Source organism: Macrobrachium rosenbergii, chromosome 23, assembly GCF_040412425.1.
Source record: "Macrobrachium rosenbergii isolate ZJJX-2024 chromosome 23, ASM4041242v1, whole genome shotgun sequence".
Classification (NCBI taxonomy): Eukaryota; Metazoa; Arthropoda; class Malacostraca; order Decapoda; family Palaemonidae; genus Macrobrachium; species Macrobrachium rosenbergii.
Genome location: NC_089763.1, coordinates 45,184,469 through 45,411,968, shown reverse-complemented (window position 1 = coordinate 45,411,968; position 227,500 = coordinate 45,184,469). Strand labels below are relative to the sequence as shown.

General features: G+C 36.0%; 7 protein-coding genes and 1 long non-coding RNA gene across 17 annotated transcripts in view; 5 read left to right on the top strand and 3 right to left on the bottom strand.

Moving 5' to 3' along the window:
* Positions 1-4,493: 4,493 nt before the first annotated feature.
* Positions 4,494-10,189, bottom strand: LOC136851584 (uncharacterized). The gene is made up of 3 exons (XM_067125865.1): positions 9,624-10,189; positions 6,926-7,021; positions 4,494-6,432 (listed from the first exon to the last, which is right to left on the bottom strand). The coding sequence occupies exons 1-3, from the start codon at positions 9,693-9,695 to the stop codon at positions 4,633-4,635; spliced, it is 1,968 nt and encodes a 655-aa protein (XP_066981966.1). The 5' UTR covers positions 9,696-10,189; the 3' UTR covers positions 4,494-4,632.
* Positions 10,190-14,748: 4,559 nt separating this feature from the next.
* On the top strand, positions 14,749-127,023 carry Dhc93AB (Dynein heavy chain at 93AB). The gene is made up of 84 exons (XM_067125082.1): positions 14,749-14,907; positions 15,872-16,096; positions 18,023-18,219; positions 20,527-20,731; positions 20,917-21,001; positions 21,343-21,554; positions 23,395-23,489; positions 24,777-24,912; positions 25,796-25,896; positions 26,640-26,823; positions 27,166-27,276; positions 29,295-29,644; positions 30,208-30,400; positions 31,504-31,634; positions 32,348-32,466; positions 33,400-33,595; positions 34,474-34,632; positions 36,700-36,904; positions 38,204-38,419; positions 40,588-40,757; positions 41,220-41,442; positions 41,823-41,989; positions 42,740-42,830; positions 43,487-43,558; positions 44,569-44,692; positions 45,150-45,295; positions 45,952-45,971; positions 46,002-46,140; positions 46,873-46,986; positions 47,799-47,905; positions 48,268-48,385; positions 48,592-48,818; positions 49,161-49,302; positions 49,644-49,769; positions 50,138-50,245; positions 50,705-50,883; positions 51,613-51,748; positions 52,348-52,482; positions 53,532-53,651; positions 54,049-54,191; positions 54,659-54,860; positions 55,418-55,642; positions 56,008-56,218; positions 56,655-56,782; positions 57,444-57,592; positions 58,663-58,945; positions 59,261-59,434; positions 70,633-70,825; positions 71,283-71,395; positions 72,177-72,370; positions 72,723-72,819; positions 75,768-75,929; positions 82,404-82,603; positions 83,466-83,622; positions 84,606-84,794; positions 94,589-94,704; positions 95,052-95,175; positions 95,755-95,988; positions 97,031-97,135; positions 97,713-97,868; positions 99,912-100,040; positions 100,494-100,647; positions 101,461-101,603; positions 101,948-102,117; positions 102,630-102,768; positions 108,624-108,788; positions 109,309-109,502; positions 109,807-110,011; positions 110,580-110,744; positions 111,489-111,629; positions 112,108-112,278; positions 112,763-112,911; positions 113,599-113,766; positions 117,575-117,707; positions 119,003-119,146; positions 120,098-120,235; positions 120,703-120,928; positions 121,499-121,674; positions 122,598-122,840; positions 123,398-123,580; positions 123,729-123,902; positions 124,695-124,843; positions 125,689-125,821; positions 126,466-127,023. Exons 1-84 carry the CDS (start codon positions 14,749-14,751, stop codon positions 126,625-126,627), a joined length of 13,452 nt encoding a protein of 4,483 aa, XP_066981183.1. The 3' UTR covers positions 126,628-127,023.
* Positions 127,024-130,671: 3,648 nt separating this feature from the next.
* On the top strand, positions 130,672-154,612 carry LOC136851582 (uncharacterized protein C18orf19 homolog A-like). 6 transcript variants are annotated; one of them, XM_067125862.1, is made up of 8 exons: positions 130,672-130,716; positions 134,443-134,570; positions 135,666-135,789; positions 143,115-143,330; positions 143,912-144,116; positions 144,467-144,612; positions 145,522-145,611; positions 153,629-154,612. In XM_067125862.1, exons 2-8 carry the CDS (start codon positions 134,520-134,522, stop codon positions 153,721-153,723), a joined length of 927 nt encoding a protein of 308 aa, XP_066981963.1. In that variant the 5' UTR covers positions 130,672-130,716; positions 134,443-134,519; the 3' UTR covers positions 153,724-154,612. The 6 variants fall into 6 exon arrangements, with proteins under 6 accessions (XP_066981963.1, XP_066981961.1, XP_066981962.1 ...); XM_067125861.1 differs by lacking the exon at positions 130,672-130,716 and adding an exon at positions 131,225-131,380; XM_067125860.1 differs by lacking the exon at positions 153,629-154,612 and having other exon boundaries at positions 145,522-149,800.
* A 2,778-nt stretch (positions 154,613-157,390) lies between these two features.
* LOC136851581 (salivary glue protein Sgs-3-like) lies at positions 157,391-166,127 on the top strand. Of its 2 annotated transcripts, XM_067125858.1 has the most exons (5): positions 157,391-158,171; positions 162,406-162,521; positions 162,837-163,022; positions 163,737-163,871; positions 165,125-166,127. In XM_067125858.1, exons 3-5 carry the CDS (start codon positions 162,838-162,840, stop codon positions 165,864-165,866), a joined length of 1,062 nt encoding a protein of 353 aa, XP_066981959.1. In that variant the 5' UTR covers positions 157,391-158,171; positions 162,406-162,521; position 162,837; the 3' UTR covers positions 165,867-166,127. The 2 variants fall into 2 exon arrangements, with proteins under 2 accessions (XP_066981959.1, XP_066981958.1); XM_067125857.1 differs by lacking the exon at positions 162,406-162,521.
* A 301-nt stretch (positions 166,128-166,428) lies between these two features.
* Positions 166,429-191,608, top strand: LOC136851580 (uncharacterized). 3 transcript variants are annotated; one of them, XM_067125855.1, is made up of 4 exons: positions 166,429-166,626; positions 173,767-173,958; positions 183,187-183,381; positions 185,093-191,608. In XM_067125855.1, the coding sequence occupies exons 2-4, from the start codon at positions 173,773-173,775 to the stop codon at positions 185,318-185,320; spliced, it is 609 nt and encodes a 202-aa protein (XP_066981956.1). In that variant the 5' UTR covers positions 166,429-166,626; positions 173,767-173,772; the 3' UTR covers positions 185,321-191,608. The 3 variants fall into 3 exon arrangements, with proteins under 3 accessions (XP_066981956.1, XP_066981955.1, XP_066981957.1); XM_067125854.1 differs by lacking the exon at positions 166,429-166,626 and adding an exon at positions 168,968-169,186; XM_067125856.1 differs by lacking the exon at positions 166,429-166,626 and adding an exon at positions 170,991-171,203.
* On the bottom strand, positions 168,387-169,749 carry LOC136851579 (protein SpAN-like). Its single transcript, XM_067125853.1, has 3 exons — positions 169,568-169,749; positions 169,095-169,229; positions 168,387-168,979 (listed from the first exon to the last, which is right to left on the bottom strand). The coding sequence occupies exons 1-3, from the start codon at positions 169,747-169,749 to the stop codon at positions 168,604-168,606; spliced, it is 693 nt and encodes a 230-aa protein (XP_066981954.1). The 3' UTR covers positions 168,387-168,603.
* A 3,153-nt stretch (positions 191,609-194,761) lies between the features above and the next one.
* LOC136851578 (uncharacterized) lies at positions 194,762-206,812 on the top strand. Its single transcript, XR_010856919.1, has 4 exons — positions 194,762-194,851; positions 200,138-200,233; positions 202,083-202,195; positions 202,642-206,812. It is a non-coding gene; the product is annotated as an uncharacterized lncRNA (long non-coding RNA).
* A 12,597-nt stretch (positions 206,813-219,409) lies between these two features.
* LOC136851577 (facilitated trehalose transporter Tret1-like) overlaps positions 219,410-227,500 on the bottom strand; it is a 22,773-nt gene continuing 14,682 nt past the window's right edge. For both annotated transcript variants that reach the window (XM_067125851.1, XM_067125852.1), the window contains exons 2-7: positions 224,192-224,247; positions 223,817-223,967; positions 222,870-223,032; positions 221,204-221,974; positions 220,824-220,965; positions 219,410-219,892 (exon numbers count right to left, since the gene is read on the bottom strand). In XM_067125851.1, coding sequence (XP_066981952.1) covers positions 219,710-219,892; positions 220,824-220,965; positions 221,204-221,974; positions 222,870-223,032; positions 223,817-223,967; positions 224,192-224,247 — 1,466 coding nt within the window. In that variant the 3' untranslated portion in view covers positions 219,410-219,709. The remainder of the gene's footprint in view (positions 219,893-220,823; positions 220,966-221,203; positions 221,975-222,869; positions 223,033-223,816; positions 223,968-224,191; positions 224,248-227,500) is intronic.

Below are 227,500 nucleotides of genomic sequence, written 5' to 3'. Positions count from 1 at the left end.
ATTCAATCCCGTGAGAAGGACTAAGAGAGAACAGCACGGGAAAAAAGGCATTACACTTCTATTGTCCTAGTCAATCAATTACGTACCCGGCGGAATCGGATGATGTGGGTCGTTGCTGAAAGAGAGAGAGAGAGAGAGAGGAAATAAATAACAAACGTGACTAGAAAGTAATCATCAAATGGACACTATTTTATTTAATAACTTTGAAAATGGGAGGGGCCTCGATGAGTTCAATCTCACAGCACAGGAGAAACCTTTCATGGGATATTTATTAAACAATATGGCAAAGGAAACTGATAACTAAAGAATTAACTACAAAAATTAAACAACAACAAAAAAAACAAAGAAGATACATAAATCAGTAGAAGAAATAAGAAATAAACTATTAGGTGAGACTCTTCTCAGCCTGCTCTACAAAAAGCATTTGTCGCCACGCTTTTTGATTTCTCTAATAATTCTTATTTATTTCACTCTTATAATGATCTTCTTTATATACCTTATTCATTCTTGATATTTTTTTTATATCTTACTCATTTTTGCCTTTTTTCCAAGCTTCCATTTTCCAAGTATTCTTTTTACTGTTCCCTCTTATTTTCTTTGCATCATTAAGAGAATTTCCCCGTAACTTATTCATTCTTATTTTTTTGATTTGCTCTTTGCTTCCCTCCTCGTTTTCCCTCTTTTATTCCTTTTTCTTATATTTGTTTTTCTTTATTATCAATTTTTTCATGTTTCCTCCTCTTCTGTGCTCTTTTTTTTATGTTCTATTACTCATTTCCTTCTTTGCTCTTCTCTTCCCTTTTAGTTTTCTGTAAAAGAAAACTGTTGAAGTGGCTTTGTCTGTCTGTCCGAACTTTTTCTCTCTGCACTTTTCTGTCCACACTTTACCTGTCCGCACTTTTCTGTCCGCCCCCAGATCTTAAAATCTACTAAGGCTAGAGGGTTGGAAATTGGTATGTAGATCATCCACCCTCCAGTCATCAAACATACCAAATGGCAGCCCTCTAGCCTCATTAGTTTTTATTTTATTTAATGGTTAAAGTTAGCTATAATCGTACGTCTGGCACCGCTATAGGTACTAACAACACCAGGCCGTGGCTGAAAGTTTCATAGACCGCGGCTAAGAGTTTAATGGTACGTGGCTGGAAGTTTCATACAGCATTATACGCCGTACAGAAAACTCGATTGCGCCGAAGAAACTTCGGCGCTTTTTGTTACTTGTTTATTTTTTCATAAACTCTTCCTCGCTCTTCTTCATTTCCATCTTTCCTCCTCTCCTTCTTCTTCTTCTTATCATCGAAGTAAATTACATCGAGGGGTCTCTCTCTCTCTCTCTCTCTCTCTCCCACACCGTTTCCGTCCTGTGGTGGGTTGTTCCCACGCTCAAGCAACTCCCACGCGACCTACGGAATCTGTGGGAACCAAGATCCCGTCTGTGGGAAAATAATCCGTCGTTGGGAAAAACGACGTAGACGGGGGCAACCGCCCCACCCGCCTTTTCCCAAGAGCCCCTCCCCGACACCTTCCCGAAGAACGCCCAACCCCCCAAGGTTATCTCTCTCCCTAATGCCAAAAGTAGCATTTATAGGGTGGAAGATAGAAGTAAAGAGACGCAAGAAGAAGAGAAGAAGGGAGGAGAATACTTAAGAAGAAAAACAAGGTCCATGAAGAGAGAGAGAGAGAGAGAGAGAGAGAGAGAGAGAGAGAGAGAGAGAGAGAGAGAGAGAGACAGCAGTTAAGGGGAGAATAGGAAAAAGAAAGGAAAAGGAGAGGATAGGCGGCAGACGAGACAAATATTATATATAAGAGGAGACAATGAAAAGATGGAGAGAAGAAAGAAGTAAGGAAGACTAAGGCTAAATAGACTGAATAGATTGTTTGTAGGAAAGTGCAAATTACAGTGAAGAATAAAAAAAAAGAAGGATAAGAGAGAGAGAGAGAGAGAGAGAGAGAGAGAGAGAGAGAGAGAGAGAGAGAGAGAAGCTCTAAGTTGAATTGTGGTTTCCATGGAATGCAAATAGCAACAAGAAGAGAGAGAGAGAGAAAAAACGTGAAGAGGGAAAGAATGAGAGACGGAGAGGGGGGACCGAGCATAACTTGGGGTTTCTGGGAAAATTCAAATTACATATGACACGAAATAAAAATAAGAAAAAATTCAGAAGGAGAGGAGAGGGAGAGATAGACAGTCAGACAGGGAACGGAATGTAGTGTCCATGAAATGTGAATTGCTATCTGTCAGTAGTTTAAGATGTGCGGTATAAAGAGAGAGAGAGAGAGAGAGAGAGAGAGAGAGAGAGAGAGAGAGAGAGAGAGAGAGAGAGAGAGAGAGAGAGAGAGAGAGAAAATATAAACAGATGACTATTGAGAAAGATAACACATTTTGTTATTTAAGTAGTCAAACAGAATAGTCTGGAACAAAATTACTATTTCAACTCTAATCGATAACATTCTTAATGGTGTCTTTCTCCTTAGTAACCCTTATTACAAATATTGAAATGATAAGCTATTTTGCTCGTAATTATTCATATTTCTTATACTTTCATTTTTTCATGAACAGTAGTATACTCCGATTCTTTTCAAAGCTTTTAGTTCTGCCTTTGACTTTATGTTTACTATTATTATTATTATTATATTATTATTATCCGGAAGATGATTCTTGTTCATATAGAATAAGTCCACACGGGCCATTGACTTAAAATTCAAGCTTCTAAAGAATATGGTGTTTATATTTGAAAGAACTAACAGAAGGCAATAGGAAATACAGAAAGAATGAATCACTTATTAGAAAAGAAATCGATTAATAAATTAATAAGTAAATATATAAGAATGTAAATAAATGGTTAAAACCAAAGGAGAATATTTTAGGGTCGCAATGCATTGCATCTTCACATGAACTTTTAGAGCCTCAAAAGTTCTAATGACACACCCTCAGGGAGACTGTTCCATAGTCCAACGGTTCCAAACCCGGTTGAAGGAGACCTAACCTAACCTGACTTAGAAACCATCATTACCGAAATCTAATAGATGTCTGAAATCAGCGGCAATGGTCACAACGAGAGACAAGAGACAACGTATTAAGTTTCTAATAGGGTCCGAGAGATTATTGCGTAAAACAGGAGAGTAGAAGAATAGAATATAGACTTTAGACAAGCGCTGGGACCTATGAGATCATTCAGCGCTGAAATTGAAATTGACGATAAGAAGGTTTGAAAGGTTTAAAAGGAGGAAAACCTCCCGGTTGCATTATAAAACAATTGTTAGGAGAGGGTGGAAAGTAAGATGAAGGAAAGAGATTATGAACGGAGGTACAGTAAAAGGAATGAAGGGGTTGCAGCTAGCGGCCGAAGGGATGCTCCAAAGAACCTTAAGTAATGCCTACAGTGCACCGCATGAGGTGCACTGACGGCCCTAACCCCCTATGGAGGGCGTAAAATAGGAACTAAGAATAAAACTACGAATTTCTTATTTGTTTTAATTTCAAAACGTTAAATATTTTCAGATATTAACACTAAAATAGTCACAGCCAATTAAAATCTAACAAGGGATAATAGTAATAAAACTAACTGAACATTGCTAATGCTTAACATTGCACTTATCCATGGCCTTAAAATCTCAAGAATAAAAATAAACTTAGAACTTGGTTATTTTCAACCAACAACAACGTAAATGGTAATGGAACTTAATAAGGCTAATCACGAACCATTCATCTTTGTCTGTCACATGCACACACACCGATATACACACAAACTTACAATTTATAGTTTTTCAAAGATAATAACACTTGACACTTTTAGAAACTTTTTCCAACAAAGTTAATTTTTTAAAAACAAAATCTTCACCTTCATAACCTGGAAATTCAGCGATAACATGAATACTTAGACATCCGTGAGAACTATTGTGGTGCAAGAATGAAAGCTTCCGGGCGATATCTGAGCACTCGAAATATAAGTCGATGATTTGATGATCCAACGCTGGACACCTTTGTGCAAACAAAAAAGATCTTCTTCAACCTTTTCCTATTCCATGTTATTCGTGGAGGCCCTCAAGACGTTATTGCTGATCGAACTTCAATTTTACTCCGTTTATTTTTATAATTTAAGTCCTATTTGCTTCTTTGCTGAATAATTTTTATTTGCACTGAGACGATACAACTCAAACCACACAAATGTCGCTGGACTTGGCGGTCAGCAAACATTCTGGTTCATTGTTCCTATTATCTGTTCTTTTCCATTACGCAAAGAATGCAACACAAATCTTTATTTTCCTTATTGCTGCTTTTTTTCCCTCATTACTTATCAAACACTCAAAGGAAGAGTTGTATGAAAAAGATTAATCTCTTGTTTATCTAGTTTTGTCTTCATTAGTAATTTACTTACTTATCTATTCATTCATTAATCTTTTAATTTATTTTTCTTGTCTAATAACTGACCTCTTCTTTCTGTATTTCCTGTTACCTTCTGTCACTTCTTTCAGATGAACACTGTATTCTTTGGAAGCCTGAATTTCAATTCAATGGCGCCTTTGGGCGTATTCCATATGAATCCGGTTCATCCTCTGGACAATAATAGTAAATATTCCTTTTGGCGAGCAAGTAGATAGATGCAAATGAATTCAGTTTCTCGCCCTTTTATGTCACCAGGGCCTCCAAGGTTGGCCTTCTCTGTTACTTCCAGCTACCGGGACTTCATAGGGAGCAACCCTTTTCTTGAGCTGGAAGGAAGATGGCGCCTTAAGCGAAGGTGACGATGATGATAGTGACGACGTTGATGGCGATGGTGATGATGAACTTGTTGTGACTGTTGCCGATGATGACGAAGGTGGAGAGGACAACGATAATGATACAGATGCTGAATATGAGGGAGAGGACAACGATGACGGCGAAGGGGTAGAAGATGACGAAGATGATGATAATGATGATGATGATGATCCTGGTAATGATGATGAAAGTGATGAGGAAGGAGAGTAAGGGGGGACAGTTGTACTCTCTTCGCGTGATCGCTCATCACCGGTGACCACGAGATTGAGAGGCTCTTGAGCGACGGCAGCATGTCTGTCGAAGGCTGTTCTAGAAGACGCATTGGAAGGGAAGCCAAAACTGTATTTCAAGTTCTGTTCACATCTCACTGGACTGCCGTGGAGAAAAAACGCCCCAGTTGGTAACTGTGGCTTCGGTTTGATCAGTACAGTTTGACTGGTGGAATGCAAATCAGACCTTGAGCCAGGGGCATCAGTTTCTTGCTGCCTAGAAACGCTGATGGCAACATGGCTGCACTGTGATGGGTTTGTTCCATCCTTGTCATAAGATTTCATCCACAGGGGTCTTTCGTTCGATATAGGAGGCGCGTTTTCCGAGAGATCTGGATGGCAAGTACCTTGGGGCAAAGATGTGCTCACTGCAGGAAAAGTTCCATTCTCACCGTCTAAACTGGAACTTGTAGGTAATGACGTTTCAAAATGCCTCTTAGGATCAGCAGTTGTTTTGGGATCGCTGTATGTGTAGTTTGAATTACTTGTGGACAGATATCTACTAAAAGCAGCCTTATGATTAGTTTTAAAGTATTCTGATGGGCCCTGCACAGATAAACCTACAACAACATTCTGTGTATCGTGTATTCCATATGCAGAATGAGATGTTAAACCATCAGTTTGGTATTTCTGCGTATGAGCATCCTGTTGCATAATGCTACTTGCAACTGTTTGATTTTTATCAAAGTTTTCCGTTTGTGTGCCTCCATCGGCATTCATGCTAACTCTAGCCGAGTTTACCGACTCAGACAAAATACCTGTACTCTCCCTTTGAGACTTGAAAGGAATATTAGTCCCAGGTGGAAGTATCAAAGCCATCTGCCCATTGGCGAGCCTCGCTGGTACTAGTGTCACACCAGCACTGACTGTGACAGATGCAGTGGGTTCAGTACTTTCTGGCTTCTTTAATAAGGGCACAGAGTTGTCATCAAGTTGGTTTTCTGTCTGGGAGACACCACAGTTTGGGAGAGGGTCTGAAGAACCCATCGTGCTGGAATCAGCAGCTGTAGCGACGACATGTGAGGGCGCTGGTAACGAAGACGAAACGGCTGGAATAATATGTCCAGCACTAGTACCATTCATGAGGTGACCACTCGCCACCGGCTGAGGCAACGCCTGGAAAGGCGGGAAGGTGCTGGAGATAGAATTCAGATGTGCTACGATTTTTGAATGGAGGTCTCTAGGGACACCAGCCATGCCGCTCAGGTACCTGGTGACTTCAACGGCACACTGGTTAAATCCAGCTCTGTATTTTGCCCTCTCGTCAGCGCCCATTGACCGTCCATTGCGGCCTCCGATAAAACCTGTCATTCGACCGTTTGCAGATTCGTGACGATGGAGAGCCTGCACGTGACGTACCGTCATCTCTAAAATGTCAGCTTTTTCTAGCTTGCTGTACCGTGATGGCTGCAAAAACAACAAACAAATATAAACAAGTATTCAGAGGTTTGATGCATCCATTCATATTAATATACATAAACATATATATATATATATATATATATATATATATATATATATATATATATATTTATATATATATATATATATATATATATATATATATATATAAATATATTATACATATATTATATATACATATATATGATATTATATATAAATATATATATATATATATATATATATATATATATATATATATATATATATATATATATATACATACTATATATATATATAATATATATATGCACAGTATATACATAAAACGTGTGTGTTTTGTGTGTGTGTGTGTTCTTTCTCAGACAAATATACATTCATATACTTATATACATATAAGATGAAAAAGTATCTAGAAACCAGATGAAGGTAATTCACGAAGAAACGCATGAAGAAAAATGTTGTTTTCTAACAATAAGAAATAATGAGAGCCACTCACATCCTTCTTCAAGGCTTCCAACACAAGCGTCTTCAAATCATTCAGGCATCTGTTGATCCTCTGTCGTCGCTTCTTCTCCATGAGAGGTTTGTTACTCTGAGAAGTGAGGAAAGGTAAACAAATTAGTCAATGAAAAATAAATAAATACAAATAAACACATAAATAAGTGAATTAAAATAAATTAAAATAAATAGAAACGTCTGAAATACTGGGAGACCGCACGAGGAAAAGTGAACGGTAAGTTTAATAATCGAGGATCCTCCTGGGGAATCTAAATGAATTTATGTTGTTTGGAGAAATAATATTAAATATACTATTTAAATGTCTCAAAGAACTCATAAATGGATTCTAATTATCTAACGATATTCCAACTTTATTATGTAATGACAAATGCTTATATATACATGCACGTTAAATAGCTTAAATGCTTAAACACACACACACACACACACACACACATATATATATATATATATATATATATATATATATATATATATATATATATATATATATATATATATATATATATATATATATATATATATATATATATATATACATATATATATATATATATATATATATATATATATATATATATATATATATATATATATATATATATATAAATATAACCTTACGTGACAAATATTTCTGCAATCCCTTGCATAGATTTTATTTCTGCATCGTATAATGAGTTATGCATTGTAAATCATGTCCATAACAATAATTATATATATGTATATGTATATATATGCAAGGGATTGCAAAAATATTTGTCACGTAAGGTTATATATACAGTATATATATATATATATATATATATATATATATATATATATATATATATATATATATATATGTGTGTGTGTGTGTGTGTGTGTGTGTGTGTCTAAGCATTCAAGCGGTTTAACCTGCATGTATAAAGGCTGTAATCATGAATAAGTATGTGTTTACTGAAAATTTTGAAGAAATTGTCATCACCGAAATCATTATTTGGCCTTATTTACAAAGCAATCCATGAATATTTATTTACATACTTCTTGGAGTGAACTACGTAGGAATTAGTGACTTATGCGTCTTATCCGCTTTCTTTCATTGTAAGATGAATTCAAAACATAGCAAGAATATAATTGAGCCGGATTTTAAAATAGTGCCTCAGTTGTAAAAAAGAAAGTCAAGTTTATCATCTAATATCCTTGTACGAATGCGCTTCAGTCTGTTTATATTTGTGCACATACACATACACATTATATATATACACAAATGTATATTATAGTTCTATATATCTATATATATCTATATATAATTTTTATAGATATATATATATGTGTGTGTATACATAAATATATACATACATATATATCTATATCTAATATATATGTATGTACGAATGTGCTTCAGTCTGTTTATATTTGTGCACATACACGTACACATATGTATATATGCACAAATGTATATTATATTTCTATATACATATATACATATCAGTTAAAAAAATACATATTTATATATATATATATATATATGTGTGTTTGTATACATAAATATATATATATATATATACACACACATATATATATATATGTGTGTTTGTATACATAAAACATATATATACATACATATATATATATATATATATATGTATGTATGTATATATATATATGTGTGTGTGTGTGTATGTGTATGTGTGTGTGTATTCGTGTGTGCGTTTGCACGCGAATATGGGAAACTTGACGAAAGTATCAGTAAGCTTGTATTTACAGTTATAAAGAAATATATAAATCGATATATATAGATGAATAAAGTTGGGTAAATAAACATATACTACGTTCTCTTTAATCTTCAGATTGAATAATAGATTTCCACTAACAAATACTTATATATAGATTTCGCATCATTGTCTCACAGTATGCAATTGTATTTCATAGGTAGAATGTTTCTTGGATGTTAATATTAATTAACAAATAAACGCATAAATCTACGAAATGTATACGCAGATACAGTTGTAGGTAAGACTACATTATTGTAAAATTTTCATATTTATAAAGCTTTGTTAAAATATTAATTGTATGCAAAATTAAACACACACATATATATATGTATGTGAATATATATTTATGTATACATACTTATACATATTACATATATATAAACATATATATATATATATATATATATATATATATATATATATATATATATATATATATATATATATATGTATATCTGTGTGTTTCTGCTCAGTAAATTTTGAAATTTATGTGCACTTTGAAGAATGCAAAAATGCTTTTTTTTTCTTTATTGATACCGGACAAATTTGTGTTCTATGTCAGGCCGATTTATGCTTGTATAATTCCATACTTACATAGCTCACTATATATATATATAAACACACACATATATATATATAATATATATATATATATATATATATATATACATATATATATATATATATATATATATATATATATATATATATATATATATATATATATATATATATATATAGCGTGGAGTATGCATTCAGGATTTGTACAAGCATAAATCGTTCTGGCAAACATGCCCCGTTATAAATAAAAAAATAAAGCATTTATGCATAACTGGAATTATACATAATTTCCCAAATACGCAAAGCGTAGAAATGCTTGCATTTAGAATTTCCCCAATGATAAAATTTAGCTGTTCTTACCTTCCTCATATCACTCCTTGGGGACAAATCCCCCTCGCATGGTCCTACAGAACCAGCCTCCATCGTACACATTTCGCAGAGAGAGAGAAAAAAAAAACAACAACAACGGTTCCAAAGGCGAAACAATTCCACACGAGCATAAAAGACTTAAAATAAAAAAAAAGCCCTGGGAGTGCTTTTGCCACGCTCTCACGAAGCGCTCGCGAGACCTCTGGAGTCTAAACTGTCGCGCCACTGAAGAAGCGTTTGTTTGGGAGTACCTTTGATTTTTCTTCCTCTTCTTCTTCTTCTTCCCCGGATATGGGGTATCATCTGTTTGCCGCCTCGGCAACGTGGGAAAGACTTTTCAGCCGGATGGTGGGGCCAAGGCAATGCGGCGTTTGGGAGGGAAAACAATGCTGAGTCGCAGGAGTCGTTGTTGCATTCGCCACGTCTCTCCTCAGTCAGCCTGACTGTATGTACAGCGACGTATGACGACTGGATTATTCTTTTTCAAAGCAATAAGGAATAACGATGGAATTTCCGTGTTGCCGACGATGACAAGGGAAGGATTTCTTCAGTCTTACCTGTTCAAATACAGGTGCAATTAGGAATGCTTGCAAAGCAGTATAAGATGGTGATTATTCAGAACAGTCTTTATATGATCTACTTGAAGCTAATTGATTTTTCTTTGGAAGCTAAGAATGGGTTGATGAAAACTGGAATTCAGTTCAGAATGGAATCAGACCTGATTAAAAACTGCAAAAAAAGCTAAACTTAATCTCACGAAATGCCCTCCTCTACTATTAAATGCTTGATAAACGCGCCGACGCTCAACAAAAACTCGCATCTTTTATCTCCAAAATTATGTAAAAATACTTCTGAGACGCAAATAGTTCTTCCCTCCCTTTTTCACAAGCTTTTTTCACCGTGTGGTGACTCCTCCCACTTCCGCCTGGTGACCAATCAGGAGACACTTGGCGTTCTCATGAATGGAGCTGGTAGCCTTGAGTGCCTTCGGAATTAAATTGCTCTTAGGACGTTACCGGTGCGATGTTTGAGGAGAAAAGGTAAAAACTTATTTCCTTTATTACAAAAATCGCAAGTATAGCTTAAAGAATATAAAAGCAGCATGTATTATTCGTCATGTTCCTTTAGAGTCCTCAAGCAGCGCTGGGTCCGGTCAGTACTTGCCAGGGTGATCTAAAGAAAGAAAAACGAAAAGATGACTTTCACAGATTGGCCATAAGCTCACTTGGAGTAGGGCGTTGGGCTGACAGCCTCATCCCAAAATACCTGCTCAAACCCGGAAGAGTGAAACCTTCTTATATATATGTATATATATATATATATATATATATATATATATATATATATATATATAAGTAATCAACCTGGTTATGTGTGGAACAGATATAAATTTCTGACTCACATCAGGATCGAACCCAGGTCTTTTAATTGGTAGCGCCCTTCCTTTCTATTGAAAGACCTGGGTCCGATCCTGATGTGAGTCAGATATATATATATATATATATATATATATATATATATATATATATATATAGATATAGAGAGAGAGAGAGAGAGAGAGAGAGAGAGAGAGAGAGAGAGAGAGAGAGAGAGTTCATATAGACATAAACAGATAGATAGATAGGTAGATAAAGTTTACAGTAACTTACAAATAGTAACAAAGGCTCTAAATTTGTGCTTTTTGAGCAAACATCGCAGCTATAATAATAAGCAACTGGCGTGATTCCATGCATTATTATTCATTCAAGAGTAAATAAAATACCAAAGGCAAGCAAAGCATAACTGAAGCAATGTAGGTACTTGCATAACAGTAAAAAAGTCTCGAAATGAAGTTTCTAAATACGAATATCTTGATCTATGAATAAAATCTCCAGCTAGATGACCTTGACTTTACCCGCGAACGGATGGATAGAAGGTCGGCAGTGGAAGACCTTTCGTAATTGGTTCCCACAGTTCCAAGCATAAAAATGCAACAATTTTCTACAACCAACTATATAAATTGTATTTTTTTATTCGTTTATATTTACAAGGTATGTTCATCAAGCGTGTCTGAGGATTTTTCTGAGACCTTCGTAGAATTTCTGGAATGTGTTACTAGTGAGCCTCTTACACTGGCTGCTATTCCTGAGCGTACATATAAGTGTGTGTGTGTATATATATATATATATATATATATATATATATATATATATATATATATATATATATATATATATATATATATATATATATATATATATATATATATATATATATATATATATATATATATATATATATATATATATATGAAAATATAATAAATATATGTGTGTGTGTGCGTGCAGTGTGTAAAAAAAAAAAAAGATAATATCAATGTTCGTGCTCCCATGAATGCGACGATCAAGTGGCTTTTCCGGTTATGAATTACTTACGTGAATAATTAGATACAGGAAAACAATAAGTCCCGTAGTTCAGAGGCTTCGAGATAAAAGTAATTATCTATCTGTTAACCTTTTACATTCTAACTCCGTTTTGTCATTCCTAACGAAGACTTATGAGAAGAAATCCTTATCACAAAAACTTGGTGCTTTGCTTTCAACATTAAGCTGTTTCTCTCGAAGGGGGTTGGATCCATATATGAGACAACAGTCGCCTAATCTAGCTGGTTCAAACCCAGGTGTCCACACCAGGCTTCCTGTTCCCTTTAACACCTTACCCTACTTTAGGGAAGGGCCAGCGATAGAATAAAGCCAAAGCCAGCTTAATCTCAGACATTAATTAACCATTAAAGTAATGGCAACCGCTCAGTTGAAGATGAACCACTTTTCCAGGAAACTTACACAGCATTACTTTCCATTAACTCTTTCGTTCAGCTTTCTAGCAATTTCTGGGACTTTATATGATTGAAAAATAAGAGCAAACAATGGTGATGTAGTTCGTACAAAATGTATATAGTTATATTACTTATTTACGTATAGAATCAGAAGGATTTAGAGGGAATATCAATGGCCCACGCTTTGATATTATACAGTTCATTTGACCTTTTTCCCACGCAGAGGTTTGTCGCATCTTCATTTATTTTGGTCCTGGTGGTTATCGATAATTACGTCATGTCACGCTCTTCTGAAATCCGGTTACAGAGGAGAATTATAGATATTCAACGAATTAGAATTCTTTTTATTTTGGACGTTCCCATTTTCTTTGTCAGAGAAGAAACAAACGAAGAGAGTAACACATAAACGTATTAAGCAAGCATTGAATGTCTAATTATCTATTCAATTATAAGACTTTCCTTCTCAGATGTGTTGATTGCGTGCATAAACAAAAGCAAAGCGTCTTGGTCGCCATAGCAACGGTTAGCGTCCTTGTTACCGTGGCAACGGATTAAAACCTTAGCCTAAGAAGGCTTCTAGGACACACTGCAGTATTTCCCCGACTTTCTCGAAGGTCATTTCATAGATCGTACACATTTCCGGGGCTTCAGAGTCTTCAAAATCTTGTAATTTCGAAAGGGAGTGGGTTTTCATCTTCAAGTGACTATTGGCAAAGGAAAATACACATTACAATAATCCTATTGTGCTCGTCTCTAAAATATACGTCGAATAATCTTGAATTTCTTAAGATATACCATGGAAGACACAAGGAACCGTCAAATGCGCAGCAGAAAAAGACAAAGTTCCTTCAACCAGACATGATGGAGGCGGGGTTCGTAAAGATAAAAAAGAAATATGTGCAGATATGCCTACCGTGCAGATAGGTCGAGCCAGCGAAAATGGACAGTAACATACGTTGGACAATATACAAGATTTAGTACTATCGTAATTTCCGTGATACATAACGCTAATGAAGAGCATCACTAACTAAGACAAATTCTGAAGTTGCCAGTAAGTATGAAATCTTCCTACTATGATATTTTGAGTGTTAAAGCATGTGTAGTAGCTATTTGGAAAAGCAAAGTTGCAACAAATCGGAACATTTTGTACAAGATATCGATTGGTCTGAGGCTATAATATTTATACTTTCATTTGCACTTGGCGAGCTAGTAAATAGAGGCTAACTTAACGAACGTAACTCTGAATGCTTACCATACATAGGTCTAAACCCACCTGACCCCTCTTTTCAGACTACTGTAGTCCTATTTGAATCGTGCAATGTGTCTTAAGTGATCTCGCAAAATTACTTTAAAATACTAGTAATAATAATTGTAAAATAACTCTATTAGTATTATTACTAATATTTCTGCATTTACATAGGGCTAATCTGAGAGAATCGGCAACCTCCAGCAGACTTGCCTAACTAGTCTGAAAACCGGGGCCGGATATGAGTTTAGAATTCTATTTAAAGCTACGTTCGTAAAGTTGAAGCAGTTGGACAAGCTAAGTGAGAAGAAACCAAGGTTGGTGGACTTGCATATCTAAAGCATATTCACATGATGACAGTAGTTGATAAGTCCGATATTAGGCCTATATATATCTTTTTATTCTATCGGAACTAATCTCTTTAAATCAAAGCACCGGTTTAGTTCAATTACGCACACAGAACTTGTAACCGAATTTCAAGCGGAAAGATCAAATGCCTGAGTTTGAAATAAAAGCCGGTAGTACCTAACTGAAGATTGTAGCAAACTATGACTTTTAACATTTTTACCTGTCTATATATATATATATATATATATATATATATATATTTCTTATAAATATATATATTATATAAATATATATATATATATATATAAATTTATATATATGTAAATTATATATATATGTACATATATATAATATATATATGTATTATATATACATATATATATATATATATATATATGTATATATATATATATATATATATATATATATATATATATATATATATATATATATATATCTTAGAGAAGGTAAAGAATATGAGATTAAAAACCCATAGATAAATTAGCAAAAAACCCACTACTCAGTCTTTACAGTTAATTATCACTAATGAGAAATACAACAGTACACGCATTTTCGTTAAATTATTTGAAAGTAACAATTGTTAGTTACCATAATCATACAGTCTTAGTATTTACGTACATGGGAAAGCAAATAAACAACTTGAGCCTTCACTCTCCATTTTGCAGGTCTAAAAGTTGAAATCCAAGATGGCGGCTGTGGTGGAATCCGAGAAAGAAAACTGGGACGTTCTTGGTGAATACTCCAAAAAGACGTTACGGCTGAAGGCGGACCGTTGGACCAAGGCTGTTCAAAATGAGGACACGAGGGCGTCGCTTCTTAAATTTCTGGACTCAGATGGTGAACAGGTAAGATAAACATTATGAAAATTAACTACTCACGCAGATTCCAAAACAGGATTGAACATACATACACAAAGTATTTTACTCCTTAGTTAAGGTGCTATATGCTATTAGCCTATCGGTTCTAAGTATTTTAGAATGACGGCTCTTCCTCCTTGCCTTTCTTCATCCCGAATGTGACCCTCCTTAGTCGATTAACTACAGAGTACACAATTCAACAGCATTGTCACCAGCAAAGGCGCAACGGGTTTGAACTGGATGTGTCTAAATCGCCTGTCTCTCTGTCCTAAATTCACTTATGTCTGCGTGGGCAGCGATTTTTTAATCCTTGCGTTTGGTCACTCAAACCAGCTACTCTTACGAAGCAAGAATTAAGGCGGAAACAGAGCCTGGAAGGAAAGTAAGTTTTGCAGCAGAGTTAAGTTATCTATCAACAGTATTACGCTTTCTTGGGCACTGGACGCTGTCGACCTAAACACCATTAACAGTACCCAAACAGTATATGCAGTAAAAAAGGAAAATAGTTCAGAATCGAGTTACGCTCGCTATCTAAAGTTAATAGACACTTAACCGTCATGAATAGGTGCTACAGTAATACGGTGTAGCTAATACTCTGCAATTGGTTGTTAAGTGTTGGTCGGTGATCGTAGCCCAAGAGTTCTTCTGTTCCTCGTTGAGTTATCTTATTAGTCTCAACCAGCTCTTCGCCGTGATCTCGTATCGTCTGAGAGCGGACAAACTTTGCAAAAAATATAAATTCATATATCCTAATTGTATTGGACATATTTGATGATTGTGCTCCATACAGTCGTACATTTCATTTCATGATAGGAAATGGTATCCCTCGTGAGTGCACGTAACAAAAATACTTGAAATATGTGTATAGTCGTAACACAAGCACAATTTATAGCATTTTAAGGAGGGGGCACTTCGAATCTCTAAACGTAGTAGTTACGCACAAGGAACTTAGAGCTTCATTTTCAACTCTCAGGTGATCGTTGGACAGAACTTAACCAATCAGCTGGTCGCAACATCGGAAGTTCCTTCGGGACTCCGGACGAAGGCCGTGTACTTCCTGAAGACCAGCGATGTCCCTCTCGTCAGAGAGGAAGACACCAGCAATGTCCGGGACCATGTCATCTTTGGCGACATTTCGCCCCAGCCTCTCGACCAACTCTCCACGTTAATTGAGGAGGTAAGGAAACGTTGAAGGGATATTTAGCAGATGCAATGTGCTCATAGAAAGTTCATTTCCTGAAGAATGTATGCTATTTTACCTGTAAGAGAGAGAGAAGGCTGAATGAAAATTCATTTTCTGAGAATGATGTGCTGATGTATCATTCGTTATCTGGAAACAATATTATTCATTGATAGAGAGAGAGAGAGAGAGAGAGAGAGAATTCATTTTCTACGAATAATTTGCTGATGTATCATTTGTTGTCTGGAAACATACGCTAATATTGAGAGAGAGAGGGGGGAGGGGAAGTATGAGGGGAAGTATTTATGCTATTGAGAGAATGACACTATTAAGAGAGAGAGAGAGGGGGGAGGGAAATTATTTATACTATATTGAGAGAATGACATCATTAACAGAGAGAGAGAGAGAGAGAGAGAGAGAGAGAGAGAGAGAGAGAGAACGCTATCAGGAAGAAACTTTTTCTCTCATACGCTGCAATTGATTTTCCTTGTTAACAGATTCCATTTAATTTTCTCCTTATATCGATTACGATCAGCCACGATAAATGCGTGCTTATCTCATATTATTACATGTCCCATGTGATCATTATGATCAGTAGCGACAAACGTGTAATCAGTTTCCGGTTCATAGGTCGGTTAATGGAATGTGAACAGTTATGTACTAGTGCCAGTTAATAGTTAATATTTAAGTTGATTGACTATAGCCATTTTTCAAAACTTTCTGTTAACTTCCTTGTACTGATTAAACAACTGCAACTATTGTGAATAACAGCCTGTTAATTTTTCCAGTTTGTCCATTGTTTGATTCATTATAGAATAAAATAGAAGTTAGGCCAAAGGTCATTCGACGCTGAAACTGAAATAGAAATAAAATTATTTGAAAGGTGTTAACAGGAGAAAAACCTCGCAGTTACATAGGAATCAATTATTAGGAGAGGGTGGAAAGTAAGATGAAAGAAAGAGAATTAGAACGGAAGTACAGTAAAAGGAATGAAAGAGGTTGCAGCTAGGGGCCGAAGGCACGCTGCAAAGAACCTTAAGTAATGCCTACATTGCACAGCATGAGGTGCACTGATGGGAATACCTCCCTACGGAGTTTATTATGAACTAACAAGCTGGTATTTTTTTCAGTTAGTCCATTGGTTGATTTATTATGACTATTTATAGAAAATTGTTAGCTAATTTCTCCTATGTAAAGATTACATCGTCATTGGCAGGACTGGCAAACTACTAATAAATTTATAACTGATATGTTGATTCATTCAGACATCATGACCAACCTGTAGTCATTGTCCACATAGTCCCTTTAGTCAGTTTCTAATTACGTCGATTCAGATATATGACGACAAAACGTCAGGTATCTTCCAAACAATACTCTAGTCAATTTCGAACTGGTGTTGTATAACCTCTCAAAATTACCAAACAATCCTGTTTTCGGGTAGATGTAAAGGAGATTGCCGCACGGAGATGTCGTTAGTAACAATTTTTTCGACTGAAGAATATAATAAAGGGTTTATATAATGCAGTACAGGTGAGCTAATTTGAGAAATTTGCCTAGATAATGAGAAATTTTTCATCTTTTGTTAATATTTTGACTATTATCCCTGAGGGGCTGGTACTAAGCACGGCGCCCCGCGAAGATTCCGTCATGTATAGTACCAGCCCCTCGGGCACAAACGTAAAAACAAACAAAAGACGGCAAATTTAGTATCAATAATGTTAATACCTCAGATTGTCTCACATGCCATCATTGTACACACCCTTTAATATATTCTTCAGTCAAGAGATTATACCAATAAACGATATCTTCGTGCGGCTGTCTCCTTTACATTCACCATGTTTAGTTCATATCTGGTTTGTGTTGATCAGCTGCAGAGGACAATATTAACCAACCGATAGTTAATCGCCAAACCATCCTCATCAGGTGATCATCCCTATGCTGGAGAATCCCGAGAATCGACACGGGTGGCCGGACATGGTGTGTGAAGACGTATCTCGTCAGCTGTACTCGCTGAGGGGAACGGTCTATCGTATGTGGGGACAGCTCAGGGGACAGACTCTCCTCCCGCTTCCCTTCGGATTGGAGACGCTCGAGAAGGCGGAGAGGCATGCGTTGGACACGTAAGTCACGAGAGAGGGGTTGATCTTCGTCCAGTGATGAAACAGCGGTTTTCATCACAGATCCTCCCAGACACTTCTTCATAGAGATATCGGTCCTGATCACTTAATTCCAATCATTCGTTTTGCAGCGGTATAGGTCAACCTTCACAGAGACTAAGGAGTAATGCTTAAAGAAAGGTCTTCAGTAGCTCTCTCTCTCTCTCTCTCTCTCTCTCTCTCTCTCTCTCTCTCTCTTGTATGTGTTCGAGGGAGAGAACAGATTTGTTGGAAGACTCTCTAGTGTTACTCCTTATTCTTTTTCAAGGTTGATCAATACAATTGCAAATTAAATGAAGGGAAGAAGCGCCATGGATCGAAATATTTGTAGACAGGCAGTCAGGGAGATATGTGGTGATGTCAAAGAGAATTATAGGAGAAGCAGGGTGTGGGAGTTGTGCACACACCATGAGCGGTTATGCTCGATGGAGTCATATCGGTGGTGAGTAATTTTCACAAACTAGGTCGAATCATGTAAGGTAATCGAAGCCAGAGAGAGAGAGAAAAAATGGTATGACTTTTCAAGCGTGACTGTTCTAACGAGATAAAGGTAGCCCAATTATTGGCTTACTGGTACGCAATTTTCTAATATAGATATATATATATATATATATATATATATATATATGATTGTATATATATATATATATATATATATATATATATATATATATAAATATATATATATATATATATATATATATATATATATTATATATAATATATATATATACTGTAAATATATATATATATATTTATATATATATATATATATATATATATATATAATATATATATATATATACTTGTTAAGTAAAAGAGTGAAAGAGAAGTGAGAACCATTAGTTTTTGCTATGTACATAAATTCTTTATGAATGCCATAATTTTCTCGTTATGATTATGAAGGTTGATAACTTGATGATAATGATCAAATCATGCGTGCTGAACCCGAATTGGATCAAATCGACGTTCATTATAAACACATTTTTGGAAATTAATTTTATGAAAATGGTTACGAAATTCGACACGAGTGCCCCGTGTGTAGGATTTGACATTTAGGCTGTCAAGCCAAGCATTAGGCATTTTCGGCCGTTCATGGCTTAAGACAGTGAAAGAAGGGAGTTAGAGAGGTTGAACAGTAAGATTAAAGAAAGGAAGCGGGAATAGAGGTAAAACAAAGGCTAAAAGGTGGGTGCAGATATGGGCCGAGGGGACGCTGCAAACACCCTTTAGTGATAATACCTACAGTGTACTACTGACGGCACTAAACGCCCCCCTTCCCCCAACAGGTATGTTACCTAACATAACGTGACCCACAAGTCCTCAAATACCCGGAGCTTGGTCACAATACTTCCGATCAAGAAAGTTGTGAAACATTGTGCCAGCAATGCATATATTTTAATCCTTACGACACTGAAGCATATAAATCAAAATTGCCTGCTACTCACCCTGAAATGTCAGTCGCCCTCCTAAAATATTTACTTTTAGTTCTTGAACTGTGTATACTTGAGAGCAATCTACACAGAATTACCATAATTTTTACTTATTTTCAAAAATATTTTACACTTTTGCAAGACAGTTTTATGAACTGGAAAAGAGATTCATAAAAATTTGGAGATTTCGCCCATTTCAAAAACAAAAAACAATCAGAAAATCTGACACGCTAAAAGAAAAGTGTAGATTTCATGTTAATCTGTAGATCTGGCAACAATGCACCTGACCTTTCTCCAGTTGCGGAATGGCTGGGTATCTACTTATCTCCAAAAAAATCTATGAATAAGAATGGCAAAAGCGTTACGGGTGTATAAGAATAAATCAAGTTTGAGGATGTTCTCTTTTCAGAAGCCAATTGACCTGATATCTTTTAAGGGAACTGGATAGTTTATGGCAGTTAAGTCGCCATATACAAGCCTAAGCGTACAGGCCAAATCATTGTTATTATTACTGTTGAGAAGATAAACCCACATTCATATGGAACAAGCCTTCGTGGGACATTGACTTGGAATTCAAGCTTCCAAAGAATATGGTGTTCATTTGGAAGAAGTTACAGAAGATAATAGGATATACAGAGAGACCAGTTATTAGAAAATAAAAAAGACAAATTAATAGATCAATAAATAAATAGACAAAAATATAAATAAATTAGTAAAATGTAGGGTGAAATGGGGGCCTCAGTGAGATAGTGGTTGATTTGGGAAAGGGACGACAGTAACCATTCGTACCATAAATGGTAAACCCCGACGGATCCACTAATTCATTCCATTATTTCAGGGGCGAGATGACAGACTCCCAGCTGAAAAGTGCCATCGAGGGAGTCGTGATCAAATGGGTGCACCAAGTAGAGGAGGTTCTCCTGCAGGATACAGACGACCTGGTCACCCCCGACCATTTCCCAAAGCCCTTGGAAGAGATCACGTTCTGGAGTAAACGCAGAGAGAACTTTTCTCACATCGCGAACCAACTTCAGGATAAGAAGGTAGGAAGTAGGAAAAAAAAATGTGATAATAATGATTTTCATGTGGATAGCGTCTGATAATTCAGTATTACTTGAAGAGCCTCCAGCTTGATATCTATTTATTTGACTTGCTATTCGTTCCCATACGTATTCAGTTACTTCTTCATTTGCCTTTTTTTTTTCTTGCGTTACTCATTTTTTCCAAGGTGCGTATGATGTCCAACATTCTAGAGATTACGGAGTCGGCCTATTACCCAGCCTTCGTCAAAATGTGCGCCGACGTTACTATGGGTAAGTTCAACATTATGCCTTTAGTTCGACTTCCAAGTTTAGTTATATAGTACTAGAGGAGGCCTGAGTCTCTCTCTCTCTCTCTCTCTCTCTCTCTCTCTCTCTCTCTCTGGCATTTATTTTTTTATTCGGAGGAGGGTTGTCGTATGTGAATATTTAGTCATTTTGGAAAATAACAGTGATAATAATTCTACAGTCGTGTTGATGAAATATTATTGACATGTTATCTCAGATACTTTTATCTCTTGCAATTATGAAGTTTCAGCCAATAATAATATTAGAAAAGTCTTAAGTTCTTTGTATAATGACTCGGAATATCCTTGCGTGTATTACTTTTCCAGCCGTACAAGAATCCCAAGACATCATGATCCACCTGAGCCCAATGAAACCCCTGTTCGAAGGACTGGAAGCTGGAGAGTTCCAGGAGTCGGAGCCTCTCATCCCGCCCTTGATGCACTGCATATGCCTCCTGTGGGCGGCCTGCCCCGCCTACAGGAAGCCCGACAGAATAGTCACTCTCTTTAGGGAGATAACAAACCTGCTCATTAGTATGGTAAGGAGAATAAGCCATAGTTTTGTATTCTTGAAGGTAAGAATGTGATGGCTGCTTATTTGCCGGGTGATAAGACATTTTTACAGGCTTGTTAATTAAGAAATCCGTAGTTTATGTGTCGACTTTCTAGAACACGTGGAAAAAATGGAAAAAACGTTTCAGTTGTTACAATTTACTCTGTTGTTGAAGACATGACACAATCCACACGGTTGTTGCAGACGTGACATTGTTATAATCCACACGGTTGTTGAAGACGTGACATTGTTATAATCCACACGGTTGTTGAAGAGGTGACATTGTTATAATCCACACGGTTGTTGAAGACGTTGGACGTGACATTGTTATAATCCACACGGTTGTTGCAGACGTTATGACACTGTTATAATCCACACGGTTGTTGCAGACTGTTATGGCACACGGTTGTTGACGACGTGATTGTTATAACCTCACATGGTTGTTGAAGACGTGACATTGTTAAAATCCACACGGTTGTTGAAGACGTGACATTGTTATAATCCACACGGTTGTTGAAGACATGACATTGTTATAATCCACATGGTTGTTGCAGACGTGATTGTTATGATCCACACGGTTGTTGAAGACGTGACATTGTTATAATCCACACGGTTGTTGCAGACGTAACACTGTTATAATCCACACGGTTGTTGAAGACATGACACTGTTATAATCCACACGGTTGTTGCAGACGTGACATTGTTATAATCCACACGGTTGTTGAAGACGTGACATTGTTATAATCCACATGGTTGTTGCAGACGTGACACTGTTATAATCCACACGGTTGTTGAAGACGTGACACTGTTATAATCCACACGGTTGTTGAAGACGTGACATTGTTATAACCGGTTGTTGAAGATGTGACACGGTTGTTGTTGAAGACGTGACACTGTTATAATCCACACGGTTGTTGAAGACGTGACATTGTTATAATCCACACGGTTGTTGAAGACGTGACATTGTTATAATCCACACGGTTGTTGAAGACGTGACACTGTTATAATCCACACGGTTGTTGAAAGACTGTTGACGGTTGTTGAAGACGTGAAATTGTTATAATCCACACGGTTGTTGAAGACGTGACATTGTTATAATCCACACGGTTGTTAAAGACATGCCACACGGTTGTTGGAGACATGACATTTTTATAGTCCACACGGTTGTTGTTGAAGTTACTAACTAGATTACTTAATTTAATGATTTGGTTATGAATCTGTCCCCAACACTTGATGTTTATATTTTTATAAATAACAATATACTTTGAAAGTTATATCCCATATCTGACGCACAATATTTGATTAGAATATTATGCGCCTTATGTAGAAGGTATGATATTCTATGTAGTAAACAAGAAAAATTCACAGTTGATAGTATGATCAGTCGCATTGTCTCCCAACATAACAAATAAATTCATTTTTACAAATATAAATTCTCTTGCAGCGATGAGATGCAAGAGCATTTAAAAGAGGTGATAAAGTACTTTTGTAAAAAAAAAAAAAACAATCTGCAAAGTCCGGTTAGCTTATAATTGCAAGAATAATGGCCGCAATGAATCCATGCCTTAGAACACCAGCCACAATACAGTTTCATTCCTGATGCCTCCTATTTCTCTCTCTCTCTCTCTCTCTCTCTCTCTCTCTCTCTCTCTCTCTCTCTCTCTCTCTCTCTCTCTCTATGGATAAAACAATACTCTAATAGGTCTAGGTCCTACCCTCACTAAAGAGGGTACATTGATATATCGTTTAGTCTTGTAAGATATTGATTCATTACACTGATTTTGTTGCTGCTCTCTTCACAACCATTTTATTCTTTTCTCTATCAGGGGAGAGCCTTTATAGGGACCGTGGGCTTCCAGGCAGAAACTACAGAGCCTCTGCTGAAAATTAACACCTGCGTTAGTGTCTTCAAGGTTTTCAAGTAAGTAAGACTTTCACGTAGGTAAGAACTAAAAGTAAGACTTTCAGGTAAGTAAGACTTCCGATTAACCTTCAAGTAAGCAAGACTTTCAAGTAAGTAAGACTCCCAAGTAAGTAAGACTTTCAGGTAAGATTTTCAAGTAAGTGTGGATCTTTGGCCACAGGCCAACATTATACTGTCGCCTGGACTACTTTAGCTTATATGCTCATTTTATTGTCAATTTCGTAAATATTTGAATGTTATTTGGTATATGAACAATGTAAACGCTGCCATTCACTGTTCTTGATTATTGTGTTCATATCTTTCAGCAAATTTATTTGTTTCTTGACTTCCGGACAACACGAATGCTGTCATGTTAAATATCTTCGTTAAAGACTTATTTTGACTTATGCCATATGAGGGTTTTTGCATTTTAAATAACGAAATATTCTTTCATCCGATTTTTCTTGCTAAACGTTAAAAATTACAAAGATGCCATCAATAAGCCTGCCTTATAATTTCCATTTTGTTTCACGGTGCTATGTCGAATATCAAACATCCTCTCGTGAAACAATTTATTTCTTTGGAAATATTTAAAAAGTTATACATGGAAGGTCATACGTTACGTATCTTGGAAAATTATCTTCAAGCTACACCTGAGACATGTACCTATTAAAGCATAACAGTGCAGTTTTTTAATGTTGATATTTATCCATTATTATTATTATTATTATTTCACTTGTCAGCGTATTATCATCATTTAATAGTATTTACATTTTCAGTGTTGCATGCCTTCCGATTATTCATTCTCTTTTCCTCTGTTGTATTATTATCATTATTATTATCATTGGTAAGATTTTATGCGTGCGTTTCTTTGGAGCTATTTAACTTTAGTCACACATTATCTTATATCCTTTCGCAACCCATCCTAGGACACAGTGTCCTACCTAACCCATCTTGGGCCTGATCCCCGGACCACCCCAGTGTTAGTCGTCAGTAAATCATGAGGTGGTTGTTTTATCGTTTTACAAAATTAGTATCATTATTATTATATCTTCTTGCGTGATGTCTCCTACGAATATCTGTTCTATCGTTATTGTTATTCCAGTCCGTATGATCCCTCTTCTGAATGCCTGAATTCTTATATCATCGTTGTTCCAGCCCGTTTGATTGCTCTTTCGATTGTGTGGATTTTTCTGTTATCGTATGATTTCTCTTTCGAATGACTAAATTCTTCTATTATCGTCGTTATTCCGGTCCACGTGATTTCTCTTTCGATTGTCTGATTCTTCTCTCCTCTGCTTCCAGAGACAGCTTCGATGAGCACCGGGCCAAGGTCGACACATATTTTGGGGAGGGCGAGAAACCTAGACGCTGGGAATTCCATCCTGCGCACGCATTTGCAAGGATGGACCAGTTTCTGCAGCGTCTGGCTAATATCAAGGTAAAGGAGAGAGAGAGAGAGAGAGAGAGAGAGAATGTCTCGTTTGTTCATTTTGATGGTAAGAATTTTTGACGGAGTACGCATCATTCGCGAATGTTATTTTTCCTATCTTTTCCTCTCTCTTGATTCCAACTAAACCCACAATACTCAACTAACAACAAGATACGCTATTCACTGTGTAGGGTAACAGAGACATACAGGGTCTTTGATGAACGGGCCTATATGTTTACTTCTTGATCCTGGGATCGAATACCTGTCAATTCGGCTGAGAGCTGAGCTCACTACCGCATGTGCTGCGAGAGAGACTTCACTACTAAAAGATCGACGCTGGAATTTCCACTGAGTATTTTAAGTAGGAAGACCGAGGGAACAGATATTGAAAACCTAAAGCCTTTTTTTCTAGCCTAGGCCTAAAGAAAACAAGATAAAGTACAGAAGGGAAGAAGAATGGGCGATAGACAGACTACTTCTTAAATACAGACAGGTTATAAGATTTTGGAAAACTCTATCCAATTCTGTGTATTTGATAAACATTTATGCATTTAAAATGTTTAAAAATCGAAATTAGAGCATGTTGCATAATCAATGAATACTGCTGTAATTACATTGGAGTATTTCGCATGAAAAACAGAAAAATGTGATTACGAAACTTACTGATAATTTCACGAAGAAACTACTTATCATCTTTGCTTATTTTTGGGGAGTTTCCTGTCGGGACCCATTTAAACAACGAATTTAACTTTAATTATATAGATGATTTCTGCATTTGAGTTCTTTTGGTAAAAATCTGTATGAAACGTTAAATTTTTGGCAAAACATTTACTATAGCTACGATAATAACGCAAATCATGGCTTCCACTCAATACATTCATTACAATTTCAGGAAATTTTTGACATCGCCAAAGAGTTCTTAAAGATTGAAAAGGTGGAATTTGGAGGTCCAAAAGGGAAAATTTTGGGAGCAAACATTGCAGCCGTGTACAGGTAAGGATATTGATTTCTTATTCTGGGACAGACTTTATATTTAGTACTTGTCTAGTAACAATGGGTGAACAGATCGTATCATGATGTTGAAATTAAAAGTATTTGGAAGTTATGCAAAGGTGTTATGAGACAAACCATCACGATTTTCTTGAATCTTTGTGGGAATGTTTTGGAACTTAGAACGACGGATTAATAAACGTTATAAAACATGTGAGATGTTACATACAGTTAGAATGCAAATAATCGTTAAAGTTATTTCTACGCGAAATATGGAAAAAAACCTTAGTTAAAAATTATTTCTAGAGGGAAGTTAATAGGATAGAAACTTATTTCCTTGAAACTGTTCTTTAGAACGCTTTTACCACAGTAGGTGCCAGCAAAGTAGCATAGTTTCATAATATTAAACTCGGTTGTAATTAATTTCACTGTGGAAACAACATGAAAGTTATTAGTCTCTCAAAAATCAGTTTCCCCTAACACTGCTGATGCCTAGCTATAACATATGGTTAAATGTTTTCTAACCTTGCTTTTATTGTTTCACTATGTTATGTTATAGAACTAGAAAAATAAACTTTAATACTTGTTAATATTGAAGTTACCTTCCTGAAATATTCTTTACGTGGACTGATTTTAATTTTGTCTTTAATGATGAGAAACAGTAACGAGGCTTTTTTGATTCTTGCGAAAAATAAATTTAACTGTCCCAGAATTTCCGTGGCATCTGATCACTTTTTCTGTTCCAGCGAATTCAACGAGGCCTACACAGCCTTCTCCATCAACACCTACGACTGCCTGGACCCTGCAGAGACGGCCTTCACCGAAGGGCATCGCCAGTTCAAGATGAAAGTCACCGAACTGGAACAACGACTCAGTCTCATCGTTCGGCATGCTCTTCAGGAGAGTCAGAGCCCAGAGGCATACTTCAAGGTAACAGCTTAGTGTTCAAACTGTTTTAAAATTATGATAATTCATGAATATTTTCGATCTGTAGTTCTAAGGCTTTTCTTATATTCTTTTTTTCTTTTATGAATATGAGAAGAGCCTTGAGGTGTACTTAGGGTAGTTGCGTAGTTTTTGAAAATTTACGACTTTTTTTTTATTTCTTGATTTGAGGGTTATTTGTAATGTGTTTCTTGTTTACAACAAAAAACGTACTTTTGGTAACTAATGTAAAAATTCTTTCTTGGATTTATGTATAATTTGTTATAATTTTTACTTGTTTGTAACAATAAAATACATTTGGTAAATAATGTAAAAATTCCATTTTAGGTTGTAGAGTTGTTGGGAACAATGTTGGAGCGTCCAATTATCCTGAACGAGTACACCAATTGTCTTCCACACCTCATGGAACTTCTTAAACATGAGGTAGAAACGGCAAAGGTATGGATGTTTCCTTTCATTTCATTCTGATAAGACCTGGATATGTTTAGTTAAATACCCTTTATAAGGGACAAGGATATATGTCTTTTCTTAAAATTGAAGCTATTATGAAAAATTCTTTCTCACATGCAAACTAAAAGAAAAACCATAGCTCATCTGACCTACTTGAATGCTATGTAAGGCAGTGGTCATAAGTATCAGCGACTGAATGCTTTACTTCTTGTCCGCAATTGTGTACTAAAAGCACAGTTCACAACCTACTGCTGACCTTTTTATGCCACTGTTCATCGTGTGGGGGACATTTGGTAATTGACCTGAATGCCAATATGTCTGTCTGCCTATCCCAGTGATTCTCAACAGGAGGGAATTTCAGAGTTTCTGGGGTAGGGGGGGATTGTGACCAAGGATTTTTATTATGATTTACACATTATTTGGAATGCACCTTTTGAGGCAGGCAATTGTGGAAAAGGGTTAGATGACATCCTGACATACGGTGAAAGGGTGCGTGGGCCAAAAAAGGTTGAGAACTATATCCAAACCTCTATATGTTCGTCTTTCGAACTTTATATTTAAATCACCCATTTGTGATGGAGATTAAACACTTCATGTGATCAGTCCAAGTGTCAAAGTAAAGGTCACATGAAGAGGTCAGTCAAATAGGATTTAACCTAGGCCTTAACTTTTGAACAATGAGGTAAAGGTCTCAGACTTGGTATGCACACTCCAAAAAAGAAACCAATATTCAGAGTGACTTAAAAGTAAAGGTAAAGGTAAGGTAAAGGTCGAAGGTAAAGTCGAAGGCCAAGTAAGAATGTGCTACCACTTGGGCCATTTCGCTTTACAAACATGATAGTTTTATGTTAATATATTTTACGTTCGTGTTTGCCTACGAGACCCGTCCTATAGGAAATCGATTTGCGATAAGTTTTTAATTCTGTTTATTTTCAATATATGTTGAAGTACTTGACGCTCGTGTTTCTCTACGAGACCTATCTTATACGAAATCTAATCATAAACAGTTTGTAATCTATTTATTATCAGTATTTGTTAAAATACTTTATTTCCCTATATGAAATCTATTAATAAACAATTTTTAGTCCTATTTATTTTTAATATTTGCAGGCTGAAAATTTTTTTCACGTCAAAATTAGGATTTTCACAAAGAAAAGAGGTTTCAAGCTCTGCTGCCAGTCTTCTTTTATAAGTAGAACCAAGTTTCGAATTTATTCTGAATTTATTCGAATTTATTCTGAATTTATATGGCAGTGACAGAATACGAGATCTTTTTTACTTGGATAATGTTACAACATTCTGCTTGTTGTGTAATAAAAATCCACAATTATATAGTAAAAAAAATATATTACCATGTAAAATAAACAGACTTTCGAACACTTGAACGGTGTTCCTCATCAGGGGCTTAACGTTAAAATGTTTTTTACATTTTCACGTTGAGCACTGATGAGGAACACCGTTCAAGTGTTAAATACATTTTCACGTTAAGCACTGATGAGGAACACCGTTCAAGTGTTCGAAAGTCTGTTTATTTTACATAGTAAAGTATTTTTACTATATAATTGTGGATTTTATTACACAGATTGTTTTTCACGAAACTGTGAATCTCTTAGCATTCTTCTCATTGATATAGCTGTTCATTTTTCCTTTCTTCCTAATGTTGTGCAATTGGAACCTCACAAGTTCAAGTGAAGATGCAATACATTACTGCTCTACGTCAATTCACCTTGTATTTTATTCATTTATATTTATCTTTATCCATTTATTAATTTATTGGTTAATAATCTCTTTGTTTTGTAGTAACTTATCTATCCTTGCTGTGTTTCCTATTATCTTCTGTAACTCCTTTCAAATGAACACCAGATTCTCTGGAAGCTTGAATTTCAAGTCAGTGGTCCCTGTAGGCTTGTTCCACAAGAATAGGGGTTTATCTTCTGAATGACAGTAATAATATATTAAAAATAATAATTTCTGTAAGTCACGTACGGTATGCCTTTTCATGACAGGAGCTTTTCGAAAGCTGGGAGTACGGAAAGGCTTTGGGAGAGAAGGAGAACGGAGAAGAGGAAGAAGAGGAGGAAGGAGGCCTAGACGCAGAGGGTTCCAATTTACTCGGAGGACTAGGCGCAAGCCTTGATTTGGGACCGAAGGAAGGGCCAGGACTAGGAGTAGGAGGATTAGGAGGAGGAAGGACGAACGAAGAAGAGGTGCAAGAGGGGAAAGAGAGCGAGAGCGGAGAGGAGAATATCCCATATCATCGGTACTTCCCGCCAATTGTGTCCAAATTGAAGGGTCTTCAGGAAGTCCGCAATCGCGTTTCAGGAAACATCAAGACCTTTTCGGAACTCTCTCACCCGTAAGTTGCTCGAATGACGGGCTTTGGTTTGTAATATTTTGCGAGACAAATAGATGTGAAGCCGTGTGATATTCAGATTGTTTTAAATAAGAACGCTGCGATGTATGTCTACACTCATATATATATTATATGTGTCTGTGTGTATATATATATTATTTATATATACAGTATATCTCTCTCTATATATATACAGCATATATGTATATACATATATGCAGTATATATACATACATACATATATATATATATATATACTGCATAAATACACACGCATATATGTATATATAGAGTTATACATATATGTGTGTATTTATGCAGTATATATATGTATATATATGCATATATGTATATACATATATATATGTATATATATATATATATATATATATATATATATATATATATATATATATATATATATATATATATATATATATATATATTTGTGTGTTGTGCAGATATATGTTGCAGCGTTCTTATTTAAAACATATACAGTATATGCACATATGCTTGGATATACTTGAATGGTCATTCTTATCCATAATGCCGCTTATTCTCACAAGGATTGTGAGCAGCGAGGAGGGCATCTCCCTGCAGAAGCAGTGGCAGGAGATCCAGGACGCCCTCGAGGTCAGCATGAAGGCGGTGATGGTCGAATGGAGAAGTCTGGCATCTGCCGACTACACGCATGCGCTCCGCCAACCTCTGCTTGTTCGCAAAGAAGATTGTACTATCGCCGTCAACTTCAGTTTGGAGGTAAAGTATAGTCATAGTGAGGCGGTGAAATGAAAATATGTTGAGATTTTAAAATGATTTTCTTTATTAAGAATTAGATTATATTTAGGCCGCTAGTGCACAAACATTTGGAAACAAAATTTTTTTTTTTTTTATCTGGTGGAAACTTCCATTTTTATGCCGATTTCGTTATTTTCATTCAAGAGCACTTGACACTTTCAGATTATGGAGTCCATATCACCAAGCTCCCTTGATCAAAATGATTCTGTATAGTCATTCTTCCTTATTAACCTAGTTGGGTTCTGTACATTATTTCATTGCCAAAAATTTATTTAACTGCTTTGGGATTCTGTATCTGCCTTCGTTTTTCCTGATTCTCTTAACAGCCCTTCCTTCAAGAGGCCGAATGTCTATCGCCTCATTCCTGGTCAGACCCGACCCTCATTCATACCTCTTACTTTACCTTGTTTTCTTTGAGGCTGGTCTAGAATAGGGCGCTAGGCTGTACAGTCGCACCGTCCTTTGCTCTTAAAAGTTATCATTTTGCTTTGCGAACCCCGTTTTGATGTTTTAATTTTCAGCACATATCTACAATACTGCTTAAGTCTTAAACTTCCAATCTCATACCACTTTCATTAATTTATTTAACTATAACTAATATATAAAAGAAAAATTCAGACTTGTCCCAACTGCTTCTATGCCCTGTCGTGAGTTGCATAGTTTAGTTGTCTTTATGTCTAACAGACGTGCTTTTTCAGATGTAACAATATATATATATATATATATGTATATATATATATATATATATATATATATATGTATGTATATATAAATGTGCATTTATATATTTATATATGTATATTTTATATATTTATATATATATATATATATATATATATATATATATATATATATATATATATATATATATATATATATATATATATATATATATATATATATATATATAGAACAATGTGTGTGTGTGTGTGTGTGCTGACAGGCATATCCCAGAACAATAATTGCTGACAACCGGCTAAGTACTAACTTCTGGAGCCAGCCCGTTCGAAGGGAAAAGTAAGATTAACTGCTTAACTGACTGATTCATTTATTTTTTCTCCCAGGTGGTAAGAGCCCTGGAGGAGCTCCGCTACGTCTGGGTCGTTGGAGAAGGCATCACTGAAGGAGAGGAGCTGGCCTCCTACCGCAACACCTTCAGGAAGTACAATGCCAATCTGCAGCTCGTGACAGACTGGTAGGACTGATGACATTATCTCTCTCTCTCTCTCTCTCTCTCTTTTTTGTTGGAAGCGTAAACTAGCACTCTGTCAGGCCCGAGTTCGAGTCTCAATCTGTTACCATTAAATTCATTTCTCGTTACAAAATGTGGTTTTTGATAGCATAAACTTCGTTCTTAGCCACGTAAAATTCTAATCTCTCCAGCCCTCTGTTAATCAGCTCAGTGGTCTCAGGTTCTTTCTCTCTCTCTCTCTCTCTTTCTCCTCTTAATTTTTCTCGTCTCTCTCTCTCTCTCTCTCTCTCTCTTCTCTCTTTCCATATAACCATGCTCTCAATTTTTGATAGCATAAATTCTCTCCTCTCTCTCTCTCTCTCTCTCTCTCTCTCTCTCTCTCTCTCTCTCTCTCTCTCTCTCTTTGTCAATTATGCCATGCTCTCAGTTTTTTTTCAGTTTTTGTCTCTCATAAATACTCTAAAGTATCTCTTTGAATCAAATGAAATGTTCTTTATTTGTTTTTATCTTAAAGTTTAAGGTTATGTTAGAACAACAAAATTGCATTTCCCATTTTTTTCTATTGAAATACGAAAAATAACAATAAAAATATTTTCTTCATCTTTTTCGTCTGTTACAAGAAAATTTACTTCCATGAAAGTGTAAGGAAAAAAAAGCTTTACCGTTGATGTTTTAAAGGGCGAAAGATAATTTTTTTTATTTGTTTGGGGCTGAAGGTACAACCACATCAGAACACACACCAACGAGGTTGAGTTCAGTCTCATCAAGAAAGAGATGGACGAGATAGATGAGAACATCAAACAGGCCGAGACCGAGTTGACGTGGAATTCGGATGGTGAGAATTTTTTTAACGTTTTTTCACTCTTTCATTTTTTTCCTTCCCGCCTCCCTCTCCTAATCATTCTCTCAGTCTTATCCTATTTCTCTCTCTCTTCCTTCGTTCCTTGTTGGACAGGTCGGTATAGTTCTCTTAGCACTCTGTCAGGTCCGAGTTCGAGTCTCGGCCAATGAAGAATCTTCATTTTCCCTAGGTCCCGTTGCTAGGTAACCAACTGGTTCTTAGTCACGTAAAATTCTAATCCTTCAGGCCATCCCTAGGAGAGCTGTTAATCAGCTCAGTGGTCTCTTCTCTCTTCTTTATCTCTCTCTCTCTCTCTCTCTCTCTCATCACTTTTCCACTTCTCTCCTTCTTCCCTCTTCCCCTCCCCTCCTCCTCTTTTCACTCTTCCTCCCCACTCTTCCTCTCTCTCGGGTATTTTACCAATAATGGGGAATATTATCAATATTGAATGGCACTGATTGAATGATACCTCTCTACCATCTTTTCGGGACGATTGTTCAACTCGCTCTGTTCTGCCTGGTCCATTTCTCTGTTAAGGGAGTTCTCTCATTATCAGTACATTTTAGGGTGTATTTTGGGGAGCTCTAATATAGGGCCCCATTCATTCAAATCAAGCAGGTCCCAATGATATGTCTCTTGCTCTTTATAAATTTGTTGAACAACCTATTCTTCTATGTCGTAACAGTTTTTAATATCTTTAATTTCGTCTTGAAAGTGTCTTATTTATCACATTTTTGTTGTGCCATTTGCTGAATAATGTTGGTGCTTCTTGCTCAAATCTCCGTTTTCTAACATCTTTGTTCTCAGAATCTTTACTTACTTTGGTTCAAGTCTAAATCTTCCCTTCTACACAGCATAGTTTTCATCATCTAATTCGCCTCTTGTTTATATGAGCTGTGATTAGTAAACGTACATTATACCCCACAGGAGTGTGGGAGTACATTGAAGTCCTTCGAGACACGGTCAGCAACCTCGAAGGTCGTGTCCAGAAGGTGCAGGAGAATGTCAGACATCTGGACGACATTTTGGACACCTGGGTGCAGTCGCCCATGTACCAGAGACGAGACGGCAAGAAAGAGACGCTCCTCAACCTAGAAGACAGAAACGACAGGCAGAAGAAAGTGTAAGTTGCTTGCTGTCACTTACTGAACGTGCTGTTGAGTCTGCTGTCCCAGAGTGGAGGGGCATACGTTGTGCGCACTTCATGAGCTGTAAATTTTCTAAGAAGCCTTAATAGTTGTAGTGATTAATAGCATCAAGCTTGATATCCCTGTATAAATTCGTTGCTTGTTACATGCACATGTCCTTATATAACCCATCCCTTGTATGTATTTGTGATGTTCTTTATATTATCTTTATTCTCCTCTGAATTCTGATCTTGGGCAGTTTCGGAGATAGAGCATATTGATTAGAAGCACAATAGGCTCATGGTGAGGGAATAAATGTAAGTGCCACCTATAGTTGATCCCTCCCCATTTAAAGTAAACAAATAAACTGTATTTTCATTTTAGTAACTGAAGGATACTAAATGATTGGTTTCGAAGTCTTTGTCATTATACCTTTTAAGTTATAATCATAAAACTATGAATGCATCGTTGAAAATTAAAATGTCTTATTAATATTTAACATGGTAATAAATGTTTTGACACCCGAGAGCATTATCCATTTAGAGTAAATAGTCGTAAAACTGCTCGTTTTGTATTTTCAAAATAAAGGTTTTCCAGTTCGAAGATGGAGAAGGACTGGGTTAGCAGATTCCAGATCAAGGCATCCCAACTGATTAATTACTATTAATATCTGAAGGATAATAAATGATGCGATGACACCTAAGTTGATTATCCCTTAGAGTATATAATCATAAAACTATGAATGTTGTATTATGAAAAGTAAATGTCTTGAAACTTTAACATGCTATGTGGTTTTGCCACCCGAGAGTATAGATTTGTGAAAAGTGTTAAGCACTCGCTCGTCGGTATTTTCAACTTGTTTCGCTTTTCCCAGTAACTCGAAGATGGAGAAGGACGGAGAGCAGATCCAAGGAATGGTGGACGAAAACAAGAGGCTGCTGAAAGTGAACGAAGAATCGAAACACTGGGATCAGTACCTTCTCTTCATGGATCACATGATCACCCGGGGACTCGTCGACGCTGTCTGTTACAGGTGCCTATTGGGTTGAATGTCTATTATTGCATGTTGAGGAATTTTTTTAACAAACTTTATCAGAAAAAGAATGGTTTCTGAAATGCCGTTGGAAACAGCAAAGGCTGACCTACAACTGTGGTCGTATTTTTATTATGCTTTATTATTATTATTACTACTACTACTACTACTACTACTACTACTACACATTTACTACTACTACTACAAATGATAAATTATTATTATTTCGGAAGGAGACCCTTCTTCAAACAAACTTCGTTAAACAGAATGGCCATCTGGATGCCGTTGAGAAACAGCAAAGCAAACTCAACGGCACCTAAACGGTTATTATTATTATTTTTATTATTATTATTATTATTATTATTGTTATTATTATTATTATTATTAAAAGAGTGATACAGAGAGCGCAGGGTATTTGATTAATCTATAAATAGTTTTAGATAGATATTAAATTATATGTTACGGCAGGGGTGGGTCAATCTTTTATATCCCAAGCATCATTTTTTTTTTTTTAGTTCAGATGCGCCAAGCAAACTTGTATCCACTTTTAGTCCTTTAAAGTATGGTAGTGTGAACGCATTTGGCAGTTATACATGGATTTAATATGTGTATATGTATATATATATATATGTGTATATATATATATATATATATATATATATATATATATATATATATATATATATATATATATATATATATATATATATATATATATATGTATGTGTGTGTGATAATATAGATACATGTAGCAGTTTAGATAAAAGAATTTAATATAAAGACAAGATGAACTTTGGTAATTAGTTACTGAGCGCAACAAACATGGGATATTTAGCAGTTATACATAAAATATGACATATTTATATGACAACATGTACACAATAAGCAGTTTTAAATGAAAGCAATTCATGTGAAGACACGATAAACGATTTCAATGAAGTTTTGATTCCACCAAGCTTGAGATGTTTCAAGTGAAATTAGTAACTGAAAGCGACAAACGTGGACATATTAAGGAGGAACACACACAATTATCTGATACTTTTATGACAATGTAGACACATTTAGCAGTTTGAAATAAAATGGGGTTCACGTAGGCAAGATAAACACCACTAACTTCAATGAGACTTTTGACTTTGCTTTGCTTTCCCCAAACTTGTGATATTTGGAGTCAAATCAGTAACTGAACGCAGCACACAGTTCTTCAAATTTCAGTGAGGTAATCGTGACCTCAGTTTGTTCTTTTATCATTTTGTGGATGAAAATGCTCCCTCCCATCTGCATGTTGTTCCAAAACGACAAATGGAACTCGGGACAAATCATCTCAGTTCTGGAAAACGCTCACAGGGTAATGATCGCCAGAAACTCATTATCTCAGAAACACTTGGAATTTAGGGAAATTCATGAAAATTTAATTCCAGTACTGAATTTCTAAATTTGTTTTCAGTTCAATAAACTCCATTTATAAGTTATTAGGCATATTCAGAATTTTGTTTCAGTAAGTGAAAATGGATTTATAAATGCATGTATGCAGTCTTCCTCTTCAGCAAAATCACTAAAACGATTATCAAAGACCTCATGCAGTAATCCGATTTGTTCATCGTATTCTGTAAAGTTGCCACTCACTCCTTCATATTTTTTTTTTCTTAACAAATACGTTTGATTGTTAAAAGAAGATGACGTTTGCTAATGACTACGAAATCAGTGAAAGTAAGTAATGTGTTTTAGATGAAACTTGATTTCAGTAAAACTCATTTCTGGCCATGAGTTACTTAAATTCATATTATTTTTTATTCGCTTAATTATTATTATAGATATTTCATTTCATTTCTTTATTTTTTTATTTATTTCTTCATCATTATTTTTTGGCATGAACATGCATGGTTTTACGTTTATTATCCTTGTAATCATCCAATGCATCACTTTTGGCGCATGCGCCTCAGGTTGACCGGCCTTGTGGTACAGAATCAACAATTTTCTTCTTCTTCTTCTTCTTCTTCTTCTTATTCTTATTATTATTATTATTATTATTATTATTATTATTATTATTATTATTATTATTATTTCCAGTTTGTTCTACCTTCTGGACAACTGTGAACCTCGCCCAAATCAGTTTCCCCTCCTGGAGGCATTCCTTGACCTGAAGGAACCCAACCTTATCCTAAGCCCTTCACCCGAGGAACTGAGGAAGTTAGCGGAGTCCCTCGTCGCTGACATCCTGAACGTGTCGACCCTAATCCCAAGATTAGCCACGCAAGAACATCCTACTTATTTGGTTAGTGTTGAGAATAATACGTGGTTGAATTTGGGGATTAGGATAATCGCCGATTACACTTCTTCCATTGCTGGGCATCAGTTAAGGTGACCTTCTTGGCTGAAAGTGGCATATGCGGGCTTCGATTATGTAGTTTAAGATAATATTAATATCCCCTTAGGAGGGTAGTGCTGTCAGTGCACTTGGCATGGTGCACTGTGGGCATTACTAAAGGGTGTCTGCAGTATCCCTTCGGCCCTTAGCCGAATCCATTTTCTAGCCTTTTACCTTTTACTTCCATTTCCCATTCATGTCTTCAGTCTTGCTGTCCAACATCTCTAACTGTTACTTATTAGTACAACTGCGGGGTTTTCTCCAAATTCCACCTTTGGATCTTGTTAATTCATTTCCCTATTTTTTTCCGGATATTTTATCTAGCTCTCCAACCACTCCAACTCCCTCTTTTCACCATCTTAGGCACTGCTTGGTCGATAGTGCTCCAGTACTTAGCTTGACAGCCTACATTTCATAAATCCAATAATTTTAATCTAGTTTATTTATGGTATTGGGAAATGTAACAATAAAAATTTTGTTCGTGATGTGAAATTCTAGCTAAGATGGCGATGGTTGACGTAGATTAAACTGGCCTCATGCCAACATGAGCCCTTGCGTAAAGGCGTCCTGTAAGCGTGGTAAAGTGTACCTGGGTATAAGAGGCATGATGTGGACCTTTGGTCACAATACAGCAAACCTAGAAGACCAATGAAGGAAAAAAAATCCAGAGTAATACAAAAATAACATTGTATATTTATCCAACAAACATGTTTGTATTAATGCAAATTTTATCTTCCTTGAAAAATTATTTTTTTATGTATTCCCCCGTTTTAAATGTTGAATATATTTATTTTTGACTGAAATTGATACTCAGCTCTGTGGTTGATTGTTTTCGGAGTACTATTGCCTTTTTTCATGCAAAGGTCCGTGGAACAAGAAACCTTGTGCCTATTTCCAGAACAAGTCTGATGAGCGCAAAAAGCAAAAGCAGAGAGAGAGAGGTTGAGGGAGAGAGAGGGAGAGAAAGTGGGGAAAGAAAAGTAAAAGAGTCGACGTGACTCAGTAATTTTAGCTGACTAATTTTGTAATTTTTTTATGCAACGATAGAAGCGAACAAACAAAAAGGAGAGCGTTAAAATGAATGACTTATCCCTAGAAAAATTTTACGATAATTCTTAAATTATAAACACTAAAACTGGTTTATGCTTACATTGTTCTCAATTCTTCTTCTTCTTCTTTTTCTTTGTCGTCGGTGTCATCTCACAGCCCGAAGTGGAAAGAGACGTCGAGGTGATAGAACTCCGAGAGGCCCTGATGGACAGATTTGAGGACGCCGCCCTTCAGATGACAGAGCACCGAGACAGCTTCCTGGTGCACCAGGCCCTCTGGAGGGACAACCGAGAAGACGCGCTGGAAAGATTCCTGACGGCGGAGGAAAACGGAAAGGATAAAGAACCCTCGCTGGCTCAGTTTAAGCAACAGGTCTGAGAATATATTTTATCTTCACTTTAGTAATTTTTTTATTCAGTGGCTATTTTTATGTTTAGTCTTTTTTTTCAGTAGCTATTTTCATGTTTAGTCTGTTTTTATTTAGCAGCTATTTTCATGTTTAGCCTTTTTATTCAGTGGCTATTTTTATGTTTAGTCTGTTTTTATTCAGTGGCTATTTTTATGTTTAGTCTGTTTTTATTCAGTGGTTATTTTTATGTTTAGTTTGTTTTCATTCAGTGGTTATTTTTATGTCTAGTCTTTTTTTTATCCAGTGCCTATTTTTGTCTAGTCTTTTTTTATTCAGTGGCTATTTTTTATGTTTCTGTTTTTCTTTAGTAGTCTGTTTTTATTCAGTGGCTATTTTTATGTTTAGTCCGTTTTTATTCAGTGGCTATTTTTATGTTTAGTCTGTTTTTATTTAGTAGCTATTTCTATGTTTAGTCTTTTTTATTCAGTGGCTGTTTTTATGTTTAGTCTTTTTTATTCAGTGGCTGTTTTTATGTTTAATCTGTTTTTATTCAGTGGCTATTTTCATGTTTAGTCTGTTTTATTCAGTGGCTATTTTTATGTTTAGTCTGTTTTATTCAGTGGCTATTTTCATGTTTAGTCTGTTTTATTCAGTGGCTATTTTTATGTTTAGTCTGTTTTTAGTCATTGGCTATTTTATGTTTAGCCTGTTTTATTCAGTAGCTATTTTCATGTTTAGTCTGTTTTATTCATTGGCTATTTTTATGTTTAGCTGTTTTTATTCTGTCTTTTATGTCTAGTTTTTTTATTCAGTGGCTATTTTTATGTCTAGTATTTTTTTTTTATTCAGTGGGTATTTTTATGTCTAGTCTTTTTTTATTCAGTGGTTATTTTTATGTTTAGTCTCTTTTTATTCAGTGGTTATTTTTATGTTTAGCTGAGTGGCATTTTTATTCTAATCTTTTTTTATTCAGTGGCTATTTTTATGTCTAATCTTTTTTTATTCAGTGGCTATTTTTATGTTTAACTGTTTTATTCATTGGTGAAGTCAAGTCTTTTTTTATTCAGTGGCTATTCTTATGTCTAGTCTTTTTTTATTTAGTGGGTATTTTTTATTTAGTCTGTTTTTATTCAGTGGCTATTGTATGTTGAAAAAAAGTGGCTATTAATACCCGAGTCTTGGAGTAAAAATAGTCACTACCAAGGAGTTGGGTATTATCAGCTTAGGTAAAAATAGCATGATGAAGATTTGGGCCATTTTTACGCCAGTCATGACAATTTATTTACAAAACTGATTTAATTACGATTTTGTTATACCCTGTTTGGATAATGTTATCAGTATGTTAAGACCTAATTAAAAGATAATACAAGTAAATAATTGTTTCTGTCTATCAGTCTGTCTATTTGAAGTCTGTTAGCCATCCTCTTATCGTATACTTTATCTTACCACAACCAAGTTGCTTCTCTTATTTCTTGCAGCGAGCAGTTTCTGTTTTTTGTTCTATACCAGCATATAAACCCAGGCATGAATACACATATTCAAGATAATTTAAGTAATGCACGCTTTTGTATTTCCTTTTTTTATTAATCTCTTAGTGACCTTTATGTATGTGAACAAAATCAAATGTTCGTAGCCATGTATTTTTTTACCTTCAAAACATGTTGAACATTTTGATTGCCACATTGACTTTGTAACTTCTCGGCGTCCTTACACATGGACATGCTTCCTACTGAAAGCCTTGAATGCAAACGGAGGAAGTCAAGTTCCTCTTTCCTGTTGAAACTCTTCGTAATGGAGTTAGAGTTTCACCAGGTAAAAAAATACATTGCATTCAAGGCCTTCGAACATGTTGATTTTATTCATATGGCAATAAAGTTCAACTATGTTTTAATAAAAAGAAATATAAAAGCGTACGTTAATTAAATTGTCTTGAATATGTGTATTCATGCTTGGGTTTATATGCTGATATAGAATAGAAAAGAAACTACTTACTGCAAGAAATAAGAGAAACAAGGTGGTTGTTGTAAGATAAAGTAGGCGCGGCTAACAGTTTTCAAATGGAAAGAGAGAGGTTAGGCTACTGGTAACTCACCACACTACGAAGAAGGATAGTTTAGAGATAGGACATTATAATTAATTTTCAAATAAAAACATATTTCAAAAAAGTATTTTTCTCATCTGTTCTTTTCAGATCGACAAGTACGAGGCTCTGTACACGGAACTGGAAGGCATAGAGATCACGAAAGTGTTTGATCGCTGGTTCCGCCTTGACGTCAGGCCTTTCAAGCACAACCTTTTGGAAAACACCAAGAAATGGTCGAACCTCTTCAAGCAACACCTGATTGCTCGCGTCATAGACAGGTAAGCAGGGATGGCTCTCTCTCTCTCTCTCTCTGAAACTACTTTTTTTTTTTAAACCCTGTAATGGGGTAGAGCCGTCAGGGCACCTTATGTAATTCACGTGGCATTATTAAAGGTTGTTTGCAGCGTTCCATCGGCCCCTAGCTGCACCAATTTTTTTAACCTTTTACTCTGCCTTTGTTCCCACTTCTTTTCTTCCATCTTGCTGTCCAACCACTCCAACTCCTTTTCACCATAAGCAATGAATGGCTGAAGTGCCCCAGTGCTTGGCCTTATACCCAGATTTTTCATAAATCGAACCCCCTTTTATTTGTAAGAATATCCCTTCTTCTCTTGCCTCTCTTTGGGAATTCTTCTTTTTTTCTTTTCGGATTTGATATGTGACCGTAATAATTGCCCAGTCATTATACAAGAAGAGTATGATGTACCCGTTTTAGCCTCTTCCATTTATTCCCAAAATAGCTTAACTGACCTCGACCAGTTCATCAAAGAAACCGAAGTGGGCGTCGCAAAAGACTTGGGCAATGGCGACTACGACACCTTGGTTTCCGTCATGGGTCACCTGGTGGCCGTGCGGGATCGAACTTTCACCACGGACGCCATGTTCGAACCTTTGAAGAACACCATTGCCCTGGTGAAACAGTATGGCGACGATCTTCCCGAAACCATGCATCTGAAATTACAGGTGCAGTAAAACCGAAGGAGGTCGCTCAATTAGGTTCTTATGTCTACTGCCAGTTTCTTTACTGATATCACCACTATGGTTTCATCAAGAGTTATTGATCATGGTGTGCTGTCTGTCTTCATTAACGTGGCAGAATCAATGAGTGATTTTCCTATTTGAAGCTGACGGTAAATATCTGCAGCTGGTGCCATTGAAGCATTTTGCCTATCTTCTGACTTGTCGATGCGTTTGAATCTTAACTTTGGTGTTTGATAAACAGCATAAGCTTCCACCAATCACGATGAGCTTTGATGATATCGGCTGCGGATGTTTACCGTCAGCTGAAGAAAAATAGCTGACTACAGGTTCTCTTGGAACTAACATCCATTTCCAAATTCCAGGAACTGCCAGAGCAATGGGAATCCCTCAAGAAGCAGTGCGACTTGATTCGACAGCACGTGGCACCTCTGAAAGCCAATGAGGTTTCGGGAATCAAGAAGAAATGTACCAAGTTCGAGGTTCGCCAGAGCGCTTATCGAGAGAAGTTCAAGAAATATTCCTTCTTCCTGTACGTGATTATTCATCGCTATGGCAGTACTTTTGCTTGTCAGGGAAATTTTCTGTCTTCGTCGATATTTCTTCAAAACTGTGCTAAACATTCTTGTTCGTTTATGTTTTCTGTATAGTTATCAGAATTTATTTCTTTTCTCTAAGTTTTAGATTTAAAACACTGTGACCTCTTAACTTGCCCATTGCAACGACGTGTTATCCAGAACAAGAGTAAGATAAAACTTTTTTAATTATACTGTTATTCACTAGTGATAAAAACTTTTTACAAAATTAGTCCAACTAAACTATACTCTGCCAGTTTTCATTATCCAAGATTTAAAAAAAAAATTCAGAAGATTAAGTATTATTATTTTTCAGGAAGTTTAAAAGTTTTTAACCAGCATCTCCAATTTACCATCTACAACAATAATACAAAAAGCATAACACAAGTGCGGTTTTCATGTTCTCCTGAACACCCAATATTCTCGAAGTTCCCATTTTTTTTTATTTAAAAGTCTTTCTCTCATTTGTTCAAGGAGTTCATTTCACTGTCCACAACGGGCTTTTAAATTACCTGTCTGATTTATCAAATTACTATTTTATCTCGACAAGACATGAGCAATCAACAACGATCATCATGAAAAATCTAATTATTAAATCTGTCCATCTTTTACGCATATACACCTTATTGATCTTTCACACAACATCTCATTCATAAATCCATCACTCTTTTATGCATAAACTTCCATTTCTCTTCAACCGCGAACAGCTTCGAGTGTGAGCTTCCATACTGGCGAATCGAGCGCGTGGACGCCAGGATGCAGATTCTCGAGAAGGAAATGAATCGTCTCCAGGAATCGGCGATTCTCTTTCAACATCCCAAAAGCAAGTTGTGCAGAATATCATGTTGAAGGTATTATTTTTACTGTTTTCTCTTGTTTTTTCTTTTAAAGGAAGTTCTGGGAAAGTTTTGAATAAAAGAACATTAGTTTTATATATATGTATATATATATACCATCTACAATAATATATACAAATAGCATAACACATATTTGCAGTTTTATATTCTATATATATATATATATAATATTATATATAGTTATATATTTTTTTTATATATTATATAATATAATATATATATTTATCTCATTTGTTATATAGTTCATTTCACTGTCCACAACGGGCTTATAAATTAAAAATATACATATATATATTTATCATAATACATATATATATTTTATCTCGACAAAACATATAGCAATCAATATTATGATCATATGTATATTTATATAATTATTAAATATGTCCATCTTTTATATATATACATATATAGTGATCTTAGAAATAATCAACATCAATCATGTGGAACAGAAATAAATTCCATCACTCGTGAGTTTCATGCATAAACTTTATTTCCTTCAACCAGAAGGGCGATGAACTGTCTATTGGGTCAGTGCTGAGTCGGGAAGTTGGGAAAACTCGCTGGTATGAATCAGTTAGCTTGTGGTAATTCCAGGAGTTGCTCTCAGGTTCCAATTCTTTAAGAATGGAAGTGGAATCGCCTTCCACCTGGAATCGGCGATTCGACGTGAGTCAGAAATTTATTTCTGTTCAACGTGATGATTATTTCTATCTTATTCACCAGAAGGGTTAATGCAGAAGAAAGCTGTCTATTGGGTCATGCTGAGTTGAAGTTATTACTCGCTTTTATGCAAGCAGTTCTTGTTTCCTTGTGCAGTTGATTCTGGGTTCCAGTACTTTTAGACGTGTAATGGAAAGCGAACTTTAGTTTATATTTATGGGTTCGATATATATATATATATATATATATATATATATATATATATATATATATATATATATATATATATATATATATATATATTTATTAGCCTCTTTCCTTGTGAGCAATTTCCAAGGTAAAACGTGTTTTACATCTCAGTTGGTTCTTTGTGGCTTTATTTTTAAAAGTAAAGAAATGGTTCGAAACCTGGCCCGGGCAGGAGATCTTACCAATTTTAATTCCCTTTGGTTGTTAGTTATTCCTATGGTATGGTAAATTCGATATTAAACTATATGTGTGGCTTAATATTTGCGAATATAAGAAAGTCTCGCGTGATTAAGTGACAAAAATTCAATTTATACACATATATATACATATATATATATATATATATATATATATATATATATATATATATATATATATATATATATATATATGTATATATATATGTATATATATATATATATATATATATATATATATATATATACACAATATGTATATACAATACATATATATATATAATATATATTTATATATATATATATATATATATATATATATATATATATATATTTATACTATATACATATATATGTGTGTGTGTGTATGTATGTATGTCTGTACATGTCTGTGTCTTTGTACGCGCATGGGTGTCTAAAGGAGGGGGAAAGGTTTTGAAGGAACAGATGCAACCAAGTCAGTCGGTTATGACCCTTTATTACTCAAATTGTTGTATTCCTCTCAGAGGGAAAAAAATAATATAGTGTAACTTAGAGTTTCGATAATGGTGATGCATTTATTCTTTCCAGCAACTTTGGGATCATATTAGTCTTGTGCGATGTTGCATAGACAACTGGAAAACGACCCCATGGCGTGAAGTTGACGTTGAAAACATGGATATCGAGTGCAAGAAATTTGCAAAGGATATCAGAGGTAAAGTTCTTTTCACTTTGGTGTAAGAATACTGCTCAATTTGAAGCTATGACAAGATTAATTACAAGGACAAGACGAAAAAGATACTGATTTTTGTGTCATTTTTTTGTTTTTGTAATTTTTTTAGCAATTTATCTATGAAGGAACTATATTCTACTAATTGGCATTAAAGTTGTGTCGTGCAAACTGCAGGACCATATTTCATTTAGTTTACCCCTTTTGCTAATACCGATGTAGTATAGAGCTCTTAAGGCTTGGACTAAAAGTTATTTTGTCAGTTAGACTCAGTTGAAGAACATTTTTATCTCTGGGCAGTATGATGAAGAATAGCTTCTCACTGATCTTGTACGAAATCAGCCCAGACCCTGAATTACCAAACGTGGTGAGATGGATCTTTAAACTATCATTTTCTTGTTATTGTTGACTAATCCTGGCCTGGGTTTGTCGCGTCCCACAGGCTTGGACAAGGAGATGGGTTGGGAGTTACGTCAATCCAGAAACCAGATTGAAGAATATTTGACATCTCTAAGGGCAGTTGCGGAACTGCAGAATCCAGCTCTCAGGGAAAGGCACTGGGGCCAGCTCCTGATTGCTACGAAATCAGCCTCAGACCCTGAATCCACGCAGATTGACAAATATGAGATACAAAACTAGATTTATTGTTATTGTTAGAAAAGACTGGCCGGTTTTTCGAGAAGCCTCAAAGGAACAGAATAAGTTAAATTTGTACCAAAAGCAGATTGACGAATATTTGTACCAAAGCAGATTGACGAATATTTGTACCAACGCAGATTGACGAATATTTGTACCAAAGCAGATTGACGAATATTTATACCAAAGCAGATTGACGAATATTTGTACCAAAGCAGATTGACGAATATTTGTACCAACGGAGATTGACGAATATTTTGTTGACGAATATTTAAAGCAGATTGACGAATATTTGTACCAAAGCAGATTGACGAATATTTGTACCAACGGAGATTGACGAATATTTATACTAAAGCAGATTGACGAATATTTGTACCAAAGCAGATTGACGAATATTTATACCAAAGCAGACTGACAAATGCTGCAGGGAATTATGAAGGCTGTGAATTTTGAGAATATAAGATCAAAAGAGTTGTTTGGACTGCATTAACTGGAAATGCCTTTGCTGAACCATTAGTTAATATTATTATATAAAAACCACTGCCAAACAGTTTTACTCACTCAAATCTTTTTGACAGTACTAGATGTTGTTGCTTTTACTTGTGTAGGACTATAGGAAACCTGAACAATTATCCAGACTCTCTTCAGATAACCAAACTTTCCAGAGGAACTACGTCGAGAACCCAGAGACCACCCTAGCTGACCTCCTGGAACTCAACCTCCACACGTACGAGGACGAAGTCAAGAACATCGTGGATAGGGCAGTAAAGGAGATGTCAATGGAGAAGATTATTAAGGTAATTCCTTACACGAGAACGTTATAGATTGCTACTTATTGTTAATATTAAAACTATGCTCTCTCAGTTCGCTGCTTGGTTATACTGTATTTTCCTCTCTCTTGTTAGGTTGACTTATTTCATTTCTTTGATTTTATTCATTGTCTGTGTAAATTTGACTTTTTTTTTCTTATCGAATATGGGTATTACTCTTCTTTATCATTATTACTACTATTACTATATATTATTTCGCCTGTTTCATTTTTTATCGAACATGGATATTACTCTTCTTTACCATTATTACTACTATTAATATATACTATTTCGCCTGTCATTTTTTATCGAACATGGATATTACTCTGCTTTATCATTATTACTACTATTAGTACATATTATTTCGTCTGTCATTTTTATCGGACATGGATATTACTCTTTATCATTATTACTACTATATTACTAGGCCTACATATTATTTCGCCTGTTTCATGATTAGCGTCGTTGTTGGCAGTATTTTTAGATTGACTTATCTTTTTAACATTTACATTTTTATGGTGGTGTCAACTGGACATACATAAATCCATAATTACGAAATTAAAAAATCATCGCATGTTATTTTTGTTGTGGGCAATACTTACTTTTATCTTTAAATGTACATCCTATTTGTTACAAATGGCAGAGAAGATAGATATTGTAGAATCTACAACCAAATGGTTTTTAGAAAAAGAAGCTAACTCTCATTTCATGGAATTCCAGGAACTGGAAATAACTTGGGCCACCCTGGAGTTCTTGATAGACACGCATCCTCGCACTCAAGTGGCTCTCATCAGGACATCGGAGGAGATGATAGAAACTCTGGAGGAGAACCAGGTTTGAATTTCCACCTTTACCAGTAACATCAAAAACTGCCATTTTTCATTTGAGTCTATTTACCATTGACATTTAGATTTTACTTTTCATTTTGTTTTTGAGCTGGCAGAATCTATAGCCTCTATAGGTTTCTTGTTAATATCAATGCTGATAATCTTTTATCATTTAAGTTTTTTTTCATGCTTTTGTGGTCGTTGGGAGTTGCTCTAGTTTAATATCAGTGGTTCTCATATTTTGCATTTTTCCATTTAAATTACTCTGAGGCCTTGATCTATTCAAGTTAAAGACAGCTTTTATGGGTTCCTATGCTAAAAAAAGGGAACATGAATATCAGCAAAATGAATGATGAAAAAATGAAATGAGTTTAAAAACTGGAAACTATATCTACCGCAATCAGTCAATTTCTCTTCGATATGGTAGAAAAAATTATTTTTCTTGTGCACTCTAGAATTCGTAGATAAAGACCAAAATCTCATGTTGAACTGATTCTTACAATATTGAATGATGTTCTCACCAAATTTACTTTAAGCCTTTAAAAGGTACCAACATTCCATTTTAAATAGAGCGTTGCTTTATTCATATCATTTATTTCTTTATTAGGATTTACGGTAAATAGATCACTAAGGAAGAGTGTTTAGCTACATGTTTTTGACCAGTTCATGATCATTTTATCTATATGTTTTGAAAAGAGGCCCTGACGTCACCTTGATAATTTTTCTTTTTTATATTTCACTAAGAGTTCACATGAAAAACAAGTATAGACTTGCTGATTAATGCACGCTATATTTCATCATGTTTTCTTGAATGAACAGGTTCAGCTACAGAATCTGATGACCTCCAAGTACATCGAACACTTCCTGGGCGAAGTGTCGGCATGGCAGAACAAACTAGCAATTGCCGATCAGGTCATTACTTTATGGTACGTAAGTCTTAAATTCCTATGTAATATATTTGCTTGTACAATAGTTTTGTATCCCGTAAAACAACCTGTGATCTCAGAAATTCCATCTTTGCCTGTGAAATGGCGAATAAAAACCAATAAAGATCCCTAAACACTATCCTGTAGAACACCAAATAGGATAAGTAAGTCTAGGGCTCCAGATTCACTATAAACACTATTAACAACAGCACTCGTTACATAAAGAAGCAGCAAGGACTGACTGATTGATTTCGCAAATATATCTGACATTATAACCCTTAACCTCATCATTGCCAGGGCTAATGATAGAGATCGACAAAACCAAGTCACTGCTAACCAATTTATGGTTTATACACCTATAGGTTCGAAGTGCAGCGTACATGGAGTCACCTGGAATCTATCTTTATTGGATCAGATGACATCAGGAGACAGTTGCCAGAAGATTCTGCCAGATTTGATCAGATCGACATTGATTTCAAAGTGAGATATAACTCATTAATGCTGTTTAAACTTTTTATTCGATTATAAGTCGATAACTTCTTGATCACTTTTCTTCCACCTCCTTCATCATCCATCCTTCTCCTTTGGTGGTCTGACAAACCGGATTCACTATTGCAGTCCATGCATCGTTAATTTATTTACAATTTGTCCAAAGTAATTGACCTCCACCGTGCTATAACCTACAGAAATTAGTATCCGAGATGGTGGAGCATCCTCACGTCCTGGAAGCAACCAACAGAGAGGGGCTCTTCGACCGCCTGGAATCTCTGCAGGCTGAGCTGACGCTGTGCGAGAAGACGCTGGCCGAGTACCTGGAAACAAAACGCCTCGCTTTCCCTCGGTTCTACTTTGTGTCAACTGCTGATCTGCTCGATATCCTCTCCAATGGAAATCAGCCTGTCAAGGTTACCAGGTAAGTGGTGCTGGTTACGAGTTATAATCCATGTATGATTAAATAAGTGGATATTTCAAACTATTTTACTTGAGAAATCTTGATCTGAACTAAGTGAAAATTTGGCCTAAAGTAAACACCCTGCAAGTTTAAAAGTTTACCTAACTTTATGAGTAAAATTGTATGATTTTAATTTGTTAAATCTATCTCACAACAAATTCCTTTCATAATCATGTCTTGACACTCTAAGATTTAGCATACGTACATTTTTTTAAGAGTTATAGTTTTGTATTGTGAACCTGCTATTGACATCTGTCTTCCATTCGATGACTAGAAGGCCTTTTTCCATCTTGTTTTCTTCAGGCATCTCACCAAATTATTTGATAGCATGTGCAACCTAAGGTTCGAAGAAGGAACAGGTCCAAATGCAACCACTGCTGTTGGGATGACAGCCAAGGATGGAGAGTTCGTGGAATTTTCCAGTATTACCAAATGTGTTGGTCCAGTGAGTACAAGATTTTCAGTGTTCCTGACATTATGTTAGCTTAATAAGTATGATCACATGCACGATGAACCTCTAAAATCAGTGTCACAGGCAACTGAGAAAATGAAATATGGAAAAAACATTCAGTTTTGAATTTAAAATATCTTTCACCAAGTAGTGGATAATAATGTTTATTGAACTTTTCTTAGCAGTTTGTTGAGAGTCCATCTGGCAGAGAGTAAGTTAAGGAACAGTCAGTAAGTTACTTAAACATTTAACAGTTACTTAAAATTCACTTAGCAGTTGGGGGGGGATTTAAAGGAACGTTCTCTCAGATGAGCTGTTTTTGTCGCATCCTAAAGGTCGAGAAGTGGTTAATGAACATCCTGATCATTATGCGAACTACCGTCAGAGACAGAATGACCGATGCTGTTGTGGCTTACGAAGATCGCCCCAGAGATCAGTGGGTTGGTGACTACCCAGCACAGGTAAAGTCACTGCAGTTTTGATGAAATTTTGGGGTTTCTTGTGAAACCTTTATTGGATTCTTATGAATTAAGAGGAATAATTTTCCATGATACTGTCTAATGAATAGTAAACGAGTATTTTTGCAACAAATTCTTGTCCAGCTGATATGCCTTACTATGAGATAATCTGAACTAAAGGAATTTAGCATTTTACAACTTTTTCTTTTTTTGCGTAAGACTTGGTCCTGTCAGCCTATAGGATCAAAGTGTCTCTCTCTCTCTCTCTCTCTCTCTCTCTCTCTCTCTCTCTCTCTCTCTCTCTCTCTCTCTCTCTCTCTCAAAAACTATCCGAAGTGGAGAAATAATCAGTTTCCTTCTTGGAATACCAGGTTGCCCTTACTGGGACTCAGATTTATTGGACTGTTGAGGTCAATGCAGCCTTCGCTCGTCTGGAAGAGGGATATGAAAATGCTCTTCGTGATTATTATAGGAAACAGGTAAGCTGCGTCGTTATCTTCAATTTTTTTAATTTATCGAATCGTAAATATCCATATACACACACACACACACACATATACATATATATATATATATATATATATATAGTATATATGTATATGTGTGTGTGTGTATATATATAAAATAATATATATAGTATATATATATATATATTATATATAATATATATATATATGTATATATTATATATATATATATATATATATATATATTTATATATATTAATAATAATGTATGTATACTGTATATATATAAAATAATAATAGTCATCAGTATTATTAATAATAATAATATATATACATATATATGTATATATATATATATTATTAATAATAGTGATGACTTATTATTATTATTATTATTATTATTATTAGAGAGCAAATAATGGAGCTCAGATACTCACCACGGTTTTCCTCACTAAAATGCCTCCTCCACAGGTCCAGCAGCTGAATGCCCTGATCTCCCTCCTCCTTGGGGAACTGACGAAGCAGCAACGTCAGAAGATCATGACCATCTGCACCATCGACGTCCACGCCAGGGACGTCGTCGCCAAACTCATCAGCGGGAAGGTCGAATCTGCGGCAGAATTCGCTTGGCAGTCGCAGCTCAGACACAGGTATGTCTGGTGGTCTTTGGTGCAATTCGTATCTTCTTTTTCTTCTTCTTCTGTATTTGCTTTCTGGGAAATAGCAGTTCGGATACTAACATGTCTTGCGGTCTTTGCTGCAGTTCCAATCTTCTTCTTCTTCTTCTTCTTCTTCTTCTTCTTCTTCTTCTTCTTCTTCTTCTTCTTCTTCTTCTTCTTCTTCTTCTTCTTCTTCAGGATTTGCTTGATAATAGCTCTTCAGACACTGGTATGTCATGTTATTTTTGCTGTTTCTGTATACTTTTTAATATTTGTTTTATTGATTAACATAACGTTGGGAACTTCGAAGCATTTGCATTGAAGTTGTATCTGTTATTTTACTCTTCATGAGCCATCCATCCAGATATGCAGATTTCAGTATCTTTAATAAACTTGATCGAACTCACAAATACGTTACACATTTAATCGCTTGCATTCTTTTTACTTTTAAGAGTTTTTTATAAATTTCAATCCTGGTCCTATTTACCTAAACCCCCCAAAAATTGTTTTCATCTCTTATCAGTATATAAGATCCCATAGAGTTTTTTTTAAATATTAAATTTTTTTTAAACCACAAAAGCGTAACATATGATCCTTATTCAAGCATAGTTTGATTAATGAAATACAATAGACAAGACATGTTCATATAAAAAGAATATAACTGTATCAGAATCATAACTTTTGAGCAAAATCAGCCATTTCAAAAATCTCCATTTTCAGATGGGACGACGAAAAGGCTGATTGCTATGTTGATATCTGCGACGCCCGGATGAAGTATGACCACGAGTACCTTGGGAACACTCCTCGCCTCGTCATTACACCTCTCACGGACAGGTGTTATATCACACTTACGCAGGTAAAGATTTTGCTGTGAAGATCCAATCGATAAGATTCAAAACAATGTAGGGATTGCGAATACCCCCTCACCATTATATATATATATATATATATATATATATATATATATATATATATATATATATATATATATATATATATATATATATGTATATATATATGTATGTATGTATGTATGTATGTATGTATATATATATATATATATATATATATATATATATATATATATATATATATATTTATATATATACATACATACACACACACATATATATATGTATATATATATATACTGTTTATGTGTGTATGTATGTATATGTGTATGTATGTCTCACCTGTACGAATTTTCACTTCTGAGAGAGCGGGGGCAGAAGTCATTTGACCCTTATACGATTCTCGGGTATCATTTTAAGATAAGGTTACTAACACTGTGCCCTCCTCCGCCTCTGCGACCCCGTGTAATTGACTAATTACCAAGTACCCGAGCCTTGTTTAGGTAATTGGAGGTACCATAGATTTTAAAGAAATGTGTTCCTATTGAATCTAGATTCTCTATAAATAATTACCAACCATGAACACTTTTGTCCTTTCTTGCAGTCCCTTCACCTGGTGATGGGCGGCGCCCCCTCAGGTCCTGCAGGAACCGGGAAAACCGAAACCACGAAGGATCTGGGTCGGGCCCTTGGCATGATGGTCTACGTCTTCAACTGCTCTGAGCAGATGGATTACAAGGTACCCATTTCTCATACATCTGACATAGTGTTTTTGATGCCGAACCGGTTGAAGGGTCCGATAGTCTTTGCTGATGAAGAGTTAGAGGAATTTATTTCTGGTGATAGAAATTCATTTCTCTTTAATGTGGTTCTCCACAATAAGCTGTAGGTCTCTCTCAATTGGTTCTCTCTCTCTCCTTCTCTCTCTCTCTCTCTCTCTCTCTCTCTCTCTCTCTTTTGTTTTTATTTTTTTACTCTTGATTGCCGTCTGTAAGCCTTTAAAGCTTCCGTCCTGTTTGTATGTTGCCATATTTAATTCCTGAAATCTTTCGGTTTTTCGTTCTTCATTGTTATCGTTAGTTTACTAAAGCTTTCGTTGTTTTATCTTTTTGCTTCTTTCGTCTGTAAGTCTTTAAATGTTCCACTCCTCTTGTCTACTGTAATTACATTTTGGAAGTCTTAAAGATTTTATTCATTCTTCGGTATGCCTATTAATTTAAACATTATGCCTCTTTTATTCTCAAATAGTGAATGCCTGTTGCCCATAAGATGTTCTTACGGCAGTTACCGTAGCAGTTGGAAGAACAGCGCCGCCCTCCCCCCAAACGCATAATAAATAAATAAATAAATAAATAGATAAATAAATAATTAAATATAAATAAATAAATGACGTCAAGAGCAATCTTCGGTGGTCATTTGTATTTTACTCTGTGAATATCGTCCGGAATATCTAACGCTTACCATGTGCTGAAATGGTTGTTTATTTAGGATAAAATGTATTTGTACGATTCACTTCTTTTCGTTGTTATTAAGATGAAAAAATTAACAAGATTAGAGTGGATATCACTGAAGTTTCGTTACCCATTATTTATTCATTTACTTAATAATTCAGTGCTTCACAGTCCTGTACAAACATTTTCCTCACGTCAGTTTTTTTTATCTTCATTTCCTAGTTGATACTCATATACATCTTATAAGTCGCTTTTAATCCTGTGAACATTTATAAACTAGTCTTGTTTCTCGCTTTTCGTTTGTAGGACACTAAAGTCTATTTTGCTCCTTTTGCAGTCTTGTGGGAACATCTACAAGGGACTGGCACAGACAGGCGCTTGGGGATGCTTCGACGAATTCAACAGAATCTCAGTTGAAGTGTTGTCTGTGGTTGCTGTGCAAGTGAAGAGCGTACAGGTAAGTTGTGGACATTTCATTCTGCAATATAATGTTCTTTTAGAGTCGTTGCACATAAATAGTTGCTCATTTTGAAGAAGAAGAAGAAGAAGAAATATTATTCAGCTAATGCAGACGTGTGTAAAGTACTTTATGAGTACAACATACCCTCAGACATTCAAAATTTAATTTTATCAACAGACTGAGAATGTAAATTATTTTCTAAGCACAAACTGAATGCATTTTAGCTGCCTTACATATTAACCCTGAGACAATCATATATTATTTGTAGTCTTCTCCTAATGTGGAAAATAATCATCTGCAGTTCATTTCATGGCATTTAATTCTATTTTCCATGAACGAAAACAGGCACATGTCATTTGGAATTTAAATGACTTTTATCATTTTTCTTCTACAGGACGCGATTCGTAATCGGAAGACGAACTTCGACTTCATGGGCGAACCCATCCGTCTGACGCCCACTGTTGGGATTTTCATCACCATGAATCCAGGCTACGCTGGAAGAACTGAGCTTCCGGAAAATTTGAAAGTCTTATTCAGGTAACTAATTCTGCTCCTATATTGCAGGACTAGTAATACTATAGTTACAAATATGACTTACTCTGAATTTTTAGGAATTTATATTGCACTTTTTCGCTTGATTTACAGAGAAATCAGTTGATTTCCAAATCGAGTTTATTGCCGTTTGATCTTTTTATCATAATATAAATTCGATAAAAATTACTTTTTTGAAGAATGTTTCCTGCCTATTACAGCCTACCATTTATCCATATATAGCTGTTTTATACCAATGATCAATAACAGGCACTGAATTCATTTGGCATGTGGTTTATTACACTTGAACATTATTCAAATTTTATCAAATTCTTGATTCTACGGAGATCACATTTACTACACCAAATTCTTCTGTTCTTTTCTCTTTGATAACTGTCCACATGTATGCGGAAAAAAACAGAAAATCTTTCTATGTGAAAGTAAAACATAATCTCCCTTATTTCAAATTTCAGACCCTGTGCAATGGTGGTCCCTGATCTCGAGCTCATTTGTGAAATCATGTTGGTGGCCGAAGGCTTCATCGAAGCCAAGATCCTCGCCAGGAAATTCATTACTCTGTATCGGCTCTGCCGGGAGCTCCTCTCGAAGCAGAGCCATTACGACTGGGGCCTCAGAGCCATCAAGAGTCTCCTGGTTGTTGCTGGCTCCTTGAAGGTCAGTTATGATAAGTAAAACTATTGGCACTGCGGCACTGTTCGTTTTGTGAAGGAACTTGATTTCCCTTAGCGAACTTTGTCCCAAGAAAATAAATAATAGCTTTTTATAGGACATTTCTCATGATCATCATCCTTGTATAAAATATATAAGCCTTCCTAGATGGTCTTTATTTGGTCCATCAGGTGATTCACTTTTATTCTTAAGTTGTAACTTATAATCTTAAACAATTTGCTCCTTAGTATCATAAATGTTTCATAATCACAGGTTCTTTACTGATCATATGCAGTTTTAAGACCAAGGCCTAAATGGCTTAAAGACACGCATACACTCGCAAATGTGTTTGATTTCTTTAGCAAAACGTGTCACTGAAACATAAACAAACCTTTCAAGACATGTTCTTTATAAAAATTCGTAATTTTGTACACGAACAAACAAGCTGACCATAACCTAAATCTCTTAAGAACACGTCGCTGTGTTTGGAATTATTGTCTTTTAACTATGAACATGATTAAATTCATTTACTTTCCCATTAGTAATTTTGTTCATTCTTTCAGCGAGAAGACCCCGAACTGCCTGAGGACCAGGTGCTTATGAGGGCGCTGAGGGACTACAATGTTCCCAAAATCGTGACAGATGACGTCCCTGTGTTCATGGGGCTCATAGGGGATCTCTTCCCTGCTCTAGACGTCCCTCGAAAGAAGGATTTAGATTTTGAAAAGGCTGTCAAGGAAGCTGCGGTTGACCTCAAGTTACAACCAGAAGATAGCTTCATACTGAAGGTAAAGAAATTATGTACTTTTTAGTTTATATTTTTCGATGTAATAAAAACGACGTCTGAATTCTCAAAATTGGTCATATTCACTTCTGCTATGAAATGCATTAGGCTCAAGAATCTCTAAACTTCTCTAGTTACTCATAATTTTTGGCTACACTTTTCGAAGGGAAATGTATGAAGAAATTCTCTCGCCTAGATGGTATCTAAGCCCAGACTAGTTAGAGGACTGAGTTGTACTAAGCCCATTTCACCATGAAATGAAGTTAGATTCAAACTGATAACTTTATAAAAATTTTATGATTAGTGTAGGAATAAAAATAAACTATAGTATTATCATTTAAGTACCGTCGTTCTCTTTTAATAATGCAGGTTGTCCAACTGAAGGAGTTATTAGTGGTCCGACACAGCGTGTTCATAATAGGACAAGCCGGTACGGGAAAGACTCAGGTCCTGCGCACTTTATTCCGGACGATGGTCAACATGAAGACTAAACCCATCTGCTTTGACTTGAACCCGAAAGCAGTGACCACAGACGAGCTCTTTGGATACATAAACCCAGCCACTAGAGAGTGGAAAGATGGTAAGTTAAGTTGATATACAATGACATTTTTTATATAATTTATTTTACGTATGTCTGTTGCGTCTTCAACCACAGGGCATGCATTTGTTTATTGGAATATTTTGCATGATTTGTTTTTTTTGTGGGGTTTAGAGATCAGTAGGTAATATTTGGAAATGTCTAATGACCAAAATATAGTAATTCAGTATTCACCATTACTATGTGTTGCATGGAATCATAAAAATTATGCTTTTTTCACAAATTTCAGTAAATATTATAAATTTTCTTGGTCAGCTGAATATGATATTTCGCGTTGAGATTAACTTCCAGTTAGATTTTATAAAAAGTAACACATTGTTTGAAAGTTTGACGTTTGGTAGAAAATGTCTGAGGGATTACAAATTTTCTTTCATAGACAGCACTCCACATAACTCATTTTTCTTCGCCTCTGTCAAAGGTCTGTTTTCAAACCTGATGAGGGAACAGGCTAACATGTCGGGCGATGCCCCAAAGTGGATCATCCTGGACGGAGACATTGATCCAATGTGGATTGAATCACTCAACACTCTTATGGATGATAATAAGGTATTCCAGTATTTTTGATGCAGTGCGTTTGATTGGACGTGCACCAAGATATTTGCCAGTGGTTAAAAGAGTAGTTTCAATATGAAGGGCTTAACTTTACGTCCTAAGAATGTTTTCATAGTTTTTGTGAAAAATTTAAGATAGAAATTGTTAAGAAAATGCAGTTTTGATAAAAGTATGAGTGAGGTAGTGATTGTTGTGTTGTTTTTTTCATTGGAGCCACTTTCTGTCGGGGAAAACGGCTTAATGTACACATGCAAATATACATAGACGTATATGGTATATATTATATATACTGTATATAATATACACACCCACATATATATATATATATATATATATATATATATATATATATATATATATATATATATGTATGTATATAAATATATATATATATATATATATATATATATATATATATATATATATATATATATATATATATATATATATAGAATATATATATATATATATATATATATATATATATATATATATATATATATATATATATATATATATATATATATATATATATATATATATATATATATATATATATATATATAGAGAGAGAGAGAGAGAGAGAGAATGGTTTGTATATATGTGTGAATGGGTTAACCACCAAAATAACTAAAACTCAAACTATTCTGCACAGATCCTAACCCTGGCCAGCAACGAGCGCATCTCCCTCACCCCCTACATGAGGCTGCTCTTCGAGATCAGTCACTTGCGAACAGCGACTCCAGCCACTGTGTCCAGAGCAGGCATCATCTACCTCAATACTGGAGATTTGGGATGGAACCCGTAAGTCCATCATAAAGGAGGATCTAGTCATCGGCATCTTCATCATTATCATTTTCATCATCACTACCACCACCTCCATCACCACCATCATCACCACCCATCATCATCATCATCATCATCCTCCTCATCTTGGTTCATTTCAGAGGCCTTTCTACAGGGTGCCATTTATTTGTCAGTTGTGGTTTAAAATTTTCTTGAATAATTTTCTCTGCGTCATAAAATTTCTTTCAGTAGTACCTTCACAGTTTTATTTTTCATATCTACATTAGGAAATCTTGTTTCCACCTCGATCTAAGAGAAAAAGCAAAGTACAATAAAAAAAAATGTTCATTTTGGCTGAGTACTGTAGATGTGGGGAAACAGTTTACAGATGACGCCACGGGCTTCGTACTGCCCACTTCCATTTAGCTACAGTTTCTTTGTATATTCTGAATTCAGATTGAATACTCGAACACACTTCCTGTTACTAATATTAGTTTCTTGTTGTATACAATGTACTGCAATGACAAAGATCCTCTGCACTCATTTTTACCTGACTTAGCTATTTTTGCTCTCAACACTAGACAGACTACTGCTGCAAAGTGTGTCATTTTTTAGCATCAGCTTTAATGCTACTCTGTTTGCTAGGAATGTTAATTTGGCTACAACTAAAATGTGGAATGGTTTACCTAGCGCAGCTGTGGAAACTTCTGACCTCCAAATGTTTAAGCGAAGAGCTTTCTATGGACGCCTCCTGAATTCAGGTGTATCGGTCTTATTTTATATTCCATCATATTTATTTATATCACCTTTTCTGTAACGCGTCTTTCTCGCCAGGCCGATTTCCCTTTGAAGCCTTCTTGGGTTTATAGTCTGTTGGCTCTGTCCATAAGGGTTTTCAGTTGAATATTTAAAGAAAGAAAGTAAAAAAGAAAGAAATGAATTCTCGTTTTTGCTTAACAAGACCAAAATACTAGGAAAGTTTTGCTCGGAAAATGATATTGAGAGTAAATCGAGTGACTGCGCCAGATTTATTGGGCCTTCTGTACGTTTCAGATAAGACATTGCCTTTTCAAAACCTTACGTTACAGTTACGTCACAAGCTGGATCGACAAACGTGAGGTGCAGAGCGAGAAGGCTAATCTGATGGTTCTCTTCGACAAATATATACCGACTTGTTTGGATATTCTGCGCGTGCGCTTCAAGAAGATAACGCCCATCCCGGAGATCAATCACCTGATGATGCTGTGCCAGTTGCTGGAGTGTCTGTTGACACCAGAAAATGCTCCACCTGACAGCCCAAAAGAGGTGTACGAAACTTACTTCGTCTTCGCTGCTGTCTGGGCCTTTGGGTCGGCTCTCTACCAAGATGGCGTAAGTAGAGAGAGTTATTCCACGAATTCTTAATGGTCAAAATGACCTCTTCACTTCTGTGGTATTCACTGGGAGGCAGGTCGAAAAATTGGAGGAAATCGAGATCTTATAAGTATTGCCGTCCCCACTAAAAACATACTGTCTTCGTACGTTTGGTAGCCTTATAAGTAATTTGATTTTTTTCCCGAGGGGAGTAACTGCAGTGATTCAAATACAACATGTTGTTGCCCTGCGGTTGCATGAGAACATAAAACTTTTGTTATAAACTTTTTTTAAGTTCACTGACATCCTAACACTTTTCACGGATCTTCTCAGAACGTAGACCACCGCGTGGAATTCAGCAAATGGTTCCAACAGGAATTCAAGTCGGTGAAAATCCCAACCGCCGGGAACGTCTTTGATTATTTCATCGAGCGCGAAACTCTGAGGTTTGCTCCCTGGACCGAGAAGATTCCGAGATTCGAGCTCGACGCCGACACCCCGCTGCAGGTAAGATGAAATGGCTGTCCGCGGGGCTCAATTTCATCTCGGAACTTTATAGGTTTTCCTAGGGAGGTATAAAAGATGATTTATGCTTTGCAGGTTAATCAATATTCACTCTTCATGAACACGTTGCAAGACTGGTCTAGCAAGGCATAAAAGATGATTTATTGATACTTCATTACTTAATAGATTTTCATTTATGAATACATGATGCTTGATGAATATTTACGTTATTGATCCATTTCATTGATTTGCCTGTTGATATATATGAGATATATATATATATATATATATATATATATATATATATATATATATATATATATATATATATATATATATATATATATATATATATATATATATATATATATGAATAATCATTTACACTCTGCCGCTTAAAAAAATATTCAATTCTTATGATCATTGCTAGAAGTCTATAGTGGTAGTAAATTCAAGTGATGATATTAGTAGTAGGCATTATGAATATATATCTCATATAATTAAATCACTTCTATAGAGAGTAACTTTAAGTAATTTCCTTTTCGAAGGGAACATTTACTTATTTGTTTCTTTTATAGGATATATCTGTACATATCAGTGATCCTTGTACAAATAGATAGTTCATAAGGCTAGTTGATGAACTTCAACTATGAAACGTCCGACGTTCATAAATTCACCTTTGTATTTCTAGTAGATTTGATTTGATTTTTTTTAAAATAAACTGTATTAGATGCTAAAGAGATAACACTGTGGATTATGCTTTCTCGTGAAATACTTTTTATAGACGTCCTGTGGAACTTTCCTTAATTAAAACACAGAAACTGCTGTGTTTTGATATAAAAACCCACGAGTGTGTTTGATTAGGTTACTATCAATTGATTCTGTATTACGTGACTGAAAATCTTGATAAAAAATCAGCTATTTGAATTAACATAAAAAACATTTTTATATCGTTTCGTCTGTTTCTCAGTTGTTAAAATTATAATTTTTTTCTTTCCATTTACATATGCTGAACTGTTTGATAGATATATATATATTCTTACTAACTTAACGAATATTAATGTATTACATATCCGTCGACCAAAACATAGGCAGCTTTTTTTTTATAGATACCATGAGTTAATAAAATTTCTTGAATTCAGTTTACTGAATCATGAATAAAAATTAGACATAAACAATTCCTCAAGAAAATTCAACGTAGGTATTTTGAGAAAATTTGATTCGGTAAGTAGCTCACTATGTGTTGTTAGATTAATTGAATCGATTTTATATTGCTATTTTATAAAAATTTATTGTTTGCATTTTTGAACACGATGACTTCATCTCCAATTGCTTCGTGTTAAAAATTGATAAAATACTCATTGCTATACTATCTTTTATTATTAAAGGTTTTGCTGCCATATAAAACTGGCATTTATTTCTTTAAATGTGATTTTTATAATTGATTATAGTCCGTTGTAAAGGTTACTCTTATAGTAAAAAGATACATACCAAGAATCACCCGCTGCTTTCTCTGTTACAAAGTATGAGAGTCGTAACATATTTGCAAAATGCCAAAACATAAGAAATGAATATTTCAAAATTGTATAGATACGATCTAAGAAAATAAAATTGACCATTATTCGAGATCCAATTCATTTTAAAACGAAAATGCATTTTACATTAATTCACTAGAGGCACACAGCGATTCAGTAAAATCACAAAACAAGAAAAACACGAGAAGACAGACACCATGCCCAGATTTTGATTCCAAATGTGTGTGACCTTTTGCCCCCCTTGTTCATAGTTACTCCAGGATTTCTGCCCTCGAGTCCTGTCGGTGAGTTACAAGTGAATCCTTCGAGATCCTACCAATCAATCAAAAAAAAAAAAAAAATGTGCCAGCCCGCTAAAGTGGACCTAAACTTCCATCATCACAAACCACTTTTCTCTTCTTTTAAATTCTTCGATGCCATTTAAACGTTTTCCCCTGGTCGTGCCTCTAAAAAAATACTCTTCTTTCCCTCTCTCTCTCTCTCATTTGACACCTTCCGCTAAATCTCGCTCCCGCCGCCTTCGCCTTCTGCGGACATGGACCATCGCCTCCTCTTTTGGAACTCGTAACTCGGTATTGAATCCTTTTAGAGTCTGCTAGTAACGTCCTGTTCTGTGAACTCTGTGGTAAATTCTAGATCTAGCCCTTCGGTAACCCTTCAGACTGTCAACCCACCACTCAGCCCTTTGTTATGTTATGACCTTCAAAGTATCACCTTTGCATTTGGCATGATTTGGTTACCTTAGAAAGTAGATGAAATCTTTGTTGCTCTCTTCTTTATCAGAATTACTATTTAGTGTTAACGTCATGTGATGTGAATTCCGTACTTTTCACAACTGCATTTGTCTTGTAGAAAGTGTCTATAACCGGTTATTACCTCTGAGAGGAGTGTTACTAGTAGAGAAAGGAGGTCACGTACTCTGGTATGAGGTCAGAGGAAGGATGGCCCAGGATGAACTAAGCTATCGGATATGTCATGGAATAAATAACTACCTTTGTCCTTGCAACTCCTTGTGCATGAGACTCAACTGAACCACGTAATGCTATGAAAATGAAATTGATTAAAAGGAAAGATTTTGAGAAGAAAGCTTATTACTACATCTGATGGTCGACTGTTTCTAGGAATCGATAATAACGGAGAGATATAATTATAGTAATTTTTAAAACGTTATGCTGTAGTTACTCGTCAAAACTTCCAGATGGGAAAAGGCAAAATCTTAATTTTTATATTTCTTTATCGCTTTGCTGTTAAGTAATTTATGAGAATTCCCGGGAGGAAAAATATCGTTTCCGTTCCCAGGACAAAATTTTATTCATTAAAGTATCTATAACTTTCATCGGTTTCAAAGTTTTGATAGTTACGGCAAAATTCTTGCATCAATTTACACTTTTCTGATTGGTGTGTGTATTAATATGTGTATTACCTCCTTGCGTGTTCTTCCAGATTCTGTCTACAACACTATAAAAAATTAACTAAAATTACATTATTCCTTTGTTAATTTAAAGGAATCTGGAGCATAATGATTAATGCTTTGGTTTCATCCAAACATTTCCATTCGATCATCCAGATCGTTGATAATGCTTAAGATAGATTCTCTAGATTAAATTGACTCTGAGACTTACTCCCCTTTGTGAAATCATTCTAGATATGCTTCCAAAGGCTTTGTAATACATAATTTAGAAACTACTCTTCCTAGAAATAATTATGATAATTAAACACCTGTGTGTGACCTATTTTTAAAGAGTACAATGGTTTTAGAATATGACAAAATGGCCGTGTCAGATTTATTAGTAAACCTTAAAAAAGTGGTAGTAGTTACAGTTGTAGTTGTTGTAGCAGTAGTAGTAATTCCTTTGTGTTACTAAAACATTAAGAATGCAGTGATTCCTTTATGTTGTTAATAAATTAGTAGTACTAGTAGTGCAGTAATCGATAACGACCAATCACTTTACTTATACAAGCACATATTCCATTTTGTACATGTTCACGACGCACTATTATGGCGATATCATTATTAAATAAAGTTACTTTAAAGCTTAATAAATATAAATACTCACTGCTTAAATGATCAAAATATGTATCCAGTCGAATTATTTACCTGTTAAATTTTATGTTGCAAAGTCCTTTCTTTCCTAAATTGCATTTATTAGACGCTCTTGCATGGAGCGAATTTACAAATGTATACTACAGAGCTCCCCGAAAATTTGATAGGTTCCATGGAAACCACTGGAGATAGGAATGATGTCACTTTCACCATGGATTGATGGCGAGTCAGGGTTCATCATCCAGTGAGCAACTTCACAGTGCCATGGTTTCATTATGTTACAAATAATTTTAGGAATTTCTATTTCTTAATATGCTCTTGGATGGGAATGGAGTATTGGAATTGCAAATGTCCTGGTATTCCATTCTTGTCAAATTTATTTGAAGGTATTGATTTTTTTTTGTTATGCAATAAGTAAAACATAACTAGATGTATAAACTATAACGATATGTCAGTAACTAATAATCAATAACTATCATTCATATGAAGAATGAAATAGCCACCAACTTCCTCCCAAAATCTTTGATAGGGCCTAAAACAAAATAGTTTTCAACTAACATAAATCACGAAAATAAGGATTCTTCTTCTTTTATAAAGAAATGCATACTTATAAATAACACCGCTAAAGCATTCGCTAAATAATTTCTCGAATTATCTTGAGTAAATGTCAATAAAATCCCGAGAAAAGTCAAAATTATATATTGTAAAAATTCATAAAGTAATTACAATTTTAATTGTTGTTGATGCTGTTGCTGCTTCTGTCGACCAGTGATTGCAGTACTGAATTTGGTTGGTGATGTCATTGTAGTAGTCGATATTATATTAGCTTAACAATAGCGTTAGTACTGATAGTAGTTTTAGAAGTAGTAAGCAGTGACTGAAAAAATGTAGATAATGAACGCTACATCAGTTGAGAGATATTGTAAATTTGGCCTAAAAAAATTTGCTTTTTAAGAAATAGTTCAGTGTAAAAAAAGCAACAAAATCATTACTTAGGACACAGGCGAGTTTCATTACGTAGAATAAAGACGAAGTACGAATGAGGACAGTATATAATGTAGAATGTAGACTAAAACTTCATAAGAATTTACAGCGAAAAGAAATATGGGACCAAAATTTTAGTCAAAGAAAGTCTGGGTATGAAAAAGAAAACTAAATAAACACATTAAAAGCGATTAAAACAAGAGAACTATAGAAAATTCAGACTTGTACCGATTATTCGGCCATTATTCACCTATTATATCCTGCCTAGTTATATTCCCTTACAAAACTTATAATTTCACAAACCTTTAGGGTAATATACCTGTTATTAAGCCATTAGTTATCCATTCAGATATACTTGATAGATTCCGTTACTAAATTCCTAGCTCCTTAATTAAACCATGAGAGTAGTGTTCCCATTATTAACCAATGTTTACTCATTCAGATCGACTCAATGGACATCCCTGTGAGATTCCTAGATCCACAGACCATTAGTGTAGTAGTAACTGTCTTGCAGCTCTGTGCACTCATAACTTAAACCCAAAGCATGTATCTAATTATGCATGTCATAAAGCGGAGGAAAACATGAGGTATAACTGGTCTCTGTCGCTGCTAACACTTTCTTCCTAAGCCAAAATAATCTTATGGAATGACAGTTTTATAGGCGAGAAGAGATGAAGGGGCCACCCTTCTAAAAAGAGTCCTTTTTACTGTGTGCTTGAGTTCGTGTGCACTTGTAACTGCGCTTAAATGAGTTCAGATGCTTGCGTTTCAATGTCTGCGAGTGAGTTCAACTGTGTATGTGTGTATGTTTGTGTGTTTGTTGTATAATTCGTTTGATGCGGTAAAACAAACAGCAATCATAACTAATCTATGCTTTGCTCCCTGACAGGATTGGCATAACCAAGTCAATGTGAGTTATTCAGCACAAATAACAATGTACATTTCGTATTGTTTTTATTTTTTAGTCTTCCACACATAAATATTTAACAATGATCATTTTTATAACAGAAATTAATTTTGATTAGAATGGTTCAGCGCATGACACCACAAGTGGTGGGATTGTGAAATTCGAATTTTTTTTAAATTTTTTTTGTGACAAGTATGCATTTTGAATTTTTGATTAGATCAGTAACGCAAAAATATCTGCATTTGTACATTTCTAAAAACGGTTATGTATATCTATGTATATTTATGTAAATCACGCCGTGTACGATATGATAATGTATATATGATAATTTGTTATTTTAAAACAACGTAGGACATACGATTAAGTAATGCCAACAGTTTTTTTTTTTTACACAACACAGAGTAGTAGATCTTCTCAAATACGTTGCCTAAATTGGTTATAACAATATGACGTCAATATACATGACAGAGAGGGTGTTAAAAATGCCGTTTGTTGATTTTGTTTCCATCTACAGCAAACCTTCGACGTGCCCTGTTTTATCTGTTAAAATCTCCCTGTTTTCAAGGGACAAAGGGCTTCAGAAGGACTTTAGTTGCGCGTCCCCGGAGGTTCTCTCAGGGAAAAGGGTGGAAAAATTTCTCGGAATTGTTCTGTTGGACCGAATAAGCGACAGTTATTTTCGTCATAATTCGGGATTTTATTTTTTTAACTGTTGCTAGTGAAATATAGGCGCTTTTAAAACAGAATTAGTCCAAGAATAAGTCATTGTCCGTGATTCTGAAGAGTAAGTGATATGCCATCCATGTATCCTAAAAGATTCCTCCCCCTCGATCAAGACGGTGATCGACTTCGTGTCTAAAACTCCCTCCACGTGGTAGAATGTGAGTTTAAGTTTTACAGAAAAGGTTGTCTGCATATTTTATCTAAGAACGAGATTTTAGAACCGACAAATAATGACGACTGGGTCTCCAGTTATCCATAATAAATTGATAAGAATTGAGAGAGCTGTATGCACAAGGAAAGTTATGTAAATGGAGCTATCATCAAATTGAAGTTTGTTCAAGCTAAAAGCAGTTTGTAAAAATGGCATCTGCCAGTTCTGCCTGTGAGGAAAAAAGTTTCGGAAATGTGAAGATTATAAAAATCAATCAGAATGATACAAACACTGTCTATCAGTCTGTCTAAATATATATATATATATATATATATATATATATATATATATATATATATATATATATATATATATATATATATATATATATATATATATATATATATATATATATATATATATATATATATATATATATATATATAATATACAATATATATAATACATATATAATAGATGTAATTTATTCTGAATTTATATTTTAAAGAAATAAGATTTATGCATAAATAACATGAACATCACCCATCAAGGATTTTTCATAATAACACCCGTAGCTGTAGATTTTCACCTGGAGTTAGAATTTTATGTACAAGATTCTAAAACTGGTCTCCTAAAATTACGAAACTTAGGTTACTTAAAGGTATCACATTCTTGAGAACATCCTCTGCTTAAGAATAATAGACAGGCCTCTTAAAAAAAAGTTAGTGTTTAAAACAAACTGGCTTCATGGGACACCAGTTTCTAAGATCGTGGGACCTTTTTTGACCGTAAATCTCCAGCTGACTCAATAGCGGTGACGATGATTGATGACCTGGGTAGTTCATAAATAGACCATTGAGAGTTTAGAAAGATATCATCATACGCTATTGATTTAAGCATAGTCTTAACTCTTGCAGAATCATTTGTCCACTTGAAGTTTAGGTATTTTAGGAGCCATAGTGGGATTCTCTACGAAGTCTTTCATGTGCAAACAAACTTAGATAATATTTTATTGTTACGGGGTTTCTGATATAATTATTGCACCCATACTGACTGTGCGTCTGAGTTACTTTTCGTAAGCGTAGCCCATTCTTTTGATAAAAAGTTAAAAATTAGTGATTTCCAAATGAAAATAAAAAAAAAATATGAAAACAGTACTATTTATATATTTCTGAGATCTCTGAAAGCAGTTAGTTATAGGACATGTTTCTGTTGCAAAGTAGTAAAATAAATGAACAATGATTTTCTCATGCTTTAGAGAGCATTGAAAATTATACCCGTGACATACTCTGTGAGCATTAACATAGTTTTTGCAAAGTATTCTATTTATAATCTTCAGCGTGCAATATTTGTAATTTTGATAATTACCACAACTCATTTAATATAAAAAATTCTGACAGTACCTGCAATTTACTTTCATAAATCACAACGACATATATTTTTTGTACATTGTATCGTCGCTGTATTCTATTTAAAAAAAAAAAGGTTTGATCATTATATTTTTAAAGTTTCACGTAAGGTCACTTTTGTTTTTGAGCTTTAGCAGAGTTATATTGGAAGGGTTACGGAGGCTTTATGGAGACCTATCTTTCGTAGCGGGACCAACCAAGTCTCTTTGCGGGTCCTAATTCGTAGAGGTACTCGTTTGTTAAGGACCGTGGTTTATAGATACTCGTTTCTCAACAAAATACCTTAAAAAAAATTTTAAAGACTCTGGGATCTCTTGTAACACTGTCTTCATAAACACCTTCCTATTTGACAAGCACTTATATTTTAAAACAAACTTTGCATATTGAAAACACGAGTTTATAAATCAATGATTTCTCAAATGCGCCAGTTTCTTTGTGACAAGACTTTCTTGAAAATACTTGAATCTAAAACTCAAATTTTATCACTCTTCAGTTTTGAAAAGAATCTCGTTTCGTAAGCACATTGGTATGTTAAACGTACCTGTCTTAGGTACACTCTTTGGTTAAACACGCCAAATTCTTAAGCATACTGGTTTGTTAATTACACCAGTTCCTTAAGCATTCTGGTTTGTTAATGAAAACAGTTTCTTAATCGAACTGCTTTGTAAATCACATCAGTATCAAAGACACTGGTAATCATGGCGCACTGACGTCACCACATTTACGAAACCTCATGAACATCTTGGGTTTTGCACGAATCAGCATCTTTGTGTGTCATGGTACAGCTTGGAACATTCGAATTTTGGATAGATACGCCCACGTAGATTTGTGTGTCTGTACATTGTAAACTTCACAGTATGTTGATGTATTTTTCCCGTAGACGTTTGAATTAGACTGTCTGGGTGTGAAGTAGAAGTATTGCCCTGTAACTGTAAAGCTTTTGTAGAAGGTTTGGCGTATGTGTGTGCTTCTTGTGATGACCTGTAGGTTAAGTGTGTAATCTGCTTTTTAACTGAATAATGGCAGTTTTTATCACCGATTATGTTTACCCCATCGTGGGACAGGACAGATAAGTATGTGTTCATTTTCTTGTTTGCCACATTTGAACGCAGTGATACGCCTTAAGGGAAGAATTCACTAACAACGAATCTTCCATCTTACGTGAACAATGGTGTTGAGCTGTCGTTCCTTTACAGAATATATGTTGACCACAGTTTGATTATATATATATATATATATATATATATATATATATATATATATATATATATATATATATATATATATATATATATATATATATATATATATATATATATATAAGAAGCAGGAAGGCCATGATACTAAAACAAATAATTTATATACAAGAATATCATATTATTAGCAATCAGGTTGCTCACCATCAGCCTGGTTAATGCTGTATGAGAGGCAAAAAGTTTACTAATGTTAAGCAATTCATTGCCTCCCTACTATGAGATTCATATAGTATCCTGCTTTTCCATCGTTTATGTAATTACATTAACACTGAACACATACATACATACATACATACATACATACATACATACATACATACATACATACATACATACATACATACATATGTGTATTTGTGTGTACTTGTAAAATCTTTAGAGACATAAAGCATTGATCCATACTTGTATTTCACATGTATGTTTACATGAACAAATATTACATGCAGAAAAATGTCAACTGTGGTCGCATATTCTGTTGTGGTTTTGTATTAATTGGTTTGGATTTAATTCTGAGTTTAATTTCTACTTTGGAAAACAATAGTTAATGATAACTTCATAATTATTGCTTAATAATGTTCATTACAGTGGAAATTTTATGGGAAATGTTGCCAAGTTCTACAGTGTTGGTTGTGAATATAAATCAAGACATTCCTTAATTTCACTGGATTCAAGTTTTAAATAATTCATTTATATTTACAAGTAAATCATATTTATAAATAAACCCTTTATTCTTAATCTCAGAATTCCAACCACAAGTCACTATCACTTTTATAGCTTTGATTTTTATGCTTAGAACCCATTCATTGGAGTACTAATGTGGATGGGACTCTTTTTGTAATGTGACGATTGCCAATAAGAACTGTTCAAAAAGTTCATTTCCTTTTGTTTTTCACCTAAAGGGGATTTGGTACCTCCTGTACTTGCCTGGTACTACACACCGAGGTTTCCTGGTACCAGCTCGCCAGAGAGAACAAATTTTGAAACGCTAAATAGATCTGGTATTATTGGAGCCCAACTCAGCACTTCTCATACGATCCATTTTCATCTGGTATTGGCTGAATTAAAACAAAAAATGAAATTACAAAAGCAAAATAATAAAGTCCCGTTTATCGGGCGATTTCGCTCTCACTTTTTCGCCAGAAATTTTCCAAATTTTCTTTGCTTGCAAGCAACTTTAAAGGAATTTTTTTTTTCGAATATATTAATTCTCCATAGGAATTGTGTCGTATCCCTGAACATATTATGAAATTGTAGATATATTTATAATTACCGAACTACTTTCTTAAAAAAAAAAACTTTAAGAGGAAAAGTATGTTCGTAATACAAAACATCTCTGAAAAATCAGTTTGTTCAGTGTCTTACTTTTTTTGTAAGGGTTACTCGTGATAGAAATATCACGATTAATATCTCAGCAGTGAAAGTGGCTGAGCTCTCGTCAGCCATTTGAAAGTTTTATTTATAATTCCCACCATTTTAAATGTCTCTAATCTCCATAATTTTTATCCTCATACACCTCGTCTCTTCACTCGATGATTCTACTGTTGGCGGTACCCTCAACACAAAACGTTACTGACATTGGGTACTACCATCACCGACTGCTGGGTTTTAAACTCTTCTTCATTTGATTTGTGACCGAAATCTGGGCCTCTACCTTCGACCCTCTTTCCTTTCTGTCTTCTTCCACTGGTCCTTCTTTTACCGTTAATTCCTTCCTTAATGCCTTCTTCATTGTTCCTTTCTTCTTGTTCCACTCATCGTATTTCTGTTTCATAAATTTTTTTTTTTTTTGTTCGTTCATGTCTTGCTTTTTTTTTATTGTATTCATCAATATGATTCATTTCTCTCTTTAATTTCCTTTTGCTCTCTTTTAACGTTTCTCTTTACCCCTTATGTTGGTCCTTATTTTCTATCGGTTTTAATGTTTTACTCCTCCCCCTTTTGTTACTACATAAAATTCTTTTACGTTACTTTGCATTGTCTTCTTCCATTTTTCTATCCATACTACCATTTTTTCTGTAAATCTTGAAAATTATTTATTCCCATTCTAATTACTTTTTTATTCCTCTATCTTTTCTCTTCTATCTCTTTTTTATCTTCCCGTCCTTTCTCCCCCTCCTCCTCCTCCTTCTTCTCCTCCTCTTCCTTCTTCCTCCTCCTCCTCCTGACCTACACAATCCCGAAACCCCGACCAGTCGCTGATGGTCCACACTTGCGAGACCGTCCGCCTCAAGTTCTTCATCGACCTCCTGATGAACAAGTGCCATCCCGTGATGCTCGTGGGACCCTCCGGATGTGGGAAGTCTGCTCTTCTGAACGAGATCCTCAACTCCATGCCCGAGGAGTACTCGGTTTGCAACGTCCCTTTCAATTACTACACCACCTCAGGTGAGGCAGACCTTATAATCAAACGCACAGGTTTGTGAGTTGTTTATATTTGCGTCAATAGTCACGATGACATTAATGATTTGCAGGCGTTCTGTGTATGTTTCTGTTTTAGAGATTTAAAGACAATGATTAGAGATTTGAAGACAATGATATTTACTTCATAAACGAGGGTGTATTTATATTTCAGTTAGTGGTAACAAATATTCTGCTAGTGCTTTGTGTATACTTTTACAATTCTAAAGTAATTCACAGTTACCGTAACAAATACCTTACCGGTAAACCGCAAGGTTGCATTTTTATTTTTTACTTACATAACTTACAGTACTACCATTAACACACAAAAAGTTCAAACTAACACCAGCGCATTTTCGTATTGCATTCTTAAATTTAATTATTCCTGTAGTACAGTACTTATTTGCCTTGTCTCTTTTTCATTCGGAAAAATTTTGGCAAACAGAACTGCTTCAGAGAGTCCTTGAAAAACCGCTCGAGAAAAAGGCTGGAAGGAACTACGCGCCCCCGGGGACGAAGAAGCTCATCTACTTTATAGATGATATTAATATGCCTATGGTTAGTTCTTTTATCTATATCTGGCTCTTATCTACATACTTGATATACATACATCAAAATATATAAATACTTCTTTTATTTTTAAATGTGTCCAGCTTTGCATGCATTTTATAATAAAAAAAAGACAATTTTTCCAGCAAAATCCAAATCTGGATGGTAGTTCTGACTAGGGATTGTCTCTTTGCCCGATATTCCTTAAAGTTATACCATAATCTTTGAGAATACTGAAAATACCTATCTGTTCACTATTTTATCATTTGATGGAAACAACGTTATATGCTAACCCATAATACATTAAAAGACTTGTATGAAAGTATAGAATATTTCATTATTTCACTGAAGAGATTCTTTATCCTTTGAAGAACAGATTAATCTGTGCACGAATGCTATTTCCATATTTTCAAAGGGTGTCTTAATTTCCTTCAAAAGGATGAATGAAAACTCCTCTCGTAGCTGATTATCTGCCTGGGATGAATTTACTTTTGCCTTATCAATAAGCATCACATCAATTGTTGCCCATGAAAGCTGATGGTCTGTGAGCCACAGCTGCTTCTTCGACCACGTCATCAAGACTTACTGTCCCTGTAGCTGTTCTGTTATCTTGATGACAATTTGTAGCCTTAATTCTACGGGATAAATTAGCTGTACTATCGAGAATGTGAAACTGAAACTCACCCCACTTTTCCCAAAATGTAACTCAGGCACACTTTCCATTCCTTTGCATTTCCAGACATCAGTGGTCTCCGAGAAAAACTGAACTTCCTTTTCACTCCTCCCATAGGTCGACATGTATGGGACGGTGCAGCCCCATACACTCATCCGGCAGCACATGGATTACGGCCATTGGTACGACAGAACAAAGCATACGCTGAAGGACATACATAACGTGCAGTACGTAGGCGCCATGAATCCGACTGCTGGATCATTTAGCATCAACCCTCGACTTCAGAGACATTTCTCTGTCTTTGCTGTTAGGTATGTTAGATGCCGTTGGAACTTGCTAAGGCTAGGAATATATATATATATATATATATATATATATATATATATATATATATATATATATATATATATATATGTGTGTGTGTGTGTGTGTGTGTGTGTATATATATATATATATATATATATATATATATATATATATATATATATATATATATATATATATTTATATATGTATATTGTATTGATTATATATACTGTATATATATATATATGTATATATAAATTTATATACTAAATTCCTATAACAAAAAAACTGTATTTTGCTGGGAGAGCCCAGAGGGAGTATTCAGTCTAATAACGATAATTGTACCTTTCTTATCAGCTTTCCTTGTATGGAGAGTCTCTACCGAATCTACTCGTCCCTTTTAGATCAGCATCTCAAGAGTCCCGCCATGAAGTTCAACCCAGCGTTGACCAGGGTAATTTATCTCTCTCTCTCTCTCTCTCTCTCTCTCTCTCTCTCTCTCTCTCTCTCTCTCTCTCTTTGGAAGAGATGTTTTTCGTCTTCATTTTCTTCATTTCTTGCTTGCTTATTTGTTTATTTTTATTTTGCTCTTCTTCTGCATGTCACTAGAATTTTTCACGCCGTTTTGAATTTTTCTCTATGGATGATATAAATATTAATGTTGATACTCATGATGAATCATATAGATATTAATGATGATACTCAGGATAATACTAGGACTTCTGCAGATTGTCAGAGCCTACATTTCTCTTTTCTTTGGCCCTTTTTGTCCTTTATTATGGTTAATAATAATAATAATAATAATAATAATAATAATAATAATAATAATAATAATAATAATAATAATAATAGGACTTGTGTAACTTGTTAGGCCCTTCTTGTTATTATTTTTTAGTTTGTCTTACAACAGCACGGGTTCTTAGTCTTGGAGCAGATGACAAGCATGGAAACTCCTTGTGGATTTTGAGCTCCATTATTGTAAACAAATAGGTCTAATGCCTGTTTATCAGAATGTAGTTAAGGCACTTTCATTATAATGAAGTCCCTTTTTTATTTTCACGATCCGTTCCATTTATTTACAACCTTTCTTTCTATTATTGTATTTTTTCCTTGATAATATATTTTGAGATTATCGTCTGGTTTAAAAAGATTCGCCTAATCTGTAGGCTATACGTTTAACGTGAATATTGCATCATTTAATGAAGTAACCATAGGGCATAGTAACAAGTTCGTTTCCTTTCAAAAATTCTCATGAAATCTTTTTTATCAAGCTGGTATTCACTGTCGATAAATGTAATGTACTCAACGTGTACAATACAGACTTTGATATCACAACTAGAGCGCATAAACAAGTTTCCTCTTAGTCTTATCTCAACAAGTTGACATCAGCTTCCCTTAACCTTGTGATATATTTCATACGTCTTTTAAATAATTACAGATTATGACTTTAGCCTTTTATTTTACTGAAGATGTGATTTGATTGTATCAGATGTACTTCATTGTGTATGGATGTTTAGTATGTGAATTTACTACATCAAACCGTAAATAATTTATTCAAATTGAATTTTTACATGGTTTTAGAATCTGTATTTATCAAAGACACCATATGGTCTTGTTCGATCTGAGGACCTCTCTCCACAGGACAGCCGCTTAAGGTTGATTTCAACGTTGTATCATTTGATGAATTTATTATATACGCATCTGTTTTATGTAAGAAACTCAAAACCCACTGTAAGCTAAAACATGGATATGATGGCATTATTATTATTATTATTATTATTATTATTATTATTATTATTATTATTATTATTATTATTATTATTATTATTATTATTATTATTATTTTATTTTATTTTATTTATTTTTTTTTTGTCTATCACAAGTCATCCTACTCGACTGGGTGGTTTTTATAGTGTGGGGTTCCGGGTTGCATCCTGCCTCTTTAGGAGTCCATCACTTTTCTCACTATGTGCGCTGTTTCTAGTAGCAAGCTCTTCTGCATGAGTCCTAGAGCTACTTCGGCCTCTAGTTTTCCCAGGTTCCTTTTCAGGGATCTTGGGATCGTGTCTAGTGTTCCAATGATTATAGGTACAATTTCCACTGGTATATCCCATATCCTTCTTATTTCGATTTTCAGGTCTTGATACTTATCAATTTTTCTCTTTCTTTCTCGTCTACTCTGGTGTCCCACGGTATTGCGACATCATTGAGTGATACTTTCTTCTTGATTTTATTATTATTATTATTGTTATTATTATTATTATTATTATTATTATTATTATTATTATTATTATTATTAGTTGTTATTATTAATATTAGTATTCATAAAAGATTATTGTTATTATTAATATTATTATGAAGAAATTATTATTATTATTATTTATTATTATTATTAGAAATATTTATAGCAGTAGGCTGTAGTATCTGTAGATTCTAGTAGTTGAGTAGGAGTAGTATTCATAAAAAGATCATGATAGCATGATTTCAATATGTATATTTATACTTAAACCGCTGTGGATTTCTTCCATATTATTATTATTATTATTACATATTAGAAACATTATTATTGCAGATTATTATTATTATTATTATTATTATTATTCTCCTCAGCTTGGAGGAGAATTCAAAGAAGCAAGTTCTCGAAAGCTCTCGTTTTTATGTAAATTTCTCGCTATTTTAGATATTTATACTTAAACATCAGAAAGTCTGTGGACTTTCTTCATCACTAGTTCCATTATTATTATTATTTTATTAGATTATTATTAACATTTTCCGATTGGTATATTAAAAGAACCAAAAGCATTTCTGGTCTGCACTGTTACAATGCAGTCAGTCTTTGGTTTGCTATTTGACCATAAAATCTGTGTGCTATTTTAGATGACGGAGCCGTTGGTGAATATCGGCCCTATAGCTTCATAGAAAGTCACCGCGACTTTCCTGCCGATATATATTATGTTCCACTATATCTTCAATATGTGTATAGATCTACGAACATTTTCCAGGTATTTAATAGATATATACGGATTTATGGTATATTATATATATACAATCATTAAGATAGTTAATAGTTAATATTCTTTTAGGTAATAACTCTATTCCATTGAATTTTTACATTTATCTCCTAAGCATGAAAGAATTGAAAAATTATAAAGATATAAATTGTTATCAATTATTCTCTTAATTACTTCCTAAATGAAGCCTCCATGGTTACTAGGTGCCATTAGTGACTTTTTTTTTAATTTGCTAAAATTGAATTATTATATTCAGGTGTGAAAACGACATCTGTCAGAGAGGGAGATATCCATTCTTAGCAGCAAAAAGAAAGCAACTTAATTTCAAAGATCCTTTTAACAATAACTAAAACCTTCCTCCTTAACTCTCTATCTTCTGCACGCCCACCAGGGCCTTCTGTTCTGCACGGGCGAGACCGTGAAAGCGCCCCTGGAACTCCTGAGGGCATGGCTTCACGAGACCCAGAGGGTCTATGGGGACCGCCTGCTGGAGGAGAAGGATTTGGAGATGCTGAATAAACTCCAAGTGGACATCACGAAAAAGATCTTCGAGGTAAGTCCTATAGGATCCCACTGAAATGGGCAGGAAGAAGAAGGTGAGTCCTTCGGGGAGTTGTCGAGAGAAAAGGTTCCCTCACCTTTGGGATAAAATTGGTTAGAAATGAATATACAGCAGTAGACGAGTCGTTGGGATGATATCATAAGTTTTTCCTTGGAAGGAATTGTCACCAGATCCACACTCACGGTTATTTATGTTTGATTTACAGAAATATGATGTAGTATAAAGAACGCATATAGATAAACAGTACTGTACATTGCATACTAATTTTATAATATATATACATATATATGATAAATCTGTTTGTATATATTTATGTTTACTGTACATATGAACATATGTATATATATGTATGTACATATGTATATATGGTATAAATATATAACTCCTATAGACAGTAACACCTTTGCTCTCGTACATTTTGGTGTCAATAACTGATTAACTCAGGATCTGTGAAACTTGAAGTATTTTTGTACTATAATGATTATTAGTTATGAAAATACGGGAACAAATTAGAATGTTAAATTTATCAATGAATAACTGCAGCAAGCTAAAACTTTAGTTTTTGAAAGACTAACAGTTTGATATAGAACTTCCCACGAAACTTACGATCACTATTAGAAGTCAATTTAGATTTTAAAAAAAATGCTTGAACGACAAGGAATAGAGTAGGTATGAAAAAGTCAGGATTTGAAATTCTTCAAGCTTCCAAAAATACAAGGCGATCATCTGTATCTAAATTGATGTTTTCACAATATCAGCAGATTTTTCACATGAACATAAACATTCATTACATATGTATACATATTAATCTACATATCTGATTACACCTGTTCACATCGCTCGAGGTACAATAAAAGTTACGCCTTGCTGAAGGAGGTTACACTTCGAGGTTAACACTTCACCCTCGAGCATAGGAAGAGAACCAGGTGTGGGGCTTGTAGCTTCACCCTTGTGTAAATATAAGAAGTGCTCTCTCCCTTTGGGTTCACTGTCTCTCTTTAAGGAGAAATGGCTGTCAACTGAAAAAATATGAGATACACACTACTTATATATATTTTTATTTACGTATATATTTCTACACGTTTATAAAAATATATATGTATTACTGATGAATTAGCCTTTTCTTTGTGTCAGAAGAAGTATGCTAGCCTGAAGAGATATTAGTAAGTTAAGGAAGGATTTTGCAGTAATGTTATCGAATTCAATTATTCCTTAATGCAAAATTTGTCGGCAGCCATTATTAAAATAGTATTCATTTCAGGATTATAGATGAACGACTAAAGATTGGGAGGGAGAGAGAGAGAGAGAGAGGGAGAGACATAAAATTAGCCAACATATCATCCCACGGCGCTTGATAGACAAAAAGAGTATTAAACTTAGCCATAGTTCTAGACAAAGAGAATCATAGTATAATAAAAGGGAAAAAATCAATGTGTTGATTTCTTATAGTTACTTATGACATGTACATAATACCCTTGGCGCCACGTCTATACAGCTGTACATATGTTCTTCTCACATGTTTATATGTGCTTCGATGCCATTTTCAATGCATGACCAGCAAAAAGCCATATATTTTTTACATAGAGAAATTTGGGTAGTTTATCTTCATTACAGAAATTTTTGTAACAGTGTAGGAACATAGAAAGCATGAAATCGATGTTATTTTTCAAATAGTTAATTGTAGATATCGTAGATATATGTATGTATGTATGTATGTTCACCATGTAAGTACATATGTCAAATTTAAACTGAGAACCATTACCGAGTAGATTTGGAACGTAATGTTTGTATTCAGTAGTCTTGACAATTAGCTTAAAGATTACCCTGAGAACGATTGTAGAACTTGTAGAGTTGTATGTAATTCTAAATTTCAGCTTTTTTAGATTAAGTATTGGTATGTCAAACGACCACAGTTGTTGCAAAATGATACACTAGCTGTGGTAGAAAGTTATCAACATCAACGAAGTGGAAGCATTACAGGCAATCAGAAATACTGTGCTTTATGCAGTGAGCTTTTGTACAAAATTTTGTTCTCTGCATTTTATCTTATTATTCTGTTGTATTTACCACAGACTGCTGCAGATGTATACATACTTATACATATATGTACATATATTTCTTTTTACGTGTTCTTACCAGAGCCTTTTTTTGAGTAATACGTTCAAGATGTATAAAGTTGCTAGTGATTCTCATGAGTTAGTGACCTAATGTAATTACTACTTGCTCTTCTTCACCTTCCTTTTTCTAGAGCAGTGTCTCATTTGTTTACCTTTTCCCCATCCAAGAGCGATGATGAAGAGAAAGAGACGGTCATAGAGGTAATCTATACATTAGATGTTTCTATATTTTTTCTTAGTCATCAGCAAATGCTTCTGTAGGAGAGGATTCAGTGCAAGGAACCATATTTCGAAGGGAGATTATTCTTGTTTCTTTTGCTTATATCCCGGGAATGGCAGAAAGTCAAGAGGATATTTATGATAAAAAAAGGTAACTTCTCGAATTACGGGTCATGGTATACTTGCAACTTTTCTCCTCAAAGGGATCGAATGTTTGACATCGTCCTTCTTCCAGATCAGCGACATTACACCGATTCGTTAAAATAGAAAGTGTAAATCAAATTGAGTACCAAAGATTGTACAGTAATAATGGCATGAAACTTAATCTTGTTAGCTAAATCAAATGTACATGTTTAAAGTAAGTCACGAATGCCATGTACAAGCGTACATCGTTCCCACTGTAGTAAGTTACAGGCGTTTGCACAGAAACTTCCAATAACGTTAATTTATACGTCGATGAGTTTTTTTTTTTAATTTGTTCTCGTGTAGCCTACATTACTTTCATATGGACAAACACATTTTCCATATTTAAAACTCCTTATGCTGCCAAGTCCTCAAGGTTACAGTTATCCCAACTTATGTAACAATCATTTGAGTAACTGAAGCTTCCGAAAACTTGCAGCCGAAAATTTTATCAAATCTGGAAGTTTTCAAGAGATAAAATAGTTTAGATTTATGTTTAGTCCCCGAAGAAACCAAGGGCTGTAAAGGAACTGGAATATTTAAAAGTGAAAAGGGCTTATGCTTTTCAAGTCAAAATAACTATTATTTTGACTAAAAAGATATAATCGACGAAGGTTCGAAGTATGGTTCCTTAGATCACTGGCAGCAACTAAAAACTGTTTGCCGAAAAAAACACACCGAGGTCATCTCACCCTGCAGGACTGTTTAAACTGGTATCGCTTTCAATGTTTTAAAACTGATGGTGTTCACGTTGCCAAGGAATTGACTGAACAGCATTCCTTAGATGTCAGCATGATTTAATGTGATAGACATGTCTGTGCTTCTTTAGTTTTGTCTGACAACACGTATTATACCATAAGTGTATTTAACTGAGTTGATTGTGGTGTTAGTTTCTTTCCTAAATTCCTTTTTTTTTTTAAAGGCCGTTCCACTAACCTTACTTGGATTATTTTCCAGGGTCAGATCTGTGAATGTTTGTTGACAGTTCGTAGACGTAGTTGGACAATTACCCTGTACTTGAAATCCTACAAAGCATGTCAGGCCATCCCATAGTTAGTCTAAGCACTTTGGATAATGAATGTGTATAGAAAATAAATAAGTAAATAACTTCGTAATGATTCCAACACCGTAAAAATATTGAAAACGTTGAGATTTGAGCTACACAAAGATCTTGCGGATGTAATTTTTGCCTGATTCGATACCCATTTTTAGCTGGTATTTTGGCAACCACGTGCAAATTTCCTTGGAGTGAGAGAGAGCGAACCTTTGCCCAAACTGCGTGACCAAGACTTTCCAAGGCTGTTCTGACCTTCTCAATTTATAGGTGTTAAAACGAGGGCTAGAATTCACGGCAGGACGGAGAACTGATTGGACTTAGACTCTTAATAACTAATTTCACACAGATTAGTCTAGAGAGGCAAAGGCGCGTCCTAGAAAAATACTGGAAATCTTTCGGACTTTTATCTCACCGATGTTTCCACTGATAACTTACTTAGATACGAGACATGCGCACAGGTGCCTGTGTTTCATCTAAGTTGGACCAGTCATTCTGAATTTATCTTTAGAATTTTCTTTTACAACTAACGTTAAAATAAATTATTTCATATTTTAAAGATACGCATCAGACATGCCCGCTAGTGCGTAATCCTGCTTAACTGACACTGAATTTTACTAGATCACTGAATTAGTTTTAGGCACCTGGTTAAGAAATAATTGTTAATGGCTAAAAACCACGATAACCCTTCACTAACTACTGGCCAGCTAATAGCTAACTGCTAGTGGGAACTTCCCACATTCCCACTGATGGAGCATATATGAGAATTCTGATGTACCGTAAAACCCATTTTTTTTTTTTTTTAGCTTCTTGCTATTATCTGCTAAATTTCCATTCCCTCCGTAAAAAAGTTAAGTTCAGGTATATAACTCAGACCATCTTGGGGGAGGTTAAGTCATGGGATAGTGATCTCATGAAGAATAAAGAGAAAAAACCGATTGGAATCAAATGTTTAACTTCTTTTTTTTTTGTTTGTTTGCTATTGCGTCAGCTATAAACCTTAGAAATACCTGACATAAACGTAGGAGTGTGCATGAGTTAACTACCCGTAGTTAATGATTTCCCTGAGTAATCCATTAATTTTGTTGTGGGTCAGCGGACTGTGCCGTGACCTAGTACCTATGTATTAAATAAAAAAAAAAAAAAACAAGAATGTTAGCTATGATGACCTTTTATTTCCTTGAAGTGTTCAAGTTTATTTTTAGTAGATAGCATGTATCTGTTTATTGAAATTGATGTTTGTTTGATTTATATATATATATATATATATATATATATATATATATATATATATATATTATATATATATATATATATATATATACATATATATGCTTATATATACACATAAATTTATATATATTCATATATATATGTATACATATATATATACATATATATGCTTATATATGTATATATATATATATATATATATATATATATATATATATATATATATATATATATATATATATATATATATATATATATATATATATATATATATATATATATATATATATATATTATATATACATATATATATATATATATATATATATATATATATATATATATTTAATGTTTCATGCTATCTCATGCAAAGTCTGTGTGCGTGCGTGTGCGTGTGTGTGTGTTCAAATGACAAACGACCTAACGGTGCAGGTAACTACAGTAAGACTGGAAGTGTTGTTGGTTCCTTTGCGCGCCGCTTGTTGAGTGTTGTCACGTTGCCGTGTTGCTTTTTTTTTTTACAGAATGGCGCCAGTTGATGACGTCACACCGTAACGTTACACTTTTAACTTCCTGTTGACGTAAAGGAACTTCCTTTCCCTCTTGTGATGCTGTCTTGAATGCCTGGCCGGTCATTTTTATTACTACTACTACTACTACTACTACTACTACTACTACTGCTGCTGATGTTATTGTTATTCTTATTATGACTGAAGAAAAAATCCAAAATTTTGTTGTTTAGATATAATTAGAAGAACCAGAGCCGACCAGGCTCTCGGGAACAATCTGTGTAGATTTTAATGTATTTAAACATCAGAATATTGTGATTTTTAATCTTCATTATATCTTCCATATCTCAGACGTTAGAACTTCATTATAATTACGAAGGACAGTGACGACTCTTCGTTTTAACGTCATATCTTTATTCACAATACAATTTTTTCCTTGTAAATAAACCAATTTTAGTGAAGCATCAGAAGTATTCATAGTCTCTCCTGTGATCTTAAAAAAGTTTTCAGCTATCACCCCAGGCATTACTAAAAGCTGTGTAAAAAGGACTGTAAATAATTTATCATTCTTATAAATCATTTATGTGTGCCCTCTTCAGTGTAAATAGGCTTTCAAAAACGTTTGCGTAATGTATAAACAAATTGTCCTTGTAATTAATAAATCAAATAATCTAATTATTTTCTTTATAGCTCAGTGATGGACATTGTATAAGTAATGTGATATATGTTTTTTAATTAAAGCTTCTTTTATTTTTAGAATTTTGATATTGTTCGTGTTCTTTGAGGATTTAATTCCTGAAATTTATATACGTTCTTTCATTAATGGATTGGCTGAGAGGAAATTATGATAAAACTTTTAATCGGATAGCTGGAGAATATATAATCACATATCGCGCATTGTAGACTACTTATTTCATAACTGACATTCGAGAGTGAGCATTCTTTTGGACATACTGGTTGCTTATTATTAAGGCCTTATAAGACAAATAGGGATTTTAAATATTCCCGGTTTTTAACTCTTAAGACTTTCGAGACAAACATGGCAGTCAGTAAATCAAGAATATCAGCACTGATTGATTTAAGAGGTACGTGAAATCGTTTAAGATCGGAAACTTTTGTGCCGGTCGATTCTGACAGTTTCCTCCGTCAGGAACTGGACGAAGCAGAAGTCATGGCTCAGCCCAATGTGTTCTGTCACTTCGCTCGGGGCATCGGGGAGCCTCGCTACCTGCCCATCAAGTCTTGGGCTGACCTCAACACCATCCTCCTGGACGCTCTGACGACATATAACGAACTGAACGCTGCTATGAATTTGGTCCTCTTCGAAGATGCCATGGCGCACATCTGCAGGTTCGTAGTAGATTTCAGGCAATGTTACAAATGCGGAACACAAGTCCGTACTGTTGCTTAGCAACGGCGTGGTCTAGACTGATCAGATAACAGAGCAGAACGTGATTTATCGTGAAAAAAGTATAGATTGTCGTTTTTGTAATCCTGAAGGTTACATATTCCCGAAGTGATGGGGGAAAAATAACCTAAATAACCTATAAAAGATTCAGTTGAAGAACGTGGCAAAGGGTCAGACAGTCAGTGTTTTTTTTATAGTAACTTGATCGTTTCGAGCTCTTTATGCAGTATTTATAAAAATATGAGTAACGATAAAAATAACTTTGAGGAGATAGAAAATACTTGTAGAACAAACTGACTTCAGGAAATGCACGGTACAGATTTCTCATGACCGCTTAGTTGACATATTACAAGCATTTGCATTTGTAAACAAGTGTAAAGTGATACAACCACGGTATTTGATTTGGTAGGTGCCAGTTTAACATATGTAGCCGACGGTTCACCTTAAATTTTTGTTTTAAAATGAAATTAAAGTTATGGAAATGCCCTTTTTTTAACTGAAATTTATGAGCACATATGATTCTAATATTGTGTAGGGCTTTACAAAGAATGGAAGTTATAGAAAGAGCCCTTTCATTCTTGGTAATTTCCTGTACAGTGTATATATGCGTGTATGAATGTATGTGTGTATATATATATTATATAGATAGAAAAAAATATAATATATTATATATGTATATGTATATATATATATATATATATATATATATATATATATATATATATATATATATATATATATATATATTGTCTGCAGTTTACAGAGCCTTTGTAACCATGAATCTTTACTTGGTGTTATTTACAGAATCAACAGGATCTTAGAGTGCCCAAGAGGCAACGCTCTCCTGGTAGGGGTAGGGGGCTCTGGAAAGCAGTCGCTGGCGCGCCTTGCAGCCTTCATCTCTGGTCTCGAGGTGTTCCAAATTACTCTCACCAAGGATTATGGAATACAAGAGCTGAGGGTGAATATGGAGACCTTGGTTTTAAAGAAACTTATCTTAATTTCACTTTTGTTTAAACGAGAGAATTTATTTATTTATTTATTTTTTTAGATTAGAGGGGCCGAGAGTGAGTTTTGAGTCAGTATCTTGGAAAGAAAAAGTTTCTTTTCACCCTTGTCTGAAAACAAGAGAAATCTCTTTAAGATTTCTGACTGTTTTGAAGAGAGGCACTCTTGTACCATTTAGCTTTTTTTTTTTTAAGAAAAAGTTGATCTCATATTTGCTTAGGTTACTTGAGCTGAGGGGTAGTCAGGAGACTATTTTAAGAAGAAGGATTCTCTTATTGTCACTTGTTTTCGGACCCGTTACTTTATAATTTTGATTCGGCAGACTTGTTAGATCGTCCTGTGAATTTAAATCTTAGTTTCTTTACTCCGATTTGACAGCTACTCTTTTGTGCAAGAAGGTTTCATAATCTTAAAATTCTGGCATAAAGACTTTTCTTGGCTGTTAAATCTTAGAAAACGAGAGGCCTGAGAATAGTAAAAGACAGCCAAATAATATTATGTTGAATTGTCGAAGACCTCTGATAGTTTGAAATAAAATGAACAAAGATCATTAGTTCCATATGGAATCATATGAGCCTCGAAAACTGACGTTCTATGATGATGAATTCACTTTCATACTGTACCTCATCATCCTGCCTCGCTGTCCTCATACTACATAATGGTGGAAGATCATCATTACGAACAGTCTGTTGGCCTCAGTACAGTTTAAGAGATCATTTTCTTTCAACATACAAAGTGTTAACGAAGATCTCAAACTGCATTTTCTTAATTAGACATCACAAGATGTTTATGCCTAAACTATTTGTTGTATATACAAATATACAACCAGATACATATTTGGTATGCATATATTTATTCCGTTTCTTCTTCTTCTTCTTCTTCTTCTTCTTCTTCTTCTTCTTCTTCTTCTTCTTCTTCTTCTTCTTCTTCTTCTAGAGCGACCTAGCAAACTTATACCTGCGAGCTGGACTCAAGAACTTGGGAACAGTCTTCCTGATGACAGACGCCCACATTCCCGACGAAAAGTTTTTGGTGCTCATCAATGACCTGCTGGCTTCAGGAGAAATCCCTGACCTGTTCCCAGAAGACGAGGTCGAAAACATTGTCTCTTCAGTCAGGAATGAGGTGAGAGAACTCGGAAGTTTGTTGTCCTTCTTGAATTCTGTGTCCGGGGTGAGTTTTTATTTTCTTTGTGAAAGAGGAGAATATATAATCTTTGGTTTCTCTTTTTTGTTGGTGTAAAGGTTAAATTAGTTATAGCTGTGCTTCAAATGATGATAGATATGATGTGCACAAATCTTCTAAAAATGCCTTTTGTTTTCAGCATTGGCCGTTATTAATATTCCTATTATTAAGCATTATTTATAGCTGTTGCATATTAGAGAGGTTCATAGAAACGATCTGCGAGATTTGCTTCTTCTAGGAAAAAATGTTCCCTCATTCGACATAACGCAGAGTAGCCTGTCTACTCCTCTTCATTGCTAACATAACTTTATATTTTTCTTTATATGAAAACAAAGTTTTAGAAGAAGAAAAACGGTTACCCAAACATATCTCTTGCAAAGTTTGTGGCTTTAACTTCTGTCGGATCAATGTGCAACGCAAAGAGTGATTGTTTCAAATCGCTGAAGAATAAGAGATCTGTTTTGGCAACGCAGTTTTCTTTCTTTGATTGCGATGTGATCCAAATCCTGACAAAAGACATTCACAAAAACATAAAGCTTTAGTTTTTAGATCATTCACACCTATAAAAACACATAAGTTCGCTCTAGGCAAAACAAACAGAACCGTCTTTTATAGGAATTTCTTTGCGTTACTGCAAAAGATAGAAAATCTTTTAACTTTACTGGTACAGAACAGAGCCTTACCAAACATGAGACCTATCCTGTAAATATGAACCAACACGTAGTAGTATCCTTTACAGAGACTCCATGCATGCTTTAATAATCGCTCCTCTCTTTCTCCCTTGAACTCTCGTTCTGTTTCTCTGACTATCTGTCTGCCTGGCTATCTATTTCTTTCTCTCTCTCTCTCTCTCTCTCTCTCTCTCTCTCTCTCTCTCTCTCTGTCTTCCTGACCTCACAATCCTCATGGCTTCCTATGTTGAGCGTCCACTTGAAAGCTTTCTCTGCTGCACGTTGACTCTTAGAACATCATTTTTCCCCCGGCTGACTTGGTTTTGAGGAGGGCACACTGATTTTTGAGGTGGGCAACAATACCACCCCCTCCTTCTCGTCCAGCGTGGTTCTTTTGTATCACTCGTAATGTACTACTAACACTGTTCATTCTGTTTTCCCCCCAATGTCCCTCATTCCCATCCCCATCCCTCAAAATTGACCCCCACCCGCGAATCGACACTTCCCTATTTGCTGCTACTCCTGGGGATGGTGTTTTGTCCTTGCCTGCTGACCGAACTCTCATCCCATTGCACTGCATGAAGTGTGTCGATGTTGCATGGCTGCACTTCTGCCTCATGTCTATGAATGTCTCCATGGAAATCTGTGCCACTGACATTAAAAAGATTTTTCATTTTATTTTTGATTTGTAGATGCACAGAAATGCCACCCCAATAGTTGTCCTTTGGGTGGCTCCTTCATTGTATCCCCACAATATTAGTTTTGCAAGTTTTCCATAAAGCTGTAAAATATCACGGCATGGGCCACAGAACTTAACCGAGACAGCAGAGCTCATGTTATGGAACAAGCTTGTTTTCGTGTTGTCAAACATTGATGCACTCCTTGTCACTTCAGTCCATGGTAGGTCAAACTCATGTGTGATGCAGATGAATTTTGAACTAACGTATAACGGAATGACTATTAGTTAGTGATTCAAGGCTTCTTCACTGCTTAATCACATCAGCATTCATATGCTTTGCATCCTTGTGCTGCCCTTCCCATGAAAAACGAACTGCTTAGACTCAAGGTCTGGTGCGTTTGGTCCCAGAAGCTGAGTATGGTCTCCCCAGTAACATTCGCACCATTGTCACAGCCTTTGCACTAGCCCCTCATCCCTACACCTCCTCCTGCTCCTCCTCCTTCTAATCCTCCTCCTCCTCCTCCTGAACCACCTCCTCCTGTTACACTGACGATTAACAGCCAAAAGGTCGGACATGAGCACTTAACCACACACAAGTGATGCCACGTCCTCTCTGCTACAAAGGTCATGCACCACATCGTTTGGCTCAATGGTAAAAGGAAAAGAAGAAGAAGAAGATGATGATATTACAAATATTCAAATTAGTAAGTCAGCTGTATGTCTTGATGGCTATAATGTTTAGCGACCTATTATGATAAGGGAATGCCTTTAGAGACTGTCATTCGTGATTAAGACTGACGCGTTCTCTCTGCTCCTTATGATTCATGGTCCTCCCTCCAGAGGGAGTACAAGGACGTCTGGATGGTACGTATTTGTGCGGCCAAAAACTTGCTTGTGGTCTCATCGTCGGCTCCCTGTAGCCCTGTTCCTTCCACCTCCAAAACCCTCCCCCCACCGCCTTTTTTAACAGTAGCTCAGAAAATTTTTGAAACACTGACGAGTTTTGTGAGGTGGACGACCCAGCTGAAGGAGCAGCTTGCAGCAGCAGCAGCTGATGGTCTTCCTCGTCATACAGTCAGTAGTGTAGGCCTTGGCCATGCCAGTCTCAGTATTCCCTCTTTCTTGTTTGGGGTCGCATGGACGTAAGACACTCAGGCGTCCCTTTTCTCATCCCGTAATTACTATTGATAATATTGTATGATGTCGAGAATGACCCTAACAGGAAATTACTCAAGAGATCAAGGTCACGTGAGGTTGGTCCAAGGGGTCTTCACTGGGTCGCTTTCTCTTAACTACACAGTATCTCACTATGTATTGAAGGAGTATTTGTCACCAGTCACTTAATTACTGCAGTACTCACCGTAAAATGTTGAATCCTTGCTATTAGGAGCCTTTGTTTCCTGGTTTTGTATATGGTTTATTTCAGTAGATCTTATGGGATTGTACAGTATGGTTTGGGAATATTAATGTAATTGTACAGTAGTATTTCACAGTATATTCAATCATTTCTTTTTATTTATTGTGATTTTTTAAGTCACTTTGGTCTACAGCATGGCACTTCCAAGTATTTTGACATGTAAATACAATTCTGAATAGCCTTGTATGTAAATAGTCCATCTTATTGCTAGAATAGACATTGTAGATTGATCTAATCTAAGTTCTAATCTAAAATGAGCTGTGTAAAATTATTAGTACTACCAAAGGCAATTTTGTGCCTCATATCCTCATTACGCAGATCTCCATCTCTCTCTTTGTTTTACATAGTTGTAGTATAAAGGAGTAATGTGGGAGTTATTAAAAAAATATTGTTTCTGAATAACGGACATTTCATTCTTAGTAACTTCGTTCTAAACGAGTTATTTTTAAGTTGACTGTATTAGTATTTTAATACTGGAGATCAACCAATTCGATTTTTCCTGCTTCTTGTTTTAGATTCCATCTCTCTAAAACATTCCTGCGTGTTCATGTCTCCTTATCGCATTGAAGTCTTCCTACGCATTATTATTATTATTATTATTATTATTATTATTATTATTATTATTATTATTATTATTATTATTATTATTATTATTATTATTATTATTATTATGCATGTTCGTATGTACGACCGGTATGCATGATGAAAAGTTTACTGTCGTTTCCTTTAGTTTTCACAAGTTTCCAGTTTAGTATATCAGAATTAGAGACAATAAATTTTCATATCTTGTCAGTTCAATAACTCCATCTGTAGCCCAAAAAACTGTCTTATAAATCTCGTGAAATATTATTACTGTCATTATTATTGTTGTTTTTGTTTTCATCATTCATGTACAAAGACATTCATAGAATGTCTTTGTTATTCAACGTTTCAATTTTAAATGAAAATTATTTGCAATGTGCTTAAGAATTATTTCATTAGTTTCTGACTAGCTAATCGATTATGTGTCATTTTTTCTACTTTAAAGAGTTCTCATTAGCTCACTTTTACATCTTTATATTATTTTTAATTGTTCCTTCATTAATTCACTTTTACATATTGTCCTTCTATTCAATCTGTTTATTTGTCATTTTTCCGGTGTATGGTTCTATGTTACATGAAATACATACTAATAGTACAATATAACCTAGAGTTCGGGGAGTTGAATGTACTGTAGTTCAAAAACATTTTCGAGACATCATACCGGATCAAACGATATCTCTTTGATGGCTAGTGTACCTATGCCGTAAAAAATGACGGTAATATAAAAGATGGTCGAGACGACAAATCACGGCTCTAAGGAGCTTGAATCAAAATCACTGCATTATGCCTACTTGTAAAGGGGACCATTGGTGAGAGAGGCTGTCCCGGTACTGGATGACGGCACATCTAAACGGGAGTTTATTATCCATGGTTTATCGTTGCTGCAGACAAAAACAAATTTAAGCGTAAAGATGAGCATCGTGTTGTGCAGAGACTTGGTTTTGCTGTTTGCATTGCAGGTAAACGGGTCCTCTTTTCATATGTATTGTGTGACCTGCTCTGCATAACCAACATTGTATTCCGTAAAGTTTAATTTTGAGGTTTTGACAGGATTTATATAATGCTGGAAATCTTTGGTTTGCTATTCGTTCAATGTTACTGCATATATTATTATATTACGGCTTATGTATGACATTAATCACAGACCATTTTCTTAATCTTTGACTGCAATCTAAGCAATTTTTGTTAAGGCCAATCATTATTTTATGTATTGGTAATGCTTTTAAATAATCTAATGCTTACAATTTTGCTATAAAATTGACAAATAGGATGGTTTGTTGAGATTTTTTCTTAAACCATGAATGCGTTTTATGTCAGTATCACATCTCTTAAAGGTTCCCTTTGTTGTGAAAATACGTTTTCTTTTATCAGTCTGAGCTCATTGAGAAAGAATGTGAGTAGGTAGAACTAAAGTAAATAGTTTTGGTGTGATAATTGTTGCCAGTTTCAGCTTTCATTTTCATCTTTTAATTTAGTTTGTGACTCATTGTGAAAAAAAAAATACCAGAATTGAAATATAGCTATCATAAATAAACAATTAAATCCCATAAAATTATTTACTGATATTTATAAAATTCAATAATAAAATGTGAAAATCACGTAAAAACTATTTATTGTTTATCACTTAGGAAGTTGTAAAACAATAAAACCAAAAGACGCCTACTTACCATAGTCGACCTAGTTGTTAGGGGTTGAATATAAATAGGAGAGCTAGTAAGTTCTTTTGACAAGGAATATCCTGCCGTTCAATAAAACTACTTGTAATTACCATCACTTTCTGAACATATAAAAAAAAAACTGTTGAAATGGATTACTCCGATGTACTTATTCAGGGAGTTGAAAATGCGGTGTGGCTGTACGACGCGTTAAAATATATTGATGTAGGTGGAATTATAAGTTTGTTGAGATGGTTACATCGTTTGCGGAGACTTGAAAGGAACAGGTCAATTAAAAGAGTATATAATCTGAAATCTTAGTAAAAGAAGTGGAGAGAAACTCAGAAAATTCTGGAACAACGGTGAGACAGAAATACCGGAATGGAAACCTTTGACATCCAGGAAGCATAAAGAGTTGTGTGCAAGCTAGAAGTGGCTGGTAGCCTACACTGTGTGAAACGGCAGGCAATCTGCTTTTGATAAACCCTCCATGAAGTTGAACAGTTGTTGTGGAAGTGTTATGCAACCTTGTTTATCTGTGGAGTCACCCTCTATTAGAGAAAACAGGTTGTTGGTGCAAAAGGTATTATTACTGTTATTGTTATTATTGTTGTTGCTGGTGTTGCTGAGGTCTAACTCTCATTTTAAATTCACAAGTTTACATTTTCATAAATTTCCCATAATAGGTGTGTCATCTTCTAAGCTTTTCAAATGCCATGGCCCATATTTTTTCACGTTTACCATTTTGCCTTATTCACTTGATGACGTTCAAATTATGTAAATAAATTACTTTTAAAATTAAATTAACTTGATAGAAAATTCTAGCGTCTTATAATTCATTACAAAATTCAACCATTTCAATCATTTCAATCATTGTGTAATCTAAACTTTCTATCAAAGGGGGTCCTTGTCATCTGAAATTGCATAATTTACGGTATTATTTTTTTTTGCATGAGATTTATGCCCTCAGAAAACTAGTCAGCATGTTTAATTAAAATCGTCTTCTATGCTCTCAATGAACAACAGTCAAGTCACTGAAATAGAAAACTATGTTCTTGCAAAGTCTGCTGATACTGTATATTTATCACAATTTTTCTTGCACAATATAGTTTTAGTCTTTTTGAACATTATGGTGTGTTCTTTGCATTTCATTTTGTCTTATTTTCTTGCCATCTCTGTTCTCCAAAGTATGATACAATTAGTAAAAAAGTTTGATTTGACTCTTGAAGCAAAAATAAATTTATGTTTTTTTGGCATTTTTCTGTTAGTACAACTGTCATTATGCAAATATTCAGCCGTGCACATTTATATATATAGTAAACGTGTTTTGTGTATGCATATTTGTTTTAGAAATTTCATCATAGGTATCAGTTCAATACACAAACACTTGATTTCCGCGAATATTAACGGAGGATGTCGAGAAGAAGTTATCTGAAGATGCAGTTGAATTAGAGTCTTGCTATTTACAAATCAAAACAGTCTCGATCACAACAACTTAGTAAAACCAATATCTATTTTTATACGGAAAATCTGTTCTTAATTAACTATGCCATTACACCATATTACTTATTTTTAATACAAAACTAACTCACTGATATCCAAGTGCCTTTTAAAGTGCCCTTTAAAAACAAAAATCATGGCAAGATAAAGTCGATTGTATCTTAATACGAAATGGAATAGAATAACAAAGAAATAAAGGTAAATAGGAAAATGGAGCATACGGAAGGAAAATGTGCTACTATTATTAGTATTCAAAGAAACTACCCCTGATAATGGAAGTATTGTTAATGAATAAGGATTGTGTTAGATTCACAGGGCGCAATGTCTTTGTGAAAGTCAAATAAAGCTGCTGCAAAACCTGGCAAGCGATTTCTTAACTGTAAGTACTCTTTATGTAAAAAAGCATACATATAAACAATTAAAAACTGACTGTAGATCAAATCATAATATAAACTCATTAGAGACTCGTAAACAATTAAATAATAACAATCTTAAGGTCCCTCGCGCAGAGACCCAGTGGCTGTCCCCTGGCTGTACCTCTGTTACCTTGGTCGTGTGTCACGGTAGTTTGGACCCGCTCACTCTGTAGTCTGAGTCAACCAAGAGTAGATAAAAGGGTCAGCTCTCAGCAGAGTTGGCCCACCCACACCGTAGCCCTTGAGTCAGTTATCCCACAGTAGTGAAAGGCCGCCCACCATCTCTATGGGCGGTCAGTCGCGTGCAGCAGAAAAGCAACAGAAAGTCAATTTTTGAATAGCGTAGCCACCGCCGATGCTCGCCATGTCTATCCTTCTCTGCAGCGGAAGACTGACTCGGATGTTGTCAGGATCAGCTGCCTGCCTTCTGATTCCAGCTGCCAGCTGTTGCCCATTTCAAGGGGCGACATATGGTCGAAGATGTAATTAGTTGTTGTGCAGCTGAGTCAAGACAACATCCTGGGTTGTGAAGCTGCCCTTCATTTGTTATTCTTTTTTTTTATTGTTTTCCTGTGTTTGTAAGTGAAGATGCCGTGGGTAGGGACTGACCCGTCTATAAGGGCGGTCTCTAAGATGCCAGCCTTCTTTCCCTTCATCTTTTTCTCCTTTTTTTCTTCTTTTCTGGTACTGCCGTAGTGAATGATTGGCAGTTTGTGTTTGCTGTCGTGTGCATGTGTACAGTTTGTTGTTAGATGTTGCTAGTATCTTAGATGCGTGTACAAAAACTGCTTTTTATTAGTGGACATCGTTTTGTATGGTGTAGCTTTTTTTTGTATGTATGTGAATATATAAATATTGACAAATGTAAAATTTTTGGATAATGATTCATGTTCAGACTTCCCATCGTTGTCTTTCTGTTAGAAGTAATGAATTCTAGTTTTTGTAATTTAAATGCCATGGAAATGATCATCGTCATAAGCTGCCCGTATTTGATAAGAAAGGAGACATCTGAACGGTGTTGTAAAGAGAGCATCGTATATCAGCTGATAATTTCAAGGTCCAGACAGTGATATGACTCTGAAAATTACCTTCACCATAACACTGTTCGTAAGATCCAGTTGTATATTAAAGCAAGCATCAGAGTGTTTAAATGAATTATGATTCCATGTTACAATACTTTTCTTGAATTCTTATGAAAGCAATTTATTTACGCATAATGAAATGATGACAGATTATTTATATTTCATAATGAACTGCTTACAGATTATTTGTATTGCATTGTAATTGTACATTATACAGTATGTAAGGTTTTGTCTACTTCATCAATATCATACATGTGCATTAGCTTTTCATCATTGTATTGTGTAACATACTTAATATTGGCAAGAATGACAAAATGTTGAAAATCATTCTTTTTTTTTTGGGGATGGGGGGTGGGGGCGGAGGCATTTGAATATAAGCATCTGCATTCACCTATATACAGTACAGTCTGATCACAGCTCAAGTAGTTATCATCATTTTTCACGTTCATTTGGTTATTCATTAGCAACGGTTTTAACCTGCAAACTAAGCACTTGTTTCACTTTTTCAAGTTATGAAATTGTTTGAAGTGGACATCTTTTCATCTATCATAGTTCATATGACTAGTTGCAAAGTCAAATTCAGATTTAGTAAGTTATTGACACTGATCAGAAATTAAATCCCCAGTTTCCAGTTTGTTTATAACAGTTTGCTTTATGATCAAAAGCTTCTTTGGGTAGTAATGTAATAAAGTTAATGTCAAAGCATCAGCGGATTATCACCGAGGACCTTCTGCAACCTCTCGTAACGATTTTATGTAAGGCATTACTGAGATGTTCAAGTTTTGGCTTCCTTTAAGGAGAGTTGGCAACTATATAATCCATTTTTCAATGAAATGTGTGAACATGCAGCCGAGTATTTTTCCTGTTTGTGTAAAAGACTGTCATTACAATATGTAAGTCATGCGGGAGAACAGAGAGAACGAGGAAGCTATTAGCCAAACTTTTAATAAAATACACACACACACATATTGGGATCATGAAAAGACATCGTGTATTTTCCTCTTTGCCATTCATTTATTGGCCGAATTTTGACTGTTAAGATCAATGAGAATTCAAAGTAATATATTAAGTTCTCGATTCCATCTGAGAAGTTTGCAGCAAATACGGCAGACCTTAAATTGAGATATCACATTCCATGGTATTTACACAGATTTTTTGCCTAAAAATAAAATCGAATTTTGAAAGCAATGACATCGGTCAGGAAAGACCACATAATCATTTTTGACAGCACTTAAAAGAATTTTCATATGATAGTTTTGGTTTTACTAAGCACAATTTTTCACTCAGATTTCTGGAACTTTTTTTTTTTGTAAAGAATCTGACCTTTTTCTTAAGGAAGTCGAACTTTGTTTTCATCAACGACGCCTTCGAAGATCCTTTGTTATTGTTGTCTGATGTTTAACATTGTTTCTTCGAATGGACTTTCGTCCTTTCTCCTTCTCTCTTTCTCACTTTCTCCTGATTCCTTTTACTCCTCATCTGTTTCCTTAAATTTCACTACTGCTCGCCTCTCTCTCTCTCTCTCTCTCTCCTGATTCGCTTTTCTTCTTACCTGGTTTACTTCCATCCACCTTTCTCTATTTTTCTACATCCTCTACTATATTTACTTTCTCTCTCTCTCTCTCTCTCTCTCTCTCTCTCTCTCTCTCTCTCTCTCTCTCTCTCTCTTTTTCCGTCCTCTCCGTCCCCCCTCCCTCCCCATTCCCTCCCCCCGTATACCCATGGGGCACAGGTCAAAACGACGGGACAGCAAGACACGAGGGAAAACTGCTGGAGGTTCTTCATCGACCGCGTCAGGAAGAATCTCAAGATGGTCCTGTGCTTCTCTCCCGTGGGATCTACTCTGAGGTAAGGGTTCTTATTCCCATTCCTAGTTACGATGGTTGACATACACAAATGCAGTATTTCCATTTCCAAATGCGGGTGTCTACGTACATACTCGCATTCTAATTTTCTGTTGCTCATTTCTGCATCCATGGTTGCAGTGTCCTTGTGTAGTTTACATAAAACAGAAAGTTAACAATATAGATCTGAACACAGGTTATTTGTGTATTTATTATATATATATATATATATATATATATATATATATATATATATATATATATATATATGTATATATATGTATGTATGTATGTATATACATGCATACATACATACATACATACATACATACTGTATATTATTCTACACAGAGTACGAGCCCGCCAGTTTCCAGCCATCATCAGCTGTACGACCATCGATTGGTTCCACGAATGGCCACAAGAGGCGCTGGTGTCAGTTTCGAACACTTTCTTGGGCAACATTGAAGATCTTCCAGTAAGTGATAATGTGACCTTTCCTAGAGTAAAGAAATGTTTATATATATATATATATATATATATATATATATATATATATATATATATATATATATATATATATATATATATATATATATACAGTATATATATACAGTATATATATATATATATATATATATATATATATATATATATATATATATATATATATATATATATACATATACTTATGTCGTTTTAATTTTCCGTTAGGCTAATTGGTGAGAAGATATAAAACCTTATGAAATTAGATGTGCCAGTTATTTTTAAGAACTTTTAATGAAGAAATTTAATCTCTGAACTGTATGACATTTAGCTAAACTAAACCCCTCTGTTATTGGCTGTATGTTCACGTGATATTTCACATGCATTCATTCTGTTATTTCATTTTGGTAGAATTTTCAACTTCGTTTCAAGCATTTTAATGTCAAATGTCTTGCTCATCACACACATTTTTTTTATTTGGTTTTCGTATTAGAGTACTGAGAATCTTTTACATATTGGCAAAGGATATTTTAATATATAACGAATTATGTGTTTTTCCTGTGTAATTTAGGAAGACATACGAGAATCCGTATCCACGTTCATGGCTCATGTTCATGGATCTGTCAATGACATGAGTCGGTTGTACCTGAACAACGACAGAAGGTACAATTATACCACCCCAAAGACCTTCCTGGGCTTCATCTCCCTTTACTCGAATCTCTTGACACACAAGAGCGAGGAACTGCAAGCGAAGATCGCCCGCCTTCAGAATGGCTTGGAGAAGCTGCGCACCACTTCTGCGCAGGTCAGTGTCGTAGACTTCGTCAGGGGTGGTGGAAAACGAGAGTTTATTAACTAATTGTGCGGAGGAAAAAACACGAAAGTTCTATAGTTCTTTCACAGTGACGGAACAAGCTGCATGAGCAAAGAAATAAATGATTGAAACTTAACAGCTCCATCTATCTATTTCGACTGGAGATAAATCAACTAAAATGTTTTCTCTCGGTTGCCACATCACGGCAGAGGGAAAGAAATATTCACAAGGAAGAGAAGTCAATTCTAAATTATAATCAGAAGGAGGAAAGAACAAAGATGCATGATTAAAAAAGAAAACTGGTCTGATAAATTTGCTCCCTAAAGTAATCTGCCCTCTTTCTCCCTTATGTCAGATGTTTTTCTCCCTTTCATATATTCAACTTTGTTCCATTTTCTGCGACCTAGCATCCGAAAATACATTTTGGTTAATGTTCGGTAACTGGATCAAATTAGTAAATAAGTATGTGTATCAGTATGTCTTGTATAAATATTAAATTTTAATCAAATTATTCATATTTTTCCAGGTAAGTTTGCCTAATTAATTAAGTCACGTTGAGTTAGGTGTTACGTAAGGGTTTGTTATATTAACCAAGCATGTTAGTATTTATGGATGTATTTAGGTAATTACGCTTATTTAACCCCCATCAGATGCATCCCAGAAGCAACATGCAAATAGGACTTTCATATTCGGCCTTTTATGATCTATTTTTCTCATTAGCCTACCCCTCGTTTTCCCCATTCGTTGTTAGTCAACGACCATAAATGTTTATAACGCTTCGCCTATATCCAGATCAGTGGGATACAGCGTAGAAACCTCCCATGTCACGATCGTGATATCTATGAAATATCTTGGCAATAGTATTGACTACTCTCATGGAATCCGTTTGAGTCAATAAGCCTCCTCTATCCAAAACAATTATATATAAGTTTAAGCAGCAGTTAGTAATTCAGATTCAAGTATACCTTATCCTTATCGCCTATTAATTTAGTTTATATAAATAAACTAAGAAAACCCGCCTGTTCTCTTTCAGGTGGATGCTCTGAAAGCCAAATTGGCCATTCAAGAGGTGGAATTGCAGAAGAAGAATGACGAGGCTGATAAGCTGATTCGCATCGTGGAAGCTGAAACTGCTAAGGTTGGTTTTCGCTCCATACATTAAGGCAAATGTATATTTGGTTGCCTAGTTCATATGTGTTCCCATGCGTTCAAGCATGTATGTATAGTTTGTACATATAGTACTGGTTAATTCATTTATGCTGTATTTAATCTGAATACAAATATATAATATATATATATATATATATATATATATATATATATATATATATATATATATATATATATATATATATATATATATATATATATATATATATATATATATATATAAGTGTGTGTGTGTGTGTAATATTATATCGTTCCGCTGGTAGTCAAAAACTGGGTCTCATCCTGGGATAAGAAAAGGTAGGCGCCGGGGGGATGAATTCATTTCCAGGTGGAAAAAAAATCGGAAGGATAACGCCATTTGATGCCACCCTCTCGAAAGAGAAAATGGCGTATGGTGATAAAAATACATAAATATTACTTTTAGAGTATAACTTCAGTTACTTTATTCTAAAAGATCTAGCTTCCTTGACGCTCTTTTCCTTGACGCTCTTTCTGTCTGTAAGTATTAACTCGTTAATGTTTATTTTGTTTTCATTCTCCCTCAGGTCGTGAAAGAGAACGAGAGCGCCAACGAGGAAAAGCGGAAGGTGGCCATCATCGAGACGGAGGTTGCCAAAAGGCGCAAAGAGTGCGAGGAGGACCTCGTCAAGGCTGAGCCAGCCCTTGTTGCCGCCAGGGAGGCCCTTAACACTCTCAACAAGGTACTGTCATCCTTTCTTCTCTACAAGGTACCTTCATCCTTTCTTCTCAACAAGGTACCTCCATCCTTTCTTCTCAACAAGGTACCTTCATCCTTTCTTCTCAACAAGGCACCTTCATCCTATCTTCTCAATAAGGTATCTCCATCCTTTCTTCTCAACAAGGTACCTTCATCCTTTCTTCTCAACAAGGTACCTTCATCCTATCTTCTCAACAAGGTACTTTCATTCTTTCTTCTCAACAAGGTACCTTCATCCTTTCTTCTCAACAAGGTACCTTCATTCTTTCTTCTCAACAAGGTACCTTCATCCTTTCTTCTCAGCATGGCACCTCCATCCTTTCTTCTCAACAAGGTACCTTCATCCTTTTTTTTCTCAACAAGGTACCTTCATCCTTTCTTCTTAGCAAGATACCCTCATCCTTTCTTCTCAGCAAGATACCTTCATCCTTTCTTTTCAACAAGGTACCTTCATCCTTTCTTCTCAGCAAGATACCTTCATCCTTTCTTCTCAACAAGATACCTTCATCTTCTCAATCTTTCTTCTCAACAAGGTACCTTCATCCTTTCTTCTCAACAAGGTACCTTCATCCTTTCTTCTCAACAAGATACCTTCATCCTTTCTTCTCAACAAGGTACCTTCATCCTTTCTTCTCAGCAAGATACCTTCATCCTTTCATTTCAACAAGATACCTTCATCCTTTCTTCTCAACAAGATACCTTCATCCTTTCTTCTCAAGATACCTCTATCCTTTCTTATCAACAAGTTACCTCCATCTTTTTTTTCTCAACAAGGTACCTTCATCCTTTCTTCTCAGCAAGGTACCTTCATCCTTTCTTCTCAGCAAGATACCTTCATCCTTTCTTCTCAACAAGGTACCTTCATCCTTTCTTCTCAGCAAGATACCTTCATCCTTTCTTCTCAACAAGATACCTTCATCCTTTCTTCTCAACAAGGTACCTTCATCCTTTCTTCTCAACAAGGTACCTTCATCCTTTCTTCTCAACAAGATACCTTCATCCTTTCTTCTCAACAAGGTACCTTCATCCTTTCTTCTCAGCAAGATACCTTCATCCTTTCATTTCAACAAGATACCTTCATCCTTTCTTCTCAACAAGATACCTTCATCCTTTCTTCTCAAGATACCTCTATCCTTTCTTATCAACAAGGTACCTCCATCTTTTTTTTCTCAACAAGGTACCTTCATCCTTTCTTCTCAGCAAGGTACCTTCATCCTTCTCAAGAAGGTGCCTTCATCCTTTCTTCTCAACAAGGTGCTCCATCCTTTCTTCTCAACAAGGTACCTTCATCCTTTCTTCTCAACAGGGTACCTCCATCCTTTCTTCTCAACAAGGCACATTCATCCTTTCTTCTCAACAGGGTGCCTCCATCCTTTCTTCTCAACAAGGCACCTTCATCCTTTCTTTTCAACAAGGTGCTCCATCCTTTCTTCTCAACAAGGCACCTTCATCCTTTCTTCTTAACAAGGTACCTTCATCCTTTCTTCCCAACAATGGCACCTTCATCCTTTCTTCTCAACTAGGTTCCTTCATCCTTTAGTTTGAGGTCTTCCTATCTGTCCTCACTTAGTCGGCTCTGAGCAGTCTCGGTAAAGTATTCTTGGAGGTTCACCTATCGACCTTCACTTGGTCCATTAGGTTCATCTTTACTTGAAGAACTCGTAACAAAGTGCACCACGAATATACATATAAAAAAAAGTTAAATGATAACCAGGCACAAATTACCTAAAATCGTTTTTAATGAGAGTAATTTCTTCTAACTGTTCTGAGATATCACTATCAGTTTATCTTTTCAAAGATGTTTCAGTGATTGAGAGCGCTCGTGTGTGTGTGTGTGTGTGTGTGTGTGTGTGTGTATGTATGTGTGTATGTGTGTTATCAGGTATCACAGCGACGTAATATGCTGATCCTTCATCCCAACCCCGGTCCGGCCTCTCTCTCTCTCTCTCTCTCTCTCTCTCTCTCTCTCTCTCTCTCTCTCTTGTAACGGCTTTCGACCTTACTTTTTTTTTTTTTGTTATTTTAGGCCAACCTGACGGAGCTGAAGTCCTTCGGTTCGCCTCCTTCAGGAGTGTCAAGTGTCACAGCAGCTGTCATGGTCCTGTTGGCTCCTAATGGAAAGATCCCGAAGGAGAGGTCGTGGAAAGCCGCTAAGGTGAGATAAATTGACCAGGTTATGAATCTAAATATGAAGCCCCCAACAGGGAAATTTCAACAACAGATAGAAAATAACATTGATAGGGAAGAGGGAATCCCTAATCTTTTACTAGTTTTAAACATCAAGCTTTCTAAAGTTATAAGGGTGCTGATGTTGAAAACCGTTCTAAATAAAAAAAAAGGGAGTTTCTCTCTCTCCCTGACTGTATTGAGATGTCATTTCGTTTTGAAAACTGATATTATTCGAATTAATATGTTTTAATACCAATGGGCACAAAGGCGCTTTACCTTTTACCTGTTTATTATGTGGTGGTCGTTCAGGGTAATGTACTTGTCATTGTTTCGTATTCTCCAGGAAACTGATTATGTACATAAATATCAATAAGAAATATTTATCGATTCAATATAACGATATTTGCATGAATTAATGTCGTTTATACATTGATTCCAGATGACGATGGCCAAAGTCGATCAGTTCTTAGATCAACTCATCAACTACAACAAAGAAGACATCCATCCTGACATCATCAAGGCCATTCAGCCATACCTGGACAGCCCCGAATTCAACCCAGATTTCATCAGGGCAAAGTCGGTAGCTGCTGCAGGTAAGCAGCGCCGTTTATAACCATTTACTCTGCTGGCTTGCAGGCCACGTTGTGCCCCGGTGCCACTTGTATCTGACCACTAAAGTTTGTTGTAAGCTCTTTGATGTCCTCTTACACATACTCCTTGTTATTAACCGTTACCGCTTACATGGGGCCACTAGGGTTCGTTGTAGATGACAGTTGTCATATACTGCTAGTTACTGGGGCTCATATTCACCTATTGCAACTTACACCAAACCCAAAAGGCTTGTTGCAAGCGGTAGAATTTCCTTTAACATTCCCTGTTGGTTTTAAGACTTCAGTATAACCAATCCCGATTGTTTCAGAAAGCAGATATTGTGCTAGTTATTAGACCTCATATTCACTTATTGCAGCTTACACCAAACTCAAAAGGCAAGTTACAAGCTGTTGAATTTCCTTGAGCATTACCCGTTAGCTTTGAGACTTCATCATAACCAATGCCGGTTGCATCAGACCCTCAGGTTCATGCGAGTTTCAGCAACGTTTGGATTTTTTTTTATCAAGATAGCAGCATGACTGTATAAATTTTCTCGATGGGCTTTTAATCATAATCATAAAATGACGCTGAAGGTAGCATTTATGTTCAGTCTCCACTGTTATCAATTATATTGATAACAATGATAACAGCAATGTAATATTTTTCTCTAAAATTATTAGTGTTTACTGCTATTATTATTTTTTTATTTGCTTTACCGTACGCAGAATTATAAAGATAATATAAAACATCTCTTGTACTATTCAGATATTTTTTAAGTAAAAAAAATTACTCTTCATAAACATTTTTTTCCCCAGGTTTATGTTCATGGGTAATCAACATCATCCGCTTCTACGAGGTCTACTGCGACGTAGAGCCGAAGAGAAGGGCTTTGGAGGCTGCAAACGCCGAATTGGCAGCTGCTCAGAACAGGCTGGAAGCCATCACTTCTAAAATCAAGGTCTGAGTGGTCGATGGATTGGTTGATGCAACAAGCTCTTTAGGATTTGTGTGTGGGTGTGTTTGTGTGATTGTGAGCACTCATATAATAAGGAAATTCTAAGGGGTAAGATAACGAATTGCATTTTTCTCTTGGCTGTTTGAAAGTGAAGATGATACTTCCAGATTACCTGCTAGTTATCTGACAGTTATATTATAACCTTTTTTTTTTTTAATTTACAATCTTCTTATCAAGACAGGCCCAACAAACAAACAAACTTTTAGCTTTGCAAATTAAGGATACGCCAAAGGATGACCATTCTTGAGAGAAGTAAATTCTTCAACTAGGCCCAAATCTGTTTTCAGAGCTTAGAGGAGCAACTAGGACATCTTCAAGCTGAGTTTGACAAGGCCACGGCAGAGAAAATGAGGTGTGAGAAGGAGGCAAACAGCACCGCCCACACCATCGCCTTGGCCAACAGACTGGTCGGCGGGCTGTCGTCTGAGAAGGTCCGCTGGGCTGAGGCTGTTGCACAGTAAGTTACTTGGACCCATTTGTTCCAAAACTTATAAACCTCCAGAACTGGACTGGCTTACTCACATTTAGCCAGTGTGAGTAATTTAGGCATCAATCAATCTTTTCGTGGCACGGTTGTCCCAAGATGTATAGACTAATAGAGTTTGATCTGCTCAGAATTGACCAGTGCAAAGCAATCAAGACTGATTATGAGAATTCTAAAGACAATGAAAATATTTTGCATGAAGATTTTATTCAGATTCTGACTTTCTCTTTTGTAGCCCTTCGTCATTTAAGGAAATTAGATCTGCATTCACTAAATTTTCCGTAAAGCCTTACTAGTTCTGTACATAAACAAAATTCATTTAAAGCTCCTGAATTTTATAAGCTATGGTTACTGAGCAAACGGGGATAGAGTAAAAATACCATCATATTAATATCCTCGGCATTTGTCGCTAATAGAGAAATATTGTATCTCGTTTATTAATGGTAAAACTGACTCAAAATTCCAGTCAACTTTTTCCTTGACAGGATGCACACCTCAGCCAAGACTCTTCCTGGAGACATCCTTCTGGTAGCTGCCTTCATCTCCTATGCAGGATGCTTCACCAAACACTACAGACGGGACCTCATGGACAAATTGTGGTTACCTATGCTGCAGAAGCTCAATGTAAGTGAAGTCAGAACACTTCTTCGCTGAATTTGCATACTCTGTGATTTTAATTTTTTCAGAGTTTATGTTTACCCTTGGTTCTGAGGAACACTGCGCATTCCATTTTTGATATTGTTTTTTCTTACCTTTTCTTTGTAGTTTCTTACGAGAAAGGTCACTAAGGGTAACATCTTAAACCTTTCCAGAAAAGTCTTCTTTATTCCAGAATATAAGTCACATTTATTTATCCACATATTCATTCAGTTATTCATTTGGATTATTGTGTCATCCTGTTCACTACATCTCATTCATGTGTTGCACCTAAAGTCCTCAACAGCTCGCGTTTCACGAAGTTCCCGCTCATGCGATCGCCAATCCCAAAACAGCTGTTGAGAATTCTCTCAGACGTTAGTGAGTATGTAAGTATGCATGTATGTCCTTATGGATTCTTTTCTTTTAGCTATTATTACTGAAATCTTAAAAAAAAACTTTCCTTCGATGACGTAATCTCCGTAATCTCTCTTCCTCTTCATCCACGTCACGGGCGCCACGCAACCCTCTGAATGATTCGCACGACGGAGTCGCGGCTGCAGGCTGAGGAAGTGAAGAAGAGGAAGGTCCTTAACAGAACAGTTGTTGTTGAATGAGTCTGACGTATTGATAGTTACTGAAATGCCGTTTTTTCTCACTGTTTTCCTTCCTTCCCTTCTCTTACAGATGTCAAATGTCATCATCTCCAACTTTCCCCTTGCTATGATACAACAAATATGATTCCTATTCCTTTAAATAAAATAATTACTATATAAAATCCTTCATATGGCTGTAAATAACCAAAACCGCTACATTTCCAATTAATTCTTCACTACACACATTCTCGGTTGACTTTCATCTCTAGCGTTGCCATTCGTAGCTGAAATAAAAAACTTTAGACTGAATTTCAGTTAGTTTTTCATTTTGTACAATTTCTGGTTTTCACGGCATCAGACACTGCATCCAATCGCCTCGGCATCTTTATCATTAATTGCATTGCTACCCTTATCTGCTATGTTTCCATTACATTTCTCATTGCATTTTTAGCATTCAGTAGTAGCGTACATGACTTTTCATTCAGTTTCTTATAATTAAATCACTATTTGGCTGAATAAAGCAGCTCACTTTTACTTTGTCCCTGACATGATTGATCTATCACATATTTATCATTCCTAACCAATGAGAATTTTGTACATAGTAAACCAATGTTCACCTACATACAGGCATTACAATAGTTCGTTTTTTATGCTTATGCATTATTCCATCACCTTTAATTACACCCATTCTCTCCATGTCATGTCTTGTCTTTATTATATTATTTCTATCAGATCACCTGTGTCTGCAGATTCTTCACTTAATGATGTCAGTGCAGTCAACGCCTGTCTCTAAGCTTGTATTTGTCTTTCCTTGTCTTGTCAGGGTTGTTTCTATTTGAGTTCTTTTTCCATTTATATTGCATTTAGCTATACCTATGTACATATATCTTCATGTAAGTTTTCCTACTGCAACTGACTGGGAGGTCCATATATGATCTTAGCAGACATTTTTGTATGTGGCACTTTAGGTGAGTAGTGAAAAGATATGAAATGCTAAGTTGAACATTTCTGCTATGCCACAGTTATCCTATTTTACTATGTTATGATCATTCATATAAACGTTCACACACGTTCGCTGTGCCACAGTTTGTTCGAGCAATGAACGAAGTATGACACATTGAGTCTGGTCAGTACCAAGAAAGGCCAGGTGCCAAGAACGATGGAAGGGTCCCTCCTTCAAGTCTTTCACCACCATTTGCATCTGTCATTATGAGAGCCATTTGCTCCCTAACCTCCCTTTCTTCATTTACCTCCTTGTAGGAACACTTATTCTCCCTGAAGTCCTTGGATTGTCAGTTTTAGTTTTCAGTAAAAGAAAACTATTGCGCCGGCTTTGTCTGTCCATCCGCACTTTTTCTGTCCGCCCTCAGATCTTAAAAACTACTGAGGCTAGAGAGCTGCAAATTGGTATGTTGATCATTCACCCTCCAATCGTCAAACAAACCAAATTGCAGCCCTCTAGCCTCAGTAGTTTTTATTTTATTTAAGGTTAAAGTTAGCCATAATCGTGCGTCTGGGAACGATATAGGACACGCCAACACCGGCCCTGGTAGTTTCATGGGCCGCAGCTCATACAGTATTATACCGAGACCACCGAAAGATAAAAACTCGGTTGCGCCGAAGAAACTTCGGCCCATTTTATACTTGTTTTTCTTTGGGAACCATACAGCATATCTCCAACAATCAAGCCCCTTTCCAAACACATGTCCACAAGGCTCTCTCCGTTCCCATTTACTTCAAAAATTCTGTGTATGCCCACGGTTCCTTCTCTTTCTCTCTCATCTACATTTGTGTTTAAATCAATGAGCACGGTCACCTTACATGTTTTCCAAAACCAATAGGGCACAGATTCAAACACTCCAAGAACAGAATCTTTCACGCTTATTCTTTTCCAGTCCTGGTCCATACACACTCAGTCACAACTTTATCTCCCTCTCCTGTCACTATCAATCTTACCCATAAAATTCTCGAACTTGTGCATTTATACTTTCACTTATCCATTGAAACTGTCTGATACCACCAGCACTACATTCCCCAGTTCAACACCTTTCAGCTACTTCAGACACAATCACCCTTTGTCCTTTCCATTCCTGCATGCATTTACCTCTTCACCTTATTCTTGCCCGGTGCCACAACGTCCAGCTCTCTACTTGAACAAATCGAATATGTTTACATTACTGGTTTGTTTAAAGTTCCTTTGTTGGGCGATTTGGTAGAGTTGTCGACTAGCACTCGCTAGACCCGAGTTCGATTCTTCGGCCGGCTAATGAGGAATTAGAGGAATTTATTTCTGGTGATAGAAATTCATTTCTCGCTATAATGTGGTTCGGATTCCACAATAAGCTGTAGGTCCCGTTCTAGGTAACCAGTTGGTTCTTAGCCACGTAAAAATAAGTCTAATCCTTCGGGCCAGCCCTGGGAGGCTGTTAATCAGCTCAGTGGTCTGGTTAAACTAAGGTATGCTTAACTTGTCACAGTTAAATACAGGGTAAGGGCTGCAACCTCCATGCTCCCTGCAACCCCTTCCCCCCACCAATTTGTGACTCACTCCACGCAGGGTAGTGAGAGTACTGTTATTTCCTGGAATTCTGCAGGAGTGATATAGTGATCGCCATTAGCCTCATGTGCCATTTATGAGACATTTCATCCTTCAAGGGATTCACAACCCTTCACTACGTGATTCTCTGCCATGGAGTACATTACAGTTAAGTAGCAGCCTACAGCAAGTAGACTGACCTGACGTACAGCATATATTATATATAAAATGCTCATCTTTACTAATCTTGCCCTTCCAGTACGATACTTAGGAATTCTCACACTGATGGGAAAAGATAATTTTATTGATAAATTGACCCTGCTCTGAAGAAAGTGTAGACTCACTAATGATGTAACACTTCGACTTCCTGGTGCGTTCCTTGCTTTCTTTATTTTTCATTGTGAGAAGACCGAGACGGGTAAAATAATCCCAACAAGTCTGTTCCGTGTGAGAACACTCCATAGGCGCTCTCATTCGAAAAATTTCAGCGTGTGAAATCCTGACGAGATTAAGAGCAGATATGTTCTTCATAGCCTTTCATTGCCTTTTTAATTATTTCCGGGGGATATTAGCATTGTAGTTTTTTCATCTGTACAAATAATTCTTAGGCACAAAAAAACGTTTACTGGTAGAGAAAGTTTTTCACCATTTTTCTGTTGGCTTAGTAAATGTAAATTTCATCATTAGAATGTTTCTTTTTCAAAGTACGAAACAACATTCCACTGTTTTTCATACTCTTGTTAAAAGGTTTAATTAAACCTAGCTTTAGAAACAAGATTTTGGTAGATGTCGATATCCTGTCCAAAGGACAGAGAAAATTGTTTTGGTCAATTTTTTACTTCTCTGTCTGCAAAATGGCAATCATAATATTTTCTTTTAGTGCTGCTATTTTATTTTTCAAATATTTTGGCTGGCGCGAAATGTTTTATTCCTTTTTGTGTACTATAGCGACTTGAAAATGTCTTTTGACGCTATAGTCAAGCTCATTATCCATGTCTGTCTAAATAACATCCTAATCCTTTTCCTCCTCAGTGTTTTCAGCAGAGCATTTCTTGGCTTATAGGATCTTGTGCCCTGCTTCCAAAGAGCTTTCTGGTTTCCTGGTAGAATTTTTGATTGCCTGTGCTATTTTCCAGCAGCTGCCAAGCTGTTAACTGTAACATTAACCTTATTAACCAACCTTTTCTGATGTTTTATACCAGCGATTTTTCGTAGATGTCCTCTTGGGCTGATCCTATAGAAAAATAAAAAAATAATTCCTCTGTATAAAAATTTTATCCTAGGCAGACACCCAGTAAATAACACCCTTTTTATACATAATGTCTTCACTTGTCCTGTGCCCACAACTGATGTCAGATTTATGTCATACCCAAACATGACTTTCTATGATCCAGATGCCAAATTTCTTTGTCTTTAATGTGAAGAGTTCAATGCACTTTGTCCATTGTCACTGTGTGTCTGTCTGTCAGTATGTTACTCATCTTCAGCAATCAGTAATTTCTCTTACAGCCTTAGCCAGCCTAATCTCTGATCCTCTACAGTATTCTATTATGTCTTTGTCTTCCATGAAACTTCATCTTGTAGCTGTATTCCTACTGAGTAGTGTACTAGCACCTTGAGTATAATCAGTGAAATAGGGGCCAAAATCTGATCGAAATTGGTAAGCCAGTGTTACTGACATTGTCTTTGAGGAAAGTAAATCTTAGAACAATAAAAAAAATGTACATTGATTTTGTTCATACTTGCGCCAGATCGATTTCAAATTTATGTATTTATTTACTTATCATTAGTAATAATTAGTTCAGTGAGGATTTTGGCCCGTAAAATAGCATAAAGTGTGATCTGCACCCCACAGTAGAAGTAACTAAAATGTCAGAAATAAATGGTAGTTTCGAAGCCTTGTAGCGTAAAGCTTCACTTAACTTGCATTTTGTTTAACATTAGGATTTATCTTAAGAATTAAGTGAAATAAATCACACAACAAGAGATCGTTTGTTATCTAGGAGGACACTAGAACAGTTAAACAAATGCCTATCGAAAAGCCATTGTTATGGTCAACGTAATATTCAGACGTTTCTTAAAAAAAATCCACAAGTTACGCTATTTCATAAATTAAGAAAGACGCCATCCTTGTTATTTGGAAAGATGTATTGCCAGTAATGAACCATAAAACACACACACACACACACACACACACGTATACAAAGATATTCTTCTAAACATAGTCTTATAAGTTTGTTTTTTTTTTACTGTAGAGATGTAGGACATAAAAAAGTAATTAACTCAACATTAAAATACACATACTACACCTTGGCTTAGTGTCCAGTTTAGACAATTTTAAATTTATGAATATCAATGACTGTTCCTTGCTATGTTATGTGTTTGTGATACATTAACGCTTGATGATAACCATGATAATCCCACTTACATGTTGCTTTCTCATATCGTTAAAGGAAAACGAGCATTTCTAGTCAAAACAGACGCTGATTGATATAAATTCCAAGTAAAAGTGGAACTTGAACCTTAGACATAGAAGTTAAATCTCACCCTCTAAAAACCCCAAGTTTAAATCGTTCGTGTTTCTTGGTAACTGAGATTTCTAAACAAACTCTCGGTATTTTAATCAAAGAATCAAACAACTGCTTCGCCGAGGTTTCTCAGAAAGGACAGGTCGTAACGATGCTTTTCCTTTTCTTTCCTTGGACAAACAGCCTGTTATTCCCATCACCCACAATCTGGATGCCATTAAGCTCCTGACGGATGACGCAACCATCGCCGGTTGGAATAACGAAGGCCTCCCATCAGATCGGATGTCAACCGAAAACGCCATCATCCTCACCAATTCGGACAGGTGGCCCCTCATCATAGATCCCCAGGTAAATTACCTTCTCCTGCCCGATTTGCGAAAACTCTTCCTCCTCCTGCTCTTCCTTTTAATTATTCTTTCCATCAGAGGCTGAAGGTCTGTCGCCGCTGACCTTTGCACGAACAAAAAAAAATCTCCTTGGAAGAGTCTGGGGTACAGGACTGTTACTGTTGAGCCTATAACCCAGAGCTTTCAAGAAATGTAATCTTTATTATAGTAAAATGTATTATGTATCTATATTTTTATTCTTCTGTGGAAATATAGTATCATTACTGTTATTTTTGTGGAGATGCTGATGACGATAATTTCTAAATATTTTACTTCTGTTTCCTTATGAATTGGCAGAGGTGGCTTTCTGCGCCACCTTGAACATTTTGCTGCTATATCCTCGTATTTGCAAAAAAAAAAAAAAAAAAAATCCTTACCAACTCAAAAACTCCTTGAAGAAAAGCAAATTCTGAAAGAACAGCTCTTGAAACTTCCGGTAATACTTATGTGAAATACTCATTTTTCTCCTGACACGATGACAGCTTCAAGGCATAAAGTGGATCAAAGCGAGATACGGAGACGCCTTGGTTGTGGTACGGCTTGACCAGAAGACCTGCGTCGATGTTTTGGAGGCAGCCATCACTAAGGGCGACACGGTGCTGATCGAGAACCTTCCAGAAAGTCTCGATCCGGTTCTTGATCCTCTCATCGGCAAGAACCTCATCAAACGCGGAAGGTTAGGAAGAATGCCATAGCTATAAAAAAGGAAATTCAAGCTTTTTGTAAGATTTTCTTCTGAAAACCACTTCCCAAAAATGTCCCTTCTCTCCAGACGGTACCTTCCATATTGTCCCAAAATGTAACCAGTTATTGGCAATCACGAAGCCCACTGTTGGTAAAATTTTCGTTAAAAAAAAACACACATACGTTTTTTCCGTAATCTGCTAACAAAATAAAAAATACATATTAACAAACCGAACCAAAACTCTGAAGGCCTTTACTTAGTTAGTATTCACTATAAGAATAATTGCTAATTACAGAGCTCTGAAAATGGGCGATCGTGAAATTGAGTACAACCCGTCGTTCCAACTCATCCTGCACACGAAGTTGGCCAATCCGCATTACAAGCCGGAGTTGCAAGCGCAGTGCACCCTCATCAACTTCACCGTCACACGCGACGGTCTCGAGGACCAGCTCCTGGCAGAGGTCGTCAAGGCAGAGAGGCCTGATCTTGAGGAACTGAAGGTAATGTTTTGCCAATTCCCAGTGTCACTTACAGCTTCTTGGTTATGTTTAGGTCAGAAATAAGCAAAAACTGAAAGTAAGGCTACATCCACACTGCTGTGAAACATGTCATAATCTCATATTGGCAGCTTATCACTCACACTCACAAACACATCACAAACATGTTAAATACAAGTTAACGGCTTATTGGTGGCCCTAACTAGTGCTTCATATGACTGTCTACCATTTGCCAAAGACTCTGTCTCCATATGTGGTTGTTGACTTGTTCTTAACCCGTTTGTGATATGTAGCCGATAAGTTGCCAGCGCGTGTTTGTGACATGTTTTACTATACTGTGGACACTTTCTAAGGCTTCTGTGATGTGTGTTACATAACAGTGACATTAAGTTATAAAAAGGGATGAATTTTATGTATTTTTTTATGGTTTGATACCGTAAAGATAAGTTTATATATTATGACAAAGCTTTATGTGTTGGTAATGACTGTCTTTATCCTCGTTTGAAAGAGTATGATTGATGGCTAAAGTTATCCATGACCAGCATCTCACAATCATTATTTTCCCTTCCAGTATAACCTGACAAAGCAGCAGAACGATTTCAAAATCCAACTGAAACACCTGGAGGATGACCTACTGAGCCGCTTGTCCTCTGCGGGAGGAAACTTCCTGGGAGACACAGCGCTCGTGGAGAACCTTGAACACACCAAGGCTACGGCTCAGGAGATTCAGGAAAAGGTAGAAATGGATTTGGTTTTTACGAATAATTGTGATGTTGTAATTTCGTTTCGTGGTAGTATCTTTATTCTTTGTTGGTATGCAAAAGCAGTAAATGGTCATTTAACCTGAAATAACCTCACCGCTTGCATTTTATTATAGCCATACATTATAAGTTACTTGGATTACAAAAACAACGACTGGTTATTTAAACGAAATTATTTTAGCCTTAGATTTTCCAATCGCCAATTTAATCATTGAAATGGTTTTCAGAAGCAATAGATGGCCATTTAAACGAAATAATCTCCCAACTCGGACTTTCAAATGCCGTTACTCAGAAATTTACAGTTGTTATAGTTTTTTTATGTTTACGTGAATGATAAATATCGCGGGACAGTATGAGACTACTGTAAAGGCGTACAGAAAGCTTAAATCGAGCAGTTATTGATAACAGCATGGTTAAGATTAAATTCCGTTATCTTTCAGCGTAAACAGATATAACAGTATAATAATGTAATCATTATCAAAAAACCATTTTACTAAGAAATATGTGTCGTGATGAAGTTATTTCATGTTTGAAAGACTCAATTTTCCGCAAATTTGAAAACTGTTTATTGCAGAACTGATGACTAACTTTTTCCGTAATTAAGTAGGCGTTTTCAGCGCAGTTGATCTCATTGTACTTCAGGAGACTGTCCGTTTATGTGGCATTTGTCATAACTAGTATTTCTGGCTAAAAAAAACAAAAGTGTTGTTTGCTTGCAGGTGGCTGAAGCCCGAGTCACAAGTGTGCAGATCGACGAGGCCAGAGAGCTGTACCGACCGGCAGCTGCCAGGGCTTCGCTTCTGTACTTCATCCTGAACGACCTTCATAAGATCAATCCCATCTATCAGTTCTCTTTGAAAGTATGTTCGTGAATCACTGTGGGAATTTCCTAACATTCTTGAGCTTCTTATCTTAATGCCATACCCTGTGGCCTTGATTTCGCAAAGCATTTGATGAAATATTGCTTTCATTATCATAAACTTTTGTATTCGTTATCGAAAGCACATAATCTTTAATCTCTGTTTTCTATACCAAATGAAAACATGTCTTCAAAATCATAAATTTCATCTGCATATTTAAAAGTACAGGAAGATATAGTTGACAATCCCTTCAGACGTATGTGATTTCTGTTCCTTCCATAATTTAGAAGCGAGAGAGTTCATTGTAATCGATGTTTGTCATCACAGAACAAAAGAGATGTCATTTTTCTCATTTTTTGTTTTTTGAAATTGCACGTGGAAATATAGTTTGATCCCTTTTGACACCTCGTAATTGCCCAGAGTTTTCATTTTATTATCATATCCAGTGACATTTCTGTAAAATCTCTCGACACCTCAGGCCTTCAGGGTGGTCTTCCACAAGGCTATAGATCGGTCAGAAGCCAACGATGAGGTTCGACTGAGGGTGGAGGCTTTGATTGATACCATCACTCACAGCGTCTTCCTTTATACAACCAGGGGTCTCTTCGAGAGAGACAAATTGATCTTTGCGGCTCAGATGACTTTTCAGGTAATGCTGACAATTTCTTTCTTAATCCTTGAAAACCTCATGGGGTTGTCTTTAGTTATATGAACAAAAAGTTCTTCCGTCTTATTTTATAATTGACAGACAAAAAAGGTTAGTAAATGGATTTTTTTTTTTTTTTTTTTTTGCGTTGGGGAAGGTAGTGTCTTTATTCACTCGTTTTCTTCTGCAGTGTGCCGTTTTATCTTTGACACTTAATCATTATTTTTAAAGAGCAAACATGCATCTGGAACAATATAAAAAAAAAGATCATTAACCTTGAAATTAGGTTCCAATACAATAGAATGTCTGTATATGCGAAGAAAATAACCTATGGACAGCAAACCGAGCAAAAACTACGGAAACCAAATGGTTACAAAATATTGCCAATTGCTAGTACTGTAAGTCTGTCATCAAATTTACAAGGTTTATTCATATAATGGTCTAAGATAATGTCTATTCCATAGATTCTACTGTTTCTTTGTCTCAGGTATTGGCATCTCAAGGTGAAGTTGGAGGCTTAGAACTAGACTTGCTTCTTCGATTCCCTGTGCAGCCCAATGTAGTCTCTCCGATACCTTTCTTAACCAATAACAACTGGGGCGCCATTCGGTCTCTCTCTCAAGTGGACGAGTTCAGGTAGGGTCGCACCAGTGCCAATGGTTTCTTGTCTGTGACTAAGGAACAGTAACGTTCCAGTTATTTTGTTCCCATGGCTAAATTATTTCATTACTAATTGTAAAAAGTATATCGAATTATTTTCGAAAATTCCAGCTTTGCAACGTACATTTAACACTACTTCATTATATACACAAAAACTGCCATACAAATAAAAAACAGCTGAGGGACTTACTGTCTCTTAAACTTTCTCTATCCCGAACTTGAGTTGAAAATACTGTCCTTATGGTGTGGCGTGCACTGACCTTTTCTGTATAATGTATTCTGCATTAGGAAATTTCTTTCATATAGTAAATTATTCCATCAGAGATTTACAGAGATTGAAATTGCTAGTCTCATGATAGAGAAAGAAACCGGGTCTAATACTTTCCCCCACAAAAGTAATTAATAATCATAATGAAACTCACAGTAAACACATTATAGTAAAGAGCAAATAAATCCCTTACTCTTCCGAAAATAATAATCCAAAAACCTGAGTTACATAGTAAATGAATTTTACCAAAGAGTAACTGAGATCCTTACTCTTAAGCTCCCTCACCCCCTCCCACCCCTACCCTTCCTCAAAACAAAATCTGGATTACACACACACAAAAGACATTGTATCAGAGAGCCACTGAGCACCTTTCTTCTTTCGAAAAATCAAACCAGGAACCTGGACCGAGACATCGAAAACAGCATCAAGCGATGGCGGATCTTCTGCGAGTGCGAAGCTCCGGAAAAGGAGAAACTGCCTGGTGACTGGAAGAGCCGTTCGGACGTCCAGAGGCTGGTGATCTTGAGAGCGCTTCGGCCGGACCGCATGACGAACGCTATGCAGTGAGTCTCTCGTCTGATCTAGTTCTTTGGCCAAGGGTCGTACTCTGCAGTTTTTCCTTTTATTAATGTTATTTCTGTGTTAAGTAGTAATTTCTTGACTTTGTGTCAGTTGTTGTGATTGTAAATCCCAACAATTTACACCCACATTGTAATATATTTTAATCCTTTAGTTATATTGAAGAACAGCCCCCAAACAAAAATAATTTTTCTGGTCCCATCTGAGGCGGCAAATTCCTGTTGTTGCCATTGTATTTGGTTGACCCAGAGCAGTAAATTTCAGCCTGAAAGCAATCGATTCTTATGTCACTTTTAGTTTATGCTAATTACGCTCTTGTTGGACATTTTGAGAGTGGCTGATAGCTAGGACGTTATTACTTCCTCTTGTTGACGAAGTTGACAATTGAGCTTTGCCAGCTGAACAGTAAAGCTCATTACTTTGTTGTTCACGGTACCACGTATATTAGCTCTTGAACAGCAGCAGCGCTCTCAGTCAGTCGATTATTTTCAGCTTGCATCCTCGTTAGCTCATCTTCCAGGATATTTCGTGTTTTTTCCTGAGCCGCCATCTCCTGCATCAGCTGCTTTTCGTTCTCGAGGAAAAGGATCTTGTCCTCCAAGACTTGCTGTTCCATTTTCTGCTTGTTAAACCGTCCTGTGTAAGACAGCATCATCTCCTTTTCTTTTCCAAGATCCTTTCTCTGCATCTCCTTTTCTTTTCAAAGTTCCTTTCTCTGCATCTCCTTTTCTTTTTCAAGATCCTTTCTCTGCGTCTCCTCCTTTTCTTTTTCAAGATCCTTTCTCTGCATCTCCTCCTTTTCTTTTTCCTTTCTGTTTTCTTGAAGAGCATTCTCCAGGTCATGAACTCTTACGGGTAAGTTGACATTCAGCAGCATCAGATTTTTCCTCTCTTCTCTGTCGAGATGACTTCAACCTGCGCTGCTGCAATTTTTTCATTATAATCATCATCATCGATTTTCTGCTTCTTAATGTTGTCCAGCGCTGGCCAATCCAAAAACAGCAACCGGAAGCAAATTCTTGATTCCAAAGGCGGTTTCCTGACCTGAGTCCATTTTGACGGATTCTGCTGAAGTTCCACTGCACAAAAGCGCACCAAAAACTGCTGCTAGGCCTAGACAAGGAAGGATAAGATGTAGATCCATATCGGAGTCTGTACATACAGCACCCACTCTTCAGCTTATATTCACCTCCTCTCGCATTTTTCTTTTTGTGTTTTTCAGAATTTCACAAAGTTTCTCCTGGGAAATTCTAAATTGTTTCCAATTTCTGCATCACCAAATCCATAAAAATGTCACACAACCTTGAAGACTCGTCGTTATGGCTTTCAACTCATTACCATAAGGCTTAATCCCGACCATCTTTATTACTTGTATATCAGCAGAATGACTCTTACTGGCTGCTCCATGAGCAAGAAGTCGTGCTGGCACAAAGCCAAGTTATTTCCAAACAACAACGTGAAGACACGACATACCTGTTGCAGACCCACTATTGTACCAGACGTTTTAATCTCTCTCTCTCTCTCTCTCTCTCTCTCTCTCTCTCTCTCTCTCTCTCTCTCTCTCTCTCTCTCTCTCTCTCTATGTACAGACTCCTGAAATGGATCTACAACTTATTCTGCCTTGTCTAGGCTTAGCAGCAGTTTTTGGTGCGCTTTTGTGCAGTGGGACTTCAGCGGAATCCGTCAAAATGGACTCAGGTCTGGAAACCGCCTTAGGATTCAGGAATTTGCTTCTGGTTGCTGTTTTGGATTGGCTAGCCTGTATGTATATATATATATATATATATATATATATATATATATATATATATATATATATATATATATATATATATATATATATATATATATATATAGTATATATATATAGAAAAAAGAGAAAGTAAAAGCCTGATGCAATATAAATACATATAAATACACAAATACATATATATTTATACATATGTGAATGTATATATATATATATATATATGTATCACTTATGTATATATACATATCTATCCATATATATATATATATATACATACACATATATATATATATATATATATATATATATATATATATATATATATATATATATATATATATATATATATACACATATACTGTATATTTCACTGGAAGAAACCGAGGAAAATTGTTTGCGCCTGATTCAGAATCTGACTGGAAAGCGAGGATGATGATGCTGAAGAGACCCCTACAACAGAGTTGTGTCGACTTTGCTGTACCATACACATGAATTGAAGTTGAATTCAGTGATAGTAATCCCAAACGACTAGATAATACAGTGAATTATAAAGACTCTCATAAGGTAACTGGATGTGGAAACTTGACCCCTTATGAATGCTTTGCTAGATTTTTTCCTTGGGGAAATAGATGATCATGTAAGTAAAGGGATCAAATAGATATTTCTATTCTGTGATAGCTGAGAAACAACCTTTGCCTAAAAGATCAGGGTATCACCAGTGGGCGGATTTGATATCCGTCGATGTACAAGTTTTTGTTGAAGTTGAAATGAGGTCCGTTCACAAACCTACCGTTGAAAGCTATTTCAGTGAAAGTAGTTTCATATTAAATACGCCAGATTTCAAAGTAGTATTAGCAATGTACAGATATCAGATCGATGATCTAGAGAAAGGATAGTTAGTATCAATAATAAAGATATCTGTATTATCATGTACATCTTTTGAAATGTAGCATTTACACATGGAATGTACAAGGAGCGTTACAAATGTGGAAAATGAACATATCATAAATTGATAGTGTGCTAAAAGGATTATGCACTTCTGCCATTAACAAAGACCCCAGCATCCAACGAACTTCTAAAATTTTTTTTTTATGTTTCCAGTTTTTAATAATTTTTTGCTCATGATGTGTTATTTGTAAGCTAAAATAAAGTTCAATTCTGAAAATACAGTGCTTAAAGATGTAATAAGTTTTTGTTTTATTAAACTGGAAGCATTTTCAAATGCGCACTTAGCTGGGAATGAGTCAAAATAAATCCCGTAGCCAAAGGATTAAGGGTCTGCACGTGTCTTTTTTTTTTTTTGTACCTTTCATTACCCATAGATGTAATACCACTTACCATGGCCATGGTGGTATCCTGTCGTCATCCATCAGTGCGACATGTCGACATTACAAAACAATATTTTGTCGCATTTCTTGGTTTAGAATCATCACTTTTTTTTCCCCAAGTGTTTTCCTTTTGACTTCGTTACCTTTGCCTTAATGTGGTCATATGTTCATTCCCGTACTTATGATTGTATTCCTCTTAATAACACTTAAGATATGCAATAAGATCTATTCTCTGTAAGCTACACATTCTTCCTTCATTTCTAATAAGATTAATTCACCCTTTTCAGTTTTCTGTAAAAGAAAACTGTTGAGATGGCTTTGTTTGTCTGTCCACACTTTTTTCTGTCCACACTTTTTCTGTCCAACCTCAGATCTTAAAAGCTCTTGAGGCTTGATGGCTACAAATGGTATGTTGATCATTTACCTTCCAATCATCAAACATACTAAATTGCAGCCCTCTAGCCTCAGTAGTTTTTATTTTATTTAAGGCTAAAGTTAGCCATAATCCTGTGTGTGGTAGCGCTATAGGTACCAACAACACAGGCCACCACCGGGCCGTAGCTGAAGGTGGCTAAAAGTTTCATACAGCATTAAATGCTGTACAGAAAACTCGATTGAGCAGAAGAAACTTCGGCTCATTTTTTACTTGTTATTGATACATTCCACTATTATATTTTCTCTTTTTATATAGTTCTCATTCCTTTCGTCTTCCAGATTATTCATAGAAGACCGAATGGGAAGGAAATACGTCGAAGGAGAGAACATCGACTTCTCCCAGAGCTACGAGGAGTCTGGCCCCTCGACGCCGATCTTCTTCATCCTCTCGCCAGGAGTCGACCCTCTCAAGGTAACCTACTTTGCGATTCGAGATTCTCATTGACTTCCTTTCCTCTACTTCGACCCTTTGGGACTTTTTCCTCTCTTCCGTTTTCTCTGGGTCCGTTAACCTTCCTCCTTGAAGGATAGGCGATAATACTTCTTTAATTAACCGTTGCTCATTCATTTTTTCTTCAGACCTGGGCTACAAGAGGACATTTCCCGACAAGCGAGATAATCTAATCAAGGCCGGTATAAAGTTACGTAAGATGTCTTACTGTAATGTGTGTGTGAACTTTTGAATACGTCAGTTTGTTGACAGACATTCAGATAAGATTACGTCGTCAAGATTTTTGTTTTTTGCTTGGCTGCGTAATTGCCGCACAGATCTTGATGCCTGTTGACTGACTTATGTTTAACTTAAAGCTTGTAAATTCATTAATTCAGTAAATTGCATAGGCCTAGGTGCTAGAGTTTAAAACTGAATCTTGTGTGGCCTTTCTAGAGTTTCATAATAAAGAGATTCACTAAATTACTAATGAAATAATTACGATATCCACTGAGCTATTCGATTAAATAATTGTGTTTTAATAGACGCTGCAAAATGGAAATTTGACATTAAAGTACTATTTTCTTAAACATGGTTGTTTAATGATGACGAATAACAGAAATATACTCGGCAGGTTCGCTGACTTTCGAGATTAAAAGCTATGATATCTGCTGAAATACGAATGATTAGATAGAATAATCAAGGTATTCAGTGACTTTTCTTCTCTTGGAAAACTATGCTAATCATAAATGGGTTTACACTTTCCAGGTTTTCAGGCTTATTTCATAACATAACCAAATAAAAATATAATCAACAAAATCTTCAACATGCAAAACAATGTTTTATCAACAAAGCAAAATTTATTCATTTTACTCTGTCATGTCACTCCTAATGTAGTGAGGACCTGAAGCCTATTACGCATTACTTGTTTTCAGTTTCATAAATTGTTTTGCTGTTTAGTAAAATTCGTGCTACCGTGCTATAGGTTGAAAACGTATGAACATAATAGTAGAGAAAATGTCCTTTTATTCGATAAAGATGTACACCAACAATAAATGATATTTTATAATTTTTCTGTTCCAGTTTACTATAAAAGGAAAAAACCACGTGACTGATATGACGTTTGTTTTCTTATTATGTGTTTGTAACAGAATAGATTAGAGGATGCATCTTGAATTTAACAGATTAAAGATTATATCTTGATTTTCTCAATAGATTAAAGAGTACGTCTTGATTTTTTCTTGCAGCACAAGTAATTTTGATCTTTTCCCTTCCAGGAAGTCGAACGTTTAGGACACAGCCTAGGCTACACATGCGAGAACAAACGTTTGCACAACGTTTCACTGGGTCAGGGTCAGGAAAAGGTGGCTGAAGAAGCCTTGAAGATCGCGTCCAAGGAGGGACACTGGGTCATTTTGCAGGTGAGGACATTGCTGATTTCCAATATTTTATTCGGTAAATAGTTCGTCTTCGCCGAATTCATTTTACACATGTAATTTAAAACCCATGGCTTAAATTCCTATAATATAATTAGTATTTTAATCCTTTGTTGGTTATGAAAATATTAACTTCATCTTTAGTTGGTTACTTACAAAATTTAAAATGTTTATTGTAACTATTCAGGAATTTGCCCAGGGAACTAAAAGAATGTAAATTCTTGGTGATATTAAGAAGGAAATTAAAGGTACTTCTGTTTAAATACATTTATGACATAACAGAAATCTGGTTACTGTACGTGGGAGAATCCCTATACACTATAACTGACAAATAAGATCAGGCACTTCTGATGGACAGAATTACGACTGATGGGAGGACGTCCAAAAATAAACCAAGACAAATGTAGTGGTGGTGATAATGATGATGATGATGATGATGATGATGAGGAGGAGGAGGAGGAGGAGGAGGAGGAATGGTTAAAAGCGAAAATCTTATTACTTGAACGTTTTATCAAATTAAACCTGAAGGTGTTAATAGTTTGGCATTTCCTCAGTTTTTGTTATCATATTGCAGATCAGTTACACTGAAATGATATTTTCTGAATAAATAGTCAGCCATGTTTCTTGGAAATCTCCATACCAGAAAGCAACTTTTAATCGCTTGATAGTGTCTTAAGTTTTCTATCTGTCGCTACCACATAATCTGTTATTTGTCGTGTAATACTGTGGGTGTGTTTATGCTTCATGAAAAATGCTTTTGAATTATATTACGCAAGAGAATGGAACACTAGGGAGGAAGTTGATCTCTCTCTCTCTCTCTCTCTCTCTCTCTCTCTCTCTCTCTCTCTCTCTCTCTCTCTCTCTCACACACACACACACACACACACACACACACACCCAACACTAGCATAATGTTCTGCTTGAAATCCTTCACAGAATATCCATCTAGTAAGACAGTGGCTACCGAGGCTAGAGAAGAAGTTAGAGGCGTACTCAGACGTGGCCCACAATGACTATCGAGTCTTCATGAGTGCAGAACCAGCCAACAGACCTGAGAACCACATTCTCCCTCAGGTAAAAGAAAGAACCGGTTCACGTTTTGTCCCTTGGCTTTGCGGAGTTCAGTTGTGAGAAGTAATGGCTTGGAGAACCTAAGAGGAAGTGTTGCAAAAACCGTGCTTCTAACATTCAGATAAATACTCGGTAGTTACTGTTCCTCTAGCATTTTGGCACAAGACCGTCAGTTGATTTTCGAAGAAGGAAAGAAGATGAGGAAATCTTCCCCCCAAACCCTTTAATATTTAATAGTAGTTAGAAATAACACATCTACAAATCTCATTCACCATAACCGTGAGTTTTAATATCATAATGATTATTAAGATATATAGAAGATAAGAGGCCCTCTTGACTTTTTATTAAAAATGGATCAGCATTATCTTGTATGCCTTATATTTGATAAGCACTGAATCCATCGTGTTCTTAAGTGAGTTGGTTGCGCTGTAAAGGCTTCAACATTGAAACTAATTTTATTCCTCTCTCAGGGCATTCTGGAGTCAGCCATTAAAATCACCAATGAGCCTCCTAGGGGAATGCAGGCCAACCTTCACAAGGCGCTGAGTAACTTCTCTCAGGAGACTCTCGAAATGTGCTCCAAGGAGGCTGAATTCAAGTCGCTGCTCTTCTCCCTCTGTTACTTCCACGCATGCGTCGCCGAGAGGAGGAAATTCGGCGCCCAGGGGTGGAACAGACCTTATCCCTTTAATACAGGTATGCACCTTATTTCCTTTATTTTACCATATTAACTTATCCTTGTTAGAATTTAGTAATTAGGCTTTTGTTGATTTTTTTTTGTTTTAGATGTAGAGCGTATGTCAAAATGCATGCTTCGGATTGAATGCTTTACTGTAACTTATTTATATGAAGACTTCTAATTTGTGGAGGGAAAGCATAATAACATGAATTGTTGTGTATAATATAATTTATTTATATAAACGTGGATTTTTAATATACAGCAATTTAATTATTATTATTATTATTATTATTATTATTATTATTATTATTATTATTATTATTATTATTAGACAAGCTGCAACACTAGGGCTTGAAAAAGCAAGTAGCCATCTGATTAAAAGAAGGAGACTTATTTTTACGTGGCTAAGAACCAGTTGGTTTAGCAACAGGACCCAATTGGGCTCATAGCGGAAAAAAGTAGACTTAGTCGGAGAAAAGAAATAGCAGGCCGAGACACATAAGTAATATCAAATAATAAAGCTTAATAATTTTCTTTATTACCAGTTATTCAGTTCTTTACTCATTTTTGTGTTTATATATTTGCAGGTGACCTCACCATCAGTGTGAATGTCTTATACAACTATCTGGAAGCCAACAGCACCGTTCCCTGGGAGGACTTGCGTTACCTGTTCGGAGAAATCATGTACGGAGGTCACATCACCGACGACTGGGATCGAGTCCTTTGCAGGACTTATCTCGAGGAATTCCTTCACCCAGATCAGGTTCGAGCTCTCACATAAACGTTAAAAAAACATTCACATAAACAGAAAGTCAACTGTGAGAAAGATTAGCTTGTATCAGTTAGTTATTATTATTATTATTATTATTATTATTATTATTATTATTATTATTATTATTATTATTATTATTATTATTCAATAGATGCAACCTATTCATATGGAACAAGCCCACAGGGGCCATTGACTCGAAATTCAAGGTTCCAAAGAATATGGTGTTCATTAGGAAGAAGTAAGAGGAAGTAAAGTGAAATACAGAAAGAAGAGATCCCACTTATTAAAAAGGAAAAAATAAATTATTAAATAGATGAAAATGTATTATTAGTTCGAGGATCAGAAACTTACTCTCGCCGTGTAAACCTTTGTTTTGAATAAACTTTGCAAAAATGATTACTTCTAAATTTTTAAAGAAATGCTACTGCTTTAAAAACTGTTCATGACATAAATTGCATTAATTCTTTTTCTTGGTCTTTATCTCACAATAACACAAATATTATCAGAAATGTTATCTTTATCTATTAGGTTGTTATTACGATGGAAAAAGGTCTTCGACACAACAATATGTATGCAGTAACACCTCAACTTATAGGCTTTAAGGGTCTGGACCTTCTGAATATCTGTAAGATATTTTCTAGATATCTTACAGCTAACAATTCCTCATAATTCCTACCCTAAAATAACCTGCACACTACACAAAATTTAATTTAAGAAGTATATCCAAAGATATATCACATCTAATATGGTCTTACGGTAAAAAATAATCATAAGATTGTAGATGATAAATACAGAAGTCGGCTAAGCTGAGGTATTATCAAGTTGTCAAAGTTCCCAACACAATATACTATAGGATACATTTGGTGTATGTTAGGTACCAGTGAAATGTTCTAAATTCAAGATTACCATTTCAGCTTGACGGCGAGCTTAATCTGGCCCCTGGATTCCCAACGCCTCCGAACCTGGACTACTCGGGATACCACGCCTACATAGACTCGTGTTTGCCTACCGAGTCTCCTCATTTGTACGGCCTCCATCCGAATGCTGAGATCGGCTTCCTCACCATGACCTCAGAGCATCTGTTCAAGACTGTCTTTGAGCTTCAACCCAGGGATATGGGGAACACGGGTGGCGTTGTTATCACCAGGGAAGACAAGGTGAAGAAGAGTTTGTTAAGTTACCAACGCGTGTAGAATTATGTGTTGGGAGTCGGTTTATGCTCACTTTATCAAAAGGAACTTATAGGAAGTTTTAATTATGTATGAAATAGTATTATTAGATGTTGTAGCTATACAAATCGTTGTTTTTATTTTCGTTATAACTGAAAGTACCTAGATCAAAAAATAACTTTTTGTTAAGTGTTTTGCCATCGAAACTTGCATCCTAATACCATTTTCTAGCCAAGGCTCGCAGAAAAAAGAAAAAGTGAACATCACAAAGAAGGGTGGGGCTTAACTAAGGAGACGATAGACTTTCAACCTCTTATTGTAAGCATCGACAAAAAACAGAAACAAGAAGAGAATTCAAAAGCTTTGCTTGCGGTAGAGGGAGAGAAACGATATCTGAACCGTGTGGAGAGAGTTAGCCTAACGGAGAGTACTTAGGACACTTAATAGGGGGAGAAACTGTTCCCTCTGACCTGAATGGAACAGTGACCGAAATGATACCTACAGAAGAGACGTGCAGTCACATCCCTTCCTTTCCCATTTTGCAGGTCAAACAGACCCTAGACGAGATTTTGGAAAAACTGCCAGAGCCCTTCAACATGGTGGAGATCACTGGAAAAGTTGAGGAGAGAACACCTTACGTCCAAGTGGCCTTCCAGGAGTGCGAGAGGATGAACGTGTTGACACAGAGCATCCGAACCTCTCTCAAAGAGCTGGATTTAGGATTCAAGGTCTGTTCTTTAGCCGAACCTCTTTATAGTGATTGAGTCTTTACTGATTAACATTAACGACTGATATTTTCTATATACGTTTTATCAAAAAATTTTATATATATCTTTTGATATCTGGCCTCATTTCGACGTCATTCCTTACTCTCAGGGCGAACTGAAAATGACCTCAGCAATGGAGGAATTGGGAGAATCTCTATTCTTGGACCAAGTGCCAGAGAACTGGGCCAACAAAGCCTACTCCTCCACCTTCGGTCTGACTGCATGGTATGCTGACCTGCTCCTGAGGGTGAAAGAATTAGAGACGTGGGTTGGAGACTTCCAGGCAAGTACTTCGATTTACTTTTGGTAAAGGCATTGTAGAAATTTTCTCGTTACTTAATCATTGTATACTATCTAGGTATTACTCCGTGTACCAGTAAGCGCGCAGATGAAACAAGTTCTTGGTAAAGGATACGGAGATTTTGGATTTTCCTTATTATTTGATTATGGTTTGGTGAATTTAACATTAAAGTTGGTACTTTTTTTATATCTGTATGCGTTAAACCTCGTTAGCGTATCATCCTTTGTCCTAAAAGATCCATTCTCTCTCTCTCTCTCTCTCTCTCTCTCTCTCTCTCTCTCTCTCTCTCTCTCTTCTTGTAAGAAGGTGAACTTATTTTTTTAATGCATCAGTAATGCATTAAAAAAAGTTATGTCCTCTTGATCGAACAAAGTTAATTTATTGAGGTTTCCAGGATAAAGGTACAAAAGCTAATGCTATCTAAACAACGTAAAAATAGTACAAATTAAGCTGATTTGTTTGTTGCATTGTGATAAGTCTGTTGCCAAGTTTCAGATAACTGACGCAGTGACTATCCTTATCGTGATTGATCTAATTCTCATAATCAATTAAGTACAAATAACAGAAAAACATTAACATGTGTCGACTCTACAACGGCACGTCAGATTTCCAGTTATAAACTACTTCAGTTGAATCTTTGACTTCATTGGCTTAGTCTTAGATTAAGAATAAAATTGCATACGAAATCAATGGCTGCCTTGCTATTTAAGAATTAGCAATTTTGTCTTAATCTTTTTATTCTATTCTCTTATAATTTTCTCTTCTGTCTTTAAGGTCCCTCCATCCGTGTGGTTAGCTGGTTTCTTCAACCCTCAGAGTTTCCTGACAGCCATTATGCAAAGCACAGCTCGCAAGTGCGAACTGCCGCTGGATCAGATGTGTCTGCAGTGTGACGTCACGAAGAAAAACAAAGAAGACTTCACGTATGTCATTCAGCAACTCATTTCTTTAGTACTTTAACTGGCATAATTTAATGTATTAATTATAGTACATATAATACATAACATATACATGTGTATGTGTGTGTGTATGCTCCGGAATGATATAGTTTTTCAATGTCTTCTTTAACTCACGCAGTAGAAAGAATAGAAATGAATGGGTGAATATACAGTACATGCATGTAGATGTGCATACAGCCTGTATGTTCCATACAAACAACTTTACAGTGTGCCTTGCGCATCACATTGTAGGTGGTACCAAAAGTTCTTTGCAACATCCCTACGTAGCTGCCCAACTTCTTCAACTGTACCTTGCTCCAATTCTCGTTTCCATTTCAGTAAGAAGTCCTTCGGGCTAGTCCTAGGATAACCTCGAATTTTGACCACTGGTCCTGTTAGACTAATTGAAGATGAATGTACCTTGTATACGCCAGCCCGTAAACACTAGCAGGTGCACACTCCTTTTATTCTGGCAGGTATACACTTTGTACACACTAACAGGTATACACTGCATACTTTGTACCGTACACAGTAGCAGGTATACACTATACACTATCGTATGTAAACTCTTTGTGCAGTAGCAGGTATACATTTTTTTCACACTGGCAGGCTTACACGTTGCACACACATGGAGGTATCTCCAGCACCAACTGGTAGGCCTATACACTTTCAAAATAGCAAGCATACACTTTTTTCACACTTGCAGGTGTACGAGTATGCTGTTTCCACAAGCACGTTTACATTCTCTGTACACTAGCAGGTCTACACTCCATTCCAAATGGCAGGCTTTGATTCTATAAACTAAGAGACCCAATTCTTTCATTACTGAGGTCTCCGCCCCGCGAGGGTGCATACGTCCACGGCCTTTTCCTGGAAGGAGCTTCGTGGGACATCGAGAACTCCATCCTGATCGACTCCCGCATGAAGGAGTTACATCCTACGATGCCCGTCATGTTTATCAAAGTGGGTATTTCGTTCATATTTTGTCTGTGTGTTGGTAGTTACTCTAGTGCGATATTGCCTTCAGTAATTTTGTTATCATTCTCTTTTTTTCCTTTCTATATATGTTTCATTTATAAGCAATTATTCCATGGAAAGTTGATTTGGTTTGCTCCACAGACATATATGTGTATATTTTGATTAATAATAATAATAATAATAATAATAATAATAATAATAATAATAATAATAATAATAATAATAATAATAATAATAATAATAATAGTGAATGTTCCTGTAGCTTCCTCGTCAACTAGAAATATTTTATAAATCTATTTTTGCAATTGTTGTTTAGTGTAGCCTACTGAGTATGTGTGTATGACTTAAGTGTAAAATTGCTGGAAGGCGTTTTCATTGATAAGAAATACTCAACAGCCTACTATTTTCCATATATGATAGCCCATTTCTTTATTCTTTGAGTTTTACCAATGGTCTATTAAAAAAGAATCCCCTTCCACTTCTCATATCATCATCATCCTCTTTTCGTGATACGCTTTTTTTTACAAGTTTATTGCTGCATCTACAAATACAATCTTTATGCATATAGGTGTATACAAAAAAGTAGTTTTACCACCCCATTCCCAAACTGTCACAATACTTCATTCCAGGCTCTGACTCAAGACAAGGCCGAAAACAGAAACCTGTACGAGTGTCCTATGTACAAAACGAGGCAGAGAGGACCCACTTACGTCTGGACTTTCAATCTGAAAACGAAGGAAAAGCCGGCCAAGTGGATTCTCGCAGGCGTGGCGCTACTGCTCCAAGTGTAAACAGACAATTCATGACCGTCAACCAAATGAATAGTCAAGTCAGTTCCCAAAAATGTCGTCGTAAGCGGTCTTTTCCTTTCAGTAACCGAGGAACAAATTGTAAATTATATCTGTTGATCAGTTTTTAAAACTCGGATAAGGAGTTAGAGTAAAACATCGGCCTAACCAGTTATGAAGTGAGCCTGCCAGAGAGTGGTAGAAACACCTGGAAAAGGCTCATCAAAAACAGCGACCTCAACTAGGGATTAAGATAAGAAGAAGAAGAAGTGTCTAAAGAAATTGTTGTAAACATTTCTTCGTCAGTGTCCAGAAAACTAGTTGTAAGTATTATTTCCTAATCAGTGCCCATATGGAAATCCTTGTACAGGCATGCCACGAACAGTGTCCACAGAGAGAACTGTAAGTAAAGCACCAAAACATTCCTAGCCAGTGTCCGAGGCACTGTTTATAAACAGATTTTACAATCGGTGTCTAAAGAACTTATTACAAAAAAACCCATACCTATCGGAGTCCAAGGTACTAATAACAAACAACCGTGTCTTAGTGTCCAAGAAACTAATTATAAGCAAAAATTTATGGGTAAACATTTCCTGTTCAGTGACCAAGGTATATGTAAACGTTTCCTAGTTCTTGTCAAAGGAATTATTCGTAAGTAAACCCTATCATATTTAAGTAAATCATTGTGGAAAATGTTTCCCAGTCAGTAACTAAGGAAATCATTCCAAATAACATATATGTATGGAATGACTGCAGAAAGTCATTTAAATAAACTTTCAAATTAACGAATATATGCATTTCCTCGTATCCAAGGAAACAATAGTAGACATATATTCTATATGACTGTAATGTAAATAAATAAAGAAGTTTTTTCTGATTTCCTTAAGGAAATATTTTTGAATGATTCGTATATATATGGTGATGTTTAAAATAATGCATTTCCATATTATTAGTGGTCGAGTAAATGCATGTGTGGTGAAGGCCTTGGAAATGAGGTCAGAAGATTCATTTTATCTGTACAGGAAGAAATTTTATGAAAAAAAAGGAAAAAATAAGAGGCATCCTTCTCAATTTCCATGATACAAAACCAAAGTGTGAAAAACAAACTAAGTATAGCTGCTTGTCAACAGAATTTTTTCTGTAATTATTTACTTTAGTTGTTATGGGAATTTATTAAATATTTCTATTATACCTAAACATAGAAGGTGGAAACATAGCTAATGTCAGTCCATTGAAAAAAAAAACTAACTAAATCATACTCCGCTATCAGTGTGGTTTGCAGATGAATGTGAATCTAGTAATTTAGTGCAATTTTTCCTCTTTCTGGATTCACCTAGGCTTAGTGATCTCCTCTGAATCATCGCAGAGAGGTCCATCCTTGTATAAGCATAGATAAGCCCTGTGCTGTTCAATGTCACGTGTATAAGATTTACACGTCAGTTAGACAGGATGATTGAAAAAGAAATTAGGATAGCGATGATGGTGATAGTAGCCATGACACCCAAGTTGTAAATGTCAATTCCGTAACCATCGTAGCCAGATGTAAACATACAGTATAGCCTGTTTCACAAGACTTCTAGACATTTTATGGCCAATGGTCAATTTATCTTGTTGATTACCATAATTAATTAGCATTGATTTAGAGGAGTTAAGCATACAAGAATGTTACCAAGTTTTCGTATCCTTTTAGATATACTGACTGTAAAGAGATAATCACACATCTACCATGCAGCATCTCAGTAAAGCTCGTGATTTGATAAAAGATATACTGTAGGGAAAGTCTTGTCGGTGACGCAGATCTGTCATTTTTATTTACGTAATATGGTTTTCATAGGCTGTAAGGAGACCGTGCACTTCTCTTCCAGTGCTCAAGGGAATGATTTAGAAAATTTTTCTGAATTTTAGGATATACAGCTAGGTTACAAACTCTCTCTCCCATTAGATTCCATTTTAGGAATAGGGTCTACATATTTATCTGTAAATTAAGAGTAAATTCTATTTTATACATTGTATATATTGGACAAAAAGCGAAATTTATCATATCTATATAATGTTAATATTTGTACAAAGGTGTTCCTGTCATGAGTACTTTCTTAGTAAATGTGATAGCGACTGGCAAATTTTATGGTCACTGCAGCTCATATTTTTTCAGAAAGCACAAATTTTTAATTTAGACAAACGTAAGTCCAGTCATTTTACTGTAAAAGTCGATTTCAGATGAAGAAAAATTTAAGGAAAAAAATTTTATTCGCTAGAAGTCAGTAGCTTTTATTTTACAAGTCTTACACATACTGTTCAAGAGAAGTGTAAGTTATATATTTTTACAAAAGATATTACACATATTGTACTGAAATTTGATAACTGCTGATCATGGTGCGGTAATAACTGGATTAGAAACTTATTGACTGCGTGAGTTTAGGCTTAGATTTAAGAATAGACTGTTACGGCCTTCAGAATAATAAACTGGCACAGACCAAATGCTGTTTTGAATACTGTTTATGAAGTACTGTAGTAAGCTTTTTATTATTTTATTTGTATGAAGACACGTTGTTCCTTTTTCTCAATAAAATAAGTATATAAAAGACATACCATTTCTTCTCTTTTAAATACGAGAAGCAGGTAGCCATTAAAACCCAATTTTAGTATTGCATATGTATGTATATTTGTGTATGAAATGTGTACATATTCAGTAAATGGAGCAGTGAATCAAGAAGTTTTATACCCTTCTCGAGGAGACCGTTCCTATAAAAGGAAACCCAAAATACCACCAGTTTAGAAACAGCCTTGCCACCAGCACTGGCTAAAATAAAAATGGGCAATTTTTATGCTTATTTTAACTGGAGTGGTTAGCTATAGAATACCACCAAATTCAGAAACATCCTTGCCACCAGCAACTGATTAAATAAAAATTGGTGATTTGTTATGCTACTTTTGTTTTTACTAGTAGAATGGTAAGCTAGCAAAGTCTTAAAAAGAAAACACCTCAGTTAATGCCCTGCCTATACAGTGGTTCCTAAATCGTGACATGCAGGCGAGAAAAAAAAAGGACCAGGAAACATCATCTCGATTGACTGTGTTTCAGAATCACCGCATTTTGTGCACGTCTGTGAAGGTAGGTTGGCTGGCTGACATAAGGTCAGCTTAAATTGAAAGGAGGAGCGTAAATACAGTAGGTGCAAGGCTGAATGTAGGTTTCATACTTAATATCAGAGGAAGTAGACTTTATGTAACTGGTAAAAAAAAAATAAAAGTATAACAAGAAAGTGGAAAGTACAAAGACAACTGTAGCAGAGAAATTCTCAAAAGCGTCAATGCTAACCAGGTATTGGCAACTCAGCAATGACCTATAATTTTGTCTTCATTACTAGTATAATAATAATAAATTGTTCATCATATGAAATGATACTTCATTAAATGTAATGACTTCATTAGAACTGTTAATTTCATAGAAAGATAGAACATTTAAAGCATCTTTCAACTTATTACTGAATCAGGGATGTAACTCCCACATTCTCACTATTGTACAACTTATGTATGCAGAGGCTTAATTGATGAAATTGCTTTTGTTTTAATTCTTTGAGTGAAATACAAAAATAACTGAAATAAATAAATCCTAAGTTTCATTTGTATAACATTCTTTTGACAAGGAAAGTCAAGTTCCATGGGTAAGATACATCACTGACATTCTCGTAAATAAAAAAATAAAATTTGCTAAAGGAACAGTAATTTCAACTGTAATAGGATTAGCAATAATTAAACGTCTCTCTCTCTCTCTCTCTCTCTCTCTCTCTCTCTCTCTCTCTCTCTCTCTCTCTCTCTCTCTCTCTCTCTCTCTATCGTCTTAATAAAAATATTTTTTCTATGACAGCAGCTTCCATTTTTTTCCTTTTGAAGAAATACCTCAAAAATATGGTTTCACATCATGACATCCCTCTGCTATTCTTTTAATAAAAAATTTTTAATACACATTCTTTATTACCTTGTCACTCGCAGACTTCTCGGTTTCATTTTGGATAACGAAACGTTATCTGTGTTGTACAGAATTTGTGTTGATCCCAAGTTCACTGAACCACCGCACACGGCCTTCGAAAGGTATGCATTGGTCTTTGTAAGGCAGTGAAACAAATGTGCTGATTTTAAGTTGAGCAGCACAAAAATGAGAGCTATACTAATAAAAAAAGGCAAGCGAATAAATAGTATTTGGCAGTCTTATTTAGGTTTACGATCGATTTCATGAAAGAAAGATGATACCACAGATCCTAGAGGCAAATGGTTTACGCTCGATTTCATTAAAATGAAAGTTGATCCCACAGATTTGGAGAAAAATAGTTCAAAATTGTACACGATTACATCAGTATTTGCATAATTAGCGCTACGCCAATTTTTGGAAAACCAGATGAAAAATGTTCACATGACCTATTTACATAATCATACAAATTGCTCCGGCTAATCCAAAAGTAAACAAGTCCCGTGCGAATCAGATGTTGGTATCTGTCTCTATGTAATATAAAGAAATAATTTCTTATATTCTGCTTTAAAACAAATTTTGCTATTTATTAGTGGGCACGTGTTAACAAAATATTTGTGTCTAATAAACTATAGTAACGATTGATTTTAAATAAATAGTAAAATCCGTTAGACGTTACAGTGAATTATTCCTCCTATTTCGTCATAAACAACCGAGTAGTGTGGTCTAGTGCTTATTGCTGACGAGTTGAGGCATTTATTAGTAAACAACGATATCTCTTGACAGAAGGTAAGAACACCAGCGGTCTTACCGTACAATTACATTATTAGAATGGTTTATTCTGTCAACCAGTGTTTGGCCCAGTTGCCGGGTTCCCATAGCCAAAATTCCAAGACCCAAGGTTAGTCTGTTGCTTTACCGGGCTTCAGTCTGGCCTACGTACAGTACCATAGGCCTAGTATAATAATCGGAATTCTAAAGCAAGGGTATCTTCTACCTTATGATAGTCTCATTTTAAAGATAGGGTAGCCTATCTCTACCTGAGGATAGTCTTGGACCGAGGATAGCCTATCTTCTACCTGAGGACAGTCTGGGTCCGAGGGTAGTCTGTCTTCTACCTGAGGATAGTCTGGAGCCGAGGGTAGCCTATCTTCTACCTGAAGATAATCAGGGCCCGAGGGTAGCCTATCTTCTAACTGACTATATTCTGAGGCCGGGGGTAGCATATCTTCTACCTGAGGATAGCCTGAGGCCGAGGGTAGTCTGGGGGCCAAGGATAGTCTGGAGCCATGGGAGCATATCTTCTACCTGAGGATAGTCTGGGCCCGAGGGTAGTCTGTCTTCTACCTGAGGATAGTCTGGGGCTGGGGGTAGTCTGTCTTATCCTAAGGATAATCTTGGACCGAGGATAGCCCATCTTCTACCTGAGGATAGCCTGGGGCAAGGGTAGCCTATCTTCTAACTGAGGATATTCTGAGGCCGAGGGTAGCGCATCTTCTACCTGAGGATAGTCTGGGGCCAAGGGCAGTCTGTCTTCTACCTGAGGATAGTCTGCAGCTGAGGGTAGCCTATCATCTACCTGAAGATAATCTTGGACCGAGGATAGCGTAACTTCTACCTGAGGATAGTCTGCAGCTGAGGGTAGCCTATCATCTACCTGAAGATAATCTTGGACCGAGGATAGCGTAACTTCTACCTGAGGATAGTCTGGGGTCGAGGTTAGCGCATCTTCTGCCTGAGGATAATCTTGGACTGAGGATAGCCTATCTTCTACCTGAGGATATTCTGAGGCCAAGGGTAATGTATCTTCTACCTGAGTATAGTCTGGGGCCGAGGGGAATTTATTTTGGGGGGAATGACAGAAAGTGCGTTGAAAAGTGGATATACAGTACACAACAGTAACCTAACCTCACTTAGAAAGCTGGGTCCTACCCAAAAACTGTCATCACCTTCTCCTAGTTAACCTGACCCTAAAGGTATGGTTTTTCATTGGAGGTCCCTTTCTTTATTAAACATGGTTGGTTGTCATGGATTAGCCAAGTGTTTACAATGGAAATGAATTGGTGTTAAGTGAGTCATGGGTTGAGGTGGGAGTCCCCCACTGACTTATCATAACCATCCACTATTTTCAGGCACTGTAAGAATGGACATGTTGCTGCACTTATATCTGACTGCCTTGTTTAGGTATATATGATGAGGGTAGGTGTCTATGAGTGGTTGATTTGGAGTTTTGATGATGAGCATTGCTAACAAGAATGTTGAGCAATGATGATGTGTAGGATGTGAATAGGTATGGGTAGCTACTTTGTGTCCACCATTATTGTTGATTCTCACCAGCTTTGTTTTATTTGAAGGGGTGGGACATACAGCCCTAACTCTCCCACCAAGGATTTCACTGGCTGGTCTCCTTCACAGAAGAAGAGACTTAGAAACATGGGAAAGCCAAAATCCCATTAGCTTAAATGAGCCTGTGTAGTCAGCACTCCAAGAAAGCAATAGAGAAACACAGTATTCTTCCATTGTATTCTTCCATTTTGCACTGGTCAGTAAACCACCCTTTGGTATGTTTGCGGCCATGAATGCAAGGGTTTTTTCAGCTGGTCTTTGATATGAAATGTACAGGAGCCAACCTTGTAAGGTTGGGGTGCTTTTTCTTACCGATGGTACTCTTACCACCTTTGGAAGACATTTCTGAATACAAAACACTACAGTGTTCGCAATTCACACTGATTAAGTTTGCAAAGGTTTCTTTACTGCCATTTTACACAACTGTGAGTAGCAATATGAAGCCCTACCACACCATATACTGTAATACTGTAGCTTCTTAGTATTGGTGTCAGTCACGATATCTTCCAGTCACAGAAATGTGCACTAGGAATTAAGCTTCATAAATTGATAGATCCTTATTTCCCACTTCATCTCACTTTCAGACGTTGGAAGCTAGCTGCAGAGTAGTAAGGAAGGAGCTAAGCCCTCTGCCAAATAATCTGGTCCCTCAAAGAATGAATGCCAAACAAGTAGACTTTACTGTGTAGACTAGGCTAATATGAATATAAAAATGCATCAAACTCATCCAAATTCTGTACAGTAGACTTAAAGCTTAGAGATGACACATGTAAATACTGTAATAAGACAATACAGATGGAATAGCTAAATGAAGATCTTGCTAGTCGATGACACGATGTTAGGCTTAGGATACATTTTCTTTGTTTATGTTACCACCTCACTAATCTGTGTGATTCCCATCATCCTTCTTAAAAATTAGCACTTTTACTTACAAGTTCTTTATGATAGGTGATAAAGTTACCCACACAATAGTAGCGTAATCTCCAGTGGGTAACCACTTTACAGCCATTTTAATTAATTGAGATATGCATAGTGATTTGTTTGTTACATTATGGTGGTAGAAATTTTTTCACTTATGAGTTTCAAACTGCCATTGCAGTTTGGGGTCCTGGGTTTGAGTTGACTGTATTTAAGAATTGTTCAAAATTAGATTAGAAAAATTATATTGTTTAGCTTTTAGCAGGTCTTGAGCACATTATCATATGAGAGAAGTTAACAAGACCAATAAGTCTGTAAGCAAGTTTCCAGGGAAAAGAGTGGCTGTAAGAACAATGAAACAGAAGGAAAATGCCTAGGAAAGAGATGTAAAACAATAAACATTTAATAATGAATATAGGAATCAAATCAATAATCATTTCAAATACTTATGCATTAGTGGATTAGACATTTCCGTGTTCATACTTTCTAATTTTTTGTGTATATAAACTTTGCTAAGTTTAGACTTGATGCCATCGTCACTGTGTGCACATACTGATTTTCAGCTTCCCATCGGTTTCTTTTTTCAGATAAATGTTAGGATGACCACACTGATGTTCAGAAGAAATTATCAAGAGATGTTGTCTTGAGATGCCTTTCATGCATAATGTGGATGCCGTTAAGAGGTAGCAGGCAGTTTTATCTGCCTGCATTACAGGTATGTTTCACTATATCCTGTTGTCATGTTTCACTGATATGGTAGTGTGTGTTTGTTTGTTGTGTTAATCAAGAAGTTTCAATGAAATTGTTATCTTAAACTGAAGCTTATAAGCTTGAGTGTAATAACCACAAATTGTCCTTACTTTAGTAAATCATGTCTATTTCTTTGGTAAATATTTTATGCCAGTAATAAGAATTAGTTTTTTCTGTCATCAGCAAATAGGTTCTCTGCTGTAGAACAATTGCATCCAACTGTCATCTTAATACAGTAATTACAAGGGAAAGGGTTTTAAAATAAGACTAATATTCAAGGTTGAGCAAAGAATTTCTGGTTGAGTAAGTCAGCACTATGGTATATAACTGAATGGACATGTTCTATATTTTACTAAAGTCACAGGAAATGCATTATGAAAAGATTAATTTTTAAGAAATTATTTATTTGAGATGTGTACCCATATGAAGATGCTATAGAAAATGGTACACTAATCATAGATGACAATACATTAACATAGGTCATTGAGTAGAAAATGATACAGTTTTACTTTACACACTGGTATAACTATGAGAGGGGTCAGTAAACTTTAGAGTGTATTGCTGCAAAACCCATTAGGACAAAATTCATAATCATAATGATAATACTGACTTCAGCCACATAGATATAGAACTATTAGATTCAACTATATGATGGTTCTAACCTAGTGTCAGGATTGAATTAATGATATTCATTCTTATGAAAACTCCCTATCGGATGCACATAAACAGGTGTTTTATCAAAATCATTTAATGCATCGATCAAAAAGCATCAATTATCTTAAACATTAACATTTTTGGATGTTGAAACTGTATGTAAAGTGACAACAAACAATGCAATGTAATAAGTATGATAAATTAGCCATAAGAATTGAAAGTTTCATTTTAATATACATAAACACAAAGCTGCAACATTGCTGGTGGGAAAAATTGAGGAATGACTTCCTTATCTACTTTATTGAGAAAAATTAACCCTGCAATAATTTGTGTATGTTTTATCACTGTGTGGTAACCATTTTTTTGTATATTGCAACTTACCATATATTTTTTCTCATCTCTACAGATAACAGGAATTGTGAAGAAGTTTTCAGGAGAACAAATGTACAAAAACAATCTCTCCCGGGTGTCTCTCTGTTGGTTAACTGTTAGCAATGGACGTCAGTTATGTAGAATATATTCATCTTCCTGTAAGTATCCTGAATGTACTGTACTACTTTGGTCATACAACAGAATTACGTATGATAACTCCTTTGTACTTAAAATACTAGAGAGCGTGGAAAATGTGGCGGTTTTTACCTGTGTACTTAGATCAGGGTGGTAAGAAAATACTCCAGTGAGATTCTAGAGGCCAGCGAACCCTTTGATATTCCAGACATCAAATGACATAATGCAAATTAAATCCCTTGAAATTCTGATGACATCGTCCAGAAATAAAAAGACAATTATAATTATTTTGATGTAAGGTAGCATTGGCGGATGGTCATCTTTATTTCCCTTTAAGGTGGAAACTTATTATTAAAGCAGTTCAAAGTTAAAAATTATAAAAATCGTCCCAGGAAATATGAGAATATCCTAATTTATCCCAGACTCCTTGGGAATTGAGAAACTCCCAAAGCAGGGAATTGAGAAACTCCCAAAGCAGGAAACAATACCAACAAATGCATGATAAAATCTGGTATTACAGTATATGGCATTTAAACTTTCATAGCATATTAGGTAAGAATATAGATGCAGTTAACTTATGCCCATGGTGATGCCTGCAGGTTCTTTATACAGCATTTATTAGTTATGTATTTGATGTAACTCTAAGCCTTCCTCTTTTACAAGTTGTGTAATTTCATTTGTGTAATTGTTTAAAAATATTTAACAGTGTTCTTTAATAATCAAGAGTCACTCAAACTTTCCTTTGCATAACAAGAACTGCTAATTCATGATACCAGTGCATTAAAAGAACTACTACACAAACATACCTGTGCACGTTAACTCCACCAGGCACAAAACACCATAACAAGAACTGTCATTAAACATTCAGGAGTTTAAGAACTATCAGTAAATACTCTGCAATATGACAAGAAGTACCACCAGTCACACAAAATCATAGCAAGAACAACCACAAAACACATAATGGCATGAAGAGAACTGCATCACCAAATGTACAATAACATCAAGAATAAAAAATACCATCAAGCATGCAATGAAATAACAAGAACTGCCTCCAAACATAACCTACAACAATATCTGTATTTTAAATTTCAGTGTATTATTATTATTATTACCTTTATTATTATTATTATTATTATTATTATTATTATTATTATTATTATTATTATTATTATTATTATTATTATTATTATTATTATACAGTTTTGGTCAGGGTGGATGGCCTTATGTTGATAATACTGTACTACCTTCATTGATGAAAGAGAAGTTGATAGCTTTTGGTTGTTTTATATTTATGTTTATCATGGTTGATTTTTATTTTGATCATGATTGTTTTTTATTCAAGTGGACAAGAATTTATGGGTCTGATTTGTGTTTTGTTTACGGTAATTATCAGTTAAATGGTTTTTTCACTTTGAAATATATTTTTCCAAAAACCTTAAGGAATGCAGTACAGTACTTAAGTTTTGGATCTTAGGCTTTGCATCGAATAAAATTTTAGATTTTTATTTTATATGAACTGTAATATATTGTTTTGCCCTTAAGAGTGACAACTGAAAGGGGTATGTCTCAGGTTTGAAAACTTTATTAGAATTACTCGACAGGAGTTTTATGTTTTTAGATATTATATGTATAAAACAGATTTTGACATAGGAAAAACCTATTTTTGGTAGCCGCTGTTCGTCCTCAAAGAGGTTACACTCATGGTCCCCCCCAGGGCTCCATAAGACAGACCAACCAATTACAAAGAATTCTCTTGTAGTTGGTCTTGGCCAGAATAGTGCTTGTTGGCACATTGATAGAATATAAAGGACTCAGGACAGGAGGGCTCAACTGTATCTCCTAGGCTCTATGTCATACTAGCACAGATGTGACAACAAATCGATGCCATCTTCATTACACACTGGGTCTGTGCAAGATAAATGTTCACCCAAGTCCCAAGCCTTTTTGTCAGGGAAAGTGGGTGGGTTTGAGGACACAACAGCTACCAAAAATAGGTTTTCCTACATCAAAACTTGTTTTTTTGATAGCGTACCCACAGTTCGTCCTCAAAGGAGCTTACAAAAGAAATAGGCAGGTGACAAAATGGCTTAGCTCCTAATAAATAAATCCCAATTAACCAGATTCATTTTTGGTCTGAGGTATGGTCACAGGTTACTAACCATTTTCTTTATTCCGGATACCCATAGCGTTTGGCAATAAAAAATGGGATCTAGGCTAGGTGTATTATGTAGCTGATATACTGTACTATACAAACTTTGAATTTCAGAAGTTGTCCTGTATAGGAATACAGTATAGATATAATTTCATCTTAGTTACACAAGACCTTTCTATTATCTCCCTAAGTCAAACCATTAATTGATTGAAGTTGACCTAGGGTTCAGTAATAGAGCCTGTCATATTTATGCATTCTTATTATTTAAAATTTAATGCTTGTGCAGTACTTTGACAATACTAATTGTATACTTTTCTGGTTTTATGCCTTCTTGTTATAGCATACTTCATTGACTAATATTTTATTTGAAATATAGTTAGTCATTAGTTAAATAGGACTTCGGTTAAATCTTTTAGTCTATTAGAACAGTATCCATTCGAGAAAGTAATGAAAAGGCATAGAATATCATAGAAAAAAGAAATAACTGGTAGAATATTGTAGAAAAAAGAAATAACTGATCACCTGAATCAGGCGTGGCTTTAGGCTGAATGTCCACAAGTAAGAATTGAGTGGATATTACGTAATATGTTCTAATCCCATAAAAAGAAACCATTACATTATTTAAAGAACGCAGTTGTTTGTGATGCTGATACCAATCAGACAAAATGAGAAGTAACTTTCAATAAGCCTTTCTAGCCAGAGATTTACTATACCTTTAGATTGTTGGACAGAATAGCTGTACATTTTGTTTTCTGTAAAAGAAAACTGTCGAGATGGCTATGTCTGTCCGCCCTCAGATCTTAAAAACTACTGAGGCTAGAGGGCTGCAAATTGGTATGTTGATCATCCACCCTCCAATCATCAAACACTAAATTGAGCCCTCTAGCCTCAGTATTGTTTTATTTAAGGTTAAAGTTAACCATAATTATGCATCTGGCAACACTGTAGGACAGGCCACAACCAGGCCATGGCTGAAAGCTTCATGGCCGTGGCTCATACAGAAAACTCGATTGCAACGAAGAAACTTTGGGGCATTTTTTACTTGTTTTTATTTATATTAAAATTATGATCATTGTGTACTGAATGAATGGTGAGGCATTTGCAGTTGAAAGCCTGTTAATATGGATAAAGTGATTATTACAAATAATTTTCACCTTGAAAATATTATAATAGCAAAAACCTAGTAAAATTTGTTGGAAAACAGTAAATTTTATCTTGATTATACAATAAGAATGTGATTACAGTAATACTTTTATGGTACCCAACAACACAGATTTTGTTCTAGTTCTTTGAATATTTTCATATTAGATGTTGAAAAATAAAGTTCAGAAACTTACTGCATTGTTTGTTTGAGAGTACATTTGAATATTTTCTCTAATCTCTTGTTGAGATTGGAGTTTTGTAAACATCTGATAAGGTGAATGGTCAAAGAAAACTTGTTGTCACATAACTGATTATCAAGAATTTTGAGAGAAAGTAGTTACTGTTATGATAGATTAAAAAGTGTCCAAGCTTACTGCAAGAGTGATATGGCTTGCTCTTGGCTTCAGAAGGCCACTTGAACTGCTTTGGCGTTCGGAAATAACACTTTTGATTATCTAAATGGCATAGTAGAAATGTAAGGCTGAAAATTTAGTACGTTAACCCATGAATCTTCCACTGTTGGAGATCACTTAAATTGTCCCATGTGTGGTACACTGTAGACAGTGCTAATGTTCTTTACAGCTTGCAAAAAGATTTTCTGTACTTAACTTGGGTTTCCCAAGCTAGCATTGATGACCCATTGTGCAATCCCCTGTTGGTGTGATGCTGATTTGACAAACCTATCTGTTAGGCTTCCCAAGACATTTAAGAGAGCCATATATTCATATATTCAGTTGGTGTATGAAATGCCTCCTTCTAAGCAAGAATGGTCATGCACAATATTATAAACATCCCATATTATTCATTATGATGTATACAGTACTTCAAAAATTAGGATTTTAAATGGAAAGCTCTGTAATAGTGTAATGTGTTTGCTATTTTATTTTTTATTTAGAATTTTTTTGGCGAGATTTTTATATCTCTTGTTAGTATTGCTATTATTTTGTAAGAAAATAATGATAATAGCACTATCTAGATAATTATTTCATTTTCATATGCTAGAGTCTTGTGCTGTTTTGTAGATTTTATCATCTACTACCAACCTTAGAAAGTAACATACCAGTGTTTACTCATTATTTTAGTGGCTAAATGATATCCCTCTCAGTGATGAGAACAGTAACTTGGTTTTCTGATAAAGAGTAGCATAACAGATAAGCAATCTTTGCTCTTTGACTTGTTATTGAGCCTCTGATAAGCACTGATGGCCTTTGGTTTGGCCATCAGTGTTTTGCTCAGTTTCTTTGGTGTTGTGTTTCGTTTAGCATGTCTTAGAAATCTGAAACAACAATTGGTGCTAAATTTTTTATACATTTCCTTTTTGTAAGGAATTTCTCAGTACATGAATGTTTGAAATTAGAACTTGCTTGGGAAACTTAGTTTTTATTGTTTTTGTAGTGAAATGATGAGCATAAGTTGTTTCAGTTTTCTGACATAGTTTTGTGTAACAGTAAGAAGACTGCAGATGTTCCTTGATTGACAGCTTCGTGAGTCAGCAAGGTAATTCTCTTTACTAGATGTACAGTGTTTATCTAAAAAGTAAACGGGGATCAATACTTAGCAACCTCTCTATTAGAAAACAGCAAAAATTTCTTTCCCATAAAAGGGGTCGTTAAACGGTTGTGATACAGCGTTTCCATTTGTTTCCAGTATTTTAAGCACTGTTTTATAACAAGCTGTATGTTCATACTGTCAGTTTGGAGTACTTTGCTCAAAAGAAGATTGTGCATAGTTGAAGGTATCTACTGGACTCTAAAAGAACAGGAAATGATAGCTACAACGTTAGTATACTAATTATCAGTAATTTCTGATTTTACAGTAAAAATTTTTTTTAAATCATTTTAGGTGATGTTTTGCATTTACAGTATTTTATAATTTCATAGTTTTCATGATCTCAAATTGCATATGAATTCTCAAACATTTTTAGACCTAATCACTTCGGTATTTTGGTATTAGAAGGAAGGACTTGGACCTTCCTTTCACACCAGTCTGGGCCAGCCTGATTTTGAGAAGACATATTGCCATTTGTGGGTTGTTCTCAAGTCAAGTATGACCGAAAGTGGTCTCTTTACTGTGTTAACCATTGTTGGGTTCCTCTTTACTCTCTCTGAGAAGTGAGTAACATCATAGTGACATTTGAGAAAAAGCATTCTGACACTCGGAACACCCTCATCTACAGTGTAATACTGCATCCTGCAAAGCCCCTCCAGGGTCTACAAAGGGGGAGCAACCAAACTTTTGGAGCTGGCTGTGTCATCAATTTCAGGATTAGGAAAAGTCAAGACCCTTTCCAAATCTATCTGGTACCTAGCAATCCTCTTCCTCTAGGAAGAATCAGGAGCCTTCCCATCCCCTTCATCTTACCTCTCAGATCTCATTCCAAAATTCACTAACTGGAAGTTGGGAGCTGGATTGAGTAAGGGAATTCTTTACATACCATTGGGTAATGTAGTCTGTGTCCCTCAGGAGGGCTACAGGCTATTTTTCAAAGACCTACCAAACTCATTCTCTTTCAATCCTATTCCCAGCCTATTCTCTAGGGTTACCCAGATCTCTCACCTGTGTGCAAAGATGATGAGTACTGGCAGAACTTTGTTGGAGTCATAGGTAAGTGTTTTCCAGGCTTTTTTGGAAAAAGTCTTCCAAGAGCTGGAGACTGGTCATTGACCTCTCTCCTCAGAATGAGCTTGTAGCATCAGTGAAGAATGTGAGAGAGCTTCACAGATTCTCACACTTGTTTGGCATATGGAATGTTGAAGATCTTTCCCTGACAAGAGATCCAAGAAATTTTCAATTCTCTTGGTGTGTGGCTTTATAGGTGATGTTCAAGACTAGATGCCTTTGTCTTTGTGAGAATTTTGTAGTGCGATCTGCACACAACTTGGCATCTTCAGGTCCAATTATCAAAGACTGTTTACTAGCACCAGCAGGCGCTTGAAGGTGCTGTCCAAGAATACTTTTTCCTTGTGACTATGTGAGGTCATGAAGCAAATGAGGGAGGCAGAAAGCAGTACAGCTGAGGGCTGAAGGGGTGCTGCAAAGAACTTCAAAAACTGATTATAGTGTGCTAGGCAAGGCACATCTTAGACAGTATTCACTCGATAAGGACCTTAAACTGCAAGAAATGCATATCTTATCTTTAGCTTATTCAGTGGTATTTTAAGATGTCTTTTGCCTAGTAGATTCTGTAAGTGTTCCAGTGTTACAAGTCAGGGAAGAAGATAACTTTGAGTGCCTGTAGCAAATATTTCAGTTTTTGTAGTATGATAAAAATGCTTCTTATACCTGTAAATGATTGTATGGTTATTTGAACATGTAAATCTTTGCTTGATTGAATTTTGTTTTGGATTATTTGAGTGCAGACAAGCACTGTGAAAATAAAGTAATCAATTTTAGCATCTTCATTACACCATTATTATTATTATTATTATTATTATTATTAAAAACTTCAACCAAGTCACAATTACATTATAATTGTAACATGTCTTTAACTGTTACAGAAGATAATGTCAGAAAGATACTAATTTGTCTTTGCTTTTAGTGTATAGTAATATTGATTGTTATTTGTAGAACACCTTATCTCTGCTGTTCAAGCTGCCCAAGATATATTGCTGACCCAGATGTTATATATAAATCTTTTATCATAGCCTGTTCAGCTTTGAAGAAAAAACTTATGAAAAAGTTAATGCTTATGTTTTTGTATTACAGTAATCAGTATTATTTTGTTAAAAAACGGCTCTTCATTTTTATATTATTTTAATGTTTAAACATGTGATACAATTAATGTTATTTGATAGTTTAAAACAAAAATGTTTAGTTTAGTTTGACATTTTAAATTGTTTTTATCTACATTTCAATGAATGATCTATTTTTTAACCCCCATCTGGTTTAGGATTAATTGATGTTGAAAACTGATGACTGTTATGTATTGTATCATAATGGCCAATTGCTTTTTTTTGTATGATTTTTTAACCACATAATGGGAGAGTTACTGCAAATGTTTATCGTTTTCCTGTAAATGTCGGGTATAATACTTTTGTCATTTTTTCTTTCTAGGTACTTGGCAGCACAGAAAGCACCACTGCTATAGCTCTTATTATCACGCTCCCTTTACTATAAGAAAAATGACAGGTGGTACATTAGTTATTCCTCCTCTTTCTCCATCAGCAATTACACCTCTTCCTTTATGGTCACTGCCTGACACTACGTTTAAGGAGTGTCATGTGCGGCTGTATTCTACAAAGCCTCCAAGTCAGCCATCAACTCCAGTAGGTGAGTACTGATCTTTTATTTATATTTAGTCCTTATTTACCACTATTTATAGTGTTCTTTGATCATTTAGTCAGTGGAACATATAAGACACATAGGTCCACTCTGTTTAATTTTTACTTGTGTTTCCAAGTCTGTATGAGACATAGGATATGCAATCATTTCACTAATAAAATCAAAGTATCTTCACCAAACATTGCATCTGTTTTCATACCAAAATTGTGTGTAATAAATTCAGCATTTTAAAATTCCTGCAATTATTGCCACCACAGAAATTTAGAATCATTGACTAGTGGTATTATAGAAGCCCTTCAAAGTTACTGCCCTAAAAATTCTTGGTCAGCAGATTATATGACACTAGTGTAAAAATTGAAATAGGTTGGATACCTGGAAGTGAGATTAAAATCACCAAAGCTGCATTTACTATGATAAACAGCAGTTTAGATTAAGAAAGAATAGTCAAAAGTCAAATGATTTACTGATTAATTACAGGAAACTGAAAATTTATGCTGTATTTACAAAAACTTTACAAAAATTCCCGTTTTACCTTTACAGTAATTTGCTCTTTTTCCTCTTGAACTTAGATGAAAACCAGAATGAGATACAGACCTCAAAATCTACCAGTAGTAAAAGTAGTACTGCTGTTCAAAATGATGGAATCAAAGAAGAAAAGCTGTCTCTTGTCCAGAAATTCAAACTTATGTACAAGCAGTATTGGTATGTCTTGATCCCAGTACACGTAGCAACATCTCTTGTGTGGTATGGCTCTTTCTTCATTGCTGCCAAAAGGTAATTGAATAAAAAATTGTTTGACTTTTTTTAGGGGTATGTTCTTTGTAAAAGACTAAGAACATCCAATGCTTTTTTGGGGAAAACAGTGAATATTGGATTGTTTTAAAGTACTGTACATGTACTGTATTAGCATTCAGAGATCTCAAGTAATTTTAGTTTTTTATCTTCAGTTTTTGTTATTTGAATTGCAGTAAGCAAATTTTGTGTAAGTAAGGCTGGTTGTTTGATACCTATGTTGATCATTTTGTGAAGTAGCAGTCTCTCTTTGTTTTGTCCAAATGTTGAAAGAGGACAAAGTCAGGTTGAAATCATTTTACCAAAATGTTTATATAAAATTTCTATTTCAGTGGTGTGGATATTGTTCCATGGCTGGAATGGATGGGAGCTAGTGAAAAAATTCTTAGTCATCTTAGAAATAGTAATGCTGGGTATTATGCTCTTGCTTATGCCATGTACAAAATTGCTACTCCAGCAAGATACACTGTAACCATTGGTAAGTTAGTCATGTCATTTTTTGTCATTTTTCCTTGTTCTTTGCCTAAAATGCAGTTGGAAACAAATGAAATGGCTTTGGTATAAATTTTTAGGATGTATATCTCTCTTCAGTCAAGTTTGTTGTTTTAAATGGCTTGTTGATTTTCACTGAATGAACTTCCATGATCATTTATGATTAGCATATATTGTTGGTAGGATGTTGGGAATATTTAATTTTTTTGTTGTAACAGGCACGGTTAATTAAACTTTTATAGTAGTTCATATTTCTTTCTTAATTTTGTAAAGTTCTGTGACTGGGCTGATTAGCAAATAAAAACATTTAGTAATAATAGTCAACTGTACTCTTCACATCAAATTGTGTTTTTATCTTTGTACTAGCAGTCTTCCCAGCTTAACTAGGCACATTTGTCAACTGTGAGATTCATAAGTTGACAGACTTATGTCACTTTATTCCATGCCCTTTCAGTTTTATTACAGTATTCAAAATTCTTTATCATTACCAAAAGCCATATTGTGTATTTGCCACATTAGTACTTATTAGCTGCTTTTCTTTTTGTAGGGAATATAACAGAATAGTAAATTATTCTTTCTGATAATGTACCTGTATATTAATTAATCACTATAGTTGATGGTCTCAAGTCATACATTAATACATAATAGTCATATTGTTTCTTAGAATTTCAGCATTTGATATTTTGGATGCTTAAAAAGTTTCTAAAGAGACTGTCTTTGGTTTATAGATTCCCCTAACAAGTTACATGATTTCATTGGTTTCTTTATTGATATGTGGCTCACAAAATAAGGAAGGATAAATTGATCTCAGGATTTAATATTTTCCCTAAAAAGCATCACATCTACTTTCCTTGTTGGATACATATTTTAATACTTCATTTTTTGTATTAAACAGGTGGCACAACTCTTTCAATCAATTACCTCAAGAAACGTGGCTACATTAAGCCAGTCCCATCATCTGAACAGCTCAAGGAAATGTATGAAGGTAAAAAGGAGGAATTAATAGAGAAAAGAGAGGAAATGAAAGAAAAGTATCAAGAGAAAAAGGAAGAAATGCTTGAAAGATATCAGGAAAAGAAAGACGAGATCATAGAAAGGGTTAGTGAGAGACGAGAAGAGATTAGGGATAGGGTAGCAGAAAAGAGAGATGAAATAAAAGGGAGAGTAGCTGAGAAGAGAGAGGAATACAAAGATAAAATGGATGTTGGAAGGGAGAAAATAGAAAAATTAAAGAAGAAAGTCTTTACAAAGAGGTGAACATTGTATTTGGAGGTTTAAGTGCATCTAGCTAATGCTTTGTTTTCAGGTCGTCTCTTGTGCTGATTTTCATGTAATTGGAGATGTTTTTACATGGTCACAATCCTGCTTGTTAGTTAGGAGGTTGTATAAAAATAATGTTAGAGCTTGATATGCAGTGAAACAGGCATACAGTGTGATAAAGGCAGCTCTTTGCATTTTGTGTTTGACGTAAAACTGACATAGCATTGGCTACATTACACTGTTTACACTCATGAGGTTTGACTGTGTTTTGCTTTTGTCAGCAGATGTCAGTGTGGTGCTAACTGGTCATTTTTGTTTTTTGTTTTTGTATTTGATGTTGCGTTTAGACTGGGTATGCTGTACCTTTTTAGACAAGCATGTGTCAGTCCTCAGCTTATTTTCACATGTAAGGAACATCATCTTTGGGTTTCTTAATTATTTTTAGAAGGTTTGTTTGTTTTAGGGAATACTGTAGTTGGTGATTGTTTCATTATGGGAAAAAAATTAGAAGTAAATACCTTTAATATGGATTTAAATATGTTGTGTTTCAGGTTTCAGCTTGATAATTTCTTATAGTGGAGTTCCCTTAGTAAACTTAGGAATATCTATATTGTAGGTAGTTCATTTTATTCAAGAAAGCAAGTTACATTTCTAGTGATCATTTGCAGAGTTAATCATTCACTTTCAGATAACTGATCTTCATTGAATTTTAAAGAATGTTTACTACTTGCAAATAGGGTTTTTTTTTTTGGTCAGAGAACTAGTACAGTATTCACTTTATGCAGACAGGCCTTTTTATCTCCTAAACTGGCTTATAATGAAAATTTAGTAATCTGTTTAATAAAATAATGCAACTGTTAAGACATGATTGATGAAGATCTTTGTGCATGTGATTAACCTTCATTTAATATATTGTAATTATTTCAGGATTTTGTGAGGTTGGGTATTATCAAAATGAGTTCCGGACAAGTGATTTTCATTATTTATATTAATGAGTGACATTTCTCATTCATCCAGAGAATTTATTCATACATGATAGGTGAAAATTTGAGTAGGGTAAAGTTACAGAAATTGGACAGCTTGGTGGGAAGAGATTGAAGGGAAAGAATGAAAAGTAAAAGGCATAAAGCAAAATAGTCAAAGACCTAAGAATCATTGCATAAAACCTTTTGCACCATCTACAAAGGGCCACTCAAGGCACATTTTCGTTCACTATTCAACAGAAGTTATAAAGGCCTGTCTTTCTGAAATTGTACAACTTGAAGTTACCCATTTGATATATATTGCATTATTTGTTAGGTGAAGAAAGGAATAAATTTAGGGACATCACCATTTTCCAGATAGTGCACAGGGAATAATGGCCTGCCAGAAATCAGTGCTTCACAGTACAGTATAGCTAAATTCAAAGTTGGAAATAAAGCAGGTTTGATGAAACTCAAATAGACAATTATTTCAGTCAGTTGTAACTTTTGAGCTGAATATGGTTGGGGATCAAATTAGTTTAGTTGGTTTTGCCTGGACTTCACACTGTGATGTTCCTGAGTTCAAGCCCCCCACTCTTGGTTTGATAGACTTCACTGGCAAAACATGACTTTACTGTCCCTGTGAGCTAGGGATGGGGTATTATGGGAAGCCTATACATTTGACTGCCTGGTTCTGGTTCTTCCTGTCCTACCATGGGTGGGAAGGTGGTCTGGGCATTAATCATACATGTTCAGTTTCTAGGACATGTTGACCCCCAGTGCCATGGCTTGCTCATGCCTGTGCCACTCAAGCAACTTTTAAACATTGTAAATTACCACAAGTGGTCTGGCTAAATTACTAACTGGTAATAGTGTGTTACATGTGATTCAGTGCCATGATACATTAAATCATATTCTTGTAATATGTGGCACATTTTGATATGTAGGAGTAGTTAACTTACGCAGAGTGACATTTAGATTACAGTTGAAGTATTTATTTGGTCACTGAAAAAGCAGTTTGTTTTTATTCATGAATACATCTAATTTTGAATTATGCATTCTTGTTGGGCATGATTTTTTTTTTTAGTTAGGTGCCTTTCTGTTAAGTTATGAAGTGTACAATGGTTTCAGGGAACTTGGAGTTATTCCCTTATGTGCTAATGTCACAGTATTTTATTTATTGATTGGTGTATTTATTTTTTTATTTTGTAATTCATGAAGCATTAAATTTGGATCATGAAATGATAGATAAAAGAATGTATTTATCTGACAAGATACAGCTATAGGGAATTTATCCTTTGTAAATTTTCTTGTACATTATCATTATTATGGCATTTTTATTCATAAGTAATGGTATTTATGGGTGTATTCCCTTTAGAAATTCTAGTAGAAAAATATGGGGCTTTATGGCAATTGTTGTGTTAAGTGCTTGCTTAGTAACACTTTATGGGATAAATGTAATTACTGATTGGTTTCATTCTTTGTATCATAGGAATTTTTTCATTGCTTTCATGTGCATCTTTTCGTGCAGGATTTTTTCTCATTTATCAGTACTGGAATTGGTAATAGAGGTTAACTAAATTCAGAAGTAGAAAATTAAAGTTATTACGGAAAAGTAGTCCTAAATGTCAGTTAACTCCTTGCTGTATTCCTGTAAGGGACTCTGTTGTTTTCAAAACTTATTCTCCATTTCATAGGTCTTCCTAAATCCATACATCTTGTGGAAAATTTCAACTTTCTGTGATCAACAGAAACATAAGTAAATTTATTTTAGATTTTGTATATGTAAGTTTTTAAATCTTCAGTATGACTGGCTCCTTTTGAGGAGTTACCCATAATTTTTTATTTGAAAATGGTACTAATTGCTTTGAAAATGATCCTAATTGTTATGCAAAGTTGAGAAGTTTGTACTAGATTTAGGAGATTAGAAGTCTCACCATTGTGATAAATTTGTTATAATGGATCGAACCAAAGTCATTTTGAAGGTATTTCCACATGGTTCATTAAATTGTGACACACCTCACGTAGCAAATTTAGCCTCAAGGGCATGCTGGCTGTTGGTGGCTGTGTAAGCCCCATCTTGATGTTTACCATAATTTTGTGTGGCATGTATACAGATTTTGTTTGTTTGGAAGTATAATTTTCATTTTCTTTTTCTTCGCACATTGCTGATAATAAAATTATTATTTTCTCAGTGTATCTGGTATGTAATTTCTAATGTGGATATTCTATAAGAAGAGGTGAATAAATGTTGGATGATATTCACCTGTAATATTTTGTGAAGTAGCAGTGTCATATACATTAGGCTTACAAGCTTTTACATGTCCTTGTTTACGTTCGTTATAGTTAGTTTCTGTGACTGTCTGGTTATTTTTAATAACAGTTTTGTGGCATGGGAAGGATGCTTAAGTATGAACCAACATGATGCTGGTGGCAGAAGGTTGTTCCAGGTCTTCATTATTAACATATTTATTCAAAATCATATATAGTATGTGCCATTCAGTTGTGGGATTATTTCTACTATAGATGTGCTGTACCTAAGGTTAAATAACAAACTATTTAAGTTTTACTGATATAATTTATTTATGTATTTATTAATTTACTTATGATAGGTTCCTTTATTCACCTAGACAGCTAGTTAAGAAGGAAAATGAAATATTTAAAGATACAGTATGTACTAGGTTTTGCCACTTAGGGAAGAGGACTAGAAGTGATCTGTTTAATTAAAGCAGGGTACATAAATGTAGGGAAGTAAATTGAATTAGTTCTAAATCTCAGGAATGTAAACATGTAGTATATAGAACTTCTTTTGCACAAGGTAGTTTAAATATTATCACTGATTTTGTTATGAGGGTGTTGCAATCTGTGACTCAGATCTTTCTCAAATATCCAGGTTTGGGAATTAATGGCTGATGCTGTAAATACTGTTGTAAATAAACAAGGAAATACAAATATATTTGATAATTCTTAGCATACCTGACAAGAATAATAAAACAGGGAACAATGTTTTGAAGGTGAGTATCTTTTAAGATTATTGTAGTTTACGAAAAGTCTTTTATTAAAGGTATGTTGCCTAGCAGATTATATTTTTTCACTGTACGGTACTGTATTTGCTTTTGAAAAGTTATTTTCCTTTGGGTTGCATAAAATTTAGTAGGATGAATCCTTTGGACTTAACTGACTGAAATGTAAATGTATTTACATCTGCATAAAAGTTGATAGAAGACAAATTCTGTTCATACAACAAAAATATCATGTATGAATTACATACATGTGAATAAAAAATGTGATTGGTATTTATTTACCAATCTCATGAAACAGTATAGTACTTGAAGAAGTTGAGATATATGTCAGCTTGAAACTATATATCAAGTATTTATTCTTGGTACGAAATTTGCATGCAAGTAATTATCTTTGATATCTTTTAGGAATATTTGAATACTAAGCTTATGAGGATATGTTATATTGTTGAGTAATTTATCTTGACACTTAGTCACTATTGTTCCCCTGAGAACAACCATCACCTTTTAGACAAGTATCCCTAGCGTTAGCAGGAACTTGTTGAAGATTGGTGACAAGGGAGTTAGGCAGGCAGTTGAGTGACATTGTACTTCTGTGGAGGCATGGTTCTTTACTGGGTTGTGAAGCTTGACATTATATCTTTATTGCTTTGTGTAATGTAGCCATTTAGTATGTAAAGAAAGGTTCATCCTCCAGGTATGTGGCATGAGGTCGAACAAAAGACAGTGAGTTGGGAGCAGGAAATGTTTCCACCTTTCTTCCTGTCTTTGAGTTGTCCATTCCATCATCATCATCTCTTTTTATATGGACCACTATGATGTTGATTGGTAGTCTCTCCTCTGGGTGATCTTCCAGGCTCTCCTGGAGTGTTCCTTCTCCTGTAGAAGGAGCTCTGGTCTTGCTCCACTTGGGGACCAAGCTTCTTGAGTAGTCTGTTAGTCAGTATTTATTATTCATGATCATCTACAAGGCTCCTTGCAGGTAGTTTTTCCAGTGACATTTTCATTCAGGAATTCCTTTACTCTCCCTGGGGAATGAACAGAAGGCAGTAAGATAAGAAGAGTAAATATGGTTTCCTTATACTTCTTTCGTCCTGTTTTTTAGTTCTTATCTGATGGGAAAGTCATATGATCATGGATGCAGACCCCATTCATAACACTGTTTGGTATGCTGTGTAGCTGGTACAGTACTCCTCTTCCCTTGCATACCTACATACCCTGGGAATGAGTGGGTCCACTCTTACAATAGCCTCAAATCAGTTACACATGCACTACCTGTGCCTGTAAGCTGTATGTACATGTGCCATGTCTGTGCTTATGTCCTGTGCAAAGCTGCCTGTGCTCATGCATGTGTGCTACTTGTACCTGTACACTGTGTGTACTCTTCAGAGGTCTGGTTAAACAAATCATTTATAACTGACTAACTGTGTGTACTCCAGGTATAACAGTGCTTTTTCTCTGCATGATGCTGCTTGTGTTCAAACACTGCATTTGCTCATGCATCCATGTTCATGGACAGTGTGTACCACCTGTGCTCATTCGTTTTGTGTACCTGGGCTGTATCCATTCTTGTGCCTGCACATATGCTGCCTGTGCCACGTCTACGTTCATGCCCTGAAAGTGCACTACTTCTGCACTATCTGATCTTACATACTTCTTTAATACAGAGGAACGTTCTTGATTGCTTCTTAACCACTGAAGGCATAGCAGTTCTTGATTCAACTTGAGACATCAGGTGTCTGTTAATCTTGGAGACACTGACCAACTTGAAACCTCTCCAGCTATTACCAAGGCATTGTTTTTGTAGCTTCAGTTGGATTTTCCCCTTTTGTCAAAATCTTAAAAGAGTTTCCTCTTTTCAAGAAGCTGGCAGTCAAGTCCTTGAAGTAGGGAATTTAGTTTCCACACTCTCTCTCTCCTTATATCAACAGGTTGGAAAGTTTGCCAGCACTGGCTGTCCTCTCTACTTACTGTCAATGATGAGTTCCCAGCCTTCAAATAAGAGTCAGTCCTAGGAAGCTGCATTGCTGGGTATTTCTTTAAGATTTCAGTACTACAGATGTCACTTTCACTTCAAAAATCTCTGTAGAATCTCAAGAGGTAATTGCAAAGGTATGGCACCTATGTTACCTCTTGCCATCTTTGCAACTTTTCTTATTCCCTGCCATCCATGGAAAGGAAGCATTCACATGCTTGTCTTCCTTTCTTACGGTAGCCTCACATCCTGCCAAAGGATCCAGGAAATTCGGCTTTCATCAAGTAGTTACAGGTAACAATTTTCGTTTTAATTTTCCCTGCTCCTTTCAAACAAGTTTTGCAGTTCACCTAAAGTGCAATGCTGGGCTTAGGCTGTTGAGGAGATTCTTTGGATTTGGGGTCCCTTCCCCTCCTCTGCCCCCTTCCAAGCTGTTGGACACATCAGTTCATGTTCATGTTGGACTGGCAGATGCCTGATAGTGTGACAGTGTTCTGCCCATCACCTTTAATAAGAGTGCTATCATTCATCCACAGGTAAAGATATTGCCACTTTCCCACCTTGTTCCCATTCTCAAACAGGAAAGACAGGATTCCCTGGACTTTCGTAGACTATAGTTTGATTTGAACTAAACTCAGCCCCTCTTCCCTCCTTATGCACATTACTGGGGCTGATAGGTTTTGGTGGGTGTTTGAATGCCCCTCCAGTCTTTAGCTTTCTTTAAGGAACATGGCAGACATTCACAACTTCACGTTCCTCAGCATTGAGAACAGTGCCAGCCAGTTTTGTATGATGATCCTCCCACCTTAGGAGTAAATTACCTTTATAAAAGGTGCTTATTTTTATTCTAGTATAGAGATACCAGATTTTAAAGTTCTTTGTAATTTTTTTGAATGATATACAGAGCCTGTTATCATGATCCCACCTTTTTGCCAAAATCAAAAGTGACTTTGTTACTGACAGGTTTGTGGGCTGCACCTGCCTGCCACCAGTTAATCACCGTGTTAACCAAGCTTGCGCTAGGAACGCTCATATAGAAAGCTGTAGTTTATATATCTCTGAAAAATACAAATTATCATTAAAATTTGGTATTTCTTGGCTTTCATAAGGTTCATCTGAAAGATTTATTATAAAAAAATTTTAATTAGAAATTAAACAAGATGAAGAAGTTGGACTGTTAATTGGAAGGAGACCAATTGAAACAAGAAAAGTGAAAGGCAGAGAGTAATGCAGCTGTTAGGGGCCCACAAATGGTTGTTGCAGTTATTTAGTACTGTAAAATATGTCTTCAAAAATTGGTTTAATGATGGAAGGTGCAACAAAAATGAAAATCACGATTTCCCTCTAATCAGAGATTTGATGAATGTTATTCTTTATATGCACATTTTCTATAAATGTATTGCAAAAGTTAACTCATAAATTAAAGAGAACTAGTACATGTATTTGCAATTGAAAAAAGAAGTAGATATATAAAAAAATCAAGTTTTGCTAATTTAAATCATGGCTATCTGTAAATGAAAGAATTAATACAATATTTACATTTTTTGCATTTGTTGAATCTACATCCATTACAGCCTACCACTGGTTGATGGGAAAGTAAACCGATCATGACTTTGTTGAAGTCTTTTAATCTTGGGAGGTGTTATGTTGATTTTAGTGTCTTTTATTTTCATATAAAGTGCAGGTATTCAGTCTCAAAAGAGTTATTTTGGAAGTACTGTACATCATATTTTTTTGAATGTTTCAAAGTGGAATTTAATGTATTCCTATGTAATTTTTTGACAGCTGTGTGTGGTAAGGTTCATTCAATATTGAAAAGACCTTTCAAGAAGGAGAAAGATGAGCCAGCATCACCAACGCATGATTACGCTCCAGTGTAGCTTGAGGCAGTTTCATAGTTCTATGGGAAGAAGTTGACATTTGCATTGATGCTGGTTTTCATCAAACCAGTTCTTTTAACCCAATTAATGTAAATGCTAATAACTTGGCCAACAGTCTCGTTTTTAGTATTCATAGATTGGGTTCCAGATTTATCACTTCATGATCTGCAGGAAGCAGTTCATGACTCACTGGTGACTTTTAATTAGATTTAAACCTGTCAAAAGAAAAATGTTTGAGGTACAGTTCATAGTATTCACTGAAGATACTATTGATATGTCTTGTACACTTGTAGAGATTATTTAGCCTTCACATCACCAAAATCTTATAAGAGTTCAGAAATATCTTTTCCTATAGAAGAAGGATACAGTAATTATTTTGCTGTTACATCACGTGTATACCCATGGCAAAGCAGCAGTATATGTAAGAAATTTTTTTTTAAAGAATTGTACAATGGTAGCCGACTTGAAATAGGTATGGTCTTGCACTTGACTTGACCAGAATTCAGTTTTGAAGCCCCAAGATTGTACTATTAAGAAATGGAGAATTTTTAACTTTGTTTTACCTATATCATACACCAAAGAAGTACATTTGTAATCATTATAGCTGTTTAATAATCAACAACTAGTTAAACTTAATAAGACCAGTATCACCTCAAATCCTTGTCTGATAATTTGGTGTATTGGGTAAGGGAACCCAAGTGATTTCTTGTAGAACTATGGAAATGTTTGGTGTCTGTAGATATGTGACAAGTATAACTGTAATTAATCATATAAGGTGCTGTATTAAAGAGCACAAATATAGTATAAAATTGAAAATACTGTAAACCGAAAATATGATTAATGAACAAGAGTATCAAATGGGGGGTCCATTATTAAATTTGTAGCAGTTTATTAATTATCATTATCCTTTTTCTGCAATCTGTCATTGTGAAGTAAAAACCTCACATCTTACATATGTTGTAAAACATACCTGCCATGTGGTGTTGGCATTTACTTTGCCTCCCAGCTCTGATGGTGAAACTAGTTAATATAATTACAATAACTGACTTAAGACAAGGAGGGACACTCCATATCCACAAAAAGTTGGAATAGTATTTATTTCATTAATGCCTATTAATTCATTAATGCCTATTGTTGGTGGACCCCGTAGGGGGTTAGTGCCGTCAGTGCACCTCATGTGGTGCACTGTAGGCATTACAGTACTTAAGGTTCTTTGCAGCGTGGCTTCAGCCGCTAGCTGCAACCCCTTTCGTTCTTTTTTCTATACCTCCTTTCATATGGTCTTTTTTCCATCTAACTTCCCATTTCAGCACTGAATGACCTCATAGGTCCCAGTGCTTGGCCTTTGGCCAAAATTCTATGTTCAAGTTACTGGTAGTGGAGAAGCCATATAGAGAAGAGGTAAGAACAGAGTTTTTTTTTTTAGAAGGACTGCAAGTAAGAACAGTCATTAATGAGATGGACATCAGGTAAGAATTTGTCCCTGGGTGAACGGTGAAAATTGGTACTAGGTAAAGTTTCAAGTTGAACAGCTATGTGGGAAGAGGCTGAAAGTGAACAGATGAAAAGTAAAAGGCAGAAAGTAATGCATCTGGAGCCAAAAAGAAATACTCAATGGGTCTTTAGTGCCATCTACAGTATGACAAACAAGGCACTGTAGGTGGTAATCCTTTGCAAGGATGACAGAATTAAATACTATATCATTCCTTATGACTCAAAGGATGATATAGTGTTTAATTCAGTCATCCTTGCAAAGGATTACCACTTACAGAGTGCCTTGTTTGTCATACTGTGGATGGCACTAAAGACCCCTTGAGTATTTCTTTTTTGGCTCCAGATGCATTACTTTCTGCCTTTTACTTTTCATCTGTTCCCTTTTAGCCTCTTCCCACATAGCTCTTCAACTTAAAACTTTACCTAATGCCAATTTTCACCGTTCACCAAGGGACAAATTTTTCAAGCAATCCCTATGAGCAAGGATGGATTAAATCCAACTGATGCTCTAAGCACAGCTAAAAAACATGGTGCACTGTAGGCATTATTCAAAGGAGTTTGCAGCATGCCTTTAGCTGCCCATGCTTTTTAGCCTTTACCTCCATTCCCATTTCTTTTCTTACATCTTGCTGTCCTGCCTCTCTAATGCACTCCGGTAGTGGGGTAATGCCGCCAGTGCACCTCGTGCAGTGCACTGTAGGCATTACTTAAGGTTCTTTGCAGCATGCCTTCGGCCCCCTAGCTGCAACCCCTTTCGTTCCTTTTACTTTACCTCCTTATGTATTCTTTCTTCCATCTTACTTTCCACCATCTAACAATTGATTCATAGTGCAACTGCAAGGTTTTCCTCCTTTTACACCTTTCTAACCTTTTACTGTCAATTTCCGTTTCAGCACTGAATGATCTCATAGGTCCCAGTGCTTAGCCTTTGGCCGGCCTAAATTCTACATTCAGTTCAATTCAATGCCTCTCTAATGGTTAATTTTTACAATAACAGTTCCTCTTTCATATCCTTGTACGTCCCCTCATTTATTTTCTGGATCTCTCTCTATTGCTGTCGGACCATTCAGAACTCCCTCCTCAATCAGTCATAGCGTTAAATGGGTCGAAGTGCCCCATTGCTTTGTTATATAGCCAAAATTATATATATATATATATATATATATATATATATATATATATATATATATATATATATATATATATATATATATGTGTGTGTGTGTATATATATATATATATATATTGATGTGATCTGAAAGCAAATAAAAACAAACACATTTACCTAATTCGAAAAGACAATATTATTTCATGGTAATCAGAAGCTGAATTTAATTTTGCGAGGTCTATTATAAGATGTTGAAAGGAACTTTTATGGAAGGCAAGTTTGGATGTTCACTGTAAATGAAAGAAAGGATGGTAAAAGACGTAGAGATTAACTAGTTCGAAGAACTGAAATACCGAATCAGGGTCTCTGTCAAAATACATCAAGCTCGTCAAATATATTCTCTCGATAATGTCTTTACGATAAAGGCATGTATCGAAAATGTTAGTTTATCAAAATCCCTATAGGACGCTAAAATCCCTTCCCAAAATAGATTAGAGATAAAATTACGAACTCAAATTCCTGTACTCGGAGCAATTCCCTGCAACATCTTACGGTTGACCCTTGCAAAATGAAATTCAGCTTCTGATTACTATGATGAAATCAAATTCACACTTTCCGAATTAAGTAAATGTATTTTTTTTTTCTATTTGCTTTCGGAGCACATAAACTACTCAGTTCTAAACTGGCGCATGAAAGGAGAGCTTTGAATACCTTCAAATTAAGAAGCAATTGCAATTTGGGTGGATTAGTCAAATCCCCAAACGAATTGTCAATACTGTATTTGTAAGACACAAGTGCCAACCGCAACGTTCGTCTCTGCTGTGACAAATTGATAAATATTTGGCATGATTTGTCAGAAAATAAATCATCTCATTTTTAAAGTTTCTGTTCCCGGAATGCGCAGTAACTGAGGTGATTTATATTTATCAAGGTCATGTGCTGTACCATCGGTAAATGTAACTATTATTTAATCCAGTTTCTTAATAAATCTTAAATAATTTGTGTAATTAACTGGAATAGCATTTTAAGTAAAAACTTGATTTTAATACAAGGGACTTCTCAGGCTAGTTTTGTGAGCAGTTATTCATTTTCTTTTTAAGTGATAATATGACTGGGGAAGGGACGCCCCCACACGAGTAACGCCCCTGTCAGGAAATAATTTACAAATTCGCCATGTAATTACTACCACTTACGCAATAATTCGACTTTTTATTTATTTATTTATTTTATTTTTTGCTGCCACGTACTACTGGTTCATTCAGTGTTTTAAAGCATGAAACAAGGACGAGTTGTTTCATTTGGTAGGGTAGAAAATCCTTGTTCGCGTCTGTTGCCGTGTGTCAGGGATGTTTACTGGACGCTTAACAGTGTGGGCTTCTATCGTGTATCGTATAAGATAGAAATAATTAAAAATTTAAAGAAGCAAGTATTAGATTCGAATGGCATGTCGAACTATGTAGGACCATTGACTGTATTGTTAATCCCAAGTGATAAAGTGAACATAAAATCAAAATCTACAGCGTTGTTGCGCAATTGAACGTCATGGAAAAAGTATGGAGGAACCGTCTAAACCTAAGCAGGTTCAGTTTCTAGTCCCGGTAGGAGAATATCCCAGATGTGGAAAAGTTACTAAGACGTACACATCAATTCGTTTGAACATTTTAGAAATTCAAAGACGTACACGATGTTTGGTTTCATTTGTTCGTGTATTCCGACGTGAAGTGTTAAAGAGAAACCTGAAAAAAGAATAAAAGTGTAATTAAAGTTGGATAATCCAATTAGAACCTTGAAAAGAGCTGGACGAGATACACAGTGGGTGATTAGTTAAGACTGAATGGAGACGAGGGTAGGTCAAGATAGTTTAGTTCAACCATAGGATTTTTGTTATAACTCAAAAGATATTTGTTTCAGTTCATGTCCTTTGAATGTTCATATAATCGGAAAAAAGTATATAAGAATACGATCGTTCTCCCATTAGCGAAGTTAATAAAGCTTCAAAATTTTTTCACAAAACACGTTTTTCATGAACTTAAGTCTACTGTAGTGTAAAAAAAAGTATTTTTTTTACAGTAGCAAATTTTAAAAAGTAATATCTGTCGCCAACAGTGAAACTTTCTGCGTAGAGAAATTAGCTCTTGCATTTCATTATTGTCATTAGGTGAAATCAGGAAAAAATCGAATAAACGGTTTAGGTTTGCGAAGTTTTTAAAGTTCTCGTTAACCGTCCATTTACAGAAACTAAAGGGCGTTCTTACCAGTCGTAAGGAATGAATGATACTAAAGGAATTAAAGTTAAATGAAAATAACGCTGAATTTGTTGGTAGGAAGGAAAAACAGTTTAAAAACCTGATATTCAGCTAAATATAAATATGGTAATTCTAAGGAAGGGCTCCGCAATGAGATACGGTATTGTTTACTAATGAAATGACTGACCAGTTTAGAAAATGGTTATATGTAATGCAGTAAAGATGAGATAATTTTAAAAATTGTAATAGTTATTGTTTTGATCACTGGAAAATACGTGGCTTAGGTGTACTGTTGGACTGTAATTTGTCCTTTAGTGCTCAAATAAAAAAAAAATAATGTAAGGGTTACCGGCCATCATCCTAGAAATATTGCGTTGTTAAAACGTCTTTTGTGTAAAAAAAAAAAAAAAGGATGTCGGAGTGGACAAGTGCAACTCTTACTTTAATATGCCTAAGATGCGACTTAAGAAGCTGCAAAACTTATTAAACTGAATGGCCTGATTAGTAAAGGGTGTTGCACCGCACGACAGGATTACCCTTGTATTAGGTTGAACAGGCTTCCTCTCAAAGCTATAATGTTCAGATGTATGATGACTCAACAAGCTATCAAGAATAGATGTCCAGAATATTTGAGTGACTTTCTGCATATAATACAGGTTAACGGATGGAGTCAGCACAAGAGCAACTACAGTTATTTGAGCGAAGATGTAATTTGAATGTTGGTTGTTTTCTTCTTGAAATTTGGGTGCTACTTTGGTTTATCTACGCGTCACCTACTCCGAGGTGCTAGTACTAAACACCGTATGGTAAATGCAAAGTAGACGGCCGCACGAAGATACCGTTTATTAATATAATTTGTCGACCACCCAATATAGAAATAAGCATATATAATACTTTGATCCTCGTGTTTAGTACTAGCACCTCGGAGTAGGTGACTCGTAGATAACAAGCCACAGTAGCACCGAAATTTGATCTCTAAGACTGTACAGTAAGCTCCCTCTTGATATCGGGAGGACTAAAAATATCAAGTCTTGCTAGAAATAATGACGATTTTCCTATTTTCTGAGTGATATGACGACGTGGCTTTGGCAAATTTGGATTACTCCGTATGAAATCGTTATTGTTTATGGCGAGCGAGTTTGTGGGTCTCGTAGTGCCTAAGGGAGAGTATGGCCCTAGGGAGAAAAAAGAAATAACAGTAAACAATGTCACAAAAAGTTCAGGAATTTCATTACATTATTTTAAATACCATCTACTAGCGGATTGTACGGCCTAAGGAGATTTACGCTGTATTTCGAGTTTGTCATTTAATAGGTGGCCATCGGATCTGTACAGTGTTGCCGAATTTTTTTGTTTTTACGGTAATACCCAGCGGGCTTGTACTAAACACGCCGCATAGTTGGATACGTACCGGGTTAAAACCTTTGGGGGTCACTATCTAGGAAAGGTCCGTGTTGCCGTAAAATTAACGAAGGTGGATGTATCACTAGACTGTTTGTTGACTGACGAAGGCAATCGCTTATTCACAAACCAAACTTGTCGTTCAGATATTCCCAGACACTTAGGTGAGGACTGGTTCACGACAGTATTAATTTTAATAAGCTTTGGCAACCAATAAAAAATGGCCAAAATTTATGTAAGCCCGCTTGCGGGTATAAATATGGTATAGATGTACCCCTGGCTTCATTTGTCTTTAGAAATAGGTAGAAAGCTCTACCGAAACGTCAAGGAATAAATGATCTCTGGACAGCTTCTGCGTGATTTACCTACTGCTACGAAGAAATTCGTTAGAGATTGAGAAACTACAATATACTGTAAATTAAACGGCATCCAGACGACCATTCTATTAAATAAAGTTTGTTTGAGGGGGGGTCTTACGAAATAATAATAATTATGGTAATAATAATAGTAACAATAATAATAGTAATATTTCGAATATGAATTCAGAAACATTATTTTACAAAAAAAAAAAGTGGTGGCGAAAGGCTATATTTAAGAAATATTACAGGAAAATACAAATATCAAAACAAAAGGAATGCTTCCTAATATGTATTTTACAAATATGCATAAAAATCTTAAGTCACATGAAAGGACTATAAAATAAGCAAAACGTAGGCTCAGTAAAAACTATATTCTCCCACTACATAACATTCCAGATAATGTAAAACATATAAAAGAAAAAGTTAGAAAATTATTTTAGAGTATTCTGTGCCATAAAACTTAGCAATCGTATCAAAACATTCATTTGATTTCCCCGGTTACTCCCAACCTATATACTGCGCCAAGGCAAAGCAAATCAATTGTCACAAACTTTATTCTATTATATTATGACACCTTATTCGTCTTCCTGTGTGTTAGCTTTGCAATAGTGAAGATGGTCGTGCAAACATTTCTGAATAACCGGACTTGAGTGTCATCATCGCAGAAATAAACTTTTCGTTATGAGAATATTCCCTCTTACACAGAATTTCGACGCAGTTGTTCAATAGCCTCATTACTTATATTGTTACTGGTAATTTTGTGGCCCAAATACGAGAATGAATGTATAAAGTGTAAGTAATCATTTTGCAGTGAAATCCTTAGATATTCCTGTGTTTTCCTGTTACAAGAAATCAACATGCTCACAGTTTTACTGGTGCTCTATAGTGGTGTGTTCTAATGCAAAGCCTTTACAAATTGTCATCAGTTTTCTTGGCGCCTTCGCAGTGGGAATGAGAATGACTCAAGTCATCTGCATAGCAAAAATTATTAGTTTCCGTGATCAGCGAACATGACTATGGCTATTAAGTAAAGAATAGTAACGGTTTGAACAAATTAGCTTTTGCAGACATATTTTCCTTAGCCGCTTTTTCAGTATTATGGGCCATCTTAATTTTTTTTTGTAGGACCTGGGGAAAGTAATGCATTGGGACCCTCTACCTACTTATTTACGGGAATTGAAACTTTTTTAAAATTATATATAAGGCTATATCGGTACTTTCAAAAACAATTGTTATAAAATCAGTGTCTAAACTAAAAACATGCTCTAAAATAATTTTTTTTCTTATGAAAAATTTGGCAATATATGGCACCTTAAGACAGGCCGTTAAAGGTTTTCATAAAAAACGCAAGGGAGCCACGTAGCGGATGACAAGAATTGAAAGAACTATACCCAGTTACAGTTATTAATGTAGCTTCGTGATTTTTGCAAAGAGAGGGCACGCATGGCTGTCTTGTGCCCCATCTTTCTACAGCGACATTAGAAGGTTCTGACACTGTTCTCTTTGTAAGGTGGAATTAACTGCTCTACGGTGGATAATCAGATGAACTGAAATCTGTGGAGGTAAAAAAACTGTCTTCATCAAGATGATATTGTTCACATTCCCAGAAAATGTAACTGGAAAGTCTGGGTCCCAGTGGTATTTGTATTGACGATGAAAGGAGACGAATTGCTACTGTCTTTTTTACATAATAAATCGTAACTGAGACTTAAATAGGGACATACATTTGTTGGAATACTTGAACAATGAAGTCCTACTACTTTGTGGAACAATTTCGGTGTTTGATGTTGAGACAATTTTAGTATGTTACTCGTAACTATAAAAAAAAAAAGAACCACATTATCCGTGGATGGAGTAGTTTATTGCTGAAAAAATATTTTCCTTTTGGTCTAAAAAGGGCGAAAACAGTTAAATTCATATTTAAAGCTAAGTACATCGTATTTCATGCTCTAATTCACAACACAGCTTGTGCAAACATCATTACCTTGTTGACTAGAATGTTTGGCCTACCTTCAACCATTTAGCTATACAACGGATATGAATTGGATTGCTTAAGGCAATTTGTCTTTGACAGATGACGATTTGGGCCCTTGGGCCACCTGAGAGGTAAAGACATATAAGATGTAAGTAGAGTGTGGGTCAGCAGGTCACATCCCTCGAGCTGAGCAGAGACTGCAGTGGCACTGGGAAGTGAGTTGAGTTTTCGATCTTTTTCTTATACTTGAAGATTGTACTTTATGCTATTTTTCCTTAAGAATTATTGTGGAGAGAGAGAGAGCTTATAAATGTTTGATTTTGTTCACCTAGTTCCGATCGTTAGAGTACGTTACATGATTAGCTCATCATTGGGCTAAGTTAGCCAAGTGCGAATTAAACTTAAAGGTAGAAACTTATTATGATCCCTAATAATAATTTTCCTCAAAGAAAAACTAACGACCTTTGTCAAGCATGATCCACTATCCCACGCGCCATTTCCCTTCCTTAAAGGAATCTATTCGTTCTTAGGATGAATCGGTCTCTCGTAATGTTCCTGGGGGTGTTAGCTGTGGTTGTGGGGAGGATTTCTTCTTCCTTCGCTCCTGCGCCACGACTTGACACCCTGGCATGTGACAGCGTCAATACCATGAATCCTGGAGAAAGAGTTATTGTTCAGTCGCCGAATTTTCCATCCAATTATCCTTCTTCTTCAAGGTAAGATGCAGGAAGATTTGTTAGACTAATATTTGTGGTTGGGGAAAGATGGGAGAGCTCAAGGTTCTTAACATGACTCTTTTCAAATGTATTTTGACATCGACTGGAGTGCGTCTGGAATATTTACAGCATCTGTCACGCCAGATGCCACATTTAATTGCTAGACTTAAGTTACCGATCATATATCTAATGTTCCTTTACTTGAGGATACAGAGGCACACTTTCCATTTCTTATGTTTTATGTTTCCAACTTCTATTTATATTTGACAATTATAACAGCATATTTAGTTAGGATTTAAGAAATATATGATTATACAGTAGCGTGTGTTAGAAAGATTATAGCATAAGTCTAGCTATGATATGATGAAAGTACAAAGAGGGCAAAATATTTCCATCCCGAATAGTTCCTTTGGTTGTATTTGAGTGTCATTTTATGCCGTATTACAAGGCTTGCAAACTGTTTTCAATGTAATTAGTAATCCACGTTTTACGACATTCAATTCGTTTATTACACTGTAAGAAGCTCTCATTTTTCACCAGATCTGAATCTTGTCTCCATGGGTTTGTATTCCTCTTATCAAATGCTACATATTTAGTCTGTTTCTTTGTAGATTTGGTTATTTTCCCTTCTTGGTTCACCTTTAGATAAAAGATACGTGCATATATAGAATAACAATGCTTTACATTTTGTAATGTATTTTTTAACAATTTCAGATGCCAGTATGAGATAACTTGCAATACTGAAGCCTCAACGTACTTGCAGTTCATCTGCCCTACCTTCTCATTAGAATCATCCACGGACTGTTTGGCAGATCGTCTAATCGTGACTTCCCGAGGAGCAAGAGCGGAGTAGGAAATCATAGTTTTTTTTTTTTTTTTATTCATTGGAAGACGATTCTCAAGTTCGTTCATTAACACTTTGATATATAGTTTTTCTGTACGAAATTTGGAGTAACGGTCGGTCTGAATTCTATAGATATATTTTCACGCTTTTATACGTGTAAATTTAATTTTCTTTCCCTGATGTTTTTAATGAAGTACATATCCAAATGTTTTGTACATAATTAGAATTTATAAATTTCTTAATCTTTTAGCCAGTAATTTATTTCTATAATCAAATATCTATTTTTACAACCATTTTGTTAGCAAACAGACTTTTACTCACAGATCTAAGGCCTTATTTTTGTTGCTATTCATTCCGTCCATTTGTGAAAGGTATATAAATCACTAGTCAAGTTAATTCGTAATTTTTTTTCAATGTATTGCTCTCAGGCAGGTTTTTGGCATCCATCACTTCCGCTGTTTCAGTCTGAGTTTGGTATATCTTTGCTTCAGTATCTCCACAAGCTCTCTCTCTCTCTCTCTCTCTCTCTCTCTCTCTCTCTCTTTCTCTCTCTCTCTTTCTCTCTCTCTCTCTCTCTCTCTCTCTCTCTCTCTCTCTCTCTCTCTCACCCTGTTAAAAGTCTAGCATATTAATAGTCAGTCCAGATTTCAGATTAGTCCACCCTCCTGAAGTCACAACTTTTCAAGTTTATAAGTCAAGACAGATCAGAATTATGGACAGTTTGTTTGGAACTGCTGTTTGGAAAACGTTCTTTTGCTCATTATTAAGCCCTGTCCACACTAGGGGCACTGCCTGATGGGCAAACACTGCTCCCATAACCCGTTCTTCTATACTGACCGACCGAGTACGGAGCCAGAACGATGCGTTCGTCTGGTAGCACCGCTTCATAAGCGAGAGAAAATATAAAACAAATGGAAGTTCCCGACGGCATGCCCGCTTGTGTGGGCAGGCCATCACAGTTGCTTTATTGTACTATTGTTACATAGGTAGTTCGTAATGCATTGTATGTTTCCACCACAAACTATTTTTCAATAGCGTTTTACGTATAGATTCCTGCGTGATTTACAAACCAAACTTTTTTCTGCATAACACTACGTAAAAATTCATACTTGACAACATTTTCCAGCACAAGCTTATTAACTTTTTCCTGCCTCTTCAAGCCTTGATTTTTTTTTATTACTGAAACTGTTTCTTGGCTGGTGAAACCTATCAGTTTTTTCTTTTAATTTGCCAGATGTCAACTCAATATTTATTTCAGAAAATGTGGAACTGACACTCCAGACGGCACAAAAACGTCGACTGGTTGGACTCGCCTGACTTTTGCCAGCAACGCTCAGACGAATGCTCAAGGATTCCGATGTTATATCTGGTGTTGGGAAATTCCGACTACAACAACAACCACAACAACAACTACCACCACGACTACGCCAACAACCACAACAACTACCACAACACCTACCACGACTACATCAACAACCACAAAAGCAACTACCACAACACCTACCACGACTACATCAACAACCACAACACCTACCACGACTACATCAACAACCACAACGCCTACCACAACTACTCCTACAACGACGACAACTACGCCAACAACCACAACACAGATGGCAACTACACCAACAACTACGCCTACAACTACTCCTACTACAACTACAACCACTCCTACTACAACTACAACCACAACTCCAACAACTACCCCTACAACAACTCCAACTACAACTCCAACAACTACCCCTACAACTACGCCAACAACTACTTCTACTACAACTCCAACAACTACCCCTACAACAACCTCAACAACAACGCCTACAACTACCCCAACAACAACGCCTACAACCACGCCAACAACCACGCCAACAACTACGCCAACAACTACACCTACAACTACTCCAACGACTACACCTACAACTACGCCAACGACTACACCTACAACAACTCCAACTTCCACCACTCCTACAACCCCAACAACCAAACCAACGGTATCTTGTTAATGCACGCAATAAACAATGGTAACAGAAAAAGAAAAAGGAGAGACCATCCGACCAAGACCATTCCGTCAAAGAAGAGCATTACCCCTGTAAGTGTCGGTATGCTTCAAGACCAGAGAACTTATGATCATTTTATCTAGATTTGTGCATAGCATTGGTAACTGTCCTTGCAAATTATATACAGTACATTTATCGTAAAGTGTGGCCAATGTTTATGAAATTTACTGTAACTGATGCTGGAATAAAAATTGCACTACTGCATTTTACCTTTGTTTCATCAGAATCTGTGGTAAAGGCATTTTAATGACTTAGTTGAGACATCAAAGCCCATTTTAAAGCTCATGATGGTACAGAATGAAGAAGGGTTTTCTGATGGTAGATATCACACCACATTGCAGTATTTAGAAGTGAAGTATTGTATATGCATATACTGTCTTGAATGTGTCTACTGCATGTGTCCGACGGTCATCACAAGGAATAGGTTCTAGTGGGTCCTCCAAATCCATATTTTTTTGCAAGCATAGCCAATTTAAAAGCCAGTGAAGTTCATAGAAATTCTGCCAGACAATCCCAGATGCAGTGATACCAGTCATCTCTGCCATCCCAGTGGGGCAATTCTAACGCCCGTGATTCCTTGTGTTTATGCAGAAGTTTGATATAACACCATTGCTCTGAATATCTGCCACAAATATGTTCATATCCGCACAACAGGGGATTCGATCTAAGTAATCTCACAGCCGTGGAGGACGGATCCGATCTACAGGTAAATCTCAAGGTCCAAAGAAATCTGTAAATCTCTCTCTCTCTCTCTCTCTCTCTCTCTCTCTCTCTCTCTCTCTCTCTCTCTCTCTCTCTCTCAGGTTCATAGTCGTTATTGAAAAAGCACCAGAGCCTGGAAACACGTCACAAAATTTAAAAACTTAATTGTTTGAAGATGAAACGTCTGAAGATGGACATAGTGAGAACCAGGGCCAAAACACACCTGCTCTAAAACTGTAGTACGAACATGCATTAATCTAATGGGAAATGGACGCCAAGTCTCAGCGATACCGTCGTCCACCTCGGAGCCAGCCCCGCCCCCAACCCCCTCAATGACCTTTATAATAAGATACCTTGGTTCATAGCCGTCTGGTAGTAGAATGACTTTCATTTGGTCCGGAATTTACTTGGTATTTTATAACTAGCTTCGCTTCATTTCACTATTTTCGACTCGCAAAGTTCCTTTATTTCTTTCGCATTATAAAGTATGGACTTTTTTTTTTCATTTTCTCTTCGATTTCCCCGTGTTCAGATTGTGTGCAAACTACAGGAAAACAATAGATGTAACTACAAAAAAAAAAAAAAAAACCTCAAACAACATACCGGTAGAGTGGAAGGAAAATTGAATGAGCGCGCATGGTAACCAAAAATCTTATACAGATAACATCAACTTAAAACTACGCAAGTTAATGTATGCAAAATATGAACTAAACATAATGGATGGACCGACGAGTGTGTCAGAAGTAACCCTCAGATATTTCTCCTTTATTCTTCCTCGCCCTTTGCCGGCTCCCTGAGTCTAGCGCCTTTACCCACGACTGAGCTACCTTTCGCTGTCGTCTTATTGCACGTTTCATCATTTATTCAGCGTTACACTCTAATCACTTTATAGTTCCGCAATTTTTTGTATTATATAAGTACGCTATTTTTTGTCTGTTGATGTAACGCATGTCAGTGGAATTAGCATTACTTGGAGCAAGCATAGATGTAACAGTCTATAAAACTGACCAAAAAAAGTAACAAATAAGAATATAAATTTTTGTATAAAGTGGCATTTGTATCCGTATGTTTGTTTATTCTGAGGAAAAAATAGTAGTCTACAGTAGATTAATGAAATTTAATTATCAAAAGAACGTGAAACGAAAATAGTGCAATGTAATTACGGATTTACTTTAAATTTGGAGCAAATTTTGAGCGAACGGGTAAATTAGTAAGAGATAACGGAGTATGGTATTTTCAAATAGCGTTTGTGCATAATAAAAGAAAAATTAAGTTCCGTAGGCGGGTAGTGCCATCAGTACATCTCACATGGTGCACTGTAAGCATTACTTAGGTTCTAAGCAGCGTCCCTTCGGCCCCTAGCTGCAATCCCTCTAATTCCTTTTACTATAACTCCGTTCATATGATCTTCCATCTTACTTTCCACCCTCTCCTAACAATTGTTTCATGGTACAGCTGCAAGGTTTGTTTCCTGTCACTTCTTAAAAACTTTTACTCTCAATTTTCCTTTCAGCGCCGAATGACCTCAGTCCAAGCGCTAGGCCTAAATCGTAGGCTATATTTCAGTATTCCAATAGAAATTAAGATTCTTTATCACTGTGTAATATTTACCAAAAATACAGAACGTACTTTTTTTTGCAACACTCGTGTAGCAACTTTTCTTGCACATATTCAATCTGTCCTCGTTATATACGAGAAAAGATTGAAATATAGTAACCACACCTCGAACTAGCAGTGCATACAAGGAATCAAAGTATACCATGATTTGCTTTTGTCTGCGTCCCCTTTATTTAGTACTGACAATCTGTTCTTAATATCCTTGAGTTACAATCACATTCCTTCCATAAAGTTATATAATAAGTATGGAGATAAAACTATTTCAAGAACAACAGTTGTAATTCTAGAGGGGAATGATAAGTTTTGCTAGATAGACTTTAGAACTTTCTTTGAAGATGGTGTTGAATGTTGTCTCCTGAATAATCTACCTGGCACAATTTGCTGTGGTTGTAGAACCAGCAGTGGTAGTAGAACCAGCGGTGGTAGTAGAACCAGCAGTTGTAGTAGAACCAGCGGTGGTGGGGGTAGTGGTTGTTGGAGTAGTTGTTGTTGGAGTAGTTGTTGTTGGAGTAGTGGTAGTTGGAGTAGTGGTAGTTGGAGTAGTGGTAGTTGGAGTAGTAGTAGTTGGAGTAGTAGTTGTAGGAGTAGTGGTGGTGGTGGCAGAAGCTGTTGTTGTCTGATCACGGCACCACACGTAGCATCGGAAGCCTTTGGCGGTTTTCTGGCCGTTGCTGAAGAAGGTGATTCTTGACCATCCATCTAAGGTCTTTGTGCCATCAGGAGAATTAGAACCACATTTCCTGAAAGAAATAAGAATCCATACATCGACATGCTGCATAGCTAAGTGTCCTGTTTCAGGAACTTATCGTTATTCGAAATGTAAGATTAAGACAATAACCAGAATTCAGCTCTTACACTGCATGATTTCCACGAGACGCCAAAATCAAACGGTCTGCAGAACAGTCTGTCGAGGATTCCAGTTGGAAACTCGGACATATAAATTCAAGGTAGGTCGACTTCATTGGATCACAGGTAATCTCATACTGGCACCTGAAAGGTACTTGAAAGTAATTTTCATGCAGAAGAAATATGTCACTTTTTCTATCTCGTAGCTGGTCTAGTGAAAGCCTCAGACTAAGGATATCTAACAGTCGAGCCAGCCAAATGAAAAGCAGCACAAGAAAATTAAGCAGAAGACATTTTTATTACAGTTATGACCTCTGTAAATAAACTGATTTACATCAAAGAGTACAAGAGCTGTTTTCAACGCTACATGAGCTCCACTGTCACTTAAAGTATGGGCTGTTTTCAGAACTACCCTGGGCCAGTGTAGTCAGAGGGATCTCTGTATCAGATGAATCACCCATAAAACCAAATGGTTACTCAACCTGTCATTGATTTTGTAATTGGAAGGAAAATTAGGTGACTGAATGGCGACTCGTTCTCCTGGTTTCATGGTATGGGAGCCACAGGAAAGGGTACTCAGGCGAGGCTCAGGAACCAAGGAGCTCGATGCCCTGCCCATCGCCAGAGTGATGACGCCCATCAACAATGTACCAGAGAAACTCATCCTGTAAAATTAATTTGTTTCTAAAGTACTAGAATTCATCAAGGTAGGTTTTTACAAATTCGTTAGCAAAAAATAACGTTACTTAAGACTGCTGAAGGCCTTACCTTTCTTCTGCTCGCTTCCGAAGCTTAATGCCAGACTCGGTTCTGTCCTCACTTTATATTTGGCTACATTCCCAAGACCCTGACATTTTGCGCACAAAACCTTGAATGGTGGGAATTTGTCTTGTTTTCGTCAGCAAACATTTTCATGAAGTCATTAATTAACTCTTTCACTGAAGTCCCTTCATTAACATGTAGAAAAGATGCATTCACCCTTTTCGCAATCGTTGTATTTATTCAACTATGAACTCATACCAAACACACACATGCACACAACAAATTTGAAAATTTAGTCAGAGAACTTCAGGCCTACAGTAAAAATTTTATTTGCCTGTGGCATCTATTAGAATATCATTAGGAAATCAATTTTCGTTTATGGCATCCAGTATATCAGTTTGTCGTCTTGGCTCCACCAAGAGCACTCTGACCACAGTAAATTTTTCTCTTTAATAGTAATGTTTGTCCTAATAAATCTTCATTTTTTAACTTGGCAGGCATGACGTACAGTAAACATTGTGTACCTTTTCATTCATCACTTGCATCTTGTGTTTCTGATGTTAAGGCCCCTAGCTCCAAGGTAACCTTTAAACCTCTGTACAGGTTTTCAGCGGTCTCTAAATTTGTCCCAATACACATGAACTAATATTTCTTTGTGGCGACTTGGTTTCTTTAAATGTCATTGGACATAACTAAATTCCATTTTTATCCCCCTTTTTTGCATTAGTGTAATAACATGACGATAGCAAATGGTGACCCACCGTTTAGTTATGACTTGGAAAATCTGTAATTTACTGTGTTTAGTGAGTAATCCATTTGGTGTTTAGTGTGAAGGCTGTCCACTGGTTGGATTCCTTAGCCTTATCTCTCGAGTAACTTAAGCAATAACGACGCAATTTTAATGGAAATACATCCTATACCAGTTAACGTGTGATTAGAACACTTAAAGTTCAATATGGATGGCACTGTCGTGAAAATAAATAAACTGAATAAGCTTAGTGACTAGTATATGAACTGTGTTGGCCAATCCGAAATGACGTTATCTTCTTGTGACTTTGTTTTAAGTAACCAGGGCTAGATAAAGTTTATTAATTAAATCGTTTCTATTGAATACAGTACTTATGTTCTTTTTTTAATTTTCTTGTTATTTAGTGTTGGTAAGCAGGGAGAGAGAAACAGAGTAACAAAGGTTTTTATTTTTTCCTTTATTTCCCGTTGACATTCGTTGTCGAAATCTTTTTAAGCAACGTAAACAAAAGGACCTTCCCTCCGCTTCCGTACTAATACCCATCCCGGCACGAACTGCTGTCATTTAGATTACAGGTGTTTTCAAGCACTCGGGTGTAAAGAATTAAGGTGAGTATTCTTTTATTGTGGTTATCAAACAATGGAATTTGTCAATACAGATGTGTTACAGTTGTATTACAGGCCTTCCAATGCAGTCAGCAGCAGTTGTCATTACATCGCAGCCTATGGGAGAGTGCTACCTGACAGTTCCTCTTTGACAGAAACGAAATTGGGTTACAACAGGGCGTCATTTAGGGGTGCTGGGGGTCAACTGCCCCCCAAGACTCAAGTTGTCCCCCTAAGCCTCAACTTGCCCCCCCTCACCCCACCAAACCCCAAGAAGTAACAGCAGCTGGTTTTCCATTATTCCTACCGAAATTCAAATGTGTCATCACATTAAGTTATATCTGTCTCTATATATCTATTTTATATGCTTCAGAAGCACATAAAGTAGCTCAAAAAAAACCCAGGTGATTAGGCTCGCTTCGCTCGCCAAACCACCTCCCCCCCCTAAAAATCTGAAATGACGCCCCTGATTGGATAGGCCAGATTTGTTGGTCTTTTATGGTGCCATACAGCTGTAACTTGGGTAATATTGGTAGAACTAAGTTGTAGCTCCACGGCGGCGACGGCTAATGCTTAGAATTACCATAATATTATATAACTGAATTCCTTGCAAACATAAATTCCAATATTAAAAGTATTTGAATGGTGAGCAGTTCTTACACAAGGAATACATGGTAATTCTACATATTAGCTCCACGCCTGTTTTTTCCTTTTCAACTGGTTTTTTCTACACTTTTAGGGGTTCTGATACTGGTGGTGCATCTGTTTGTTGTCGGCCAAATGGAATGTCCCTTCGCCGTGTTTAGTACTGGCCCGGGGGGGTTGGGTACCCATACATTAACAAGTTATTGCGCTTGCCAGACGGGATATGAACCGTTCGAAACAGACATACCCGTGCTCTGTCTTGTGAAGATCGCGCATGGAAAGCCCTTGTGGATGGACTTCAGGGATTAATTACAGGTTAATTACACTCAAGCGCCAAGAATTAAAGGTAAATTCATAATTAGCAACCAAAAAACTGTAGAAAAGGTTACGTTAGAAGGCAGTCACCGCCGTGGAGCTATTATATAGTTCTACCGAATACATTAACCTAGCCTAGGCGTGAGGGGAGAGTGAATAATAAATTATTGTGATTTTGTTTTTCCTAGCCAATGGCGAATTTAATTCCTGGAAAGATCAAGTGATGACTATTTTGTCATTTTTCCATAGGAATAGGCTATGCCACAAGGGACAAGTGAGAATAAAGTGGTATTTATACTGATCAGCCTAAGATATTAAGGCATTCATGATATTTTGTAGTCCAGTGTTATCATTTTGAAGCTGATCACTTGCAAAGTTATTGGATGTTGAGAGATTTTAGGCATTTTTAGTGCCTGCGCTTCCAAATTTCACAACCCCAGTGGGTTCATCAATTAAAGCTTCATAAATTCATATAACAGAGTCCTGTAATGATTCTAGACCAGCTACTTTTCAAAAAAGTTTATTCTCTTACACAGGATTGTGTTGTCCAGGGCAAGAAGTGATTTCCTGGTTTTTCAGAAAGAATTTGAGGCCTTATTATTTTCCAGTGTACAAAGCCTGATGTACAGAATTAGGCTACCGTGGTTTTTAAATGTCAAGTCAATCAGTTAGCTTGTAACTGTTCAGTTAAGGTTGGAATTCATTTCTTTATTTCACCTCTGTGATTTATGGCACTTTTCATCAGGTTAGGATGAGGGGATCCACCCCCTTGGTCATGTAAGACCCAACAACTTAGTTAAAGTTAGTGGAGGTAAGGTAATAGTTAGGTTGCATCCCTGCAATTTACTCTCATGGGTCATGGCTCTGAAGGTTAGGTTATGAAATGGATTCCCAGGGAGCCCCAATGTCAGATAAGGCCCAGTATTCCTAAGTTAGGTTAGGATTGGGAAGGTTAGGAGACCTTCCTATACCGTTATTGGCTTTGTGCCTCTCTTTTTCTGTATAATGTTTTGTGACATACTGATTATATGGACATGAACTATGTTTCACTCTAACTTCATTTCAAAGTTTACACACTCTAGGACAATTATTTTAGGGTGTATGTGATTATCAAAGGCTACAGTAGTGCATTCAGCATCAGTCTGTGTTTGATTTTACTGAACATGGGCATTATTTAAGATTTTGTATTCTTAAGAACATGAAAGCTGCCTGCATATTGTCTTAATTTCAAAAGAAAATCTAGGTCACAATATCATCAGGGGAGGTCACATGCAGGTGGTGCCCATCCCATGGGCCATCCTTTAGTAGGCGCAGTTTTCAGGTACAGGTATTATGCAAGTTGAATTAAATGGTGTGTAGTGCAGCAGTATAGACTGATATGATTCGTCAAAAACTTTTTATCGTAGGTACCAATCACAATGTAATCATGAGCAAGTACATGGCTCAAGTAAAATTGACTACTGATATTGAGCAGTTTTCTAGGTCATATGTAGACTATTCATAAGAAAGGGGAGTAGATTTGTCTTTTGTATAAGTCCTTCTTTTACCTATAGGCATTTTGTTTTTGCTGATAGTTGGTGATGGCGTGTTTGATTTTTTCTTTCAGTAATTAATGTCACCAGTACCTGAACCCATGCGGGGTGGTAGAGGGAATCCAGGAAATGGAGATGAAGAAGGAATTACCCCACCAACAGGATTAACAATGGGCCCACCTTTGTCCTCAAGTGATGAAGAAACAGATCAAGTTGACTCTGAAGATCCAAATTTCTCAGGTTACCAGCCTCTGCCACAAGATTTTGTAAGTTGAAATTCTGATTAAATCATATTTTGTTAATGATAGCGGTAGGTTCTTTTAGATTTTAGGGCTACTCAGTTCTTCTAAAGAATGAAGAAAAGGAAGTACTTTAAACTCATTTCAGAAGTGGAGACTGCAGTGCCCTTATAGGTCAAAAGCTTAAAAACGTTAAAGAATTAGTAAAATTAGTTTAGTCTGAGTACAGGCAGTCTCCGGTTTACGACAGGGGTTCCGTTCTGACACCGCGTAAACCAAAAAAATCGTCGAAAATCGTAAGAAAACATTACTGAGTATCCTTTGGGTACCTTGAAAATGATGTAACCTACATTTTTATTGATTCTTTCATAAATAGGCTAACCCTCCAAAATTTTACCATTCTACTGTTTTGAAGAGAGAGAGAGAGAGAGAGAGAGAGAGAGAGAGAGAGAGAGAGAGAGAGAGAGAGAGAGAGAGAGAGACTCACCACTTATCTACCAGAAAAAGACTTGGAATTTCACAGAACTACAGTATCTCCTACATCAAATATAGCTTAAATTATTATCCTATTACTAGTGTATTAATCTTTGAAATTATATTATTAATATAATGTCAGAGTCATCTTAAACATTAGTACCCTTTTCCAGCCAGAGAGAGAGAGAGAGAGAGAGAGAATGAATTACCACTACGACTTACATTCAGCCATTCTTGTGCTGGCACGGGCAAGAGAGAGAGAGAGAGAATGAATTACCACTACGACTTACATTTAGCCATTCTTGTGCTGGCACGGGCAAGAGAGAGAGAGAGAGAGAGAGAGAGGTTTATCTCTTTAATCTCTCAAGGAGTGTTAATCCATTTCTCTTTACTGTGGCTGACAACAACAAAAAATTGTTTTTTTCTTTGTCTTCCAAAGATGTAGGCTACTACTACTTTTACTATGCATTTTTAAAGCACCATGAACACGCACACACACACACACACACACACAAACAGTGTGCATTGTGCATAGGTAAAGAGACTCAAATTAGCAGTATCTTTTCTTGAGAGAGTGAAGGGCTAAACTAAGTATCTCTTTATAATATATCTATCCATTTCTCATTCTACCTTTTGGCGAGAGAGAGAGAGAGAGAGAGAGAGAGAAAGGAAGGAAGGAAGGGAGAAATTGATCTCCTACCCTTAGTCAGAAATGTAAAGTAATTTGACAGATCTGCCCTCCCCCATAGTTTCAGAGCTTTGGGCAAGACAGGGTGTGATATTTCTTTGTTTAAAAATTGAAATAATTTACTTTAAAAATGCATAAATGTTGTAATTTCAGTATATTATTATTATTAGTATTTAATCTTATTAATATTTGAAAATTAGCACTTATTATTAGGTGAGTAATTTATTTATCATACTAACGTGGTTAGTCCTCACCATCTCCCACGAATTTGTTAGAAAATTCTTGTGCCGTCATTCTCTGTCTCTCTCACGTCAGAGAGAGAGAGAGAGAAAAAAAAAATACTACTCACCCTCTTTATAGTGTATGCAAAGCCTGTGAGGTACAAGCTTTGTGATTGTTTAAAATCCCACCCTTCCTGCCAATAGCATGTCGTCAAGGAGGGCGAGAAGGGGAAGAGGGGGTTGTTACAAGTTTTTATTGGCTACTGTCAGTCCTTCCAACCAATAGCGTATCGTCATGGAGAGAGGGGGTAGCTATGATCTCTGTTATTGGCTACTTCTAATCCCCCGAGCTGATATCATCATAAGCCTACGTCAAAGCAATAAAAAAATTGTCACACAAGTGATGATGGGATTTTAGTATATTTTTATGTTTATGTACAGTGATCAATATTTCTTTGAAGGATATATGCAGTACAGAGAGAGAGAGAGAGAGAGGTTGAATGAAGTGATTACATCTGTAAGCAGTTTTATGATTTCACAGGATTTTAATTTAACTTTTATCGATACTTTGCTGTGGTTACCTTAATACTAATATTTTAAAATTAGTAAATAATTTTTTCATCATAAAAAATGTATTTAGTCATGAAAATAAAATAAAAATCAGTAATTAGTGAATATTGCTCAATGAAAAAATCCACTAATGTGAATTTTCTTCTGTTGTATGCTTTGGACCTGAGCCATCCCAAATATTACCGTCGAGAATCATAAGAAAACTTTACTTTTAATCCTTTGGGTGTCTTGAAAACAATAAATCTTGCATTTTCATTATTAGGCTTTTCATAATAAAAAAAAACTCCAAATATTGACCATTCTGCCGTTTTGGATGCATATTTCTTCTGATCGTCGTTGGACTGGCGTCGTCCAAAATACCGTCGAAAATCTTAAGAAAACCTTGCTTTTAATCCTTTGAGAGTCTTGAAAACAACAAATCCTGCATTTATATTGAGTTTTTCATAATAAAAACCCTCCAAATATTGACCATTCTGCTGTTTTGGATGAGATGAATTATATTTTTGGTAATACTGTATGTTGTAACACACAGCACAGTATACAGTACTGTATATTAATTAGCTGCAAGAACTTAACTTGCTAATTATGCCAGGAAAGCTCCAAAGTAAGGCTTTAACAAGAATTCTTTTCAAAACAGGAGGTTTGCAGCCTTTGTCCTATTTTAATACAAACTTATTTTGTTTCCAGTTGTCTGTTAGACCAGTGTGTTGTTAGCTCAGCCATATTAAGTAACTCTTTGTGAGGTAATTAGCTTTTGTATAAAGTGGGGGCTTGGTGTTCAGGCTTCAGAGAAAATTCTCCTCTTGTTATCTGTTGGTGAAATGTTATTTTATGTTGCACCCATCATTATGTTGGCTGTCTTGGAGCATGTCCAAATGACAGACAGACTACTATTTTACTTGAGCATTAATGGAAGCATAATCTGTTCATGAACACAAGTAAATTGGTCATAGCCTGTTGCATTTATCCAGCTGTAGCCTCAGTTTTGGATGGCAGCAGTGTTCAACAAGTGCTCATCATTTTTCTCACTTCACTCTTTCCTAGTCACAGTTAGTACTATATATATATAGTATTACAGTATATGACGATCATTAGTGTTAATCAAAAACAATGATTTTACCAGAACTTTGAGGTTATCTTTTTGGTCCAATCTGTTAGTCTCTTTGTAAGCAAAATTATGCATGAAGTGTAGTTTTCTAAATAATATGCATTAAGTGATGTGTGGATTTTTAAATATTTTGCATAAAGCCATACTGTATATACAGTAAACCCCCCGTATTTGTGTTCTCAAGGTTCGAGGACTCACCCATTCGCGGGTTTTTCTATGGAACCTATCTAAAAAATTTTCGCAGGAAACTCACGCATTCGCGGGTTTTGCCATGGAACATATCTGTATAAAAATATTTGCGGGAAACTCCATATTCGTGGATGCAGATTTTTTTTTTGTCTTTTTCTTATAGCAATAGTATTCTGTATTTTCATATTTATTGTATAATAACATTAAATAATCATGTAAATCAATAATAATACTGTACTACAGTACTGTACATATAATAGTAATAGAAATTAAATAATAATATTATGTAATACTAAACTGGGTACCTTAATAATAATAAATAATACGGGTAGTAACTGGTGATGAATGTTGATTTCAGTATGCTGTAGATGATGATGATGATGAATTAGTTGTGCAGTACGATGAATGACGGGAGGCGTTGTCATGTTAAGGTATTTGAACATGGCAACGAAGGTGGTACAGTAGGGCTGCATGAGTATTTTACCTTGTTCATGCTCAATGCAGGTGACCGCAATTAATGTCCTGCTGTAATGGGCTGCAACTTCTCCGTGACTTTTGCCCTCTCATAACAAAATAATCATGTCTACAGTACTTTCTTCTCATCAGTCATTACAGTAATTGTAGGCTATTGGCCAGAGGCCTGAGAAGAAGCAGAGCATTCAGAGGACATCTTAATGCACGATTTCAAAAAATATTTTTAGGCCATAGTACTGTACACGCACAACACAAACGTGAGATAGCAATAAAACGAGTTATATTGGGTCATTTGCCGATAATTTGCCGCTACGGTATACACATAGTACTACTGGTTGCGCGTACATATACTAACACTGATCTTCTGCGCATACAGTACGTACATTTTATAAAATTTTTGTTTTAGGGTGATTTTTAAATATTACATACAAGAAGTGTTTTAGGATGATACATAGTACAGGAATACTGCAGGGTACGTATGTTTACATCTGCGGTACGTAGCATTTTCATGTATGTACTAAGTATATATTAATGACTACTGTAAGTACATTTTGTAAGTTGAAAAATGATTTACTAATTTTCAAATATTACAGTACTGTAATATATTTATGTAAACACACCAAAATTTCAATAATATATATTTGTTTTTCTTAAAAGTGCTTCACCCAAGCCACCTCTCTGCAAATACAAAGAAATCGCGATGCTGGACGCTGTGTACCCAGGACCAGTGATACTCGGCACACTATTGGCTGTCATCTGCAAAGCAGCCAATCCAGAAGCACCATTCATTTTCCTTGGCACTCATTGGCTGAACATTCACAACCAACTCGTGAACACGGAATTCTGGGAGACGCTCCACGGCATCCTCCTCAGATTGTGCGGATAAGTTTGCAGCATCTTACCTTGTGAAACCGTGCTTCTGTCCGTTTTGATTTTTTATCTTTGTGCATCAGTGGTATTCGGCCCTAAAATGCCTCCTAAAAGATGCCCTGCTCCTTCAAAGCCTTATGGCAAAGAGTCTAAAAGAAAGAAGACTGTTATGAAACTCGAGGAGAAGGTGAAACTTCTTGACATGTTAAAGGAGGGCAAAAGTTTTGCCACAGTTGGCCGCCATTTCAGTGTTAATGAGAGCACGGTGAGATATATTAAGAAGAAAGAGGCGGAGATACGCAAGTCTGTGAGTATGAGCTACTTCGGTAGTGCAAAGACAGTTGCAACAGTGCGGGATAAAACAATCGTGAAAATGGAATCTGCTCTGGCAATCTGGATAAAGGACTGCCAGAAGAAAAACGTGCCCCTCGACGCCAACATCATTCGCGAAGGCGACGACGTAGCACAGGCAGAGGAAGGCGTTGAAGAAGGCGAATTAGAATTTTTAGGCTTTGATGAACCAGCAGAAGAAGAGAGGGAAGAGCCCCAAGCAGGACCATCATCAGCGCCTCAAGGTTACCAGGCCAGCAAGGGGTGGTTCCACCGATTTCACAAGCAGTTCCACCTAAAGTCTGTTACTCTGCATGGGGAATCAGCATCTGCAGACATTGAAGCAGCCGCGAAATATCCGGAGGCCTTCAAGAAGATCATTGAGGAGAAGGGCTACCATCCAGAACAGGTGTTCAGTATGAATGAGACTGGCCTGTTCTGGAAGAAGATACCTTCCCGGACATACCTTATGAAGGACAAAGCTAAAGCCTCCGGATTCAAGGCCCAGAAGGATAGGGTTACCCTCATCATGTGTGGAAATGCAGTTGGTTTCATGCTTAAACCAGGCCTCATTTACAAGGCTGCAAACCCCAGGGCCCTCAAGAATAAGAACAAGGCATTGCTTCCTGTGTTCTGGATGCATAACCCTAAGGCCTGGATCACCAAAGTCCTCACAGAGCACTGGTTCCATCAGAGCTTCATCCCTCAAGTTAGGCAATACCTGAACGACTTGGCCATGGAGTTCAAGGTGTCGCTGATTATGGGTAATGCTGGTGGCCACGCTCTCGATCTTTCTTACAAGGGAGTCCAGCTTGAGTTCCTCCCTCCCAACACCACCTCTCTCCTCCAGCCTATGGACCAGGGCGTGATCCGTGCCTTCAAGGCACTCTATACCAGGAACTCCCTCCAGCCACTTGTAACTGCAATGGACAGTGACAGTGACAGTGAATTTACGCTAAAAGAATATTGGCATAAACTCACAATTGCCACATGTCTGAGCATCATCAGCCGGTCACTGAATGACATGAAGAAGGAGACCCTGAACACATGCGGGAACAAGTTGTGGCCGGAGTGTGTTCATGATTACAGGGGCTTCTCTCCTGAAGAAATTCAACATTCGGCCATTAATAAGGCTGTCCAGTTGGCGAGGATTCTAGGTGGGGAAGGCATCGAGGACATCACCGAGGATGACATCGGCACCCTTATTGATGCTCACTCTGACCCCCTGACGGACCAGGATTTGGAAGAGCTGACGAAGTCTGCCAGTGAGGAAGAAGATACGCCAGGTTCAGGGGAGGAGCAGGAGGAAGAGGAGAGCAGCCTGACTTTGGAACGTCTGTCCCACCTGAAGAGAATTGATTAAGGATATGCAGGAGTATGTTTTAATATGGGATCCTTTTATGGAAAATGTTCCTTAAAGTTTTCAAACGTGCTTGATTCAGCATGGGAGCCCTATAATCAAACCCTCACCACCATGAAAAAGCAGCGACAGCAGCTGCCTATCACCATGTTCATCAAACGGATGAAGAAGGCCCCCAAAGCCTCCCAAATCACCCAAGTAGTGCCTCTCGAATCGCCTGAAGAAGTGCCTCCCCAGTCGCCTGAAGTAGTGCCTCTCAATCGCCTGAAGAAGTGCCTCCCCAACCGCCTGAAGTCGTGCCTCCCAAATCAACTGAAGAAGTGCCTCCTGAAGCGCCTCCTGAAGGTGAAGAGGCACCCTGAGATGAGTTGTAACTCCTCTGCTTTGCTGTGCAGTCATATCTTCATCGTCATTCATCGCACTGCACAGCTAATTCATCATCATCATCTTTAATCAGCATTCATCGCTGGTGAGTACCCGTATGATTTACGTATGTAGTAATCTTAATATATAAGTACAGTAGTAATAAATTTTTTTATTAAAATGTGCATAAATTTTTTTTTAATTTTTTGTCTCTCTCTTTTTGTGAATTACGTATACGTAAATACCAATGTTCCCCCCGAAAAGAAAACGGGATGGCTTGTAACTGTATGAAAGATAATGTGCGTGGCTGAATACGTAGGGGGGACTGGATTATTTTCACCTACAGCTGTAAGCCATACAGTACGTACGTATAAATGTAACGATAAAATGTTTAAGATGACTTGGAAATTATATTAATAGTATCATTTCAAAGATTAATACAGTAATATGGTAATAGTTGAATGTATATTTGATGTAGGCTGGTATTTTTAGGCATACAGTACTTTGGTGTTTGACCTTTCGTGGTAGACAGGTACAGATATACGTAGTATTAAATTTTTTAAAATGTGCATACGTCTTTTTAAATTTTTGTCTCTCTCTTTTTGTGAATTTCATACTGTATACGTAAATACCAATGGTTCCCCCTGAAAAGAAAACGGGACGGCTTATAACTGTATGAAAGAAAATGTGTGGCTGAATACGTAGGGTGGACTGGATTATTTTCACCTACAGCTGTAAGCCATACAGTACATACGTATAAATGTAATAATAAAATGTTTAAGATGGCTTGGAAATTATATTAATAGTATCATTTCAAAGATTAATACAGTAATAAGGTAATAGTTTAATGTATATTTGATGTAGGCTGGTATTTTTAGGCATACTTTGGTGTTTGACCCTTCATGGTAGACAGGTATAAGCGTTTTTAGAGGGGCGTTGTAAGCATTCGTGGATTTGACCTATTCGCAGGGGGTGTGGGACGCATCCCCCACGAATACGGGAGGTTCACTGTATATGTATTTCTTTGAAAATGTTCACAGACTTTTAACTTTTATTTGTGTTAGTGTGATATACCTGTTATTTTACTTATTTCCATTCTGTTGTTTGCTTTTGTATATTTTGCAACAGGAATGATCTTGGTTACTTTTTCTTTGGTTTTCTCTCCTACACCTTAGAATGTTAGTCTTGTTTGGAAGAATGTTGGTTTTGTTTTTTTCGTGAGTGCAGCTTCTTGGCAGAGAGCATAGTACAATGCTATGTCATTCTGTAATCTTGTATTTATAGTTTCATTTTCTTATGTTGCTAGTAAATTCCTACTTCACAGGAAGGGCATATCCCTGTTATAAGTACTGCCTTTTGTGCCTGTAGAGAGATTTTCCCAGATATTAAATCAGTACTGAAGCTGGAGGAAATTTTATAGCCTTTTTTGTGAAAATAATGAAGTAAAACTATGTTGTGAGGGCATTACTTTTCCTGAGACAGATTCACACACATGTTGCTGTTTTTGCAGGGGCAAAGAATTGCCCTGAGAAATTACAAACTCAGAGTGCATTTCCTAAACTGGGGAAATGTAGGACAGATTTTAGAAAAGTAGAAGCTGAAAAAGGACAGTCTCTGAGTTGACAAGATTGCATATCTATCATCTTAAGCCTGAATTTCCCATTCTTTTCATCCATGAGGGCAACAGGTAGCTTCTTGTACTAGGACTGGCGTGGTGACTGTTTAATTCTTGGTCTACCTCCATGCATGAGGTGTAACAGTAACAGGTTTGAATCTATGAAATATGAAGTTTATGTAAATATTTTTCTGCCTTTCTTATAATGTGCAAGTATATTAATTGTCATTTGATGCTCCTTGTTATGGCAAAGGATCTCATACCTTAGCATCAGTGATATTCAGTACACAAGGTGTAAATAGAACTAAGAAATCTTGACCATACACTGACTGCTAAAACTTTCAAGCCACTGTTGTGGTTATGGGTGCCCAAAGTTTTTTTAGCCTGACGAGCTATAGTATTTGCAATACCAACTGCATAGTATTTAGGTTTTCACAGTACAAACACATTTTGATGAATGAACAAATATTCCAGTTGGCCCATCATTCTTGATGTACATACTGCAAAGAACAGACAAATCAGTTTCTGCCTTCTCCTTAGTGCTCGATCCTACCGCATATAAAGAGAGTGAATTTTGTGTGTACTTTTTAGCACATGTAGCACCGGGGTTATTTTTTGTATAGGACATATCCAAATCTTTATTGCTATGAGTGTTTACCTCTTAACCCCTCAGATTAGACTCATCCATGGCAAAAGAACAACATGCCAATGTATGGTGAGCAGGGGCCCTCCCAACCCTGGTATTTTACCTTGTATAGTATTCATAATTTTTGCCATGGTAATCACCTCAACTACCAGCATGTCTGTTTAGAATAGTCCGCACTGTCTTATTGATAGAGCTGAGCACTTTTCAAGTTAGGATACTAAGATAGGAATCATTATAAATGTGAGAATTTGAATTTTTATCAAAGGTTATTTTAATAATTTTTTGCTACATTGAGTTATGTGGTTTTAAACGGCACTGCTTCAGATACATAATGAATCATATTGCAGGATGATGATCATGAAGAATCAGCTATTGACTACAACTCTCTTAGTGGCTTGATGGCAGCACTGAATACTCATGGTCCAAATGTGATTGAGGATGAAGCAGAAGAAGAGAATGAAAATTATGATGTAGAAGTCAATGGAGAAAGTACCCAACAAGTCAGTGGTATGTCATCTCAAACTGCAGAATATGTTGAGCAGGTGAGTTGTGAATGTGATCAAAATAGTTTCAGTGTGGAATTAGTATATTTGAATTTTTTAATGCATGATACAGAAATTATTTTACAGTACAATATGCCTTTCTTTTTGTAACTGAGTATATTGCCAAGATTACGTTTCAGCGGCTTTCATGAAACTTCAGAGTGCTACATATACAGCACTGTATTGAAATATTTGCAGTGCATGCACAGACATTACAGATATATAAAATAATGAAATCTTATCAAAATAATTAAATCAGGGATTGCAGGAAACATTATCTGAGTGGGGTTGTAATATAGCACTGAAAATGAATACTGTATGCAGCATATACTTCATTATTGTTTAATAAAAGTGAAGTTGCATGCATATGTCTAAGTTATGAGGCATGCCTCACAGCTCAAGTGATCTGCAGAAATAAAACCCTCCTACTTTACACATACCGTAGACTACTAGGTGATTGCAAACATGACCATTCAAAATATATTTACCTCAAGCATTAGCAATGGTGACAGGAATGCAAGTGAGCTACTCTGACAGGCAAGAAGCAATGGCTTACTTACAGTTAGTGAGTCACATTCTCATCATAAGTCATTTCTGTGCTTTTGTTACATTTTGCCTCATCACCTTTGGGTTGAGAAGTTATTGATGACTTTTGGAAGCTACTTTGATTTAGGTTGTTAATAGTTCTGTGGTTGTTAATATTAACTCTCCATGCTGTGTAGTTTTATTGCTATCATTCATTTTTTATTCTCATTCTTTTCGATACTTTGACCTTGGATAACTTTCAAAATTTTGAAGACAGATTTTCAACAGTTGAAAAAGAATACAACCATGATATCGAGAAAATAAAATCTCAGTTCATCGTGTATACACGAGCCAAAGAAAACAATTACAGGCAGTCCCTGGTTTATGACGGGGGTTCCATTCCTATGCCGCATTGTAAACCAAAAATCGTTGTAAACTGAAAAATTGTCAAAAATCGTCAAAAATCTTAAGAAAACCTTACTTTTAATGCTTTGGGTGTATTGAAAACGCTGTAAACTGCATTTTTATTGAGGTTTTCATCAAAAAACCTCCAAATTTTTATTGTTCTGCCATTTTGGAGCCACATTTCTTCTGTCGGATCGGCGTATGACGCGTCGTAACCCCAGAACATTAATCGTAAACCGGGAAATAATTTCTGATGAATATATTTGAAGGGTGTTGTAACCTCGGAATGTGGTAAGCTGGACCCGTCGTAAACCGGGGACTGCCTGTATACTCATTGAAGTGCCTACTTTTTTCTATATATTTTGAGTTGAATTCTAATGCACCTTACTCAGAAGATTTCTGTCTGTCCAGTAGCTTATTATTATTTCATCATTACCTGAAATGCTTCATCATAATTTACATTTGTAGACAGTTTTTGTCATTGCGATGATGTAAAAGGAAATGTCTGTATTATGAGACAAAATTTTTAAAACAGCTTGTCAGTATATTATGGTCTAAAATTGACTCCTATGAATGATTTTGGCATACTGTATTATAAATTAATATGATGAATTTACATTAAAATGGACTAGATAACGTAAATAAGCATAATCTCACTAATAATGTTCTTGAAAAAAATTAGAATCAAAACTAAATATCAAATTATGGTAAATATCAAATTATAGTATTGTATTGCACTTGATTATTAATTTCTAATGTTTATGAACTTTTTATGTTACAGAATTTAAGGCAAAGTAGACAAGAAGAATCAGCAGAGCGAGCTTCTGTCTGGAATTCTCCGCAGGAAGATCGTTTAACTTTGGATGGTAATAAGGTCGAAGAAATTAAATCAGTGATGGCCTCTTTCACACTACCTCAGTCAGCCATCCCACCATGGGCTCAAAATATTTCTGATGAAGACTGGAAAAATCAGATAGCTGGTATCTTATCTAGAAAAGATTCACAGTAAGAATAAAGTTGTCATAGTTGTGCTAATTTGAAAGCTGAGGGTATGATTATGAAAAGCTGAACTGTGCTCTTACAAAAAAAAGACATGATTGATTTAAATTTATTTCATCAGAATTTTGTATAGTATTTACTGGTATATATACAATGCGACAAGCAGTATTGTAAATACCTCTGGGAATTGTGTAACTTGGGTGGAAAATACATATGCAAAATATTTTTGTCAAAGCTTTCTTTATTTGACTAACAAAATATGGTGCTATGAGCTCAAACATTGAGTTACTGTCTTCAAGGTGTTAAGGTTTGTTTTTAATCATGCTTTATGGAGAAACTAACAAAAGATCTTTTACCTGACAAGTGTACATTACTAATTGTCAGTTACCAAACACAAAAAAATTGTATACTAACAGAATTCTTGGGATATTAAATGTATGTTGAGAGTAGAGAACTCTCAGGCATAGTTTAGGTTAGGTTTTTTGTGGCAATCCACTCCACATATCAACCCTTTATAAACTCAGTGTAGATCGTGATGCTAATTGTAAGTCTTTACTGTACTTGCATAATGTATGTACATTGTGCTATTGTATTAATTCTTGAAAGTCACCCTTTGCACAGCATTGAAGACTATTTATTAGTGACATGGATGCTTTATCCAAGTCTGTATCACTCATCCAGTCTCATTGATCAATAGGATTTTCTATTGGTAGAGTGAGAAGTGGAGGGACGTCAAAAAAGTCAGGTTGAGTGGGAGGAGGAGGAGTCCTGCTGATAAAATGGATACCAGAGGGTCCAGCCTGAGGAGAAGTTACAGTATGCAGGTGGATAGGGTCTAACCTGAGAAGAAGTGGTAATAAGCATTTTCATCTGACTATGTCTTGAAGGAGGAGTACAGCAGTGTCTGTTTGTGGGAAGTCAGCTGTAAGTTGTGGCTTATGCTACAGATGTCCCACTTAGCATAGTACATCTGTATGCTTTAGTTGGACATACCTTTAATCCACTATGAAATGGTTTCCATTGTTGCATAAGCTTGGGAAGAGACTTGTATCCCCTTCTTCCTCTTTGGGGAGGAGTGCATGAAGAGGCAAAACTATTGTGTGGTTTCATCTTTCACCATTCTCCAACCAAGCTTGTCCAGTCATTTCAGTGACTGAAATGGCAGATGTCAGTTAGCTTATAGACTTTATTATCCACAGGTGTTCATATACAGTAGGAATAAACATTTACACAGTTCTAATTATACAGTAAAACAGGTGGAGCAATAATTAGCAGGTGAGACCTTCCATGCTTGAGGAAGTTCCCTTTTAGGAGCACATTTGAAACTGTTTTCAGGTATCATAAACTGTATACAAGTTGTATTATACTGGAGGTACCCTCCTTGTCTCATTGTTTATCTTTACCTCTGCTTGGCAGCATTGCAGTAAACTGCAGGAGGTTACACCCAACATTAATTTTCAATCTGCTTATTTTAAATACTGTAAGTAATAAGCACTTGCTTAAACGTGCCCAACAGGCATTAGTGTATAATTTATATAATAGCTTTTATTTATGGATGATGATATATATTTCAGTTTTTTATTTCTGAATTTTATTTTCAGTCAGTAGAATAGGTGTGAAAGTTCAAAATCTGTGATAGTATCCCTGTTCTTGGATTAGAAAATGAGTGTTGTCAGTATACTGTAATTAGTGTTTTTCATATGCAGTACTTGAAAGAGTCCACATATATGACTTTTGAACTCATATAAATTTTTTTTAGTGTATTCCATTTTCACAGGTGCTTGTAATTAGTCCAGGTATTTCCTGCATTCATTTTATAAATGCCCATTTGAGTAGGTTAGTGTAATGTAGAATTTGTGTCCTGAAAGATTTATTAACGGTTATTACCTCAATATGTAGTGACTATATGTTTCATATATGTTTGCATTATATCAAACACGGTACATTTACGTATTCTCTCCACGCCAAGTTAGGCAGAAAGATAAGTTGGTCAGGTTGCTTCCTGATCTGGTTTAGTTTTAGGTGGACATGCAAACGCTCTTTCACTTGACTTTCTACCCTTCATACATTTTCATTATTCCTGTTGCACTGTTAATCTTCTAAAGATGGTACAGTATTTTGATGTGTTTCTTGTTCAGAGCAGTACAGTATTTTGTGTTACTCATGTACTCATCTTCATTAAGATGATGTATAAATGAGTAGACATTTTCATTTTGTTGATGAAGAGTTTGAGAGTTGTGATGGTATAATCCGGTTTTACTCAGCCTGATTTTCACTTTACATATGTATTACAGTGCTGTATATTCCTTTAGGTTTAACCTGCAGATAAGGTAGTGGATGTTTATATTAGCTAAATGTTCTATTTCTTGTGTTCTATTGTAGAGCTCATCATCTTTCAGCATAAGCATAAAGAGGAATACTAAAACAAGATTTTATTATGCTGACTTTCTTCTTTTTGCTGCGTTTCTGTAATTTTCCTGAGTATTTCATCCCTAAACTGTAAGTCTTATTAATGCTATGATTCAATGTTAGTGCCTTGGTAATGGCAACATTAGGCCACGTAATAAATTCATGCCCTATCTGAACAAACATGCGAATAGCATTTTAGTGTTAGTTACAAACCAATTGCAGCATTTCTTCCTGTGCTCTTTGTGCATGATTGTGCAAAGAAACAAAGGTGCATATGTACTTCTATAAGGTTTCAGAAGATGGCATCTTTGTTTCTGTGTTATTTTAGACATCTTCCCATTATTGTTGTGACACAACCAAGTAGCTGGTTTAAAGAAGCCCTTCCATCTGCTATATGTTATCACTTTGCTAGTGAAACAAGCTCAAGGATAGCCCCTTCTCACTCATAGCTCACATTTTTTTTTTTTTTTTTTTTTGCTCTGTATAGTATATTTTTCCATTAACTAGGTCTTGCCCTTTGCTTTCATCATATAGGCAGAGAAAAGAGCTCACCCTTTTTCATCTTCATGATAACTCTTTGACTGCTACACTGCATATCAGACTTGAGCAGTTAAGGATTTTGGATTCAGCAGCTGATGCACCTTTGCAGTTTCTGGGGGTTGCCCTCAGTTGGCTGGAACCCACAAGCATGACTCGGTGGGTTTGTTGAAAGGATAATAATAACCATCATCATTGCCTCCAACTCCAGGAGAAGTAAAGGGCTTCAAACAATAGTAATAATAATAATAATCTTTATTAATCCACTGTTATTGCAGTCTAACAGCATATAACATCAGTTTTTAATAGCTTCATCTTGGACTACACCTTCATTCCACATCTGTTGGAATCTGCGTCCCCCCGGAATGAAGGTCGGTAGCTGTGCTTGGCTTGGTCTGCTACGTAGGAGTTTGAGCAATTAGCCATTATGGAAGAGTGGTGGGTAATTCAGTCATGAAGAAGGCACAACCTACTTCAACTCAAAAACTGAAGAAATTCTGTGATACATTGTCTTGCATCCTCTTGGGTGGATGATCAATGGACACTGTTTTTGAAGAGGAAGTGTAATTAGCCAAGAAAAGTGCAATTTGCTGCAGATCTATATGCATCTTTGACTGGGAGTCATCTCAGCAAGTTCACTCACCAGACCTTCCATCTGGCTGTGACTCTTAAGAGAATGGCTTGCTGCTCTGAGGCATGCTATCTCTCAAATGTTGCCTGCTACGTAACCTGCTGTGTAGGTCTGTCTGCCTCTGGCCTTCCCACCTGCGGTGCTCTCACTGCCAGCACTCTGGATGCTGCAGTTATAAAGCCTGCTTCTACTATCTTGCTCTTTCAGTGCAGCTCCTTTCAGTGTCACTTCCTTCATGTGGTTTTCTGGAATTGGCTTATTTTCAGAAAAATATTTTTAACTAAGGCTTGAGTTTCATGCAGGAATATCATAAAGAGATGATTGCTCTTTCAAAGTTCAGTTTTCAGCCTTTTGTGTTCATCTGCTCTTGCTTCTTCATCAACAGTACAAGCAGTTTTAAGGTTGGTCATGATGGTCCCAGCAGATTTGAAGCTAATGCCTTTTGCTATTGCCTCTGCTTTTTGCCGCCCTCCTGTTGCCCTTGTTTATGTTTCAGATACAGTGACTAACACTGTCCCTTCAGACTTTCCAGTCTTGGGTGCTGCAGTTACTGGTGCTTCATTTGTTCATATTTACCATTCTACCATTGTCTTTGCTTTTGTACCAGTGATGAAAAAATACTTCCATTACATCCACAGTAGCACAGGCTTTGTTGATGTCATAAATGCAGGCTCCAGTTCCTGCTACCTCTGTTGCTGTTTGGATTTCAGATTCAGCTCTGCCTCCTGGTGCTTTTTTTCATATCGGAATCTTCTCTGATACCCAATCATTTTGCATCAGTGATATCTGCTAAACCAGTGTCTGTTGGTGATTTGTTTTCTTTGGCATCCTTACTTGCTCAGACTAAGTCAGGGACCATTGTTATGTGCCGTATTCATCTTATAATTGCTTTATTAATTAGTTTGCCATTCAACTCAACTATTGTGACTTAGGCAGTTCAATCTGTACAAATTTAACTGCAGTTCTGTGACCCCTATATGAGGCAAGCCCTCTGTGGATGGTGCTTGTGGAGCCTTGCAGCTTCAAATTATTGTTCCAATTAGTCTTCTGTTTCACCCTTCTGGTGTTTAGTTGAAACATGCCAATAAATAATACAGAAACCAGATGCTATCTTCTAACACTAAATAGAAATGTGCAGTTTTGTTTCTCTGCACAGTCATGCAGAAAGGGCAATAGGAAGAAATTTTGTTGTTGTTCTGTGTTGATGAAGCAAGAACACACCAAATATTTGGTTCACAGATTTTTCATTGAGCTAAGATAATTGGAAAATAGAATGAACTTAGTTTTTTTTTTAAGATTGTTTGATGGTGTTACCATTTTGAGATGTATTTAACAAGTTGTTTGTTGATCACAGGCCTATCAATGTTAGGCTTAATATAATCAGTGGTTTTGTAGAAAAAACAAACTTGTTATATGTTATCAGAAGTTTTTGAATTACTTGATTATATTCCGTCTATGAAGAAAAAGTTCGGCTTCTGTTATCTTTTTGGCCATTTGATGTTTGTGAATAATATTTTATTTTCATTATGCAATGTTTCCTTAAAATTTTGTTTACCTTGTGTTGTATGTCAGTGGTAAATAAGGAATGTTAAAACAAGGACAGGAAGAAGACTGATAAGAAAATAATGATAAGTAGGGTAATACGTAATAAAGGAATAATGATATTAAGGAGAAGAACAGAGCAACAAATTTTACTACAAAGGGAAAAAGGGTAAATTTGACAAGAATATTTGAGTAATTTAGGGAACCTGTCAGCCTCCACATAAATAGAGGTGAAAATTAGAGGATTCTGTAAATGCAGGAGTAGTAATGGATTCAAGATACACAAAGGTGGTGTATAATGCTGATCCATTATCATGCTTGCTTTCTTAGCCAAAAGGACAGTATACAGTGCATGCATATATGTATATCATTGATGGTCATCAGTGAAGAAAAAATCAATAGTAAACCTATGTGAAGATGAAATGTATTAATAAAATTACATTAACAAAATTATTAGAAAATGTACTGTGCAGAAACATGGAAGAATGGCTATGTACACCATAATCAGATCCTTAACCATGCCACAACTTCTAGATTATCTTTGCTATTGTTCTGCACTGAATATTTGGTGTTAAGTAATGTTATTAACATGTTCTTTATATAATTTTACTTTTGTACTTTTTAGAAATTTATTATTAACCAGCTTTTAATGAATTTGGAAATATGTCTCATAAGAGCTTTGGTAAAATTAAGAAATGAGGAAATGAGATACAATATGTGCAAGTACTTTATAGACATTCGGTAATGCATTACTGGATACCACTCACTAGTCAAGTCAGTTATTATAGCTGTTTATCCAGAACAGTAAAAATAGTACTGTATGTAACTGAGGATTTAAGAGTAGACTGAAAAATGGTTTAGAGAATTGTATTAAAAATGGTTTGTTGAACTGACATACGGGGAATAGGTCTTAAATTTATTTTCAAAACTTGTGTTTGAGTCATTAACCAAGTAATTAACATATTTATATATGTTTTCTTTTAAATAGCAAGAAAAAAAATTTGAAAAGGAAAAACACAGAATATATAACCTTTTGATATACGGCAATGTTGCTTTTATATAGTTAAGTGATCAGTGCTTTGAAGTTCTTTAGAAGATTACAGTATCTTTTTCCATGATAACTTTTATTGTATATAATAAAAGATATAATTCTTGTATAAAATAAAGGGATAATTCTTATAATGATGTTTACTATGACCCCTTATCATATGTGAAGAGAGTACAGTGTGACCTCACAATTCATGATGTTCACTTTTGCATTTTACATGATTTCCTGATTTTGGAATAAAGATGAGATTAGTCTAGAGTATCACTTTGGAAGCTTGTTTCTTTTCAGTAAAAAAAAACCTATTTTTTGGTGGGTGTATGTGCAAATGTTAGTAAGTTTATGAATTTCTTTTACATTATTTGAATATGCTTGCATTTTTGTATGTTTATTTGATATCTGTGTGGGCTGCTTGTATTTGTATGTGTGCATTTTTTAATAGGTTTATTATTGTGTAGGCTTTGTATGTGTGCATTTTTTGTGTAACAGATCTAGGCATACTTGCAGGTATTGGTTTTTGTGTATACAGCATAGCCTATCATGGTATTTTACATTTTTTCTTACGTTGTGTATCTTATCAATGAAAACCTGAACAGTGTGTGGATGACAGGACAGAGAACTCTCTCTCTCTCTTATTGTTAACAAAATTTCTTGGTTTTATGTTCTGAGCCACTCTCTCATTTTTCATTTCAGTGTTTCTGATGCTTTCTTGCTATCTCTGGATATTTTGTTCTATTGTTTCTCAACAGTGTTTCACTTTGAATGCAGTCTTAAATAATTTAATTTATTTTAACATATTTTCGAAAAATTACCCATTTCTCAGTAAACTGACCTACACTGATGGATCTGTGAAGCATAAAAAAATTTGCTGCCAAAGCTGGAGGCTATACCAGAATTTGCCAGCAAAGTTTCAGTGCTTTACATTCTGTAAAGCATCGACAACTTCTTTGCCGAGTTCTGGTTAAAAAGGCCTTTCATTAACACTGAGCAACAGTTTGTGTTGTAATATTAATGATATCAAATAGCGATGAAATTTTGCGTTTGCTTGGTAATATTGTATTGTCCTGCCTTTTGTGAGTTGCCAGAATTGAAGTAGCAAAATATGATGTAAATTGTCTCTTTTGATAAAAAAAAGAGGACGTTAATGTTTATCCATCATTCAGTCTATAACATACTGAATAAAGCATTTGCAAAAATTGGGTTTAAAGCTTTATGAATATCATATTGGAAATTTAAACAATAGTTTTTCAGGTAGGCGCTCTCCTGAGACAAGTTATTTTGTTACGTATGTTGTGTTTCTTTTAGCAACCACTAGATGTCCTCAAAATGCACTAAGAGTGTCGATAGTTTCATTTGAAGTATAATGTGAGGAAGTACAATGGATTGTTTTCATTATCTGGGTGTTGGTTATGTTCTTGATTCTTGACCCCAGTGCCAGCCTAAATTTATCTTTCTAGTTTCCAACGCATTTTTTTTATTTCCATAATAGACGCGTCCCAAATGCATTTCACCTTTAGTAGGTTCTCATATTTCTGTGCCCATGAACTACAAAACGTCCATCTTGCTTAATCTAGTTTCTTTCAGATATATTCGAAAGAGTTTTATTCATATTTCCCCTTTGTATACGAAAAAAACCGGTTGTAATCAATAAGAAAACAATGCAAAGATCGTTAGGGAGGTTCCCGTTGTTTCTGTGAACTATCAACAGACATAAGCACAGCCTACACCTAGTAGTTCTGTGCCCATGAACTACAAAACGTCCATCTTGCTTAATCTAGTTTCTTTCAGATATATTCGAAAGAGTTTTATTCATATTTCCCCTTTGTATACGAAAAAAACCGGTTGTAATCAATAAGAAAACAATGCAAAGATCGTTAGGGAGGTTCCCGTTGTTTCTGTGAACTATCAACAGACATAAGCACAGCCTACACCTAGTAAATACAGAGAAAATGGGATGGAGGGTGAACTTCAATAAATTAATACCTTTGCATTATGAAGTCATTATTTTTCACCCTTGCCAGATTATTATAAAAACACCTGTTCTTAAATTTAAGAAACACTAGGCTGTCCTAATAATTTAATCTTGCTGTCAGTTCTAGCAAGAATGTCATCTTAAGGGAAACTAACAGTATTTCGCAGTTAGAGTGACAACTAAAAGTGAAAATATTTTAACATTTAATTGTTCCTTTGACTATGATGATTTTGATGTCACGAAAAATTAATCGGAATAAGCAAATTTAACGTTAGAGTGAATAAAATTCCTATTATTAAATATGGAAGTAATTTCTTTGATTCCGCACTTCCACTTGAACTAAGTTTCGTATTACCAGTTATTTCTCAGAAGGAACGCGATATACTTAGTTTTTAGGTTAATAACGGATATTTCAGGTGAACATTATTGGTATAATTCACATGATACAATATAATGAAATAAAACCTCAAATATATATATATATATATATATATATATATATATATATATATATATATATATATATATATATATATATATATATATATAATGTGTGTGTATGTATAGATATAGATATAGACAAATCCGAGTGTTTTTACATCCATTTAACAAGTACGTTCTTAGTGTAAGTAAAATTATTAACCCTGGGTTGATTTGTCAAGTTTTTTGGTTATTACTTAACTATAGTGTCAGAATTGTTTTCTTCTACTGAAGTCAAATTCAATCTTCGCAAATTTGTGCTTTATTCTTTTAATACTGTATATTGCAATGCATGAATCAAGATAATTCAGTGCTGAAACAACAATTTTACCATCAGCTCATTGTAATATAGTAGGCTACTTCATTTATTCATCTTGAAAGCATAAATTCATGTGATTAATCCATTTACCAACAAGCATAAGAGAGAGAGAGAGAGTTAAAAGAATGTGGGTAAGTTGCTCCAACAGAGCTCACAGAAAAGGGAGTACCTACATAATTATGCACACACTTGCGTGTGTCTGTGCGTAGGTATGTATGTGTGTGTGTGTGTGTGTGTGTGTGTGTGTATAAGCTACTGTAAGGTCATTTTCTCGTTAACAGCAGTTACAGTTCAGTAACCCAACCACCCATCCATACCTCCACATATTGCTCGTTTTCCTCAATTTCCTTAAATCTATACGCTTTTGAAGAAAGAATGCGATTCAGAATGTAAAAAAGAAACAAGAATAACGCAATGTAAAAATAAAAGGTGAAAATTTACGATGACTGAGAAGGTTACAACAGGTATTTTCGAAGGGTTATTAGAACCTGTGAACTGGTCACTGACCAGTGGTTAGTGACATTAGTGTTCTGGACTTGGCGTTCAGAACTTCAGTCTCAGTTGAAAGGTCGTGTAGTGACTGTCTAAGGATTCTTGCTGCTGAAGGTAAGAGGTTTGTTTACCGTCATTTTCAAGTCTTCTCTGAGGTTTTGCGAATAATACCTGGTTTATTTTGTCAGGTTCCCTGAATAACTCCAGTTATTATTACTACATTTAACAATCATGATATAGGACTAAAATTTATCGTTTGAACAACTGCCTGTAGGGAATCTCTCGACAATATCCGGCCTTGTTATCCATCAACGGAAGACGATTCAAGGTCAGGTTACGGCATCTTTCAAAGCACCTGTGCATCTGTAAGGCCAAGTTAAAAAAAAAATTTTTGAACTGTGTTTTAGGCCTAAATTTATGACATTGCCCGGTGTTAGTGACCTAGGTCTCCTGGGTTTGGTTTAGGTGGAACATGGATACGTAGGTTAATTTTCCTCATGCACTAAGGACATAATTATTCTTTCAGTCGAGAGTTTTTGTGTTCTCGTTAAAAAGTTATTTTAATCTTGAAACGTAGGCTTTCAGCGTTTTGATGAGGGTGACTGTTTATCACAAGACAATCCAGCCATGATGTTCAAACAGTATCTGCTGAGGCTGGTCTAGGGTACAGCCAAAGCCACTGCAATGAATCTCTTTGAACTTCGTCGGAGTGGTGCTTAGTTCCCCTGAGCCTTGCGAGCTGAAGGAAAATTAAGCCATTCTTTCTTATACTCGTAAAGCACGAGTACGCCACTTGTAAGAGGTTTTTGGTTTGAGAATCTAAAGCTCATGTGGTGACAGTTATATTAGTTTTTAAACAAATATAAAACCAGAAATTCAACCGTATTGATTAACCAGATATTAAGACCAGACATTTAACATATTCTATTTTTTTTATCGTTGACATTCACATAGTTATTCATAATGTACAGCTATTATTCTGGATTAGCCCTAAAAACGTGGTTATGGATTTCTTCGTAGCTAATTATCCACAATATGTAGAGAGATATTTAACTACACAGTTGAAGAAGTAGGTACGCAATACACTGGTCATTATGCCCTTTCAAAAACCTGCTATTTAGTATTCGATGTTATTTTATTGCAATACCGACGTGAACTTTCCAGCAATTAGTCTATTTTTGGTATCATAACATGGTTGATAAGTTTAAAGTAATGTTTTTATTGGGTGGGGATGGATGGCCATGCATTTGGAACAACCAAAGGCGTTTGAATGTGCCTGGCCGTTCCGCTGAATAGAATGCCGTAGCCTATCCAAATGTGAAATACGGGAAGGGAAAAGCTTAGGATCTGAATCACGAAAGCGGTTTGTGTGTGTGTGTTACGTGTGGGTAGGGCATGGTGTTGTGGAATATGGCTAGGCATGTTAAAGTCCCTTTTCGGTTGTAACTTTGTCTTCGTTGGAAGCATTTGCGTCCGTACAGGGACGTGAAAGCGTCCGGTCTTTGGAGCGCTCAGTCTGGTTCCCGTTCGCTGGCGTATCCAGTCTCCGTCAGGACAGGTATATGTGATCCGACTCTTGCTGAATATGTAGTCAGTTTTTAGGAGGCGATACTTACAGCCTCTGCTATTAAAAGGCGGCTATAGTGTGTGCGACCTGAATGCCATCGATCAGCTCTAGTGGGAATGGATATGTCGATGCCACGAATTAAATGTTGGTGCATGGCCCGTTGGTTCAAAAGGGACAGCATACACTCCCGAAGGGTAGTTGTGGTGCGCCCAGTGTAGTTGTTGGTTGCGAGATCTACACATTTACTCTGGGCTTATGAATTTATATTACACGTTCATGCACTTCTACTTTGGTCTGCGAGAACGATGTTGTTTTTCATAACTAGTGCAGCTACCTGGTTGGCCATGCTGTTCAGAGCTCATGGGGCAAAGTGTCGATTTACGATCCCTTGTAGGGTGAGGTATTTCTTCATATATGCACTCATAATACAGGCCATGATAATTAACCGAGCTCTCTTCATTTGTCTTCGCCATAGGTTGGTAAAATTCTTTTTATTATAATTTTCAAATATGTGATCTGAGTATCCGATTTTTTTTTTTTTTATTTTTTTTGTGTAATGATTGACGAATTCGGTCAGGTTCCCATTGGGAGATTAGTACCGTCAGTGCACCTCACGCAGTGCGCTTGAAGGTATTATTGAAGGGTGTCTGCAGTGTCCCTTCGGGCCCTAGCTGCGTCCACTTTTTTCAGCCTTTTACTTGACCTCCGTTCCCGCTTCCTTTCTGCAGTCTCGATGTCCAACGCCTCTGATACTTTTTCGTGCACGTGTGAGGTTTTCTTCCATTACCATCTTTAGATCCTTGTACTTCATCATCTTTATTTCCAGGCTCTTATTATCTTGCTGTCTAACTACTCCAACCCCCTTTTTTTTCACTGTCTTGAGCGCTGAATGGCCGAAAGAGCCCATGAGCATGGCTTGACAGCCTAAATTTTATTTTTAAAAAATTATTTCGGTCGGGTTCGTTGTGCAGAGCTTTCCGTGACGTGCTGTGCGATTCTTTGTTGGTTATGAGCTCACTACACTTCTTATTGGCTTCCGAGTCTTCTCCTCGTGCATTCCAGCGTTCATTTGTGTTGTATATACGTAATAAGCACATATGTCATAAGATCGTTTACACAACGTGTGCCGAATTTTTAAACCTTTTGTCATCAGTAATATACCTCTCTCTCTCTCTCTCTCTCTCTCTCTCTCTCTCTCTCTCTCTCTCTCTCAACTCTCTCTCTCTTCGTCTCTTTCCATGGCATTTGGCTCAGTTATGCAGGAGATTTAGGATGAATTTTTATCACTTGGAATAACGTTGTTACAGTACTTTGGCCTACTTTCTGGTGCATTCTACTTAATTTCTTCGATTATTTACTTTTATTGCAAAATTTAGAGCTCATTTGCATCCTTTAAGTGCCTCAAGTAGCCACAAAGGCCTAAGCATTTAGACAACTACTACTACACTTAGGTCAGTCTCTGAGTTCTTGCGACAGCCCTTATTGTATGCCATGTCGTAGCTAGTAGGAATTCAATAAGGTTTTGCCGTCATTTCGTAGGAAATCCTTACTTGTTACTGTTAAGCAACCTTTCAAAATGCTCATCAGAGTAATAACTTGGGACGAAGCACCCGAGTAGATGCAAAACGATATCCCAAAATGTAGTTTTAAAAGCCTTAGGCCCGTATTTTTAAACTACGAAGAGCCTCTTCGTTGACGAGCGATGAAGAGTCCACTGACACTTGATAAATCCCTATTATCTGCTGTCTTAGGCAGCGGTGCTGTGGTTCTAGGCTGCTTTGAATTAAATGCTGTGAATAAGTTGATTAAACTTAATAAACCCAGAACAACACCGTGTACAAAGAGGTATATTTAAACTTTTTCTTAGTTGACTTTTTATGGTCAGACTCCATCGAAGGCGGTCTGAGGAATCCACAAATTATCCTGTACACGATAGTGTAGAAACATTCCGGGACACCTACGGCTTATTTCATATTAATTGTCATGTCCATACAATTGTAAAACTTACACACATAATAAGGTTTTATTTTATTGAAAGACCTGACATTTCAGTCATCTTGACATGAAGTTAAAGTTTATTGTACAACCTGAGAGCTGCAAGTTCGAATGCTCTAAAACCAACATTCGAAGTGCGTCTTGACTCAAACTTTAAACCATCTGCAGCTATCTAGTGTAGACCCCATTCTTTGGCCGTATTATAAGCAACAAGTCTTTAAAATATTTTGGATATCCCGTCTTGGTAGCTTAATGAATCGTAATCTATTATTATTATTCCAGCTTTGATAGGAAGCTAGTGCAACTCATTACAAGGGTAATCCTATTCCAAGGTGCACCACCTTCTTATTACTCATGCCGCTCAATTTACTATATTTGGCAGCTTCTTAAGTTGTGGCCCTGAGTTAATTATGATAGGTAACTACAGTAGACAACTATATTAATGGCACAATTGATCACAAGTTTTTCAATGAACCAAAGATAATTTTTTTTTAAAAGGCAGTGTTTCAAAGACGATAGCCAATAACCCCACAGCTTTAATGATTTGATTAATCAGAACTGGATCACTGTCGGAATTAGCCTTAAATTATTTTTCTTCCCCATCAACAAAATTATTTTCATTTAGATTTTAGTTGCTTAAATGTCAGCCATTCCTCAACACTGATGGGAGCATCATTTAGTTTCTTATTTGTATCCCCAATGTCGTTCATGGAGAAACGAAATTGGGTGTCATCTGCAAGTACCTTGAACTGTAGGCCTACCCCATGTCTCAGTAGTGCATTTGGCAATCCAGTCGTATATATACAAAACAGGATTGGGCCTAATACTGTACACTTCCTTGGGATATCTCTTAGTGTTTCATAAGAAAACGAGTTTCAAACCTATACACAGTACTTTGTCAAGCAAGTACTTTCGGACACTCAGTGGTTTCATCAACAGTTCCAATGGACTGTAATCATTTGGAATGCTTTCATCCATCATTTAAAACAGAGAATGCAGTAGTCTCTTTAAGAGAGTTAACTGTCTATAAGCTGAATGATTATCATGTAAAGCATTCTACTCTCTGCAGGTGAAAGCATTAGCAGAGGCTCTAAGTTGCTTTTCGGAGTAAGTAAGCAACAGGTTAGCAGCTCTCTTTGGCGAAAATGTTACGGCTGTGTCCTATCTAAAGAAAGAGGGAGGAACAAGATCGCAAGTCCTAAATGAACAATTAATTGTTCACAAATCACTTAGTTTAGCATTTTGGACATAAACGATAAATCCGAAACAGGTCTGTATGAACTTTTGATACGTAAGAACACCTTTGATAAAAAAAAATGTAACGGAGGTAATATTAAGGAACAATGTCACACTAAGATTATATAAAACTTTGCACTCAGTAGCCTTAGCTTTTCAGACGAAGTTAGCTATCCTTTCTAGGATGTTAATTAATATTGCCATGTGTGGCCATGACAGTGGGTCTCACCACATGTTGACCCCAGGCAAAGATGAACAGTACTCTAAACTTTCAGCAAACTACAGAAGACGGGCACAAGTGGAAGTGGATAGTTAAAAACCCAGAATATCCGCCATAGGATTTTATAGTGCTAAAGATGAACGAAAAGTAATTTTGAAGGTGCGGCAAGTAATTGAATTTACCGTTATAATTATTTGTTAGACCTATCTTCCGTTGAATCTTTGCTTAAGTTGTCTTTTTTATGCTGTTTTCATTATCCCCGAAATATTTGCAGTATTTTTTTAACATATTTTCCCAAATGAATGTTTAATTAAATAAAATGCATGATCTTTATAGAATGTTGTGTACTTGTTTCATTATGTACAAATGTTCTGTCTTTCAGGGAATGGTTATAAAGTGAGACAACCATCTTAACGATAAACGCCCAGTGTCTGTGAAGGGTCAGTGTCTGGCTACGGGAACGACTGCATTCATACAAGTAAGTAGATTTTTAAAAAGTACTTTTTCACCAGTATTCAAACTATTCCTAAAATTATCCAGGGATTGAGGGTAAATTTTCATCTCAAGGAATAGCGCTGCTAATTTCTATATTCTATTTTGCTGACTTCTGATGTACAGTATTTTTATTAATCATTTCTTCATTTATTTTTTTTTTTTTAATTTGTGAGTTCGCATACATTCTTTAGGCGCCACAAAAGCCTAAGTAGCAACAACTTAGCGATGCTTCACTATACGTTGACATATTTGGTAAAATACAGATGTTTGAAGCAATCATTATATAAGGCTTTAATGAGCTGTAAGTCTGGTGAAAATTAATGCAAAGTTTTGTATCTTAGTAAAATTATTATTATTATTATTATTATTATTATTATTATTATTATTATTATTATTATTATTATTATTATTATTATTATTATTATTATTAATTCAGAAGATGAACCTATCCATGTGGAACAAGCCCACAGGGGCCATTGACTTGAAATTCTAGCTTCCAAAGAATATGGTATTCATTAGGAAGAAGTAGGAGGATGTAGGGAAATACAAAAGGAAGAGATCCAACTTATTACAAAAAGAAAAATAAATTTAGATAAAAATTAATTAAAGTGCGTAAGTTTAATCAGCATTCCACTCGCAATAAAGTATGTACGCCTAGGAAACACGTATAGGAAATGTAGTATAAATGCTATACAAAAATTATTACACGGAACGAAATTGCTAATGCTTGTTCCCAATTGTGATAAAAGTTTTCTTAAGGATAGCAATTCTAAGAGAACACGAGTTAAAGCCAAGTGCCTTTTTAGTTCGGTATTTTTGTGCTTTAGGGTAAGTTTACGAGAATCACCTTCATAGTTTTTTTTTCATGAACCCCTTGTTTTGCCCAAGGTGTCCTTCCTTAGGGAAACGTCACTCTCGTAAGGGGGGAAATGGATATACTACACTCCCGGGCCCCTCCAGCTCCCCAGATTATTTTACGTTTGTCGCTAAGCCGGTCATAATGGTGGGGGTATCATTTTGCACGTTGAAATTGTCTTATTATTTGCTCAGTTTGTTTTGGCATGAATTTATAGGTAACTTGGATAAAAGAAAAAATAAATGAATCAGATATTACTTCAATTTTAGCTTTGGGAGGGAGCTAATTCGATAATTGATAGCTTCTCATTTAGGACGTCTTGTAAGTTTAAATCTATGGAAGGTGCTTTTTTTAGTAGGAAATTTACTGCATTCAGTTGTATATACAAAAATTTATTAATATCTCGGGTGTCACCGAGTATTCATGGCAAGGAGAGGTGGTTGTCGACTGCAGAAAAGCATAGTTAAACCTTAATAACGTATTTAAAGGTACTCTTAAATGCTAAGGCCTAGCAGCTGTCAAGGACAAACTAATTGTGAATGCTTGGCTATAATTCGGGAAAAATCAGATGGTCAGTTCCCTGGCACAACAGCTAGCCTAGTACTGTGTTTAGAAAACTGTCCCTAAAATGAGTTTTTGTCCTCATCATATCGAGGGGGAAATTGGGCTTTCCCGTCCTTTCTCACGTTAGCTATTAACCTTGAGCTTACTATTTGCTCATTACCCCAGCATGGTTGCTGTTTCTTATACTGTGCCACTGGGATTAATCGTACTGTTTGGATTTTTTACAGTATATACATAGGAATGTATTTTCGCATGAATTAAACCATACTCACGTTCCATTTGTGGATATTTTATTTTTGTGCATTTGAAATACAGTCTGTAATCTCGGATACTGCTGTATATTTTTAATTTCATATACTGTATAGTTTTATTTTTAATTACTGTACTAACAAAATGCTTTAATATTACCCAGAACAATCCGTTTTGTGGAACGCAGATGAAGACCAAACAGGGAAATCTTAAGAGGGGATCGTAAAGGAAGCCTGAAGAATCCTATTCGCGTTGCAACATGAACTGGCTTTGAAGGTATGTTTTAATTTTCTTTGTAATAACTTCAAGTGGGCACATCGGTCGTGTCTGTCGCATATGATTAATGTGCAATTGACCTTGCTGATTTTTGAAATTTACAATAATTATATGATTGTTTTAGGGCTGGTTTTCATGTAAGCAGTTTTTAATGCTGATGCCCATTTGGAATATGTATTATAATGTATGAGTGATTATGTATGGTGCATCACTAAGTAAAAATCCGAGGTAGGCTGTATTTTTAAAAATACAACAATGGTTAAAAATGTGTGCCTCCCATCATTGCACGACAGCTATTATTTTTGTATTTTGAAAAATCCCACTTTGCTCACATACATAATTAGTGGATTTTTACATAACTTACAATCTTTCAAATCTCTTATAACATAGGGCTTAAATAAAAAGTCATTTTAATGTTGCTTAATTTTATTATTTTCTGCCTACAGCTAATCGGTCATGAAAATCGTAATAGTCAAGAGCCGAGTCCTGATGGTTTGTTGAAGTTTCCCTTATTCTGCTGGAGGGAAAAGCATAGGTTGAAGGCTGCTGCCATGTGATGATTCAGTGACCACAAACTGCCCACAATTATGCTCCTGGCAAATAGTTTCTCTAACATGGTTACTTACAGCAAGTATTGTCTTACGTGTTCTAAACCTATGGGTGGAGGCCTCCTGCACAGCAACGACAAAGTTACATCAGCAGCCTACACTTCTAGCTTCTATGTAGGTGAATGGAACGCTGGGATTTTCTGTCAATGAGAACTAAACGGAAAGGAAGGGTTTCCTTGGTAATTCCCAACCCTATGGGTGGAGGCCTTCTGCACAGCAACAACATAAAGTTACATCAGCAGCCTACACTTCTAGCTTCTATGTAGGTGAATGGAACGCTGGGATTTTCTGTCAATGAGAACTAAACGGAAAGGAAGAGTTTCTTGGTAATTCCCAACTATGAAGCTCAAGGCTGAATTACTCCCGTTGGGGCATCTCCCAGTTTTTCTACACCACATACTTTTACTGGCGATGATGTCATCCACATACCGACAGATTCCCAGTCTCTCTCACGACTGCTCAATGTCCTTTCAACAGCAGCAGCCTTATACTTGTTGGCTATAATAATATCAAAGGAGGATCCTCTGCAAGAGGAGAGAGTGCCCATTGTGCAAGCATTAGCATTTCCAACAATTGGAGACTAAAAGGGGTCTATGCCACATCATCTTGAGTGTCTCTTAAACTCTGTCTGGACAGATTTCCTAGAACTACACTTCTGCTGTATACACCAATGACCAAAACTCTTGCTGACCTTAATTGTGCAATTGTAGACTGTTTTCTTTGGTGGTGACCAACATCAAGGTAGCTAGCTGGCAAATTCTTGATCTTTTCAACTGATGAAAGTTCTGTCCTCAACAGCAGCCTTAAAGATGTTGGCAAATGAACGGCAAGAAATCATCAAGCAATGAACGTTGAAATTTCCCGAGTGGGAGGGCAAGCTATGCCAGCTCAGCAAACATTTTGATGAATCGGTGGACTTCTCAACTGGAACCTTGAGAAATAAGCTGTCTCTGATCTAAGCTGCACATCATTGTTGTCTGAAAAATTTTGTAAGGTGATTCATTGCCAGTTTATCCCGCATATCCTCAAAATGCAGATAATTTAACTCCATTGTTGCAACAGGCTTTAAGTTAAGCCATGATGTCACAATCCTCACATACAACTTGCTACATTCTTCTTCTTAACATTCAAATTTGTAAAACTTCTTGGTCCTAGATTCCTGGGGCTAGTGCTGTTCTTTATCACAAGGTTGGGACAAATGAATTTTAGTGACACACTTGTAGCAGTGCTTTAGTTTTACATCACTGGTGCTGCTCCTTTAAAGATTAATTGCTTGAACTGTATCTCAGACAAAAACTGTGATTAAATTGCTGAAGTTCCTTCCACTGTTTGTAGATTGTGTCTGGAACTCCACTGTCATGCTGCTGGGGTATTTGTTGCATGTTGTCTGCCTCATAACGTCCACTGCAGTGTGCACAGATTCCCTGGCATTACTTTGCAGGAAGGCCACACTCCCCTTGTATTACAGCAGCCACCCACTTTTGTCAAGTAACATACTAAGTTTCTTTTTCAAGATCTTCCAGGAAAAAGGGTTTTGGATTTTTTCTGTTGACCTGCTTAAAGTTGGACACTGCATTATTCTTCAGTACTTCTGCTGGTTTTCCTGCAAACAGCAGTACTTGCAGTGATTGTCACCCTTAACTTGATATTTTTGGTCTCATGACTGCTGCAGGTCAAATCTTTAACAGCAGCCCTCTACATGTTAGCAAGAGGTCCTCCTAAGGGGTGATTCTTTAGCCACACCCTCCACTTCTCAGAAAAGTTGTCCTCTCTATAAGAAGCAAAGGGTGTCCACTGTGCATGCTATAACTATAAGGAGTGTCCGCTGTGTATCCCATCCCTTAACCATTTTCCAGATGTGGAGGGGTTGCATGCCAGATCATTAAGATCTTAATCTCCTGAACAGAGAAATATTGCACATGCTGTATGCTTTCAAGGCTTTATCCCTGGTGAACAATTTGAGAAAATGGTAATGAAAGTCATTTATTGGCTGTTTCTTCTCATGCACATCCACAAAATGCAGGTGAATTACTGCTTTCTTGTGATGGGCTCTAACTTGCATCCTTAGAGTGGTCATCATGTGCCCAACTTTGCTTTGATTGAGATTTGCATGCCCTTCTGAACATTCAAACTCTCCCTCAGTTCCTTTTATTCCCTGGGGACAATGTTGTGGGTGGGTGACAAGTCTTAATGATCTCTTGTAGAATGTCTTCAGTGTTACTCTATTGATGATGATCCTCCAAGAGTCGTCATCTTCCTGTTTGTACACTGTCCTGTGATCAAGTCTATCACTGCTAGTTAGTTTTCCCTTCCACTGTTCCCGACTTGTGTTTGGGACACTGAATTTGGAATAATTCCTCAGGAACAAGTTGTTGGGGTATCTTTCTTTATTAACATCTCCAATACTGCATCTTCATGTGGAAAGATTTTCAGTCACTAGTAAGAAGCCCTCCTTATTTGTGCAGTGAAGAACCTCTTGCATGAACCTTACATTCACGCAGCAACCCCACATTTGTGGCTTTTGTGTAGGTGGATATGTAAGTTGCTGGCTTTTCTTTCAGTGTTAGACCTCAATTTTCAAGCTGGAAGCTGAATTAAGTTTTCAGGCCATCGTCTGTTTGTCATCTGCTTCTCAGAGGATAATGAAGTTATACAAACTTCTGACATACTTTTGGTTTATCATGACACTTTTAGATTATCTCTTCAAAGGCAGCCATAAACAAGTTTAGCAAAAATAACTCCATGTGGTAACTCACTACTATGCCATCCACCTATTGGGAAAATTTGGTAACCTCATTACCATGCCATCCACCAATAGGGAAAGTTGTCTTCTGTTGTCTTCTGTATGAGAGGAAGAGATTTCCACTGTGCATGCCATTAGCATCACCAACCATCTCCGAGATTAGGAGAGGTTCCAAGCCAGATCTGTAAACACTATTTTAGATGATCTCAGTTGAGAGGACCTATTAGCAACTTGCAGTCTAGCAGGGTTAGAATGTCATTTATACCTTAACCATCCTATATCTAAGGAACATCATCCAAGTGGGTTACCAGGTTTATGGGTGTTGACATTCCATACCTATTGTGAGGCTCCTAGTCACTACCATCATATGGTACTTTAAGGGCTGTCTCACTTCTTACTAGCATTTCTCTTTAATGATTCCACTTGGTCCTTTAGTTTTCAAAGTTTGGGTGTGTCACAGATAACGATCCACCTTCATGTATTTACCTTTCCCCAAAATTAGTGTCTGCAGATTTATCAGATTTCCTGAGGTTAATAACCTTTCCCATAATTCCTTGGCAACTTTCCTAGGCGATTTTTTTTACGATCCTCAAGGAGAACGGTATTGTACTGCCTCCCTGTTTTACTGACCAGTTTGTCAATGGTATTAACTTTGTCATCTTACAGTAGTTTCTGGAGATGGTCAGTAAGTTTCCTCTTTGCTCCAGGATGGGGCTTCTTTATGCATTGAGAATGAAATCACAAATCTATTTAGTATCTTTTCGGTCTCCATTAGGTAAATTCCTGCCAGTTTTACAGAACAGTCCTGATGTTCTTTATTATGTATGGGGATTCCAGGGAAAATCCTTAGCTTCTTCACAACTGTCAACTTCTTGGTTGTCTTTTTGCTGAACTCCCAAACTAATCTCTGCAGAAAAGTCTTCCCAAAGTGGCTGCCTCCATTTAGGTGTTGTACTGTCTTGCTACAGTCCCTTCTCTCTCGATCACTACTCCAACAGTTTTTCATTTCCTTCAGAGATCAGACCTAGAGATAAGAGAGGGGAGATTCAGATGGTTAGTGTTATAAAATAGTGGAAACTTGTGTCAACATTTAGTTACAAGCTGTTGCAATTTATATACAGTGTTCAAATGATGAAACAAATATGCTGTAGTAACTTACTACTGTGTAATGTGCTTTTGTATTACATTATCTTTTTACAATGAGTTCAAGCTAAGTCCTTTGTAAAAACAAAAAGCAAATACACATATTAAAAATTGTACTTCTTAGTTGTACTTATTAATTTCCTACGATTATTTATGAAATTTGTCTAAAATTATCTCCCCCAAAATGGGGGTTGGCAGCAAAGTATTCATGATACTACTTTGTCATTCTAAAATTGCATTAACCCAATTTGGTATCTGGCACCCCTATTTACTAGATGTATTACATCAGACAATATCAACCTCTATTTACTAGCTGTATTTCACCAGACAATATCACGAATATTTTCAGGAATATTTGGAAACAGATCCACACCTTCCCTGAAAATCATTAAATATAGCTCAATGCAGTTATTCCAGACACTTTTACAAACTCGTTTGTTGTTTATGCTTAGCTAATTCCTTTCTTTGTGACAGTATTTAGAACCCAAAGTTAAGCTTAGATTACAACAGCAATTCATCAACTCAAGTCAAACCTAGATGACAGCAGCAATTCATCAATGGTAACTTTTTATAGTAAGCCTAAAGAATAATTATTTTGCTTTGACTTGCACAAATAACCTAGTATTCTGACAATTTTTAAAATATTTATTCCTTCAGTGATCAAAGATTTTCTATTAACTGCAGTTCTAGGCAGAATTAGATCAATGTAAAAAATAACAGCTTAAAGTTCTCACTGAGAACACAGACTGGAAATAAAGCACAGCTGTTGTGTGATTTAAGTATTGGCTATATATATGTGTTTATCAGTGGAGACACAAAGGGGAAGAAAATATTCACTCATTGTACTACAATATACTTATTTGAAGTGTAATTTACCAACACTTCAACAGTAATCTAATACCACTTCCTAAACAGACCTGAATGTTGTAATTTGCCAAAGGAAAATGCTAGGGAGATGAATAAGAACAAGAATACTATTGATGTTCAGACATGTTAAGTTTACAACCCAAATCACCACCATGGGCATGTAATTCATTAAATCTTCCTAAAGCGCATTAAATCAAGTCAAAAAGTTTCCAATCACTCACAGCTTCATGTATGAACAAAAGTTTAAGGTCTTAGTTTAAAGCCTGAAAGGACATGTCAATGGTATTAAGTCTACTGTACATTACAAGAAGCAGACATACTTTCCACTAACAAATACCTAACCTACATATATTTCCAGCCTATTGCTAAACCAAAAGCCTAAAACTAATTGGCGTAGCCACTGTGTAATTGGCTTTCATTTCTTTGTAATTATATCTAGAGTTTACAACACTTAATATTTCAACCTGATTCTTTATCAAACCAACATTCAAAACAAATCTGAGATTCACAGCACTTGAATGCAGTAAAATTCCCCAGCTTTAACATCCCTCCAACTAATATGTACCGAATTTATCATGATGCATATGTTGGCAATGTAACAAAAACTGCATTTAACCATATAACCAACAATTAAAATTTAAAAATCAATTTGACTAAACATGTAAAACTAATGACTCAAAAGAAGGAGAAAGATACAGTATTCACAAAGTGGTACAAATCCAATTCAGTGCCATTAAAAAACCAAACAATATGAAAAACAAGTCAAATACCAGGGGTCATTCATACACCCAGTATTATATCAAATATTAGGGTCCTCCATAAACCATGTATAGTGGGCCATCTACAAACCAAGTCTGTAAATATAAAATAAGCTAGGTCATCCATTTTACTAAGTAGTGTTTGGACCCACATCACTATTTATCATTAGGTATTTTACAATGGACCAGAGTTAAAACATCTGTTTTCACAGGCCTGGCCAAACACACTTGACTTTCATTAGAAAACCTGAGCATTCACCACATTAGTGGTGACATGCATTCCCAGCATACAGGGCCTGAGTCATGTGGCCTATTTATGGGTCAAATGAGTGTGATGCATTCAATACCCTTCGCTCTAATGCTCTTCTTGGTTTAAAAATGTCATAATCCAGGCTGATTTTACAGTATCTGCTTTAATCTACTGTTATCAGATTCATTATTCCATGACATCTTGTTTATTAAAGACGATGGCTATTTATATGGGCATAGTGGCTGCAGCTTTTCCTATGTCAGCTCTTTATTTCCCTTTATTTTTACATATTTCAACATGTATATCAGCTTCACTTGGTCTGTGAAAGAAAACTACATTTGTAGTAAACCAGAACTAGATAACTTCAAAGGCTACCTGAATTCAACACTTGTTTTACTGTGTAAATAGAAGTACTGTTACGTAAGGGAAACTGACTCATTTCCTCAAGTAATATGGCAAAAAATTTACACTTTATGGAGATTGGAACCATCAGCATAAATTTAAATTTTGCTTCCTTATATTCAATAACGAATTAGTTTGATATTCTGAACACGCATAATTTTTTGGAGAGTAAGTTAGGACAAAAGTCTGAACCTTATAACAGTCAAAAGAGGGGGAATTCTACTCATATCTGGTGATTTATGAAAAGAATTCTGATTGGGAAAGGTTGGGGGTGTTATTTATAAAGACTTTGTTCAAACAATCTTTAGATGGAAGAATGAATCACTCGAATTTTTACTGTACTTCCCATAATTATGAGGTCAAAGCAGAGAGATTTAAAACTGCCAGTGCAGATTTTAGTCCTCCATTATAAGACTTACGATTTAATGCCAAAATCAGATGCTGATACACATTTAATTTCAATCAAGTAGTACTGATAATGTCTAAGCTATAATCACATCAGGTTGCACAAGTTTTCTTACTGATTTAAAGCATCTTAGCATTTATCTTTTATACATCACAAGCAAGCTTTCTATTTTTAATTATCACATAAACCTTTAAACCTACTGTTCGGATGATAAGTAATGCTTATTTTTAGTTCAATTTCATAGTTTTGTTGCCAACTGACGTTTTGATAAAACACAGCTTTTGTTTCCTCAACAGAGAACTTAAGTCCTAATGAGGAAGCCCTTTAGGCACTTTACTTATGGCTATTAAGAATTTGTTGAACATAATTGTAGGGTTGACCTATATTGATGCCTACAGAGTGTGGGGTACAATATTCTAAATTGCAGTCACTTACAAAAATATTTGTTGCAGACTTATGATATGAAATATACATGTCATGGTCAGTAACATTAACTTCCAATGGCTTAGCAAAAGTGGAATACTCTCCATTAGCATTTTATTCTGTAACAAGACTTAAAAATATTTGATTAACATGACCGAGTAGCTGTGACTGAACTGGTGTGCCTTTAAAAAAAAATGGATGATTGTATGCTGGGTTTAAATTTGAAGACATTTTTGCTTTTTAATGTTTCTTCATCCCTTCCGCTATATCTATCCAAGCATCTTCTGCTGCTAACCCTTCTTCTCCATAGCTTCCCTCACTTAACATACCAGCTAATCCTCTGCCTTCTCAACCTTCTACCCAAAAAATATTCCACCCAAGCCTTCTTCACTACTTCCTCCTCACTCATCCTTACCACATACCAAAACCATTTCAATCTCGACTATCATATCTAATCCTTATCACCCAGGCACTTTTTATTTTCCAGCCCCTAACAAAGTGAGATCCTCAAAATTCACCTTAGAATCCTCATTTCTATCTGATCCAGCTTGTGTTCTTCTATCTCTTTCTTTATGTCCATGTTTCTGAACCATACAATATTACAGGGCATATTAAGGTGTAATAGATCTTTTAGTTTATTTGGTATTCTTTTGTCCCACACTACCCATGCCACTTCCCCTTTATTTCTCCACAGCTGCTTGTATCTTCTTAACCTCAGCTTCATACCCTACCTCCTGGCTTTAAGTACATCCTAAGAACTTTAAATTCTCTACCCGTTTTAAACCTAGGCCTCTTCTATAGTATACCAATAACCTGTCCCCTCCTTGCTTGCCAGACAATAAAACCTTACTTATATCCACATTTACCTTCATTACCACCCCATTACAGAGTTTACTGCCACTATCTATCCCTTCAATTCTAATTCTTCTTCAGTCTCTGCTGTAATTCCTTTGTTGAATACTATTTAAAGTACTGTTTTACCAAAGGTGTTTCCAGTTCAGGTCCTCAAGAGTGATAAAATAAAAACATACAAAAAAAATACACATATTCCAGCCTTTGGTTTTTACTAAGCTTATCACATCCAAAACCCTTTAAGTGATTGAAAGTAGGTCCTGAAAATTCATGGCAATGATTATAGGATTCCTATGCATACTTTGTTCTAAACTAGCAAAAAACAAAAAATTGGCCCTCTGTACTGTGAGAGAAGAGGAATATCCTGAAGTTTATTGGGTCAGAATGTAGAGTAACAGATGTGTATCAGATATTGGATCAGTTGTAAAATTTTGGACTAGCCTAGGATACTTAAGCCACCACATAAATGAAAAACCAAATTAACATAACAGCCACCACATAAATGAAAAACCGAATTAACATAACAGCCACCATATAAATGAAAAAATGAATTAACATAACACAGAAACTACCACTAATACATCAGCAGCATAAATTCTAGGAAATAGTGTTTCAAATTTAAATATATCACAATATAAAACAACACACATTGCAAACAAATATGGATAACTCAATAACTGACAGAACAACAAAATATCATATTCAACTTAAATGCTAAAATATGAAAACAACCCCAGATGACCAAAACCTGCGAACTATGACACCTCGACCCTTCAAAAGGCCTTCACTCGGGCAAAATACCCCACCACATTTTATTAGCAAAATGCCACACTAAATGAAATGGAATGGAAAGAAATATAAAATTTAGGTCAGAAGCCAAGCATTTCGACCTATGAGGTAATTCACTGCTGAAAGGAAAATTGAAGAGTAAAAACATTTAATAGGTGTAATATGAAAACCTTGCAGTTGACTACAAAACAATTATTTGCAGGTGGAAAATATGATTAAAGAGAATATGAATGGAGTACAGCAAAAGGAATGACAGATTGCAGCTGGGGGCTGAAGGGGCTGCAAGGAACCTCAAGTAATGACTATTCTGTGCAATATGTGAGGTGCACCGACAGCACTACCCCCAATACAGACAATGCCACACAAAAGACTCTGGTTATTTCCACGAATATACAAGAAACATTGTTCACCCCAAACATGCAACAGGTACCTGAGCTGTCCACATTTCAAGAGTCAACATTTTACATACACATTTATCACTTGTGTGTCACAAAGCAACAAAAAACAGCAGTATATGTAGAGAAGACTGACAAAAATAAAAGGTTGCCATAACAGATCTTGATGAGTATGCAATGTTTTGGATGTAGCTTTCCTTCATTTCTTTACATAAATCAAGCAGCTTAATGTTTCTGAAAACCAGACATAAGTAGAGAGATACTGGTTTCATTTTTTATGCAATTTTAATAGCTTTGCCAAATAAATGTACCCAAAACTTTATTCAAATAAAAGGACATACCACAACCATAAACTAATCCAATCCCACAGTTAACGAAAAATAAATCCAGACTACGCATTCAATGATAAATACTGTACATCTCGAGTCAAAAAATGAATTCCTAAATTATGAGATAAAATTAATGATACAAGATCTTCATTTCTGGAAAATTAATCTATTTGGACTATAAATGATGTCTGTGTGTTAAGAATCACCTTAAAAGATAGTTAGTCTTAGTTAGTTTATCAAAGTACTGTATCCTTACATTCAAAGCATAGTGGTAGAGAGAAAAGAATACAATTTAGATCGAAGGCCAAGCGCTGGGACCTATGAGGTCATTCAGCGCTGAAATTGAGAGAAAGGTTACAAAGATGTAACAGTAGGAAAACCTTGCAGTTGCACACTGAAATAATTCTTAGAAGAGGGTGGAAAGTAAGATGGAGAGAGAATATGAATGGAAGTACAGTAAAAGGAATGAGAGGGGTTGCAGCTAGGGGCTGAAGGGATGCTGCAAAGAACTAAGTAATGCCTACAGTGAACTGCAAGCGAGGTGCACTGACAGCAATATCCCCCCTAAGGGAAGCATAGTGGTTGATCTATACTTTTCCATGTGAAAATTCAACACTGGACTTACTATCTTGGTCATATGCTTTTGTGAATTAAAGTACAGTACGGTACATACAAAAATGGAAGTACCCCTACATCTCATGAATGCCTCCTAGCTCACATTAAGAATTACTGGTATGATAAACAGTTTTCTAGTAATCTTATACTAACCACGATAATGTTTGTGGGCAATTTGACCATACGTGTTGACAAATTCTTTAAAGGAATTACAACACCATATTGCCACAAAAAATCTTTAAAAACTTTAAAAATCTCCTTTGGAGGGGCAACTAACTGTTAATGTAAAAATTCAACTCTCAAATAAGTTCCAATCAAAGCTTCTTTTCCAACCTTCAGTGTCCTAGATTGTCTAAAGCTTCACAAAGTTTATGAGTCAAGGTTTGACTTCGTAATCCTACCAATTACTAAACAATTATCAAAAATACCAGTCTTTAGCTTTAATCACATCTACATTATCAAGTTCCTTTACTGGATATATAAACTTGAGTAAATATTCACTGACTGAAAACTGCCTAAATCATTTGTAAATAGAGGTACCAAATACCGCACGAGCCATCAACGTTACCAAGAGAACAATAAAACTTCATACCTGTTACAGGTTACTGAGGGATCCTTCAAACTCTCTTATGGCCCCTCACAGCAAGACATCCATCTACCCATCATCCTTGCTAACAGAACCATTATAATTGAGGAGAGGGGGGAACAAGCTTCTAATTATTCTTTTCACATTTTTTTTCCACAGATTACACCTGGAAGAGAATTTGAAAACTAAAAACAGCAGCATGTGCAAAGATTACATAATTTCTTCTTAGTATAAGCCAGCAAATGAGTTTTTATAAACAGTACAGAGTGTTATTAAATACTGTATGAAACTTTTTTCATAAATCATTATATATATGCCAACAATTATGGTCCAAAATCTTTCTAATGGTAGCCTCACAGTCCACATGTAACTTGGATTCAGTTTCCCATCAACCATTGTAATAATTTTTCATATACAGTAGTAACTTGGGAATGAGGCTGCAAGATCGGCCAGTCTAGGAGGAGGATTCCCAAGGGACAGGAATACTGGTAAAGGATTCCAGCTAGAAAAAGACTGTCTATGGGAAGAATTCCTTCCACACACCACAAAAGGACTGATTATTCATTTCCTTTAGCACACGAGTCATTTCTCAAAAAAGCAGGTTAGGGAATCATGAGTGATGAACTGCTACAAAAGCAGGTGTGGGCACCATCTGCTTCCAAAATGGCATTACTAGATCGGACATCTGAAAAAGGTCACTCATTACCAGGCACAGACAGCATCAGATAAAGGTTTAATGCAGCACATGTCATAATGCCTGTATCAGGAACTAGCTTCTGCAGCCCCTATGCCATACCTGGAAAAGAGTATTGCACCATACATGGTCCCTACCAAGCATAGGTGGAAAAGGAGAGATATCCTAAGAGAACTGTCTGTTGGACAATGTCAATCAAGAACTCTCAATTACCATGGAAGCACTTCCACTTTCCAAAGAGCCAAGACAAACACAATCGGTTTCATACTGTGCTAGCATACAGTAAACCTAACGATACACATAATGAGACCAGTACTGTACTGGGCAGCAATTAAGTTCAGCATACAATCTAAGATCATGGCCAAGTTCAACAAGGACAGCCACAAACACAAGTGGTGTGCTGACATTAAAATGACCATTCGTCCATAAGACAACATCACTGTGACAGTCTGTAATCAATGATCCCATTGGCCTGGGCTGTTAATAGGCTAAGAATATCCAAAGGCAAGGGCACTCACAGAGATGCACACCTGAGAAGGCCTCCCTTCTCTTGAGACAGGATTGCTGGACGTGCAAACACAACCCCCACACAGTTATTGCCCAGGTGGTAACTACTGATCATTAAGTGATATGTTGAAAGAGCATAGGCTAGTAATGTGATGGAGCATGATGAAAACATGAAATCAGGTTATTGCTGCTGGGTTTTATATGGGATTAAAGACTTGTAATTTGTCTAGATCCATAAGGAAATTTACTAAATTCTACATACTGTGCATCAGAATTCACATCAACAAACCTCAGTAACTGGTCGGAATAACAAGCAAAAGATGAATCTTCACAGAACCTTGGCTGTCAATCCATATGACCAATCACTACCTCCCAGGATGGAAGAGAGCCTTTGCTACCTCCAGGCTCATATACCTGAAAATTAAAATCTTCAATGTAACCAAAGCTAGTGAAGGTCAAATATTAAGAAATGCATACTAAAGACAAATACAAAATGTGTTTGGTATTGATTCATTTGACCAGCAGTAATTATGAACAAAAAAACTCTTTTCAGGTGTTACTTCGCTAAAAACTGCTAACTCATGATATTCCAGATATCAATTATGTAAAAAAGAAAAAACTAAGCTGAAGATCAGCAGCAACTGGAAAATGGATTCCTACATCCCCAATGGCTACATGCCTCACTTCTTGTCTGTCTGCTGATAATGATCCTCACTCTTTTTGGACAATTCTGGAATGATTGCCTTCTTTACTTTTGCATTTAATAATTTATTTTCCCCTCAACTTGCTTATTCTTCATTTGATTTATCCAGTAAGTTAGAAAAGGATTTTTGATATCCTTTCAAAGGTAGCAGAGGATAAACTATAGGTATAATATTAGGCAGTATAGGGATAAACTGTAGGTACACTATTTGCCATCCTTTCAAAGGCAGCAGGGGATAAACTATAGGCATACTATTTGCCATCCTTTCAAAGGCAGCAGGGGATAAACTATAGGTATACTATTTGCCATCCTTTCAAAGGCAGGGGATAAACAGCAGGGGGGGATAAACTAGGCATACTATTTGCCATAGGGGATAAACATACTATTTGCCATCCTTTCAAAGGCAGCAGGGGATAAACTATAGGCATACTATTTGCCATCCTTTCAAAGGCAGCAGGGGATAAACTGTAAGTATACTATTTGCCATCCTTTCAAAGGCAGCAGGGGATAAACTATAGGCATACTATTTGCCATCCTTTCAAAGGCAGCAGGGGATAAACTATAGGCATACTATTTGCCATCCTTTCAAAGGCAGCAGGGGATCATAACCATCCTTTCAAAGGCAGCAGGGGGGTATATTATTAAGTATATAATTTTTACTAGAGAAACAGCTAATAATAGATTGTTCAAAGGCAGCAGGGGATAAACTGTAGGTATACTATTTGCCATCCTTTCAAAGGCAGCAGGGGATCATAAACTATGGGTATATTATTAAGTATATAATTTTTACAAGGGAAACAGTCAGTGTTCAGGTATATACTAATATGTAAAAGAGGCAGTGTCAGGTAGACTAGGTGTAATGGATCCCTAATAACAATGTGGAAGATGGTATGGGGAAAACTCTCAGGGGTGTCATTTAGGGGGGGGCTGGGGGCCAACTGCCCAAGACTCAACTTGCCCCCCCCTCACCCCACCAAGCCCCAAGAAGTAACAGCAGCTGGTTTTCCATTATTCCTACTGAAATTCACATGCGACATCACATTGAGTTATATCTATCTATTTTGTGTGCTTTAAAAAGCAGATAAAATAGCTCAAAATCAAAAAACCCCCATGTGATTAGGCTCACCTCACTCGCCAAACTGCCTTCGCCCTCCCCATCAAAAATCTGAAATGATGCCCCCTGAAAACTCTGGGCCTTTTACACAAACTTTTGATAAAGGATATACTTTATGTCAATGCTCTGTAAAACAGCCTACTAAGTGTAGTGTAGTGGGTACTGCAAGGGGACATAGGCATATGGCAAACACCCTTCTGCAAAGCCTACAGTGCATCCTATCAAAGTGCACTGGCAGCGAAAACCCTTTACAAGGGTTAATACCCTTAAACCTTTAAAAAATGTTATCTTTTTTTTGAGGTTTTGCTTGGCTTAAGGAAGTTTGATGATCTAGCTTGTTCTGCAGAGATCTAGGGGATTTCATTAAGAATATCTTTCAGAATAAAGGGTGATAAGGGTCATTTGGTTTCTTCTAGTTATCCTTTCATTGTAGCATAATGAAAATGAAAATACTAATAAGTTTAAATACATGCTCTTACATTCTTGTGTAAATTTTCTGAGTATCCATGCGCATTTTCAGCAAGTCTGCCATGCCATTTGAGATTTACCTCCATTTTCTTTATAAGTTAAAGATCACTTGTTGGACTGAAGGCAAATCTTTGGATCCAAAACTAGGTTAAAGTGTCATTAATCTGCAAGCGGCCATTAACTTTGTGACCATGCTGACCAAAGGTCATTGAAAGTTAATATTTTTTTGCTTTTATGACAAAACTCTGCTAAACAGATTAATTTATCAAAATGTTATGCACTGTATTAACATTTATTCACCTCAACAGGGAAACTGCACAGTCTAGTGCTGGCTGGACAAGTGTCAGGGTAGGATTTAGGGGTGGGAGTTGTCTAGCCCAGACTTATATGAGTATGACCCATCACCCTACAAAAGGTTAGGTAAGGTCAGGCTGAATCCCGTAGGATAACTGGTCTTGCCGCTTCTCTGTTCCAATGTACTTTGTGACTGAACTAAGTACTTTTATGACTACTTACTCATGCATTTATTAAACTATTCCTGTTTGCACAACGTAATTTTTTCCCTACGTTAACTTCACCTAAAAACCACTACTTTCCCATTGGTCTCACCACAACCAACAGACACAGTGGTCATAAATGCATAAAAAACACAACAGGCATACACAGTTAATATGTAGCCTAAACTACGGATCATTTGGCAAAAATTTTAGTTATATAGGATATTCTATTTACATTTTTTTTACCTCTTCCGCCGGTTCTTCCGTACTGCCTGATTCAAGTCCATGGTATTTCATCTTCTAAGGTTTCAATGCTGCCAGTAACTCTCTTGCTATTATTGACTAATGCCATGACATTTTCCTCCATTTTTATCTGCCAGCAATCCTGAAAGCGAAGTTCAAGAGGATGGACGTCGGTACCTTGACGGAACAGCGGCCTGGGAGTAAATGCGGACAGCCAGTTGACGTTTGACAGACCCCGCCCCATTGGGTGCCCTTTGGTATGAGATTGGGTTGGAAGGGGGGGATTTCTATCGTTCCCGTCCTCAAAACCTTCCTAATTTATCGACGATCACTCGATAATCACATTTAGAATGTTTATACCTATTCGAAACCATTACTTTTAAAGTAACCAATGTCACTCGGACAATTAAATAAATGTTGCACATTTCAGATCTACCCCATCAGGGCGGGGAGCCGTTAACAAAGTTCCCGTCCTCAATTTCCTTCCTGATTTGGTAATTATAAGTATTAGTTCCACGCCTGTTTTTATCTTGGAAACTGTTTTTTTCTGCACTTATAGGGTTTCTGATATTGGCGGTGCATTTGTTTGTTGTCGGCCAAATGGAATGTCCCCTCGCCGTGTTTATATTTAGTACTGGCCTGGGAGAGGGGGGCGGTACCCCTCCGTTAACAAGTTATTGCACTTGTCGGGCGGGATATGAACCGTTCCAAACAAACGTACCCGTGCTCTGTCTTATGAAGATCGCGTATGGAAACCCCTTGCTGGGTGGACTTTAGGGGTTAATTACAGGTTAATTACATTCGACCCCCCAAAATAACGTTAAATTGTAAATAACCAACCAAAATACCATAAGAAAGTGCCATTTCTCGCTAAATACCCACCATGTATCTATTACTTAGATCTACCCTTGATTTTATCGACGTCCACTCGATAATAACTTTTAGAATCCTTGTATCTATTCAAAATATCTACATTTTACAGTAAACAGTGCCACTTGGACAATAAAATAAATAGTGTATCCTTCAGACCTAACCCCTTATTCAATGTCCGCCTCGAATTGTAGAGCTACCATTATACACCCGCCACTACTGTACTTAATTGTTTAAAAAAATAATTGTTTGCCCCCTGTGCCTTGTGCATTGTAAAACTACCAGTCATTAATACTGGAGGAAGGTCCCTGGAGGGTGTCTCTAAGAAACAGACAAGTATTATTGAATACTCACTTCTATATTGGTTTTTTATACAGTAAACCTGTTCTCCTGATCTTTTGTTAGGAGAGTTTAGTCTAGCTTGTCGTAGATAACGAAGTGATACTTTTGTGTAATGGATAATTGATTCACAATATATATATAAATATATATATATAATATATATATATATGTGTGTATGTATATATACAGTATATATATATATATATATATATATATATATATATATATATATATATATATATATATATATATATATATATATATATATATATATATATATATATATAAAATGTTAAAAATCACCGCAGTTCCAGTAGCTTTTGACAGAATGACAATTTGGCTCAGCACAAAAACATAAACTGGCAGCCAATTATTTTCTGCTTTATACTCATAATCAGCATATTTGGGAACTCTTCTGAGAGTTTATTTACTAAATGTAAACAACCCTCTCTCTCTCTCTCTCTCTCTCTCTCTCTCTCTCTCTCTCTCTCTCTCTCTCTCTCTCTCTCTCTCTGTATGTGCAAACGTTTCAAATAACCACTTTCAAATTGAGGTCAACTTCATTTACTTACTGTTGTACTGTAAATCCTTGGATCATAAAACACTCATCAAAACATATACACTTTATTGAGATGGTATAAAATTTCTTATAATAACGGGAGATATAAGTTATCGATATGATGAAGATGATTTAATTAGCTCTATCTGTTGCCATTTCCACTACTTGAATAACTGGAGTTTGGCAAAAGTCTAAATAAAAATAATAAAATAATATACATAAAGAACAAATGGCAAACTCTAGATATTAAATAATTACAATTATTAAATAATTATGGCAATAATTAACCCATGACCAAGCAATGGAATGAGGACAGTAAGTCGCTTGGGTTTTGTTCGTGAAAACCCCCATCTATCCGACTCTGCTGCCGCTGGTCTCCTTCAGGAAGAAGTATATGAAGATGATGCCGAAGATCGAGACCCCGGCGAAGAACAAGTAGAGGCCAGCTGGGGTCAGGGACGTGGACATCAAACTGTAGAGCTGGAGAACGGCGAAAGTCTGCAAGCTGCCAATCATTGTGCAAATACCGGTGCCCTGCGAAGGGAAGGCCAAAGAAAGGTGATTTTAGAAAGGGATGTCAAATATGATTTGGGATATTCGGGCTATCTGTGATTCTTTTGAGAGCTAAAACAAAGACGATTTTGAGAGATTCGTTACAAAAGGCTTGGGGAATTCGGCAGAACGCGTGAATCTTGGAACTGATTCCTAGATAGTGAACAGAGGAATCTGCATGTGAAAGCGCCAGTGCCCAGCGTAGTGGTAAAACCAATACGATTAATCGAACTGTCACAAAACACTGGAACACTGGGGGCTAAGTGTGATTCCTTATCAGGACATCGAGGAATCTGGCTGCAACTGAGCCTGTGCCCAGAGTATGAAAGATGAGAGCAATATGTTTATAGAATTTGTTAACAAAGGTTGGGGCATTCGCGCCAAAAGTAATGTCATAAGACTGATCCTGATAAAAACAAGTTATTAGATTATGTGAAAGTCAACTTTTCGTATGCTTACAAATTCGGGCAGCTTTTATTCTCAAAATTGCTTCTCCCTCTCAGGTATTCAGTACTTATACATTATTTTTTAAGAAAAATTTGTCAACATTAAGTTGGAAATAAGAGGAAATTTAAACCTCCATACTTTGAAAATCTTTAAAAACATAAATTTTCAATTCATGATAATCTGACTTTAGTGAATTTCAGTCCCTTATATTTCAATTTACCTCTAGACCAGAAAAAGACATTTAAAACATAATTGAAATTTGAAGGTAACCAGTGTTCTTAGAGTCCTCGGTAAGGACTCAGCCATACCTACAAGTCTATGCTGAAGTTATTTAATTTAATTTAAAGTTAGTCACCTGACACCTTCGTTTCCCATCCTGAGAAAGCTGCGACTGCTAAATGATACTTCGGTGCATGAAAGCAGCCGGGGCTCAGAAGGAACATTTCCAATAAAGAACGGACCTTACCTGTGATCTAATGTTGGTTGGGAACATCTCAGGTGACAGTACCCAGACGAGAGGCCCGATGCCCATGGCATGACCGAAGCCAGCGACCATAAGACATAGCAGTGGTAACCACTCTCCTACTGGCATCGATGATGATGCTGGGCTGGAAGTTGAAAGGTTGTTTATCATATTAATCCTTCCGGGATAAGGGTACAAATAACTTTCATTTGCGCTTTTGGACTTTTTTTATGCATGCCAGTTGCTCCTTGATTAAACAATCAGATCAGTTTGTAGTTTCAGCCAATGATTTTTCCTTTTGCAAAATGCTATGATTTAAAACCACATCCTATAAACTGAATACATTTGATTTAAGTTAAAATAGACAAGGGGTTCAAACATACCTCTCGGAGACTCCTTCTGTCAACGTCGCGTTGAATCCTGATGACTCTGTTTCGTTGATGGCAGATTCGACAGGGACGGGGCCTGTACCGTTATTTCCAGTGGAGATCATGAAGGAAGCCAAGGTGATGTAAGAGACAGCTACAAGGGTCAGCGAGGCGAAGAAGCAGCGACGGCGTCCGAGCTTATCCAAAACAATGGTCATGAAGAAGTTGCCCAAGAAGAAGAGAACAATGACTAAAATGGTAGTCAACTTCTGGTCCAGATCCAGACCCAGTCCCTGTAGCTGTCTAGTTGCGTTAACCCTGAGGATCTGTGTACCGCAGAAGTTGTGGACGAAGAAAATGCCGCTCATGAGAGCGATCTTCTTGAGGTGTTCTTTCTTGAGGAGAACGCCAAAACCTTTGCGCTTGCTGTTGTTCTGGTTTTGCTGGTGAAGGTACGCGAGTTCTTCTTTGACGTCGGCGTAAGAACCTCTGAGTTTGCGAAGGATATCAAGGGCTTCGTCGTCTCTGTTTTTGATGGCAAGGAAGGACGGACTCTCCTTTAGCGTAGGCACCAAAAGGCAGTGCACAACCAGTATGCATCCGCAAATAAGAGCAACATAATACCAGGACATGATAACGCCAAGCGCTATTGCCATAAGTCCGCCAGACTGCATGAGAATGTGTGATAACATGCACATACTTCCTCGGATCTTGGGATCAGATATTTCTGCCGCGTAGATGAACAGCGCCACGTTCATCATACCATTTGTGATACCATCCAAGAACCTGTCGAGGGAGTCCTTAAGTTTAGTACTGAAGGGAAATACCATTTTCTAACCTCTTATTTATTGTCACCCTATCGCATGATAAATTATGTATGATTCTATCCCTCTCTTCTCATATTTCTTATTATCTAGATTCATTTTTATCTTCATATTCAAGGTTTATTTATATAGGGCCTCCTCACTTGGTTCATCAGGTGGGTCTCTTTTTCTTTGTTTTTTATATTTTATAGTTTTCTCGAATCATTCCCTCCTCTAAGTCATAAATGTTTTTTTTTAGCAGAGATTCTCTAAATTCTCCTAGAATACCTCCACGCTTTCTCATCTTGAAACAGTGGTCAGCTTATTGAACTGTTTGGGTGCTGTGTGCTCAAAGTCACCAACCCCACCTTTTTTTTTTTATGCTGTACTTTGTTTCCTTTGAGCTACATGAATGGTACGACAGAAAGATTTTAACAGGATTCCAGCATTTATAAGTCATCTTGCTATTCGCCCTTATGAAAGGGCTCTGATCACTCTTTACTTACAATTGAATTTCCCCTTTTTAGAAAAATGTATGCATGGGTATTGTATTTGCGTCAACAACTCTGATCCTATTATAATATTCTCTCTCTCTCTCTCTCTCTCTCTCTCTCTCTCTCTCTCTCTCTCTCTCTCTCTGTGTGTGTGTGTGTGTGTGTGTGTGAATTTTACGGTTAATGTTGTGACTATCACTATAATCTAATAACAATAAGTGGATGGTCACCAACAAGCAGACACTGGAAACTGAATTTGCTACTGTTCTCAGTTTCATACATAAATACTCTCATCTCTCTCTCTCTCTCTCTCTCTCTCTCTCTCTCTCTCTCTCTCTCTCTCTCTCTCTCTCTGACTAACTTTTCTCTTAACCATTCACATACCTTCCAATAATTATCATGTAATTATTGACGGCCAGAGTGATGAGCAAAGCGCCAAACACTCCGGGGATAGCAGTTATCACGAGAGACCACCGCCTTCCGACGCGACTCACAAGATAGCCAGCAGTAAGAAATCCCACAAGACTGCCAATCTGCGTCACGCTCGCTGAAAGGAAGAAGAAGCTTTTGTTTTGATCGTTCGCTTAGATTCTTGGCGCCTAATATGAGAAGTGCAGAGGAAGAGGATTCAGGTTTTATATTCATCTTGTTATTTGATAAGTTCATCTTTTCTAAAGTCAGTTCCGTTGGTTTACATCCATATACCAGGTATCAGTCTTTTGTTTTTCTTTGACGTTCTTGGTAAACAGGGCTTAATCGTGTCCGTGAACTTGAGTACCCTTTTCTCAAGATTTGGAGAACATCTTTCAAGTCATAAGAAGAAATTTTCAACTTTAAAGTTGAAAATTTTGTTTAATATACCAAATATACAAATTCCATTTTTGTGTATATTATTTAAAATACCATGTACCCAAGAATTAATCTCTGTCAACAAGCGTATTGCATTTGAGTTTTCTATTTATTCTCTAGTATAAAGCTACAACAAAAGACAACTTTGTGTTCCAAAAATAAGACTTATGTAAAGAGTCCTTTAGAAGTATTATATACCTACAAAGCACTAAATAATTTAATGTAACTATAGGACTAAATATAATTTAAGACTTATTTACAAATAATGCCCTGTCCTTGATAGTTACGGAAAATCTAATGTATATTTAAGAACAAAATATGACCAAAGACTTCTTTAATAACATTTTCTATACCTGTAGGAAATAAAACAAAATCTAATGTAAAAATATGGAATTGATGAAAGAATTTTTTAAATGTATAATGACCCCGTAATTTGCAAAAAAAAAAAAAAAAAAAATGGAATGCAGGAATCACCAACTTACCTACAAGATCTAACTGCCACGGTAGAAAGCTAATTTCGTTGCCGAAGATGGTCGTGTTACTCTCCACAAGATGGGATGCCAGTACGTTCGGCCAGAGTTGTATCATTCCCGAGGATATGCTCACCAGACCAGCAGTCAGCACAATGAAACACTGCAAAAATGTCAGTGAATCTTTAGCATCAATTTTAGTGACGAAAAAACAAAGAAGTTATAATGCTACAGACTCGTTCTTAACGTAGGCAATTAGGACTAGTATTGGAAAGGTTGAGACATTAAAATAACTCAAAAGTTCAGAACTGTTCAGCCTTTCTGTAAGTTACTTTGAAGAGGAGATTTAGCTGGATGCTAGTTAATATCGCGGCCGTTTCTCCTTACCTGCTTGGCATATCGTATACGGCGGGCGTTCTTGGGCTCCTTCGTCTGCATTGGTTCTGTCAAAGGAAACAGGAAAACAATGTGAGTGTCGCAGATAAATTTGACTGAATTCATTGACGCGACCATTGGCACCTGTCTCCCTATAGGTAATACCAGGATCTAGGGAAATACCATGGTGTAAAGAATACCAGGTCAACCCACCAGGGACCAAAAACGTGTCCTTTCCTGCGCAGGTTTGTAACGCCAGTTTTAATAGCCACAAATCAATCAATCCTGCGCAGGTGAACATTGGGTCGGATTATAATGTCAGAGAGTCGAGATATTCTGTGCGAAGCTCTCCCGCGTATAGCCTACCTATTATGAGAAACTGGTAAACTGAAACTGTCCATTGCATAATATTCAATTTTATTGCTTACGGTATCTGTACCTATACATAAAATGCTTCGTTATTGTGCTGTTTACAGGTGTTCTTCCAATAAAGGTAAAACGAAAGGAGTAACTTTTAACAACATTCCACAACACTTGGAAACGAGTGCCACATGACAAAAAATACCCAGGAGTGCATATGGGGTGAACATGTCAAACCAAGACGAAATTCGTAAACTCATGGTAGAAATGGCAAAATCAGTGAAAGTGATTCTTTAGACCTTCGGGAACACAAAAGAGTTAAAAGATTGCACACCTCCACCAGGGCTTCGCAGCCCACCGCGTCAACACATCACTTTTCGGTAAAATTGTAGTAAAAACGACAAATATTTTATTCAATACCGCTAACAAATAAAGGCAAACAGATAAACAAAGTGAGACAAAACACCATAACATCCTCCAGCTTCATTCATAAACGTAAATGTTTAAATGTTATCGAAAAAACGTTTTAAAAGACTGGGTGTGTCCCACACATTAGTTGCCGTTATATTAACGTAGCCTTGTGCAGCTTGGACTCTCGCTAGAACAAACACTGTTGGACCACACAGTTCAAGTAACGTTAGGATGCAAAGAAGAATCGTGACCATTGAAGGTTACATTCAATAGAAAGCATTCGATTACACCCCAGCTGTCAACCTACACAAACCCTGTGTGTAGCAATCACAGAGGTAAATAGGATAGAAGCGACACACTCATATACTTCTCTATTGGCCAGTCAAGACTGAGATTAGGGGCCTTTCAAAAATTACGTAACGCCCTAGGGGGGAGGGGGTTATGATGAAGTGTTATGAGTGTGGCGGTGGGGGCTGGGGGGTTGCAGCCATAAGTTACTTAACATTTTCAGATTTTCTTTGTTTCTTTTGAAAAGATGTAAATAGAAGGACAAACGAGAGATAGTAAAGATTCTGCAATATTATATTTGAGTAAAATATTGAGAATTTGGTATTTAATCTTTTTTTTTTTTTTGCATAATTACATGTTTAAAAAATATCACAAATTCAACCCTTGTTTGTACTTCAACATTTTCTTCTATATGTATTACGTGACATAGAATAATATCACAAACTCATCCCTCTTCTGACTTAGAAAAATATCACAAATTAAATTAGTCCTCTTCTAAACATGGCATAAGAGAACATTTTCATTTCATATTTATCTGTGATTCTTTAATACCATAACATAAAAGTATTAAGAAAACCTAAGGGTAATCATTTCCGGGCATTAGGCTAGACTTATTATTGCATCAAAAAAAGGGAAACATACTAATTGGGGGTGGGGGGAGGTATTAGCTGATGTTACATAATTTTCTAGGGGGAATGGACATGTGTTATGAGGCGTGACAAGGGGGGGAGGGGGGTTAAAAATTACCAAAAAAAAAAGTGTTACGTAATTTTTGAACGGCCCCTTACCGCCATCTTGCTTTGGGTGAGTTGCAATGTTAAAAAAAAGTGAGTTGCAATGATATTTGGGCAAGAGAACCATCGTAAATTTGGTAGTTACGGAATTTATTAAAAAACTTAAACACTTTTCCAGATTTTACAGACATCCAAACGTATCAGTAATCTATAAATGTGATAGCAATAAAGGAAGCTCCCCAGAAACTTCAAGAGGGAAGGAGATGCTCGCTGCCGAAAGCTAATTAAATAACTTCCACTACTTGAACTTTTTGATGGGCTTTCTAAAATTTATATTAAAAAAAAACACGGGAAGTGTGTTTATCGTCTTGTGACAATATACAGGATACAAGGCAACATACAAGGGGCACAAAGAAGGCAGGACACAGACATACACATACACACACACACACACACACACACACACACACACACACACACACATATATATATATATATATATATATATATATATATATATATATATGTATGTGTGTGTGTGTGTGTGTGTGTGTGTATGCCCGGAAAAATAATATTATTATTATTATTATTATTATTATTATTATTATTATTATTATTATTATTATTATTATTATTATTGAGAAAGTGAACCCTATTCATATGGAACAAGCCCACCAAAGGGGCCGCTGACTTAAAATTCAAGCTTCCAAGGAATATGGTGTACATAAGTTAAATTATTTTTTGTTTTCTCTACATACTAAGTGACGTAAACAATATCAGAGTGAATTTAGTATACACAGAAAAACAACAATATATATAATTTATGTATATATATATTATGTATATATATACACATAATAACTATTATTGTTTATGTATGCATATATATACATATACAGTATATATCCATACATATATGCATGAATACATAAATACATACATACATGTGTGAGCATGTTTTTTTATTATATTCAGACTAACACGAATGTTTTTTTTTTTTTTTTTATTTCCTGGCAGACCACACTTTATCTTCATTTTCCTTCCGTCGTTTCCCACTGCCGAAAGATACATACCACCTTTCTGGATCAGGGGAATGTATCCAGGTTGCGACATTGTAAGTCCCTACTGCTCCCGTTAGTCTGCTTGTTAGACTGTTTGTCAGACAATATTATTCAATTTCGAAAGGCAAGAGCTCGGCAAACAACGTCAGGTGAAGATGTTGGAGAGGACAGATATAAGAACCTAGGATTTGTTCTGATATCTGTTAATAATTACTCAATTCTCACTCTCTCTCTTTATATATACAGTATATGTATATATACATACACACACACACACACACATATATATATATATATATATATATATATATATATATATATATATATATATATATATATATATATATATATATATATTATAAATATATATATATATATATATATATATATATATATATATATATATTTACATATACATACTGTGTATATATATATACAAATATACATATATATACACATATATGTTT

Bases quoted from the DNA above. Each gene is read 5' to 3' on its own strand.
- LOC136851580 (XM_067125855.1), top strand. From the start codon at position 173,773: ATGTCACCAGTACCTGAACCCATGCGGGGTGGTAGAGGGAATCCAGGA. The intron at 173,959-183,186 runs GTAAGTTGAAAT...ATCATATTGCAG, and splicing joins AGCCTCTGCCACAAGATTTT to GATGATGATCATGAAGAATC. The intron at 183,382-185,092 runs GTGAGTTGTGAA...TTTATGTTACAG, and splicing joins CTGCAGAATATGTTGAGCAG to AATTTAAGGCAAAGTAGACA.
- LOC136851581 (XM_067125857.1), top strand. From the start codon at position 162,838: ATGAATCGGTCTCTCGTAATGTTCCTGGGGGTGTTAGCTGTGGTTGTG. The intron at 163,023-163,736 runs GTAAGATGCAGG...TAACAATTTCAG, and splicing joins AATTATCCTTCTTCTTCAAG to ATGCCAGTATGAGATAACTT. The intron at 163,872-165,124 runs GTAGGAAATCAT...TATTTATTTCAG, and splicing joins TCCCGAGGAGCAAGAGCGGA to AAAATGTGGAACTGACACTC.
- LOC136851582 (XM_067125860.1), top strand. From the start codon at position 134,520: ATGTGGATGCCGTTAAGAGGTAGCAGGCAGTTTTATCTGCCTGCATTA. The intron at 134,571-135,665 runs GTATGTTTCACT...TCATCTCTACAG, and splicing joins TTTATCTGCCTGCATTACAG to ATAACAGGAATTGTGAAGAA. The intron at 143,331-143,911 runs GTGAGTACTGAT...TCTTGAACTTAG, and splicing joins TCAGCCATCAACTCCAGTAG to ATGAAAACCAGAATGAGATA.
- Dhc93AB (XM_067125082.1), top strand. From the start codon at position 14,749: ATGGCGGCTGTGGTGGAATCCGAGAAAGAAAACTGGGACGTTCTTGGT. The intron at 122,841-123,397 runs GTGAAGAAGAGT...CCCATTTTGCAG, and splicing joins TTATCACCAGGGAAGACAAG to GTCAAACAGACCCTAGACGA. The intron at 123,581-123,728 runs GTCTGTTCTTTA...CCTTACTCTCAG, and splicing joins AGCTGGATTTAGGATTCAAG to GGCGAACTGAAAATGACCTC.
- LOC136851584 (XM_067125865.1), bottom strand. From the start codon at position 9,695: ATGTGTACGATGGAGGCTGGTTCTGTAGGACCATGCGAGGGGGATTTG. The intron at 7,022-9,623 runs GTAAGAACAGCT...CTCACTTCTCAG, and splicing joins CAAGGAGTGATATGAGGAAG to AGTAACAAACCTCTCATGGA. The intron at 6,433-6,925 runs GTGAGTGGCTCT...TTGTTTTTGCAG, and splicing joins TGGAAGCCTTGAAGAAGGAT to CCATCACGGTACAGCAAGCT.
- LOC136851579 (XM_067125853.1), bottom strand. From the start codon at position 169,749: ATGAGTTTCTCTGGTACATTGTTGATGGGCGTCATCACTCTGGCGATG. The intron at 169,230-169,567 runs GTTGAGTAACCA...AGTACCTTTCAG, and splicing joins AATTACAAAATCAATGACAG to GTGCCAGTATGAGATTACCT. The intron at 168,980-169,094 runs GTAAGAGCTGAA...TATTTCTTTCAG, and splicing joins TCTCGTGGAAATCATGCAGT to GAAATGTGGTTCTAATTCTC.